Source organism: Anolis carolinensis, chromosome 4 (genome assembly GCF_035594765.1).
Source record: "Anolis carolinensis isolate JA03-04 chromosome 4, rAnoCar3.1.pri, whole genome shotgun sequence".
Taxonomy (NCBI): domain Eukaryota; kingdom Metazoa; phylum Chordata; class Lepidosauria; order Squamata; family Dactyloidae; genus Anolis; species Anolis carolinensis.
In genome coordinates, this window is record NC_085844.1 from 36266742 (window position 1) to 36525440 (window position 258699).

Consider the following 258699-nt stretch of genomic DNA (forward strand, 5'->3'; position numbering starts at 1 on the left):
CCCGAAATTTTTCAGATTAAAAAAAAAACTGGTTTACTCATGAATTTTAACTGGTTAACCAAATCCCCATGCTAAGTCTATGAGATGCAAAAAATTAAGAGTCCCTCCAGGCACTATTCTCAAGCAGATATTGACAGGCCTGTAGCCGGGGGGGGGGGGGGGGGGGGGGTAGGGGTTCAACCCCCCTCCCCACAAATTTTCCCACCTCCATCTCCCTGCAGGGACTCGGGGCAGATAACATGGGGCCCAGCCTAAAGAACAAACAGTAAACAAAATAAAATGCATATATAAACAACATAATCAAACAGGTAAAATGAACCAATTAAAACCACAAAATACAATATACTACAATAAAAACAACACAGAAATGATAAAAAGGGCGGTCTAGACAAAAGTGCAGAGATATAAGTCGTAAACACTGTTTTGTAGGGTGAGTAGACGAAGTGCTGCTGTGTTCCCTAGGAGATTTGGAGCAGGGTAGGAAGTCAAGTTATTTCCAACAAAGAAGAAGAATAAAGTGCAAAATATAGTGATTTTCATTTAGATGGGGTCTGTCATGGGTATTAATTATTTGAAGACACACTGGAAAAGCCAATTTTTTAACTCTTTTCTAACTCTGACAGGGTGGGTGCTTGCCTAATCTCCCTGGGGAGGGTATTCCAGAGCCAGGGGCCATCACAGAATAGGCCCTCTCCCTCGTCCCAACAAGTCATGCTTGTGATGGAGGGGGAAGCAAGAGAAGGGCCTCTCCGGATGATCAGAGAGATTGTGCAGGTTCATAGGGGGAAAGGCGGTCACGAAGGTAGGCGGGTCCCGAACCATTCAGGGCTTTGTAGGTGATAACCTTCACCATGAATTGGGACTGGAAAGTGATTGGAAGCCAATGGAGCTCCTGTAATTCGTTCCGGTTAGCAATCTGACTGCCGATCATTGGACCAATTGTAGTTTCTGGGCCGTCTTCAAGGGCAGCCCCACATAGAGCACGTTGCAATAGTCCAATTTAGAGGAAACTAAGGCATGGACCACCATGGCCAAGTCAGACTTCATGACGTAAGGTCACAGCTGACACACAAGTTTCAATTGTGCAAAGGCCCTCCTGGCCACCGCCAACACCTGCGAGTAGTTCCATAACACAAAATAATTTAGAAATCGGGCTCTGTGGGTTAACTTCAGTGGTCACTCATGGGGATTTGGTTCATCAGTTAATGTTAATAAGTAAACCAGGTTTTAAAAAAACCTGAAAATTTGGGGGGCGAGAGGTTGAACCTTGGCTACAGCCCTGATTCTCTGATTATGTCAAACATCTGCTTAGTTTTTCAATATACCTTACAACCTCTGAGGATGCCTGCCATAGATATGGGAGAAACATCAGGAGATAATGCTTCTGGAACACAGACATACAGCCTGGAAAATGCACAACAACCCAATAAATGTATATTTTATTTATGTTCATATGTTTTTGATTTTGTTGATCTTGATGCCTCAAGCCATCATGAGAGACTGGTAATAAATAAAATTTATAGTTGCTGTTGCTGTTGGCTTGTTGTGAGTTTTCTGGGCTCATGTTCCAGAAGCATTCTTTCCTGATGTTTTGCCCACATCACAACATCTGAGGATGCCTGCCATCAGGCCTGTAGCCAGGATTTTGATTGGGGGGGGGGGGCTGAGTCTGAGTGAGAGAGGATCTACCCTAGCAAACCTTTTGTATTGTTATCCCAATACCCCCATGCATATTGGGGCCGGGCTGTGGCGCAGCTGTTGAGCAGCTGCCTTAAATCACTCTGACCATGAGGTCATGAGTTCGAGGCCAGCCCGTGGCGGGGTGAGCACCCGTCAATTAAAAATAAAAAATAGCCCCTGCTCGTTGCTGACCTAGCAACCCGAAAGATAGTTGCATCTATCAAGTAGGAGATAAGGTACCACTAATAAAAGTGGGGAGGCAAGATTAACTAATTTACGACCTGGTATGAGGAAGTGCCGTCAGTGTGGATGATGAAGCAGCTGCTCCCCCCTGTGGCCAGAATCGAACATCCCCTCAGAAGAAAGTTAACTTGCCTCTGCGTGTGTGTCTCTCAGTCTCTGTTTGATGTGTTTATGGGCATTGAATGTTTGCCCTATGTGTGTTATAATGTGATCCGCCCTGAGTCCCCTTCGGGGTGAGAAGGGCGGAATATAAATACTGTAAATAAATAAATAAATAAAAATATATTGAGCATGGTGATCAGATCACGATATGAATAAACATAACAAACCGAAAGGCCCCAGGTTCAAATCCCGGGAGCGGAGTGAGCGCCCGCTATTAGCTCCAGCTTCTGCCAACCTAGCAGTTCAAAAACATGCCAATGTGAGTAGATCAATAGGTACTGCTCCGGCGGGAAGGTAACGGCACTCCATGCAGTCATGCCGGCCACATGACCTTGGAGGTGTCTACAGACAACGCCGGCTCTTTGGCTTAGAAATGGAGATGAGCACCAACCCCCAGAGTCAGACATGACTGGACTTAACGTCAGGGGAAACCTTTACCTTTACTAACAGTTTAAATAATAAATGATCCTGATAATAAATCATAAAAATAATAACCCTGAGAATTTCGGGGGGGGGGGGCTGAAGCCCCTCAAGCCCCCCCTCACTACATGCCTGTGGGCGAAACGTCAGCAGAGAATGCTTCTGGAACATGGCCATACAGCCCAAAAAGGGCACAACAACCCAGGGATTTGTGGCCATGAAAGCCTTCGACAACACGTTGTTGTTGTTGATGTGAGAATTTGTCTAGCCGCAGCAGATTCGAACTTGATTAAAGGGTAGATGGGAAGAGCAGAGAAGGCGAAAGACCTTTTGCAACTATGTGTCCATATCACGGTGCCCAAACTACCTTCCTTTCCTAGTGTAGACGCGAACAGGAGGAGGCGGCGGAGCGGGGCGAGCTCCAGTCCGGGTTTTGAGCTGGAGAAGAGCGAGAGAGAGAGAGAGAGAGAGAAAGAGAGAGCGAACCGCAAGGAGGAAAGGAAAAGCAAGCAGCTCGCCGGAGCCCCTGGCTGCTTGGGTCCGCCCGCCAACAGCTGGGGAAGGAAGGAAGGAAGGAGAGAAGGAAGGAAAGAAGGAAGGGAGGCAGGCTGCTCTCCCGATGGCTGGGGCATCCTCTGGGAGTGGGCGCCCGGCCTCCGCCCGGCTGTGAGCCCCCAACCCCCGCCGCCCGCCTCATCCGCTCGGCTCTGCTCGGCTCTCCCCGCCCAGCCTCTCCCGGGGCCCCGGCCATGCAAGCGCGGCGCCTGGCCAAGCGCTCCAGCCTCGGGAGCCGGCGCTTGACCATCACCGCCTCCTCCGCCTCCGCGGCGGCGGCATCATCGAAGCCGGAGCCTTGCTGCTGGAGGCCGGCGCGGAGGGAAGGCGCCTCTGCGGCCGCCCTCGAGGAGGAAGAGGAGGAGGAGGACGCGGTGGTGGTGGTGGTGGACGCCCTCGAGGAGGAGGACGACGACGAGGGACACAAGGACAGCCTCAAGGTGCGGCGCAGGGAAGGAAGGGAGGGGGGACTCCGTCCTCAGGCGGCGCGGGAAAGCGGGACGGCGCCGGGGTCATGGATTGGGCAGCAGGCGGCGTGGCAAGGGAGGCGGGACGGACGCCGCTCAGCCCTCCGCTCTCTCTATATTTTCTTTCCTTTCCTTTCCCCGCCAAGCCTTCGAGGCGATGAGATCATGCAGAGGGGAGGGGGCATCTGAGCATATCCAGAGTCCCCTTCCCGCTAACACGTTTGTTCCCCTCCTATCTGTTTTGTTAGACAGGAGAATCAAGCATTACTTTTTGGGAGGACTCTTAGGTTGCATCTGCACTGTGGAATTAACGCGGTTTCACTCCCACTTGGGAGCCTCCGGTGGCCTAGGGGATAAAAGCCTTGTGACTTGCTGACCTGAAGGCTGCCAGGTTCGAATCCCACCCGGGGAGAGCGTGGATGAGCTCCCTCTATCAGCTCTAGCTCCATGCGGGGACATGAGAGAAGCCTCCCACAAGGATGGTAAAACATCAAAACATCCAGGCGTCCCCTGGGCAACGTCCTTGCAGACAGCCAATTCTCTCCAGAAGCAAAACAAAACTCCCACTTGAACCACCATGGCTATGGAATGTGTATTTTTACACTATAGGTACAGGCAAGGGCAAACTTGGGCCCTCCAGGTGTTTTGGACTACAATTGTGGGAGTTGTAGTCCAAAACACCAGGAGGGCCCAAGTCTGCCCATGCCATGCAGTTTGGCACCATTATAACTGCCAAGGCTGAATTCTATGGAATCAGTGCATCTGCACTGTAGAATTAACGCACTTTGGCACCACTCTAAGGATCCTTCCACACAGCTGGATAAAATCCCACATTATCTTCTTTAAACTGGACTATATGGCAGTGTGAACTCAGGGCCGTTCCCCACAGCCATATAACCCAGAATATCAAGGCAGAAAATCCCACAATATCTGCTTTGAACTGGGTTGTCTTGAGTCCACGCTGCCATATATCCCAGTTCAAAGCAGAAAACGTGGGACTTTATTCAGCTGTGTGGAAGGGGCCATAGATAACACAATTCAAAGCATATATTGTGGGATTTTGTGCCTTGATATTCTGGATTATATGGCTGTGTGGAAGGATGCTGTGTCCACACTGTCATATTCTCTAGTTCAAAGCAGATATTGTGTGACTTTCTGCCTTTATATTCTAGGATTTATGGCTGTGTGGAAGAGCCCTGAATCCACACTGCCATATATTCCAGTTCAAAGCAGATATTGTGGGATTTTCTGCCTTGATATTCTGGATCATATGGCTGTGTGGAAGGACCCTAATTATGCCTGGGAGTTGTAGCTTTGCATGGTATCTCGCCTCCTCTGCCAAAGTGCTCAGGTGCCTCGCAGAACTACAAATCCTTGGATTGCTATGAGCCCTGGCAGTGAAAGTGATGTCAAACTACAGTGTAAGCCAGGCACAGGCAAACTTGGGCCCTCCAGGTGTTTTGGACTGCAACTCCCACAATTCCTAACAGCCGGTAGGCTGTTAGGAATTGTGGGAGTTGCAGTCCAAAACACCTGAAGGGCCCAAGTTTGCCCATGCCTGGTGTAGATACATACAAAATGACAAAAGGCATCACGTGTAGCTTTCCCCTTTCTGAATAGAAACGTGGCTCCTGTTTTTCTTTGAAATGTTTTCAAATGCACGTTAAAGTGGGTCGAAAGAAGGGCATGCAAGGGTTAGGGTTTTTTGAGGCCTCGGTTGAGTTGACACTCATTTTATTTCGTCTCCGGCTCAAGCAGTTTTTAAAAACCTTTATGGTGTGTAAATAAAGATGGCTGTTGTTGACAGTTTTCGGGGCAGAGACGGGGAGAAGTTTGGCTGTGTTTGTCTGGTGGGGAATAAGAGGGTCATGAGAGGGCCGCAGGGGGCAAGGCTGGCAAGGCCAGGGCAAGTTTCCCCCGAAAAGCATGGAAAGACATGTGTTGAACTGTGGGTCAGAGAGAAGAATGGCAATGCTTTCTGGAGCTGCAGGGAGGGCTGAGTGAGTGAGGAGGGAAGAAGGGGAGGCATGGAAATGACATCAGCCGCCAGAATGGGGAGCCTGACACTGCAGTCGGAAAACACCTCTCCATTGAGTTTATCAGGCACCTGGACTTCCAGGTCTGTTAGTAGGTACACTGTCACCTCTGGATGTGCTGCACTACAAATCGCATTACGTATTCCCACCCAGATGGCATACATGACCAATAGGGATTGTAGTCAACTCATCTGGGAGGGCTGTGTGTTGAAATATTTGGAGGGTGAATCGTGATACATTTTTGTATAAGCTGTCTAGATAAGCTGCTCTACAGTTCCCATCACTCCCACCCGGCCAGTATGATCAGTAGGGATGATAGGGGCTGTAGTCCAGCTCGCCTGGAAGGAACCAACTTTGGAAAAGCTATGTCTTGGACCATATATCTCGGCCCATTGATGGAGTATTTTGTTACTAGTTTTTAATTCTGTGGTTGTTTTGAATTGTATGTTTTGTGTATTTATGTTCATTATTAGTATTATGTTTAAGTTGTATGGTTTCCTTTACTATGTTGGAAACCGCCCTGAGTCCCTTGAGGAGATAGGGCAGTATATAGATAAAGTTTTATTATAATAATATTATTGTTGTGTAGTTGAAAGCTTTCATGGTCAGTATCACTGGGTTGCTGTGAGTTTTCCAGGCTGTATGGCTATGGTCCAGAAGTATTCTCTCCTGATGTTTTGCCCACATCTATAGCAGGCATCCTCAGAGATTGTGAGGTCTGATGAAAACTAGACAAGTGGGGCTTATATATCTGTGAATTCCAGACAAGAAACACTCAAGGCCAGTTAACGCCTCCCAACAAAGGATGCCCCTAGGCAGGAAGCAGTCAGGCTTTGAAGCTGCAATGTTAATCATTGTGGCTAATTGCAACATTCATACTTGCCTCAAACAGACAAGAGTTCTTCTCCCACCCTGAACATTCCACATACAGTAGAGTCTCACTTATCCAACACTCACTTATCCAACGTTCTGGATTTTTCAACGCATTTTTGTAGTCAATGTTTTCTATACATTGTGATATTTTGGTGCTAAATTCGTAAATACAGTAATTACTTCGTAGCATTACTGCCTATTGAACTACTTTTTCTGTCAAATTTGTTGTATAACATGATGTTTTGGTGCTTAATTTGTAAAATCATAACCTAATTTGGTGTTTAATAGGCTTCTCCTTAATCTCTCCTTATTATCCAACATATTCGCTTATCCAATGTTATGCTGGCCCGTTTATGTTGGATAAGTGAGACTCTACTGTATCTGTGAATTCCCGACAAGAAACAATCAGGGCCAGTTAACACATCCCAACAAAGGATTCCCCCAGACAGGAAACAGCAAGGCTTTGAAGCTGCAAGGCCATTCAATGTTAATCATTGTGGCTAATTGTAACATTCATACTTGCCTCAAACAGACAAGAGTTCTTTCTCCCACCCTGAACATTCCACAGATATATAAACCCCACTTGACTAATTTCCAACAGACCTCACAACCTCTGAGGATGCCTGTCATAGATGTGGGCGAAACGTCAGGAGAAAATGCTCCTGGAACATGGCCATACAGTTCGGAAAACTTACAGCAACCTATTATTATTATTATTATTATTATTATTATTATTATTATTATTATTATTATTATCTTATGCTTATTTATACCTCACATTTTTCTCCAGAAGGAAATAAATATTTTGAGGATGAATCGGGGTATCTTTGTGTGTAAGGCTTTTCCTACCATGCCCTCTGGACGTGTAACACGACAGTTCCCATCACTCTCACCCAGCCAGTATGATCAATAGATATGGTAGGGGTTGTAGTCCAGTTCACCTGGGAAGCACTGACTTGGGTAGGTTGTGTGTTGAACTGCAGTTGAGATTTTTGGAGAGTGAATCAGAGGTTTTTGATGTAAAGTGATGTCATAAAGCCACTGGGAATTGATTGATTATTTACTTAATTTTTTCCCAATGTAGGGAATCAAGGTGGTTAACAATAAATATGGCTCAAAGTAAATAAATCAATATACGTGCATTAAAATTATATATATACACATACATACACACACATACATACATACAATTAAATCAATTGTATCATCAAACAGTTATACATAAAATATTAAAATACATTAAAAAGTAGACAGCCATCCCAAAATCCCAACTGCATAATAATAATAACAACAACAACAACAACAATAATAATAACAACAATTTTATATTCCACCACCATCACCCAAAGAGACTCGGGGCCGCTTACAAAGTAGCACACAATGCTGCCACACAACATATAAAATACAATTTATCAGCATTTATGACATCAGTGACACCAATTTACATAGCAACAACAACATACAAAAATTAAAAATTACTCAACAGATTAAATAAAGTGTTGATGAAATCATCCCTCTCACCATTCTATAAATGCTCAATTTATTAGCATATGATAATAAGTTCTACACAACTTCTGGGACAAGCGTATGTGAAGTTGGAATATACCTACAGACTACACACAGCTGTTTGATACCACTTCAACTGTCATGGCTCCTTCCCATGGAATCTTGGGATCTGTAGTTTAGGTATCTTGAATTCTCTGCTGGGAAGCTCTGGTACGGTGCGAGCCAAAGTGGTGGTTTATGGGCCAGTTTCAAAGTCATTGCCTGCTGGTGCCAAGTTCTCATTTTTTAAAAATGTAGGGAATTGAGACAAATATGGTACACTAGACCTTAGCACCTGGGATTGGCGTGATTTTCAGTTTGCCAAATCATATTGTTTGAGATACATTACCATAGTTCACTATGCTGTTCTATATCTCTAAAACTCTCCAGCAAAGTCCTTCTTGTGCTATCTGATGTGGGGATTGGCAGCCAGGGTTTCCCCCCAATGTGACAGGGCCTGGTATCATATTTGTCCCCATTCACTACATTTTTCTCTTGGAAACTAACCAGGCAGTGCTAGCCATATTTGTGTGCATTTATGAGGACCACTGTTTCTTTCCTGCTAAATCTCTGGGGATTGGCAGCCAATGGCTTTATTCAAGGGCTAGTACTTTGAGAAACACTGCAAGACTAACAGAAACCTCTAAATACCTTCCAGAGTACACAATAAGAATTCTATAGAGCAGGCCTAGGCAAACTTCGGCCCTCCCGGTGTTTTGGACTTCAACTCTCACAATTCCTAACAGCCGGTAGGCTGTTAGGAATTGTGAGAGTTGAAGTCCAAAACACCTGGAGGGCCAAAGTTTGCCCAGGCCTGCTCTATAGAGTGATACTTGTAGTAATGTAGATAGATCAGTCTGCAGGATAAAATTTTAGCAGGGCACTCCTGGTTGATCTTCGAGATTGTGATGAAATTGTGATTATATATGCCTGGCATAGGCTATTTCAGACTCTATGTATTGACTTTATTTTTTATCTTGCCTTTTCCCCCAATATAAGGGCTCAAGGCAGCTAGCAATAAATATAAAACAATGCGAATGCATCACAATCTTAATATAAACATTAAAAACAAATCATTAAAACCGTTAAACATTAAAATATCAAATGCCTCAAAACTCCAACAGCACAAGCCTCTGTATCATTTCTTGGGCTAAGCTCCATTGAAGACAATAGGATTTGCTTTCAAGTAAACATGCCCGGTTTGCAGGCTAAAGGTTTTTTAAAAATAATTTTGAATTGTCCTATAATTGGGTTTTAATTAAAATAAAAAATACAAATACAAAACACAAATTATCAATTTTGATTTTTTAATCATTGTCTTTTGTTATTTGGTTTGGCTGCACATCACCCTGCCTAGGCCAGAAACAGATGAAAACCTTCCTTCCATCCCAATTGCCACTGCTGTGTGGAGGGAAAAGGGAAAAAAGCAGTATCTGCTAACTTAATCCCTTTCCACACTGCCATCCCCTTTTCCTTTTGTGTCCTGTCTAAATTTGATTGTAAGCCTGAAGGCAGGGAATGGCTTTGTTGCTCCCTTAATTGTAAAGTGTCATGTAGGGTGGTGGTGCTATACAAATAAATTATTATTATTCTTAATTAGGAGTACGTGTGATATAAAATATTTAAAGGAAATACATAGGGATATCAGCAGTGAACGACTTGCTCTGTGAAAGCTGCTCTCATCATGGGATTGCCCTTGAACAATATCCAAAATGTTCATGTGATCCAAAATGTCACAGTGATAAATTTGACTGTGCTTGGCCAGACAAAGAATGTAACTTCGGTAGTGTTTCATCTTCATTGGCCTGTTGCTTATCTTTAAAAGCAAATCCAGATGTAGCATTTGTGGTATTTTAATAGCATTTTTCTTCTATATATTTCATTCCTGTTCCATATGTTGGCCTAAGAGAAGCCCTTCTCCATCATTGGCCTCCATGTTCTAGAGTACTTTTCTAGTCCAAGGAAGCCTGCCTCGCTTGACCACTATTTAAATTTACTGTTTACTGAAAATGTACGCTCATATGTGTGTGTTTAAAAAGCTTTGAAAGTAGCTATTTACATCCCTCCCCCCACTGATTTTTGTGCAGTTGTCATGTGAATGCCACAATTTGTGGGGCGTATTGCTATTTTCAATACTTCAGTTATCATTTTACATTACAGGCAGTTTCCGAGTTACAAACATCTGACTTACAAAAGACTCATTGTTAAGAACAGGGTTAACACAACAGGAAGTGAGAGAAATGTACTCCTCAGAAGGAAAAATCCCTATTGAAAGAGTTATCATGGGGAAAAGGTGTCTCCACTGAAGCTTTATCATCAGTACTTGTTTCTACACCAAGCCACAATTTTCAAAATCCAGTTATCACAAGGACAGAAAGTGAGGTGAAATCTTCTGAACAGGGGCACAGACCTCAAAACAAACACCATGGGGATGTTATCCCTACTCTATGCTATCTATCTAAACATATTTAGATAGAAGAAACCTACAGAACCTATCTTGTTCATAACTTGAGGACTGCCGGTACTTAAAATGCTATGATACAGTGGACCCTTGGTAACCACTACTGTTTGGTTCCAGGACCTCCAGTGGATACCAAAATGCATGGGTAATTAAGGTTCACGATATATAATGGTGTATTAACCATTGTTTTTTGTTAGGTAAAACTCCCAAAAATACAGCAGAGCATCTAAAAATACAAACACGATACTTATAATTGATCATTCAGCTCACAGCAAGCAAAATGTGAAGTGTTGTGGCTGGAAAAACATGGCAAATATGCAGAGTTCAATCTTTAAAATTACAAAATCTTTATTTACAAAAATAACACCTACATTTCTTAATAGTAAAAAACTGGGTCTGAGCTTCTGCCTAACTCCATCTCTCTAGGGTTTTAAAGAGAGGGAAAAATCTCCAAGCACTACATCTCTCTTGACACACACAAGCAGAGAGAGGTCTCATTACACACTAAGATGTAAAAAGCAGAAGTCTGAAACAAAGGCATGCACATGAAAAGTATCCATTCTACATGATCTATCACAGTGGTTCCCAAACTTATTTGGCCTACCACCCCCTTTCCAGAAAAAATATGTCTCAGCGCCCCCTGGAAAGGGGGTCGTGGCTTAGAGGAGTGGGCGTGGCTCCTGCTCAAGAGGGCGGGGCTGAGCCTCTCCCCTAGTCCAAGATGCAGGGCTGGGAGGGGGAGGTGGGCAGGTCCACAAAGGGGTAGCCAGGGCTGGGGTGGGCGGAGTTACGAGCTCTGAGGCAGGGCTGAGCTTCTATCCCTATCCTGCGATGCCTGCCAGGACACAGGGGGTGGGGCTAGAGGAGGGGGCGGGTCCTCTAGACCCCGCCCCCATGTTCTAACAAGTGCCTCAGGGGAGGTATACAGAGGCTCTTGGGAAGAAGTCCCACCCCCTAGGCCCACCCCTAGCCCCACCCTTTAGTCCCAAAAGGCCTCTTAGGAGAGGTATAGGCTCAGCCCTGTCTTTGGCTCTGGGGAAGAAGCCACGCCCACTCCTCTAGCTCCGCCCCCTGTGTCCCAATAAGCGGCTCAGGGCTCAGCCCTGTCTCTGGCACTTGGGAAAAGGCCCTGTCCCTCCCTTGGCCCCGCCCCCGTGTCCTAATAGGTGCCATCACCGCCCCCCTGGATCGCTGCAACGTCCACCAGGGGGCAGTAGTGCCCACTTTGGGAATCACTCATCGATCAGAATGAGAGCAGGAAGAGAGCGAGAGAACAAATAGATACATTCCAGCTGTCATTTAGGAGTTGGAGGGAAGGGATTCCCTCAGCCTAGTCTAAAGCTAACTGTTCCTCAAAGACGATTGCAGACTTGAGCAGTGTGAGGTTAAATTCCAACTGTTTTAAGGATTTTGTTTGAGTATTTTCCATCCATGGTTGGTTGAATCTATGGATACAAAATCCATGGAAACAAATGGCCAACTACTTTAAAAAAGTTTGGATTTTATTTTTAGATGTATATGTATATGTGTATATATCTATCTTTTCTATCTAACCCCCCTCTCTAATTTTATATATATAATGGAGGGGATTTTGTATATACATATACATCTAAAAATCCAGTTCCTATTTATGCACCATGTTTTCTGGTTGTGCAACAACTACCACACAATGCTGAGTTGCAGCTCCACTTCTGATACACATCTCCACTGATTATCTGGGGATGTACTGAGTAAGTTCCCTTGGCCATCACCTGACTGCCAAATGTCTCCCTCTTGGGATTTCCTGTGTAAGTAGTACCGTTTGTTTGTGGAACATTATGTTCCTCCAGTATCAATTAGGATCTCATGTCCAATCTCTTGGAGGTATTATATGGAGAGTTTTGGAATGCATTGAGATGATCCAATAAGCAAAGCTATTTTGCTAGGTTGTATGCTCAAACTTATATGGGTTGATTCCACCTTGGAGAGAGGTGCCAAGAAGTGCATTTTGTACAGATCAATGGTGCATCTTGATTGGCCCCTTGTCAAATGTTCTCCTGTATTCTGATTTTGTTCTTGGTTAATTAAACAGCTAACACTCACTGATTATGTTCAGCTGTAAATAAACTCAACTTGCCTCAGTTCAGCTGCCTAAAAGGAGTTCCCTGTTTTTTGGAAAGTCCCCCTTCAACATGAGTTCATAGGGATTTTACCCTGACATCATGCATTGTTAAGTGCTTCGATTTGCGGCCAGGGAGCTTCAAACTCATACTAAATGCCTGTTGTGATTATGTTCTAAAACAAGAAATATATAAAAATATCTGTTCATGGGGAGAACATTTCTGTTCCAAAATAGGCAGTGTAAAAAAAGGATTTTATTTCTAATTCATAGCAGAAAAAACTATCCCATAGAAGTTTTGTTATAGACTGCTTACAGTGAGAAGTCAGTGTTCCTTTACATTAAATATATGGTATATTCATTTTATTAAAGGGCATACTGAATGGTTAAACGTGCAAGGTATTTGGATCAGCCTGCAGAAATGACTTGGCTTTCTGTTTAGAAACTTTGGGTGTAATATATTTGATTAAAGTAATGTGACTTCCTCTTGTTTTGTAACTGCAAACTGTATTGTAAGGCATGTGATGTTAATTTTGACACTCTTGGGGAGATGCTTTGGGTTTTTCTAAAAGATAGAGATTTTTTTCTGGCAGCAGAATTTATCAAGCAGGATACAGTATATTTATGAACACAACTTTTGCATTGTTAACATTTTGGCCTGAAAAATGCTTACTCTAAGGGTTTTAAAGCCTAATTTGTAAATGTCACATCATGCATTGATAAGGAAGCGAATAATCATATTTTTAAGATCAAGTTAAAAGTATCATGAATTGTATTTTGAGTAGTGGTATAACACACAATTAAAAAGGTGAGGAATGAATTGTATCATCAGACCAAAACTTTCACCATTTTATGTTTAGGAAAATAAGAATTATGTTATATATCTTTCTGAAAGTATGATACCAGATCCTATCTGATATTTGAAGCTAAGCAGGGTCAGTATTGAGTACTTCTTGGGTGGGAGAATGCTAGTGATACCAAGTATTGTAGGGTAGTGTAGACTCATATAATCCAGTTCAAAACAGATGTGTATTATCTGTGTTGCTAATCAGAATTATATGGCAGTGTATATTACACATTATAAATTAAAATCATTTTCTGGTTTTTTAGACTTGAAACTTTGTAGCTAAAATAGAAATTTGATTTAATGAAGTCCATATAAAAATATAGGAACCCCTGGTGGCACAGAGGTTTAAACCGCTGAGCTGTTGAATTTGCTGACCAAAAAGTCACTGGTTCAAATCCGGGTAACAGGGTGAGCTCCTACTGTTAGCCCTAGCTTCTGCCAACCTAAGAGCTCAAAAACATGCAAATGTGAGTAGATCAATAGGTATCACTCTGGCGGGAAGGTAACGGCGCTTCATGCAGTCACGCCGGCCACATGACCTTGGAGGTGTCTACGGACAACGCTGGCTCTTTGGCTTAGAAATGGAGATGAGCACCACCCCCCAGAGTCAGACATGACTAGACTTAATGTCAAGGAGAAACCTTTATCTTTTTAAATATAAAAATATAGAATGAGTCATAGAATGTAAATTATTTGGTGTTATGGCTCTACTCTTCATGATTAGTTAAAAGATTTCAACCTCCCCCCCCCCCGCCTTTTTTTCTTTTCTTTTTTACTGGCTACAGGCCTGACCAGGGCACCTATGTTTCCATCAAGTCTGTACATTAGCCAAGTAGATTAGTAATTGTAGTTGCATGGAAATAACAGTTCACTCACATTTGTCTTTTTGTTCATGTTTCACTTCACATCTTTAAACAACTTCTAGGTTCACGTAACATAAAAGTCTACATTTTGGGCAAAAGGCATGATATTTTAGTATCTTTCACACTGGAAAAAGAAGGAAAGATTGACAAATAGACCATTGGAGGCAAGCTGAAATTTAGCAAGTCTCTCACAGTAAGCAATTGAGGTCATGGAACTTGTGCCACAATAGTTGTTTGGCTTTTACAATGCAGTTTATTGTATTGCATTGTATTTATTTGCCACAACATATGAGACTAGCCTTCAAATATTCATACTGGAACATGTTTGGGGACTGTCTTGGTGAAACTGCTTGATATAATTTGTTTAATGACTAGGTAGTTTTACTTTTTATGTGGACTGATATTGAGGTGGATTTTTCCATCCTTAATTTAAAATATGATGTTGGTTCTGTTTATGTTTATGTTTGATTGGCAATAGTAAACATTCATTGGTAAGATGAGGAAAATATAGCACCAAATATAACACATAACATGTGGTTTACCTCATTGTTCTTAATGAAGAGGGACTTCTTTGAATCTGCTTCCCTGTGCAATCCCTTCTTTTCCAAATTTGCAGCTGGTACCAATGTTTAAGAGAGTTTGAAGTTGTGTTTGAATTATACAAATGATTGGATTTTATTTTAAAGAAGAGGTTATTTTTGTTTTAGCCAATTACTATTTTAATAGGACTGGACCTTGTCCAGCTCCTGTTGCCAATTCTCGAGGTGCACGGTTAAGCTGCTTTTAGAGTTACAGGAAGAGTTTTATGGGAGCTAGTAAAAGCTCTGAAGAAGATCTTGCAGGCTAAGCATTCCTGTAAGTCTCCTTTTATGAGCATTTTAAATGTTTATTAAAGGGCTTTGTTCATTATCTCTGAGCCAGAATTCTCCCCCTTCATCAAGTCCCATTATCTGCAACCGACTTTCTGATATTTTTGCATTGAGATCTCACTGCCATCTTGAACTCCGTTTTATCAGAACTTAATTGGTTCTCTGAAGTTTTCTTCTTGATCCCTTGTATTTTATTATTCAAACACATACAATAAGTTATGATTCCTTTCCTCTTCTACATGTTCATTTTTATAAAAAAGACCTGCCACACCCCAGCAGATAAATCCAATCTTTCTTTTCAGCCTCTTGAGTTTATGCTATAGTTTATATAGTATATTTTCCCTTATAGTTAGAGTGTAAGTGAGAAGCAGTGTGGTTCATGGGCCTCTAATATACTGCATACCTCACAACATTATTAGCAAAATAATTAATTTCTTCACTCATACTCAGTCATGCCTTGAACTTGGTGAAAGCCCTTCTATCCATGTTTTAACTGCAGTCCTCTGGCCTCTGAAGAAAATAAAAGCAGCAGATAATGTCCACCACCATTCGTTTTTATTTATATATCATAGATTGTACTTCAGGTGGATCTACACCAGTGGTTCTCAACCTGGGGTCCTACAACTCTCAGAAATCCCAGCCAGTTTACCAGCTGTTAGGATTTCTGGGAGTTGAAGACCAAAAACATCTGGGACCCCAGGTTGAGAACCACTGGTCTACCCTGTAGAATTAATGAAGTTTGACACCGCTTTAACTCCCATGGCTCCATATAAGTACTCCAAATAAATGAATGAATGCATAAATAGCAGCATTTCCAAAAAATCGAACCCCTTAACATGTTGAAAAGGAATTTGCCGCCTTGAGTCCCAAAAGGAGAAAAACAGGGTATAAAATAAATAAATAAATACAGATTTCAACAAGGCAGCATTCTGCCAAAGAATAGGTTTCAGATTAATGTCTGCATAATTGTTGAATGACTGTAGCCCCTAACAAGGATCTGTGGAGAAGAGCTGATAAGCGGAGGCTAGGCAGAGTAGGCTGTAGCTAAGCAAATATATTTTATCTGTGCCATTCCACCTTGCAGCTAGGACTGGGCAATTCTTTTGAGCTTGATTTTCCCCAAGAGCTAAGTCCATTCTGATCTGATTCTACATTGCGTGGGTGAATGTAGTAGTCCACATTACAATTTGTATTCATGTTTATCCGTTTCTGCTTTTAAAAATGCTTCTCCCCCCCCCCCATGTGTTACGATACTCTATTTTTGAAACTTTAAAATAATTTTTCAATGAATAAAACATGAAAAAGACCTATACTCTCCAAATGTTTTAGGAAATGTATCCATCATTTAGAGGGGGCTTGTGAACTACAGAGCATATGGATTTTGATAGCAAACTATAGCATTTATATTCAAGAAGTGCAACATTTGTAAATTTTCATTGAATTCTGAGTGGAATGATTTTCTCACATTCTTCCTTGAAAGCAGTCTGTAGGGCTACAACTAGCACTGAGAAATAAATTTGTTTCACTTTTCACTCTGGAGTCTCCATCTAAGAAGAGTCATATTCACAGAAAGTAAAACATTAGATAGCATCTGTTCTTTCCTACGCTCCAGATTTCTTTTTACCCATTCCTTTTCCTCAGTCTTTATAAAATGCAAGCTGGCACGCATAATTTGTGGTCTACATAAAAACTCCTTTCTGACATACTGCAGCAGAGAAATATTGATATATGATATACAGTCCTATAAAGTATAACATTATGGTGGAGTTGGCCCCCATTTTGTATTAATCTCATAAATACTTTTGCATATTCAAAAAGAGATCTCCTTTCTCTCTCCTTAAACTGAACCTTCAAAGAGGAGATAACTATTATACATTTCCTGTAATTCAAACCATAGCTGATGTGCAGGCATAGGTTTTGCTATGTATGTGAAGGGATTTTATTTTGAATCATGCACAATGGCTGTTTCCAGCAGATGGTAGCATCATTGCAATTGCACATTTGAGACTGTTAGGCATGTGGTAGTGCATTCAAGAACGCAGAGTGGCATGTGATTATATATTGCCTTTGTGCAGTGCATATTGGGTAATTTCTTGATATAGCCTCAGGGTTCAACTCACTTTTGGGTTCTCCCCCATGATCTTATAGCACTTTTAACTTCCTCCATGTTTACAAGTCTCACTTAGTGCACTTTTGACCAACCCATCCTTATGTTTTATTGCTGCGTTTGTCTTATTAATGGTTATGATTTTATCGTATGTTTTAATTTGCATTTGTGCGTTTTCAGTATTTGAGGTTATTGTATGTATGCTTGTTTTGTATTTGTAAGCCGCCCCGAGTCCATGTGGGGAGATGGAGGTGGGATATAAGAATAAAATTATTATTATTATTATTATTATTATTATTATTATTATTATTATTATTATTATATTGCAGTTATATAGTAGCTTGACAGCTATGTGTGTTGACCATTGATCTACTTACCTTGTGCTGAGTTGAATACAGGGGTTGTGTACCATAACTCCGCCAGCTGAAGTAATGCAGGATCTTGGTCGCCAAGATTTCCTCTGCTCATGTTTTGTTTTTAGGCTTCTCAAGTGTATATTGCTGAATATAGTGTGAGCAGAATATTGGACTACATGCTTCTTGTGTCTTGTATCTGGGACCTCATCTACCCATACTATAAAATCCAGAATTATGTGGATTATAAAAGGGGGAGAGTGACTAGAAAAAGCATACCCCTTAATGCACACTGCAACGAGTATCCACCTGGAAAAGACATGTTTATAAAAGTCAGGAGAAAGTCTGAAATGTGCTGCAAGTGATCAGTGTATGGATGCTGCAAAGCAGAAATTCAGGAGGAATATGCACAGCACTCATGTAAACAGCACCAACTCTGAAAATTTCAGATAAACGAACCAGATATGGCACCTTCAGGAAGGTAAACAAACACCTTTTTCTTCCCTCCACGAGAAGAAATCTCTTCCCCTTTTTTGTTTTTGAGTTGGAAGATGAACTCCATTGATGATTCTCACCTGATGTGCTGATGACCCCAATGGGGTCAGAAAAAATTATTTTGTCCAAATGCACATTCTGATCTGGATTATGTAGTTGTGTAGAAGCAGCCTGAGAAAACAGGGATCTTCTTGTAGTTTTTAATCTACTTCTTCCCTTTCTAAATAACTGTGCTTGCCTTCACAGTGCCAACACAAATGTGTATCTGGAATTCTTTTTGCCTTCCTTTCTTTCTCATTTTACATTTGAAAATCTACCTAATAATGGAGTCAGACAGTCTAAACTCTCCTACACAACTAAATAATTCCACATTTTATTTATTGCCCACCTGTGGGCTGGTTATGTCTGGTTTCCGTCAAGTTCTTGTTCTATGTTTTTTGAAAAGATCAATTTATTCGCTACATTGAATCCTTCCATGACTGCACCTTCATAATACACTCGTGAGCATGCACACACACAGAAACTCATAGATAGATCCTAAAGGGAACATCAGATTGTAGTTTTACAGCTGTAATTGGTTCCCCATCTCTGCTCAAGAGGACTATCAATATTTATTTGGTTTTGAAAAATTCTTTATATAATTTCTCCCCAAACTTTGTCCTAAATCTTGGACCCAAGGTGGCTCACAGCAAAGTTTCTTTTATATATGCAAATATTCATGGCATGTTATATTATTAAAACAAATATGAACATACAGTGAGATAAAAGACATTTTGAAAGGCACATCAGTAAAATAAGGATAGCACTTACTGCTCTTTATTCAGCAAGCATTTAGTTTCTAGAAGTCATTTTTTTTATTTCTTAAAGGTGATCTTTGCTTGTGGAAAAGGACAACGAGAATGTGACTAATTAGACTAACCTGCCTTAGAAGTGAGGAATCTTTCATCAAACAAATTTTGGAAGATGATAGGTCTAAGAGAAGGGCTTCTCCTAAATACCTTAACATATGGGTAGACTCATATGAGAAACACCGGGCAGAGATCTGTCAAGAGCACTTCTCTTTATAGGTTACAATCATGCAGAGAAACAGATAGGTGGCTATGTGATCCATTACTACAAGGGAGTTCCCTCATGTTTAACCATAAAAGTGTCTATGTATTGTTTAAAGTAGTGTAGCACAGGCTTAGATTTATGAACACATGGATAACTGAGACTGAACCTACACTGACATATAATGAGGTTTGAAACTGCATTATATGATCAGTGTAGACCAATGGTTCTCAATCTGTGGGTCCCCAGATGTTTTGGCCTTCAACTCCCAGAAATCCTAACAATGGGTAAACTGGCTGGGATTTGTAGGCCAAAACACCAGGAGACCCACAGTTTTAGAACCACTGGTGTAGAACCATATAATACAGTTCAGTGGACTTAAAATTCATTATATGGGTCAGCACTGACCATATAATGCACTTCCAAGTTGCATTATATGTCAGCATAGTCCCAAAATAGTTGGGAAGAACTTACTATTTCCATTTACAGAAAGAAAACTGAGTGGTGTTAGGAAGCTACTTCGATTTATTTCCATGTTTCACTAACTGAAAACCAACTCCCTGCAATCTAGGATGGAGTTTGATCTTTTATTTTAAAAATGTGTGTGTGTGTGTGTGTGTGTGTGTGTGTGTATGTGTGTGTGTGTATATATATATATTTGTTTTATGGTAGGAAGAATTCAAAAAGAGCATTACATTTGATGTCTGAAGTGGAATGGTTCACTCTTAACTCCTTAAGTTTGATCTTAATCAAAGTGAATCATATTCATACTTTAAATATAATATTAGTCACAATCTATCTTCTTTTCATTTTTAACTTGCTTCTAAACCCCTATTATCATTTGAAACATGGCTGGTACACTTAAGCCCAGCATCAACATATCCCAAACCTTACGTGAGCCGCACACTTCTGTTGCGGAATTATAGCAGTTTGACACCACTTTAATGCCATAGTTCCATCCTGTGGAATCCTAGGATTTGTAGTCTGGTGGGACCATAGCTCTCTCAAATGGAAGAGTAAAAATCCCAGAATATCATAGCACTGAACCATCATAGTTAATGTCAAACTTCTGTAAGCCTCCATTGTGGATAAAGCCATTGCCTCATCCTGAGGGATAAAGTACAATTCGACTGCCAATTTTAAAATCTTCCATTCATAGAATGGGTAGGGGACCCATCTTGTCCTTGGGCTCAGATATCAGCATGGGTTGGGGTGGCCCTTACTCAGGGCCAGCCCTAGGTAATTTTCAAGTGTAAGCGAACAGAATTTTGCCCCCCCCCCCCAAAACCAATCACTGAAAAATAAAAGCGTTGACTTAGCGAAAATGTTGGATAATAAGGAGGGATTAAGGAAAAGCCTATTAAACATCAAATTACATTATGATTTTACAAATTAAGCACCAAAACATCATGTTTTACAACAAATCAACAGAAACAGCAGTTCAATACATGGTAATGTTATGTAGGAATTACTATATTTGCGAATTTAGCACCAAACATTGAACTGGGATATAGGGCAGTGTGGACTCAGATAATCTAGTTCAAAGCAGATATTGTGGGTTAGTCTGCTTTGTTATTCTGGGTTATATGGCTGTGTGGAAGAACCCTGAGGGTCCTTCCACACAGCCATATAACCCAGAATATCAAGGCAGATAATCCACATTATCTGCTTTGAACTGGATTATATGGCAGTGTGGACTCAGATAACCCAGTTCAAAGCAGATATTGTGGGTTATTCTGCCTTGATGTTCTGGGTTATATGGCTGTGTGGAAGAGCCCACACAGCCATATAACCAGAATATCAAGTCAGATAATCCACAAGTATTTTTCAGTCTATTTGGAATACAAGAAGCGTATTTAAGAACCGGTCCAAGAGTCCAGACTCCCCATAGACCATCATCCCACTTTCTTTGCTAGTTAACTTGAACCCAGTATGATTTATTATGCCAATTGTTTGCCTTAGATCAGGCATAAGGCAAACTTCAGCCCTCCGGGTGTTTTGGACTTCAACTCTCACAATTCCTAACAGCCTACTGGGGGCTCCATAGGCGCCCCCATCACCCTGGCCCCTGCTTTCCATGCCGCCGCCTTCCATTCCTCGCCAGCGCTGGGAGCAAGCTGCAGTTGCCACGCCCAAACTTGAATGGCCTCCTCCTCAGGCCACGCACCCAGGGAGGAGACTTCAACTCCCAACAGCCTCACTGCTTTGGCTGATGCTCGGGGTTGGTGGGAACTGGAATCCAAAACACCTGGGTCACCACAGAAGCTTGGGAAGCACTTGAAGGAAGTGACTCTGTGCCTGTGCTTTAAAGTGAAGGCACCTCGGCGCCACTTTTAACTGCCGTGGTGGCCCAGCCACCGCGGAGGCCAGGCCACGGCTGCGGAGGCAAGAAGGCCATGCCTGGGCAGAGGTGCCTCAACAGCGCCCCCTAGAGGATGGCGCCTTCAGCAACCGCGTACTTCGCCTAACGGTTGAACTGCCCCTGCTGTTCCCAACCTGAATATATGAGGGAGGCCTGTATATATGATTAATACATGTTCAATGAACACCTGCCACTTTACTAAACCTTTGGAAGCACAATAACCCGTTTCAGTACATATGTGCCAGTTATTTGCCTATGGCAAGCCAGCTGTGTATAGCTGATACTTTCCAAAAGCTGTTTGAGCAGGTTTGCTGCATACACAAAAATAATGGTTCTACAATACATGTATGGCAAGTTAATTCTCTACTTCTTAGCAGTTATATATAACTAACTAGGCATAGTTAAGTATCTGACACATACACAAAAACATGTCAAACAGCTTCCATGAGCCCAGTGGTTGTGCAAATTGTCCTACAATTCGTGCATGCCCCCCTCAAAGAGTAATTGTTTAAAAATCAACTTCTCACAGGAAACAACATCTTGTCTGCCTTCTGTCTTTCAGACACATGACAATTATTACTACACTGGAAGTTATGCTTTTAAAATTAATTATAGTTTGTTTTGTGTTTTGAGTTTTAGCTTTCCAATACAGTGGGGAAACATATTTTCTGGGTAGTGTGTCATCTGGCTGCATGTCAAGAAGTATAAAATGACTAATGCTTTCAACTCAGAAACCATTTATGTTCTAGAAGTGATCATTCCAGTTTTACTCTTGAAACAAGTGCCAGAAGAGACCTCCCAAGGAAACTTGGAAATGAGAAATGCATTTATATATTTTGCTTCTCATCTTTTGAACATACGTGCAGTGACATGTGTTTGTTTTGCACTGCAACCTTTCAATGAGCTTTATAATAACTTGAGAATCTGGTGTGAGGTGGAGAGAAACTATTCCTATATCTACCTTGTATTTAAGGCTTTCCTTCATATTAATGTGTTATTCATCTGCTCAAAGAGTTTTCAGCCTCATTGCCAAAGTCCTTCTCTTCACCCTTGTTCTAAAAAAATAAGAAAGGTGCTTTGGAATTATCTACCCAAACCTAGAACTCAACAAAAGTTCGTGATATATCCCAAGAACACGAGGGGTATCTTAGCAACTGTGCAGTCTTGCACATGGGAAAGGCTCCAGTGAGAAAAACACTGGAGCCAGATTTCAATATATGCAGTAGAGTCTCGCTTATCCAACATAAAAAGGCCGGCAGAATGTTGGATAAGCGAAAATGTTGTATAATAAGGAGGGATTAAGGAAAAGCCTATTAAACGTCAAATTACAACATGATTTTAGAAATTAAGCACCAAAACATCGCGTTTTACAACAAATCAACAGAAAAAGCAGTTCAATACACTGTAATGTTGTAGCAATTATTGTATTTATGAATTTAGCACCAAATCATCGTAATGTTTTGAAAACATTGACTACAAAACAATTGGCTACTAACAAATTGACTGCAAATAATGATAGAATTGCATAAAATGAACTTACAGTAACAACATTGTTGGAAGTTAAATCTGTAAAAAGTTCAGTCCTTGCTGCTTAGAGAAACAGCTGTGGATTCAGGCAAGAGGCAGACTGAGTTGGATAATCCAGAACGTTGGATAAGTGAAGGTTGGATAAGCAAGACTGTACTGTAAAAGGGAGTGACTTTGGAGGAAAGCCTAGAAGAGTAAGAAAAATATAATAACTCCCTGTCTCCACCCCTCCCCCCATGAAAATGAAGTCAGTCTACTTCAGCTAGCTATATGTTATCCACTTCAGTAGAATCTTGAAAACAGTGGATCCTTGGCATCTGCTGGGGTTTGGTTCTGCATCCTCTAGTGGATACAAAAATCGGTGAATACTGAAGTCCCATTATATACAGTAATGTAGTAAATGATACCCCTTATATAAAATGGTAAAATTAAGGTATTTTGGGGGGAATTTTCTTTTTGGGGAATAGTGATGTTTTCAGAATGGTGGAATCTGTGGATGCAGAATCTGTATATACAGTCGGCAGAGGGTCAACTGGATATATACAGAGCTTCTTGCATGGAGGAAGAGAGAGATTGAGATAGCATTATTGGATGCTTTATGAGCATCATTCAACAAGGAAAGTATTGTTGGATTTCTGATGATGTCACACTTTATGTGTTTATGGCAATGTGAGGCTAGCGAAAGCTAACTCCTAAGTAGAGATCAATTGTTGTCTTGTAAAGTGGTGATGTAAATCTTATCTCTTATGTTAGGGATCTTGATGACCAATCAAAACATTGCTTAGCAGTCTACCAACATATGGAGGGTTTCCTTCATTTTGATGGGTAGGTTGGTTGCTCACAATAGTCGGTCTTTATTCAGATCAGTCACTTCCATCAAATATTTTTATATGTCAAAGTTGTTCTGTTTGGATATGAGAATGGAAATGTTAACAGTAATGAGTTTAGGGACTCTTAAATGTACATGGCACGTCCAGCCTTCACCAAAGACAACAGTGTTGTTTTTTTATTATTATTCTGCTGTAAGGAGTATGGAAACAGGAGGAGCAAGGGCATCATTCAGACAAGGAGCATTGTCTGAATGATGGCCTGAATTCTGTTGCAAGTCCGCCCATTGAATCAGTCAGATTTACTTACATGGTGACTTACCATTCAACAAATCACTGAATTGATCTACTGTAGTTGCCACTAACAACAAGATTATAGCTCATAATTCTGTTTCCCTCAATGAAAATTTCCTTCACTAAAATCTATTTCATAGACTTCTAACACTTCTGCCTTCTCATTTTTCCCTCATGACACGACGCCCCTGTTTATTGTCATGTAATCAAACCACTCTGTGGTTATGGAAGCTTGATCATTTTTATTGATTAATATAAATTATATATGAAGCTCCTTGCAATTTCAAGTTTTTACCAAGAATTACACACTATACAAAAGGCACCATGCTCTTTCTCATTCTGGGTCCAGACTTTGGGACAGTGCTCTTACTTGGTCATGGTGATAGAATTTGACTAGGAGTGAACTACCTTCTTCCTTTCTTGTTTTCATCAGAAAAAACATGATTGGAACAGGCTAAAGAGAGTGGGCTCATGGACAGATGAGATTCAGTTAAAAAAAGGGAAAATGGTGCACAATGGATTAAAAAAATCCCAATATTTTTTGTGAATGAATGTGATTGTCTTCTTGTTGGATACAAATGTACCATGATATTCTATGAAAGAGGTCATATTGTGGATAGTTCACTGGAAACTTTAGCTTGGCACGTAGTAACAGTGAAAAAAAACCAAAACAAATTTGAGGCCACACTGAATGTGATATGAATGATATGAACTAGTATCAGTAGCAGTTTCTCTTAGCATCAGAGAATGATGGCATTGGGAAGGATTTGTAAGGCCCATTCGTTCAATTCCTTGTCATGTGAGAATACACAGTAAAAGCACTTCTAAAAGGTGGCCATCCAACCTCTGTTCAAAGACTTTCAGAAAAGGAGAGTCCACTATTCTTTGTGGCAGTTAATTCCAGTGTCAAATAGCTACAAAATTCATTTTTCCTTAGCAATCTCTTTCTTGTAAATTCGATTTGTTAGTTAGTTTGTGTTCTGGTCTCTGGAGCAGCAGAAAACAAACTTGTTCATGACATTCCTTGATGTATTTAAGTATGGCTATCATATTGTCTCTCAGTCTTCTCTTCTCCAAGCTAAACATATCCAGCTCCCTAAACATCTACTCATATAGCTCGTTTTCCATATCCTTCCCCATCACGGTTGCCCTTTGAACGCATCTTGAAATATAAATAGCCATTTCAGAGAGGTACTGTGAGGGGAGGGAAAAGGCGAATGGAATTCCCTTTCCCCGCTGTAGTAATTGGGATTACTCAGACTTCCAGAAAGCTGTTTGTACTTCCACCAAACTTTGTACTCTGAAGTAGCATTCAAATCAGTAATGAGTTTGGCATTTATTACATATCCCTCAAACTACGAGGGATTGCCTAACTAACTAACGTTTAACTAACATGGCATTTATTAGGAAAAATAATGTGAAGCTGACAGAGACTAAACGTGAAGCTGCACCACACATCTGTATGTTGTTTATGGGTTTTACTTTTCAAGTTTCCAAAAAGATGTTGTGGAACTGGAAAAAATACATAGGACAGTAGGGTATGTGGCACATTTTCTACACAGAATGGCTAAAGGATCTGAAGTGAGGAGAGAAATCGAGGCTAATAAAACGGTTGAGTAGATGTGGAAAAGGGAGCCTTTTCATCTTTTGTCATTATGCTATTATTTGGAGTTCTCCAGAAGATCATCAGTTGGCTCAAAAAGACAAAACATAATACTTGAAAGACTTAACTTTTTTAAAAAATGCACCACTACAGGACATAATGACAATTTTTAAAAGGGTTAGAGCAATTTAAAAGGGTTAGAGCAACATTAAAGAGCAATTGGATGGATACAAAACCAAAAGGAAACCAACTGATAGCAGCTAATGGACAGAAGCATTCAGAAGCTAGGTATTTCTCATTATGAGATGTTGGGGAGGAACTGTTCTTTGCACCTCATACTGGTAGGTTGTTGAAGTCATCTGGCTGGTTACTTTTTGTGTTACAATATCTTTTAAGTTGACAGATGGTGCAACTTCCAAGCAGAAGACTCACTGAAGAAAAGCTTCCCATTGAAGGAAAGCAAATTTTCTATGAACAGAAATAAAATGTCGTAATTCATTAGCATGCAGAGAAGTCCCATACAGGAAGGAAGGACATACCAGAATTCAGATGGAAAAGATGCCCACTAAAGATGTCTTTTTTAATGCCTCTGTTGCTCTTTACATCTACACTGAAGAATTCGTGGGAGTTTAGTTTTACAGGGTCTTCAATCTTCTCTGCCAAAGGGCATTGGTACTTCACTAAACTGCAAATCTTAGAATACCATAACGTTGAGCCCTGACTGTTGAAGGGATTGTCAAACTGCATTAATTCTACCATGTAGGTGCACTCTTAGTCTGTGGAACATACAAGCTTGGGTGTATTTATAACAGTTTATATGTATCTGGGAAAGGAAGAGAAGAGATTTTCTGATGTCTGTAAAACAAATGTAGTAGTAATGTGAGTCAGAGCTTCTAAATAGATTTGGGTGCCCGGAGGCTACATCTGCCCCCTTCTAAATCGAATGGAAAGAAATCTAATAATCCCCTTTTAATTTTTCAGGCAACCAGCATAAAGCGTGAAATGACCTTCGCAGCATTTCAGCAAGAAGACCTGAAAAGTGATCTGAATCAAAAACTATCAGACCAACATTTTTTTCTTCTGGCTATGAAAGAAGAGGATTCGAAAACAGCAGACACCAAAAAACCCAGCAGAGTCCATGAGCATGAAAAAGAAAGCACTCGTTCCATCTGTCTTCTTGAACAGAAGCGCAAAGTTGTATCTTCAAACATTGATGTGCCTCCTGCAAGGTAGGAAACCTGAAAACAGAGGAGAGCATTGGTAGCTTCTTTGGTTTCATATCATTGGTTTTTACTCCCCTAGAAAAAGCATTTAAATAGAAAGTATTATTAGATATTTTCCAATACATTAAAAAAACAAAACAGAAAGGGAAAAAGGCAATAGAAAAAAGAATAGCAAAGAGCAAGAAAGGAAGGAAATTATATGTGTTTTCTGATCTTAATGATACTGTAGGCTCTCCACTTTGGCAGGGGTTAGGGGCAGAAAACCCTTGCAAAGGGAGGAAAATGTGAATTTAAAAACTACTGTTTTTTACCTGAGAGAAAACCTCTCTGGGGCTGAGGCCCCATCTACACTGCTATGTAATGCAGTTAAAACTGCATTATTTGGCAGAGTAGACCCAGCCCAAGAATCTGTAGGTTCTCCAGCAGCAGGACTCTGTAGTCAATTTATGCTGGAGTTGCATCAAATCCCCGAATAATAAAATTTGCAGAAGTTAAACCCACACATGTGAAGGGCCAATTATACATCTTACTATATAAAATAACTTTTCCAATTATAACAAAAAATAAGTACTGTACTGAAAGTCAGGAAATTGACCACGACGAATACTCTTATATTTCATCCCCCCCTCCCCACACCTTGACATGTCATAGTAAACATTCCCTATGCTTATTAAATTCTAGTTTACTTTTACATCCAAATGGCAATGTAGATGGTGACAGCTCAGTCAGGAGCAGGTTTCACAAGATGATGCCATGGTGACAGGGCTGAAATGATGAAAACAGAGTTCATTTTCCACAATAGATCCAAACTACAAAAACTACAACTCAGACCCTGGTCGTTTTATAATGGTTTTCCCAGAGTTTGTAGAAAAAAAGTTCCCTGCTAGGAGATTCTGTGTATTATTGTTTGAAAATAAACTTTTTAAAACTCTGCTAACACTAAACCCTGATATAGCTTTATGTATACTCCAGGCAGTTACAGCTTTCACACGTTAATATACATTCTGTTCCTGTTACAAAAACACAAACTAAACACAGAGGGGGAACAAATCCAAATAAAGAAGTGAATGTAAACACAATACATGTTATACAAATAAATAAACACTGTGACCGAAACACATATAGTGTACAATAGACAATAGCACAGTGGAACTGAATGTAATGTATACAATACAGCTAAAATAGCTCTGTGACTATCTTAAAGTAAATTAGTAAATTAAGGTTCATAATACAAATGGATGTAATCAAAGAATTATTGTCCTGAAATCTGCAAATCACTTGCCCTTTAAGAAATGTGCTGACAAGTTGGACAAGTTTTATTAAAACGCTGCAACTGAGATACAGGGAGTTGAACAAACCTTACTGCAGAGTTGTAAGAGTCAAAAGCTTATAAATCCCAAAATTGGCCTTATCAAGTCTTCAAACTTTATTAGCTCCTTTAATAATTACAAGTAGAAGATGGACAAGTTATAATGGAGAGCAATAAATGTAATATATGATAATAAATTTTGTGGATATATAAAGTTTTTCTATAGAAATGTTTTCACAGTGTTTCGTGGTTTTCTGCAGAGTCCAAAAGGAAACATTTGCAAACAAGTTAAAAACAACTTCAGAATGTTTATGAAAGATGTGTTTTTATTTAATTTTAAAGACTCTAAATGTAGTTCTGTGGTATAATAAAAGAAATTATTAATTACAGTAAAGCTGGAAACAGTGTCATAGCATAACTACAAGTCACTCATCTATTCACAAGTGCTTATAGTTACCAAGTTGTAAAAAATGATTCTCTGGTCACTTTTATCTTTTCTTTATCATTTACACCAGCCACATTTTCAGGCTGTGGCCTGCCATTTAAAATATTATTCAGAGTTAGAAACATTCCTATTAATACAAATAAGGCCTCATCTACATTGCCATATAATGTAGTTTGAAATTGCATCATGTGGTCAGCATATGTTAATGTGGGATTTGTGTATTGATAGTGTTTAAATGAAATTTGTGTCTTGTCTGTATTGCATACTGATTGCATCATCCAGAGTGTACTACAGTCTGGAAAGAGTTAATTGCTAAGAAGCTGTGTTGACCTTGATGTGTGGCTGGAACCGGGGGAGTGTCCAGACACAAGTGTGTATGCATTTCTGATTGCGTCAGTTCTGTTCTGTTCTGAGTTGAGTCAAGTCCTGTGTTCGTCTGCAAGTCTGTTTGTCTTTATTACTGCTTACAGTAAAACTTGTATATAGTTTTACCAAAGTCTCTGGGTGTCTCTTTGTTCTGCGTTCCACTGATTCCATCCAACTACTGCTGCGCTGCAATTACTCTGACAGCATAGACTCATATAATGCAATTCAGTGCAGTTAAACTGCATTACATGAGTCTAAACTGACCATACAATGCAGTTTCAAACTGCATTATATGGCAGTGCAGATGGATCCCAATCATGGCTTTAAGGACATCTTAAATTTATATAATTTTTTGACTTTGTACAGGTGATGTCATTCAGGAATGCATACCATATAATTATCCAAATTCTTACTTTTATAGTAGACTATAGATTTTATTTAGATGAACATCCTGTTCCCAGTGTAATCTGCAGTGGGAATACATGTATTCTCCCTTTTTCCCATTATCCCCCTTCCCATTCTCTCACTCAGCCCCTGCCTTGGGGCATTAGCAAAAGACTCATAAAAGATATTTATGTGAGTGTATTTGCATTACTGTGGAAGTCATCTGTGTATTGTTTCCCCCCCACCTAGTACTGCATAGGGGGACAGCACAATATTAACCTTCTCCAGAATTGGAGATGGTAGGCTCCCATGATTTTGTTCTGGTCATTAGTTCGCATAAAAGTGTACTGCGGAAAGTGTTTGTAGTTGTGGCATTGATTTGGGACTGGGACTCTTTCTCAACCCATTCTCTAAGAAGGAAGTGAATGGTCTGAAAGGCTTTAGACTTGCACGTCTTGATAGCCATCACTAATTGCTTGGTGCTCTGGCAACCATTAGTGAGCTCACAATGAAATAGCAAATGAAGTAGAGAAGAAAGGGAGCTGAAGGCAGAAGAAAAGGTAAGAGCTTTTTTTTAAAAAAATTGTATTACGTTGTGCAAGAGAATATTGTGAGAGACCATGGCTATTTCTCCAGTGAAAGTGTAGTGTGCTAATTACAATGATGCTGAATAAAGCATGCTATCTTTAGCTCTTAAATGAACACACATTCAGTTCCTAGGAGCTAGCTGAAGAATCTCACTTGGAGTTTGTGTGAAATTATAGAAAGCAAAGAGCATGGATTGTGTTTTTGTTTCTTTTGCAGGAGGCGGGGATTTGTTTTTGTCTTTAAAATGGCAGAGATCATGACCGATCAGTACAGGGTGAGCCTGCTGTGTTAAGGCTTAGTTGTGACAACTTGTAACGGCAGCCTAGTCTCTATGGTAATAGAGACGCATTTCATCTCTGCCACTCCCTTGACAATATAAGTGAACCTTGAGAATAGCGCAGCCCATTTGTATGTAAACGGGCGGACTATGCCATTGTTATTTGCAGTCATGGTTGTCTAATACAATGACAGAAACATCAAAGTCAGAGTGAAGTGGGAAGAGCGAAGGCAGACTGTGTTGCAACAAGGCTAATTTTCAATTTAATAAGTCATTAAGAAGAAGGTTGAGGTTATACCAACTGAATTAGCCCTTGATCTCAGACTCCTTCAAACTAGCAACAATTGTGGTAGTTGGTGACTTCTGGCTCACATTTTACGTACTGCAAGTGCCCAGTAAGATCAGTTTTTATTATGAAATCAGCCTCGTTCATGGACTTATATAGGAAGTCCAGACAACATCTTCCACTTGTCACCTTCTTGTGTCTTTTCACCAATTTCTGTATTTTTTTCATTCTTTAAAATAATTGGTGAAAGAGAAGAAGACTGAATATATGCATAATGTCTTTTGATTTCAGCTCACTCCAGTCTGGAAGCCAATCTCTCGTGGAAGTTTTCTTTAATTCTACTTTAGGATGTAGAGTAGACTTTCAACTGACCAAAACTCAAGCAACCAGAACTGTCAAGCAACTGGCAAAAGTTTGTGTACTGCCATTTAACTAACATTGCATACTGCATTCACAAAGCTGTTTTTTTATAATAAAGAAAATCTGTCTTATATTAGTAAGTTAAATGCTTAAACTTAGAGTATTTCATTATTAATATCAAGTTAATACACAGCTTATGGAATGGTATAATATGGAGAATAACAACAACTATAACTACAACTTTATTCTTGTACCCCGCCTCCATCTCCCTGAAGGGACTTGGGGTGGCTTACATATAGTACAAAGTACCTAAAACAGAGCATAAAATATACACACAGTACAATACAAGAAAGTAAAACCTATAGCATATAAAACAACGGTTTAAAACTGAAAACAACACCCAAAACCTATGGTGACAGCTATCATAGGACGTGACCAGACTGTAGACAAGGCAAGAGAATGGGATAGTGCAAATTATTATATTTTAAAAGTATCTCTCAAGCAATGAGAAACCACATTTATGTGGCATCTGCTAGTCCGCATGGGTCTTTTGTACTTCGGAGGTTTTTTGTTCAAATGTTTCTGCTTGTTTTCCCATTTGCTTATACAATCTAGCCTAGACTTTTCCTTGACTTTCATTTATCTTGACAATGAATTAGCAAAAAGATACAATTTCCACATCAATTTGGTAGTACAACTGACATATTCCATGGTGCAAATGTGTAGGTTATCATTTGCAGATCCATGGTCTCATACAGTGGCAGCAAAATCAGTGTTTACTTCTTGTTCTCTGTCATTCACATATCAGTAGAATCGACTAGTAATACTTAAAGTCAACCAATGCTAGTCTTTTTGGTTGCTAGTCTGTGTAAATTTTCCAAGAATCTATGTGAATAAGATAAAAAATGTGCCACAAATATCATGTTGGCCACTGCCATGTTGGGGGAAGGAGGGGGGAGATTCCCAGCCTATATCGGTTTGAGAAACACTGCACTAGACAGCTCTTGTTTTATATATCAATTCATGAACACAAGGAATCTCTAGAGTCGGTGATGTGTCCTGTTGATATTTCTTTTAAACACTCCTACACAGAGCCTGTTCTTCACTTTGGGAATTTTATTTTTGAAACGTAGGCGTATCTGTGATGGTGGAATAGAAATAATACTATTTTCTCAACTGCAAACATAACCATAATAGAGAGGTAGATAGAAAGTGCTGCAATATATATATATATATATATATATATATATATATATATATATATATGAGAGAGAGAGAGAGAGAGAGAGAGAGAGAGAGAAACATTTAAAGTTTTAAAAATGTCTCATTAAAAGTGTAGCCACATGAAAATGACTAATTTGTACAGTCTATGATAGTAGTAAACCATTCAGTAAATTGTTCCATTTGCCAAAATAATGACACTGAAGCAGTGCCAGTGATACTTGGGGTTTCTAGGTTTCTCTAGATTGCATCCATAATCTTCTTGTGAAAACAACAAAATGGTGGCATTCCTCATTGCAGCAGAGGAAGACAAGCTTGCAAAATCAGTTTCGTTTAAAACTAGAACCATGAGATTTGCCAATTAGAGCCTGGTGCAGAACTTTTAAAATTCTGAAGCCAGGAATTATGTATAGAGTACCGGAGAGCTAGCATGGCACAGTGGTTTAACTATGCTAGACTGTGATTCTTTAGACTAAAGTTTGAATCTTCAGCATGGAAGTCCACTGGTTGTCTTTGGGCTGTAGGAAGACAATGGCAAAGCTCCTCTGAACAAATCTTGCAGAGCAAACGCCATGATAGGGTTGGAAATGACTTTAAGGCACATAGCAGCAACCAGAACTAAATGAAACTGACAAGTATTGTACACGCACATACGATGTCTATCTTATGCTTTTTTTTATTTTATTAAAACAATGAGGCAGGGAGCCATTATGTTGCTGCTATTTAAAATGGCCAGGCATCAGAAATTGCTGGTGATCTGCTGTACATTACCTAGAAATCTATCCAGAAGATGTCTACATGAGAGCCACCAGGTGGCAATAGAGGGTACTTACAGCTTAAAAAACAAAAATATTTGTTGCAGTCCTGTACTTTCTGTAACAAGTGTTGCAATAGTATAAGGCAGGGGTCCCCAAACTAAGGCCCGGGGGCCGGATGCGGCCCACCAAGGTCATTTACCTGGCCCCCGCCCTCAGTTTTATAATATAATATATTGTATAAACATATAATATTGATAATAATATTATAATGTAATACAATATAACACTAATAATAATATCATATAATAATATTAATTATATATTCTATATTACATATAATATTACTAATAATATTACAGTATAGTGGTATAGTTCAATATAGTAATATATAATGCTAATATTGTGCTATGCTAATAATATAATATATTGTATGTACATATAATTTGTAAGCCACTCTGAGTCCCCTTTGGGGTGAGAAGGGTGTGATACAAATGTAGTAAATAAATGCAGCAAATAAATAAATAATAAACAAATATATTTTAGACTTAGGCTCGCCTGAAGTCTGAAATGACTTGAAGGCACAGAACAACAACAACAACAACCCTAATTAACTTGATTAATTGGCCAGAAGCAGGAGCACACTTCCCATTGAAATCCTGATAAATGTATGTTGGTTAAAATTGTTTTTATTTTTAAATATGGAATTGTTCTTTCATTGTTCTTCTTGTTATTTTTGCACTACAAATAAGACATGTGCAGTGTGCATCAGAATTTGTATTTTTTTTTTCAAATGATAATCCGGCCCCTCAACAGTCTGAAGGATTGTGGACCGGCCCTCGGCTTAAAAAGTTTGAGGACCCCTGGTATAAGGGATAGAGGCCTGATCAAGGGAAAGTAAGGTCATCATTAGGAAGTAAGGTCATCATTAGGTAGTAAAGGTATCTCTGCAAAAGTGAGACATGTTCGAGGACTAGAGAAAATCATAGAAGAATAGAAACAAACAATACAGCAACGGACAATACAGGAAACAACCCTGAAGTAAGAGTTACTGATGGAAAGGAGGCTTCGGCTGGATCTACACTGCCATATAATGCAGTTTGAAACCACATTATATGGCAGTGTAGCTCCAGTGTTAGTAGTATAAACATAAGAACATAAGAAGAGCCATGTAGGATCAGATCGGATAATTTGTCTATGATTCTGTTGACTTGGTGGCCAACCAGACACCTGTAGAAAGCCTCTGAGCAGAACAGGCTTCCTACAGGTGTCTGGCAACTGGTATTTTGAGACATGCTACAAGTGTTATTTATGCCTGGTTAAAATTGTTGGCATCCTGAAGATGATCTGTCAGAGACATCACTTTGAGGTCCCACAACTAATGGTAAGCGAAGCCAGGTCATACAATTGGCAGAGAAAATGCTAATGGTAGGCAAAGTCACCGCAACTTGTTTAGCCCCCATCTTTTCCCTCAATAGTTCTTAATAAACTGAGATAAGTGCTGTGGCTGGGGATGGAGGAAGTGTAGATGTGTAGCCCAATCATCTAGGGAATTGAGGAAAATATTTCTAACCTTGCTTTTTGCTTATTATAATGTTTAGTTGTGAATGGAAGTTCCATGCTATTGACAGCTACACAAGCGAACTGTTCCTTCATTCTTGGCACTTTCTCAGTGCCTGCCTTCTCTATACTGCCCTATTGTATTTTTGGCATTTGACATGTTTTAAAGGCAGAGTCACTATTAATAAAAATGAGAAGATGAATGGCAGTATAAGGAGTGCAATATTCATTCATCTGTTATATCAAATAAGTATAAAAACTATTAACAAAATGTCCTTAATTAATTTGCCAGCAATTTTTAAAAGCTTTTAAAATTGAAATTCTTATGAAACTACAGATAGCAAGCAGTCTAATACTGTTTAAATGAGAATATTTTATAAAATTGAATATATTATATAGTCTATTGTATAAAATGCTGTAATCTAAGACTTAATTTGGATATAAATCTCATTAAACACACTGGGACTTATTTCTAAACATTCTGAGTAGTCCCCATTGGTTAGCAGACCAGGCATTGTCCTTCTCAGTCCAAGGAACCTTCACCAGTAAAGCATAGCTTTCTCCTTGGTGGATCAGAGTTGGTGCAGCATGTGTAGAAAGCATTGGGCCTCATTGCTTAATACTGCCTTTTCTGTGGTTGACAGATAATATTACTGTTTATGGTAACATTTTCTGTTTAAAAGACAGAGAGCAATCAACACCTATTGATTTATTCAAACATATTTCCAGGAAGCTTCAGTTGGAGAACTAATTAGTTAAAGTCAATCCTTCTGTCAGAGCATGCAGTTGTCTGTTTTATTTTATTATGCTTTGTCTCAGCTTTTTCCTCAGCAAATATTGATCAATTGATCCCTTCAGGTAGCAACCCAAAAGTAGTAGCATCTGATATATTATTTTCTTGCAGTTCCAGTTCTCTTTTGTACAAATCAATGAGTTTTTGAGGGGAGGGGTTCGGATTAGATATGGATTATATTATTCCAAGATTTCTTAGACTATTCTGTTGACCATTAGCACTACTTTTGTTTTTCCCCAGAGGAGTTAAATGAATGATGTTTCAAAACATAGAAGACAAGAGATTTTCCAAACAACATGAGAGCAATTTCAAACCACAGCTAGAGCAATGCCTAATTAGGCTACTGCTGAAAAAGCCCTCCCTGGATCCCAGGACCTTAATTACATACCAGTTTCTAACCTTCCTTTTTTGGGCAAAGTGATTGAGAAGGCAAATTGCCCTCCAACTCCAGGCAGTCTTGGATGACACACACTTTCTTGATCCATTTAAAACCGGCTTCAGAGCAGGATACGGAGTTGAGACTGCTATGGTCACTTTAGTGGATGATCTCCATCTTAACACCGACAAGGAGTCTATGTCCCTGTTGATGCTTCTAGACCTCTCAGCAGCTTTCAATCCCATTGACCGTGGTGTCCTTCTGGAATGTCTGGGGGAGTTGGGAATTGGAGGTGCAGGTTACACCTCTCAGGCAGGTTCCAGATGGTGGTGCTAGGGGATAGTGGCGCCTTTAAAAAGGAGTTGTTATAGGGCATCCCACAGGGTGTCATGCTATCCCCATGTATCCGGAGGCATGGGGCGGAGTGCTATCTGTACACAGATGGCACTCAAATATATTTTTCCATGCCTTCAGGTAAGGATAGTGTGTTCGTAGCTTGGGAGTGCTCCTGGATCCATCTCTCCAAATGTCAACCCTGGTAGATTCGATGATCAGGAATGCTTACTACCAGCTTTGTCTGAAACACCAGCTGCACCTCTTTCTAGAATCAGAGGACCTAAAGTTGGTAGTGCACATGCTGTTAACCTCAAGGCTGGACTTCTGCAATGCGCTTTACATTGAGCTACTTCTTTATCAAGTTCAGAAAATCCAGTTAGGTTGCCAGGTAGTTTTCAGGCAAAGTACAAAGTGTTGGTTTTGATCTTTAAAGCCCTACATGGTTTGGTTCTAGGTTACCTAAAGCATGGTTTTCAACCTGTTACAACTGTTAGGATTTCTGGGAGTTGAAGGCCAAAACATCTGGGGACCCACAAGTTGAGAACCACTGACCTAAAGAGTCGCCTTCTCCCATACAATCCACCCATACATTTAGGTGCATTGGGGGGTGTCTGCTCCAACCAGCCAGAATCTGCCTATCAACCGTCATCCAGAGGACCTTTTCATCAGCTGCCCCAAGACTGTGGAATGACCTGCCAGTAGCACAGTTCTCCTGGTATTGTTGAACTGCAGCTTCTAGCTTCCCTTACCATTGGCTATGCTGGCAAGGGTTTCTTGAAGTTTCAATGCAACAACTTCTGATTCCTTCCTGCCATTTTAAATGTTCTCCAGGTTTTTTTTCAGCATCTGCTAACCTAACTAATTTAACCGGAGCGGCCTGGGATCAAATCTGGATCCTTGTGCATGCAATACAGGTGTTTCTCTTCTAAATTGTGGTCCCTAATGTACTCTTGTTTTAGAGTATGCGGATGTAATGAGAACTTTGCATTTCTGTGTTTAACCATACAAAAATAACCCATACAGATGTATTTTAAATTTTAAATGCTCTTGAGCAATGAAATCTAAATTAGAGTTTTTAAATAACTTAAATTACTGGCATGCTGTATGGAATAATAGCTTAGCTGAGTTTGTTGTTTGGGAACGTATGATGATAATTTTGTTTAGACAGACTCCAAATGAACACAGCTTGATTCTACAAATTACCCACTGCTTTCTAACTATAACTCAGCACTTAACAGAAGCTCTTAAATGTCCAGGTATAAGAGAGGGATTGAGCCAGCAACAATCTGCCAATCCATCAACTCAGTAGCACCTTATATTACCATTACGGGAGGGAAAAATCAATTTTGTAAATTACCAATTCTTATTTCAGATTGCTTATTTATAATTCATGTTGATTATACATCTGGACAATAGTGTAGGAACCCTGTACAGTTGCTGCTCCTACACTACTCCTGGGGACACCCACAACACCCACCATGTGGAGCATTCCAGCAGTACAGTCCCAAATGGGTTAGACTTGTTGGCATAGTTCATAATCACACAGTCCTTTTTAACAATTTGGGCAAATGTTGCATAGGACAGCCATGGAATGACAGCAGCCACTTTTGTACTATGCATTGCAGCTATCAGCAATGTGGCACACATATTATGATATGAGTATACACTTAACATAGTATAATGAAGGAAGGTGCAAACCATTTCAGTATTGTGGCATGGTCTGAGGGTGTTTTTGCATTCACTTGAGTATGAGTAGCTATTCAACATAGTATTGTAAGTGTGGCAAGATAAAATATTATCACTTCATAGCATAGTATGTGTGGCGGTCTGTCTGTCTCTGCCTCCCCACGACTATAAATTTACTTTTAAACTAATTCTCTTCACAGTCAAACCAATCATCTAGCTTTGTGTTGTGACTTGCCCTGTCTTTTTCTCCTAGACAGGTTTTGTAACATTCATTGTCGAACACTAATTATTGATATGGAAATAGGTTGGAGCACCTGTGTAGAAAGAAACTGATGTGGATTAATGCACAACACTGATGATCTCTGCAATTGCTGAAGCAAATCTAAGTCTTGACAATACAGCAATTAATGTTATTAGATACTTTGCTGTGTTAAATATGCACACATCTCTTTCTTTGTGAATTTTCATGTGGTGTTCGTGGCTGTAAGAAATTGTTCAGTTGGATGAGCAATCCCAAAAGACCACAAAACACACGGTTATCTATTCAATGGGAATTGGAGCCTTGGGACAGGATTCAAAAGTGTATGACTGCTGACAGAAGCAGTTCTTTTGATACAATTGGCAGGATTGATTTCCTTCTTCCCTCCTGAAATCATGCCCTGAGCACTGGAAAAGTCTTCACAACAGGTTTTTGTTTGGTACAGAAGTTTTCAGCAAACAGAGAAGGCAAGCATTGTGCAGTTTGCTGTTAGTCACCTTTTTTCATTGTTTTGGAAGACAGTTGCACAACTCTTGTGCTGAATTCGTATCATAAGAACTCTGCCAAAATCTTCACCCTAGAAAAAGTACTAGATAAATGAAACATGGTAATTTGCGACCTTTTCAATTAAAATTGCACCCTTGTTAGAAATAGTAATTAAATAATCAGACATTCTTCAGTAGTTTTTTTAATCTGTTGATTGCATTTGAATATGGGTAAAAATAATAGTTCAGAGACAAGAGGTATACTTTGTGGGTGATGTTTGTCTTTAATAGCATACTTCAGTAATAAAAGAAGTATGCTTCTAAGATGGTGCATGCCATCCTAATATTGCAGGATATATTAAAAATAATGTATTGGATCTAAACTAAGACTGAAATTCTGTACATACCTCTTTGGAAGTAAATCCTACTGAACTTGGTGAGACTACCTATTTAGTAAGCATCTGTGGAAATGCACTTCGATTCTCTTAAAAGTAGAGTTCATGATAATAATGTTCCCTTTTATCAATGATGTGCATCCATCCCTTTGCATATCTGTTGCTCTGCATATCTACAGCGCCCACAGTTACCAATGTACATGACCTTATAAAACACGGGAGAGAGTAATAGGAGTGCAGACATGTTCAATGTAATCCATGTGGTTGGTAGTTATTTATTTATTTAGAGTTCATTTATACCCTGTGCTTCAGCCATAAAGCTTCCACGGGTGATTTGCAAATTATAAATTTGAAGGTTCTCTGCTCTTAGGCCTTCTTCTAGATATTGTTGCTTGTTCTTGGAGAACCTGCTAACTTTCTTGAGGCAGCCATGTGTGCATCAGTCAAGATTATGCCATATTGCAAGAGTATAGTCTCAAGTCCCACAGAAAACTCTCTTCTCTTCAGTAGAATAAGGTACTAAGCATTTCTCTGTTATCATAAGCTAATTGATAAGTTATACATATATGTTGCCATTCCTCAAGGAGTTTAACATGGTGTGCATGGCATCCCATGTCTTGTTTTCCTAACCCCATTCTCACAGCAGTCTTTGGTACTAGGTTGGCCCATGGTTGTCAGTGAGATTCATGGCTGCGTAGGGATTTCAAACTACCCCTCTCTAATCCTAATTCATTCTACTCTAAACATTACAAAATTCTCAGTACAGTACTTCTGACTATGCTGGCTATATTTCTTGAATCATGTACAGTATATAGCTTTTTCGTACTGCACATTTGTCCCCTTTCTTTCCTAGTGGGAAAAAAGTGGAAACGTTAACTGTTTTAGTAGTGTCATATTGCCAGAAATATTTGTCATGTTAGACTATATACTGGAGAGATGGTTCTGCCAACAACCTTTGCCTGGAGAGCTATGCAGCCTAGTCATAGTAGTTTGATCAAAGAGAACCTTACATAAGACAAGTGCCTTATTTTCTAGCCCGGAGGCTTGAAGAAATTTCAGAAAGTTGTTAAACAGCAAGCAGTGTCCTCAGTGAAGTAGCTGCTTTGTGGCATGTGTTAAGTGATGTACAAAAATAATCTCTGTGGAAGTGCCAGACATCTGTGCTTATTAAAGCAAGTGTGGTGTGTGTATGTGTGTGACTTTCTGTGTATTTCAATTTGTTTTATTGTACCAAAATGTGTTTACATGTGTGTGGGCTTGTATATGAGTTCCCTTACAAAGTTTTATAATTATAATAGCAAAGCACTGTAGTCAAGGCATCATCTCATGTGGTTTTTAATTAAGAGCCAGTGTCATGTAGTGGTTTGGTCATTGGGCTACAATTTTGGGTATCAGGGTTCAAATCCATTATCAGCTATGGAAACCCACAAGGCAACCTTGGTCAAGTTACATTCTCTCAGTCTCAGAGGGAGGCAGAAGCAACCCCCCTCCCCGCCCCCCCGTAAACAAACTTGCAAAGAAAACTTAGGGTTGCCATAAGTCAGAAACAACCTGAAGGCACACAGCAACAAACTATGCCAACTGTTGCTTGGTGTTTTGATTTAGAGTAGTTGTGGGAACCTGTCAGGGATTCCTCTTCTTCAGAAGAGGAAGGGGAGCAGGAAAGTGTTCTTGAATCTGAGGGTGAGTTGGAGTCTGAGGAGGAGACTTTGCTAGTACCCTCCTTCCAGGAGAGGCAAAAGAAAATAGAGCAGAGAGGTCGTTCAGCTAGATTAGCTGCCAGAAATGCAGCTGAGTGATTAGGAACTGCCCTAGCAGCTGTGTGGGGACCCAGGGCTATAAAAGCAGAAGCAGGTGCAGCCAGCTCTTGCTGGTAACAAACTGACTCTAATGCCTTCACTCTCTGTATGCCTGCTCCAAGTCTGTATCTGGATTTATGCCTGTTTCTTTGTCTGAAGTAAGACTTCCTGGCTTTCTTTTGCATTATTTCACTGAGTGTACTGTACTTTATGTTTTGCTAAAGTAAAGCAGTTTTCATTTACTTACCACAATGTCTTAAGGCTGTTCTTGAAAGACAAAACAGGACAGAACCCAAGAACCTTTGGATGATTGACTGCAATTCACACATCCCTGGGGGAATGATGGAATTTGAAAATAAACTAGCTGTGCAGGTTATATATTCCTGTTTTTTATTTCACGCTACTTATTTATTTAGAATATCACATTGCATTTTAGTTCTAGTGGTCCCTCCAGGCCATCCTCTCCTCCATCCCAGTGGTCTTTTTTTTTTCTTCCTCTTTCTTTGCAGATTCATGTTATTTGCGTGATTATATTCCTTCTGCTTATGTGATTGTTTTAGTCAATTATTATGTTTTGTTTTTGTTTCTAATTCTTATAGTGTTTTATAGTGTTTTCAGTGTTTTATTGTACAATGTTTTATGCTGATTTTATATTGGAAACCGCCCTGAGTCCCTTTCGGGAGAGAGGGCGGTATACAAATAAACTTTTACTTACTTACTACTTACTTACTAGGGTATGATTCCCCTTTCATTCCCACAGCTGTATCCTAAAGGATCTTGGAGTTTGATGAATTCCTAGAGTTCTTGTAGTTTGTCAAGGTCGTACAAGATGTCAGGCCATTTAATCAGCCTGACATCAGTATCAGGAACAATTCTAGAGTAGCTTATTAATGAGGCGGTTTGTAATCAGGAAAAAATGTTGTGATCACTAAAGGTTAACATTGATTTCTCGAAAACAAGTCATACCAGGCTAATCTTACCTCTTTTTTCAACAGAGTTACAAGCTTGGAAATTACAGTTACAAGTTACAGGAAATGCTATAAATACATGATATATTGATTTCAGCAATGTCTTTGACAAGGTCCCCTATGATCTTCTTGCAAACAAACTAGTAAAATATGGCCTTGGCAATGCTACTATTAGGTGGATCTGTAATTGGTTAAGCGACCAAACCCAAAGGGTGCTCACCAGTGATTCCTCTTCATCCTGGAAAGAAGTGACTAACGGAGTTCTGCAGGGTTTGATCCTGAGCATGGAGCTGGAGCTGACAGAGGGAGCTCATCCGCTCTCTCCCCAAATTCAAACCGGCAACCTTCAGGTCAGCAACCCAACTTTCAAGTCAGCAGTCCTGCCAGCACAAGGGTTTAACCCATTGCACCACCGGGGGCTCCTACTAAGTGATATAAAAGCACCTTAGAAGATGGCCTCTGGGGGACAAGGAATAAATAGGGCTAGACTTGTGGATATACAACAAGAGAAAGCAGATCCAGCATGAGAGGGTATAGGACTTCATAGTAAAGAAGTATTTTCAGTGCATCTCTGCTTGTTCTAGAAACAGGGATTCATTGTGAGCTATCATATTAAATTCCTGATCCACATGCCCATCAAGGCATCTCTAGAAAAGAGACTATGCTACAGTGTGATCAAATGAAGCTGGAAATGAAGACAAAAAGGCTTATTGGCCATGTGTGAATCCAACATACTTGTAAGCATGTTGGCTGCGGGATTTGATCTCATAGACAGATCGTTGCAAATAAAAAACAAAGCTCAAGAAATTGGAATGGCAAGAATTGGATTTCTCTTGAATGGAAATGTATGTCCTCTGTAAAGCTTTGTCTTCCCAAATGTTCTTCCGGTGTCCTTCTTCCTGCCTCCCTCTCCCCACCTCCAAGAATTAAGTCATTTTAGTTTATTATACAGTTGAAGAAAATATGCCCGCACTGCTAGTATTGTCGTCCTAGAGATTTGTGTTTGTGGGTAAGGAGTATATATTTATTCTGCTCCCCCCTTACCCCCTTGAAATGTAGGGTATCTTTTTGGCCTCCTTACCATAATGAGAGAGATCTTGAGAGGAAAATGCTGTATTGAGTCAGAAAAATGACTGCAGCTCGAGGAAGGAGTTTTACGGGTGTCAAGCTTCAGAGAAACATTATGTCATTCTCATTTGCGTTGATGGTGGATGAGCTCATTGGGGAGGAGCCCCTGCGAGTTACAGCTGTGCCATGGAGCCCTTGTGCAGATTAGCATTCTCCAGGCTCACCGACAGAATGGAGGGAGCGGTGAGAACTACACCGTAAATTATTTAAAGCCCATGGAGAAGGGATTTATGAAAACACAGAGAAAGAATCAAATTGCCAGTCAAAACGTACATGATTCAAGATGTTCTTTGGGCTGTTCTGTGTGGGGGTGCAGGAATAGGCTTGACACTGTCTCCAAATTCCACCCCAACTTCTGGCTAGGAGGATCATGTTATTCCCAGGGGTCCATCTTTCTCTCCCTTCCTTTCCTTCCACCCTTTCTTTTTTTTTAAAAAAAAAACTCCATGTTAATCTTTCTGCAGTGCTCTTTTGAACTTTTAAATGACTTTTTATTGCGTTTGGAAGAAAATATAGATCGGATGGGGACTGTGGAATCTTGGAACCCAGCCCAGTGTTTCTGAACTGTACAGGGTGTGTTGTGATTTTACCCCTGTGTTAATGGCTATCGAACGGAAGACAATAATGTGTTGGGCCCAGCAAAACAATAAGGGTGGAGGAAAATAAAGAGGAAATCGGCATCTAGAAATGAAGCTTGGGAAAAGTGTAAGGAGGGGGGACTAGGGGGGAAAGACATGAAAGGGAGGCTGTATGAAGTAGAAGGAACATCACTGTTCTGAAAGGTAACTGCAAGGCATTCTTTTTGAGAGGCAGACCTTTATGTTTTGTCACAGAGAAAAACTTCACATTGTTCTCAGCATATTGATTCAAACAGTGTACTACTGTTTTTCCTTGCACATGTGAAAAGCAGGATGAGGGAATGTTTGACTTTTCAAATGTTGTTTGCCCATTTTACACCATAAATTGACCACAGATTGACCCAGAATGACGTAGAGATTCTTAGAGATGTGTTCATCCAGGTTTTTAAAAAGCTTTTTATTTGCAATTTTTCTATTTTTGTGGGACCCCAGTGAAAGTGGAAAGCCTACTTATTGTATAACATACTGTCCTTTTATTTGTTTCTGTTTTCTACTTATGTTTGTATCCTAGCTCTTAATGAAAGGTGGGATACACATAAAACAGGTAAAATAAGGCCTGCCATATCAACCTCTCTTATTATTGACAGACAGGGAGACCTAGAGAAGGATCTGGTTCATGTAGGAGGCAAACCTCGATCCGCTCTAGTCCAGAATTACGTGGAGTTTATAATATTCAGCATAGAACACTTATGAACAGGAAGATAATTGAAGTAATTATTGTAAAGTGTTTCAAGGAACAAATTCTGTCCAGTAACCTGGTGGTTCTGTTCTGAACCTATGGTAATTTACAAGCATTACAGCACTATAGAAAACACATTACAGTATTGTGAACTACTATATTCACATTGATATTTTAAAGTACATTATGGTTGTTGTTTTTTAAAAAATCAACAAATTGATTAAAAAAGAAACAGCGTAGGTAAAATTAATGACCCAACCTGGTAATGATAATTCAGTCCATGTTAATGAAGACTATATATTGGAAACAGTCATCAGAACTTAGATGAAGTAAATCACTATGCACTCTTTCTGAAATTCATTCATCACATGGGAATCTTTTCTTTTTCTTTTTACCCCAGCGAGTTTGGAGTGATAGATACTTCAGTACATTATAACTCCATGTGAAGCTGCTTTTCCCTTCTTTACCTGCTGCTTAAGATTATTACCATTCATTAGCTGAATCCATGTTAAAGGGCACTGTGTTTGCCTTAAGGCTATTTTGTCTAATTAGTTTCATGGGAAATCGAAAGGAGCTTTTTCTTTGAGAAGTAAAAAATCAAGTAAAATCAAAATAAACCCCCTCCATATTGCTGTAGCTCATCAGCAAAGCAGAGCAAACACAACTAATCTTATAACACATGCTTTTCAATAAACAACATGCTGCCAAAAAATAATGTTTATTTTTCAGATAGGGGGCCAAATTGGATGGAAGTGCATGAATAAGCTTGGATTGTTGCTCATATTGGCAGCATTTTCTCCTCGATTTCAGATAGACCCACAAGTGGTAATGCACTTATATCGCCCCTGTGTCACCTAATTTGGTCTGGATGGAGAAGCTTGTTATTCCTGTTGTAGTTTTTGAGTGACCTTAAAAGTTAAAATCTTCATACCAAAGAGGCCTCATTTATAGGTATACCTTCATTTAATAAAGACATGATTTCTTTAACAGAAACATATATATCAGAGGTAGAAATAAAATGTAAAGAATAGGGATAAGTTCTTGTGCCATTAAAAAAGGTAAATAGGAAGGAGGAGGAGGGCAATTGTTCCATAAGTTTTATCAGTTCTTTATTCAAAACTAACAGTATCTACATGTGAAATGAAACAACCAAGTAATTCTTGAATCATTTTGAGTCTTCTACAGATCCCTTGAAAGCTTCTTCTAAAATGTATCCAAAGATTCCCCCCCCCCCCCCCGCCGCCCCTTACAACATCCTTTTATTATTATTTCCATTTTGGTTGCCAAACATACAACTTTCTACTTTTTTTCAAGATGCTGAGAGTAGCTGGTGAGGCAGGCTAAATTGCTTTCTCCCTTCTCTCTGGTTTGTTCTTCATTCTTGCAAGGTAAAGGATTATAAAGGCAGATGCTATTTCTTTGCCTGTTGTCAGTGGCGCACACACAACTGGAACAGTATTATTTTAGATAAAGCCTTGTTTCGCTGAGCTGAGTCTTTCGATTGCTGCTCTTCATAGAATCTGCTGAATTAGAACCCATGTTGCCAGTTATATTTTTGCTTCCTGATTTCCTACTGACATGTGGATTTGGTTTGTTTCCACCTTCATTTTCAGAAAATCTTCAGAAGAACTGGATATGGATAAAGTCACGGCAGCTATGGTACTAACCAGCTTATCCACCAGCCCTTTGGTTCGCAGCCCTCCTGTCCGACCCAATGGTAAATGTTCATTCCCCCGCACATGGGAGAGATTGTGAGAAGCAGAAATCATTGAAATTTCATTGAAATCCTGACTTTCGTTGTAATTTATGAAGGTCTCTCCTGCAAGACAGCAGCTGCCTTTTTTCTATGGGAAGGCAGTCTTGTGAACCATTCGCTTACTGTACTGCCTGTTTAGAGTCCTCTTGAATAAGAGTGGCCCTTGTCTAGCTCAAAAATCACTCTTTATCAACTGAGGCAGAACACGGAAAAGTTACTTTTTAAGACTACTTGCCACGGTGACCACAGGGAGTTATAGCCTACAAAGTAACTTTGCCTAGTTCTGAACCTGAGAAATCATATTTAAATTCACAAAGGAGAGAAAGATTGAATAGCAACTTTCATTCACTTGAGAGCTTGCCCTCCAAGGCATCCTCTGTAGCAGTGCTTCCCAACCTTTCTGCCGTCTGGATTTCTGCTCCCAGAATTGCTGACTGCCAGTTCAAGCTGCCTGGGGATTCTGGGAGTTGAAGTCAAAACAAACACTTGGAGAAACAAACAGCTCTACGAGGGTTTTAAAAACTGTTTGAAAAACAACCAGGAAAGAAGATTGTAGTTGGGTGTAATCTGTAAAAAATGAGAAAACTGATTATAGAAAATCCTATTTGTTCTATTCCCCCCCCCCCCCTTCTATTCAGCCTCATTCTATCAGCCTCTGTCCTTTCAAAATTTTGTTCCTGATGGAAATCTTTTTTTTTAGGAGGCTGAAAAGTAGAGAACACTGAAATGCCATAGTTAAGTGACTCAAAATTATATTTTAGTGAAAGATATTTTTTGTTTTCTTTGGTTTTTGTGAACAAACAGCATTTTAAAATTGTCCTCAACTTCGAAGTTGATATGAGAGGTAGTGCTGCGTACATATATTTGTAAAAAATTAATGAAAGCACTGCACTGCCAGGCACAAGAAGAATTAAAGAATGGTCCCCAAGGGCTCAGCATTTCAGTATAGTAATTATTACCAGCGAATCTGTAATAAAGTTAGCAAGGTAATAAGTTAAACTCAGTTTCTGTAAAGAGTGTCTCTGTTTAAAATTTTCTTTATTATATAGATTTATTTTGTTTTAAGGTGGTTTTTCTGGACTAGTGATATACAGTAGAGTCTTGCTTATCCAACCTTTGCGTATCCAATGTTCTGTATTATCCAATGTTTTGGTAGTCAATGTTTTCAATACATTGCGATGTTTTGGTACTAAATTCATAAATACAGTAATTACTACATAACGTTACTATGTATTGAACTGCTTTTTCTGTCAATTTGTTGTAAAATATGATGTTTTGGTGCTTAATTTGTAAGATCATAATGTAATTTGATGTTTAATATGCTTTCCTTTAATCCCTCCTTATCCAACATTTTCACTTATCCAACATTCTGCCGGCCCTGTTTATGTTGGATAAGCGAGATTCTACTGTAAAAGAGATTTTAACAGACAGCATCACTAGCAGTTTTCTAGAGAATATATTTCAGGAGATAGTCTCCAGTGATCAGGTTTACAGTTCATGTGTTTTAGAACCCATATCTAGTCCTTTTCACAGTTAAAGCCACAGCTGTTAATTTATATAAGACTGTTTCATATGCATAACCTTCTTTGTAGCTATTTGTCTTCTCAGGTATATGCTGCTATTAAGTAGAAGAAAGGAAGCATGGTGCAGTATCAAGGCTGGGTCATGAACACCAGTGTAGACAAAGCAGGTAGCAAAGACTATTAGACAAGCCATTTTTGGGCACTAGAGTACAAGTCGGAATCAAAGCAAAAGCAGGAGTCTGGATCCACAAGCAATACAGATGTGAGGACTTGTTTACACTAGTGACAAGTCCTTATATCTGTACTCATTCTAGATCTGACACTGATGGTGTCCATGACACACAGTGACTTCTGGTAGATATCCAGATTTTTTTTTATCGTAACCTGACTTGGCTCTGCACTAAGCAAATATACTCCAGAGTTTCAAATCCATTGTCCATATAGACACCACTGCTCTCACCCTTTCCCTTTCCCTATCAGCACAAAGAATGGGATGTGTCACCAACCATGGAGCTTCCTAAGGGTGCTTGGGCATGCAGCGTCAGAATGGGGTGCCCATGCAATAAGCCAAAAGGAGATGGTCACTCTGCCTTCTTGCTCATTGCACAGGCACCCTGTAGACACACTTATTTACTTCTTTATTTCCTTATGATGGTCTTCAAGTGTAGTGCCTTGGCAGTGGATACGTAAGTGACTGTGGAGCCCTATTCTTGACCCGTATATTCTTCCACAGTAGGCATTGGGTTCCAGGTCGAAGGCGGTCCCTGCCAGGGTTGGCTTGATGCACCTTCCTCTTGGCGCTCCTCTTCTTCCTTGTTGTGTAGACACAACAGGCAATGGCAATATGCTCATATGAAGCTCCATTGCTGTCAAGGAGCATTGGTGATGACACACAAAGAGATGGGCCAGCAACTGGACCCTCTGGATATATGGCATCAAATTCAGCAGGTATGTGCTGGATCCAGGACACAAATACCCTGGCTTAACTTGCACCATGTAAACACATCCAAAGATGGAGGAGCAAGACAGACTTGGGGCCAAAGAAACAAGGATGTATACCAGATCTCAGGAAGAATTTGTTCCCACCAAAGTTGCAGATAGGACAAGAAGACTTTCTTGAGAGGAATTAGAACAGGAATGCCAGTTGCTGTAGTGTATATATTTCAGAGGAAGTAAATGGCAAAACACCTTGCCTAAGAAAGCCTTATTTGTATGTATTTCAGTTTACCTAGGAGTCTTTTATATGGTTTCAAAACTGTTACCTAAATTCAAAAAATACAGTAACTGAGAGAGAGGTGATTTATTCAGTAATGGTTTCTGTTACTTTATGCTTGATTTTCTCTTCTAATCTCATCAATTTCTAGAATCCTTAAATGGATCTTGGAAAGAAGGAGGATTTGTGCCTTCTAGTACCAGCAGCAGTGGGTATTGGAGCTGGAGTGCTCCAAGCGACCAATCAAATCCATCCACTCCGTCGCCACCTCTTTCAGCTGACAGCTTCAAACCATTTCGGTTGCTCTCTCAAACAGATGATGGTATTGATGAGGCTGAAACCAGCAGCCTGCTCTTTGATGAGCCCATTCCTAGAAAAAGAAAGGTGAGACTGATGGTACTGGGTTTATAGCAGGCATAGCTATTTGGGATTAGCCATGGAACAGACTCACAAGCAGAAAAGGAGTGTATTTTTGTATCACATTGTCATAAATATCAGGGCTTGGAAAAGTTATGGTTTTGGACAGCAACTCTCAGAAACCCACATGAGTTGTAATCCAAAAATGCAACTTTTCAAACTCTTCACATGCTGTAAAGATGGATATGAGTGGCCTTTCATATGTTGTTGGATTGTAACGCATATGATCCCTAGTCTTTAAAGCCAAAGTTGGTGTACCATGGGCTTTGCAATCCAATTCTGTTTCTCATTCTTAATACATTCTTGGTGCTGATTTTAAGTACCTTCCCCACTCCCCAGTTTTACTTACTTGTTTTCAAAGAAAACAAAGAAATAATCATAGTTTTTCTTTCCCCTTTTTCTCTTTTTCTAGTGCAGAGATAACTAAGTAAAGACCCCACAAAATTTAAATAGTTGCTTTATTTAAAGCCAACAATTTTTCACAGAATGTAATAAATAAGGTTATTCTACATTGAAATGGAAGGTGACATCTCTCCTTTCTTCAGTTTGTAACATTGTATGTATATATGTATGTGTTTGTACATATTTATATATAATGTAGTGAGAAAACTGCAAATTATATCCATACATTTATATGCAATATGATTAGTATTCCTGTGTGCATTTACCAAAGTGTAAACCCCACTGAAAGTAGGGTTTACTTGGAAGTACATATGCACAGAACTGTGCTTTAGTCAAATTGTTGTATTTATTTTAGTAGATTTAAATTGATCTATTGACTAATATGCATATTTTGAAACAACTATTTGATGGTTAGTGTGTGTTGTATGACATCTCACCTAAAAGACAATAAAACAAGAAATGCCTCCTTTATACTGTCTGCAATCTTGAGCAGTTTTTTTTATTTAAAATAATCATGTTCTTAGAAAATGATCAGGTTTTTAAAGAACACACCCAATCAATACATTGCATTCTGCAGCCTTTAAACAGATGTTTTGATCTTCATCTACTGAAATGGTCACAACTTTATTAATATACAGCACTTGGAACCAGGGGCAAAATATATATTTCCATGATTATATTTGAGGAACAGGGAACTCTGTTAGTGTGGCCTATAAAGGTACATAAATTGGCCACCTTAGTTGTAGTACCTGCAAGAAAATAATAAATTATTCTGCCTTTTCCCAGAGTCATCAACATACAGCACAATAAATCTTTTAAGAGGTACTGTTTCTTCTTAGCAAGAAATGCGCTCTCTTGATTCTGTGACAAAGGCATTATACATGATAAATCACAAACTGCCTACATTGCACTCTGTGTAATAAATACGGTTTACACAAATGTAAGCAAAAATGCAAACATAACAACAGAACATTACAACAAATGATCATGAAAAGTGTTATTTTACTTACTGGGATATTTTTGGTTGGCATTAGATTTGTGCAAATGTGACAAAAGACTTTGGTTAGTTGCTGTCTGAACAGGTGGATTTTGAATACTGTTGCTTTGGATTACAATGTATTTGGATCTTTATTATGCTTCTAGTCAAAAGGCACATTTTGTTACAAGAATTTATTTATGTCTTAGGATAAATGCACTTGCTACTTGTACTTTAATGATTTTACAAAATATTATCTTTGCTATATGTAGCTACATGGATGCTCTGAGCTCAATAATGTCATTCTCCTGGCAATTTATTCTTCAGTGTGGTTTCTTAGATTTTAGACTTCTAGTAATTGTCTATGATTATTCAGTATATAGCAGATTTAGCATGTTATTCTTTAAGAGTAATATGAAAAGGTCAACATTTTACCAGTTTCAGTGTATATTCATGTGATTAACTGTGAAGACCTAATTTAGATTTACATTAGAATCGTTGTTAGGAGAAAATGTCATTGAAGTCATACAAATGTGTGAACACATTAGTTAATATGTATGCTCTTTTCTACTGAATTTCTTAGAACTCCATGAAAGTTATGTTTAAATGCCTTTGGAAAAACTGTGGAAAGGTACTAAGTACAGCTGTTGGTATACAAAAACATATCCGGACCATTCACCTTGGGTAAGTAATACTAATTTCATACAACAGTGAAAAAACCCTAACATTGTATTTCAGTCCTAACATCATGTCCCATTGATTTCACTGAGATGTATATCTAAGTGCGCACACATAAAATGTTTGATCTTAGTGGGAACTCTGAATTGTTCATTTTTTCCTCACTGATTTTTATTTGGACTATGACAAAAAAATGGTTGATTTTTTCTCTCTCTGAGAAGGCATACATGCAGCAGCAAATCTAGCTCATGCATTTGCCCCTTCTCCTGTATGGTAACATATGCTTTTACTTTTAATTGACTGCAGCTTTTTGTTTTGTACAAGCCTCACAAACTGTGGTTAATCTTAACTATGGTTTGCTTGAAATAAGTCAGCTTTAAACTCTGGTTTACAAAATGTGCTTAATTCAATAAAGCATGGTTGAGATGTGACACCAAACTGGGGTTAATCAAAATGGAAGCACAGGTTCCCAGTTTTCTCCCCACAGCCAAGCTAATGGAGCTCATTGCAACTCCTCCCCATTATGATGATGGGGATCAAATGTATGTATAAGTCTATTGGCTATATCATTGAACAAGCCTGGAGAAATATAATCTGTTTGCATGTACAGTACTCAGGTACTAACTTAACACTTAACTTAATAACAATTAAGTTATCTTAATTTAATGAATTTAGTGTTCTACCATTAACTTTTTGGTTTTTGTCTGATTTAGACGTGTGGGAGAATCTGACTACAGTGATGGAGAGGAAGATTTTTACTACACAGAAATCCGTCTCAATACTGACTCCGTAGCTGATGGATTAAGTAGTTTATCTCCAGTCTCTCCATCTCTGGCATCTCCTCTTTCTTTCCCTTCCCAAGATGCGAACAAAAATGAGCTATCATGTGCCAAAACAGATGCTAAAGGAATAACACCTCTAAGCTGCTCCGCTCCTACCAACCTCTACCTCGTTCACTCTGACCACGCGTATCAGGTAAAAAGCAACTTTTCCATGTAATAATTGATCTGTTAAGAAAACAAAGAAATGATTGCACATTTGCATAGTTTTGAAGTGGATAATGAAGATATTAAAATAGATAAAGATTTTGGCATAATCATTAATCAAAACAGAAATGGCAGTCAAGAAATCAAAATTGGAAGGTTTGTTCCAAGTCCCAAAAAAGCAAAATGCTTCTATTTTAATTTGTGGTTTAAAATAATGTGAAAAGAATTCATCTGCCATCAAATGGTTTCAGACCTATTTGAGTGCCCCTCTCTATCCTGTAAATCAGGGTCATGTAAAATGGATTGAATCAGTTAAGGAAGCCATGGCCCTGAATTTGTAAGGCCTGGACAGAACGGTTAATAATAGTGTCTCCTAGAGGTTTTTAGTTGATAGGATTGCCATAAGTCAAAACTGAGTTGAGAGCAAATATCAACAGCAATTTAGTTTAAACAAAGTCAGGGGGTAGTCCAGGGTTTGCCTGAAACTCTGGAGTACCCTGAGGCTTCAAGTCAGTCTGTACAGCTGCTTCAGTTTTGGGATATCACCACCATCACAGATGGATTGTGTCTATGTTACCACTGCTTCTAACCAGCCATGAAGCTCCAGCTTAGTGCCTGGCTGTCACCTGTTTAAATTGTGGTTTTGGATTGGGGTGTCTGCATAACCAATAAAAAAGAGGAGAGGCTAACTCCTTGCTGGTATCATATGCCCCATTTTCATTGCAACAACGGTGATTGGTTCAGTTGCCAAGTGCTTGGACAGAGCTCCATGGCTGGCCAGAAATGGTGACAACAGTGATGGTAACAGCCCAGCAGGGTGGATGCATTCCCAGGCCCTGATTCAGCACATATCTGTTGCATCTGAGATCCCCCCCCCCCCCAGAAAAACAAGCTCAAGACATCATTGAACCATTGGCACCTCTTAGATTATGTAATTATATGTGCCAGAGACAGCCGTGATGTGTTTCTCACAAGAGCCATGACTGGTGCTGATGACTGCTGGACAGACCGTTAATCCGATCCACAATGGACATCAAGATCATCCCCAAAAGCAGACTCCAAGGAATTAAAATAAGGCGAAAAATGCACACTCAAACCCTTCAAGAGACCTCCAAACAAGCCCTGCTCCAAACAACACTCAAGGATCATCTACCCATAGAACACTCTGAAAATATTGAGGAATATTAGAACAATCTGAAGACCTCCATCATCACAGCTTGTGAAGAAAACATTGGATACCAAACTAAGAAACATCAAGACTGGTTTGACAAAAATGACGAAGAGATCCAACAGTTAATTGATAAGAAAATGAAAGCCCTCCAAACATGGCAGAGAGACAACAACTGCACTACTAAGAAAAAGATCTACGCTAGTGCAAAAGCTGAGGTCCAAAGAAGGACCAGAGTACTCAAGGACATCTGGTGGACAAAAAAGGCTCAATGTCCATGATGCACACAAAGGTCATCTATGGACCAAGAAATCATTACTTATAAAAAAAAATCAATGAGTGCCAAAAGCAAACAGTGAGGTAAAGAACAGAACTCAGCAACACAAAATGATATGAGCTTTCTGAAAAAGCCATGATTTTGCCTGGTATGTGAAGGTAAAGAATGTGTGGAAGGGAATTGTTAGCCAATTATTTGTTTAGAGCTAGATCATTTGATGATTGGATGTATTGCAGCTTGGGGTAATAATTGGATCTAACTTATCTGGGGTTTCTGTAGGCCTTCAGACATTTTTGATGGTTACTTCCAGAATACTTTCCCGTTGATGATACTGACCAGGGATGATAGATGCGGCAGTTCAACATCTGAAAAGCAGCAGAGTTCCCCTTTTCACAGCTGACCCTTGACTTTTGCTGATTCAATTTGTGAGGTCCTCCAAATAAAATACCAAATAGTGAGATGGTATGTGCAGGGATAGGTGGATGTAACTTCCTATCTCTGCACACGTTTTACAAAGGAAAGTTCTACAACCTGCTAGAACTTAAGTTGTAGAAGAGACAATCGTGTTTTCAAAATTTCTTTTATCTAAGATCTGTTTTTCAGTCATTTCAATTACATTGTAAAATATATCTGTGTGCCCCACTTTTGGCTTCTGTTGCACTACAGAATTCCATCTAATAGTTAAAACAGCTCAACGTCTAAAACATTTTAGTCACAAAATGATGATAGCAAGAGATAAGGCAGTGTGTTTGCTCTTGTTCATTATTGTTCTTTTAATCATTCTTTCCTAATTTCAGCTAGAAGCTAGCAAGTATCTTTTCCCCCTCCAACTCTATTGTTATCACTCCCATAAATGCCGCTTTTGTAAGATCTTATCTTTTAAATAGTTTTTTAAAATATCTGCCTAGGGTAAAAAAAATTCTCTTTCATAAATTATAAAAAGTAGAATTCTTTTTCTATTCTCAAAAAAAAAATCAGCCATGCATTCTATAAGGTAAAGGTAACAGTTTTCCCTAGTGTTAAGTCCAGTCGTATCTGACTCTGGGGGTTGGTGCTCATCTCCATTTCTAAGCCAAAGAGCCGGCATTGTCTGTTGACACCTCCAAGGTCATGTGGCCGGCATGACTGCATGGAGGACTGTTACCTTCCCGCCAGAGCAGTACCTATTGATCTACTCACGTTTGCATGTTTTCGAACTGCTAGGTTGGCAGAAGCTGGGGCTAACAGCGGGAACTCATTCCACTCCCTGGATTCGAACCACCGATCTTTTGGACAACAAGTTCAGCAGCTTAGCAGTTTAACCCACTGTGCCACCAAGGGGAATGCAAATTTAAGATGCATTCTATAGCATCTTAAAAACTAATGTAATAATTAAAATATGCTTTTGTGGACTAGAACCCACTTCATTATATGTACAGATCCAGAATTATAGGTATATATACTACACATTACTGTAATCATTATCATCATCATCATTTATTTATTTATTCATGCATATAGTGCCATCAGTACTCATGGTGCAACACATCCTTGGTGTTGGGATTGTAGTGAGATCAGAGGAAAATTAAGTTCAGAAAGTCTTGATGGTAACAATCCCATTAACACTTGTCATTCACAGAATAAACCTGTAGGTCCAGGCACCAAATGAGGTCCCCTGAGCTTAATGTTGGGGTTGCTAAAATTTGGAAACAGTAAAAGGTTTCTGAACATCATCTGGACATTTACACAAATATGTGAAAAACAACCTACTGTGTTTACAGTGAACTCTGCAGAAAATGCTTCAGTTGTACTTCATAGAAAAGGATGATCAGTTTGTTTAGCAAATGCTGATTTATTAACGGTTAATGTTTAATTTTAATTTTATTGTATATGTCTGTATACCTGATGCCATGGAAAGACTTCTCGGGCAGAAAGGGGTCACGAATGGAAAACGTTTAAGGAGCTCTAATGTAACCTATAATTCTGTAAATAAATGTGTTCCTCCCTTTAATGGCTGACTGATTTTATTTATTTATTTATTTATTTTGGTAGGCCACAGCTCCTGTGAACATCCCAGGGTCAACCAAGTTCACACCCAATGGAAATAGCTTTAGCATCTCCTGGCAGTCACCCCCTGTTACCTTCACTGGCATCCCAGTAAGTAGGAAATCAACAATCTTTTAAAAATGGGATTTTTTTTTCTTAAACGTATGGTACATGCTGGGCAGGATCCAATCTTATCCTTTGCCCACATGAACACTCCATTTCAGTCAAACATTGGGCTAAATCCAATATGATACGGCTGGACTTTGTGGGATGGGGACTTTCCTTCTTCCTTTCAGGAGCCCAAGGCTTGGAGCAGATGGGCAAAGCATCAAGAGTGTTGGCAATTTGATCTGCCCACAATGTTCATTCCACGGGCAGGTGGATACCTTTAATATAGCCTGATGTTCTCTTCTTCTTCCCCCATCTTTTATTTGTAGCTGCATCAAAGTTATCAAAAGATGTTAGTAGGAGTTTGTTAATTTGAATTTCCATTCAAAGTGTACCCAAAGGCTTTCAAAGCATTTCAGCTGAGAATCAATTAATATCTGCAGCTTATTATAAAAACCAGTACCAAAACATTTTCCAATGACAGTAGATCCCGGTGTAAGTAGTTTCCCCATCTTTCCTAAGATTGAACTAACTTATCTTGGGTATCTTCCGGCCCATTCGGTTATATGTTCTTTGACACTAACTTGCTGGTTTCCTCTTCTCTCCCTCTCCCCCAAACATTGTTTTTATTGACTCACTGCAATCCATTGTAATCCCTATCATTATTCTCTTTGGATGATCTAGCCCTCTTGTTCGCCACTTTCCCCACATGCAGTGCTTTACATTCCACCTAATACCAATCATAAGTAAACGAGCAATATTCCAATTTTCATTAAAATAATTGTTCTAGTATTTAAATAATCACCATCAGAGAATACATCTCTTTTATATCAAAGTATTTTACCTAAGGCTACATGTTCTGAATTTTCCATTTGTCACAAATATGTGCTAGTTATACAAAACCTCTGCTTTATGACAATGTGAATTAGACACTGATAAGGTGCTGCCTGCTTCTTCTCTCTTCACCATGTGAATTACAAAAGCCTCTTACTGTCAACCTTTGGCATGTCTTGGAGGTTTTCTGTAGAGTCTGTGGTCTCCTGCTGAGCTGATAAAAATGAAAGTAGCTGAATCAATTACATTGCATTCTGCCAATGAATATTTATTAAATTCCATCAAGGAATAGCTGGCGGTGAAAGGCGTCATGCTGGCAGCAATCTGAACAAGACACTCTTAGCAGAACACGCTGTGCATAAAATACTCCTAAAATTTGATTTCATGACAATATGGTTGATCTAGAATAATTATAAAAGGTAGTTTATTCTCTGTGGCACTTCAGAAAATTGGCACAAGTAGGGGAAGAAATCCCAGGATCTTATTAGTTACTCTGTAAACCAAACACCAAAGGGAGCTGGATTAAACATGTAGGTGTTCACATTGTTTTCACCAATATATGTAATATTTGGCCTATAATAAGTGAACTTTCTTAACTACCATTTATATTTATATGGAGAGAGAGAGAAATTAATCTGGCAAGTTATATATTCCTATTCAGCATTTTAAAAATGAACAGATAGAGGTTTGTGTTCTAATTCTTGAGTAGCAGCATTCCTTGATTACTTTGTGTTGAATAGCTTATCCATCTCGCCCAGTAAATTGGAATGTCCCAAGAAATCAGACTAGAGATGTGCTTGAAAATTTTTCCTTCGTTTCCTTCATGCTATCATTTTGTTTTAACCGTTCGTCTACACAAAACAAATGGCATCATTTTCATAGGAAACGAGCCATGACATGAAAATGAAAGCTGCACAGTCATCGTGCTTGCTTTCGTTTTCCTTTTGTTTTGGCCTCGTAACAATAAGCAGGTACTGACAGAGGGCTGGTTTCCCATTACAGCTGATGTGTATCAATGGGTGTTAATAATAATATTAATATTAATAACAATAGTTATTCTAGGACCCTAAGCTGAGTCTGGGAGAGGAGTGCTTCCCCATTACATCTGATGTGGACTAATAGGTGTTGATAATATTAATATTAATAACAGTTGTTATTCTGGGACCCTAAACTGAGTCTGAGCGAGGAGTACTTCCCCGTCACAGCTGATGTGTGCCAATGGGTGTTAGCAATAATATTAATATAAATATTAATAACAATAGTTATTCTGGGACCCTAAGCTGAGTCTGAGAGCGGGTTGCTTCTCCATGTCAGCTGATGTGTGCCAATGGGTGTTAATAATATGTATTATTTATTTATTTATTTATTTATTTACAACATTTCTACCCCGCCCTTCTCACGCAAGGGGACTCAGGGTGGCTTACAAGAACCGGCAAAATTCAATGCCAGACAAATCAATAAAAACAGCAACACGTATAAAACCATTAACAATAATCCATAAAATACATTAGTCAAGCTTAAAACATATAGTTACTTATTACCATTCTTCCAAGGAACCATTGCACATAAACCTAAGTTCAGACCATGTCAATATAGTACTTATTCATTAAATGCTTGCATACAAAGCCATGTCTTAATGTTCTTCCTGAAGCCCAGAAGATTTGGGGCCTGCTGGATGTTACTGGGGAGGGCTTTCCACAGCCGAGGAGCCACCACTGAGAAGGCCCTGTCCCTCGTTCCCACCAGCCGCGCCTGTGAGGCTGGTGGGACCAAGAGCAGGGCCCTCTCCAGATGATCTTAGTGTTCTTGAAGGTTCATAGGAGGAGATACGTTCGGACAGGTAAGTTGGACCAGAACCGTTTAGGGCTTTGTAGGTCAAAACCAGCACTTTGAATTAGGATCGGTAGCATATTGGCAGCCAGTGGAGCTGGCTTGGCAGGGGGGTGGTACGCTCCCTCTATGCCGCCCCAGTTAATAATAATATTAATAATAACAGTAGTGCTCTGGGGAAGACCTAAACTTTTAAAAAGTTGGTGGGCTAAAAAGTGTTGAAATGCCCTCATCCCTCTAGCCCAAAAACTGAGTGGGTGGGTTACAACATTGCCAAGCACATAATCAACACACTTAATAATTTAAAACACTCTAAAATACACAAATTAAAACATATTTCCATAAAATACATATTAAAATACACAACACAAAATACACAGGACATAGAATAGAAGTTTAAAATTCATCATTAAAACTGTCTGGGTTGGCCTGCTGGAAGAGATAGGTCTTCACTTGTGTCTTAAATTCTGACAGCAGATCTAGTAGATGTTTGTGGTAACAGCCCTTGTCCTCCACCCATCCCATGTTTCCTTCTGATGCTTGATATGTCAAGGAACAAGAACAAAACTTAAAGCCAGGAAGGAGATGAGCTGGAGAACAGTGGCAAATGTTCTGTAGGGCATTGTAGTACAGTCTTGCACAGGGTTGTCACACTTCAGATATATGAGAGGGCACTGTCACAGTTATCTAGCATTTTCTGAAGAGGACAGCATCAAATGCTCTGCTAAAGGTTTGCATTGACTATCAGGTAGACATGGCCAAATTTGCCCGTTTTATTTTTTCCTACATTCAGATTTTGTTCAACCTCATGTTTGCCTTCATTATAACTCCAAAGAAATTCAAAAATCTTAGTACAGTCAATTCTTGGTATCTACTGGAATTTGGTTTCAGGACCTCTGTGGATACCCAAATCCATAGATTTTCAAGCCCTTTATATACAATGGCACATTAAAATTGTGTCTGTTATGTAAAATGCCAAATCAACGTTTACTTCTTGGAATTTCTTTGGGTGGCAGAGGAGAGGATTGAACCTATGAATACAGAGGACCAACTGTAATTTTTCTTTAAAAAAATCGGAACCTACATTTTCCATGTGCACAGGCTGTTTTCAACAGGAGCACCATGGTGTACTTGCCTATCATAAAGGCATTAAAGATTAAAATACCTCACACTTTTGAGGATGCCTGCCACAGATGTGGGTGAAACGTCAGGAGAGAAAGCTTCTGGAACAAGGCCATGCAGCCTGAAAGACTCACAGCAACCCAAGATTAAAATAATCTCTTGAGAAAAAGGTTTTCCAGATTCTTCCCAGACCTTTTAAGAGATGAGTACTTAAATCCCCTGCACCTGGAAGAACAAAAACGGTGCAATTTTAGTTTCTCCCACACTGAAACATTTTTAAGATCAAGTTCAAATACAAAGAAATTTGTGAATAATGGCAAATTCTTATAAACTCAAACTGAGTTCTACACTCAGAGCTCCAGTGGAATTGAGTTGACAAGCCAACTGCTGAGAAACAGGTTACCGGGTAAGTGATTTGCCTCTGTGATCTGTATTGTCTCTCCCAACTGTAGTCAGATATGTATTTTTGTCTCTGTTGCTAGGTTTCGCCAACTCACACACGTCCTGCAGGAAGCGGAGAACAAAAGCAACAGATTCAGACAGTGCTGTCATCACCCCCAAGAGCATCCGTTGGCCTCAGGTAGGAGACGTTTTCTTTCTGGTTGCTATGTGCTCAGTTAATGAAGACGGGGAACTGGTAATCAATGTACTTCCTCTCCACTACATTGGTTTATATAAAGTTCCTTCCAGCATAGCTGGATAACAAAAGAATACTGAGAACAAGATTGATTCCTATTGATTGATGATTGATTGATTAAGATATTTGTATTCTGCAGTTACCAAGATCCTTGGCTCTTGAAGTGACATATGATAGTCAATTTAGCACAACAACAATAACAACATTTTTGTCAGACTGTTAATATATCAAATATTGCTTAAAAGCCACCAGTTTAAAACCAATTAAAATAATGCCCACTATGACATTTGTGCAAATTGGATAAAATCAATTAGGCTTCAAAGATTTTCTAGTGTCTTTGTGTGACTCGAGATGAGGCAGGTTTATCTTCTCTCCTTTCACCTGCAATTGGATTCACAATCAGCCTTAGATTTCCAGGAATATTTCCAGTGACACTTCCATGTCAGTGGCCAGAATCTAGTTAGTGTTCTTTTACATTTGTCACAAATGAGGTACTCAGAACCAGTGAACTGCACAACTTACTTTCCTGTTACTGGTGTGCCATTCAATTGCCACTTACTGGTTGGAAGAAAGGCAGGAGGCACTATCTGAGTGTGTTTCTGCAACTGAATGTTCACAAGAAATTGAATTCTCTTAGATTTCAAGAAGCCCCTTAGAAGGGCCAAAGAGGATGACATGTTTTCTTTGTGCATCCAGCTGCCTAAACACACCTGGAACTCCCTAAATGCACACCCTGTTGTCCCCTAGCTACAAAATTATCATAAGGATAAGCAGACTAGCAAGAAGGTAGCTGCATATGGGCAGAGTGGGAAGTAGTGAGGAGGTAATATTTTACCAAGTTGATCCAAGATCCTAGCCAGTATTTTGGATTTTAAAAAAACTGTAAACCTTATTAACCGAGTTTTTCATTCCATTCTGACTCCACAGAAAACCTAGAGGAGAGGGCAAGAAATGTCGCAAGGTATATGGGATGGAGAACAGAGATATGTGGTGCACAGCTTGTCGCTGGAAGAAGGCATGTCAGAGGTTCATTGACTGAAGCACAGATACGATATGGAATGGCGTATAACATTATTTTCTTGCTGCAGCTGCGCAGTGTGATGTTTCCTTTATCCTTGAGTGCTTGTTCCTACAGAAGGCTTGCACTTTAAAGCCAATGGGCTATAAACAAGGAGAAGGGCTCCTCGGAAAGCTACATGCAGCAATGTAGGAAAAACTGACAACACTGCAACTTTTTCAAAGTCCGAATCAGGAGCAGCTATATGTACTTTTCTTTAAAAGAAGGGGGGAGACCCCCTTTTAATACTATAGGACAACTTGCTTGCCAGGACTACATGTTTTTTCACACTGCATCATTGTCTGTGTTGTGAACTTTGGAATCAGAATAAGCAAAAATCCTTTTTCTGAAATGATTTTTTTAAACTCGTACCTTGAAAAGGGGGTTTCTGTGCGATACTTTACAAATACATAAGCTACAATTTTTTCAAGAGCAGCTCTTATAAAAATGGTAAATAATTCAGATTGTGAGCAGTCTTGATGCAGAGTCTGAGACATATGATGGGGATATGAGAAGATTGCTTTGCTGGAAAAACAAGCAGCATTGGAAGAGGATTTATAGAGTGGTCTCATGCTTAAATCTCAAGTCGAAACACCACTTTTGCTTCTACCCTTAAAAAAGGAACATGGGGGGAAATCACCAGCAAACCTATCCTAAAAATAACACAATATGTGGAAAACAATTCTGAGTTTCAATGAAGTTGGACTTATGTAAGCATAGGAACATTCCTGGAATTTAAGGATATTAGAAGCGATTTGTACATCTCAGTTCTAAAGGATGAACAAGGACAACGGCATGGACTCTATAAGCATTTATTCAGGGATGTGATCCAACTCAGCAGCTTCCTTCTCAGCTTTGTGTGTTGTTATCGGATGAACAGTTCACTTTAAAAAACAAAGCATTATTTCTGGGAGGTGTGATGGTAGGGATGACTACACAAAGTAAGTAGCTGCCCACTCCAGCTTCTCAATAAGTAAGATACAAGTGCAGCAAGGTGGATGTATCTATCTATGTCAAAAGCCCATTGATTACAAAGTTGTTTCTAGGTGAGAAATAAAGGCCTTCAGACTGGCTTGCACTTTGATAGGTTTCCGTGCTTTAGTGTAATTTAGGATTGGATGGGGTTGGGGGATGAGAAGGCGCAGATTATTTCAGAGTGATTAAGTATTTGCGTTAATGCTTGAAAATATGTGGAAATTTTCAATACAGGTGTACTGGAAAGAAGATTTGCATAGGCCCAGTTAAAAAGATGGGATTAGCGCAGGCGTATTACAGTATATTATTATCAGTGGAGCTTGTGCTCAAGGAAGTCCTGGTGGATCCTGCAATATCAACTCCAGTGAGATAAAAGTGGTATCCCAAGTTGGGAAAACAAGAGCAAGAACGGGAGCATATGCAGATGCTTAGTCTAAGTGTACAGTGAGAAGTCATAGTCCAGATTTATTTTTTGACTTAAAAGGACAAGTGATAAACAATCTCTCTCAATAGACTATGGGCAAGAAGAGATGGGGGAAAGCACAAATTTTGATTAGAATGCAGAATCTGTAGTGGGGGCTGATCCATATGTCAATAGTAGTAGCTACTAAAGGATCATTTTTCAGAATATGTGAGTTTGAAACCCCATACGTTGCTTTGGTATGGTTCTCTTTGATCTAGTCACACTTAACAAATACACATCCTGTTTTCTCTTTAAAAACTACATTGAAAACAAATCAAGAGTTTAAATACTTTGTCTCCCTGGAGACTGGGCAGCAAAATCACAAAAGGCATGAACTTAATACATGCCTCTTATGGCTTGCTCACTTTCCAGCCTAACTGCTACAATTAAGAAAGAGTAAGATTCATGAAAAGACAAGATTTATATTGTACTGGAAGCTTGACATGACCAGGAAGCAAATTGCTGATTCAAGAAATGTGTAACTCAGGGAGCATTCACACCTTGTGTTCCAGCTTGGTTTGCAGTTTTGTTTCTGTGTTGCAGTATCTTTCTAGATATTGACAATAATCTATTAGGCATTCACAAACTTCTATATTGAGTTACTGAAAAAGAAAGATGAACATTAATCCTATCTTAATGTTCACAATAATTACAGGAGGAAAGATAAAATAAAATAACTTGGTGACTTTGGAATGACTAGATAGACCAGTTGTGTTACTATAAAGCAAATTTAATGCATTTGAAATAACAAAACTTTTTTCTTGTATACAGCCTGGTAAACTTCTTTTCTTGTATAAATCCTTCTATTGAGAATGACGTAAGATGCTAGGACATGCTACCTAGTTGCATCCACTACAAATTGGAGTAACTATACAAACCTTGTCTGTCCGTGGTCTGCTTACTGTGACATTAAGTCCCATTATTCTAGGTTGTTTTCCTTCTGATAAGCTGAGGTCATAAGTAGAATTACTCCCATTATCCAAGTGAACTGTTAGGACAACACAGAATCTAGAAATGTTAGGATAGATGAGAAAAATCTCTTGACAAGAGAGCATTTCTTGAAAATACATAGTGAGCCAGAAATTTGCAACTGACTTGTATATTTGGTTGCATGTATTTGGTAGGACTGCAAATTTATTTTGAAGACTTATAATCGTTTGTAGATATGTTCCTCCTGCAACTTTTGTTCTGATGTTGGTGTTTTGAATACAGAACTCAAAGCTGAAATCTGTCCTTGACAAATTTTGATCACTGGACTTCAAACTCACAAAAGTTGAAAGTCGGTGTTTAATATTTGATCATGTATTGTATCATACATGTTTGAACTAAATCTTGCACTCATGAGGGCTAGAAACTTTTTTTAAAAATGAAACATAATCCCAGAACAGTGCCTGCCTGCCAAATATTGCCCGTCTTGTCTTTGTGTGATGTTGTTTGTAGAAAAATAATGGGCAGCATCAAGTACTTTGTTTCTCTGCCAAGTTTTTTCAATGTATTTTCTATTGTGCGAGTGTTCATGTTGTGACACTAAGGCACCTTTACAGCACTCATTGAATTTCTGTTGACTGTTGTTAGTTAGACCCAGCTGTCCTAAGGCAGGATTTGGTTGTTTACTCATAGACTGAAATGGTTTTCAAGTGGTTCTCTGGGATCTGTGATATGAAAAGAAGAACACAGTTAACAATGGGACTGCTGGAAATTGCTTTGTTGTACATAGTAACCGCTTGTTCTAAAATTGCTTACAACCTAATTGTCTTTTTATTATTAAAAAATAACTGTTGTAGAATTTTAGTAGGGTTTTGAAATGCAGGAAAACCACAGAAAGTAGGTCATTAGCTGGAATTGTAAGTAAGCCAGCTTGACAGTTAAGATAAATACTCAACTAAATCACGAGTGGCTGCAGTGAACAATTCATAGGTGTGTTTTTAATGATAGGTTTTACAGTATCTGTTCTGAAATGATCTTCACTGGATATTCTCTAACAGTCTCACATTTTTCAGATTTTAGCTCTGCACCAGCCCCATTTTTTATTTTTTTACATTTTAGCTCTTTACCTGCACCATTACCCACTATTTCTTGTTCTGTGGACAATTATCTAGTTATTATTTTAATACAGACACACAAAGCAGATTTAGGGTGAGGACAAGGAATGTTGCCTCTACATTAATTGCCAAGAATAGAGGTGCACTTCCCATCTGGTCAGAATATTCAATTTAATGTGGCTCTCAGCTGTTTTAGACGTAGCTGTATTTTGAAAGATCTCCAAATCACCTCTCAAGGATGAAAATCCCTTTCTGACTGAGATCTAAATTCTATTTTAGTCAACATTTTCAGCATTGGATGGAGCCTACACCAAAAGAATGTAAAGCAAAATACCACCATATTTTATCTTAGGGAGAGACTATTTAATTCTTAGGGAGGTATTTCAGCCTTAGAGAATGTGGATTGGGGGAGACAATGTAAAACAGGCTGAGAACTCCCCAGATGACTTCATAATGGAAAACCTGAGAGAACCCAATTGGATCTGGATTTCCAGAGAAATTAAGGTGCCCCAGTCTTGAATGCTTTATGTTAGTAATCTTAAAATGATTACTAACATTAAAAGGGTATTTTGGTTATATCTGCAGAAACATCTTTAAATCTCTCATGCCATATCCATAGGTTTATTTGTAATGTGCTAAAATAGGGGTGGGGAATGTATGGCCCAGTGCAAAGCCCCAGAACACTTCAGAAATGTTTTTGTGTAAAGTGCCCTCCCCCAATATTACTAACACAGAGACATTTTAGACCCAGGACAAGTTTAATTCCATCAGAGTTGCTCACAGTTTGTTATTCAATACAGGAAAGGCATATTTTTCTGTTTGGAAATTAAGATACAAATCTTAGCTCAAAGAGCCATTTCCAGATCTGGTTGAGATGAAGTGATTAATGCTTCTCACTTACTTAGGGAGAACAGAATAAGGGGCATGCAATCTAGCCTACTTCTTTCTGGCCAAAAGTTAGATTCAGAGTGAACTGGAGGGTGATCCTTGGCATTATGACTAGCCTGGAGACTAACCAAAGAAATACATAAACACCTCCCCTCTGCAGGAAACTATCTGCAGGTTGCAGCAACAAATCAATCAATCCTTGTAAATTATAATAAGATTCTACTCTTCTAGATGACCTGGAAATTTAAACATATCCTTTTTCTCTTGTCCAAAATGGAGTCTACCAGAACTGGAGAAGTTTTCCATCCTTGTCTCCCAGTGGGAGATGGCCCATAAAAGTAAGAAACTCGGCAACCTTAAGTGATTCAGTAATCAAAGAGGTTATATGCTTAACACCTTGCTTCCAAAACATAATTCCAAGTTTCACTGGATATAATGTTATTTTGAAGATCAAAAAGCAAGATTTCTTCTTTAGGGATCTGATCTAAAGTCTATTGAGCTCGGTGTTCTGCTTTCAACAGTGACTGCCAGATTGCATTGGAAACTTCACAAACCATCCATGACAGTGAAATGACTTCTTTTTGTCTCCCAGCTTTTTGTGGCTCAGAGATCTGCATTTATTATGACAATAACATTAGCTGTTGTTTGAATACCAGTTGAATAACTTTGCCTGCTTATTTTGTTGTTTTCATATGTTAATTGTGGATATTATGTAGACAAATTATAAGTAGTTTCCAACAGGCTGTGGAAATGGCCCATCTTCCTGTACACAGTGTAAATATACTCCAGAGCACACACACCCCTAGCTGCCCAGAAGAGATTAGGGAGAACTATAGTTGTGTCCATATCAATGGCAGTCAGATACAACTGTGTTCCTCCTTTTCCTGATGATGGAGTGGGAAAGATTAAAAAGGAGAAATATAGTTTTGTTTTGAAAGAGAAATTTGAATGCAGAGAGATGTAGGATTGGATCCAGATGTAATCTGCAGTTGTTGGCGTCTTTGTGGCCAGAGATATTTAGTGCAATTGTAAAATTTTGTACAGACAGAAAAATTGCTTCCTTGCTATTATTTAAACTGGACAATGAATTCATGTTAATCTAGTACAGTTGTTCTCAACCTAGGGTCCCCAGATGTTTCTGGCCTACAACTCCCAGAAATCCCAGCCAGTTTACCAGCTGTTTGGATTTCTGGTAGTTGAAAGCCAAAAACATCTGGAGAACTCAGGTTGAGAACCACTGATCTAGTACATTCTAGGATTTGAATGTCAATGTCACCTAATTTCCTTACTTACTTACTATGGATAGCAGATTTGGCAAAACACAAAATACAACGGGAGAGAGCAGGGCAGATGAAAATGCTGTCTGCTAACCTTCGAGTTGATTCTCCATGATCTATAGTCAGATGAACAGCTAGCTTTAAAGTGAGCATTTTGTTAAATGTGCATTTTCAGAGTTTTCTTTGTATTATGGCACATACGGCCAATAAGCATTAGAGTGTGCTCAAGATATTGAAAGTTAGTAATAAGGAAGAACACTCAAGTTGGACGAGATCTACTGGAAAGACACCTCAGCTCTCCTCTACTATAAGCTACTTTTACACTGAATAATTTTGCAGCAATTGAAAAAAACTGAGGACAAGGGGAAAGGTGGGAGGTACAGAGAGAAACCTGGACACTTTAAATTCAGGTGAAAAAGTGGCACAAGAGAGCCTTAGCTGGGACTATCTGTGCCAAATCCGGACAGTTGGAGGGTATGCAACACAGAATCGCCAGCAAAAGAGAAATAATTTAGTGGCAGACCAGCAAATAAGCAGATTCTTAGAGAATGTTTTGAGTCTTACTGTTCTTTATGATTGTCTAGAACCTGGTTCAGCTTCATATTTAGCTGTACTTGGTTATATTTAGGAATTACGATGCCCAGTGAGCACTGAGTTGCTACATAATGAGAATATTAAAATGTGAGAGGTTGTGTTTCTATTTCTGTGTACAAGATATTTGCACTGAATGATAACCTGAATATTTTTTCCAATATGAAACTCTGTATTGTAGGTGCAGAATGCTGTTTCTCCCAGTATTCAGTCTAAAAGAACGTCATTACAAGTTTTTTCAAGAAATAGCCAGCTAAATTGGCTTCTTAAATAAAATATTTTGAAACTAAATTTAGATAATTAGATATTTCACCTGTGATTCATAGTGGTTTTAGTGTTTTACAATATACAGTAGTAGTAGTTGAGCGGAAAATGACAACAGCCTTACTGAATAGTGCAATATTGCTTTTTTACTCAACAAAAGGTGAACTTGTTGTAGAAAAAGCATATAAACCACTGTGAATATTTTTGCAGGATGTTTCCAGGTCTGCAAAGGCACAACTGGAACTTTTTTTCACAAGTTTGCCAATTATTTCAAGCTAAATCCAGTTGTTAGTCCCAACTAAAGCTGCATCATTATACACTTAGCAAGTCAACACTTCTGCAAGTTCTGTTGATCCACTAGGTCGACTTGGAACTAGCAGTTGTATTTTGGCCTTCAAAAGGAAGCTAATTGGTTTCTCTCCAATGATTTGAGGCTTCCTTGCAAATATATTTTCTCTCTCTAATTTAGAATGCAATTTTAAAAATCCTTCACAGATAGTTTTTTTAATTAAAAAAATATATATTTATGGCTATGATATTATCAATTTGAAAATCAGTTCAGCACATGACCCTATGTCACCAGAGCAAAAAGATAGTTAAATCTGAATCGTATTTAGTCATTTAATCCTGGAAGATGATTTTCCTGTGTCATAAGTTGGTCCTTGTCCTATTCAGGCATCAAACAACCCAAAATGTGACAGTTGCCTAATATTGTTTCTATTTGTTTCCAAACATGTATCAGAGATTATCCTACAGTCTATTATTTAATAACTAGACTGAATGTTTTTCAGGCAGCCTACCGAATGTACTTTGGTTTTCTTGTGTTTTTCAAAGGGGAAAAACATGTTGCTCAAATACCCCAAATGCCAAAGAATAAAGATTTAAGGATCTTATTATTTGCTATTTTTCTAAGGTAATTCTTTTGGTTTTCATTTGGAGGGAGGTTGATGTACAGACAAAAAGGAAAGCAATAGATTTGACCGCTTGTGAATGGTTTGAGCCTGTATGGTCCTGAATTAGCCTAAGAAGGGATCCAATGACAAACAGATCACTAAAATGCTTTGATGGTTTCATTCCCAAACTACCGTGTTTCCCCGAAAATAAGACAGTGTCTTATATTAATTTTTGCTCCCAAAGATGCTCTAGGTCTTATTTTCAGGGGATGTCTTATTTTTCCATGAAGAAGAATTCACATTTATTGTTGAACAAAAAATGAACATTTATTATATACTGGACAGTAGTTGTCATTACAAACCAGCATAACCAGACAAACTGTGAATCCTATCAAGAATTTCTTGTTACTACCAATATTTCCATGTACAACACTCTATGGTGCGTACATTTACCGATCCTGCATGCTCTGGTGTTCTGTTCGGCAGGCATGCTTCCAAACAAAAACTTTGCTAGGTCTTACTTTTGAGGGAGGCCTTATATTTAGCAATTCAGCAAAACCTCTACTAGGTCTTATTTTCTGGGGCTGTCTTATTTTAGGGGAAACAGGGTAAGTTGCTCAAGTTCCCAATAAGAATGTCCTATCGATATGTAACCTATCAAAATGTCTTGTGTTCTGCTGTTATGCAGATTTCTTGTGGCGCTTAAGCACTTTCCATTTATACACCCAGAGACTTGGGATCAATTGTGAGATTAGAGTGCTTTGTGATTATTAAGTTATATTTATAACACAAAATTTTTCAAAGGTCTGTTTCTGGTGGAGACAGATATTAGAGGCCAATATGGCTACATTGGAGCCCCTCGTGGCGCAGTGGATTAAACAGCTGAGCTGCGGAACTTGCTGACCAAAAGGTCGGCAGTTCGAATCTGGGGAGCGGGGTGAGCTCCCACTGTTAGCCTCAGCTTCTGCCAACCTAGCAGTTCGAAAACATGCAAATGTGAGTAGATGAATAGGTACCACTCTGGCAGGAAGATAACGGCGCTCCATGCAGTCATGCCAGTAACATAACCTTGGAGATGTCTATGGGCATCGCTGGTACTTCAGCTTAGAAATGGAAATGGGCACCAACCCCCAGAGTCAGACATGACTAGACTTAATGTCAGGGGAAAACCTTTACCTTTACCTTATGGCTACATTGGCTTTGTGGATTAAAATGCACTCACAAAAATCCAGAGTAGTACTGTGTCATTTGCTTGATTATGGTCCCACACAAATGCAACACTGATATTAATAGAAAGTGTACAGTACTGTCCTCCTACACATCTTTTATTATGTCAGTATATTCAGCTTACCCCTGTTTATTTTTATTATTCTATGCTGTGGTGTGACATTAAGCAAGAACCTAAAATAAATGCATTGGGTTATCTCAGTTTATCTTGTTCAAATTTGTTAATCCCAGCAATACCTGTAGTTCAACAGCACAGAAACAGTAAAATAAGTGGGCCTTTCTCTTTTATTATCAATAGCATAATGACAATGCTACATGAAATTATTTCACTTCCATATCTGTGGCAGTTATGAGAGGAAACAAAAACTAAAAATATATAATGATAAGGATTTCCCTATATCCAAAATGTGAAGCCATTTTACTACTACAGTTCATAATGGATAGTCACTTTTGTCAAAACTTTTTAAAATAGAAATAATGTACATCTATCTGAGGCTAGTATCATATCTCCAATCCTAATGCCTATCTGGGTTTGTTCAATTAAAATGGGTTAGATTGTTTTCCATATAACTATGGTTTAGTGTTGTATGCCATTCTGTCATTTGCTAAGAAGAGTAATTAGTCTTTGAATTAATATCAGCAAGACCAACCATAGACATTAGCTGCAAAGTTTCTAAATTCATGAAGCTGAGAGTCTGAGCTTCGAGATGTAATAGATTTCAGGATTTTTATCCTATCAAGATTTCCCTCTAAATAGTGTCAATTAGTAACAGTCTGAATCCTAGCCCAACTTCAGTATATCCACTGAATCCTGTTGAATACTAAATCAACATTAAGATAAGTCTGACTAATTTGATGGGTCTACTCTAGTTGAAACTGAATAGGATTCAGATCATGAACAGATTATGATGATCTTAGCTTTCAGCAACTATAGTGACACGGACCTTGCATGAACTTAAATTGTCAGCTATGAAAACAATGATGTAGGAAGCCAACAGCATGATAGTTATACAGAATCCACATCACTAAAGTCAGAGTTGCTTAATGATGTAAGAGTAATATTACAATAGTTCTGTTACAATGTATTCCAATCATTGTAATTGTTTATGAAGCCAAAAACAAAGAAAACGCATGTGTTCTTTGTCCCCCAAACTTTAATTTCAGAACAGAGATCCTGACTAGTTTTTAAAGAGTTCTTCATTATATTCAACACTGAGAGCTCTAGTTTTATGTCAGTAAACTACTCTGAATATTCAGCCAAGACAATCTGTGCAGTGAGTCCACTGTGTTCTTGCAAATTCAGTTCTGAAGCCACTATAGATAAAAAATGTGGACAATCAAAGCCCATATTATTAAATGGTGGAGACATGAACACACTTATGTCAACATGTCTCATTCACGCCGTGACCATTTATTAATATGGTGCACAATGATTCACAGTTGCTGGAAACTGCTGATCTTGAGCTCACTGAATTGAGTTCAACATGTTTTTGACAGACATGGTAGAAAGATGACAAAGACATATAATGAACTTCTGGCATGACCAGCTCAGCACCTGCATTTTACTGAAATAAAATATCTTGTAAATACTTTAGCCTAGGAGAGAAAAACTACATTGCTGTCTAAAAGTTAAGATACCCAGGTTGTATTCTATGTAACAAACTTAGTCTGGCACACTTTTATAGTTTTCAAGCAAATTTCTATTAAACTAAACAAAAGTGTAGATTTTCTACATCTCCAAAATGTATTTAGAAAATTTTCTGGAGGAAAATATATTTAATAAAAATGGTTTTATATGTGCAGAGTAAATGAGAATTTTAACTTCTGAATGTCAGGGCTAATTCTATTTCTTGTACGTCTTTCTGCATCCTGCTCAACTCACTTTACAGTTTATAGAAACTATGAATACATAGTCATAGTTTTGACAGTATAACCTTGGTATATGTTTTAATAGTATGTTTCTGTCAGATTCATGTCTTTGCAGAACAGTTATGTGAAATATCCTTTCCTTACCCTCCCTGTCAAGACTGGATTTTTGAGATAAATGAGTAGCAAATGTTGAGGTACAAATAAGCTTTATTTGTTTTGGAGAAAAGGTTAAGTTCAAAAGTGTACACAAAATGTATGTTATCAGGCAAATCTGATAGATTCAAAAGCACGAGTATATACTGTGCAGTAAGACCTCAGCCTTAGACACCAAGCTGATGTATTGAGTTTGCCTTTATAGGGATTATTTGTAGAATTCGATAAAACCCCAGTATACCAACACTAGAAAGAAGGAGGGTTCACAGACGCTCAGTATGAATCCTCTATAATTGGTTTGTGGATTTTCTATTGTATTTGATCTTGAAGATAGTTCTGATATGAAAAGTGCTTAGGTTGTTTCAAGGAGCTAGACCAAGATGGAAAGTCTAGCCAATATTTTCCAGTTACTGCTAATGCAGTTATTTCAAAATCAACTTCTCCCAATATATATGTCTCCTCCCTGAGCAGTCTTTGGATTTTAGTGAACAAATGTAAGAATCTGCAACTTTTTAAACTATGCATTTTTATTTTTAAATGCATTTACATTGACTCAAAATCTTCCTAGATATGTGCAATTGTTAAATATTGTCCACCTTGAATTATCCAAACTTACATTGCTAGTGTGTCTGGAATTCATCTAGATATTAAATATTAAAGTATAAAAGTATTCTTCAACCTAAAGCTTTTAGAAATACAATAGGCACAATCTGATCTAAATAATGTGCTTTAAATCTCACTGATTTTGATATGGAGGATTTATGTGATGGGGAGATCCACGAGCTATGCCATCACTTCCATTGCTCTACCACTTCACAGCTCCCAGACCAGGAGATGGAAGGGTAGCTTTTACTCCTTTCTTCCCATTGACTATAGTGGGTAAGATGGCATGCACATTGTTGGTTCTAGAATGGGATAACATTAGACTGTTTTTAGGTATTGGAGAAAGCAACCATAGCTTTGAACCTGGTAGAGCCATGCTGGCTTCCCAACATACTTTGGCCAGAATCCTACCAATGATATATGCTCATGTAACCTGGGTTTTGCAAATATCCTTTGGGGATGTTACAAAAGAAGGTATTCAATAAGTCCTCGAGCAACATAGCCACCAGAAGTTGACTTCAAAGAGCAGGAACATGGTTCCCTTAGCAGGGGAGAACAGGAGATACCCAGGCAGTATCTGGCATCACTCCCTTCCTTTGTAGATGCCTTCTGGAAATAGGTAGAAAGGGCTACACACAACTGTGTGGGTAGAGCCTTCCATTACACCTGTGCAATGTAGCATTGTATATCTAGTTTATCTTTACATGGTTAATGGAAACCCATTGGCAGAAAACCTAAATCAGGAGTATTTTTCAGCCATATCTTGAGTTATTTCAGAAACAGGTCTTACTCCACCAACAAAGAAGCACTTCCACTTGCTCTCTCAAATGTGTACATAAAATATTCATGTTTAAGAATTATTTGGACTTAAGAACATTTACTTTTGGTTAAATTGTAGTACCCTGAACTATAGGCTGCTGAAGGCCAGGACAACTGAAAGGCTGTCCAAACTATGGGAGAATAACAATGCTTTCTATGTGTAGATGACTTGGGTTAAGTTGTAGATTGATTAAATGTTTTTCAAATTCTGTAAACGGTGTTCCTGCAACCACCACCAAAAATAATCAGTTCAGAGGTGTGTAAGGTGTTAATGCGCTTATAAGGTGCAATTCTAAGAATATGGAAAATAGAACAAATAAGATTTCTTGATACCATTATTCCAAGTACAGTAGAGTCTCACTTATCCAAGCTAAACGGGCCAGCAGAAGCTTCGATAAGCGAATATCTTGGATAATAAGGAGGGATTAAGGAAAAGCCTATTAAACATCAAATTAGGTTATGATTTTACAAATTAAGCACCAAAACCTCATGTTACACAACAAATTTGACAGAAAAAGTCATTCAATATGCAGTAATGTTATGTTGTAATTACTGTATTTACGAATTTAGCAGCAAAATATCACAATATATTGAAAACATTGACTATAAAAATGGCTTGGATTATCCAGAGGCTTGGATAAGCGAGGCTTGGATTAGTGAGACTTTACTGTAGTATAAATACTTTACTGAAATGTATTATAGTCCTGCCACAAAACTCTGGTATTTGCATGTTAATCCAATACTGTGTGTATGAAAACAAATACATTTTGAAAAAAAAAAATAGTCTCTGTGTAATACGGGAAGAAATGTCTTTTCTGGTCTATTGTGAGTCCCCTTCTACAACTTGCTGTACTTGGGGATCTGTTCCGTTTTAGAGGAACCTGCATTCAACTGTGTCATTGAAGGGCTGGCTTGCATCCAATATTGCACTAACAGATACCCCTCCATCATGTTGGAACTTCTTTCTCCTTCCCAGTGCAGTCCTCCTGCTCACTGAAAATCATCTCCATTGTTTCTCCAACAGCTAGGGGTAGTTTTGGAGATAGACAGAATGGCAGATGGACTGCGGGGTGAGAAAATTCCTTCCAATTCCACTTACAAAACAGTTCTTTCAGAACTACCTACTGCATCCTGGCCATAACCACATCAATGCAACATAAGAGGGCTCCTTCATTATTCCGATACAGTAGTTCATCCATGTGTGCTATGGTCGTGATTTCTAGGTTGGGCTCAAACAAGCCTACCTTGAAACAGATTGGAAGTTCATTCACTAGAACTAAACACAAATTTGCCTAGGGAATAACTGCAGCCTACCTCGAGCTTGACACAGGGGCAAAAGCCAAGAACCCTAGGTGAATGCTGCAAAAAATATACATACTGACATGTTTCAAAGCCTGTAAAGACTGTGTTGCGATCTCTGGGGTTTTGCTTTCATTGCAATCAGTGGGATTCTCTCCGAAGAGAGCAAGTCAACCTTGTCTTTAAGGAGCGTTTCTTTTATTGTCTGTTTAATATGGTAAATTTCACTTTATAAATATTTGAAAGAGCTTCCAATTTTGGCACTAATGGAAATACTGGATACTTTTAATATATATTTAGATGGTTATTTGAAACAAAACATTGCTGTCTTTTTATATAATTTTTAGCCAAATACAAATATTCTGATTTCTACTTCTGTGGATTCCTGTCAGACTGTAAATGCAAAAATAAAACTAGTTCAGGTTACAAAACCCCAAGGGGGTAAGAATTGACTGTTCGAAGTGCTTCGCTAGCTTTTGGTATATTGACAGTTTGTGTGTATATATGATGTATATTAAAGTTATACATATATAAATATAAATAGTCCATATGGTTAAATGTCTAGTGTTTTTATTGGCAATCTCTATGGAAATAAAATGTGTTTTGTATTGCTTTATGAATTAATTACAAAGCCTTTATGTGATGATTGAAGTGTTTTATAACTATTTTACACCCAGAAACTGTTAGTTCTAATCCAATGGGAATCACAAGATTGGTTTCAGAAGCAGAATTTGAGTTTTTGAACTGATCATAATGGATGGCAGCAGGTAAAATGCACTTTCTTGTGGCATGCAGTGTAATTGCTTTGAAGAAGAAAAAAAGACCAAAATGTGTTTACATCTTCGTTAGTGTTCCCCTTCCCTCTTCCTAATAGTTGCAAATATCAGAATTTTGCTTTTTCTTTGTGGGTGAGGAAAAAGCAAACAAATCCTTAAGAAGTTACTGGAGTAAGGTGAATCAAGGGTGGATTGTTAGGAGTAGATTAGTCCATTTGTAAAAATCCATTTTAGTGATAAGTGGGCGCTACTTCGTGATGTTTGGATGTGACAAATATGCTGTTGCTTATCTAGTCTTAATAACATTGGTTATCTGTATTCTACTCTTAATGGCTATTCCATTAGTTGCACTTGCTTGAACTTCGTGGAAAGACCACCTTGCAAAACTATTCAGACTGTTATGTCCACAAACACAACTTAAATGCACTTACAATGATTTGCTACCATGGAGTGTGTTGAACTATTTCATGTAATAAAAGCCTTTGTGTAAAAGCTCTTGTGTAGGACTATTTTTCTTAGGCTTCTGGTCTTTTTCTTCAGTCTAGTAAACTAATAGCAGAACTTCAACAAGGAAAAGCAGCCGCACCCAATCGATCAATCCAGTAATACAGCTATCACCTTTTACCATCAAACTAATCATGTCTGAACAGAAGTGGTTTACTTACTGGCTTGGTCGAGATAGCTAGGGAGAGTAAGAAAGTTGCCATTTGCCATCTTTTGGAAATGAATGTAAATATGTCCACAAAACTTCTCAAAGGCTCCCAAGGAACTTTTCCCCTTCATCAGCACCTTATAACCAGCACATGGAGAAATAGTAATGGGACATTGACAAAGGGTATCATGAGCTGAAAACGGAAGCATCTGGCCAAAATCCTGTTAATGGCATACCTTGGTGTAGCTCCAGGTAATACCAAAATGCTTGGTAAACTAGGAAGAAATCATAAAAGAGGTGGACAATATTATGAGTAGATTTAGGATTCATTCAAGGAAGCCATGACTCCCTTGAGTTTGCAGAACACAAGTAGGTCTGTTAATAATGAGAACTTGTATCCTACGTTGCAATTACATATTTTAACCTAGAGTTAGAGATCCATAACTGCTCTACATTCAGCCATTTTCCATAGTCACAATTTTGGTACTATGACTATAATTGCAAATGCCCCCCCCCCCCCCCCACTTAACAATTCCATCAGAATGCATCAGAAGTCACACAAAATCCAAAAACCAAGCAATCAACTACCACCAAGAGTGGGAAGAACTGCCTCTCCACAACTTCAGGAAAAGACCTTCACTGTAAGCACTAATGTTCCAGTTTCCTGCAGTGTGGGAGTGCCCTCCTGTGGCAGAAAGTATTTGTGTTGAAAAATCTCTTTAAAAACATTGGTTGGATATGTTTAATAATGGGAAGCAGGAGTTGGACTATATATATATATATATATATATATATATATATATATATATATATATATATGATTACATTCATATTGGCTGAACCACCTTTCAGCCAATATGGTTGCGATGGTGCTGGCTGAGAGATTCCAGTAACTGGTATAAAAAAGTAACTCGAGGTGGGAGAAAAATTAATAGTGACAGAGGCACTACTGAATTTTACACACCATATGATCCTGTTTCAGGAACATCTTTCTTTGGCCTATGCAGCGATTCCACCAATCACTTTGTGTTAATTGGGTGCCATGAAAAGCTGCTTCTCATGCTGGAGAGCCAGCTGGCTGGGAATGTGCAGATCTGCCTCTTCAGCATTTATTAGACTAAATAGATGCAAGTATTTGCATGGCCAATGCTACCCAGCCTGGAGTATAGTGTAGGAGGATAGCAAATTCTGTCATAGAAATAATACACACATTAATATTATTTAATCATTATTCTTCCTAGAATCCACAAAACAGAGGTAAGAACTTTCTAGCAGCCACCATAGGAGGTAAAATAGCATTCCTTCAACTAGAACAAAGTGGACCATTAAATTTCTTTTCATGTCAGAAGTGACTTGAGAAACTGTAAGTCACTTCTGGTGTGAGAGAATTGGCCGTCTGCAAGGACGTTGCCCAAGGGACGCCCAGATGTGTTTGATGTTTTTACCATCCTTGTGGGAGGCTTCTCTCATGTCCCCGCATGGAGCTGGAGCTGATTAGAGGGAGCTCATCCAAGCTTTCCCCAGGTTGGATTCAAACCGACAACCTTCAGATCAGCAACCAACCTTCAAGTCATCAGTCCTGCCAGCACAAGGGTTTAACCCACTGCGCCACCGGGGGCTCCTGGACCATTAATGTAAATACTGTGTCTCCGTGCAAAAAGGTTCAGGTTCAATCCCTAGTGTGGAGTAGTGAATCCATGACATATTAACTTTAGTTTTTAAAGGAGTTATCCCAGGTGCTGAGCCCTATCCCCCAAACAGGTTCCACACCATAGTTCAATGTTTGGAGAACAACCTGGAATGGGTTCACATCTCCATTGACATGAAAACCACAGGCCATGACAAGGTGTAAGGAAACTTCTGATATTCTTCTTATTATGCCCACTCATAAAATTTTCTTACTTCTTGGTGAAGATGTCAGAGGAAATGGTTAAGAAAGAGTTGCCAGGGAGAGAAAAGCCAGAGGTCTAAGTCTGCCCATGTTTGGATTTCTTGCCAAAGAAGTCATGGATGGAAGGTCTATGTTTAGCCAGCTTACTATAGTGAGAACAGCTGGCAAGTGTTTAAAGAATGTTGGCTCATTCATAAACTAGAAATCATTAACATATGGCTTGTTATGCTCTCTGGATGTACCCAGTAATAAGGGAGCATGTCGGTGTTATGCCTTTGGTATTTAGCAGCCAAAATATTGGTGTCAGCAGATGAAAAAGTGAATTTTGGCACCCTGTCATTGGTCGTGAATTGTTCAGCAACTTATTAACAGTACAAAGATTCAGATAAAGTTTAACATAGTCTTCCCTCTCCCCCCACCCCGACCCCCACCCCCAGTTTTATTTTATTTTTCCACAGTTTTCTTTGTTTTTATTTTATTTCCAAACTAAATGGTTCATCCATTGTCCTTCCGGAAACTTGATACCTTCCTCCTGGAATCCTACCATTCTGGTTCCTAGAACCCTGTGAGAAAAAGGAGGGGGGCAGCAATAGAAGAAAGAATAAAAAAGAAGAGATAATATTGGAGAGAGTAGAAAGATTTGCAGGAAAAACGACAGTCATGACTGTATGTTTACCTGCTAGCAAAGCAGCTTGGTCTGCAGTGTCAAAACATCACAGTTTTGAGCATTCGCTACCGATGCAATATTTCCTTGATACAGAATATTTTTCCTAACTCAATTTTGAAAACTTAGTTGTACTGTTTTTAGCTGGATAAAGTTATACCTTCCTGAAATCTCAGGTTCGCAGCTTGGGCAAAACTCTGGATTGAGCTTGAATCCAGGTGTTTCAGCAGTGTGCTTGCACATCTTAAACTAGTGCATCAGCCTTGAGATGTGAGATCTGGTCAGGGTGACACAGACCTTGATTGCATTCCTGTAATGGACTGTATGTAGGGCTGCCTTTGGAAACTGATCTGAAAGTTCAGCAGGTCCAAAAGACTGCAACCCGGTTGTTGGCTGGAGTTGCTTAGAGAGAACATGTAACCACCTCCCCTGCCCCCCCCCCCCCATTAAAACAGTTTCACTGACTAGAATTCCATTTGTGGAAAGAAATCAGAATGCATTTTATAATCTTTAAAGCCCAACTAACTTGGGTCACACTATCTGAAAAACTACCTCCATATATGAGCCTGTCAAAGTTTTAAGATCTTCTGGGTGACTCTTTCTCTCTTCCCCCCTCCCCCCAACACACACACACAATTACAGGCATGTTTGGTGAGGACTTGGGAAAGAGCCTTGTCAGCAGCTGCTCCCAAAGTGTTGAATTCCCTTCACAGAAGATTCTGTTGATATCACTCCCTTTTTACTTTTGCTGTCTGGCTAAGCCCTTTTTTATTCAGGCAAGTTCTTGATTGAAAATCCATGTAACAGAAAGCATTTGTGGTGAGTTGTTCTTTTAAAATCATGAGGTGGTCACTAGGAAGCTCTGAACTTTGGCCTTTGGCCAGCTCCAGATGCAATTCTGTACACCTACCCTGACTCAGGGAGGGCAGAGAATGAAAACCAAACATTCTCCGTTTGTGACAAGGCCTAAGGTTATGACCTCCACTGTCTACTCTCCCTATCATGGGCTCACGTCATCCTCACAGACTCTACTTTAGTTAGTGTTTCTACCCAGGATTAGAAGAAGTATTGTGGCTGGAATTCAGGTCTTCTTGTTTGCTTTTCCAAAGCTTCAGAATGATGTTGCCATTGCAGACTACATCTGCATTATGGCCAGTATCCTACTGGGTAATTATGAACGCATAACCAAGAGTTATGCACTTATGACTGCTTTGTATTCACGGTCACTATATATCCCCTTCTTTAAGGACACAGGGACCTTGAGAGGCTCCCAAACCGCACTTACTAACCATCAGCTATTGCAATTGGGGAAGCATCTAACTAACCCACCCTAACATAAGCAATGTTCACTGCAGGGTAGGAAGACTGTGGCAAGGATTTTCCTCTTATGATTGGAGATTACTTACCTAAGTAGGTTGGAACATTGTTTGCTCACTTGCCATATAACAGGGATACAAACCCACAGTGATTGCAGCCGCTGCTGAGTGGGAATTGGATGGATCAGGCTAGGATTCAGTCCATAGCTATGTAATTAATAATAATAATAATAATAATAATAATAATAATAATAATAATAATAAAACTTTATTTATACCCCGCCACCATCTCCCCAACGGGGACTCGGGGCGGCTTACATGGGGCCATGCCCAGGACAATACAATATAACAAAATATATAAAAATTAAAAATAAATAAAAATCATATCATAATACAATTAAATAATACAATAAATAAAAATGTGCAGTACAACATAAGATCAAGAAAGCAATATAACAAGGGCGGGCCGCATGAACACTAAATTAAAACTCGGGGTGAGAAAGGGATCAGAATAAAAATCTCGGGGGACAGGGACGTCAGATAGTGAAACAGTCCAGAGGATAAATGTTGGGGGGAGTAGCAAAGGAACAGTTACTCTCCGAAAGCATAATTACAATGTAATTACATTGGAATAGAGTGCTTAGAGAATTCTGCCCATCTCTTGGGTTTTGCAGCTTGTTTGTTTCTTTAATCTATCCCACTTTTAATTTATTTACTCAGTCACCTCTAGTCTCAGTGTTGGAGAAAAGGTTGGGATGGTGATGGTAATGTTTTTTTTCCAGCTACTTTTACATTTTTGCAGTTTGGCTTCTAAAATATCTCCAATTTTCTTTAACTGTCTTTTGTTTCAATTTTGAGGGGGGGGGGGACAGGATGGTTGTTGTTACTTTACTGGTTATTTTTATGTATATAAGCTACACTGAGACTTGGAAAGGCAACACTCAGTTGACAAATGTGACAGAGGGGGAAGGCAAGAACTTGAAGAGTGAAAAGCTAAGCAACAACAACAAAAACATTTCGACACAGCTTGAGAAAATCACTTTCTTGGAATATAGCTCTAAGTATCTCCTAGGAATCCAGACTAGATTACTCTAGAAGTTGTTCCCATACACACACACGGTCTCTATAGGGCAACCTCAGCATGTGAAGCAATTTTAGTGGGATAGATGCATGGGGGGAAAGGAATGGGTACATTCTAAATGCACACACACAACAATGGATACAACTCAAGTTTTTGGTGCAGCTGTTTTCAGAAGGCGATTCCAATTTTCCTGCCTAGTTGGGATCGATCTCAGGTGAACACCACCAGGGGAAAACACAGCCCTGGAAACACAGCAGGGTTGCCATTGGGACTGATCCAAACAGATGGAAGGAATTAATGGATTCTCACTGCAGGGGTCACAACCGCAGATGTCATGGAGAAACTGTGTGCAGCTGCTTTGGAAGCGGCACATAAAAAGAGCTTCAAGGAAATAAACAGCACAAGCAGTCTACTGAGGACATGTGCCATTGGGTTAGGTAACCCTGAATCACTCCTCATTTAGAATATCTACATTAATATTCACTTCCGCATAGAGAGATACAATTATTATATTCTGCAAGACTAGATCCCATTGAGGACTTGGTCAAAGTAAAAGCAATTTTCCATGTTAGCATACCTTCCAGTATTACACAAATGAAAACCGAGACATGTGATCACACAGTATCAGAACATGGTCCAGTTGGCAAAGTGTGATGAACCATGGGCCTTGTAGTCCTGCTCAGGACATTGTAATCCCTGATGAAGATGAAAACTTGGGTTTTTTACCTTCCCAGTCTGAACTGGATTCCTCTCAGCCAGATCCTTCCCAGGCAGATCTGGAAACCTTGCACCTGCAAGAAAGTTGTGCCCCAGAAGTATGTCAAACAACCCCAGAGCCTACTTCTCCCGTGTTCTTGCGCCGGGAGTTTTGTAAACAACAGAGAAGTTTGGATTCAGCTTCGCGCAGGAGTGCGAGGATAGCAGCTAAGAATGTTGCCAATTAACATTGGTTCTCGTGAGAATCTTTAAGGAGTTTAACATCTGGTCTCAGAGTTTAGCTTTCGTTTCTGATTCCCAGAGAACCGCTTTGGTGAGAAAGTTGGACTCTATATAGGTGTTTTGCCCGTGTAGCAACTTCGCGGAGTCAATTCGTCAGCCTACGGAGCGAGTTGTGTCTGGACAGCGCGCTCCGATTCAAGCCTCGCTTCAGCTCAAGCCTTGCCTTGCTATCCAGCCTTCGCCTTGCTTCCCAGCCTTTGTTTACCGACGGACTTTGCCTTGTTTCCCAGGACTAATCCTTGCCTTGTTTCACGGATTTTACCAAGTTATTCCACGGACCTTGTTCTTGTTCTTAGTTACCTTGTTCCACGTTCAAGCCTTGTTTCAAGTATCAAGTTATTTCCTAGCCACGCTCAAGTTTTATGGACTAAGGACCTTGTCATCTCCCCTCACTTTGCTTGGCAAAGTGAGTGTTTCGGTTATTGGATTACAACTTTGGACCTTAATATTTCTTATTGGACATTGCTTTTTTGGACTAATTCTGACCTTTCCTGAAGGGTCTAATTCTGGACTATTTTCTATACTTGTTTTTATTAACTTTATATATTCCTTCAATAAAGATATTAGTTAGATTCTGGCCTCTGTGTATGGTTATTGGTGCCTCTGCCGCCTGGGTCGTGACAGTTTGACTCCGCCACCCATAAGCACCAACTAACCGAGGCCAGGATGTCTACCGGAGCCGCGCCGGCTGGACAGCCGCTCAGCTACACCATCAGCAAGGACGAAGTGGACCGCATCCGTGACAGACTCAACGCGCAGGATGGAGAAATAAAAGGGTTGAGGGAGCGCGGAGTTCGCCTCCCGGCCATGGCGTTGCCTACCAAGTTTTCTGGAGAAGCTGCTAAGGTTCATGTTTTCCGCCGCCAATGTCAAGCTTATCTAGAGGCCCGTGATGCCGAGTTTCCCCAAGAAGACATCAAGGTGGCGTGGGTCTACAGTCTTCTAGACGGACCAGCGGCTAGCTGGGCGACGGCCCTGTTTGATCAAGCCTCCCCCCACCTAAGTTCAGCACAACGCTTCTTGGATCACCTTAAGGAGACCTGGGGAATCGAGGACAATTTGGAGGCAGCCGGTCACAAACTCCGGCGCCTCCTTCAAGGAGACAGACCCATGTCTCAGTACATAGCCGAGTTCCGCGTGCTGGCCCACAACACCGGCTGGAACGATGTAGCCCTCAGAGGACAATTTCGGGAGGGTCTCAACATTGAAATGCTGGAAGAAATCTCCAAGGTGGATCCTCCCCAGACCCTCGAGGCACTCATTGATCAATGTTTACGGGCTGAAGTCATGATTGCCAACAGGAAACAATGGGTTCGAGGCCAGGGCGGTAGAGCCGGGGCAAAACCCCCCGCTCCCGCCAGTGTTCAGCCACGTCCGGTGTGGAGACCCCCGCCGCCAACCCCATACCCCAGAGGAGGCGAGGAGGTGCCGATGCAGTTGGGCAATGTGCGTCCCAGACTAGATGCCGCCGAGAAGGCCCGTCGTCAACGCTTGAACCTCTGCTGGTACTGCGGGAACGGGGGCCACTTCGCCAGAGAGTGCCCAGCCAAAGGGAAGCCTGCCGCCCGTCTTGCGGCGGCGTCCTCCACGGAGTCGAAGGCGTCTGAGCCGACTGGCACACAGCCGGCGGGGGAAGCCAACGACCGGGTGTAGAGAGGCTCGCCAACCCGGTCAAAAAATCCATCCAAGAGCCGCCAACCGGGGTCCTGTTCCTTCTCGTGGTCACATTATGGTCAGCAAAAAGGGGACCCGTCATGATCCACGCCATGATAGACTCTGGAGCTACCAACAATTTCATCGATAGAGAGTATGCCGACTCTCTGGGATTACAATATCATGATTTCAAGAATGCCCGTGTGGTGCAAGCCATAGACGGCCGTCCCCTCAAGACGGGCCCCGTAAGCCAGTGGTCGGAACCCACCAGGATGTGGATAAGGGAACATATGGAAGAGATTTCCTTCTTTGTTACCGAGGTTCCCCATTTCCCTGTGATTTTGGGAATTCCATGGCTGACACTCCACGACCCTAACATCTCCTGGTCCAACAGAGAACTGCAGTTTGCTTCACCGTACTGCCAAAACCATTGCCTCGTAGCCAAGGTATGCCATGCCACAGACTCCGAGCCCATCATCACCTTGCCAAAGAAGTACTCCGAGTATTGGGATGTATTCAATGAGAAAGAAGCCGAAAAATTACCCCCACATAGACCTTATGACTGTGCCATTGACTTGGTGGAGGGGGCCCCGATCCCGCGAGGGCATCTCTACTCCCTGACTGAACCAGAGCAAGAAGCTCTCAGGGAATTCTTAGAGACAAACCTTCGCAAGGGGTTCATCAGACCCTCTCAATCCCCAGCCGCCTCCCCAGTGATGTTTGTGAAGAAGAAGTCAGGGGAATTACGCTTGGTGGTGGACTACAGAGCATTGAACAATATCACCAAGCGGAACAGCTATCCCCTGCCCTTAATCTCGGATCTACTGGACCGACTTCGAGGAGCCAAGGTCTACACCAAGCTGGATCTTCGGGGGGCTTATAATCTAGTTCGCATCAGAGAAGGGGACGAGTGGAAGACCGCCTTCCAGACTAAATTCGGATTATTCGAGTCCCGAGTTATGAATTTCGGTTTATGCGGAGCTCCCGCAACGTTCCAGCATTTTGTCAACGATATTTTTCAGGACTATCTAGACAGATTCTTGATAATCTACCTGGACGATTTTTTGGTGTTTTCCAGATCACAATCAGAACATGAGAACCACGTCAAAATGGTGTTGCAACGACTGCGGGATCATGGACTTTATGCCAAGCTAGAAAAATGCGCTTTTGATCTACAAGAGGTAGATTTCCTTGGCTACCGCATCTCGCCTCTAGGGCTTTCCATGGATCCAGCCAAAGTTTCAGCAGTATTGGAATGGCGGGCGCCAACTAACAAGAAAGAGGTGCAGCGTTTCTTGGGGTTCGCGAACTACTACCGCAAGTTCATTCCAGATTTTGCCCGCTGGTCCGACCCCATCACTAGCTGCATCCGTGGAAAGCAGCCTTTCCGCTGGACTGATCAAGCAGAGAAAGGGTTCCAGCAACTGAAGAAACTATTCACCTCCCAGCCAATTCTACAGCACCCAAATCCTGGAACCCCTTTTGTGGTGCAAGCGGACGCCTCTGATGTGGCAATTGGGGCTGTACTCTTACAACCGGTGGGAGATCACCTCCACCCCTGTGCCTTTTATTCTCGTCAACTAACCACACCAGAGAGGAATTACACCATTTGGGAAAAAGAACTACTGGCCATAAAGGCAGCCTTTGAAACTTGGAGACATTGGCTAGAAGGGGCCAAATTCCCCATTGAAGTCCACACTGATCATCGTAATCTAGAACATCTAAGAACTGCCCGCAAACTAAATCAGAGGCAGCAACGTTGGGCTTTATTCTTTGAACGTTTCAACTTCCAGATCCATTATGTGACCCCAGCTCAAACCAAGCAAGCAGACGCCCTGTCACGTAAACCGGAATACGCTGCAGGACGCAAGGAGACCTTTGAATCCCAACTGCTACAACCTGAGAACTTTGCCACGCTCACAGTGGGGAACACCAAATCCAGTCCCATTGGTTCAACTTCCCCTACTCCAGGACCCATCTGTGCTCAAGAAATCAGGGCTAGTCAGCAAGCAGATGCCTGGGCGCAGGACCAACTTCGCCAAGGTCTGCATTTTCCCTTTTCGCTTAAAGATGGGCTGCTCTGCTATAGAAATCATGTTTATATCCCACCCGGACCGGGCAGGGAAAAAGCGCTTCGTCTGTGTCATGACTGCAAACCAGCAGGACACTTCGGACTATTTAAAACCATGCATTTGATCCTAAGAGATTTTTGGTGGCCCAAGATCCGCAAGGATGTGGAAAAATATGTCAACACCTGCCCAGTATGCCAGCGCTCCAAGATACGAAGGGAGAAGCCCTCAGGGCTTTTGCACCCCCTTCCTACCCCATCTCGCCCATGGGAAATAATTTCCGCGGATTTCATCACTGACCTACCACCTTCCTGTGGATTCACCACGATCTTAGTGGTGGTGGACCTATTCACCAAGTTAGCCCATTTCATTCCCTGCGAAGGCCTCCCCACGGCCAAAGAAACTGCGGATCTATTTCTTCAGCATGTTTTCAGACTACATGGATTGCCCAAGAGTTTAGTCACAGACCGTGGATCTCAATTCACCTCTCGTTTTTGGAAGGCACTACAAAAACTACTGGGCATAGACTCTCGCTTATCTTCAGCTCATCATCCCCAAACAGATGGGCAAACGGAGCGCACCAATGCCACTTTGGAGCAGTATCTTCGCTGTTATGTAAACTACCAACAGGACAATTGGGCTTCTCTGTTACCACTGTCTGAGTTTGCCTACAATAATGGAGTTCAAGCTTCTACAAAAGAAACGCCGTTCTTTGCAAACTACGGTTTCCATCCACGTTTCTTTCCCCCTGTCATTGAAACTTCAGAAGTTCCCGCAGCAGAGGATTGGCTGCAGGAACTCACAGCGGTGCAACAACTTTTGCTCCAGCAACTGGACCAAGCCAAGGAGGACTATAAACGCCACGCTGACAAACACCGCCAGCCGGGCCCCGAAATCAAGGTAGGAGAACGGGTTTTTCTGTCCACTCGCTTTCTGCCCTCCCACCGCCCATGCCGGAAGTTAGATGCCCGCTTCATTGGCCCCTATCCAGTGGTGGCGCAATTAAACCCCGTGACTTTCAAACTCCAACTTCCGCGTTCAATGCGCATTCACCCAGTGTTTCACCGTTCCCTGCTCCTTCCGGCGGATGGTGTGCGTCCTGATACAGACCAACCGGCCCCCCCTCCTGTTTTGATGAATGGGGAGGAGGAGTTCGAGGTTGAGGACATTTTGGATTCTCGCTTTCATCGCCGCCGCCTACAATATCTCATTGACTGGGTGGGTTTTGGGCCTGAGGAACGCTCTTGGGAAGACGCCTCCACAGTCCATGCTCCTGATCTAACCCGTCGCTTCCATCTGACCTATCCCACCAAACCGCGACCTCGCGCCTCGGGGAGAGGACCCCAGTTTGGGAGGGGCCCTGAGGAGGGGGATAGTGTGATGAACCATGGGCCTTGTAGTCCTGCTCAGGACATTGTAATCCCTGATGAAGATGAAAACTTGGGTTTTTTACCTTCCCAGTCTGAACTGGATTCCTCTCAGCCAGATCCTTCCCAGGCAGATCTGGAAACCTTGCACCTGCAAGAAAGTTGTGCCCCAGAAGTATGTCAAACAACCCCAGAGCCTACTTCTCCCGTGTTCTTGCGCCGGGAGTTTTGTAAACAACAGAGAAGTTTGGATTCAGCTTCGCGCAGGAGTGCGAGGATAGCAGCTAAGAATGTTGCCAATTAACATTGGTTCTCGTGAGAATCTTTAAGGAGTTTAACATCTGGTCTCAGAGTTTAGCTTTCGTTTCTGATTCCCAGAGAACCGCTTTGGTGAGAAAGTTGGACTCTATATAGGTGTTTTGCCCGTGTAGCAACTTCGCGGAGTCAATTCGTCAGCCTACGGAGCGAGTTGTGTCTGGACAGCGCGCTCCGATTCAAGCCTCGCTTCAGCTCAAGCCTTGCCTTGCTATCCAGCCTTCGCCTTGCTTCCCAGCCTTTGTTTACCGACGGACTTTGCCTTGTTTCCCAGGACTAATCCTTGCCTTGTTTCACGGATTTTACCAAGTTATTCCACGGACCTTGTTCTTGTTCTTAGTTACCTTGTTCCACGTTCAAGCCTTGTTTCAAGTATCAAGTTATTTCCTAGCCACGCTCAAGTTTTATGGACTAAGGACCTTGTCATCTCCCCTCACTTTGCTTGGCAAAGTGAGTGTTTCGGTTATTGGATTACAACTTTGGACCTTAATATTTCTTATTGGACATTGCTTTTTTGGACTAATTCTGACCTTTCCTGAAGGGTCTAATTCTGGACTATTTTCTATACTTGTTTTTATTAACTTTATATATTCCTTCAATAAAGATATTAGTTAGATTCTGGCCTCTGTGTATGGTTATTGGTGCCTCTGCCGCCTGGGTCGTGACACAAAGGTTTCTAAAGAAAAATAGATAAGGTTAAAGGGAAAATTTATTTGGAAATGGTACAGGACACCAGCCCAACTATCAAATATGGGAATAAGATTAAGCTCAATATGTTAGCATTGTAGAGCAAAATATAAAAAAAAGAAGGTTGGTATGCTGACATGTGGTGGGAATGCCCAAACACAACAATTTTCTGAACAAAGATAATGAAGAAAATGGAGAAATTTTTCAAAATACCAATTCAGGTAAATATGAAATTTATGTTAATGGCAATAATAGGGAATGATAAAAATTAGTGTTAAAAAAATCAAAACTTATTCAAAGTAATGATCCTAGCAGGAAAAATGGTAATAGCCTGAGGTGGAGAAATGAAAAAAATGGAAACGGGAAAACTGGAACAATTACCTATTTGATCAAGTCCAATTGGACATCATAGCATGTATAGTCTGAGAAGATATACAGGAGGATAAAACAGAAGAAATTAAAGAGAAATTAATAACCTATATGGAATGGATAGAAAGTGGTGATATTGTACAAAAATGAAGAAAATTGTGTTCATGGTTAAATATATAGAGGAAAATGTGGCGGGCGGATGGAGGAGCGAGAGTGGGGCAGGGGGAGAAAAATAAGAAGTGTGAAAAGAATAACTCTGTAAAAACGTGAATAGATAATATAAAAATACTTCAATATTTACAATGTGTACACATAATAGTTGCCTATTACTTACACATAGACTGTGCTACTATGTACCCAATAAGATTATTTTAGAAAAGAAATGAAAAATAGATAAGCTACCACAGTTTGCTTTTGCCTGAGCCTATTGGGAAAGGTAAGATTCCTTCTCTCCTCTCTCACTGCTGAGTTAATTGAATTCAAACATTTACAATTTGAATTGCACTTGTAGCATAGAATCATAGAATAAAAGAGTTGGAGGAGACCATATGGGCCATCTAGTCCAACCCGCTCCCATGCAAGAAAAGCAGAATCAAAATACCTCTGACAGATGTTAAAGGGGGCTGCAGACAAATGGGGAATGAGAGGAGGAGGAACACAACAGGACATTTTTTTAAAATGCTGTAAAAATGGGATGGAAAGGGACTAATTAAGAATGTTCCTGCTAAATATGAACAGTTTGGGGATATGTATCAATCTGTTTCAGTCTTAGAAGAATAGAGGAAGAAGGAAAGGGAGTTTTGTAACATGTACTCATGGACTACAGGCCCCTTCTTTTGATTCATGGAGCCACGTGCTGAAATAAAAGTTTTTAGTTTTATAGGTGCTTCAAGACCCTCTTCCCAGAGATTCATGGAGCTAAAAACCAGCTCTTGCAAGACAAATTCTGCCCTGCTCACTGCCGAGAGGAGGCCTCCACTGAAGGCTCTTTCTACGTCTTCTTGCACTCAGTTGCACTGGGACGATGGGAAAACAGGGCCTCCTTTGCCACTATACTACAATGCTCCTTTGTGTGCCAGTTCTGTCAAATTACTTGGGGCCTTCTGTTTTTCCACAGGGAAGGTTCGGAGTGCATTTCCAACCCAAGAGCAAAGACAACATGACAGGGACAACATCCTGTGTTTCACTGCAGCATTATGGTTCTCAAATGTTGCTTGTTTTCAGTGGTCCTAGGCCTTACTTAAGGAAGATGTTTACTGGGAAATTTAGAATCCAAACGATAATTTGCACATATGTATACAACGTTATCAAATTCCAAATGGCTTCCAGAGAAAGTCTTCAGTCACCTCTAGATAAGATAGTATGAGCCCTTTCACACCACATCATTATAGCACTATGATTCCACTTTAACTGTCATGGCTGCATCCCATGGAATTCCTGGAATTTGGAGTTTAGAGAGGGGGAATTTTTGGAGAGCTCTAGTGCTCTGTAGTTTTCAATTAAAACCTGTATCCATAGAGTTCGAAAACATGCAAATGTGAGATCAATAGGTACCGCTCCAGCAAGAAGGTAACGGCACTCCCTGCAGTCATGCCGGCTACATGACCTTGGAGGTATCTATGGACAACACCAGCTCTTCGGCTTAGAAACCCCAGAGATGGACACGACTGGACGTAACATACCTTTACTTTACCATAGAGGATACATTCCCAGTCAGACCACAGTTATGTGAAACTATGGATACAATTTTAAAAAATCCATTAAATCACTTTCGGTCTGAAGGACCTAGAGACTGATAGAAAGGTATCTTGGGAATACCATAGCATGCTAAGAAGTTGTATTGGTGGACCTAGCAAATTCCTAGAGGTATCCTCTCTAAGAATTTGCTAGGTCCTCCAATGCACTTCAGTGGTAACTGTCAGAGAAAATATGCTATAGAATCTCCTGGAGGAATTACCAAATTTAGACAGAGACCTCAGTAAGTGAAACCCTAGATATGGGTTCTGCATTTATGGGTAACTTACCATTACAACGTACACAATGCATCTGTATACACACTTCTTTAGGAGTAGGCTCCCTTGTGCTTTGTGAGGCTTACTGCATGATGAATACAGAGATCTTTTATTTGCACCAGGCACAACCCATTTTGATAAAGCTTCTTTCTGTAGCCTCACAAGCTTAGGACATTTAATCACTGGCTCAAGCTAAGTTCTGCTCCCTCTGGCTTACTCTCTTTAATTCTTAATGATCCTCACAAGAGCAACTGGAGAAAGGCAATCACTAGAAAACTTCACCATTTGCGGTTTTCTCCAGAATAATTGACTTTTGGGGGTCTGACTCTTGGGGAAATTTAATTTGGCAGCATTTTTGAAATGTTGAACAGGAAACTATATCTGCTATAAGAAAACTCTAAATGGTTCAATCAGCTGCTTCCTAGACCTCTTGATTCATCCGCATGCATAGAGCTGAAATGCATCCCCAACATGATGCCTTCTGAGAGGCGGATAAGAAACAACGTTGTTGCTGTTGTTGTTGTTGTTGTTGTTGTTGTTGTTGTTGTTGTTGTTCCCCAGCCAACAAAGGTACTGGTTATGCTAGCTTGGAAGATTCTGGGAGGTTTGTCCAAAAAAGTTAACTCCATGGCTTTCTCAACGATACATGTATAAAATAGCATTTAGTTTGTGTTAGTAAGTAAGTGAGTGACAGTAAAATAATATTATACAATTAAGTAATCACAGGTAATCACATTAAAATATTTATATCCAGTCAAAGATTGGTTATAAATTCAAAGAGATGCCCTCTCTGCAATATTTTTATTGTCATGACACTGGCATTTATTTATGTTACAATAGTAGACTACTTTATTCAAGCATAATGCTGAAATAAAGATGGATTTGTTGTTACTTATAGTGTGCTGTAGGCTGTATTTCACAGGCAGGGACTGTCAAAAACTCATTTGAGTATTTCTTGCTTAAGAAAACCCTGTGAAATTCATGGGGTTGCCATAAGTCAACAGGCAATATGAAATGTACTATATTACATGTCTTCAGACAAGAACTTGCACTGAGATGCTATTATTAAAAATTGAAACCATTAATTACTTAATGAAGGTCGCGAGACAAAAAAAATTACCTAATTACAGTCTACCAATGATATTGAATTGATAGAAGGCTGGCCCAATAAATTTGGCCGTCTGAGGCTGAACGCCAAATGGCAGCCTCCAATCCCACACTTAAGATGTATAGTACCCAATATTAATTAAATTATTTTGACATCTCAGAGACTGGGGACAAGTATCTCTAATTATTTTATTTTAAAAACATTTACAAAAATATATATTAATACAAGCATCTTCTGCAAATTTAAGATCCAAACTGCAAAACAATTAAAATAGCAGACATAACAGCAGGGATAGCAGAAGGAGAAACAAAGCGAAGGGAAATATTATGAACTTACCAATTGAGATTCAACACTTCTGGGAAAAGAAAACTGCAGTTCCAGTGTTGATGGGTTCTCTGGGAGCAATTTTATCACTACAGGCCCAGATGCTCAGTGACATAGTTTTGCAAATGTAAACAGCAAAAAATGCTCTAATGCTATCTCATGCACCTTGCTTGGAAATTGCACAAATATAAGTCAGCTCTCCACATTCACTGAGCACAGGATACCCACAAAAGTAAAAGAAAACCTGCATCTTAGTCCATTTTATGGGGCAGGGGGAGTTGAAGGAGAAAAACCATTTCCCCATTTCCCCATATAATAAACACTGGTTGTTTCCACCACGGGGACATGAGTGGGGGGAATAACAGGAAAACGGGAAAATGGTTTAACTCCTTCAATAATAATAATAATAATAATAATAATAATAATAATAATAATAATAATAATAATAATAATATAGCTTTATTCTTATACCCCGCCCCATCTCCCCGATGGGACTCGGGGCGGCTTACATGGGGCCAAGCCCGGACACAACAATATAAAAGCAAAACAATAAAACAGATCAATTAGCAATAAAACATCAGAAACGATAAAAAAGTCATAAAAACTCTTCAACCCCTTCCCCTGTAAAATGGACTATCCTTCTCTGTCGAATGCTTCCTACTGGCCTCTGCCAGGATAATGGAACAGTATCTATATCTTTATTTACTTGAATGAACACTTCTCTAGGAATCTGTAAGTTCTCCAGCATAATTCTATGGCCAATTTCTGCTGGAATCGCACTGGAGGATCAAGAGTAATAAATTTCTAGGTTCATTCTCTCAGGAGAAATTGACCATAGAGTAGCACTGGTGGACCTAAAGATTCCTAGAGAGAACATGTCAATCCAATCTGTGAATAATCAAATCTGCAAAAGTTAAAAGGGCAAATGTGGAGGGACGACTATACACAAAGGAAGAGGAGAAGCCTTTCCTTTGATTTTGTTCACACAGGGCTCAATGCAATGGAACTGTGGGAGTTGCATCCATGCATCCAATGGCGTACTTCAGCTCCCACCAGGCATGTAGCCGGAGGGGGGGGGGACGTTTGAGCGACTTCAGCCACCACAACCCCCTGAAATTCTCAGGGTGGTCTGCGAGAAGTCCTTACTGGTACTGTTATGTTTATTCATATCATGACCTGATCACCATGCTCAATATATCCCATGTGCATGGGGGTATTGGGATAACGATACAAAAGGTTTGCTAGGGTAGATCCTCTCTCACTCAGATTCAGCCCCCCCCCCCCCCCCCCCCACGAATCAAAATCCTGGCTACCGGCCTGGCTCCTACCATTCCTAACAGCTGGTAAGCTGGCTGGGATTTCTGCTACTTGAAGTCCAACACACCTGGAAGACTAAAGGTTGGGAACCACTGCTGGAGAATGAATGGCAGGTCTGTTGTCTTCTCTGCCAAAGCCTGCTGGATGCCTTACCAACCTATAGATCCCAAGATTCCACAACATAGAGCCCTGGAAGCTAAAGTAGTGTCAAACTGCATTCATTCTACAGGGTAGATGCACCCCCACTGGCAGGAAAACCTTTGCTTGTGTTGTTGAAGACTTTCATGGCCGGAATCACTGGGATGTTGTGAGTTTTGTATGGCCATGTTCCAGCAGCATTCTCTCCTGGCATTTCACCCACATCTATGGCAAGCATCCTCAGAGATTAAAGGGTCTGTTGGAAACTAGGCAAGTGGGGTTTATATATCTGTCAAAAGTCCCGGTTGGGAGAAAGAACTCATTTGTTGGAGGCAAGTGTGAATGTTACAATCGATCACCTTTATTAGCATTCAATGGCCTTGCAGGTTCAAAGCCTGTCTGCTTCCTGCCTGAGGAAAACCTTTGTTGGGAGGTGTTAGCTGGCCCAGATTTCTTGTCTGGAATCCGCCTGTTTTCTGAATGTTGTTCTTTATTTACTGTTCTGATTTTAGAGTTTTTAAAATACTAGTAGCCAGATTTGTTCATTTTCATGGTTTCTTCCTTTGTGTTGAAATTGTCCACATGCTTGTGGATGTCAATGGCTTTTCTGTGTAGTCTTGAATGAACTCTGAGTATCAAAAGCTCTCCCAATCTCGCCTTGGGCTGGTCTTGGGTTGTGTCCCTCGGGAGTCCCTAGTGGCCGATCCTGGCACTGCCCGCTCCAGGGCAGGGTTTCTATAGCAGCCCCGGGAGGCAACCCAGCAAACAGGGCAGAGGTTGAAGCAAGAGTTCTTCCAACTCGTTGTTTTGGCTGGGTAAGTGTCCCTGACGAATATGAATTATCTGCATTCAATATATATATGAAAATCAGATCGTAATTATTGGGTTCATTGCATGTTTCCTTTGCTTGTTAGCATGGTCGGGTTGTGTGTTTTCCTCTGTGTCCTTGTTCTTTGATGTAGTTTTGTATTTTGTTGTAGTAACTAGAATGTAGCTGTGAAGCTAATAATAATAATAATAATAATAATAATAATAATAATAATAATAATAATAAACCTTATTTATAACCTGCTTCCTTCTCCCCGAGGGGGCTCGGAGCGGTTCACATGGGAACCAAGCCTGATCAACAGATAATTAAATATAATTAAAACAATAACAGTAAAATAACATTCATAAAATATATAGCAAGCATCGGGACTGAACAGTTTGAGCATTAGGTAAAGGTTTCCCCTGACGTTAAGTCCAGTCATGTCTGACTCTGGGGGTTGGTGCTCATCTCCATTTCTAAGCCGAAGAGCCAGCATTGTCCGTAGACACCTCCAAGGTCATGTGGCCAGCATGACTGCATGGAGCGCCATTACCTTCCCACCAGAGCGGTACCTATTGATCTACTCACATTGACATGTTTTCGAACTGCTAGGTTGGCAGAATCTTACTTCTTTGTATTATTACTGCTTTTCTAATATCATAATTGGACGTTTAATTTTATATTATAGTTGCGATCACAAGAACACTCTTTAGGAATGCTTGACTCTGATCTATCTAGCTATCTGAGTGTTCTTGTAATCACAACTATAATAAGGACAAGAACAAGCCATGAGAGTAAAGACAAAGATCCACCCAGAGGAACAGTGTTCTTACCATACATCAAGGGAACCACTGACTGCATAGGGAAGCTGACGAAGAAACACAACCTTCTGGAAACTATCTACAGACCCACTAAGAATATCCAACAAATGCTACGTTCAGCAAAGGACAAGAGGGATCCTCTCACCTCTGCAGGAGTCTACTGTATCCCATGCAGCTGTGGGCAAGTCTACATAAGGATCACCTAACCAAGCATTGCCCAGACATGAATCAAGGAACATGGTAGGCACTGCAGGCTGATTCAGCCAGAGAAGTCAGCCATAGGAGAGCATTTGATGAACCAACCTGGACACAGCATATTATTTGAGAACATAGAAATGCTGGACCATTCTAACAGCCACCTTGTCAGGGTACACAGAGAAGCCATTGAAATCCACAAGCATGTGGACAATTTCAACAGAAAGGAGGAAACCATGAAAATTAACAAAATCTGGCTACCAGTATTTAAAAAACTCAAGAACCTGGACAGTAAATAAAAATCAACACTCTGAAAATGGGAATTCCAGACATAAAACAATCAGGGCCAGCTAACACCGCTCAACAAAGGATTTCCTCAGGCAGGAAGCAGCCAGGCTTTGAATCTACGTACAAGGCAATTAAATGCTAATCTAGGTGATCCATTGCAACATTCACACCTGCCTCAAACAGACAAAAGTTATTTCTCCCAACCTGGACTTTCCACAGATATATAAACCCCATTTGCTTAGTTTCCAACAGACCTCACACCTCTGAGGACGCCTGCCATAGATGTGGGCAAACCGTCAGGAGAGAATGCTTCTGGAACATGACCACACAGCCCAGAAAACTCACAGCAACCCACAACTATATTATATCTTGTAGCCATTTACTGGGAATAGGCTTCATTAATTTACTAGGATCTACTTCTGAGTAAGCATACACTAAATGTCCAGTGATGTGGCATGGATGCTAGTTCAGCGAGTCAACACACACACATCCAATTATCAAGATGGCGAAATTAGTATACTGACAGTAGGCTTATGATAAACACTTTGTGAGTGAACAAAATACACTTACAACATTTTGAGAAACCGCAAAGAATCTAACTTCTTCCAAAGGATTGCCATCAAAAGGTGTGTACCTGGTTTTAAGTGAGTATAAACTTAAAACTGTCATGAGATTTAAAAGAGGAACCACAGGCTGAGCGAACTAGTGGCACATTGTTCATGGCAGCATAATTAATATGTTCAAGAATTCTATCTGTCCTCCCTAGAAGGTACACAATGAGACAGAATACAACATCTAACATTATTTTGAACTCAAATTTTAAAATACCAAAATAAAACAGCTTTATCTCTGATCGGATTTATTTTTTTAATACAACCATGTATTTAATTTTTCAATGTCTTGTCTTATTTTATCTATATCAGGCATGGGCAAAGTTTGGCCCTCCAGGTGTTTTGGATTACAACTCCCACAATTTCTAGCAGCCTACTGGCTGTTAGGAATTGTGGGAGTTGTAGTCTAAAACACCTGAGGAGCTGAAGTTTGCCTATGCCTAATCTATGTATATCATGCCTTTTCCTTAAAATTGTGGTCCTTTACTTGTGGCATGAATACTGCCTTTATCAGTGCATCCTGAAGATTTTGTCTGAAATCCACAGATCCATGCAAAAGAAATCAGTTATTCATTCAAAGGGCTGTTAGATTTATTCCCCCTCTCCATTTCCTTTTTATTTAAATACTAGCTGTGCCTGGCCACGCGTTGCCTGTGTAGGTGTTTATTATTATTGTTGTTGTAGTGATTATGAAGGTTGGATAAGTTAGATGCTACTGTATTGTTTTTTGGAGGCCCAGTTTAGCACTGACTGGCCTCTCAGCCTCAGTGCCTGGCTGTTTCTTGCCTGTGATGGTGTTGATTCTTATTGTTGTTGTTGTTGTCATTGTTATTATTGTAATTGTTTTTTTGGAGGCCAAATGTGAATGTAGGGATTGGGGAGGTGGATAAGTTGTGTTGTCAAATGTTGTATTTGTTATAGTCACAATGCGTTGTTGTGAGTTTTGTGGGTCTGGATTGTGGTTTTGTGGTGTGGTTGTGTTGTTACAACTGAGAGGCAAGGCTTTTGTGTTGTGTTGCGAAGTTTTGTATTTCTGGGTCGTTTAGTTGTGTGCCAAGTTTTGTATTTCTGGGGCGTTTAGTTGTGTTGTTATAGTCACGATGCATTGTTGTGAGTTTTGTGGGTCCGGATTGTAGTTTTGTGGTGTGGTTGTGTTGTTACAACCGGGAGGCAAGGTTTTTGCATTGTGTTGTCAAGTTTTATATTTCTGGGGCGTTTAGTTGTGTACCAAGTTTCGTATTTCTGGGGCGTTTAGTTGTGTTGTTATAGTCACGATGCGTTGTTGTGAGTTTTATGGGTCAGGATTGTGGTTTTGTGGTGTGGTTGTGTTGTTACAACCTGGAGGGAAGGCTTTTGCATTGTGTTGCCAAGTTTCGTATTTGTGGGGCGTTTAGTTGTGTTGTTATAGTCACGATGCGTTGTTGTGAGTTTTGTGGGCGCTGTGTGGTTTTGTGGTGTGGTTGTGTTGTTATAACTGGAAGGCAAGGCTTTTGCATTGTGTTGGCAAGTTTTGTATTTCTGGGGCGTTTAGTTGTGTTGTTATCGCATGATGCGTTGTTGTGAGTTTTGTGGGTCTGGATTGTGGTTTTGTGGTGTGATTGTGTTGTTGTAACCTGGAGGCAAGCCTTTTGCATTGTGTTGCCAAATTTCGTATTTCTGGGATGTTTAGTTTTGTTGTTATAGTCACTGCGCAAACAACTTTATCATTATATATATATAGATTATGAATGAACTAGCTAACTTTGCTTTAGAAGAAGCCCCCAGTGGCGCAATGGGTTAAACCCTTGTGCCAGCAGAACTGATGAGGGTTAGAGGGTCGAATCTGGGGAAAGCGTGGATGAGCTCCCTCTGTCAGTCCCAATTCCCCATGCGGGAACATGAGAGCAGCCTCCCTCAGGATGGTAAAACATCAAACATCTGGGCGTCACCTGGGCAATGTCCTTGCAGACAGCCAATTCTCTCATACCAGAAGTGACTTGCAGTTTCTCAAGTCGCTCCTGACACACACACAAAAAAACAACAACAACAAAGCTTTTCTTTACAAATCAATAAGAAGGGCGTATTATAGACAGATTCAAAAATTTGATGATTATTATTTTATTATATACCCTGCTTTCTTCTCTTAAATGGGACTATATATGACTTATAACATATAGCAATTTAAAACTTAAAATATATGAATATTAAAATAGAGTTAAACCTCAAATTGTTAAAACAAAAATGCTTTGCCTCTTTTTTTTCTTCCAGGAACATGGACTCTCCTGGTTCAATTGAAGTAAAATACATAAAGAATTTGCAAAAACAAGTCTTTCTCTTGGAATGTGAAACATCATATCTATATCCTTTGACACTGATACCATATTATCACAAATCATTATCAAATCACTGGGTTAGATTTATTCCATTGCAGTCATTAACCATATATTTAGATAACTGCGTTCTGAAATACTGAAGGTTGATGACAATCCTGCCTTGCAAAATAGTCACTTTATGCTTAAAAGTCTTTCTCCTAGAATTTATTCAGTGAAATTGACCCATTGGGTGAATGGTGTCTGTTTAGCCTAAAAGTGCCATGTGAACAAGGATGGCCACTTCTAAATAAGAAGTAGCCCAGCTGTTCACACCGCCACAAAGTGTAGGCAAGGTTTTTTTTTAACACAAGGTTTTGGGGAAAAAAATTAAATATGGGAAAAGGCTGCAATTAGCAACTTTGTCCCTCATTAGGGTGAATGGATCCCATGTGTCAAGAGGGCATCACAGAGTCCATTCATTCCTTCACCAACTTATTTGGCCTGTATCAATGGGCCCTAAAGCACTCTTGGGAGATAGCCATTCAAACTCTGTTTTAAGGAACATACACAATATTCTGGAGTAGTCTGCTTCATTGTTGAACAGAATTTGCCAATAGTTCTCACTGATGTTTGGGTGGAACTTCCCTTTTTGTGATTTGAATCCATTGCTTTATATTGTATTCTCTGGACAGAAAAAAAAGCTTGCTCTCTTGTCTATATGTCATCCCATCATATATTTAAAGATGACTATAATATCTCCCCACAGTCTTCTCCAAGCTGAATACCCCTAGCTCCCTAAACCACTCCTTAAAGGGCATGGTTTCCAGATTATTTCCTTCTTGGTCATTCTGCTCTAGACACATTACAGCTTGTCAATGTCCTTCTTCGACTTTGGTGCCCAGAACAGACACCATATTCCAGATGAGGTATGAACAAAGTAGAGTGGGACTTGATTGGGATATCATTGTTGAGGGAGTAGTGAATAGGATAAATTTGTGAGGGTTGTATTTTATATTAATTGAGCAACACATGGGAAGGTGGAGCATTTGGCTCTTCCACTTCAAAACATCACACTTTTTAGTTCAGCTCTCCTGCCAATGAAGTCCCAAATGGGAGGCAAAGCTTATACGAAAAACCATCATTCTGTATTATTCTCTGAAATCAATAGCGTATGGGTTGCTATTTCTGTACTTGGATTAGGAGTAGGCATGTATTATGAATCGTTAGGGAAAGGAAACTGGTCTCCATGTGTTTATAGATGGTCTGAATTTATTCCTGTAAAGCCCAAAGCATTTTGGTCTGCACAGAAATTGATTGGCATTCTTCGGGGGCTACATTAAAAACAAAAACTAGTACATGTGTTAAGTTAAAAGCTTTTACAAAAGGATAGTAGTATGATGATGATGATGATGATGATGATGATGATGATGATGATGATGATGATGATGATGATGCATATCCAAAATACATTGGGTTTCTGGAAACATAAATTCAAACCATATGTTCAGCCTCCTTGAACATATGTGAAAAAAGTATAAGTGCATTGAAAGGTCTGTTGGTAACAGGAAATAAATACAAAGCTGACCTGAAAGTATGATGCCAACCCAAGGAATTTATTAAGGGGTAACCATGTTGGCATTCAGCATAATACAACAAAATTTAAAATCCACACAAAAATACATTTATTGGCCAGCTAAAATGCCCCAAAACACCATGCAAGCTTTTAACATTTTACTGCCTTCTTAATCAGGTAAAAGAGGAAAAAGGTGTCAATGACAGTCACAGGATCACATTTTGTATCAGATATTTCTGTTGTAGTTCAGTTATTTGGGAGGGACCTCAATGTAGGCAAAAGATCACTGACCCACCCTTCTCTGTCATGTGAGGACCAGGGGCAAAGGGCAATAAAAGGTAATAAAATTATTAGCAACTTAATTAGCAACTGAAAAGTAATTTGTCAAAAGTAACCACTAATCCAAGATTCTCCCATTTTGGACCTTGTAATGCAATGTCCCTCAGGAGGCTTGAGGTGCCTTCATGCAGCTGAAATTTTGTAGTAGGGTTTTAGGCTGAAAATTTAAGGACAGTTTAAATGTTTTCTATTTCAGTGATAACTATTTTGTGAAGGAGGTGTGTGTGCTTGTGCACAGGAAAAAAGAGTAATCAAATCACTCAGAACAAAGAGCTGTATATATCATGACACTTGCTGATGTGCTATTACAAACAGCCTCGATCATACACAAAACTATCTCATATGCAACAAAACACATTTGTGTGTATGTGTGTGCCCCTTGTGAAAAGAAACCTGGTTTGAGGCCACTTGCTCCCACAGCCAAATGTTTCTAAACATGTCTGCTGCAAAGAGAAATAAGAGTAACAAAACATGTTCCCAGCAAAGACGAATTGTGACCAGTTCTATGTGCTTCCAGCTTCAGAAACTGTAAAGCCCTTTCTCCCAACATCAGTTTGTCTGGGACAAGAAATATAGCTGTAAGCTTAGCTGGCAGCATAATAAATCTCTAGCAACCACAGCTTAGTCTTTCATATCTACTTTTCTTTAGGTATACTGAGAAATATCCTTTGAGGAATGAAGTGTCTCATTCCCTTTATGTTTTTCACAGTGACAGATTGAAGTCAATATCCCATTTGTCTATTTAGAGCAGGCCACCATATCCATTTATAATAGAATTATATTGGAGAACCAAAGTAAGAATCCCTTTATATTGTCTTCTGTATAAATATGTGAAGTATTATTTTTCTTTATCTTGTTCAAAGGATGTCTGAAAATTGGCACATCTGTGATATCTAGAACTGAAAAGAGCCAACGGCACCTTAAATCCTCGCCCACTTCAAAGATGTAAACATTGTCTGCTTTTCATTTCATTTCACTTGTTGCTATGGAAAGCCAACCAACAACAGTTATTCTGACTGGCTGTGTTCAGGCACTGAATAGTTCACATGTGTGAATCATGGAGACCATGATTTAACTGTAACCGTGGTCCTTCAAGTCATATGGAAACTTAGCCAACCCACTCTCCATCACTCTTTATATTCAACTGCTCTGAAGGGTTGGTAATGACACTCCCATGATGCAACATAAAAGGAACTGAGAGGAAGAGTGGGAGGCACTGCTTCTTAAACTGTGGCTCCTGACCCTAAACTGGGTACCTTTAGCTCAGTGTGGGGTCACAAAACATTTGGCAACAGTAAAGGGTTTCTGAGCACAAACTAGTGTTTTAGGCATTTGCACAAATCTGTTAGCAACTGTGCAGTGTTTACAGTGGACTCTACAGAAAATGCTTCAGCTGTACTCCTTAAAAAGTAAAATTTGTCTGTTTAGCAAGTCTTGCAAATGCTGATTTATTATCAGCAAATGTTTGATTTTTTTAACCTATTTTAAATACATACTTATATGCCTGGGTTCATGTAAACATTTCTCAGACCGAAAGAGGTTACGAGTGGGGGGAAAATGAAGAAGCTGTGGTCTAGAGGATAGGTTTAGGGTTGTTAGACTGAAAATGGATAGATCTCCTGTACCTTTAATAGTTGTGTAGAGAAGGAAATTTCATCAGGTGTTGCTTGTCACACAACCAGATAACAAGCAATACCTGTGGAAATTGCTGTTTAACCTAGGCTTAAATGCTGCTACTTACTGTTTAGATTTTGTCCCTGTCTTCTCCCCACTCCCTCCAGTTTATAAAAACTGGTTATGTATTATTCATTTTTGTACTCATTAGCACAGGTAAAAAGTATATGTAGGTAGCGTAAGGAAAGAGCTAATCTGTAGGCAATACAGCAGTGTTACTGTGAAAAATATTTTTCACACAAGAAATATCTTTCAGATATTTAAAGTTCCTTAATTGTTGCACCAGAGAAAAGGCTAGAAGAGTTACAAGTATCCAACCTAAAATTACTAAAGAGGCTTCAAAATTGCTGCAAAAAATGAAGGTAAATTTCTAAGTATTTACTAAATTCTCTTACACTGGAACTAATTTTGTGTTTAAACAGCTAGTAGTAAGTTCGTTCGTTCATCTTAATATTCAGGACTTCAATGCGCTTAATACATAGCCTTCTGAAACTATACTTTATCTTGTTGAGGGAAAGCAGTAGCAGCATGGAATAATTGAGACATTTTGAAAACAGCTAAAAAGTTGGATGATAGGGAGTTAACTGCAGCTGGCCCTTGCCAAACTGGGGGCACTTCCACACAGCTATATAAAATCCAAATTAAATTGGATTATCTGGCAGTGTGAACTCAGATAATCCAGTACAAAGCAGGTATTTTGGATTATCTGCCTTGATATTCTGGGTTATATGGCTATGGGGAAGGGCCCTAGGATGGTTTGAAAGTATGCCAACATAGTTGATGGTAAGGAATGTTGGCACAGCATTTCAACAATATCTGAAGGGCCACAAAATTCCCAACCTTGCTTCTTGAGTCACAGTAACACTAGACAAAGATTACAATAAATTAAATGCATTGACCTGAATAAAACAGTCTATAGATACATAAGCAAATCTTTATAGCACACACAATCACAATCCTGCATCAGTTTATACAAGATAGAGGAAGCATGATCCAGTTAGAGGCCCAGTCATCTGGCATTACTCAGAAACTCTGATAGATACTACATCAAGTTTCACTGCAGCAAACATACTTGCTTCAGCAATAGTTGAAATCATATAGATTTCTGAAACCTGATATATGTTACTGATCATGAGTTGAAGTATCATCTGTTTTTTCAGAGCTCCATCATGCTGAGAAATGAGGTACAGTGGCATTTGGTATCCATCGCAGTTCGGTTCCCTCTGTGGATACCAAAATCCATGGATACTCAAGTCCCAGGTTCCAACAGTGGACTTCTCTCTAGCAGAATGACAAAATGTAGGACAATCAGGGTATTGATAATATCTTGTCTCTAATGAAGATTGCAAACATGGTTTGGGGTGGGAAACCAGAGTCTGTTTTGTGGATGGAGGGAGGGAAAGTTTCTGTGGCAACTGTTGGCATAACTTGGTTTTAGTCCAATATTATACTGATACTCAGTTTTAATCTTGATAATTTTATTTGGCTTCAGCCACGCATGTAGCTCAGAGAGGAAGGGAATGAAGGTGTTGCAGTCCCAAATTAGAATTGTCCCCCCCATTAAAAATTTCTATCATTGGAGGGGATGAGGGCTTGAAAAATCATCCACGCCTAGAACTGTCATATTTGAGGTATTCATTCTCTTGGTAACTTTACCTGACCCTTTCCTTGAATGCCTAAACTGTATTTCTGAATGCTGAATTGTGTGTTTTTAGGAATATTACTGCAATGCTAGAAGTTTGGCAACTGAAGGAAATTTCCATTTGAGGGTTCAGAATTTGTATAGGGGGCAAGACCCTTATTTTGAACCCCCTATAGATCAATGTCAGCTTCATTCCTGGGCCTTCACCCCATGTGAGTGTACTGTATGATGTTAATTTATAATATATATTTTAAAGGAACTGGAAACTACAATAAACACAACACAAATAGAAATAGCAAAGAAAGAAGACAACTCCAGGATACTTGAAACTGAAGCACAAGCAATCCTTAGACATCTTCAAACATTGTCTGGTAATTAGAAAAAAAAAACAACCTCTTCCCTGGGATTATTGCACTAAAGATATTCTCATAAATATGAACAGAGCAATGGTTTTTTGTTTGTTTGTTTGTAAGACAATGGCATTTTTCTCCTGTGGAAAAAGACAGTCAGTGTATAGAAAGCATGTTGTCCTTTCTCTACACCATTTTGTACCCATATGTGATTCTACATAAGAATGATCCAACATGAATGCCGACTGTAGTTTTAAGTGACATAATAAAGTGCACAATATAAGATTTGCAAATTTCACAGAGAGCTTTGGTTTTCAATAATAGGGAATCAAGCAGGTGATTTGTTCACAAATAGTGAAAGAGCATGGAACAAGTATGTCATGTAAGAGACTCACATACATAAACAATCTGATACCCAAAGACCACTTGATGGATTAGGAGCCACAAATTAATTACTTTTCATCTATTCCTGTCTGTCCACAACTACAATTAGCCAGTGCCATCAATATTTTTATAATGAAATTCATGATCATCTCTATAATAATTTGCTGGAGACTGTTTACACAGAAGTAGTGTAGGTGAAACAGCAAACTTTATTGTTATGTTCATAGATAACCCAACACTGTCACATATGTGTGTGAAATTGAAGGAAGGACAAGAAAAATAGTTATTTTCATTGCATAATAGTTTTTTCAGGGGGAAAGGGCGTGCAGCCATTACACAAGGAAAAAAACTTTTTGTTACAAAAGAGCAATATTTCCATAAAACGATGTTGAAAACAACTTGAGAACATATCCAAGATTGTCCAGGAAACAATTTTGCATACTACAACATTTTAATCTTTCTTGTCCAAAGTTTCGGTGCCATTGGCATTGCTGTCATTATCTGATGCACTGCTCAGAAAAGATGATTCCAGTACATCATCTTCTGATCCATCCAGCACATGAGGGTGTTGCGACTATTATGTGATGCTGACTATTATGCAATGAAATACAGGATAGTTCAGATAATGCTAGCTTATAGCTTCATGTGCTCTTTCAGGATTTAGAGAAACTGAAAAGCTAAACACAAACGCTTTGTGTGACATAGCTATATACTGGTTTAATTTGTGGAGCTTCGTGATTAACAAGATACTGTAACCTTGCTGGAGATCTTGCTTGTTAAGCTACTCAGAATACTGTTTATTTTTATTTTATGCATAGGAGGGAGATTGAGTGTCACTTCAAAGTATCTAACAGCTTAATCCTTAGCTTATTTTAGCTGGAAATATGTTTTATGTTCACAAGGGCATCTTTCCTATTAAGGATATTTAGAACTGCAGCCTTAGAAACATTTTATAATATAATTCAGTTGAACAGTCAGTCTAATAAAAAGAACTGAAGTATGTAAGAAGATAATAAAAATTTAAATGTATATAGAGATCCTGCTTTGCAGATGCAAATGCTAAAGAAAAACTGGCATTAATGGAGGATGCTACAAAGCTGAAGAGACTGGCTGACATCAGTACCCAGGAAGTTTCAAATAAAGAAGCAGAACTGCTAAAAATTCAGCGAGAAGTACAGCAGACTATAAATGCAGTGAAGGAAAAAGAGCATGATGTCCAAATTTGGGAATCACAGGTGAGATGTTTCATAAAATGTGTTGAAAGATTTAGCAGGATGAATTGTTGCTGTATTTAGGCATATGCCAAGAGATACAACATTGGACCAGCTTTCAGCAGTAAAAAATAGAATTGGATGTTTCTGATTAGGCTTTTTTGTGTGTTAAATTTGCCAACAGAGTACACTTACAATATGACTCCTGTATTCACAAGGATTGGTGCTTTTTCCTTCCTCTAACCAAACATGTCTTTTCTAGGCATTCTCTAGGGACGTTATCACATTGGGATATAATCCAGTTATATCAGTATGCAACCCATTTTTAGGACTGGATACATACTGTATTGAAATGGGTTGCATGCTCTCCTCATCACACCTGATTATTACAATTCTTACCATTTGAAAATACTGCGTTTTGACCCATCACACCACGGAATGCTGGCTCCTTCCAATCCATTCAAAATACCCCCTACATCACTTATGACCTTTTTAAAGGTATCATTGCTGATGGGATGGATACAGATTTTCCTATCACACACAAAAACAGGGCTTTGACAACTGAAGAATCCATAGTCTTTTTTTAAAAAAAGATTAGAATTCCATCTGCAAGTAATCCGTTTCTGTGATGCTTTGCAGACAGATTCAGACATAATATCGACAGTATGGGGCAAATGTCATGTGATGGGACCCATTCAAAATCATTCTCAAACAGTCTCAGAAACAGAGTATGACCTAATGTGACAAGGTTGTAAGTGTTCCAGCATTACTCTATGGTGTGCTTTCACCAGAAGTTGACCATTGGCCATATTTACACTGACTATTTAATGCAATTCAAAACTAGCTGCAAACTGCAGATGACACACACCATGAAGGCACATTGCAGCACACTTTAAGGACTTTAACTAGACATAAGCAAAGTTGGGGGGATGTCCAGAAAACAGCTTTAATGTGCATCAGCAGGTTCCAATGTAAATCACATCTTGGGAAATTCAGTTTGAGGCTCAGATGTTGATTACACAAACCACAGAGCATGAATGCACATTAAGGGTTTTCTTTAGTGCATTTATGTGGGAGTTTGTTGTCTGGCAGTTTGAAGCTAGCTTTGAACTGCATTAAATGGACGGTTAAGATGGGAACTCAGAGTAAACATTTCTACATCCTCCAACATGACTCTGTGATATACTTCCACCAGAATTCATGAATGGTTTGGTTACTTTTAAAACAGACAAGACCACTTTATCCTTGATAAGAGCATGGCATGAAATTTGACAAAAATCTACTCAGAATGCCTGAAGTTACCCTACAAAGATATCTTTAGACATAACTAAAAATGGCTTCAGTCAAGAAACAACATTTTCATTGCGTTTTAAACAGTTGCATCTTAATAAGACCCCCTGGGTATGGCAGAACTCATGTTGGATCCTGGAAAACTGGAAATTAATCAGCAAAGAAATTAAAATAATATTCAAGTAAAGAACAAAATAGTGATGTAGGGTGAAAGGCAGGGCTACTTTTCTATTTCCGAAAAATCAGCTAGTGCTGCATGAATACTGCAGTAGTGTAGTAGCAAACCATGAGGGTGAATGGTTTTCCCAGCTGCTTTTTTCTCCCTTAAGTGCTTGAATTACTGCAGGCAGCAAGGCAGCATCTGTGTGCTTCTCTTAATGGAGCATTATACCTAACAGCCTATGGGTACCCAGCAGTCACATTCCATAATGGAAAATACTGATTCCTTATAGGTAATAGTCTTCACACATGTTTTGCTGAAGCAGGTCAAAATGCAATTTCTCCCATCCCACTGCATCAGTGTTCATCCAAGGACCACTTTTGGTGCCAAAGGAAGTGAGTATCCAGAACCAAGGTTTCAGATGGTTGCCTACAACTATACGTAGGATTATTTCAAGAAACCAGGAATGGGCACATCTCACTTTCTTCCCCATTTGAATTTGAAAAATCAAAATCAGAACTAAACTGAGACAAAATTCTCACTCATTCTTTCAGAAAACTGGCAAATCACAAGATTTTTCCAGAGGCAAAAGATAAATAGATCTAGCACCAGGAAAATGCAGTATCTTGTAACAGATGTACAGCCTGGGAGGCAGCCATCCGAACTCTGCAGAGCCAATGAATAATGACAATCTGTTTATTGTGCAATAAACCGGTCACGGAAGAGACTCAGAGCAGGACAGTCTCGCTCACTAGAAGAGGCATTAATGATACTTTTCAGAACAGTTATAAAACAGGGGAGAAAGGAATGTCTAGCATTCACTTATTCAGTGTTTTCAACAGCTTCAGCAGCAGATTCAGCAACACCAAGATATGGAGCAGAAACTTACAAAAAGCAGATCAGAATATATACAGCTGCAGGCACTACTCCATCAGCTAGAAGAGAAATTCCTGACCAGTTCCCAGTCCACTCAACAGCAGATAGCTAAAGAACTTCGGTAGGAATATGAATATTGTCTCCTTTAATGGTCAGAATTATTGTGTATAAAAATGTACGCTACACCCTTAAAACTGGGAGTAACATCCACTGTCTGAAACTTTCAGATACACTTTTTAAATATTAGGGCCAACATTTTCTGCTGTTTGTACATAAGCCGTATTTAAAATTATCCACATGTAGTGAAGAAGCTGAAAAATTAAAGCAAGCCCTCAAGGAAATGGGACTTTCAACTGATGAAGACAAATACTTGCGGAACAAGATGGCAGAAGATTGTGGGCATCTGACAAGAGAAAATAGTCTCCTCCAGGCTCAAGTGCTGAAAGCCACAAAGCAACTCAATAGAGTAAGTTTATCTATCCTTATCCTCAATTTCTATCTTGGAAAAAAGAAGCAGCTACTGGCACATTCCATTACAATTTGTTTTAGTTTGCAAAGAAGAGTTTGGTATCATTAACCGCTAGAAAACTGCATGTATATATCTCAAAGTATAACATGTTTGAATAATCTTGTCTGTTCCTGCATGCAGGGGGGTTGGGCTGGATGGCCCTTGTAGTCTCTTTCAACTCTATGATCTTGGTGAAATTACTTTAGCTATACTATAGAATCAAAAACATTTAATAACACGTCAAAGCCATACAGATCCTGGGACATGTAATTCTGACACTTTTACTGGAACTCTTACCATGGCAAAGGCTGGCATCATAGCAACTTTTCCCTAATAGTCATAGCATGGCTTATAAACTGAGAACAATGGCACAATCTCAGTTTCCCCTTGAATAAAAGAAGGGTTATTGCACGTAAGTCTAGAGTCTGTTACATGTCAATTTAGATTCAAGGGCATAAATTGGCAACTGATTTATGCCTCTGTCAGTGTTTTGAACAAACTACTGCTTGGACAGCAGCAGCTAAATGTAATAAATCGGAGGAAGCAACTCGTACACAAAGCATTTCCATAACAGTAGTCCCCTTGAATGCAACCCCCTTTTGTATGAGTACATTTCCAAGGTGGAACTTAATCTGTGTCCAGTTTGGTACATGTGTTGAAATGGCTGCACACATTTTTTTCGCCCTGGAAGCAGCTCAGGATGGAAGAATGCTAAGGAAGAGCCAAACGAGTATTCGAAAATGATTACAAATGAGAGTATTATATATCCAGACTCTCAAGGATGGATATATAATATCCCATATTGGCCAGAGGTAAATAGAAGGAACTGTACAGAAATGACATAGAAGCTATCTGCAAAAATCTATATAACGTGGTATTTATGTCACGGAGATACTGCTCCCTGAACGCTTGGTGCATCATTAGACCTCTGTAAATTGTATGCCCCATGTATTTGAAATTACTTACCCACTGAAGTGTAACTTGCTACTTCCTTTTGCCCAAAAAAACTATGCATCTCTATGCACAGCATGCTCTCGCCTTCTCACAACAAAAGGCACCAGAACTATGTAGCAGAGCAGGCTAAAGACCTTGTAAAACAACTCTGATAATTCCACAACATTGGGCCATGGTAGTTAAAGTGGAGCCAAACTGCATTAATTCTACAGTGTAGATACATCCTTAGTTATAAGCAGCTGATAACACTTCAAAGCTGAAAGAGAGAGCAAATGTTATAGCAATTGCATGAGAAGAAGGAAAGGGTAGATGAGGGGGTGGTAAATAGCACAAAGGCCAGGATGGCTATCATGTTCTTCAGATATTATTTACATAACTGATTTTGCTAATGTACAGTTTCACAAAAATACTACAGGAGAGACAGCTGAGAGAAGAGGAGAGTAGCTCCTATTCAAGAGAGGTCTCTGAAATGGCTTCAGGAAGAGAGAGAGAACGGAAACTAGAGATGGAGCTCACCTACTTGAAGGCATTACTACAGGATGAAAAGCAGAAAAATTGTAAAGCACAGGATAAGGTTATCACATATTTTTATACTTTACGTTATGGATTTTTGCAAGCTTCTAAAGTAGCACTATTTCTTATTTTTAATTTTTAATTACCATGCAAGGATTCAGCAGCTGCATTATGGCAGAGTACCAGGGCCTCACTGCTTGGTAGGAGACCACCCCTAGGACAGCCCATTTGCCCACATCATCAATTTGATTCAACGCAAGTGGTTCTGATAGTTTCCATCCCATGTGTTTTTTGGTGTTTTCTCCGGTTATATCCCGGTTCGAATCCCAAAAATGATATCTGACCGCCTTTCCTCCCTCCCTTTTTTGGACTTTTTCAGACATTTTCCTAACAGGAAGCCCCCCTGCAGCGTAGGATGGGTTCCATCCCACATCATTCCCTCAATGGATTCTAAGTGTTTAGAAAGTGAAGGGGAGGGGAAGCATGGAATAAAGTCCTTTCTGATGGTTCACTTTACACAAACTTTGTTTCATGCACACATTTATTGAAAATATTGTACACAATTAAAATGTATATGAAGTGTGTATGAAACAAAAATGAATGCTGTGTTTAGACTTCGGCCTTATCTCCAAGCTATCCCGTTATGTAAAAATATACAAAACCAAGTATACCAAAATCCAAAATAAACAAATCACAAACCCTTCTAGTCCTATGCATTTCAGATAAGGGATTCTCAAAAAAGACACTTGTGGTTTTTTCTGATTAAGTCAGCTACATCCAAAAGTCTTAGTAGCCAGTCTTTGCCTGTTGATAATCTTTTATCTCTAAGCATACAATGGTCTTGTTGCTGTGGTCATGTACCTTAGTAATTTGCCATCTTTCTTCCTCATTTGATTCTCCATTAATATGAGTAAATATAATTTGGGTTTCATTTGAAAATTAACTCTCAAAATTTTTGCATCTAACTGCAGAATTTTTTGGCCACTCAAGTCCATCACATGTGATGAAAGTATCCTGCCTGCTGTTCACAGTTCTAACATACGTTAGAATCACCAAATTTTAAGACCTTGACATGTCACCCATCTTTTATCATTATTTGATTTTTATAAAATGCTTCCCACGCATAACAGCATTTTAAAAATTATGACTACTGCTTTACTAGTAAAATAAATGCTTCACTAATTAAAGACATTGGTAATAGGTACTTCATCTGCAGCAAGAAAGAAGGTCTGTGGATCAAAATGGACAGTTGCTTCAGGCAGAACTAACAAATTTAGAAGAAAGACACGCTGCAATTCAACTGGAAAATTCTAAGCTACACACAGAAAAAACTGTTTTGGTAGAACATATTTCTCATTTACATGAACAGGTACCTGTTTACTTTTCGATCAGCATCTGTTTTTGTCTAAGTTTATCAATGCACATCTAGTTTTCCATTCAGCACATGGTTTTCACATGTGAAACTAGATATTTAGGACATACAAATAGGATATGATGATGGCTGTATAGAGGCAAAACTAGCCATGTGAAATGTGGGATTATGATTTAAAGTGGCACTAGCCATGCAGAGTGGATGAGATTGTGATGCACAGGAAGTAGTGTTTTCATTTATGGAATCTATAAAGCTGTGGTGTGGTATTATAGAGCCACTATTTCTAATGAAACGTAACTGTCAAGCTGAAGATACTCCCACAAGAGCCCCAAGTATACTAATCCAGTTTTGTTTCATTTAACTTGGCGAGAACAAGATGTGAAAATAATTCGGTCCTGACTTGTTTATTCAGTTGAGCCCAAGTCTGCATCCTTCACACAGAAAATCACTTTTGAAATTAATTCAAGTCTCCGAGACAAAAGGGGAGTCTCCGAGGCAAAAGAGGAATAAATATTGCAGTAGACAAATATCTCCAAGTATGCCTAAAATGATGATTCAGAGTCCAGAGAGAAGTTTCATAGAGCAGCTAGGCACATGGAGTTTTACTACAGCAAAGCTATTTGTAGTGTTTTGTAACTTATAGACTGTAAGGCTTCTTCACTGATGGAGTAGTTCTCTGGCAATTACAGGGGAGGGTGGTTGAAGGTCCAAATCCCCATTAGGGTTACAATTTACACTATAGAATTAATGTAATTGGTTACCACTTTATTTGCCATGGCTCAATGAATTTGTATTTTGGTGAGGCACCAGGATCTTTGGCTGAAAAAGCTAGACACCTTGTAAAACATCAACTTCCTTGATTCCATAGCATTGAGCATGGCAGTTAAAATGGTGCCAAACCACATTCGTTCTGCAGTGTAGATTCATGCCCAGCTTTTAATCTGACAAATGTGCTCCCTCTATTATATACATACATACATTCCCAAGGCTGAGAAGCTAAAAGCTCTTGGGAAAATAAAGTAGATGCATAATTTCTACCAGTTGAAAATACCTACCCTATTTTTATTGCACTCTGCAACTACTACTGTAAGTAAACACTTGGAGGGGGGAACCATACTGGTGAGCAAAAGCAAAGTGTTGGTACTCATGTTAAGAACAAATGTATTGTTGCATTATGCTCATGTGAGATGGAGTCCATATTTCAGATGTATAAAATCTACTGACATGTTCCTCTAGCATTTGAAAGGATCTGCCACAATAAGCCCAAGTATTTAAGATACAAATTCCTCTTAGATGTTGGGGGAAGCCCTACACAGTTCAGGACCCACCTACCTTTGTGACCGTATTTCCCCTTATGAACCTGCACAGTCTCTTCGTTCATCGGGGGAGGCCCTCCTCTCGATCCCACCACCCTCGCAATCGTGGTTGGTGGGGACGAGGGAGAGGGCCTTCTCCATCATGGCCCCCCAGCTCTGGAACTCTCTCCCCAGGGATATTAGGCAGGCCCCTACCCTCCTTATCTTCCAGAAGAGCCTGAAAACATGGCTCTTCCAACAGGCTTTTAGTGGCCGATTTCCTTAGTTTGGGATCACCCTGTAGTCTATTTTATTTTATAGTATTTTTACTCCTTAGCCGTACATTGTATCTAGGTTCGCCTTCTCCAGCACTTTAACGGGATAGTCTCTGGTACCTACCTCTCTCCTAATATGCATCGTACACTATTCACACTTTTCTGGCCCACTCCTCTTTTAGGAGCCAACCCAGGTTTTAACCAAAGTATGTTTATTGTTTATTGGTATATGTGATTTTATCTGTTTTTGATTTGTTTTCGACTGTTGAGTTTTATATTGTTTGTTGCCTGGCCCTGGCCCCATGTAAGTCACCCCGAGTCCCCTCAGGGAGATGGGGCAGGGTATAAAAATAAAATAATAATAATAATAATAATAATAATAATAATAATAATAATAATAATTATTATTATTATTATTATTATGTCTTCTGGAAAGGAAGCTTTATGTAGGTCTTGCATGGAGCCAGTAATTATTGCTTTCTTCTGCTATGAGTATTACTGTTTACTTACTTATGAACAGTAAATTATTATGCTGGGTACTGAATCCCAATGCCCTGCAGCATACATTAAAAGATTTTACCAGGCATCAATCACAAACATTCAGTTTTATTGCTGCAATTGAAAGGATGTTCTTCTTTAAAGAAACAATGTGACTACTATGTCGCCTTCACCATATTTCCTTTTGTAATCTTACTCATCAGACAAATGTTATACCGTATTTATATACAGTCAGCCAAATATGAAGACTCTTTTTTATTTCCTTTGTAACAGTTTTATTGCAGTATTTAGAATTAACACACCTTTTTCAATTACCCAGATTGCTGAAAAGGAAAAGGACATGAATTTTCTGCAAAGCCAAGTTAACTGTTTGTCCAGTGACCTCAACCATTTGAAGTCTCAAGTTAATGTGGCATCTGTACTGCAGAGAGAAAATGGAAAGAGTCCTCCCCATGTTTCAACAGCAAAACATGCATCGATGAACTAACCTCAGGAAGCAGTTGTCTATCTGTTCACCTACTATAAGAACATCTCTTTTCAAATGTTTCCTCAAATGAATAAATTACATTTTGTTCATCATAGACTTCCTCTGGGTCTTAGAGCTAGGACTACATCTTAAAAAGCTCATATCACAAGATAAGTTAAAATTAAGTTCTTTGTTGCAGGAAAACTCCTTAAAAAAAAGAAGAGAGGCACTGATGTATCCTGAGCTTTTCAGAGGCTGACTTTTAAGCCCTTTAGGTTGTACATGAACAAATATTCATCAAATGAAATATCACGTTAGTCAGCATACATTAAAGAATGGGGTTTGCATGACATCCTAAGTGACATCAAAAATTTTCAAAAATCATAGTCAGGTTAATAATCCCCTCCCACTTTGAGGAATTGGTAAGTAAGATGAAACTATTGAAAACTTAGTGGCAGTTTGATTTCTTTTTAAAAATTCAAAGGCATTTTTTTCACAGTATCATCATAGAAAAGAATGCCCGCCCCCCTCCCAAAAAAAGGCACATGCCAGATTTGGGAGTCACGCTACTTCTTTGCAAAATATCACAATTGTCGCCAATTCAGTTTTATGCTGTATTTTAAAGAAGTGATTTATAGCAAATTTTCCATTTATTTCAAAAAGTGAAAAGCTTTTGTCAAGCATTTGATATGTGGCATTGCTATAGCAGCATGCAGAGAAAGAAAGCATGGAAGACGTATTTTGGCCGCATTTTTTTTTCAAAAGTTGATTCACTACTTCTCTTTTTGACCACAAGCAAAAGTTGGGTAGTGGTATTTACAGTACTACTTAGTGGCCATCAGTGTATTCATTGTGTCTTCTAATGGACAAATACAAACAAGATTTCATAGTGCATTGCAAAATCACATAACTTTAAAACATAAATTTGGGAAGTTGTGTAGGCTAACTTTAAACACGGTCAGGTTTCCCAAGTGGGCGGGCCTCCTTTGCAAGAAAAGCAAGATAATAACAAAAATGATTAGGTGTTTAACCTAAGACCTAACCAAGATAGTTAATTTTGTACAAAATCAGAACCAGAAATATTTGGAGAACCGAACTTAATCAGTTTCTAAATAAACGTTAAAACGATGTTTGGTTTGCTTGATGAAATAGACTTAAAGAATGCAAAAACTGCTGTCTTGGTTCATAAACAATAACTTTTCTGAAAATGCAGAATGAACAAAATGCCTGCTAGTGGACTTCATATCAAACATTTTACTTAATGAAAAGAAAAATCTAATGAACACTAGCACAGATATCTTGGCTATTCATGATTTGTTTGTATATTCCTAACATCTATACTGATAATGCTCATAGATAGCATGTTTTGAAACAAGCAACAACTACAAAAAGGTAACACTGAGACATACTATTTAAAATACCAAGGTTGACCAGAGATTTTATCCATTATCATTAGAAGAAATGTTTGAGAGTGTGTCTGCTCAACTTTTCTCCCCTCCCACAAAATAACCCAAATAAAAAGCACAACAATTCTGTAGTGTACCAAGTGTATATTTCAATTTACTGTATGCAATCTAACAACAAATTTGGTCATAATTTACCAGATATACATAAATGATTTAAGTAGCAAAAGGAGATTCGTTTTCAAGAGAATAAGTAAAATACATTAAGAATGTAAAGCCAGGTCCAGTTTAAGCATTAAGTGAGTAGTATGTTCTAATAAAGCAGATTTAGGTGGATTTCGGACATATATATATAGGTATATATATGCACGTAGATCTACCAATTGTAAACTATTTTAAGGGGAATAAATGGGATCGAAGAATCTTCATACTATAACTTACATATTCACAGAGCAGAACATTTACTTAACGTTTAAAATACTTCCCATTCATATTATCTTTGCCCACTATTTTCTACTTTGGACCCACCAGAATTACACATTACTCATTTCAGTCTAGAACGAGAATAAGATGTATTCAGTTTTTTAAAAAAACAAAACCCAAGAACTATCCATCTGTCAGGTTTACAGTGATGTGGAATCTACCAATGAAGGATTTGGATAGAAAAGGTTATACAATTTAATACCCATATTATGCAACTGCTGTTTCACTCTGCAGAAACAGTGTCTAACATCAATTCATTGTTGTACTGAAATAAGGGATAATAAAGCTGTCTCTTTAAATATATTTATATATATATCAACTTTGAACAGATGGAGCACCATTTAGATTCTATCTGTCAAAGCAATTAAGTTTACCACACAACTACCATAATTTAGTTCTCAGATATAAAATAGGAAAATATACTCATTTTAAAGTTAACAAACTCAAATATGGTGACCCCTTAACTTATAATACAGTACTATCACACTGGCCTAGCTATGTGTTATGGTAAATGCTGTGCATATTTATTCATTGTGACATAGTAATATAGTGAATGCAGTGTCTAAAATTCAGGTAGCTCACTTGCATTCAGACTAGATGAAGCTGAGAATTCTAAGCATAAAAAGGTGCAATACCCTCCCTTCCCTCAGAAAAAAGGCCTGAAATCATTGGTACAATATAACAAGTTTAGAAAAGATTTATGGCTACAAAAATTCAAGTTTCAACATCTCATCCAAAAACAGAAGCAAAGAGCATTGGGGATAAATAGCTCTAGCAGTTATACTAACATTAAAAAAAAGTTCCAGCAAATTAAGCTGCCAAGTTAAATGTAGTTTGTTTGGTATATAAAAGAACCCCCAAAATAGGAGAGAAGCAAAGGTTCATTTTGTGTTTCTTTAATGAAGAGCAGTGGGGCACAAAAGACAGCCTCATGTCTAATTTTCCAAATAATAAAACTAGACAAAAGCAAATAAATTGGGTTGAACGATTTTAAACCAGAAGAAGCCAATTACATTTTTTTTATTGTACCCTTCCTCAGATTCTATGACTCTAAGCTTTGTGATGGACTGAGGTATACAGTAGTGAATAAAAACGATAGCCAATACGAATAGTGCTAACAAAACATAAATTAAAAGAAGGGCAGCCATGCCAAAAAGTGTCTAATATAAAGTTAAGTAACAAGGAGAAAAATTCTTTCATTCCAATCACAATCCTCCTTGCAGTTTTAAGTCATTATTGTATATTTGGTGAACGAGTGAGCTTTTTGAAAATTCAAGATACTAAAGCCAAGATAGTACATTAAATATCAATGATTAAGTTCTCCAGGACTGTTTGTCCAAATCACATCTTGATACTGATAAGTGATATAGAGCCATACTATCAAGATATTTGGACCATTGAGGGGAAGGCAAGGGAGGTTTAAGGAAAAAATGAGCCACTAGCCCAAATTAGCCACATTTGTTCTATGATTGGAATCAAGGGAGCCATCTCCAAAGATTGCAATTTGCTTCATTCATGTTACAGGACACATGAACGTATAATACAAACACAGTTAATACTATGTTTGATTAAAACCCAAATAGCTATATCCTATAAATAATAAAAAATACATTTTCTTTTGATAATTGACTGTAGATGTGAGGACTCTATAATTCAATCAAATGGCTGTATGCTTTACAGTCCTGTGCAAATATCTTTTAAAAAATTAATAATCCTTTTTTTCTTTTTTTGCTATAAGGCTTTGACTCTACTATTTTCACAGCAACATAACTTCCATACAGCCTGTACCATATTTTCCAAGCCTTCAGTCAAAAATTCAGTATGGTCAGTCTATATGACGTCAAGATAAAGCATCCTCTAAAACCAAGCCCCCTCAGTCCTCCAAAGGCACACAGACTTCCCCAGATTCATCCCATCGAGTCTGGTCATTCTGTTCTTCCACATCATCGGGCAGCTCTTCATCAGCATCGCCCACTTCATTTTCTTCAAACTCTTCATCTCTAGGAAAATCTGTGTCCTGTACCTGGTCGACTCCTTCTTGCCCTCCTGGCTGAGATTTATCTGCACAGTCAACACAAACACCGTAACGTCGAGATCCATGTCTTATTCCAACACTGGCTGCTAACATGAAAATCTTCTTACACACCATACATTTGTACTTTTTATCTTTTTTGTGAACCTGCACAAGAGAAGATAATTATTAAATCAGTTTTTTCACATCTCTTAAATCTCTGAATTATTTTGGCTATTACTCTTAATATAAAACGTAATTGCGACAAAATTTTATCTTTGTCTACATCTCTTTGAAAACCTAAAACTGGAGCCAGGGACCTAAATCCAAGTGCTAGTCCCAACAAGAACAAATCAACTGTGTAAATGAGTACTTGGCAAGTCAACACTTACGTAAATTCTACAAATTCACAACTGGATCAAAGGCACTGTGTCTGATCCTGAGTACGGTTTTTCCTAAATGGTTAGAAACACATGATTTTTGTTTTATAATTTGTATACCTGGGCTCTGTCTTGAGCTAAAGAAAGATTTACAGCCAATATTTAAGCCTCATATTTCTTAATGATGACCTGCATTACACGTATGGACCAAGCTTTATAACAGACCTGCACAATGTAGCAGTAGATCGGGACCAAAATTAAAATAGGCTATACTTCTTTTGGTCTGCAGATAGGCTGTTAGCACCTCACCAAACTACAACTCCTAGGACTCCATAGCATTGAGCCATGGCAATTGAAGTGTTGCCAAACTACATTAATTATACAGCGTAGATGAACTGTGTGGCTTTGAACTGTACTAAAATGGTTAGTCTTCCGGAATAAAGCTCTCAAGCAGCAGATTTGTACTTAATTTAGCATTCTCAACTTTGGCAGTTTCCTCCCTTCCAAGAGTGGCTATTTCTAGATTCTGCGTAGAAGCAACCTCCTGCACTAAAATCTGCCTCTTGGAGCAAGTGGAGGTGGTGGCTGATGGTGGCTCTACCTTCTCTCCACTTCACGTGGTTCGGCTCAGCAGCTGAGCAAAGCATCCAGAGTCAAGGCTGTTGTGGCCTTGACTCTGGGGCAAGTCTGCTGACTCTCTCAGTTTGTGGCTTCCCTGTTGCTGCAGCTGCTGCTCCCTCCAAAGCCTCCTGCTCCCCAAAGGGCACTCCAGCCTCTACATGGATACCTCCTGGGCTAAGAAAAAGTAGCTGCAGCAGGGGAACCAGTGAAAGTGGCAATCCCTTTGTGCAGCCCCCAATATGATAGAGACATCATAGGCCACCTGGGTCTGCAGTACAAGTATGGTCCACTGAAATGGTATAATAGCCCTGCAGAAATGCTCTGCTTGTTCTATTCATCTATTCTTGATGAGACTTGCAACTGGATTTTAGTCCATAGTTCCAGTTCTGTGTTTTCAAAAAGACAAATAACAAAGCTAAAATGTTGAAATATTTACCTTTTGTATTAGAATAGTCAAATCAAAGCATGCTGAACAATCTGTATACTCTTTTAATTTATTCTGCAAACACAAATATATACCTAGGGTCTGTTTGAGCAATGAAGAATTTTATTTTAAATGCATATTCTCAAAATCATACACCACACAGAAATTTCTCTCAGTGGCATTCTGCTTTGAATTTTCAGTGGAAAAATTGATAAAGATATTGCTTATATTGATCGAGTTGTCACTTTCCAAGAAACTTCCCTCCTAAAAGTTGACTCTTCTGTACTCAACTTTTCTTCTGAAAACACTATTAAATCCATTTTCTATTAAGAAGAAGAGGAGGAGACGGAGGAGGAGGAGGAATGCATTACCTGCCTCTCCCTGCAGCTCAAGGCAGGATACAATATCATTAAAACAAGAGATAACACACTATTAAAATACATAAAACAAGATTTACAGAGTTAAAATAAAAGTTTAAAGCCACTGATAAAATGCAGATTAAAATTGGTCTTCTATTGTGTTTTAAATTCCAACAACTGATTTAGCTATCAGAGCTCTTCCAGCAGGTCATTCCACATTCTTGGAGCAGTTGATGAAAAGGTCCTCTGGGTGATGGTCACCAGTCAGGTTCTGGCTGGTTGGAGTAAATGCCCTCCGCAGAGGACATTAGTGTTTGGGGCAGATTGTACGGGAGAAGGCAATCCTGTAGGTAACCTGAACCCAAACCATGTAGGGCTTTAAAGGTCAAAACCAACACTTTGTACTTTTGCCCAGGAATTAATTGACAACCACTTGAGTGACTTCAGTATTGGTGTAATATGTTCACTCCTGGATATTCCTGTGACCAATCTGGCTGCTGCATTTTGAACTAATTGGAGTTTCTGAACTTGGTACAGAACTAGCCCAATGTAAGTGCATTGCAGAAGTATAACCTTGAGGTCATCAGCATGTGCACTCCCATTTCCAGGTCCTCAGATTCTAGGAAGGGGCACAGATGGCATATCAGCCAAAGTTGAACTCCTGACTGTAGCATCAATTTAGACTGACATTTGGAGAGATGGAACTAGGAGCACTCCCAAGCTGCCAACACGGTCTTTTGGAGGAGTAAAACCCCATCCAGAACTGGCTTATACACCTAAATTCCTAGGTTAGAATCCTTAATGGCAAACACCTCTGTTATATTTGGATTCAATTTCAATTTATTTTTCCTCATCCAGCCCATTAACTCCTCCAGGCATTCATTCAGAGGAGACACACTATTTTTGCCATGGCTGTTTTTGAAGGCACAGAGAAATACATTTGGGTGTCATCACCATACCAATAACACTCTGCCTAGAAATAAGAAAACCTGGAAAAAAAAGGAAAAAAAAAAGGGGGGGGGTATTTTTTCCAAAGCCATTTTTCCCCAGAAAATTTTGAAAGTTTATAGATTTTTTCTTTTCCAACAATACATAATATATCTATGACGTGGTATTCAAACTATATAATATGAAGACCTTAATGTAATATTTCTGAGGCTTTTTGTTGATTTTGTTTTTGTATGCATTTTTTTTCATTTTTTCCAGAAAACATGGATTTGGAAAAAACTGTACAAAACCTGGTTCTTCCACATTTTTCCCCCAGGCCTTCTCATCTTTAACCCCACCTCATGCTTGCAGATGATCCCACCCAGTGATTTCATATAAATGTTTAAAAGCATTGGGGATAAAATGGCATCTTGTGGAATGCCCAGCAACTTTTTTTGAGAAGGAGCTATCCCAAAACACCTAGAACCTGCCTGAGAAGTATGACCAGAAACAAAGCAGCACAGTGCCTCCGATCCCCTCCCCCCACTGCTCCAGAAGAGTACCATAGTCGATGGTATCAAAAGCCGCTGAGAGATCTAAGAGCATCAACAGGTACATACACCCTTTCTCAGTGGAAAGATGGAGATAATCCACTAATGTGACCATAGGAGACTCCATATCCTGCTCTGAAGTGGGTTTGAAATGGGTCACGGAAATGTGTTTCATCCCAGATTTCCTGGAGCTGGAGAACAACTGTCTTCTCAATTACTTTGCCCATAAAAATAGAGCTTAGACACTGGTCTGTAGTTATTAAGATCCAGGGAGAGCTTTTTCAGTAGTGGTCTAACTACTGCTTCTTTTAAATAGGGTGGAAAATTCCCTTCTCTAAGGGATGCATTGATAATTTGTTGTTTTTGACATCTGATTGCATCTCCTCCCTGAACAACCAGCTACAAGGGACAGGAATCAAGAAAACAGGTTGTCCTCCTTACTTGCCTCTGCAGCTTGTCCACATCAACAGTATTCACTAATTGAAACTGTTCCAGTGTAATCCTACTCACAGAGTTGGTGGACACCTCACTGCTGACTTCTGCTCCAATGAAATCATTTAGGTCAGCTCTTATGCGAGAGATTTTATCTGTGAAATGGTTATTAAAGGCATCACAGTGAGCTACTGAAGGTTCTAGCAGTGGGTTTGGAGGGGAAGGCACAGGGGTTAATGGCACAATAATCTGTGGTATTACTCAGACATATAGCACAAATTGAATCTGTAACCCAATGCATACTTACCTGGGAATAAGCCACATGGAACTCCCATGGAACTCAGTGGCATCTACTTCTGAATAGGTAAGTCTAGGGATTATGTATGAAACATTTTAAGATTCTTTTTTCTATTAAATATAGTTATCAAGCTTGTCTGGGGCTATTACAGAGCTCCAAATAGTCACAGAAAGTTCTGTGGTCTGAAAGCATGCAATTGCATCAAGCATTTCAGAGAGTGAAAGCTTTAACTAAATTTGAAAGCAGCTATTTAATTACATTCTAGATGACATAAACCTACGATCCACCACACACCAAGTTACTTTCTAGTGAGGACAGTAGTAATTTCAAGATGTTACATACCAAGGAATGTCTTTTTACATGCTCTCTGCGAGTAAATAGCTTTCCACAAATGTCACAGCTGAATGATCTTACTCCAGTATGTATGAGCAAATGTCTCTTTAGTGTTCTTCTGTATTTGGCTACATAGTTACAGTGTGGACACTTCAGTTTATTCATGATTAAAGAAGAGTCACCTAAAAACCAAAACACAATCTATTGAAGGTGCGAGGCAGGCAAAATATTATTTATCACATTACTGTTCAGTACAGAGCTAATTTTGACTGTAAGAACTGTCAAAACGAAGACAGTGACTTCAGTTAAGCATGGCAGAAAACATATCACAATTTATTGACATATCCTGGGATGATTGTAATATATTAGCTAGCTTCTCACTCTCAATGATTTAACAACAGCAACTAATGGATCTCTCATCTCCAAACCAGGCATGAACCACTGTGTGTGAAAATGAAAACAAATTGACTGAACATATGCAATCAAGTCTTCAAATCACAAGTGTATAGTGTGCCTTTCCTCCAATCAATAATTTGCATCTGGTTCTGGTTTGTGATTGGGGAATTCTAATAAAATGTAGACCCGTCAACCCTTGAAACAGACTATAGAAAAACAAAAATGGTGTGTTTCATTTAAAAATGTGGGTACTCTAAGGAATGTCTCCTGCAACATGAAGACAAGCATTTTTCAAGGGAAAACCTTCCAGTGGAAGATATATCAAGGGTGTATGCTAGTGCTGCAATAGGTTGGATATAAATGTGAGTTACTTCCTTCTCAGGCCTCCATGTGAGAAATTAGCTTTTAAGAATCCCTTCACTGTTGCCAATGGAAGCTTCTTAAAAGCTCACAAGTACTGCTGGGAAAGAGACAGATGGAAGTGTGTGTATTTGGGGGAGGGGGGGGGGGCTCTAGCCAGAACAAGACTATCCCTCCATGCTGTATCTCCTCTCTCTATAAAGATACAATGAAAGTATTTTAAAAGCTGTGAGGGAAGATGAGTGGGGATGTTTTATATGACCATCTACAACTCTTTAACCAAATGTATCCCACAGACAGTTCTCAGACAAAATGCTGTCTATGCCCTTGGTGGATTTTCTAAGTCTTCAGACAGCTATGCTTACTGATAGAGTAAAAAGGACAAATGAATGCATGAAATTTATAGAACAAGCCTCTATTATAATACATGTACCCTGTTTACAAAAGCTTAGGAGAGGTAATAAAATACAGTAGAGTCTCACTAATCCAAGCCTCGCTTATCCAAGCCTCTGGATAATCCAAGCCATTTTTGTAGTCAATGTTTTCAATATATCGTGATATTTTGGTGCTAAATTCGTAAATACAGTTAATTACAACATAACATTACTGCGTATTGAACTACTTTTTCTGTCAAATTTGTTGTATAACATGAAGTTTTGGTGCTTAATTTGTAAAATCATAAACTAATTTGATGTTTAATAGGCTTTTCCTTAATCCCTCATTATCCAAGTTATTCGCTTATCCAAGCTTCTGCCGGCCCGTTTAGCTTGGATAAGTGAAACTCTACTGTATTTGGGATATCGCCAATAAACTCATTAAGTAAAACTGAGATTTTCAAAATACAGTAGTCTCACTTATCCAAACTCGCTTATCCAACGTTCTGGATTATCCAACGCATTTTTATAGTCAATGTTTTCAATACATCATGATATTTTGGTGCTAAATTCGTAAATACAGTAATTACAACATAACATTACTGCGTATTGAACTACTTTTTCTGTCAAATTTGTTGTATAACATGATGTTTTGGTGCTTAATTTGTAAAATCATAACCTAATTTGATGTTTAATAGGCTTTTCCTTAATGCCTTCTTATTATCCAACATATTCGCTTATCCAACAGTCTGCTGGCCCGTTTATGTTGGATAAGTGAGACTCTACTGTACAATTGAAACTAGGTTTCTGCCCAAATTATGCATTATCCCATATGCCATTCTGAGAATATATCAAGTATAGTCTGCATTACATAATGGTTGAGTGCTAACTAGGATTCTGACCACCATTTAAGGTGAGAGCTCTTACTCTTGCTCACACACATCAGAAGAACAGATTGAAAACTTTACGTGCCATTTTCCCAGTTTTCCTTGGGCCAGGATTCAGGTAACAAGCCATATTTGAAATCATTTGAAGTGCCTGGTAGCAATCCAAACTTGAAATCACTTGAAATACCAGGAAACATACCAAACTTGAAATCATTTGAGGAACCTGTAACAAGATGAAATAAAAAATGTTTAATATAGCATGTATAATTAAATTAACAGAACTGAACAAGCAACAGTCATATGCACATACAAGACAGCTAAATACAAATTAATAAAAAATATAGAAACATTATGTATATACAATTTCAGAAAAAAAGTTTCTATGATATGCTGACCAATTTCTAAATCTAAGGAAGTCCTATCAAATAATTAAGACATCATTTTTGGTACAAACCACTAGAATGGTAACCAATTTGTTCCCTTGTGTCTAGACGAGTGGTTCTCAACCTGTGAGTCCCCAGGTGTTTTGACCTACAACTCCCAGATATCCCAGCCAGTTTACCAGTTGCTAGGATTTCTGGGAATTGAAGCCCAAAAGATCTGGGGACCCACAGGTTGAGAAACACTGGTCTAGACAAGGGCACAATGATCCAGAAAGTAGTTCTAGTAGAATATCCAGTGGAATTGTGTAAGAATGTTCAGTTTTTATCATGAAACAACTCTACTTTTCTCAGTCAATGCAATGAACATTCAACTGTTTTTTCTCTCTTGATATTCATGTGTATATGTGTTGTCCATCAACTTCTGGTAATCCCATCAATGTTATATGGGCTTCTTAGGCAAGGAATATTCAAAGGCGGTTTTCCAGTTCTTTTCTCTGAAATGTAATACCTGGTATTCATTGGCCGGCCCCCATTCAAACATTAACCAGGACTGACCCCGTTTCGTTTTCAAAATAAGGTAAGATGGGGTAAGCCTTTAGCTGTAATGAGCCGGTTCCGGACCAGCCTATCTTCGTGACCACATCTCTCCCTACAAACCTGTGCAATCTCTTCTGGGGAGGCCCTTCTCTCGCTTCCTCCCCCTTTGCAAATTGGTGAGGATGCGGGAGAAGGCCTTCTCTATGGTTGCTCCCCAGCTCTGGAACTCCCTCCCCAGGGAGATTAGGTTAGCACCAACCCTCACTATCTTTCTGAAACAGTTAAAGACATGGATGTTTGGATGTGCATTCAACTAGACAAGTCCTATATACCTGGCCCTTACCCATATGGAAACCTTCTGATTATTTATAGCTGATTTCCACCTCAGTGTCGCCTTCTCTTTCTGTATGCTTTTTATGTATGTTCTATTTCAATTTAGTCACTTTTTATCAGTTTTTGTTTGCCGCCCATTAATGTCCTATATTGGACTTTTACTGGCATACTATGATTGTTACTATTTTGTGCTTTAATGATATTGATTTAATTTTATGCTTGTTTAAATTGTTTTTATTATGATGGTTGATGTTTTAAATGTGATTACTAGGGCTTGGTCCCCATGTGAGCCACTCCGAGTCCCCGTTGGGGGAGATGGAGGTGGCATACAAAATAAAGTTGTTATTATTATTAACCCCATCGACTACAAAAGTGATTTAAAAGCTATACTATAGAAGATGGTAGGTTATTTCTGATTAAGATATACTCATAATACATTGTATAGTTACTTGGGAAAGCTGTTTTGCACATCCTTAAATGTGGGGTCACCCTATCCATTTTAGAACAGGAATGGGCGAAGAGTAGCATGGAGGCCATAAGAAACCCCTAAAAAGTGTTTTGTTTGCCTCAGGATGTTCTGCCTTTCCAAAAGACCTTGCACTTCAACAACAAAATAAGCTTTTAGTTTGTTTGTTAAAATTCTCAGAATTGATACTATGATGCTCCTGGAAGCTTCCAGGACTATAAATTCATGTTTATACTGCCCTCAAGTACTGCAGAGCCAAAAACATTGAAAACTGGATTTGCAAACCAAGTCACTGCCCGTTTTTGGCTTAAAATCTACTCAAAACAGGGTTATATGGCCTACCAAAGGAGCACAAGGATGAAAACTGCCCATCTACAACTATCATAGTTGCCTACCCATTTTAGAATAAAGTACATGTATGTTCAAAAAGTTTTACATGCCAATGTGTGAAGAAGTATTTTTAAAACTATCCTACACTAGCAAAGTAAAATAGATAATCAGTATAGAGAAATATATTAGATCTGAAAATGGAGGCTCTGTTTAGGTAGTATGACTAAAAGGAAAAGCTTCCATGAGCAGAGAAATAAGAAAAGTTCTGGGTAGGTAAAATGAATGAAAATCTTAGCAGAAATAGTTTATTGGGGGGGGGGGGGGAGTAATAGGGGTCTTGCTGATTTCACATCAAGCAGAGCCAGAACCAATTATAAACCTGATCCACTATGGAATTGCACCCAACAGAATCCACTAGGATTTGCAACCACTTTTTATATAGACGTTTTCACTTTGTCAGTCTTCTTCCTTTTTGTACCACATCCAATAGCAGCACACAGCAAAGAAATCAACTTTAACTTTAGCTAAGAACAAAAGTCAAGTAGAGTACCATCAACATATTAATGATAGTGCACTTCCATACCTCTCAGTAATATATTTCCAAGGCTCTAAGTAAACATTTTGTACTACTGCCAACAAGATAATCAAGAGACTATTCACATGTTTAATATTGTAAAGCAGTATTTTTCAAACTGTGCTCCTCCAGAAATTCCAACCAGATTACCAGCTGTTAGGAATTCTGGGAACTGAAGTCCAAAACATCTGAAGAAGTAGTTTGAGAAACTCTGTTATAAAGTATCATACTATCAGGCATGTACTTTTGTGGACTATAGCTCACCTCATTATGTACATCAGGCCTGCACAACCAGCTGAAGTCCACAACACCTGTGCCCCCAAAAGTGTTTTGGATTTCAGTTCCCAGAATTCCTGACAATTGAACAAACTGACTAGGGCTTCTTAGAGTTGTTGGCCCAAACACCTGGAGAAACACACGATGCACAGGCCTACATCAAACTCTGTTAGTCTTTAAGATGCCACAAGACCATTGCTATGACAGATTTACATACTAATACTAGGTACCTTCCCCCTAGTGCTGATTTATCATTCACCAACTGATTCAATTGGCCTATTGTAGTTGGGACACTAGGACTGTGAGTTAAAAATTCCAGCTTTTCCAAGATTGATACATTTTTTAATGTATTTTCCCTGAATATAAAGAATGTAGCTGAGATAATGAAATACTATTATCTTGAATAGCTATTTGGGCCCTAAAGTTTGGTGGTGGAGATACCGTTGTTACAAAAATGACTTCAAAAGGAGTAACTGTTCTTTGGAGAATTATGGGGGCAATTACTTGTTTTAGGCTACCCTTACCCCAGGGTATAATGGGCTTTTAAGGGGAATCTGCCCCAAATGGTGACCAGAAACCAGCATTATGTTACTTCTGGTGTGACAAAAAGTACCACCGCAGCCTGGACATCAAAATCCTGCAGTTGCCTACTTGCGCTGCAGAACTAATATCTTAGAGGTCTCTGTATTCCTATAATATCAAAAGTTCAGACTCCCCAGAGAAAATAATTTTACAGGTGAAACCAAACTATCTACTTTTTATTTATGCAAAACACACACAACGGTTCCCTGTCATATATACTTTTAGACTATGCATCTATTCACAATTTCATCTGATTTTGGAAGCTATGAAAGGTCAGGTCTAGTTAGTACTTCAATAGAAAATAACCAGATACTACAGGAGGGCAATGGCAAACCAGTTCTGTTAACAGGTGACAAACATATACAGAAGACAGTTCAACATAGTTCATTTCACCGTCTCCAAGATAAGGGAAAACAGAATTGTATAAAATATAGATTAACTTTTTTTAATTAAGTATGTTGTGGTTATTCTTTAAGATAAATACAAGCAGTCCACAAGTTACAAACAAAATATGTTCTGTAGGTTTGCTCTTAAGATGAATGTGTTTGTAAGTCGGAACAGGTAAATTTTAAAGTATAACAACAGCCAAAAATATATACCTTAAGAATGTCCCAACTTAAGAACATTTTGAGTTAAGACCCCTCGCTCAGCCTGGATTTTGCTTTGGTATAAGAGAAGCATTTTGAGTTAAGAACTAATGTGAGAGGGAGTGCTAGTGCAAGAGCTTCAGGAACTTTGGGTTAGTTAATTCTGGGTAGTTTTTATGGCTGCTTTCATGAAGAGAAAAAGGGAGAGAACAAGAGAGGGAGGCTGGAATGAGTATAGTATAAAGAAAATAATGCTTCTGCCACTTTGTCCTTCCTTGCCACAACTTTGTGCTTCTACCATTTTAAAGTTGAACTTTTTAATTGTTCCATGTGAATATGCAGGTTTTGCCTTGCTTTTAACCATGTCCAACACACATCTTATAGAATCACTAGCTGTGCCCGGCCACGCGTTGCTGTGGCGAAGTCTGGTGGTATGGGAAATAAAGTATTGAGGAATTGGTGGTAGTTAAGGTAAAGGGTAAAGGTTTTCCCCTGACATTAAGTCCAGTCGTGTCTGACTCTGGAGGTTGGTGCTCATCTCCATTTCTAAGCCGAAGAGCTGGCGTTGTCCGTAGACTCCTCCAAAGTCATGTGGGATGACTGCATGGAGCGGCGTTACCTTCCCGCCGGAGCAGTACCTATTGATGCACTCACATTTGCATGTTTTTGAACTTCTGGGTTGGCAGAAGCTGGGGCTAACAGTGGGGGCTCTCTCCACTCCCTCAATTCAAACCTGTGGCCTCTCGGTCCAGAAGTTCAGCAGCTCAGCGCTTTAACACGCTGCACCATCAGGGGATATTATTTCCTAAAGGTTGTGAATATACAATATTTCTGATTGGTTTTTTTTGTTTGTTGGAGGCAAGTATGAATGCTGCAATTAGGAAAAATGATTAGCATGTAATGGCCTTGGAGCTTTAAAGCCTGGCTGTTTCCTCCCTGAGTGAATTTTTTGTTGGGAGGTGTTAGCTGGCCCTGATTGTTTCCTGTCTGGAATTCCCTTGTTTTCAGAGTGGTGTTGTTTGCGATATTTTATGTGCTTCTACTGTCTGTGGCCCTGAGAAAACAGAGGATTTTCCAGACTTTGATGATGGGAATACTTTGTTGGGAGGTGTTAGCTGGCCCTGATTGTTTCCTGTCTGGAATTCCCTTGTTTTCAGAGTGGTGTTGCTTGTGATATTTTATGTGCTTCTACTGTCTGTGGCCCTGAGAAAACAGTATTTGCCAGACTTTGATGGGAATACTTTGTTGGGAGGTGTTAGCTGGCCCCGATTGTTTCCTGTGTGGAATTCCCCTGTTTATTTACTGTCCTGGTTTTAGAGATTATATTGTTCTGCATTATTCTATCCCAGTAATTATTTCATATTAAAGAAGAATCTCACTTATCCAACATTCGCTTATACAATGTTCTGGATTATCCAACGCAGTCTGCCTTTTCATAATCAATGTTTTTGTAGTCAGTGTTTTAAATTCATTGTGATATTTTAGTGGTAAATTTGTAAATACAGTACAGTAGAGTCTCACTTATCCAACATAAACGGGCCGGCAGAACGTTGGATAAGCAAATATGTTGGATAATGAGGAATTAAGGATAACCCTATTAAACATCAAATGAAGTTATGATTTTACAAATTAAGCACCAAAACATCATGTTAGACAACAAATTTGTCAGAAAAAGTAGTTCAGTACACAGTAATGCTATATAGTAATTACTGTATTTATGAATTTAGCACCAAAATATCACGCTATATTGAAAGCATTGACTACAAAAATGCGTTGGATAATCCAGAACATTGGATAAGCGAGTGTTGGATAAGTGAGACTCTACTGTAAATACTACATAGCATTACTGCGCATAGAACTGCTTTTTCTGTCAAATTTGTTGTATAATATGGTGTTTTGGTGCTTAATTTGTATAACGATTACCTAATTTGATGTTTAATTGGCTTTTCCTGAATCCCTTCTTATTATCCAACATATTCACTTATCCTGCCGGCCTGTTTACGTTGGATAAGTGAGACTCTACTGTATATTTCTAATCTTATATTATCTGCTCAGAACTGGATTATATGAGGCTCCTTCTTCACAGCTGTATAAAATGCACACTGAAGTGGATTATATGGTAGTGTGGAGTCAAGATAATCCAGTGCAAAGCAGATAATAAGATTATAAATGGGTTATATAGCTGTGTGGAAGGGCCTTGAGTCTACACTGCCATATAATCCAGTGCAAATTAGATAATCTGTGGAAGAAGTCTAAGTGAGGCCTAAATCTGCCTGTCCCCTAACTGAAACCTGGCTGTCCCTTGGTTGCTAGGCAACCAAATGGGCAGAGATTAGCCCTCTAAACTGGCAGCAATTGGATAAAAAAAATTATTGCTCTCCCTCTAATTAGGACTTTATTTTTCTTTTCTTTTTGTTGTATCAACCTTGAGGCGTGGATGATGGGTTGTGTTGTCAAATTTTGAGGTTGGGGGGCCTGTACTTTTGTTGTTTTGTGAATTGCCGTGATGCCATCACTCCTTTATATATATAGATAGAGTTGGAAGAGACCTCATGGGCCATCCAGTCCCAACCGCCTGCCAAGAAGCAGTAAATCGCATTCAAAGCACCCCTGACAGATGACCATCCATCTTGTTGCCTCAAATGTGCTTCCTTATCACAACTTTGTGCTTCTACCATTTTAAAGTTGATCTTTTTATTATTCTAAGTGAATGTGCATTTATACATTATTTGTTATTTATAAAGTACATTTTTAAATTTAAAAACACATAATAAAAATGGGGGGGGGGGGTCAGGAGGCTGGGACGAATCAATAGCACTTCAATGGGAAATTTTACTTTGAGATAAGAATATTTTGAGTTAAGCACTTGGTCACATAATGACTTAAACTCTTAAGTCAAGATATTACTGTATATTCATTAGCTTTGGATAGCAAAGGGGGCGGGGGGGTGGGGTGTTAACACTCCTGTGGCATTTGTTTTCCTGTCTATGCCTCTCACCTCACTTTCTGTCTCTGTGATAATTGAATTTTGAAAAAAATGGCTTATTAGGGAAACAAGGATTGGTGATAAAGCTTCAGCTGAGACACCTTTTCTCCATGAGAACCCTTTCAGGAGTGAATTTCCTTTCCCAGGGGTAGATTTCTCTCACTTCTAGTTGTCTCGCGCCCAGTTCTTAACTATGATCTTTGTAATTCAGGGGCTGCCTGCATACTTTCACCTGGATATTGTATTATTTTCATAATGTATTTTATTGTATTGTGACTATGTCTCTATATAGTAAATTCTTACGTTATGCAGTACATATACCTACTGAATTAATAAATGGGCTATTCTCACCATTCTCAAATATACATTCCTATTTGCAACTAACATGTCAACCTCATGGCTGAGGCCAACAACTGATTGTCTAATAGAATTCACACTCAGAAAAGATAAGGACTGTTTCTCTGGGTACATGGGTTGGATACAAGATTACATTCCATTTCAACATTTCTGTTGCCTTTTTCTGCACTGCTGTTTTAGAACATGAATGAAGAACATTATTCAAACCATTTATTTTCTTGCACTCTAAATGTATAATAATGTTACAGTAAAGAATATGTAGAGAGATTGAAACAGTCCAATTTTTTCCTCACCAGACAGTATATCAATAGTCTGGCCCAAGCGCATTTGTCAACTGGAAGAATGGGCACTATTTCCATTTTCAGTGCACCTAAACAGAATGAATGGTTAAGAATACAGTGTTCCCTCACTTATCGCGGGGGTTAGGTTCCAGGACCACCCGCAATAAGTGAAAATCCGCGAAGTAGGGGCATTATATTTATTTTAATATTTACATTATTTTAGTAGTTATACACTATTTTAAGTCTTTATCAACCAATTGTGTGTTGATAAATCACCTCCTACTCCTCCTGTTGCCACTTGGGCTCCTTTTCTCTCCCTTTGGCTTCTCCTTCCTCCCTTCCTTAGGCTGTAAATTATAATTTTTATTATTTATAATATTCTTAGAGTTTATTGAAAAACCGCTAAACAGCAAATCTGCAAAAAGTGAACCACGAAGTAGTGAGGGAACACTGTAGCTCCCTTCCCATGCACGCTGTAACTGTCCACCCTCTTCCTTCTGTATAGTAGCAACCTAGGACCCTCTCACAAATCCCGCAACAACAAACCAGGGATGAGCTTGCAGCACTGCCTAGTTTGGAAGAAGTTAGCAATGCCATCAGCCAACAAAAAAACAACAAAGCTAGCGGACCTGATGGGATTCCTGCTGAAATCTTCAAAGCGGGTGGACCTGAGCTGATACAACTCCACCAGCTCATTGAAAAAGCATGGGTGACCGAGAAAATCCTAGCAGACTTCAAGGATGCCACCATCATCACCCTTTTCAAGAAAGGGGACAGAACAGACTGCGGGAACTATTGCGGTATCTCCCTCCTAACCTCCGCTGGGAAAATCCTTGCAAGAATCCTTGCAAACCGCCTTCTCCCTGTCTCCGAAGACACCCTCCTAGAATCCCAGAACGGCTTCCATCCCTCCAGAGGAACAGTGGACATGATCTTCACTGCACAACAACTCCAAGAAAAATGCAGGGAACAAAACCAACCTCTGTACATGGCATTCATTGACCTTGCAAAGGCATTCGACACAGTGAATCGCAGCGCTCTCTGGACCATCCTCCAAAAAATCGAGTGCCCTGACAAATTTGGAACATCCTGCGGTTCCTCCATGATGACATGATGGCAACAGTCTTGGACAGCAACGGCTCCCAAAGTGACCCATTTAAGGTGGAATCAGGTGTCAAGCAGGGCTGTGTTATTGCCCCTACCTTATTTTCCATCTTCATCGCTATGATACTTCACCTTGTTGATGGGAAGCTTCCCATCGGGGTGGAAATCATCTATCGGACAGATGGCAAGCTATTTAACCTCAGCAGATTGAAAGCCAAAACCAAGGTCACCACAACACCTGTTATAGAACTCCAATATGCTGATGACAACGTAGTCTGTGCGCATTCAGAAGAAGACCTACAAGCCACTCTAAATACCTTCGCAGAAGCATACGAGAAGCTCGGCCTCTCACTGAACATCGAGAAAACCACAGTGCTCTTCCAACAGGCACCAGCTAATCCTTCTGCGATGCCAGGAATACAGCTTAATGGTGTAACATTAGAAAATGTTCACCATTTCCGCTACCTTGGCAGCCACCTCTCCACAAAAGTCAACATCGACACTGAAATACAACACCGCCTGAGCTCTGTGAGTGCAGCATTTTTAAGAATGAAGCAGAGAGTGTTTGATGACCGGGACATCTGTAGAGATACCAAGGTGCTTGTTTATAAAGGGGCCAGGCTGTGGCGCAGCTGGCTAGTAACCAGCTGCTATAAATCACTACTGACCGAGAGGTCATGAATTCGAAGCCCGGGTTGGGTTAAGCCTCCGACCATTAATAGCCCCGTCTTGCTGTTGAGCTATGCAGCCCCGAAAGACAGTTGCACCTGACAATTAGGGAAATTTAGGGACGCTTTGTGCGGGAGGCTAATTTACAACACCATAAAACTGCCAGCAAAACACGAGGAAAGGAATGCGGAAGTACAGCCACTACTGGACGGTGAAGCAACAGCTCCCCCTGTGGCCGGAATCGTGAAGCTGGAAAAATGTTAAAAATGCCTCTGAGTCTGTCTAATGTATGTTGTTTGTCTGTTGGCATTGAATGTTTGCCATATATGTGTTCATTGTAATCCGCCCTGAGTCCCCTTCAGGGTGAGAAGGGTGGAATATAAATGCTGTAAATAAATAAATAAATAAATAAAGCCATTGTCCTCCCAACCCTGCTCTACGCCTGCGAAACATGGACCGTCTATAGACATCACACCCAACTCCTTGAGCGTTTCCATCAGCATTGCCTCAGAAAAATCCTGCAAATCTCTTGGGAAGACAGGCGGACAAATGTCAGCATGCTGGAAGAAGCAAAGACCACCAGCATTGAAGCGATGCTCCTACGTCATCAACTCCGCTGGACTGGCCACATTGTCCGAATGCACAATCACCGTCTCCCAAAGCAGCTACTCTACTCCGAACTCAAGAATGGGAAACGGAATGTTGGTGGGCAGGAAAAGAGATTTAAAGATGGGCTTAAAGCCAACCTTAAAAACTATGGCATAGACACTGAGAACTGGGAAGCCCTGATCAGCAATGCTGTGAAGAGGCACGAATGGAGGGCTTAAGGGAAAAACATGCCAAGAGGAAGGCCCGTCAAGCCAACCCTGACCAAGACTGCCTTCCACCTGGAAACTGATGTCCTCACTGCGGGAGAACATGTAGATCAAGAACAGGTCTCTTCAGCCATCTATGGATCCATCCCCAAGATAGCGAAGACGGAGGACCATCATCCTCGAACTACAAGGGATCGCCTAAGTAAGTACGCTTAAACCATCTAGGCAAGGCTTTAAAAAGTACCATTTTACAGAAATAAAACAAGTGCTCTACACATAAGGAAGAATAGGAGAAACATATGGGCAGATATATCAGTAATAGGATATTCCAGTGTCCTTTCCTGCCAGAAATTTCATAAGCAATTGAAGAGTAAACGACACCTAGACCAACAGGCAACAATATTAAGTTATACAGTAGAGTCTCACTTATCCAACATTCGCTTATCCAATGTTCTGGATTATCCAACGCAGTCTGCCTCCTGCCTGGAACCACAGCTGTTTCTCTAGGCAGCAAGGACTGAACTTTTTACAGATTTAATTTCCGACAATCTTGTTACTGTAAATTCATGTTATGCAATTCTATCTTTATTTGCAGTCAATTTGTTAGTAGCCAATGTTTTTGTAGTCCATGTTTTCAATACATTGCAATGTTTTGGTGCTAAATTTGTAAATACAGTAATTACTGAATAACGTTATCATTTATTGAACTGATTTTTCTGTTGATTTGTTATAAACCATGATGTTTTGGTGTTTAATTTGTAAAATCATAAAATTGTAAAATTTGACGTTTAATAGGCTTTTACTTAATCCCTCCTTATTATCCAACATTTTCGCTTATCCAACATTCTGCCGGCCTGTTTATGTTGGATAAGTGAGACTCTACTGTACAACACAATTGGAAGAAGTCCTTTGTTTTTTAAACCACAAGCTTATCAAATATTCCTAGAATGCTGAATAGGAAAAATAGTAACATTGTGGCTGGGGGAAATTCAATTAAAAATCTACATGTTCCGCTTTCCAGAGGAGCAACTAAGAAACAGCAAATGTCAAAAATATCCAAAGAATATCCGAACTCCAGAAAGCAGGAGTAAATTAGATGTCCAGACTATCACTGCAGCAGTGGACTTTAGATACTTAAAATACTGCCCCTCATTCTGTCCCTTAAAATTCTAGATAATCAAAGTGCATGATACTTTGATTCAGCATTTATACTATTGGAACATGTAGTAATGAAAAGCTTCCCAAAGTTTCATGAATGGCAGTCAATTGTCTCTATGTTAACTATCAGAATGTTAAAGAACACTGTTTGCTTCAATCAAATGTTCAACCAACTCCTGCAACTAAATGATGTATTAGCCACCTGCAGCAAGTTCTGCCCTGACTCTATCTGTGGTTGCACTTTCCCATTGTCTTTTTCTACATTTCTAGCAGAAGATCAGAACGCAACAGAATATCCAAGCATTTTATTGCATTTATTGGTAAAGAGACAAGAAAGTCCTGAGAATGTCCTCTCTTAGAGGAATAGAGAGAGAAAGTAAAAGTGAAAGTTAAGTCTAAAGGCATCTCTAAGAGGTAATTTTTGGGTTGTAAAGTGAAATAAATCCCAGTGTGCAGTCCTCAGAACTCAGTCTTCTTTAATCCAGCCCAAATTCTTAGAAAGAGCTTAAAGAATATTACACAATTGGAAATGGAAGAATAAGAAGCATCTGAAGTCGATAGCTTTTAAGACTAGACTGGACTTGACTGACTGTCCAAGGATCATTTTTACCATAGATATACTTCAGTGGGTCCTTACAAGCAAAACTCAATTAACTAAATCATATTACTTTTGTTTCACTTATTATTCAATTGCTGGGGGTCAATATCAACTTCCTCTATTTTTATAAGCAAGAAAAATATGCTATTTAAAAAAAAATACACATTAAAAAAACATGAAGGAAACCTTACTCTTCCCAATTACTTTCCTCTAGTTATCCAAGTAGAAAAGGAAAAGACGCTATTGTGAACCATTACCTTTTGTTTTCTAGAATGAAATGCCTTCAATATATTTTTTTAGCATTTTGGTAGCCCCTTCCTCCCATAATATGAATCAGACGCATTATTCTGTAAGAACTTACAATGTAAGATAGTAACAACTGCTATATATCAGGAAACTGACTATGTTTCCCTCTTCTTTACTGGATATTGATGGGGTAAGGACAGAATGTATTTGAACTTAAGACACCAATCCCTTGCTACTCGTTTCCTTCTTCATACATTTCCTTCTTCCGCTCACACATGCATGGCACTGGAGCTAGTAGCTGCTTCCCATCAGTCCAAATTGAAGGTGAAAATTAAATTCAAAAAAAATGAATGATGTTATTGGCTATTGTTGCAGTAATACCTTTTCTATAGATTTTGCTACCTTTAGACACACCAGGCCACTATGCTGCAAAACAAAATGTTTTGTTGGCAATTTTGGATTTCATCTTTGATTATATTCTTATTTAGTTGTTATTTTGTCCCCACTCCTTACAAAGCTAAAATATGATTGGAGTGTTGTGTGGCTGTATGGTCGACTGGCAGCATTTTCTCCTAATGTTTTGTCTGCATCTGTCGCTGGCATCTTCAGAGGATGCCAGCCACAGATGCAGGTGAAAGGCCAGGAAAAAATGCCGCTAGAACACGGCCATACATCCTAGAAACCACACAACACTCCAGTGATTCCTGCCATGAAAGTTTTCGCCAATACACTAGAATATAATTATTTACCTTCAGATGGAGCAGACAGATATTCTCTCTTTAACACGGTAATTAACTGCCTTATCCAAAGGCCATTTTAAAATCTATTCAAAATACTAAAATAATCAAGCAGTAGAAACATGTAACAAATTATGCATAATGACTTTTACACTTTTAAAATTAGAAAAGTTTAAATCTGACATAATATTGTATTTCAATCTTTAAAAAATCTAGCAGGAGGTTGTCAACAAACTACGCTGTCTCCCTGGAAAGGAAAACAGATCTGAGCACTTTAATGTTCAAGAAATATCCAGGATGGGGCATGGGGCAACTTTAGAAAATTCAGGGGTCAATCATCTGCTAGCTTCTGGTTTACGAACACATGTTAGAAATGTGAACTTGGTTAGCAGCCACAATTCCCAAAAATATTGTTGATGAGGACCTTTATGTTGTTTTATGGGAACCTTAAGGAGAATCTATCCTAGGCTGTTTGTTTAAAGGAGTTTATCAGGGCTGAGAATGCATGATTTGCTCAAAGTGGCTTTCTATGGTCAAGTTGGGATTTGAGCCCTGGTCTTCAGAGTTATAGTCCAATATTCAGACCACTGCCCCACATATAAACCTGATTATTTCATACACTTAAATAGCTGAAAACATACAGCATTTGAAACTCTTAATTGTACCATTAAGACAAAACATCCACTGTTAGACAAGTCTTTTTCAGACACTTCACCACACCATAATGTTTCAGTCTTTATTTTAAACCTTTTGACACTCAACATACCTGTAACACTCATATTTCACCCACAAAAGTCTCATTAATATCAGATTTATCAAGGAGCAGTTAAGAATTTCACACCTCAAAGTTAAAAGTGATAAATTTAAAACATAGAACAAAGAGAGTGTCACAATTTAGCTATCATTTGGATTTAAAGATCTGTGTCAACCGGAGGTCATTTTTTTTCCCTCTCACAAAGGACAGAATGTCAACTGCCACATTAAAACAAGCTTTGATATTTAAAATGTGTATTGTGGACGTTTTTACCTGCTTCTTCTTTTATGAACTGCAAGTCTTCTGGGTACTGGATTGATGCCTGTGTAGTTGAGCAGTCGTCTAAAGTTTCTTCATTATTGGGTGGTATATTGTAAACAAACCTTTTTGCAGCTTGGTTTTTCCTTCTAGCTTTTCCCGGTTCTTGAAGTGATTGTCCCTGTGAGCTTATATCATTCCATACAAAGACCTTCCCTTCTCCTTGAGATTCATTTTCAGCCATTTCAGGTGAGCTGTCCTGGACCCAATCGTTCATTTGGTAGTTTTCAGACTGACTCTCATCAATACAGTAGCCATCATTTTCAGTTTTTATGCTGCTTGCCAAGTTAGTAAGATTTCGCGTGGCCCAAAAACTAGCAACTTTCTGATCCCTACTAATGGACCTTCTGTTGTAATCCACAACTACAGCTTCCGGTGCTTCTGATTTTATGCTTATATTTAAGGCATCTTTGATAAAATTGCGACAGGATTGAACAACCTCTGTCATTTGAAGGTAGCTGGCCACTGACATCACTTCAATTGCATTCTGGCTTGTAAGCACAAGGTTACCAGAATACAGAAAGTCCAAGATGACAGAAAAGCCTTGAACAGCAACAACATCTAAGTAGGTAACAGTGGTTTGGTTACGGTTTTCTTTGTTTGTAAAGCAATATAAAGTCTTGAAGTAACGGCTGCCTGCAACCAGGATGTTTTTATGAGCTCTAAAGACTCTTCCACTCACCACAATATTAACATCACACAGAATGCCCTTTTTCCTCTGTTCATTTAATTCTTGCAATAGTTGATAGCAGTAAGAGTTCTCATTTGGCCTAACATTGTAATCACAATCTGTTTCATTAATTAATTCTGATGTAATTTCTGATTCCTGTAATTAAAAGAAGAAAAATTAAGATATTTGCGTTTAGGTACTGGTTCATCTGTTTCTCAGCTTGAAGTTAATAACAGTTTTTGTTTCTAACATCATAATTCAACAGTGTCTGCATCTATATTTTTACTGCTTAGCCCACAATCTTTAACTGCAACAAAATAAGTGTTCATAGAAATATTAGCACATACCAAGAGTATCTAGCAACGTTTCAGTCAATATATGTTTGGGTTGTTGTGTGTTTTCCAGGCTGTATGGCCATGTTCCAGAAGTATTCTCTCATGACGTTTTGCCCACATCTATGGCAGGCATCCTCAGAGGTTGTGAGGTATGTTTGTTGTTGTTGTTTATTCATTCAGTCGCTTCCGACTCTTCATGACCTTATGGACGAGCCCAGGCCAGTGGTCTCTGTAGGCCGTCACCACCCCCAGCTCCTTCAAGGTCAAGCCTGTTACTTCAAGGACACCATCTATCCACTGTAAATTTTGCCTAAGAACTAGACGTTGGCCATTTAAAAATGGATAGGAAATTTTTGTGGTATACAGATACAACCATATGTAATTCATTGGTCTAAGCCCTTTGCATTTCTGCCAAATAGTAGAATCTTATCTACTACTCAATTTAGAATCTTATCTACTATTCAATAGATCTACTGCCGCATTATATTTACTTCTAACGAAGTAAATAAGCATATAAATACAAGAGAACTCAAAAATGTTTCAGACTTCCAGCTCACTGTTCAAGTTCAAACATAAGCCATGCTGATACAAGACTCTTCTTTAAACAGCAGATATTAGACTGAGCTGCAGAAATCGGTACTTTTCCTCTCTCTCCACCAACCTGCACCTTTCCATACCATCATAAAATCTACTCTAGCATATTATCAAATAAACAGCAGCAGGTTCTGGTGAAACAAAGAGGAAGTAATTTTGATTTAAGAATGATATCTAGAAACGGATACTTTGGATTTTGGGGTATATAAGGCCCGTTCCATTATTTACAAAAAGCTTATATTTCAACTATGTAGTTTGTAATTTCTATCTAGTTTTCTATCTATGACAACATGATAGTGGTCTGGTATGTTTTAATGTTACGAGATAAAATATATTCAAGTCATTATTTACATTAGGCAATGTTTTGGGAATGGGTACAAGTATTTTCTGCTTGGACTGGATCAATTGTGAAATCTACCATTCACTTTAAACTTTAATCTTCCACTTAAACGTTTTAGAGGTCCATTCAACAAATAAACTGTGTGCAAGAGTAACATCTAATAATTCTGAATTCTCAAATAGCAGAACAGTCAACACAACACATTATTAACATTTGCTGGTACTTCCAACAGTACTATTTTCTATCCTGGTATAGAATGAGCAGTTAAAATTCATGTATGAGTAATTTCAGAATGTTTTCAGAATCAGTTATAAGTACAATAGAGTCTCGCTTATCCATGCTCCGCTTATCCAAGGTTCTGTATTATCCAACGCAGTTTGCCTTTTAGTAGTCAATGTTTTTGTAGTCAATTTTTCAATAAATTGCAAATTTTTGCTGCTAAATTCATAAATACAGTAATTATTACATAATATTATTGTGTACTTTACAGCTTTTTCTATCCATTTGTTGTAAAGCATGATGTTTTGGTGCTTAATTTGTAAAATCATAACATAATTTGATGTTTAATAGGCTTTTCCTTAATCCCTCCTTATTATCCAACATTTTCACTTATCCAATGTTCTGCCAGCCCGTTTATGTTGGATAAGTGAGACTCTACTGTAGCTGTATATGTAATTTCTTTTAAACCTTAACCATTGTCCACCCAAATATGCAGAAGGCACCAGATCGCATTGAAGCTAAGCAGGACAAGTGCTGGTTAGTGCTTGGATTTCAGACTGCTAATGCATACCAGGTGCTGTAGGATGTTTTCAGAAAAAAGCAAAACACCTCTTCCTAAGAAACTCCTATGAAATCTATGAGGTCAACATAAGTTGACAGGCAATTTGAAGACGTGTGTATGCACAAACAAAATCTGCAATTGGCTATTTTTTGATTCAGAAATATAACTGAAAATTTTTCTTGCTAAGTTACTATTCTTATAAGCAACTGCACTGGAATGTTGATCATTACAGTATAAATATTAACCAATTTGAATAAGAATACATTCATTTAGCATTTCAGCTGCATGGCATGCAATCTATGAACCAACCCAATCTCTCCAGAGGATGTGACATATTCACATGAATAACCCAGAAGTAAACCAGAAAACAGTAATTAAAAGTGAATGATATCAATATGCTAAGCACCTGCCATTAACTTTTTAAACATTAATCCCAGAGTTAAATACCAACACTATCTATTGCATTAGGACAGCACATAATGTTTGAGAGTTTGGCTCACTGTGTTTCCTAAAAGTCAAATTTATGTAGTACTTCACAATACAATTCGGATGGAAAGGGTCTGCTGAAAAAAATGTATTAACTACTATGTATACCTGAAATCGCACTTTAGATATTGACTGTGCTATCTAGTATATTCCATATAGTATGTTAATAGCACAGTAAGCACTAGACTTAAAAGTGCCTTAAAACTGAGTAAGAAAAAAAAAGATAAGATACATTTAGCTATGGAAACTAAGATGCTCAGAAGTTAAAGTCTAACTACCAGCAATATACTGTGCTTATGGAATTCACACTACTCACTATTATTTAATTGACAGCATTTTAAATTTCCGATTACTCACTCTGTGTGTTCAGGTACAACTATGCAATTTTTTTCTGTGCGGCTAAACCATTACTACAGCATTACAGCTTTAAGAAATTGATAGTTCACAAAAACTATCCAGCATCCCTTTCCCCAGCAAGGCACTTTTCACTGCTCTTCTTTGTCTCTATCAATGTAACAAAAAGATCAAAAATGAACAGCCTTTATAAATACAATAAAACACAGACTATTTCACAGCAACACTACAGAGTTGCTTTCTCAAAGTATCTATGAAATGTAAGATGTATGGATAATGGGATTTTAATTAGCTTAACAATCTAATCCACCAAACTGATCTTCAGGAACAAGCCTGTGAGACTGGAGACTAACATCCTACAACTATTTTAGGAATTCTTAAAACTGAAGAGATCAGCTGTGCTTATTTAAAAAACTGTATCCTACATGAACAATATTAACATATTATAAGGGATGTTTACTCAGCAGTAAGATTTTACATGATTTAGTATGGCATATCAGGAAACACAAATACACTAAAAGCTATTAGTAACTTTTTATTTGAACAAAACAGTGTATGTTAAATTATCCAGGTATACTATGTGTAAGGAAAAAAAAAGAAGTCACTACACACACACCTAGGAAGCGGTAAGAGATGAGAGTTCTAGGAACTATCATTTCAGATAACTATAGAGAAACAATTTGAAAGGAAATCAAAGAAAAGCAAATAAAATAATGTAATCTGACTTCTCATAACTTCTATAAAAATTTTGCAAAGTAGTACTGTATTTGCCACCACATACATTTATTTCAATGCTTAAATGCAGCAGCTATGAAATATTATAAACCAGTTTTTCCAACTGTCTAAATTTTAATGCTTGGGGCATACTTTGCATGACATGCTGCTTTTAACAGACTCAAACATTCAAATTAACAATCTTCATCCTGTTACAGGTGAGAAACATAGCTTTTTATTTAATTCTTCAGCAAGTTAACATAAATGAAATAATATGAATAAAGTTTTATGCTTGAAAAAATATGAGTGTTTGAGAGCATAAGCGGCAATCCCAACCAGCCTGGGGTGTTGTAAAATACAATAATGCACAAAGATCTGAATTATTAAGTAGAAAACACATGTATGATATACAATAAAAACATGCTATATAGTAGTTAGAGCCTAGAAAGCTGTCTATGGTATACTAGTTGAAGTCTGTAATGCAGCGAGATACAGATCTATGAGAATTTTACATGTTTAGGCTGACCTTTGAATGGATCAAAAATGTGTAAGTTATCACTGTCTTGCCTCACAGCGACCACATCACACTGAAATCATAGTACAACTTCAGTTCTTCTCATTTACTTCTCAAGACTGAAGATCAGAAAAGCAGATTTGCTGCATTGTATTGTAGTTAAATTATACTTTCAGAAGGACAGCACTAGAAATTTTCCCACCTTTCTTTAAGTTTGTACAACAGAATTGGAAGTGACGTGATTGTAATTCCCAGCACCCTTAGCTGTCATAATAAATGGTAACAATTGCTAGACCATGCAATTCAAAAACACCTGGAAGACATTCCAGTCCCACCCGCTAAAGAAGAAATTCCATAGATGCTTCATTTCTTACTCTTCCACCAAGCCTTCTGACATCTCTTTTTTTCACTAAATTTAAGCATTAGATAATGCTACCAAATTCAAAACACCCTCCATAGTTCAAAATGACTTTTGTTGGAAGACACTGGGATGTGTATGCAAGGTCAGTAACAGCTCAGAAGATTCTGGAAAGAAAAATGAGATATGCACACACAGTATGTGTGTGTGAGAGGGAGGGGGGACAAGCTGCAGGATGGACTTTTAAAAAATAAAAGCATTTTACTTTGATAATTTAAATCAGCAAGAAAAAAAGATAATTTAAACGTTTTTCATTTATACTTTATGTAATTCCTATATAATGGTGCAAAACTGACCACTAAACCAGATTGTTTTACAAGTAGAACATAATTTTTACTGTTTCATTCTCAGAATCAAATATTGTATCTCTTGCACTGTATGCTTTCACGTGTTCCTTTTCTTTGCTTCTTAGTTGTCTTAGAGAATAGTTTTAAAATATTTTCAATACAAGGTCTCTAAAGACCACCAGCTATGGCAATTTGTGAAACTAAGCATGGGGACATAACATATACAATGGTCAATTGTGTCTTTCTTCTTGCTGCTTCATTCTGCCTTGGTGCAGCCGCACCCTCACAAAAACAAAGCAGCAAACAAAGGTCAAATGCCCGTGAAGGTTTGATAAGACTGTGGATAGATGAAAGCAGTTTGTTTTCCCAAAATGAAAATAAATTGGTAGGTAATATACATTTTTATCTTTTAATCAGATTGAGTCTACTTTATCTGATTCAGTTTGCATCTTAATTTTAGGACTAGCATACCTGTAACTAGATTTAAATTTTATATCATTACTGTGGCATTCAGTAGAAATGTAGTATTTACAACATTGAAAAACAAAATCATTTTCAAAAATAAAATATCAAGTTAGTTACTTTTAACACATCCTGAAGAGTCTCAAAATACTCATAGAGAAAAGGCTTGGGATAGTAAGGGAACAGTTGTATCGAGGGTTAAGATGTTCTGTAACATTCACTAAAATGGTATACTATTATACCTTTGGGCCAGAGCTGTGTGCATTGCCACTGACAAAGGTAGAGTGCTTAATTTTAGGCATGGAAGGCCAGTGTCACATTCTTACAACTTTGAATATCTTCAGGTGGTTCAAAGCATGTCACTGTCTAGAAGACAGCTTTAGATGAAAAAATGTTTAACATAGGACCTGCTAGTAATGTATACCTTCATCTGAACCATCTGATTTCACTTGGCAGATGAGTATCTCTATCTCAACTGTATCTGTAGGTTCTTTGCTGGCTTCTTATCTCAGCCTAATGAACTCCTAGAAATAGAACAGGTTTGTTGTTGTTATGAGCCTTCCAAGGGGGGTTGCTTATCCTTTGAGGCTGTGAGAGTGTGATGTACGCAGTCACCCATTAGATTTCCGTGGCTGAATGGGGATTTGAACCCTAGTCTCCAGAGTTGTAGTCCAACACTTAGATCATTTTATCATGCTGGCTGTACAACAAGTTTAATCACTCCCTTTTATTGTGGCTTCTTGTGTGTTGTCTAGATCTTTCTGACTGTATTAAGCATGTTATTAATTACTATAATTTGCAGCACTTCAGGCATAAAAGTGATGTTGAGACCAGGTGCACCTATTGCTGTGGCAACGTGAATGCAGATGATAAAACATCTGTTATATTTTGGACTCTGCAGAGTAAAAAGTTCAGTAACTCAACAGAGTCCAAAATATAACACAGAAATTTTGTCATCCACATTCAGGTTGGAAGCAGTTTGTGCACCTAGTCTCAGCATCACCTTTATGTCTGAAGCCCTGTTCAGTAATGTAAATAATACAGTGCTTACAATCAGAAAAATCCACACTGTGTACAAAAGTGATAGTTTCACAGAAATTTTCACATTTGAAACTATTTAGGACTATGGAATGTTTGGATTTTAAAGCAATTATGTAATACTGCAAACATATACAAAAACTTCCAAATAATCAATTCATTTAGCTTCACCAGCACTCCTCACAGTGAAAGTAGTGGTGAAAGTAATGAATAGTTTGAAGCATCCTGTTCTTTGACAAGTTTATTAAGTAACTGTTGTCACTGTGGAGATAGTATTTAGTTTTCAAAAACTCCAAGGAAGTGTCAATGTCGTACCGTTTTACACGTTTTTCCCTACGCCTACTCATGTAGGATAGGTTGTACTGAGTGAACATACCATGTTCAGGAATATCATTCATAAAAGGGTGACAGGAACCCATGGCCAAAGAGAATGGGTTAGTATATCAACGGTCTATATTTCTACAGTGATTAGACACATTCCCAGCTTGAAGACATTTAAATGTGTCGTGTGAATCTTTATAGTTAAAGGTAGAATTACTATGAAGGGAACAGGCACTGAGAGAGAACCATTAAGGAAGCTCAAACTTCTAAAAGGTTGCATGGCTAGGGGGTAAAGCTTCTTTCTAGGCATAACTCTCTGTCAAGTCAGCCTGAAAACAGAAGGCAAAATAATCTGCTTACTGGAGACAGAAGGTGAACCGAGAGCATAATGTGCCCTCCAGCCCAGGCAATGGAAGAGGGGAATCCATTTAAAGCAGCTCTCACACGTGGGTGCCCCGCCTGGCCAGCAGCTCCCCCCAGGGAAGGTGGGAGGGAAGAAGGAAAGCAGAGTGGAGGGAGGGAAAAAGGAAGGAGGGGGAAGGAAGAAGGGGTAGGAGAGTGTGAGAGGAGGGAAGATGGGAAGAAGAGAAGGAAGGGAGGGAAGGGTAGGAGAGTGGGAGAGAGGGTAGGAGGAAAGAAGGGAAGGAGAGAGGGAAATAAAATGGGTAGGAAGGAAATGATAGAAGCAGAGGAGAATTGAAGGGTTAGAGTAGGGGTCCCCAAACTAAGGCCCGGGGGCCACATGCGGCCCATTGAAGCCATTTACCCGGCCCCCGCAGTGCGCCTTCCAAAGCTGTGCTTGTTTATAATGGTATTTTAATTATTATTTAATTAATAATTAATTATTAAGGGGTGCTTTGCCAGTGCTTTTGGTGCACAAAGGCAAAAGGGGGTTGGATGAAATGGCCCAAAGGGTCTTTTCCAATCCTTATTATTATTATTATTTTATTTTTATTATTATTGACACAAAGACACAGTATAACACAGCAAACGAGATATATATATGCTGGATTTTGTATCACAAAATCACAAGTTGAACACTTCCCCAGCGTTTAGGACTGTGTGATGTGTATGATGATGATGATGATTATTATTATTATTATTATTATTAACATTGAGGCTGGGTGGCCATCTCTATTATTATTATTATTGTTATTAACATTGAGGCTGGATGGCCATCTGTCAGGGGTGCTTTGCTTGTGCTTTTGGTGCACAAAGGTTGAAGGGAATTGGACTAAATGGCCCAAGGGGTCTCTTCCAACCCTCTTTATTATTATTTTTATTATGATTATGATTAACATTGAGGCTGTATTTGTTCCTGTTTGGGTTTTTTTACTTCACAATAAGAGATGTGCAGTCTGCATAGGAATTTGTTTATAGGTTTTTTTTTCAACTCTAGTCTGGCCCTCCAATGGTCTGAGGGACCATGAACTGGCCCCCTGTTTAAAAGGTTTAGAGACCCCTGGGTTAGAGTGTCCAGAGGAGGGCAACTAAAATGATCAAGGGCCTGAAGAACAAGCCCTATGAGGAGCACCTTAAAGAATTGGGCATGTTTAGCTACATAAGAGAAGGCTGAGAGGAGACATAATGGCCACGTATAAATATGTGAGGGGAAGTCACAGGGAGGAGGGAGCAGGCTTGTTTTCTGCTGCCCTGGAGACTAGGATGCAGGACAGTAGCTTCAAACTACAGGAAAGGAGATTCCACTTGAACATTAGGAAGAACGTCTACACTGTGACAACTGTTCAGCAGTGAAACTCTCTGCCTGGGAATGTGGTGGAAGCTCCTTCTTTGGAGGCTTTGAAGCAGAGGCTGGATGGCCATCTGTCAGGGGTGTTTTCAATGCGATTTTCCTGCTTCTTGGCAGGGGTTTGGACTGGATGGCCCACAAGGTATCTTCCAACTCTATGATTCTATGAGTAGGAGGGAGGGTAGGAGGAAAGGGAAAAAAACGAAAGGAGGATAGAAAGGGAGGAGAGGGGAGGGAAGGAGGGAAGGAAGCAAGGGGGGGAGAGGAGAATGGGAGGAAAGGAGGGTAGAAGGGAAGAGAGAAGGAAAGAAAGGAGGGAGAAGGAAGGAAGGGTAGGAGAGAGGGAAAGAAAAGGAAAGCAGGATAAAAGGGGAAAAGAAGAGAAAGGATGGAAGGTTAGGAGAGTGGAAGGGCTAGAGCAGGGGTTCTCAACCTGTGGGTCTTTAGGTGTTTTGGCCTACAGGTCCAAGATATCCCAGCCAGGTTACCAGCTGATAGGATTTCTGGGAGTTGAAGGCCAAAACATCCGGGGACCCACAGGTTGAGAACCACTGGGCTAGAGAGGAGAAAGGACAGGAGGGAGGGAAGGAGGGAGTGAAGGAAGGAAGGAAGGAAAGGGGAGAGGAGGAGAAAAGAAGGGAATGGTTTTGAACAATTCCAAGTGCTGGCTTTAGCCTATAATGCCCTAAACGGTTCCTGTCCAGCTTACTTATCTGAACATATCTCCTCCTATGAACCATCTTGGGGATTAAGATCGTTCGGGGAGGCCCTGCTCTCGATCCCACCCCCTTCGCAGGGGCGACTGGTGGGGACAAGAGACAGGACCATCTTGGTGGTGGCTCCTAAGCTATGGAACTCCCTCTCAAGGGATATTAGATCAGCCCTCTCCCTCCTGACCTTCGGAAAGAGTAAAAACGTGGCTTTGGGATCAAGCCTTTGGAGAACACTTATAGCGCAATAGATGGCTATGCAATTATATGCTTTAACTATTGGAATGGCTCGGAATACAATTGCGGAGAGATTAAGGAAAAGCCTATTAAACATCAAATTAGATTATGATTTTACAAATTAAGCACCAAAACATCATGTTATACAACAAATTTGACAGAAAAAGTAGTTCAATACGTAGTAATGCTTTGTAGTAATTACAATAATTATGAATTTAGCACCAAAATATCATGATATATTGAAAACATTGACTACAAAAATGCGTTGGATAATCCAGAACGTTGGATAAGCGAGTGTTGGATAAGTGAAACTCTACTGTATAGGAGGAAGGGGCAGGAGGAGAGCACGAGGGTAGTACCGAACCGAGGAAGGGAAGAGAGCAGTGCAGAGGGCGCGGAGCCCACCTTGGCGCTCACCTGCTCAGCAGAGACGGGCTCGTTGAGGCGGTGCTCGGCGGAGAGGTGGTGCCGGAGCAGGAGGGCGCGGCGGTAGCTGCGGGTGCCCTTGCACAGCTCGTCGTGGCCCCCGCTGCCGTTGCTGTCGGCGGAAGAGGCGGCGGCTGCGGCGCACCAGGCGCAGGAGACGAGCCCGGTCTGCTGGCAGTACTGGATCCAGGGGAACTCCTTGAGCCAAGAGCTCTGGAAGGAGACGTGCAGCTTCTGGAGCAGCGACTGGGGGCGGGAGGGCAGCGGGAAGGCCGGCAGCGCGTCCCCCGCCTCGGCCTCAGCCTCGTCCCCGCCGGACCTGTGCCCGCTGCTGCAGCTGCCCTCCTCCTCGCCGTCCTCGTCGTCGTCGCTGCTGTCGCTGAGCGAGCCCCCGTCCTGCGCCAGCTCCTTCCCGGACAGGAAGAGCTCCAGCTCCTCGTCGCGGCCGTTCAGCGGGCGCCGGGGCCAGGCCGCCCCCGCCTCGCAGCCATTGTTCGCCGCCGCCCCCGAGGCTCCCCCTCCTCCTCCGCCGCGGAAGGCCAAGGTCCGGCGGTTCCTCTCGGCGAACATGGGGCCCACCGGGGCGGCCGCGGGGCCCAGCAGGAGCTGCTCCTCCTCCTCCTTGGCCTCGCTCGGGGCCTCCAGCTCGGACGCCTCCAGCTCCACGGTGGCGAGCTCCACTTCCTCCTCCACCCCTTGGCCGGGCACAGGCTCGGGCTCCGGGCGGACCCAGGCCTCCTCTGGGTCCGGGGTGCCGTTAGCCGTCGCGGAGGAGGAGGCGGCGGAGGCAATGGCATTGGCGGCATTGGCGGCGGCAGCGCTGAGCAGGCCGCCCCCACGGAACGCCAAGGTCCTGCGGTTCATCTCGGCGAACATGGCGGGCGGGCGGGCGGGTGAGCGAGCGCGCGCGCCCCCCGCCCTGTCCCTGCCGCGCGCCCAACTGCCCCGCGCTCCCTCCCTCCCTCCCCCTCCCCCCTTCCCCCTCCTATGACGGATCAAGGCGGCGGGAGGGAGGCCGCGCAGCACCCTTCCTCCCAGTCACTCACTCCCTCCAGTCAGTCAGTCAGCCAGCCAGCCGGCCTTTCCGGAAATTTAAAAATTGAAAGGACGGGGCTGTAAAGTCTTATATATACTGTAGATATATATGCCCCCCTCTCTCTCTATCCCTGAGGTCGTTGTCGGTTGCCACAGCCTCCTCTTCCTCCTCCTCCCACAATAGATCCGGCTCAGTCCTCCCTTCCGCCCCAAACGCCAGGCCCCGGCCCAGGTCGAATGGCAAATGAACAACGGACTGCGCCCACAATGCACTGGGGCGGCGACGACGACGCCGCGGGGGGAGGGGGGGGGGAGGAAGGGGAAAGGAGGGGGCCAGGAGGAGTCCGCCCGCCTGCCCGCCTGCCCGAACAGCTGGCGAGTGTCAGGTTTTTGCCATGCGCGCGCGCTCACGCCAGGCGCGCTCACTCCCTCGGCAGGACTTTTCCTAGGCGCTCTTCTACACACTGAGAGGACGATACCACTAGGAAGAGGGAGGGGGGAGCACTCTTTTATTTATTTATTTATTTGGGTTGCTGTGAGTTTTCCGGGATGTATGGCCATGTTCCAGAAGCATTCTCTCCTGACCTTTCGCCCACACCTATGGTAGGCATCCGCAGAGGTTGAGGGATCTTATCTATTTATTCAGGATATTTATATTCCACCCTTCTTCACTCTGAAGGAGACTCAGAGCGGCTTTTGCAAGTTATATGTACATACAATATAATGCCCCCAGAAGCAGTCTGTTACTACTCAAAATAAATGTTTGGTTTTTATAAAGAAGAATCTTCCACATAGAATCATAGAGTTGGAAGAGACCTCATGGACCATCCAGTCCAACCCCCTGCCAAGAAGCAGGAAATCGCATTCAAAGCACCCCCAACAGATGGCCATCCAGCCTCTGCTTCAAAGCCTCCAAAGAAGGAGCCTCCACCACAGTCTGGGGCAGAGAGTTCCACTGCTGAACAGCTCTCACAGTGAGGGAGTTCTTCCTGATGTTCAGGTGGAATCTCCTTTCCTGTAGTTTGAAGCCACTGTTCCACATTCAAGCATTATGCTGTCATGTAGCACAGGACACTATTCTTCCACATCCTGATGGATTCCTTCCAACTGGAGCTGGAAACAAAAGTGAATGCTTAGGATTGGAAATACTGTAATAACAATATATTATATAATTAGTATAGCACAATATTAGCATTATATTGTACTATACCACTATACTGCAATATTATTAGTAATATTACATGGAATATATGATTATTACATTATTATATTGTATTACAATAATCTGATCAATAATATATGTACATACAGTATGTTATATTGTATTACTAGCATAGCACAATATTAGTTTTCTGTATTAATATATTGTACCATACCACTATACTGCAATATTATTTGTAATATTACATGCAATATATAATATACAATTATGTTGTATTATTATTAATATTGTATTACAATATTATGATGAATATTATATGTACCTACAATATATTATTAGCACAGCACAATATTAGTATTATATATTACTATATTGTACTATGACACTATATGACAATATTATTAGTAATATTACATGTAATATATAATATATAATTTTTACATCTATATATATAAAAGAGTGATGGCATCAGGGCAGCGGACAAAACAACAAAACTACAGGCCCCCCAACCTCGAATTTTGACAACACAACCCATCATCCACGCCTCTAGGTTGATACAACAAAAAGAAAAGAAAAATAAAGTCCTAATTAGAGGGAAAGGAATAATTGTTTTTATTCAATTGTTGCCAGTTAGAGGGCTAAGCTCCGCCCACTTGGTCTCCTAGCCACCTACTCAGTCCAAGAGAAAGGCACAGTTAGACCTCAGGCCTCTTCCACACTGCCTATAAGATACAGATTATCTGATTTTAACTGGATTATATGGCAGTGCAGACTCAAGGCCCTTCCACATAGCTATATTACCCATTTAGAATCTTACTAGCTGTGTCCAGCCACGCGTTGCTGTGGCGAAGTATGGTGGTATGGGAAATCAGTTTATAGGTAGTGTGGAAGAGGCCTAAGTGAGGCCTAACTCTGCCTGTCCCCTGGGCTGAGTGGGTTGCTAGGAGACCAAGTGGGTGGTTTCATCCAATTGCTGCCTTCTAACTGGCAGCAATTGGATGAAAGCAATTATTCCTCTCCCTCTAATTAGAACTGTATTTTTCTTTTCTTTTTGTTGTATGAACGTAGAGGCATGGATGACGGGTTGTGCTGCCAAGTTTAGTGTTTCTGGGATGTGTAGTTTTGTTTTGTCCTAGGCCAAAATTTCATTACCCTTTTATATATATATATATAGATATTATCTGCTTTGAACTGGATTATCTTGAGTCCACACTGCCAGATAATTTCATACAGCTGTGTAGAAGGGGCAGTTCTAGGCAGATAATATAAGATTACAAATATACAGTAGAGTCTCACTAATCCAACATAAACAGTGTCCTCTATCCTCACCACTTTCACAGTACACAAACAACCAAAGGCATATGAAACATAAAGACAACCACACAACAAACATTCAATACCACCACTACCTCAACAATTTCTCACTAACACCACAGACAATGCCACAGCAACGCGTGGCCGGGCACAGCTAGTTATAGTATGTTTGTAGTATTATATTGTATTACAATATTATATGCACACACAATATATTATATTATTGGCATAGCACAATATGATAATTATAATTACTATAATTATAATTAGTAATATTACTTGTAATATAAAATATACAATTGTTATATTGTGTTATTAGTAGTATTCTATTGTATTACGTTATAAGATTATTATCAATATTATATGTATATACAAGATATTATATCATTAGCATAACACAGTATTAATATGTATCATATATTTTTACGGAATGACCCCTGGATAGAGAGCGGTGGTTCTCCTCCCCCCCCCTCCCCCTCCAAATGAGTGGAACTGCCCACCTCTTTGACATCACTTGGCAGGACTTTTCCTGGGCAGACACACATGCGGATGGGACGATAGCACTATCAAGAAAGGGGAGGGGGGTTCCTTAGGAAATGACCCTCGCCCCTGAATAAACAGCGCTGGTTCTACTCCACTTCTCTCCCCCCCCCCCCCCCGAGTGTAATCGCCCGCCTCTTTGACATCATCGCTCCAGCCAGCCTTGGAGGGGACATCTTGAGCCTCTCCTCTCGAAAGACCACTGCGCTCCATTTCTCTGACAACTCGCCCCCCTCCCTCCTCTCATAACCTTTACAGAATCAGCCCTCGCGGACAAAAGGCTCCACGTTGCGAAGGAGTGACAACAAACCAAGCCTCTCTCTCTCCCCCTCCCCTCGCCATTGTGCGCTGTGACACGGCCGCACGCGCGACAGAAGAGCGACTAATCCGCTTTCTGTCCCCACTCCCCATCAAAGAGTGCAACCACGTGGCTCCTCCGTGTCCTTGAAGAGCGGCGCTCGTGTGATTAACCCCTTCCACGCGGGGGAGGCACACAGACACAGAGCGCGCTGATAAGCTGTTAGGAATTGTGGGAGTTGAAGTCCAAAACACCTGGAGGGAGGGCCCAAGTTTGCCCATGCCTGAGTGCCCCTCCACAATGAGTGCACCCTGAGAGACATGCAATTGGGTTGCTGTGAGTTTTCCGCGCTGTATGACCATGTTCCAGAAGCATTCTCTCCTGACGTTTCGCCTACATCGATGGCAGGCATCCTCAGAGGTTGTGAGATCTGTTGGAAACTAGGCGAGGGAGGTGTAATATATCTGTGGAAGGTCCAGGGTGGGAGAAAGAACTCAGGCCACCTTGATTAGCATACAGTTTCGAGGCCTGGCTGCTTTTTTTTTTCCGTGTCAGGAGCAACCGGAGTTGCTTCTGGAGTGAGAGAATAGGCCGTCTGCAAGGACGTTGCCCAGGGGACGCCCGGATATTTTTTGATGTTTTACCATCCTTGTGGTAGGCTTCTCTCATGTCCCCGCATGGAGCTGGAGCTGATAGAGGGAGCTCATCCGTGCTCTCCCCGGGTGGGATTCGAACCTGGCAGCTTTCAGGTCAGCAACCCAACCTTCAAGTCACAAGGCTTTTATCCCCTAGGCCACCGGAGGCTCCTGCCTGGCTGCTTACTGCCTGGGGGAATCCTTTGTTGGGAGGGGTTAGCTGGCCCTGATTGTTTCGTGTCTGGAAACAGGCAGGAAGCAGCCAGGGTTTGAAACTGCAAGGTCATTCAGTGCTAATCAAGGTGGCCAATTGCAACACTCACACTTGCCTCAAACAGACGAAAAGTTCTTTCTCCCAACCTGGACCTTCCACAGATATATAAACTTCCCTTGCTTAGTTTCCAATACAAGTATACCTCTGAGGATGCCTGGCATAGATGTGGACAAAACGTTCCGGAACAAGGCCATACAGCCCGGGAAACTCACAGCAACCCAATGATTCCGGCCATGAAAGCCATCGACAAGACATGAAATTGTAATTCTACACACACTCCTTGTTATATGCCTGTTTCTTCTGTAAACGGGCATTGAAATAGATCTCCCATCCCCTCCCGAAGCTGTATTTATCAGCTGTCAACGGGCGGGGTGTGTGCGTGGCTTTCTCTTCCTCCAGAAAGGCCTGCCTCTGGGCGAGGGACTCCTGGCGGCGCGCCTCCCGCCTCCGCTCCCCAGGAAAAGCGGCGCCCCAGGTGCCTGACTGACTGACTGACTGCCTGGCTGCGCGGCGCTTCTTGGGAAACCGGGAATTTAAATATCAAGGCCACCCACGTGACTCCTCCTGGCGCTGCTTGTATTGACAAGGCCCTTCTGACGTCACCCGCCGCCGCCGCTCTTCCTCAACCGGACAAGTGGAGTGTTGCGCCGCCCGCCAAGAGGCGGCGCCCAACCCGGCCACTGTATAGTAGAGTGCGTATATCAATGTGTAGGTGAGTATGTGTGCTTGTGTGCATTTTAATGGGTATGTTAGTGTTGGTGTGTTAATGTGCATATATGTCACTGAGTGTGTGTTAGTGCATATAATGATAATAATATTTTGGGTTGTTGTGAGTTTTCCGGGCTGCAAGGCCATATTCCAGAAGCATTCTCTCCTGACGTTTTGCCCACATCTATGGCAAGCACAGGAGCACCGGTGGCGAAGTACGTTAAAGCACTGAGCTGGAGACCGAAAGGTCCTAGGTTCAAATCCCGTGAGCGGCCGCTGTTAGCCCCAGCTCCTGCCAACCTAGCAGTTCGAAAACATGCCAATGTGAGTAGATCAATAGGTACCGCTCCGGCGGGAAGGTAACGGCGTTCCGTGCAGTCATGCCAGCCACATGACCTTGGAGGTGTCTGAGGACAACGCGGGCTCTTCGGCTTAGAAATGGAGATGAGCACCAACCCCCAGAGTCAGACATGACTGGACTTAACGTCAGGGGAAACCTTTACCTTTACTTATGGCAAGCATCCTCAGAGGTTGTGAGGTACTGTATATCGGAAAAACTAAGCAAGGGAGGTTTATATATCGGTGAAAGGTCCAGGGTGGGAGAAAGAACTCTTGTCTGTCTTGTCTGAAGGTGATTAATGTTGCTATTAATCACTTTCATTAGCATTAATGGCCTTGCCAGCTTAATAAAATAAATAATAAAAATAATAATGTGGTAATATTTTATTTATTACTCACCTCTCTTGTTGTCTTGAAGTGGGGCACAACATAGCCAAACACATTTACAGAATCACGTATTAAATCATCATTAAGATGTTTTATGTAGTATGTGTTAATGCTAATGTTAAATATAATAATAATGCATATATGTGTTAGTACATGTGTGTTCATGTGTGTATGTATTGTGCATGTGCATTTATCTTAGTGTACATGTGTGTTACTATGTATATATGTTTATGAATGTGTTAGTAGTGCATGTGTGTTAATGTATACTTATGAGTGTATATGTGTATGTGTTTTAGTGTGTCTTGTTAGCTTACACATACATTTCAGTGTGAATGTCTTACTGCACATGTGTTGGTATGTGCATGTTAGTGTGTCTGAATGTTACATCAGAGAATAATGCATATATGTATTGGTACATGTGTGTTAATGTGTGTATGTGTTGTCCATGTGCATTTGTGTTACAGTGTACATTTGTGTTATGTATATATGTTAATGAATGTGTGTTAGTGTATACATATGAGTGTACATGTATACATGTTTTATGTGTTTTAGTGTGAATTTAAATTAATTTAAATTAAGGTCCCATCTCCATGTTATATAATGATATACAGTAGAGTCTCACTTATCCAAGCTAAATGGGCCGGCAGAAGCTTGGATAAGCGAATATCTTGGATAATAAGGAGGGATTAAGGAAAACCCTATTAGACATCAAATTAGGTTATGATTTTACAAATTAAGCGCCAAAACATGTTATACAACAAATTTGATAGAAAAAGTAGTTCAATACACAGTAATGTTATGTTGTAATTACTGTATTTACGAATTTAGCACCAAAATATCATGATATATTGAAAACATTGACTACAAAAATGGCTTGGATAATCCAGAACGTTGGATAAGCGAGGCTTGGATAAGTGAGACTCTACTGTATATGCAAATATAGGTACAGTATTCTAAAATCCAAAAACCTTCTGGTCACAAACATTTCTTATAAGGGATATTCAACCTGTAATATAATGGGACCTTTGCCATCCATTCCTTTTTTCTGAGAAAGACATTTGTTGAGTGAAACAGGCATTTAACTACACGTGTTTCTCTCTCTTTATGCCTTCAAGCCACTTGTCGACTTCTGGAGACCCCAGGAATTTAATGGGATTTTCTTAGACAAGGAATACTCAGAGGTGGTTTGGCTTCCTTTGACATATAGCCTGCAGCACCTAATCAAAGATATATGTTATTTAAGATACATTCTGTTTAGTATCAAAAAGTTTATGTTGAAGTTAATATATTTATAGAGACAGCACATTTCTTCCAAAATAGCAACTGATTTCTGCAACGGTATTTTAAAAAGAGTATCTTATACTGGTAACTGATGAAATTGTTTAATCAATTAGCTTGTACATCATCCTATCCTTTATCAGAAAACCAATCATTTTATTTATAGCCAATCTTTTCCACAATAGTGGAATTCAAGGTAGTGTGCAGAATAAAAAGGGAACCTTATATCATTATAAGCAGCTATAATGAACACAAGAAGCTCCAACCAGTCTATACTCCAAGACATAAAGCCCACCTGCTCCCTGGAGGGAAGGATATTAGAGGCAAAGATGAAGTACTTTGGCCACATAATGAGAAGACAGGAAAGTTTGGAAAAGATAACGATGCTGGGCAAAATGGAAGAAAAAAGGAAGAGGGGCTGACCAAAGGCAAGATGGATGGATGGTATCCTTGAAGTGACTGGCTTGACCTTGAAGGAACTGGATATGGTGACAGGGAGCTCTGGCATAGGCTGGTCCATGAGGTCATGAGTCGGAAGCAACTAAACGAATAAACAACAACATAATGAACACAGCCTCTACGAACCGGGTTTGACACATGTTAATTAGAAAACACATCCAAACTCCCACACAGTACCTTCCTATTCTTGCCATAATAGAGGGCCTTCCTGGTGGCTGCTCCCTAGATCTGGAACTCTATTCCCAGTCTTTCTTACTTATTAAGACCTTGTCTATTCTTCCTGGTGTGATAGTTGGAGGGGATGGACCTCATATAATTTGCTGGATTTTCTCTTTGCAACTTTCATTTCAGTAGGTTATTTTAACAACTTTGTTAAAGGGTGCAATTAACTAATTCTGTGATTATTTAATTAACATCTTTGGACGAGAACATACACCTCTGGTTACGTTGTTTCTGCTGGTTTATAAATATTTCAATAATTACACCTTTTGCCTTGTCCTTTTGTTTTTAAACTCTCTGTTTGGAAGTACCTAAGTGAATTAACATTGGATCTATTTGCCTTTCAAAGAGATAGGTTTTATCAATTTATTCAATAGGCAATTGTTATGCAGAAGTGCATTAGGTACCCCAGGTTTAATCTCATTAGTCCTTGCATATAATGGGATCACATCTGTGTTGTTTTTGAGGCCATTCATATCAACAGAAAGGGAAGCTCAACTCTTACACTCGAGCCTCCCTTTCTGCTGTTATGGTAATTTATACCTTTTAATACAAGACTAACTACTGGTGGATGCCCTCCCAAGTTAGCCATTTCCTTAGTTTAGTTATCTATAACAGAGGTGGTCACCTGTGAAGACGGCAGAGTCAATTTCTCTGGGAAAAAGTCTTCAAATGAATTTGTGCCCAACTTTTCCCGCAAGGTAGTTTTTTTAACCAGAATTCTCACAAAATGGCAATTTTTTCATAGTCTTAGAATATTATAAGCGGTAAAATATTTAGTAAAAAGGTAAAGGTTTCCCCTGACGTTAAGTCCAGTTGTGACTTAACATACTGATCTGTATTCTACCCTTCCTCCTCAGAGCTGCCACCAATCCAAATGTTAAGCCCAAATAGGTAAAGGTTTACCCCTGACATTAATCCTAGTCGTGTCCGACTCTGGGGGTTGGTGCTCATCTCCATTTCGAAGCTGAAGAGCCCGCCTTGTCCATAGACGTCTCCAAGGTCATGAAGTCGGGATGACTGCATGGAGAGCCGTTACCTTCCCACCAGAGCAGTATCTATTGATCTACTCACATTGCATATTTTCAAACTGCTAGGTTGGTAGAAGCTGGGGCTAATAGCAGGAGCTCACACCACTCCTCGGATTCGAACTGCCTACCTTTCAGTCAGCAAGAATTCCAGAATTCCATGACATTGGGCCATGGCAGTTAAAGTGAAAGTACTATAATAGTGGAAAAGAGCACCTGGTGTAATCTATGCAGAGAAACTGGTAGAATGCAATAGAGCACAATGTAGAGGTCAAACCCAGTTCTTTACTATGGGTGGATTGACACTCTGGAATGAACTCTATGGAATCATGGCATTTACAGTTTTACAAGGTTGTTATCCTTCTCTGACAAAGAATGCTGGTTTCGCACCAAACTCCCAGGATTCCATAGTATTGAACCATGGCAGTTAAAGTGGTGTCAAACGGCATCAATTCTACAGTGTATATGTACTCTATATCTTAGTCCTGTGCCCTGGTACAACATTTTATAAATAAGAAATGAGAGCAAAGCAGCTTCTAGTGGCCTTAATACCTTAAAGCACCAGATCCCATCTGATGCAGAATCCATGGATACCGAGGGCTGACAGTATGTATAGTCAGATACACCATGGTTATTTTATTTTAAACTTTAAAAACTGATGAAGTAAAACATCATTTGCCATTAATAGGTATTGTTCCATGACATTATTGCAACTATAATGTATTCAGTAAGGAAGGAAAGTGGTGATTGGCAGCAGGAAAAAAGCAACAGCATTCTTTCAGTATGTAGATAATACAGTGCTAAGAAAATTGGATCTACATTCACATAAAAACAGACACAAATATTAAAATACCGGTATTTTTGTCACATTTACCATGTCCATTTGCTTTCCCCAAAATTGAATGCATTTTGTTTCAAATTAACTCTCTTGCCCCACCTAGAGAAAAATTGTAATATTACTTAGCTTTTGTTTTTAAAAGTCTTTCTATGTTAACATATTTCTATAGTAAAAACATCAAACCTCAAGACTGTGCTTCTGATATATCAGCAACAGCTTCTGCAATAAACTAAATTAGATTTAAATAACACTATAATATAGAATACTTTTTAAAGAGTTCAGATTGTGATTCATTTCTGGCCAAAGTCCTAAAATCAAAGCTTGGTTTCAGTGAAGGAGCTTTTTTATCGTGTCAGGAGCTAATTGAGAATATACTGCAAGTCTTGTTGAAGGCTTTCATGGCCGGAATCACAGGGTTGTTGTGTGTTTTTCGGGCTATATGGCCATGTCCCAGAAGTATTCTGTCCTGACATTTCGCCCACATCTGTGGCAGGCATCTTCAGAGGTGGATGAACCTCTGAGGATGCCTGCCACAGATGTGGGTGAGACATCAGGAGATAATACTTCTGGGACATGGCCATACAACCTGAAAAACACAATATTGCAAGTCACTTTCGGTGTGCAAGAATCGGCCATCTACAAAAACATTGCCCAGCGGATGCCCGGATATGTTACCATCCTATGGAAGGCTTCTCTCATGTCCCCACATGGGAAGCTGGGGCTGACAGATGGGAGCTCACCTCATCTTGTGAATTCAAATCATTGACCTTCAGCTCAGCAGCTCAGCTGGCACAATGTGAAGGAGCTAATGTAAAGGATTTGCATGAGAATTAATGTAAAGTGGTATGGTAGGTCAGCATTCCATACTATGTAAACAGAGCAATTGTTCTGCCAGATTTCTCTCTTTCTTAATTTGTCACTTGTTTATTATTGTTTGCCTTCAAGTTGGCTTTGAGTTATTGTGAGATCTATGAATGAGACATCTCCAAGGGTCCCAATAATCAACAAATCAGTTCTTGCAAACTTGGAGCCCTGGCTTCTTTGATTGAATCAATGTATTTGTAATGTGACCTTCCTCTTTTCCTACTGCTTTCCACTTTACCATGCATTGTTTTCTTCCATTGAGTCAATCATCTCATGATATGTTCAAAGTATTATAGGAAGAGTTCACGCATTATTTTTTCCTAGCACCTGTGTATTTGGGATTTTTTTTTGCCAGTACATACCCATTCCATTAGAGCTCTTATCCAGCATCACATCTGAAATGAGTTCATTATCTTCTTTTCTTCTTAGAAATCAGAAATATGGTAACCTGGATGATTCTGACTTTGGTTCTTAATGATATATGTTTTCATTTGAGGATCTTATCTAATTCTGCCTTTTCAAGACTTCACCTTTTTCTAATCTTGACTAATCTCCATTTTGATTAATAACTGAGCCAAAGTAAATAAATAGTTAAAATGTTTTCTTGTGTCTTCATTATCTACCATAAATAATCTATGTTAGTAGTATTCAGCAGCAGTCCTGCTTTTGTACTTTCTCCCTTAACTTTTTCTGCAAGTAATATGGTGTCACTTGCATATCTTAAGTTGATGTTCCTTCCCATAGTTTTCATACCTCTTTTCATTATTTTGTTAATTAAGCTGTAACACTGCTTTTGATCCCAACTGCTGACATATGCCCTAAAGGATAAAACACAAGACTGAAGTTTTATCATGTGGGTTACCACACCTATGTACCTCCCACACTTTTAGGGCCTGTGTTTAGGTAGTTAAAATTACATGTCGAGTTACGGAAATGCCCTGTGGAGAGACATGCAAACAAATGCTTGTGATGTAAAACAGGAGCGTTGCTGTTCAGCCTGGTAACATGCTAAAAATAATTCCCTTTCTTCTCTGTGAAATATCTATGTTCTCATGTCAAAAATATGTGTTATACAATCTCACTGCATCACTTTAAAGTTATATATATAAGACATAAAGGGTGCTTCTACACTGTAGAATTAATGCAGTTTGACCCCTCTTTTACTGCCATGGCTCAATGTTATGGAATCATGAGAGTTGTAGTTCCAAGGTTTTTAGCCTTGTCTGCCAAAGAATGCTGGTGCCTCACCTCATTTCTATAACATTGAGTTGGGGCAGTTTAAAGTAGTGTCAAACTGCATTAATTTAGATGTACCCATAGTTTAAAAGACAACAAGAATAAAGATCAGGTATTATATTGAATACTATATCATGTAAAATAAATAACATTAATGAATAAATTATTATTAATAATAATAAATAAATATAAAATGTATAATCTACAGCAGAGAGTGGTAAAGCTTTAAGGCTTTTATTTTGGCACTGAAGATTATCAGGAGCTTGAACTATCAGAGAATTGAGAAAGAGAGAAGGAGTGAGTTAAACATTTGCTTTTTCTCTTCTTGAAAATTGCCCCTGGACTTTTAAATGGTTGGATTGTGGGTGGGGAATGCCCTGCAGTGTTTGTCTCAAACACGCAAGCCTACGTAATATCAAACAGATCTTACTATCAGAATTTTGGAAGGTCTGGAATACCTGTTTTACAGGGTTTAAATATTTAACAGCCTGAGGACAGCCTAACTTGATCCAATCATCGTAAAGATACAGCTTGGCTGACAATGGCATGGTTGCTGACTTAGTCATACTAAAGCAGAATCATTGAAATCTCTCCCTTTGATCACTGGGAAAGGTAGGGAAATTATTGGAAAGGGTAAAAACAATGTATTTAAAGCAAGACTGTCTCTTTTGCTAGTAAATGTTTGTATAAATGTTTCTGTTTGACTACAAAGCAGAAGTTCTAGTCAAATCTAGACTAAGAGCTGTGTTAGGTTGTTGTAGATATCACCAACCTTCCACTTCTGAAGTGCTGATTAATGCAATCCTTTTCCAAATTTGTGAGGATCTTTAGTGGGTTGGATTTGTGTTATGTGTAAAAGAGAGTCAGTGTGCTGTTGTGGTTTGTGTGCTGGACTAGGACTCTGGGGGTGCATCTACGCTGTAGTATTAATGTTGTTTGACACCACTTTAACTGCCATGGCACAATACTATGGGATCTTGGGAGTTGCAGTTTCACAAGATCTTTAGCCTTCTCTGCCAAAGTGTGCTGGTGCTTCAAAAAACGATAGCTCTTATGGTTACATAGCATTGACCCATGGCATTTGAAATGGTATTGAACTGCATTAACCCTACAATGTAGATGCACCTTGGGAGATAGGGTCTGAATCCCTGATGAGTTGCTGAAAACCACTGAGTTGCCTTGGGCAAATTACACTTTCAGTTTTAGAGGAAGGGAAACCTCAGGATGGATTAATCTTGCCAAGAAATCTAGATGATAGGGTTGCCACAAGTTGGAGTCAACTTGGAAACACATAACACATATAAACATTTCACCATCCCACATTTACTGCTAATGACAAACAAACTGTAAACTATAATTTAATAAAGCCCAGCCTCTAGGGTCCAATGACCCTTCATATGCTTAAACTGAAGACAAGAGAAATGTGGAGCCACTGAGGCAATGTATTACCATTAGATAGCGTGGGAGAATTGCCTCTGGCAACAGACCCCATTTGCTTTGTTATTTGTGTGTTTGTACTACCTGAGATGGGGAAAGTGCTTGTGGGGTTTTCTGACTCATTTGCAAAAATAGTTTCCCTAACTTTGGGTACTATGCACCTTAACATTTGTAAACATCTTTGTGTCTCCTTTGCTAACCTTCCTCCTGTAACAAAATGTTTGGGACCAGTTCTGGGAGTCTATCTAAGGAATCCAGCCCACCTAGCTGCAATTTGCCCTGAAGACACTATTTACCGCACACAGTATCTTCAAAGGGAAATAATAAGTAACCAGGGAGGGATGATTTTCAGCTGGAAACGTCACTGGGATTCTATTCCAGATTAGAATCCTATCACCGTTTTCCTTCATCATAGCTTTTGATTTTGAACATACTTACACAAGTTTGGCCCCAAGACCAAAATTAGGAAAATGTTCTTGTTAGACTGCAGCTCACAGAATCCTCCAGCCAGAATAAGCCTACTGGTGGGTAAATGGTGTAGAATTAATGCAGTTTGACATCCCTTTAATTGCCATGGCTCATGTGGAATCATGGGAACTGTAGTTTTACAAGCCTTTTCTGCCAAAGAGAGGGTGATTTCTCATCAAACTACAACTCCCATGATCCCCGAATGAAAATTTCATTTAGTCCCTAAATTTCTATAATTTCAGTAAATTAAAACTTTAGTGAAGCATTTAGGAATGCAATTTCATAATGTAGAGAAAGGGGTTAGCAAATTTGCTAAGGGACTGTGAACACAGCAAATAGAAAATCTCTAGTTGTGAACATTTTCTGTCTTTCTCATTCTCTCTAGTGCTAGAAACCCAGGGACTAAGGAAATTTTCACTCAGGGCAGAATTCTTGTTTGGAGGGGTTACGCCCCCATTTTCCTTCCTCTAGCCATATCACTTACAGTACTAAGTTGTAGCCAGCCCAATAGTCAATGGGTGCATCTTCATTGCAGAATGAATGCAGTTTGACATCCTTTTAACAGCCATGGCTGAGTACTATGGAATCATGTGCATTGTAGTTTGGTGAGGCACCAGTACTCTTTAGCAGAGACAGCTACAGATCATGGCAATTAAATAGTATCAAATTGCATTAATTCTATAGTGTATGCATCCTAACTCAGCATAACACTCATGTTGTCATAAACTTGTTGCCTGGTTTACACATTACTTACTGTGCATTGCAGGAAAGCCCTTATTTATGCTGATGCTCTTGGAGCATATAGCGATTGCCTTCCATCCTTGAAATGGGCATTACATCACCCATTTACACAAATCAATGTGCAGTGTTTACAGTGGGCTCTGCAGGAAATGCTTCAGCTGTCACAAAAAGGAAAACCAGCCTGTTTAACAAGTTTTGCAAATACTGATTTATTATCAGTAAAGGTTTGATTTTTTACCTGTTTTATATACCTGGGGTCATCTAAAAATTTATCAGGCGGAAAGGAGTTGCAAGTGGAAAAACCTTTAAGAAGCCATGTTCTATATGACATCAATTCAAGTATTTAAATACAGTAGTCTCTCACTTATCCAACATAAACGGGCCAGCAGAACGTTGGGTAAGTGAATGTGTTGGAGAATAAGGAGGGATTAAGGAAAAACCTATTACACATCAAACTAGGTTATGATTTTACAAATTAAACATCAAAACATCATGTTTAACAACAAATTTGACAAAAAAGTAGTTCAATACGCAGTAATGCTATGTAGTAATTACTGTATTTATGAATTTAGCACCAAAATATCATGATGTATTGAAAACATTGACTACAAAAATGCGTTGGATAATCCAGAACGTTGGATAAGCAAGTGTTGGATAAGTGAGACTCTACTGTATATCAACCTACGATATTTCTTCTCCAAACTCAACATATCCATGGTCCCAAACTATTCATTGTAGGGCTTGGTTTCCAGGCATTTTATAATCTTTGTAGGACTTAAGCTTGTCAGTATTCTTGAATTGTGGTGCTCAATCCTGGACATTGTACTCCAGATGAGATCTGGGCACTAGGTACTATTACTTTTCTTCTGCTTGATACTACCATATATTGATACTATATTTTGTTGATGCAGTCTATAATTGTGCTGTTTTTATTTTCAGCAGATATAGTCATTTAAAGGTGTAGGTGTGTGTGTTTTCTTCATTTTCCACATTTTCCTTTAATAGTATATATAACCTTCCCCAGCACATCAGTTGCCTGTCACTATCTTCCCAAGAGATTTTTCTTTTCTAATTGGTATTCATTTAACATTTCTAAGGTCATTCACAGAGCTCTATTCGTTAATAAGGCATTGTAAGATGGTGACCATCTTCCTTTGAAAAAGATCTATTGTATATGCAAGAATTCATAGACATGGCCCTTTTGTTTGGAATGTTAGTATGCAAAGTGATCTTGTAGCATCTTAGAGACTGAGAAAACGTAGTTGGTAGGATAAGGTTTTGTTGACAAAGTCTATTTCCTTCATGCATCTGAGGAAGTAGACCTAGGGCACATCTACACTGTAGAATTAATATAATTTGACACCACTTGTTGTGTGGCAGGGTTCATCCATTATCAAGAGCTGAGGTTTAGTCAAACTAACACAAAATAAGCCAATACTATATTTACTTATAAAAAAACTTAAAGTCTGGAGTCTGCCAAGGTCTGGCCAATAACACAATTGCAGCACACAGCCGGAGTAATGATGAACACAAGGCCAAGGTCAAAAGGTCAATTAATGCAGACAAGCTGAATACTACAAAACCAGGTCAGGAGCAGGAATAAACAGCAACCAAGGTTGCAGTCCAATAGTCAAATGCCAAGAATTCACTTATCAGAGTTCATAAAACAAGTCCAAGGGTATAAATTGAAATTAAAGTCCATAAATCAAGCCAAGAAGTCAATCTAATAATCAGAGTCACTGATTCAGAATGCCACAGAGTCTAGAACAGGATTCTAGGAACAAAGTCAGTCTAGAATTTTAACCCAGGACCAGCAGAGCTGAGACCCAAGACAAAAGTATGACATTATCTGCTATCCAAGAGCTATTCTTTTCCAGGCCCCTTTTATCATGAGATCTCAGCTGCTGCTCATTTCAGCAAGCCTGTACTGATAATCACAGAAGCCTGTGATGCTTTCCTCAAGGAGGGGGGCAGGTTAACCCTTTCCAAACTTTCTGCAACACTGAAAAGAGACCTCATCTCTGGAGACTTGTCCCCAGCAGCAGCAGAGCCAGGCCAGTCAAATTCCTGGCACCACTTTAACTGCTATAGTTCAGTGCTGTGGAGTCCTGGGAGTTGTAGTTTAGTGAGGCACCAGTCCTCTTTGGCAGGGAAAACTCAAGACCTCGTAAAACTGTAACTTCCAGAGTTTCTGGCATATATATTTAAACAACAAACACTTTGTTTACACTTTCATGACATATCCCATATCCCAATTGTTTTTGGCTAAACCTGCCTAGTGGGATCCGACCCTGACACTCCAGCCTTCCTTGACCCCCTGATCCCTCCAGCCCCCTCTGCCCCACTATTTTCCTTCATTTTAAAAAATTTCATTGGTTTTTCTTAGGCAAAAATTACTCAAAGGTGGTTTTATCAGTTCCTTCCTTTGAAATATAATTCACAGCACCTGGTATTCATTTGTGGTCACCCATCCAAATCATATCCAGGGCTGCTTGGGTGCCTTTTGGGCAGGAGTCCCCAAAAGAAGTCCCACAGGCCAGATGCGGCCCTCCAAGGCTTACACTTAGCATTGCCTTAAGTCTGAAACAACTTGAAGGGTTGCACACAACAACAACAGTTCTAATTAACTTGACTATCACATCAGCCAAAAGCAGGGCCACAATTCCCATTGAAATAGTGGTAAATTTATATTGGCTAAATTTGTTCTTCATTTTAAATATTGTATGGTTCTTTTATTTTTTTTCACATTACAAATAAGATGTGCAGTGTGCATAGGAATTTGCTTATTTTTTTCAGACTATAGCCTCCTCTCCCCATCCCCAAGTCTGAGGGCATATGAACTGGCCCTCCTGTTTTAAAGTTTGAGGAGCTCAACTTTTGGGTATTTTAGGCCCTTGGGACCAGCATGGTTTCTTGAACAAGGAGGATTGGATCTCCCGATACACTGAAATAGCCTTGGTACAAAAGCAGAAATAGTGAGCGATCCACCTACAAATCAGTCTACATCTTCATTTCTGATGCAGTTTTTTTTGTTTCTTCAAGTACTCTTAAACACTTCCAAAGTATGATATGTTTTGCTGATTTTTCTGGAAATTAAGTATATTTTTAAAAAAAATCAGATTGTATCCTTACACTCTTATCTCCAGTGAGTACACCTCTGTACAATATAATCTTGCTGACATAAAAGGTTTATTAATAACACAAAATCCCAATATCAGGCATGTTAAGCCTCAAAGATTTGCTTTTGTTAACAGCTCTGGAAGCTTTATATGCTGCTCACCAGCCAAGTACCTCAGTGTGCAAGATAGAGAGGAGAGGAAAATGATTGATGATGACTTCACCCTCTTGCTGCTAAGGATGTAAAACACTAGGAAAGCAAACTGGTGACCTGGAAAACAAGCTCAGATTAAGAAATGTCAGGTCAGTAGGCAATTGCAAAGGAGCCCATATAGGTATAACAAAGATACTTTTGTCACACTGGATTACACAGCTTTGGGGGATGGAGAGATAACTTTCGGCTCATTAAGGCTACAGGCGTGTGTGTGAAGAAAGCCAGGCAGCATCATAAAGATATCGGTGCGGACAGAAAACACACAAACAAACCCTTCCTCATTGTATCTACCTGAATAGTAAATGTGGTAGAGGGGGTAGGTGGGTAACACACACACATATATATGATAAACTCTCGGAAACCAGGGTTCAAATCCCCATTGAATCTATGTAAAACCTATTGGATGACCTAGGAGAGCCTCACACTCTCAGCCTCAAAGAGGAAGGTAGTGGCAAATCTACATTATTTGCTTTGAAGTGGATTATATGCTTCTACACTGCCTTATAATCCAGTTCAAATCAGATAATTTGGATTTTATACAGGAGTGTAGAAGGGACCTCACATATTACGACAAGCATACATGCATTATTACTTTATACTAAATGTTCCCTATCCCCCAATAAGGAAATAATTTGACCTGATGTGTGCTAATGATCCCAGTGTATGTTCATCTGTAATGAAAAGCAAGGATGTAGCGTTGATATGTATTTTCAAGTTGTTTTCAATTTATGGATACAATACAGCAAACCTATCACAGGGTTTTCTTGGCAGTCAGAGAGTGTTTGCCATTGCCTTCCTCTGAGGCTGAGAGAATGTGAATAGCCCAAGGTAACCCAGTGACTGAATGGAGATACAAACTTCAGCCTCCAGAATCATAATCTAATTATTGCCCCTCGCAGTTTTGTTTTTTGCAATCTGCCATATCTGGAAAATTTTCCAGCACTACATTTCAAATGATTTGAGTTCCTTACTACTTGTTTTCCCCCCACTATTCAGTTTTCACAATATAAAGGGCTTTGTGGAAGTAACTAAGCTATTGGAGAGGTATTTCATCCTTTTATAATGGGAACAGAAACTTTATACAAAGTTGGAAAACCAGCAAATAATGGCATTGTGGAAAAAAAGGAGCATGTCCATGCAGGAATCCAAGGGATCTGACTAGGACCTCAAGCAGGAGGGATTGAGCCCCAGGGCCCAAAGTTCCTTACCTTAGTAGTAGACAATGGTTTGATGAAGCCTTCCCATCTTCCATGATTTTGAAATGCAGTTATTTCCTCTATTACTAATGGTAGGTTATGAATACTATTGCTTCTGTAGTCAAAGTGGCACCTCTCAGTCATAAAAGAAAAGCCATGTATCATCATTGGGGAAAAACAAAGATTGCAGAAGAACAAAACATGAGGAAGAGAAGAGAGAATAGAGGTTAATCTAATTTTTTCCTTCCTTAACATATTAGTCCTTTGGAACTACTGCAAAGCACAATGTCTGAGAGGATGTGAAGAGATACAAAGTTCCCATCTATGACCTTTCCCTTCCCAAAGAGATGCTCCCTGCTATGTAATAGCATATGTGTTTACTACATTTTAATATTTATTTTATTTATTACAGTACTTGTATCCCACCCTTCTCACCTAATAGGGGACTCAGGGTGGCTTACAATAAAAACACATATATACAAATAATACATAATAATATAGGAGTAGACATTGGTAGCATTATTACTATACACCTTCCAATATTTCACAGATGAAAACCAAGACCCATGTGTCCAAAGCAAAATTAGTGTGGCCAACATTTTCAACATTGAACAGATACTTGATTTAGGAGTTGTATCAACTGGTACAAAATGAAAGTGGGGAAAAAATCTTTAAATAGTTTGGAAAAAAAAGGGTAGCTTTGATGTTAACTAGTGTAGAGTGGGAAATTCCCAGCCACCCGTGTTTTGAGGCCAGAAAATGGAGAGTCTGGAATAGTTAAAGGATGTAAAGCTAGCCTTTGGGTCCCATTCCTGTCTTATCGGTATGTGGCCAGAATTAAAGACTTGAGCGACAGCTCCCTGAATGCACGTGCTACTTGGAAGATTCTGCAAGTGATGGCCCCAAAGTTGATTTTTCCAAATTCTGGCTAAGATAAATAATTACTGGTAGTAATATCTTCTGTCCTGAGATTTTAGAGAAAACATGTAAGATAGAAGAATGTAGTATAAAAGAGAATAGATGCTTTTTTTTTTTTTTTGCTGCTGCTGCTGCAGTCACATAAGTGACAGACATTTAAGGGTTACAGTCCTGCACTAAAGAAGCCTTAGAAAGCTCTGTGACCTCAAAACCTGAACCAAAATCCTAAGCAGCCAAACAGGTTTTCGAAAGGCATTTAAAACAGAAAGGCTATGCTGATCTCGCTGTGCAATTGTTAACTTTTTGGCAATGTTTCACCTGACCTTCTGGCTCTGATAGACATCAAAGGGCTGGATTGCTGTGTTATAAAAGTAACCACCATATTGCTATCTATCACTTCCAAGCATGTTCCTATTTTTGAATGGTTCAAATTTATTCTAACCATTTTAAATGGCTATATTTATAAATTCTTTAGGGACCTCAAAAATGTAGTCTCATTTGTATGTAATATGGCAGCTGTTTGAATACTCAGGGTCCCTCCACACAGCCCTATATCCCAGAATATCAAGGCAGAAAATCCCACAGTATCTGCTTTGAACTGGGTTATCTGAGTCCACACTGCCATATATTCCAGCTCAAAGCAGATAATGTGGGATTTTATTCAGCTGTGTGAAAGGGGCCTCAGGAACAAAGATTATGTAAAACCAAACCCAAGTGATAATGCACCACATATTTGGGATAAAGAGGTATTTTCACAGTCCCTATTGCACATCTAAGTGTTGCGTTTGAAGGACAATACAGTATCCCTCAATCCACAGGGAAATATTCCAGGGCCTCACTTTCTTTCCATAAATTATCAGCTGTGGGGTTTGTGGACCAACCTTTATGGGCCTCTTTTATGAGTTTCTATGGACTAGATCAGTAGTTCCCAACCTTTTGCCCTCCAGGTGTTTTGGACTTCAGCTCCCATAATTCCTAAACTGCCTGGGATCTCTAGTAGCCGAAGTCCAAAAACTGAAGGATCAAAGGTTACTATACTATACTAGACAATGTTTGGAAATACAGGCTCTAGAAAGCTCTAAGTCCTCCGGCATGACCAGAGGAAATGGACAATAGAGTCAAATTAGAAGCCCTAGAGATTCCTAGAAATAACATTTTAATCAAATCTATAAATGACAAAGCTGCAAATATGAAGGGCGACTTTATGTCCCCGCTCTATAATTACAACTGCACTTCCTTGACTGCAGTTGGATAACTAGGAATGAACAAGGATTGGGTGCCAATTGGCAGAAAATATGTGTAAATTGGCAGAAATTGCTAGTCTTTTGTGGCCATGGTGGTAAAGGAAGAAAGTAACAAAAGTAGTTGGGTGACAGCCCCTCTTTAAAAGTGCTTTGGGGTGTACAGTCTACTGCTAGCTTTCCTTTTGCTTTCATTCCTTTCACATGCAAAATCTCAGCAGGTGTCTTCATTTAAATCTAGGCAAAGTATCAAGATATAATTAGGGACAGAATCAAGGGCAAAGGAACATTTTTAGATTAAACACCTGTCTTGTTAAGACATGATGTTCAACTATTTCATTTTCAACAGATACTGAGTACAGAAGGAAATGTAATCTTTGCAATAGAAGAGCCTCAGATAACAAAACGGATATCGTTTTTGAAAGAATAAGGTAACAGTATAATAGCTTTTTCTAAAAAAGAAGAGATAAAAAGGGTGTTTTGTCCTGGCTTCTTTTCAAGTTGCTTGCTTTCTGCAGTTTTCCCCATAGGAGAAATAGGAGCCAAGTTTGTTCCTTTATGTAAAAAAGCTTGTGAATTTAAACTCACTTAATTGAGTTGTAGGCCAGTTAATATATCTGTAAAAAACATTGGCTGCATTATGAACAGAACTTTAAAAAGATTCTTTTAAAAAGCCTCACAAAACTGGATATGTTAGTTGAGGCATTCTGGGAATTACAAATAAGTAATTTTCTCAAGTATTCTTTAGGTCAGTGGTTCTCAACCTGTGGGTCCCCAGATGCTTTGGCCTTCAACTCCCAGAAATCCTAACACCGGGTAAATTGGCTGGGATTTCTGGGAGTTATAGGCCAAAACATATGGGAAACCGTAGGTTGAGAACTACCGCTTTAAGTGCTATTTTGGCAAAATCACATCTCTGTTTTTACTCCCCCAGTTTGCCGGAATAAAAAGGGCTACTTGTTCTTATAGAAACCTGTATGTGCACTGATAGACAAAGAAGTTAAAAAACATAATGCAAGGTCAAGAATGTGTTCTCTTTTCCTTGGTAACTTTGCCTGCCCCTTTACTTTAGATGTTAAACTGTTCGTTCTAAAAACTTAGTTTTCTCTATACTCTCTGGTGTTTTAAGTTGTTTTAAGACTTTGTTTCATCAAGTTATCCCAATGACCCTTTTTTTGTGTTTTCCGGACTGTTTCTTTGTGTTTGCTTGGACTGGACATTAAGTCAATCATGGAACTATTTGGATTTTGCATGAACACATTCCTGGACTCGCATCTCTCAATGGATTTGGACTTTAAAGCTACCAACCACAAGAGGAACCTTCTTCAGCTGGTGACATCAAGAAGGTTCCCCAACCAACAGCAGCCTGGATCGAAGCTGGGACAGCTTTTTCTTCAATGAGGGGAGGGTGCAGGTATGTTTAATGGTTGTCAGAATGAATAAAATACTCAGTGTTTCCCTGTATGCTTTATGTTTGTTCCTTTTGAATGCAGACTGAGTCAGCTTAAACAAACTTCTGTTTGTTGCCTTCCAACATGGTCCATGCATGGAATATGGCCCACTGGAAGTAGTGAAATGCACCAGGCTCCAAATCTGCCTTTCACGGTTAGCTAAAACCACTCATCACATGGATATCAAAGCCCATGGATGGTCAAATCATATTATATACAGTGGTTTAGCAAAATGGTGTCCATTATATAAAATGGAAGAATCAAAGTTTGCTTTTTTAATTTAAAAAAATATTTCTGAGTCTTGGAGGGTGGAGTCCATGCATATAGTCAACATTGTGGTCAGCCCTCCATACCTGCAGGTTTGACTTTTGATGATTTTATTATTCACAGATTCAATTGACTCTATGCTCAATTTCTGCTGGAGGACCTAGAGATTCTTAGAGAAAGCATTTATTTGGGGAGTGGGATGTTTTTCAGTGCAATTGTATGGTCACCTTCTAGTAGATATTGGGCACAGACTCACGCTGAAGGACATAGAGATTCCTAGAGAGATGTTTTTTCAGATAACAAGAATAGTGGTTTTTTAGTCACAGTTTTCCCACTTTTGCAGGGGTACTGAGCCCCTAACCACAGGAAACATATTTGCCATTTTTTCTGAAAAACAGCCTGTAATCATAGGACTCCAGCAGAGGGCACCAAGGAGAACATTCTTTAGGAATTAAGAGCTCTAAACAATCTGCTGCAGTTAATAGAGCAGCCGGTTTTACGAGAAAGGCTTTCACTGCATGGTTTTTGTTCTGTCCTTAAATGTTACCTTGCATGTGCCTTCAAGTCATCTGTTGACTTAAGGCAATCTCATGAATTTCATAGGGTTTTCTTAGGCAATGAATACTTAGGGGTGGTTTTGCTAGTTCTGTCCTCTGAAATATAGCCTACAGCATCTATCTGTAAATAAATCAGACTTCAGGGAAGAATTTCTTGGCTCCAGCTATGCACTTTGGGAGCTACTTCAGTTCTCTCTTCCTCCTCAGTAACTGTATCTCAGAATGTGCTAGTATATACAATTTGTGCGAGATCTGCAGAATAGTTAATGGAAGTTCCTTCATTTATATTTCATCTTGTAAGTGGAAATGTCAGGCTGCCAGGTTGCTCCTTTGCAACACTGGGTGTGTGTGCAAATCCTATGTCCAAGCTAGGAAAGTGAAGGAGAATTCTTTTAGAAAGCATTTGAAAAACAGACTGTTCAAACAGCAGACCGGAGCAGTGTAGAATTTAAAAAGACCATATGGATCTGGACAGCCTAAAATGGGGAATGTATTGCTTATCCTCTATTTTATAAGCATATATGAATGTAATTTTTAGGCTGTGACTGTGTTCACTCTCACTGCTGGTAGGAAATGTGTGAAAATGCATCACTTCAAAACATGATTTGTAAATAATATTGCTCTTTATTGGTTTTAATAGTTTTAGAGCAATAATAATATTTGGATTTAAATACCTTAAGGCACCAGATCCTATCTAATCTTAGCTTCTACACAGGGTCAGCCCTGGTTCATACTTGGATGGGAGGCCACCAATGTAAATTAGGCTATAGGCAGTAGACTATATTTCTGTTAGCCTCAGCTTCTGCTAACCTAGCAGTTTGAAAACATGCAAATGTGAGTAGATGAATAGGTACGGTTCTGGCGGGAAAGTAACAGTGCTCCATGCAGTCATTTTGGTCGCATGACCTTATAGGTGTCTACGGACAACGCTGGCTCTTCGGCCATTAGACTTAATTTCAGAAGAAAACCTTTACCTTTACCTACTAGGCTATATTTCAGAGGAATGAACTGGCAAAGCAGCCTCTGTGTAGTCCTTGCCTAAGAAAATCCTGTTGTCAGATGGACTGGAAAAGGCTGGTTCAAATATCAATTCAGCCACTGAGGCTCAGCAGATGATGTTTAGGCCTGTCCCTCTCAACCAATGGCTGATCATTTAACTCTTTCATATCAGAAACATTATCAATCTCCCATCATTTGAATCAATAGGACTATAATACATATAGATCAAGCCGACAGATTTCATATGGTAAAGGAAAAGGAGACAAGATGAGTATAGGTTCATGAAAAAATAATCTTTATAGGATTGTGGAATAATAATATTCATGATGTTGTAAACCACTGTATGATATTTGGGTATAACTTAATCATGAGAAAAATGTATCTGTTGAAGATAAATATGGTAATAGTAATATATTGTAACAAGAATACAGCATTTAAATTGATAACATTTATCATACTATAGAAATTTACATTTACAATTCTATATATGGCATGGTTGATATACAGCAAGGTAAAATTATTGTACTGCTGTTTGTTTTCCTAAATTGAATATATAAACTAAAATGTATTTGCTGTATTTCACCCCTTCCGCCCATGCTGTTGTATATTGGATTTTTACATCAAAAGGCTATAAACTCAGTCATAGCAGCAAAAACATTTTCTGTTTGCTAATACTATGTATTTGTATCTTGTTCTGAGCCACTATAGTTGGCTGAACTCAGGGTTTTAAGTAAATAAAGCAACAAATGTGTGTTTATTAAATAACTCATTTAGGTAACAAAGACCAACTTAGCCAGGCTTTTGGTAAGTAACTGGTTCCTAAGAAAGTAAATTTTAATAAGTGGGTGTTCTAGACCTTCTTTTTTATGCCTGTATTTAAATTATAGGGCCTAAATATACAAACAGCACAACATCCTGTCTGATCTTGGAAGCTAAGCAAGGTCAGCCCTGGATAGTTCTTAGTTCTTGTATGTGTTACCAGCATCAAATACCAGGTGTTGTAGGCTACATTTCAGAAGAAGGACCTGGCAAATCCACTTCTAGAGTATTTCTTGCCTGAGAAAACCCTATGAAATACATGGGATTGCCATAAGTCAATAGGCAATTTGAAGACACTTGAACATTTTAAACAGTATAGTCTGTTCAATTGTGTTTTTCTCTTGCGAATTACTCTGTGATCATGGTTTGGAAAGCAAGGCGGGATGCAAATCAATGAATACACGGGAGACACTGGCAGATATATTAAATCCAATTAAGCCATTTAAACTCCATCAAAATAGAAGTCACTCAATGCAAAATTCACATTATCTTTGCATTTTTCAAGTTGTCTGAAAAACAATATAATCTTTGTTTGGTACCACCAGAGAACATGCTGCTTTTTGATAAAGCCTATAAAAGGCTTCTCTCATGAAACACATTAACTGACACCAGGTAGTCAGGAAATCATCTCGTATCTAGTTGCTGAGATAGTGAAATCCAGAGTGAATAAGAACAAATAGGAATCCTAACAACAAACAACCCAGATGTTACTTGTAGCATTTGAACCGCTTAGTGTTGATAGAGAACATTCAGATTGATATTTGCAGATTACACTATGTAATAAAAAACAAGTTTTCTGACTTTTGCATTATGTAAGACTTTATTTAAAGTGTGTTTGATTCTCATGTCTTTCTCATTAAGGAAGTCTAAGAATTGTAGTTCCAGAAAATTGCTAGAGGTGTTTAAAAAACTATTTTCAGCAGTGCTTCCCATATGTTCTGTTCCAAAAAATATATATATTCTAAAAACCTTGCTGACAGCAAGGCGTAACATTCACCTGGATCAAGGTATGTTTTAACTAGGCAGATGGCAGCCCTATTTGGGGCCGGAGTTTAATTTTGCCCATGGAAGATGGGCAGGAAGGAAGCCTAGCTGGGAGCAGCACCTCAATAATTCATTACAGAGCAAGGCTTTCTTCTTCCCTGCATCTCGGGGAAGATGAGCATTTAAGAAATTATGAGATCAAAACTGACAGGCTTATTGTGTGCAACCATTTTAGCGGCAGCACCAAATTTGTGCCTAACATCCCCACCCAAGAATCCCGATTTAGAAAATATTCAGAATATCTGCATTACACCGTTAATAAAACTATCCTGCCCCAGTTACCTTACAGGCAATAGCTTTCGTCATCAACACAGTATCTGAATTAGTTGGTCAACAGGAAGATTCTTGCTGTGAGATGGAGACACAGCTGGTGTTGTTCCTCCTTTTACCAAAAGCAGCCTGCAGTTCTTTTGTCCGGGTCCATTCCCTCTTCCATGCTCTTTCGTTGCCTTAGCTCTTCAACCTTCCAACTCAATGTAAGCATGCATATTTTTATTCTATATGCTACATGTCTACTTTTCAAGGTCACTCCAGTTATTGCTATCACTTGCTAGGATAATCCTTTGTGGTCACAGCTATTTCACTTAAATTACTTCTGTCCAGCTTTATGTTATAACCCAAGGCAACTTAAAAGGAAGTAAGTTTCAATGCAATTAATTGGATTTTCTTCTTAGCAAACATACTTAATACTGGGCTGTTACAGCCTGACCTTATGAATGCTCACACAGATTTGTTCCATTGAGTTCACTGGGACTTATTACTATGCATGAATGGAACTGCAGTTTCAATCAAGAAAACATAATGTTGGCTACTACCAGAAGAGATCCCATGCCGTTACAGGTGAAAATGTTAAATAAAAAGGATAGTTGCTGTGAGTTTTCCGGGCTATATAGCCATGTTCTTGAAGCATTCTCTCCTGATTTTTCGCCCACATCTATGGCAGGCATCCTCAGAGATTATGAGGTCTCATCCTCTGAGGATGCCTACCATAGATGTGGGCAAAACATCAGGAGAGAATGCTCCTGAAACATGCCCATACAGCCCAGAAAACTTACAGCAACCCAGTGATTCAAGCCATGAAAGCCTTCGACAACATAAAGGATCGTAATAAAAATGGATATCAATAAAACTGACATTAATACAAATATTGATTGCATATATATTGAAGGTTTATGTAGCAGCCTGTGTAATCCTATTTGTGTTTTGTTATTGCCATCAGGTCACTTTCAATCTAAACAAACCTTACGAATGAAATATCCTGTTTCAATCATCCAGGATACAAACATCCTGTTATTAATTGAAGGAACCTTACCTTGAAGGAACTGGGGGTGGTGACGGCCGACAGGGAGCTCTGGCGTGGACTGGTCCATGAAGAGTCGAAAATGACTGAATGAGTGAAACGACAACGTTATTAATTGCTTGGTTAAGAGTTTGAAAACTCAGAGCTATAGATTACCAGGATATGGACCTCTTCATATGAGGCTTTTTGTGCTCTTTTTTCTTCTTTTAGACTAGGCCTGCCAAGTATCATGAGATGATGCTGATTTGGCTCTGTTTACGTTCCTCCCGAAGTGGAGGGGAAGCGTTCTATCCTTTTCCCCATATGATGGAGGAATGGGTGATAGGGCAATGCGTGTTGCCACCCTGTCTCCCATATGATGGGGACAGGGGCAGGATGCCAACACGCCTTGTCCCGTCCTCATCATAGGGGAAGGAGGGAGGGTATGTGGGGCTCTACCAGGCACCCCGTTCACCTTCACTTTCGCTGGTGACTGCTTGGTGAAATGGCACAGCCCTGGGGTGGGGGGGGGGGGGTTAAGAGGTCCTGAGTCTTCTTATTGTGGCTGTTGTTACCATTGTTGTGTGCCTTCAAGTTGTTCCTAACATACAGTAACCCTATTTACATTTAATTCTGTCTTCTTCTTGCCTTTTACTTTGCCTTTTCTATTGTCTTTTCTAATGAGATATGTCATCTCCTGGTAAGTCCGCAGTACAGTAGTCTCCATTTAGTAATGTAGGGAGAGTGCAGGTTTGATTTGAGCCCATTGTATTTACAGAACTCTCTTCCAGTAGAGCTTACTCCAGTATAAATGGGTAGTGGCAGTCTGCAGTTCTATACTGACTTATCTTGGAGTAAGGCCTGACTCAACTAAATACGACCTCTGGCATCCATAAGATTGCAACAGAAATGACCAGAAACCTTCCTTTGTAAATAGGGATGGGGCATGCATTGCTCTCCAGATGGATGCTGGACGCCTCTGTCAGATCTCCTAGCCAATATGACCAATTGTCAGGCAGTGACAATTCAGCAGTCACTGCTTCCCCATTTCCGCTTGGTAACATTAAATTTAATGGACTGGGAGGATCTAGGAGATGAAGGGCAGTGAAGCCCTTTGAATTATAATTTGCGATTGATAGTATTAAACCTAACATGAAAAGAAAAAAAGAATTGGAATCATGGCTAGACCAGATAATTTAGTACCAAAGAATATTGAAAATGTATATAACCACTTGCTGTGAAACAATGATCTTCCTAAGGGCATTTCCCCTTGGTTTTATAGCAAGTTGTCAGTTCTTTTGATTCAAACATGATGTCATTTATAACACTGAATTTTAAGATACATATATATCAAATCTTCAGGAAAATAGTCCCTGCTGATTTATCACACTTGACCAAGTTGACAGTTTTAGATAAACCAATAGCGCAAGATGAAGAATTATGCGGATCAAGACTAATACCCTGCCGTTGGGTGGTACCACGCAGCCCAAAAGCTGAGAAATACCAGCCACTAGTGCTCCTTTCATTCTCTACATTCCTTCTGCCTGCCTTACCCACCCTTTTAAAAAAAATTAGGGTGTTCCCATTAGTCTTATTAACAAAAATGGTACAGAATTTCTGAGGAAACGAAGAGTAAAAAATATATGATCATATCTAGTTGCAATTTTAGACAAGGCTTTTACACTACTATTTTTCTGTGGGTGCTGGTTTTTCATTCAACCTTCACAAGTTGTTATATTCAGCTCCTTTTCAGATTGTCATTAAATTGATTTTATGATACGAGTTCTTTTAAGAATAAAGCCTGTGGTTTTTCATCCCTTTTAAAGGAGACATGAATTAAAGAGGCTAGCAAAAACACTTTGGAAGAAAAGCTTTTTCTGCTGTTTCAGAGGGCCATGATTCTGACTGTCCTCTCCCCACTCCTGTTTCTTTTGGGAAAGGCACAGAGGTATCAATAACAAGTCTCATATTTGTTTTACAACAAGATAGAAAAGAGGGTGGGCTGTTTATAAATCACAGTTATCGGGTGCTTGTTTGTTGTTGTGTGCTTTCCAGTCATTTCTGACTTAAGGCAACCTTAAGGTGTACCTATCACAGGTAAGATTTGTTCAGAGAGGAAGCTGCCATTACTTTCTTCTCAAGCTGAGAGAGTGGGACTTACCCACGCACAGTGGGTCAACCAAGTATAAAGCTGTAGTTCAAAGCACTGATTAATACTGTACAAGGTAAAATGGGAGGGACAGTTAGAGGGCAGCAGCCCCCATTCTTGCTTTTATGGATATTTCCTTCTTGGGAAAAGACACCCAAAAATCTAGTACAAGTGTCCTCAAGCTTTTTAGGCAGGGGGCCAGCTCGCGGTCCCTCAGACTGTAAGTGGAGGAGGGACGGACTATAGTTTGAAAAAGAAAATGAATGAATTCCTATGCACACTGCACATATCTTATTTGTAGTGCAAAAAAATATATGAAAGAACAATACTATATTTAAAATGAAGAACAATGTTAACCAACATAATTTTGCCAGTATTTTAATGGGAAGTGTGGATTTGCTTTTAGCTGATGAGGTTTTTTTTATCGTGTCAGAAGTTGCTTCTGGTGTGAGAGAATTGGCCAACTACAGAGATGTTGCCCAGGGGACGGCCAGATGTGTTAGCTGGGAGGCTTCTTTCATGTCCCCGATTCGAACCAGCAACCTTCACGTCAGCAACCCAATCTTCAGGGCCAGCAGTTCAGCCGGCACCAGGGTTTAACCCATTGAGCCACCGCAGCTGATGAGAGTGTCAAGTTAATTAGGACTGTTGTTGTTCTGCACCTTCAAGTCGTTTCAGACTAAGGGCAACCTTAAGTTTAAAGCTTAGGGTGAGGCCCAGGTAAATGACCTGGAGGGCCTCCAGCCCGCAGGCCTTAGTTTGGGGCCCCCTGATCTAGTAGGTGAAGGGAGAAAGAGGAGGAATTTCACCTTACACACACAGCACTACATCCCATCTCATTCCACAGATGTGAGCAGAACGTGACAGTGCATGTATAAGAGAAAAAATGTGTAGAAAGTAGAAACATTAACAACCTTCAGTATGCAGATGATACCACTCTGATGGCTGAAAGTGAGGAGGAGCTGAGGAGCCTTATCACCAAGGTGAAAGAACAAAGTGCAAAAGCTGGGTTGCAGTTAAGCATCAAGAAAACCAAGATCATGGCAACCACACTGATTGATAACTGGAAAATTAGAGGGAGAAAACGTGGAGGCAATGACAGACTTTATATTTCTAGGCACGAAGATCACTGCAGATGCAGACTGCAGCTAGAAAATCAGAAGATGTCTACTTCTTGGGAGGAGAGCAATGACCAACCTCAATAAAATAGCGAAGAGCAGGGACATCACACTGGCAACGAAGGTCCGCATAATTAAAGCAATAGTATTCCCCATAATAACCTATGGATGCGAGAGCTGGACCATAAGGAAGGCTGAGCAAAGGAAGATTGAACTTTGGTGATGGAGGAAAATTCTGAGAGTGCCTTGGACCGCAAGAAGATCCAACCAGTCCATCCTCCAGGAAATAATGCCCAGCTGCTCGCTTGAGAGAAGGATATTAGAGGCAAAAATGAAGTACTTTGGCCACAAAATGAGACAGGCAAGCTTGGAGAAGATAATGATGCTGGGGAAAATGGAAGGAAAAAGGAAGAGGGGCCGACCAAGGGCAAGATGGATGGATGGTATCCTTGAAGTGACTGGCTTGACCTTGAAGGAGCTGGGGCGGCGATGGCCAACAGGAAACTCTGGCGTGGACTGGTCTATGAGGTCACGAAGAGTTGGTAGCGACTGAACGAATAAACAACAACAACACACTGCCATATAATCCAGTTCAAAGCAGATAATCTGGATTCAGAAACTGGATTATATGGCAGTTTTCTTCTAAAAGTTGGGTTGAAATGGATCCAGAAAACATTTCAGTGTAAAAGTGAAAGCATTGGTAATTGTCATCTCCATCAAGTATCTAATTCCACTAGATGATCAACTATCTACAAGCAAAAAAGCCTATGGGATGAAAGAATTATCTGTAGTGATAATGCTTGTGGCAACAGTTGTTGGAGGGTGGAACAGTGGCTATGCCTTCAGACCCCTTCAGGCATTCCCTTCTCTTAACTTCTGAGTGTAAAAAAATAAAAATAAAGTAGATATATAGTTTAAAAATTAACCATAGTCACCAAAACACAACTGCTGTCACCTTATGGACCACAAAGCAGGCCACAATGGTGCTAAAACAAAACAAAAAAAAACACAACTTAGTAGTTGCTTCTGTGAACTTCTCTGTCTTAATTGTTAGCCCCAGACATAGAGTTGCCATTTTTAATACTAGAAATTGCCCAAGATGCTGTTCATACTTTCTCTTTTCTTAAGCCATTGTGTCCCTGTAATAGAAGCAAGGTGTTATTGGTTTCCATAATTAAATCATATAGGCTAATTGTTGAATTACTTAAGACAGTTAAATCTTTTAATCCATCCTAAGGAAATGCAACTCACTCCCTTCAGGTGAACTGCCACTGAATGACATGAGGAGAAGAAATATACACTTCTGCAGATAATGAAAAGTGACTCTTTAATTTTCACTTTAACCTCAACCACCCAGACACACTATTTGTGGAGCTTCATCAGCACTTTTGTGAGCAATAGTCACCCAAATAACATTTCACTATTATAAGCTTTTTCCCTCTGTCCCCAAGGCATGATACCTTCATTTTCTGCCCTTTTTCTCAATAAAATTGATGTTTAATAAATCCCCAGTTTTCCCAGTGAGACTTGTAAGATGTCAATGTGCCTTTTCTTGCCCCCATGTAATTTCCCTTTGTTTCCTGTGTTTGCATTCTTCGCAGTCCTCTCTTGTTTCGCCCACAGTATCTGCTTTCAAAGTATTCTTTTGAACTTCTGTGCAAAAGTAGGAACATTCCACTATTTCATTCCCACTATGAAAATAATATTTTAGGCATTTTCCCTGATTCCATGAGAATGAAGATTTCCACAGAATTTTCAAGCACTCTTTGTACATCAGTTATGATTCCATAACCTTGAGCCACGGCAGTCAAAATGATGACAGACTTCATTAATTCTACAATGTAGATGTATCTAGATCAAAAAGTGGTGTCAAACTGCACTATTTCCAGTGTAGATGCACCTCTGGAAACTATTAAAATACACCAATCTAGTCACAAATGTGTCCACATACTATTTCTACACCCACCCAGCCCAGCCACCCTGCTATTAAAAACAGTGACACAACAAAGCTGGACTGAAAGTCAGCCAAAGCGACATTTGAAAGTGACATTACATGACAATGCAATCCAATGAAGCCATGTGTGGATTTTTTTTTTGGAATTTGGGGGCTGGTTATTTTTGTCTTCTTTTCAGCTTCTCACAGCATTGAATATTTTCTGATATCTGTTGTAAACTGCCCTGAGTCCCCTCAAGGAGATAGGACGGGATATAAATACATAAATCAATCAATCAATAAATAAATAGGAAATATTATGTTGCAACACACTAGAAAACATCTGGGGACCCAATGGCCTTTGTCTACTCCTCAGTTGCCCACCTGTTTTAGATAATAATTGGAATAATTTCAATGCTAAAGTTTATCCATTTTACTATATAACATGCAGAAGTTATTGTTTATTTGAACTGTTTTTTAACCACAAAATATGGAGTACAATTTTATGGGATGATGTTACCATCCTCCTACAGCAATCTTTATGGGTTCTGACAGATTAATGATGTTGACAGAAAATGTTATCAAATCCAGCTTGTAAAAGGGCCTGCTGAAGATGTAGGATTATTGATCAGTTGTTTCCTATAAAATTGTTACCCACAGGCTACAAAATGAGAAAGTTCTGCCATAGCATAAATTATACATTGGTGGTTTTGATGCCATTACCTATGTAATTTTTTTTGTGTCAGGACCAAATTGAGAAACTGCAAGTCGTTTCTGGTGTGAGAGAATTGGCCATCTGCAAGGACGTTGCTCAGGGGACGTCCTGATGTTTTGATGTTTGTAATATAAAATCATATGGATTTCCTCAACAAATAACCAAATAATAAAAGACTGCATTTTCAAATGCTCAGAATTGTATTTTCAGAGAGATATATACAATGCTTTGTGATAAATGTGATGTGCTATAACAAACTAGAATATGAAAAAGCCATTTTATATTTCCTTTTAGTGGCTGAAATAGCAATGTGCATTTGCTGCAAAGTTTGTTGTGTCCAACCTGTTACCCTGTTCAGATATGCAGCACCGTCTGACAGTTTTCACTTCAAGTTATAAATTTCCCTCTTCTTTTTCTGTATCTTGCCTATGTGAATTGCTATCCACTGGCTTTGGTGGTGGCTGTTGTCAAAGTCATTTCAAGTCCAAACAACATAAAATCCATCACAGCATTCTTTCCAACATCTCTTGTTATGTGTTTTGACTAACTCAGAGTCCTAATGTATATACTCATATATTGTTATGATTGAGCCTCATGGCTCTGTTACTGACAGACGTGGGCGTAAGACTCCTCGAGAGTCAGATACTCTCGAGGAGCGAGAAAGAAAAAGACTGCGAGACATTTTTGCAGCACCATCTGACGAAGAGTCTTTTGAGGGGTTTACGGAGAGAATGGAGGAGGGGCTGGTTAGCTCGGAGGAGGATGAGATGGATTGGACTCGGGTGAGGGAGGAATTGGGTGCCACTGGCCATGATGGGATAGAAGATGAATGGGGACCTTCAGGATTAGACCCATGGTCTAGCTGGAGGGATGGGACGGGATCCACAGCTGGAGATGCTGTGGGGCGTAGTCAGAGGTGTTCCAGCTCTGATGAGGAAAGTGATGAGGAAACGCCCGGGTTAAGGAGGACAGCTGACAGTGATGAGGATTTGTAACTGGCATAAAATGGGGCTTGGGAGCAATTGCAAATTGCGTTGGGCAAGGTAATCTGGACGAACGCTTGGGATCTGTGTGGGACGCTTTCCTGAAGACTGGTGTGTTTTCGTGTGCTGATACGTAAGTTGTTTTGGAATTCAGGGTCAGACGGCGGGAGGAATTGTGTGGGCATTTGTTTGTGCAAACCTGTGCTTACTCTTATTAGCTTGACCTTCCGTCGTCTTCTTGACGGACGCCATCTCCTGCTTTGAAATTCGGACTGAACTGACCACGGCTTGACTTCCCCCTTCTTGGACTTGGAAACTACAAACGTCTGCTTCTGGCTTTGATCTACGGAAAGGAACTGGGTCTACTCTACTGCTACAATCCTTGGCTGATCTGTTCGTGTTGGAAATCCTGTCTGCTGTGTGTGTGGGAGCGACGCAAGTTACTCTAAGCACAGTGTTGGCAGCAGAGAGGAATCTGCTGCCAATTAGTTGCATTCTTTTGTATCTTTTGTTCCTTGGCTTTTGTTTTGTTTATCCCCAGGCTGAAGCAAGCAGTTTGTTTTTACCCAGATTAAACTCCGGTTTAATCCGGTTTATCTTTTGAACGTTTTTCCTTGTCCCTTTTTGCTCCTAAAGGCTAATACTGCCTGGCCCTTGTATTTTACGGGCATTTTTGAGTTCTGTAATCCAATAAACTCTGTTAACTTTGATCTTGTGGCGTTCTGTCCTTGACAGATTGCCCAACGCCATAAAAAGTTTATTGCAGTAATAAACCCGTCAGGAAGACGATGGAGGAGTTAAGGGCCAAATTTGAGCAATTACAAACGGCTTTTACCGTCAGTCAAGCAGCTCATGCTGTGAAAGGACATGTTTTGACTCCTGAACGCTTTGACGGAACCAGGTGCAAGTTGCCAACCTTTTTGGCACAAGTGGAGCTTTATTTTTCCCAGCTCAGTGCTCATGCTTTTCCTACAGACGCTAGCAAGGTGGCATTTATTTTGAGTTTGTTGACCGGTCCCGCAGGACAATGGGCCACTAATTTAATTTTGGGAAATGACCCAGTCAAGGACAATTTGAATAATTTCAAAAAGTTATTAACTGACACTTTTGGGGATCCTCTCCGCACGGAGAATGCTGGGTGGGCTCTGTATCGGTTGAAACAGGGAAAGGGGACTGTTTTGGATTACTTAAATAAGTTTAACCTGTATCGCCACCAGCTGGATTGGGGGGAAAATGCATTCATGCTTTTATTTACTGCTGGGTTAAGTGATATGCTCCAGGATGAATTAGCACGCTTGGAGCCGGCTGAAAATTGGGACGCCTTAGTAGCTAAGGTGCTGCGTTTAGACGCAAGGTTCGAGGCTCGTAAACACTCGAAAGCAATGTGTGCGCCACCCATGCATGTTACCAGGGCACCTGTGGTGATGGGGGAAGAGCCTATGGAGCTTGGGGTCTTTAAAAAGCTGTCTACAGAGGAAAAGAGCCGTAGGAGGCAGCTGGGGTTGTGTTTGTACTGTGGGAATGCTGGGCATTTTGCCAAAAACTGTAATGTGAAACCTTCTCAGCTTTCGGGAAAAGGCCAGCCCTAGTGCGACGTGAGTCCAACGCACTAGGGCTCCTCAAGCAGTCAACTGAGGGGAGGAAGCATGTTTTCGTACCCATTACATTATCTGTTGGGGGAAGGGAACTTGTTTCTACTTTGGCACTGCTGGACTCAGGGGCTACGGTCTCTTATGTAGATATTGAGTTTGCTAAGAAGCATGGCATTCCTAGAGTGCGCAAGGCATGCGACGTGTGGGTGGAAGGAGCAGATGGGAGACTGCTGGAGACTGGGGTGGTTAACCATGAAACCTCAGCAGTAATGTGGGAAGTGCAGGGAGTAACGGGAACGTTTGTGTGGGATATTACGAGCTTGCCTAGATATGATGTGATTCTGGGGATGGATTGGCTAGCTGTAGTAAACCCACAAGTAGATTGGGCGACACGTAAATTGACCTTAAAGAGGCAGGATTGTTGCACTCTGAATGTTACTCAATCTGATATGGAGGGAGTGCCTGCTGAGTATGGGGAGTTCTCTGATGTATTTTGTAAAAGAGAAGCGGACAAATTACCACCGCACAGGCCATATGATTGCGCCATTAAGCTAGCAGAAGGTGCGAAATTGCCAGCAGGAAGGCTGTATGCCTTGACTGTACCGGAAAGGCAAGCTTTGCGGGAGTTTCTAGATGAAAATTTAGCCAAGGGGTTTATTCGCCCATCTAGCTCTCCAACTGCGGCACCAGTATTCTTTGTAGCCAAAAAGACTGGGGAACTTAGGCTGGTCTGCGACTATCGGATCCTAAACAAATACACCATTCGGGATAGGTACCCGCTACCTTTAATCTCGGAACTGTTATCAAGGGTGCAAGGGGCTAAGGTCTTTACCAAGCTTGACCTGCGGGGGGCATATAACTTAATCCGTATACGGGAAGGTGATGAATGGAAGACGGCATTTAACACGTGTTTCGGATGCCACGAGTTCCGAGTCATGCCTTTCGGACTTTGCAATGCTCCTGCGGTCTTCCAGAGGTTCATGAATGATGTGTTCAGGGACCTAATTGACCAATTTTTAGTGATTTATTTGGATGATATCTTGATTTTTTCTAAGGACGAGAAAGAACATCGTCAACATGTCAAGCAGGTTCTGCACCGTCTGCGGGCTAATGGGCTTTTCGTCAAGGCTTCCAAGTGCGTCTTTCATGTGCCTGAAGTGGAGTTCCTAGGTCATGTAGTGTCAGGTAGGGAACTTAAAATGGACCCACATAAGGTTGACGCCGTCAACTCATGGCAGGAGCTTAAGACTAAGAAGGATGTACAACGGTTCTTAGGTTTCGCTAATTACTACCGGGAGTTTATTCTGAATTTTGCAAAGCTCACGGTACCTTTGACGCAGCTCCTGCGTAAGAAACAGCCATTTGTGTGGGGGCGGGAAGCTCACGATGCGTTTTTACAACTTAAGTCTAGTTTTCAATCGGACAACATACTAACACATCCTGATGTTGACAAACCGTTCGTGGTAGAAGCGGACGCTTCTAGCTACGCGTTGGGGGCTGTATTGTCTCAGAAGGATTCCTCGGGGACCTTGCGTCCCTGTGGATTTTACTCACGGCAACTAACACCCTTCGAGCAGAACTATACCATATGGGAGAAGGAGTTGTTGGCGATTAAGGTGGCGTTTGAGGTGTGGCGGCACTGGCTTGAAGGGGCACGGCACCAGATCGTGGTCAGATCTGATCACAAGAATTTAGAGCACTTGCAAACAGCAAAAAAGTTAAACCAGCGTCAAATCCGATGGGCTTTGTTTTTCTCCAGGTTTAACTTCAAGGTGCAGTTCGTGGAGGGGAAGGCAAACTTGCGGGCCGATGCTTTATCCCGCAAGCCGGAGTTTAAGACCAATGAGCAGGTAGTATGTCAGACCATCTTGCCTACTGCCTCTCTATGTGTTGTAGATAATGAGCTCGGGTTACATGACCAGATCCTTGAGGCTCAGAGGGATGATGTGTGGACTCAGGAGCAACTGATGCTGCTATCAGCAGGTAACCGTACAATACTGCCGCATCTACAAGATCAAGACGGAGTATTGGTACGCAGGGGGCAGGTCTACGTACCAGTGGGGGCCCTCAGGTTGGAGGTGATTAGAGCTCACCATGACGAACCCATGGCTGGGCACTTTGGCAGGTTCAAGACCGTACAGCTTATCACCAGGAGCTACTGGTGGCCAAAGATGCGGCAAGACATTCTGCGCTTTTGTAACAGCTGCGCTGTTTGCCAGCAGAGTAAGACGCCTGTTGGGCGCCCTAGAGGGTTGTTGTCGTCTCTACCTGTTCCTGAGAGGCCATGGCAAATCATTTCCATGGATTTTATTTCGGATTTGCCTAAGTCTGGGGGGTATACTTGTATTTGGGTGGTGGTGGATTTATTTAGCAAACTGGCTCATTTTATTCCTTGTTCAACCATTCCGGCGGCCCCTACGTTGGCCTTACTATTTACTAAGCACATCTATCGTTTGCACGGAGCACCCGAAGTGATTATTTCGGATAGGGCTCCGCAATTTGTGTCACGCTTTTGGAAACACTTCCATGAGTGCTTAGGGACTAAGTTAAACGTTTCTTCAGCCTTTCATCCGCAAACGGATGGACAGTCGGAACGGGTTAATGGGCTCTTAGAGCAGTATTTGCGTTGTTTTTGTTTAGATCAACCCACGGCTTGGGTGAAGTGGTTACCGGTGGCGGAGTTTGCTTACAACAATGCGGTGCACACGTCTAGTCAGCATACGCCATTTGAGCTAACTTATGGTTTTCACCCACGGGGAGGTGTGGCGCCGTCGACCAATGTGGTCTCTTCGGACCCTGTGTACCGCTCTTCGGAAATGGCTGCATTGCATGATGTTGCCCGTCGCTTACTGTTGGAAGCTAAGGCAACGCAAAAGACTCAGGCTGACCGCCACAGGCAGGCAGGGGAGGAGTTGGAAGAAGGGGATTTGGTGTGGTTATCTTCCAAACATATTAAACAGGCTGGGGGAAAGTTTGCGCCTCGGTATTTGGGTCCCTTTCCTATCGTTAAAAAGATTTCTTCCGTTGCGTTTCGTTTGCGTTTACCGTCTAGTTTAAAGGTCCATCCAGTCTTCCATCGTTCGCTGTTGAAACTAGATACCTCCAGTCGTCGTGGTGCTATAGCGGAGCGTATCACTGCCACTTCTCCGCCATCGGGGGAGGAGGCCTTTGTGAGAGGGGATAGTGTTATGATTGAGCCTCATGGCTCTGTTACTGACAGACGTGGGCGTAAGACTCCTCGAGAGTCAGATACTCTCGAGGAGCGAGAAAGAAAAAGACTGCGAGACATTTTTGCAGCACCATCTGACGAAGAGTCTTTTGAGGGGTTTACGGAGAGAATGGAGGAGGGGCTGGTTAGCTCGGAGGAGGATGAGATGGATTGGACTCGGGTGAGGGAGGAATTGGGTGCCACTGGCCATGATGGGATAGAAGATGAATGGGGACCTTCAGGATTAGACCCATGGTCTAGCTGGAGGGATGGGACGGGATCCACAGCTGGAGATGCTGTGGGGCGTAGTCAGAGGTGTTCCAGCTCTGATGAGGAAAGTGATGAGGAAACGCCCGGGTTAAGGAGGACAGCTGACAGTGATGAGGATTTGTAACTGGCATAAAATGGGACTTGGGAGCAATTGCAAATTGCGTTGGGCAAGGTAATCTGGACGAACGCTTGGGATCTGTGTGGGACGCTTTCCTGAAGACTGGTGTGTTTTCGTGTGCTGATACGTAAGTTGTTTTGGAATTCAGGGTCAGACGGCGGGAGGAATTGTGTGGGCATTTGTTTGTGCAAACCTGTGCTTACTCTTATTAGCTTGACCTTCCGTCGTCTTCTTGACGGACGCCATCTCCTGCTTTGAAATTCGGACTGAACTGACCACGGCTTGACTTCCCCCTTCTTGGACTTGGAAACTACAAACGTCTGCTTCTGGCTTTGATCTACGGAAAGGAACTGGGTCTACTCTACTGCTACAATCCTTGGCTGATCTGTTCGTGTTGGAAATCCTGTCTGCTGTGTGTGTGGGAGCGACGCAAGTTACTCTAAGCACAGTGTTGGCAGCAGAGAGGAATCTGCTGCCAATTAGTTGCATTCTTTTGTATCTTTTGTTCCTCGGCTTTTGTTTTGTTTATCCCCAGGCTGAAGCAAGCAGTTTGTTTTTACCCGGATTAAACTCCGGTTTAATCCGGTTTATCTTTTGAACGTTTTTCCTTGTCCCTTTTTGCTCCTAAAGGCTAATACTGCCTGGCCCTTGTATTTTACGGGCATTTTTGAGTTCTGTAATCCAATAAACTCTGTTAACTTTGATCTTGTGGCGTTCTGTCCTTGACATATATACTCATATTTATTTATTTATTTGCAACATTTATATACCTATAAGTCAAGGGCAGGTTTGAGGACCAAAGTTATGGATTTTGATATGATCTATGGATAAGTTGAGGGTCATTCTGTGGAGAGTAGAAAGCACCAAGGCTGTCCCAGCCTGGTGCCAATGCCACTATTTCTCCATCCAGGCATTCAAAAAGGACAGAAGGGGGATCACTATAGAGAGGACTGAAGGGGTTGTTGCTTTTTTAAGGTTTTCATGGGATAGTCTCTTGTTCTTTGCCACACTATTCAGAGAAAAGGGTAGTTCCTCTTTTTAGTAAGATTTAAGATACAGTAATCACACTGACCCAGGGGTCCCCAAACTAAGGCCCGGGGGCCGGATGCGGCCCTCCAAGGTCATTTATCTGGCCCCCACCCTCAGTTTTATAATATAATATTTTATATCATTTTAATAATATTATATATTGTATATACATATAATATTGATAATAATACCATATAATAATATTAATTATATGTTATATATTACATATAATATTACAGTATAGTGGTATAGTTCAATATAGTAATATATAATGTTAATATTGTGCTATGCTAATAATATAATATATTGTGTGTACATACAGCTGCTCTGAGTCTCCTTCAAGGTGAGAAGGGCAGGATATAAATGTAATAAATAAATGTAGTAAATGAATAAATAAATAATTTTAGACTTAGGCTCGCCCAAAGTCTGAAATGACTTGAAGGCACACAACAACAACAATAATCCTAATTCACTTGACTATCTCATTGGCCAGAAGCAGGCCCACACTTCCCATTGAAATCCTGATAGGTTTATGCTGGTTACAATTGTTTTCATTTTTAAATATAGTATTGTTCTTTCATTGTTGTTGTTTTGCACTACAAATAAGACATGTGCAGTGTGCATAAGGATTTTTTTTTTCTTTCTCCAAATGATAATTCGGCCCCTCCACAGTCTGAAGGATTGTGGACCGGCCCTCTGCTTTAAAAGTTTGAGGACCCCTGCACTGACCCATGGATAACCTAACGTAGGTTTTTGGGTTGATTTTTGATTAAAAGTTACGGACATGAGCGTATAGAATAGATGGGATGCCAATGAGAGGATCCTAACATAAGATCAGCTACTTTCCTGGTACATATCTGAAGACAGAGAAATACTGCTTGCTTCAGGATTTCTTTGTTTTTTATTATGCCATATTTACAAAATCCATGGGGTTACCATGCATTGAGGGGTAACTTGAAGATTCATTCATTCATTCAATCACACACACACACACACACACACACACACACACACACACACACACACACACACACAGAGTATGCCATTGCCCTACCTCATTCTTAGTTCCAGTTTAATAGATTTGTTTTTGCTGGATTATTTGACTACATTGACGTTACTATTTGAACCTTCAAGGGTTAAGCTAACACCCCATGTTAGATGGGGCTATTTATTGTGACATTGCTATATAATTTGACTCTAGTATATGGTATGTCAGGAGACGGGACTGAGGTCACTACATCACTTTTCTTTATTGTCCAGAAACAACACCCCCTTTGTCTTTAGACCAATAATGTGAAACTAGGGTCTTATCTTTGTACATTCAGCAAAGAGATATTGAAAGTATCCAAGTCTGTTGCTTTTCTGTACTGGTCCGTTGTTTTATAGCTTGGCCAAGGTCTCATCACTACCGTAGCCTTTTATGTGTCTTTCCCATCATTCCAGAATCCATAAATTAAAGCTCAGACAATATATCTGGCAATTTTCCCAACAAGAGAAACTTATGCTGCTTATGAACAAAATCAAAGAGATTTTTCATTTCATACCCTGTTTCCCCTAAAATAAGACATCCCCGAAAAATAAGACCTAGTAGAAGTTTTGCTGAATTGCTAAATATAAGGCCTCCCCCGAAAGTAAGACCTAGCAAAGTTTTTGTTTGGAAGCATGCCTGCTGAACAGAACACAAGAGCATGCAGGATTGGTAAATATACGTACAATAGATTGTTGTACTTGGAAATAGTGGTAGTAACAAGAAATTCTTGATAGGATTCACAGTTTGTCTGGTTATGCTGGTTTGTGGTGACAACTACTGTACAGTGTATAATAAATGTTCAGTTTTTGTTCAACAATAAATGTGATTTCTTCTCCATGGAAAAATAAGACATCCCCTGAAAATAAGACCTAGCACATCTTTGGGAGCAAAAATTAATATAAGACACTGTCTTATTTTCGGGGAAACACGGCAGGTCAGTCAGGTTTGTGGTTCTTCTTACACAGACAATGCAAGTGTTTCCCTATTTTGTTCTCGCATGCTGGCTTATTTTCTTCTTGCATGTATATTTATATTATACAAATATGCCAAAATGTGAATGTTTAAACATGAGGGAAAGTGATTTATAGTGGAACATGATCTCTCAAGTGTTTTTCAATAAAGTTTTGTAGACTTTGAAACAAAACAAAATGAAAGAAAGCAAATCTTTTGCAAGCCTGCTTACTGGAAGTCAAAAATGTTTATATACTGCACTTAGAATTGCAATCCCTCTTCAGCACTATCTGACAAAAAGAAATTGTCTGCTGCCAGGGGCAGATTAACCTTAAGGAATTATTCATGCTCAAGTATTATCCTATATTTTTTCACTTGGCATTTCAGACACATGTAGATTTTTTTAAAGTCCCTTTAAGATCAGCATTGGTCATATTGCTCTTGAGATGGCGTGGATATCCCCAAGGTTTTGTGATATATGTCCAAGTTTCTAAACACAATTTTTATGAATTTGAGGTCTAATTCTGTCAATTGCTACAAGATACACCATGCTATACTTAATTGCATTAGATTAAATAAGAACACCTTTGAACTTGGGGTGCATCTACAATGTAGAATTAGTGCAGTGTGACATCACTTTAACTGTGCCATGGAATCATGAGAGTTGTAGTTTGGTGAGGTACCAGCACTCTTTGGCACAGACGGCCAAAGACCCTGCAAAACTACAATTGCCATGGTCCCATATGGTAACACTGAGTCATGATAGTTAAATGATGTAAAACTGCATTAATTCTACAGTGTAGGCCCATCCTAGGTTTTACAAAATTTTCAGAGGTCTTCCCTTACAATTTGTCTGTAAAGATACACAGCAATTACAGCATGATACAGTAGTAGCTATGGCAACATCTCTTCCGAATAGCCAATCAAATTAGGCACACAAAAGCATAGCCATGTGCACATAATAATTGTTGCATACTCTCTCAAAGGATTTAATTCCTTGTATTGAATTAATGGTCCAACTGCGTAAGCAGGCAAAGAAATGATTGAAATCCAACGTTGTTGTTCACACCAAGACAGTCATCTAACTTGCTACAGACACTCACTAGGAAAAAAATGGCCATCATTTCCTGCCCTTATTTATTATTTATCTTTTACCATCAACATCCACCCTCCAGGGCATAGCTATAACAAATGCAGCTTTAGTAAAGCTGAAAACTGTAGGAAATCTTTTTTTAAAACAACAACCCTTTACTGTATAGCCTTCACATATTTCACATTTATATGAATGTGGTATAACAATAAGCACTGGTCTAAACATGACAACATGCTACACAGCAAATTAAAAAGTCCACTGATCATGTAGATCCTTAAGACATTAGGCTACATATTCTATTGACCTGTATTGCTTAACTCCTTTTTCCTTCTTACACACTGTTAAACCCTTGTGCTGGTAGACTGCTGACATGAAGGTTGCCCGTTCGAATCCAACCCGGGGAGAGCATGGATGAGCTCCCTCTGTCAGCTTCAGCTCCATGCGAGGACATGTGAGAAGCCTCCCACAAGGATGGTAAAAACATCAAACATCCAGGTATCCCCTGGGCAATGTCCTTGCAGATGGCCAATACTCTCACACCAGAAGCAACTTGCAGTTTCTCAAATTGCTCCTGACACAAACAAAAAGTGGAGGTGGGGGCAAATTGTTTCTAAAGTGTTTCTAAAATATCGTAAGAGCGTTGCATTGTTACTATAAGGATATAATGAAATTTTCGTTACTTTTTCATTATGTAATTGCGCAAGTGGGGAAGCTTTCGGGGCTCCTTTCTCCCTCATTTTTAGAACTATCAGGATGAAACTTGCTATAATGGTAGAACACATTTACCACTGTTACCTCCCCCCCCCTCCTAGTTTCAGAATGTTTCACACTGCCACTGATTTTTGGGGATTTTAAAAAGTTTTTGTGATCAACATTAACAATACCTACAAGAGCTATCTCCTTGAATTTCTATGTTCAATGATACAGCATAAACAGGGCATCATTCCCCTCAAGTTTCAGAAAGATTTGCACATCCACTGATTTTTAGCTAATTTTAACCAACTTAACTTCACAGTACTATTTCACTGGAAGACCCTTGGGGCCACCCAGTCCAACCCCCTTCTGCCAGGCCGGAAAAGCACAAAGCACCTCCAACAGATGCCTGTCCAGCCTTTGAAACAATAATAATAATAATAATAATAATAATAATAATAATAATAATAATAATAATAATAATAGGAAATTTACTAGGTAAACTTGGGTAGTTACTGCCTCTCAACTTTGCCCACCTGAAAGGGTTTATTTGATTCCCAACAATCCTCCTTTATCTCAAAATCCCTTAGGAGAATGAACCCCAGAAATTTCAGAGAGAAATTCTGTGAAATGTAGTTTCAGAAGGTGAGTCCCTCTATGATAGAGAATTCAAAAGGCCCCACCCTAAACTACATTTCCCAGAATTTTCATTTCAGAATACTGGAGCTGCCCACGTTAAAACCTCAATATGAGTGTGGTCTCTGCCTGTCTCTCTCTGGGTTGGTCATGTGCTTGCTTGGCCATCCAGCCAGGCCTCTCTCTTTCCCTCCCTCCCTCCTGCCTGCCCCAGACCCCCTTGCCACCCCCTTTAGGGAAAGAGTGGGGCTTCTCCCTTGACTCCAGGCTTCACTATCCTCCTTGGTGCTTTTTGGGGGACCCAAACCCAGCCCTTTTGGGGGAGAAGCAGTGCCCGCAAGAGAGACTTGGAACCACTTACGAGACTTACATAACTCTTCTGAAAAGTCATAGGTGAGTATTTTGAATCTTACATTTTGTTCATGGGCGCCCCTTGCATTTCTTAATATTGCATCATATGTATGAATCTTATGAAATAGATACGAGAAATGGCGCACAAAGTTTTGCACAACCCTACTGATTAGTAAGTAAATGTGTATATATGTGTGCTTTCAATTTGCCTTTCAATTTATGGCGATTCCATGAACTTCATAAGGTTTTCTCCGGCAAGGAATATTCAGAGATGGTTTGGCCAATTCTTTCATCGGAAATACAGCCAATAGCACGGTAACTGTCAAGATCAGGTGGGATCTGGTGCCTTTAAGGTGTTTTGGTCTCTAGTAATTAAGTATCTCTTATATGGTACTTTGAGCCCCAGGTGGCACAGTGGGTTAAACCACTGAGCTGCTGAACTTGCTGACTGAAAGGTCACTGTTTCAAAACCGGGGAGCTTCTGCTGTTAGCCCCAGCTTCTGCCAACCTAGCAGTTCGAAAACATGCAAATCTGAGTAGATCAATTACTGGTGGAAAGATAATGGTGCTCCATGCAGTCATGCTGGCCACATGACCTTGGAGGTGCCTACAGACAACGCTGGCTCTTCGGCCTAGAAATGGAGATGAGCATCAACCCCCAGAGTCAGACACGACTAGACTTAATGTCAGGGGAAATCCTTTACCTTTACCTTATATGGTACTTATTTAATGGACATGAAGAAAATGGGTACTTGGATGTTCATTTGTGCTGCTGGATGTAAACGTGATTGCAGGATGGACACTTGTTCGTGTAGAATACAAACTTTTCTAGCCATTCCTCCATGTCCTCTTCACTACTGAGTATCACAAAATTGTCACAATTCTTCATAATTAGTCCACTGATGCTCAGGCTTATCTGGATTGGAGATCCTGCCATGTTCAGCGAATTAAAGGAAATATTACCTACAGCTTGGCTCTAAGAATCAAACATATCTGTTACACTGAAGAAAATCTGTGAAAGGACCAACAAACTCAAGCAAGATCTGCTACAAAGGGACTATCCTTTTCACAAAATTCAGCCAGCTCTTCTGCCTGGTTTCCTGATACTAGAGCAAAGTTTCCCGCAATTTTTGGGTCTGTGTACACTGTAGAATTAAAACTGTTTGATGCCACTTTAACTCCTACCACTCAATGAAGCAAAATCATGTGAGTTGTACCTTTATCAGGCCCTCTGTTAAAGAGGACGGGTGCTTCACTAAATTACGAATCCTAGGAGCTGCGGGAGTTAAAATGTTATCAAAATGCATTAACCCTACGGTGTAGATTTTTGCATTCTAATTATCTATAATTAACAATAACACCTGCTTTGGTGCATGGTCAATTTTTACCTGAATTTCAGCACAAAATCTTTAAAGTGCTTCTTTTTCTTCTGCCTCTGTAGTTGCAGCATAAACTTGGATTATGGTTGTATTGATGTGTTTTCTCTGAAGTCGTATTGATATTATTTAGTCAGACTTTGTGTTATATCTTTGACTGTTTTCACTTAATCTCTCACTAGTAATCCTTCCATTGATGGATGTAATCTTAAAAATACAGTACTCTTTCAGGTGTGATTGTTTTTTTTAATATAAAATAAGTATATGCTATTATCTTTACATTATTACAAATATTCCATTTTAATTTGCATGTAAAGCTTTGGATGTATTAGAATAGTGTATTTAAATAAAATGTGCTAAATCAGATAATATTATTTAAAGAACTGGCAAATGTTTGGAAAATGCACATCACTGTTAGCAACTCTATTGTATCATCCTCCTTAGTAACTTAATCTAATGCAAAGCTTTCAGTTCCTTTAAAAATTTATTGTTAATTATTTCTGTACTGCAGGCCCTAGTTAGTGAGTCATATATTGATTTGCGGTACTGCATTGTAAAAGCCCGAAGACACCAAAGTAGGGCAGGATTTAAACTAAAGCTATTGTTGGAAGGGGAGAAATTAAATGAAACCCATACTTTTAAATGCGCAGTAGACAATATTCACTGTATGGCATGTCAGTAATTCACTGTGCAGGAGAAACACAAATTAAGTTGAAATGTGGATAAAACATTTTTCAGGTTGCAGAACTACAGAGTTAATCCTTTGCTGGAGGCTGAGGCTGGGAAGGGGGAAAGACACATTTGTCAGGATATAGAAATCTATTGCTCTGTCAGGTCAAGATGTGGGACAGAAATTTCTCTTCGGAGAGGAATTAGACCAAGTGAAGAAGACCTAAAGAAATAGTTTCAGAAAATAGGATTAATAATTAAAATGATATGCAGTTTTATACTTCTGGGCATGATCTGGTAAAATTACTGAGATTCAGGACGCAAGTGTGGGGAAGTAGCATGGATTAAGACGACCCTAGGCTTCTAACTAAAGTTATACAAGGAAAAAGTCATAGCTAAATTGTAGCTTGGAAATGTTTATATAAAATTATTTCTCTGGATCTTTATCCATACAGGAGGATCTGGTAAGATGTGCTGCAAATGCAATGCTACACCGGGCATGCCTTTTTGGAAATGGCTCCAGAATCCCTATGGGCTTTCACTAAGCACAGATGGAAGAAGCGATATACAGTAGAGTCTCATCCAACATAAACGGGCCGGCAGAACGTTGGATAAGCGAAAATGTTGGATAATATGGAGGGATGAAGGAAAAGCCTATTAAATGGCAAATTACGTTATGATTATGCAAATTAAGCACCAAAACATCATGTCTTACAACAAATCAACAGAAAAAGCAGTTCAATACACGGTAATGTTATGTTAATTACTGTATTTACAAATTTATCACTGAAACATTGCAGTGTATTGAAAACATTGACTACAAAAACATTGACTACTAACAAATTGACTGAAAATAAAGATAGAATTCTATAAAATGAACTTATAGTAACAACATTGTTAGAAGTAAAATCCCTAAAAAGTTCAGTCCTTGCTGCCTAGAGAAACAGCTGTGGATCTGGGCAGGAGGCAGACTGTGTTGGATAATCCAGAACGTTGGATAAGTGAAGGTTGGATAAGTGAAACTCTACTGTAATACGGCCCTAAATTGGCAAGCAAGAACATGGACCTCAAGGTCCCAGTTAAAGTGTCAGCAGACCCCATCATCCCAGTGACAATGGAAGCCAGCCTCGCTGCTATATTTTACTGCACCCAAAACATAGGTGTGTAGTCTCTGTCCTTCAGCATGCATTCTACGAATGAAGAACAGGGCCTAATATTGCACTTCTATACACACTATTGAGGACCTTACTGAGTTTAGTAGCACTTATTGCTGAAAAGGCACATAGGATGGTAGAGTATAGTTATTATTTGTATAGCAGTAATGATAAATTCATATTAAGGAGCCAAAAATATAAGAAACCTAAAAATAAAAGAGCCTTAAAAAGACTATAATAATAAGTTATTTGGTTTTTCAGACTAGGGGTGCATCTACACTGTAGAATGAATGCAGTTTGACACCACTTTAACTGCCATGGTTTAAAGATTATGGATTATGGAATTACATAATAGTCTTTAGACTTTGGCAGCTCTCTGCCAAAGAGAGCTGGTGCCTCACCAAACTACAAATCCCAGGATTCCATACATGAGCACAATAAAATTGCAGAATGAGGTTTAAATAAATACTACATCAACAAAACTACTGTGAAATAAGGAAAAAATATAATTTAGTCATAAACAGCATACAGCAGATTTCTTGATTACTGGCTGTTTTCTGGCCCAAGTGTGGATTAATTTAAACTAGTTTTCAGATGGTCATTTCTAAGAAAACAAATGATGGATTTCAGAGCTATTTTAGACCATTTGCCCCCAATTCCACTCTCCTATAATCCCTACTGCATGGATTTGGATTATTGCATAGCACCAGAGGCACTCTTCACACACTTCAGAATATTCTGATTTTATTCTCTTGGATATTTAATTTATACCCCAGATTTCTACTGGTATGTAATTGATTATGATGATTGCTATCTTCCTTTTTTAAACTATTCAAGGCCTGAGTTCAAAATGGCATTTCCCCCACCTGATAAGGACAAAGATGAAGAAACACTTGTGAAGAAGAACAGGAATTGTCAGGGGGAATGACTAGGATTTTCAAAACAAACATTTGTTTCTCATTTCCATGAAAGTTCTCAGGGCCTCTGCCTCATCACACCAGAGCATGGATCCACTTTAAATCCGGTTTATGGGAGTTGAAGTCTGGAAACACCTGGAGGGCCCAAGTTTGCCCATTCCTAGTCTATACCATAGAATTATTGTAGTTTGGCACCAAACTACATTAAGCTAGGGCTCAATGCTATGGAATCCTGGGGCAATCCAATTAGTTTGCTGAGGGATCAGCGCTCTTTAGCAGAGAAGGCTCAAGCCCTTGTAAAGCTACAACTTCCATGATTCCATAACATTTGAGCCAGGGAAGTCGAAGTGGTGGTTATTTCAGGGAACAATAATATAGTAATAACTTTATTTTTGTATCCCACCTCCATCTCTCCAAGGGGACTTGGAGAGGCTTACATGGGGATGAGCCCGGGCAACATCATAGAATATCATCACATTAAAATACATACACAGTATCATAAAACAGAATAAAACAACAACAATTATAAACAACATAGCAGTTGTGATAGAATGAAACCAATAATCGCTGAGCCTGTAATAAAGTCCATTTCTAGGCATGGATGGGTGGGCCGGCACAACTCACTTCTGAAAATAGGGCTAATGGATAAAGTGCATAAGTCTGATGAGTAGTGGTGAGCAACGTAAGATGGGGAATAATATTATTGGGTAGAGAACAACAGTAAAGTGCAAGGACAGGTTATTTAGGGGGTTGTCTAGTCCAGGGGTCCTCAAATTTTTTAAGTGGAGGGCCAGTTCATGGTCCCTCAGACTGTTGCAAGCACAACTGGTGGGGATGAGAGACAGGGCCTACTCAGTGGTGGCTCCTTGGCTGCGGAACTCCCTCCCCAGCAACATCCGGCAGGCTCCATCCCTTCTGGGCTTTAGAAAGAAGCTAAAGACCTGGTTATGCACACAAGCGTTCAACGAATAAATTTCACAGCTTCGACACGGCCTGGTTCACAGATTATGTGCAAGGTTTTTGGACGAATGGATTTATGCACTTTATATGTCTTAAGTTTTGTTGATTGTTTCGTGTGTTTTAATGCCTAATTGCTTTTATTGCTTGATGTTTTTATTCTATTGTTGCTTTATTAGCAATTAATCTTGCCAGATCTGAAAGCTCCCTTGAGTCCCCTTGGTTGAGAAGGGCGGGATAGAAATGACGTAAATAATAATAATAATAATAATAATAATAATAATAATAATAATAATAATAATAATAGCATATCTATCTTGTTTGCTGTGTCATAATAAAATAATAAAAAATAATAATGAGTAAACCAGGTTTTTTTAAAAACCTGAAAAAATGGGGAGGGGATCGAACCCTTAACCCCCCCCCCCCCTTGACTACAGCCCTGTCTACACTGTAGAATTAATCCAGTTGGACTGCTCTGGCTCAGTGCTATTAGAATCCAGGGAGAGGAGGCTTAACAAGGCGCTTGGCCATCTCTGTCCAAAAGAGTGACCCAACACCAGCGCTCAGTATCCCATAACACTGTGCCTTGCTTTGAATTGTTGAAGGTTTTCATGGCCAGAATCACAGAGTTGTGTTTTCCGGACTGTATGGCCATGTTCCAGAAATATTTTCTCCTAACGTTTTGCCCACATCTATGGCAGGCATCCCCAGAGGTTGTGAGATATATGGAGAAACTAAGCAAGGAATGTTTATATATCTGTGGAAGTTTCAGGGTGGGGAAAAGAGCTCTTGTCTGTTGGAGGCCAGTGTGAATGTTGTAATTAATCACATTGATTAGCATTAAATGGCCTTCCAAGCTTCAAATCCTGGCCTGGGGGAATCTTTTATTCAGAGTCGTTAGCTGCCCCTGATTGATTCATGTCTGGAATTCTGTTTTCAGAGTGTTGCTGCTTATTTACTGTTCTGATTCTGGAGTTTTTTTTTAAATACTGGTAGCCAGATTTTGTTCATTTTCATGGTTTTCTCCTTTCTGTTGAAATTGTCCACATGCTTGTGGATTTCATGCTTGTGGGCTCGGGCTGTGGCGCAGGCGGGAGAGCAAGCCAGCTGCAATTAACTGCAATGAATCACTCTGAACAGGAGGTCATGAGTTCGAGGCTGCTCGGAGCCTATGTTTGTTTGTCTTTGTTCTATGTTAAAAGGCATTGAATGTTTGCTTATATGTGTAATGTGATCCACCCTGAGTCCCCTTTGGGGTGAGAAGGGCGGAATATAAATGCTGTAAATAAACAAACAAACAAATAAATAAATAAATACATTTCAATGGCTTCTCTGTGTAGTCATAGAATCATAGAATCATAGAATCATAGAATAGTAGAGTTGGAAGAGACCACATGGGCCATCTAGTCCAACCCCCTGCTAAGAAGCAGGAAATCGCATTCAAAGCACCCCCGACAGATGGCCATCCAGCCTCTGCTTAAAAGCCTCCAAGGAAGGAGCCTCCACCACGGCCCCGGGGAGAGAGTTCCACTGTCGAACAGCTCTCACAGTGAGGAAGTTCTTCCTGATGTTCAGGTGGAATCTCCTTTCCTGTAGTTTGAAGCCATTGTTCCGTGTCCTAGTCTGCAGGGCAGCAGAAAACAAGCTTGCTCCCTCTTCCCTATGACTTCCCTTCACATATTTGTACATGGCTATCATGTCTCCTCTCAGCCTTCTCTTCTGCAGGCTAAACATGCCCAGCTCTTTAAGCCGCTCCTCATAGGGCTTGTTCTCCAGACCCTTCATCATTTTAGTCGCCCTCCTCTGGACGCTTTCCAGCTTGTCAACATCTCCCTTCAACTGTGGTGCCCAAAATTGGACACAGTATTCCAGGTGTGGTCTGACCAAGGCAGAATAGAGGGGGAGCATAACTTCCCTGGACCTAGACGCTATTCCCCTATTGATGCAGGCCAGAATCCCATTGGCTTTTTTAGCAGCCGCATCACATTGTTGGCTCATGTTTAACTTGTTGTCCACAAGGACTCCAAGGTCTTTTTCGCACACACTGCTGTCAAGCCAGGCGTCCCCCATTCTGTATCTTTGATTTCCATTTTTTCTGCCGAAGTGAAGTATCTTGCATTTGTCCCTGTTGAACTTCATTTTGTTAGTTTTGGCCCATCTCTCTAGTCTGTCAAGATCGTTTTGAATTCTGCTCCTGTCTTCTGGAGTGTTAGCTATCCCTCCCAGTTTTGTGTCGTCTGCAAACTTGATGATCGTGCCTTCTAACCCTTCGTCTAAGTCGTTAATAAAGATGTTGAACAGAACCGGGCCCAGGACGGAGCCCTGCGGCACTCCACTTGTCACTTCTTTCCATGATGAAGACGACGCATTGGTGAGCACCCTTTGGGTTCGTTCGCTTAGCCAATTACAGATCCACCTAACCGTAGTTTTGTCTAGCCCACATTTTACTAGTTTGTTTGCCAGAAGGTCGTGGGGGACTTTGTCGAAGGCCTTACTGAAATCCAGGTACGCTACATCCACAGCATTCCCTGTATCGACCCAACTCGTAACTCTATCGAAAAAGGGATCAGATTAGTCTGGCATGACTTGTTTTTGGTAAATCCGTGTTGACTATTAGCAATGACCGCATTTGTTTCTAAGTGTTCGCAGACCACTTCCTTAATGATCTTTTCCAGAATTTTGCCTGGTATTGATGTGAGGCTGACCGGACGGTAATTGTTTGGGTCGTTCTTTTTTCCCTTCTTGAAGATAGGGACCACATTCGCCCTCCTCCAATCTGCTGGGACTTCTCCCGTTCTCCAAGAATTCTCGAAGATAATTGCCAGTGGTTCTGAAATAACTTCCGCTAGTTCCTTCAGTACTCTTGGGTGTAGCTGATCTGGCCCTGGGGACTTGAATTCGTTTAGAGAGGCCAAGTGTTCCTGGACAACTTGTTTCCCTATTTGGGGTTGGATATCCCCCAATCCTTCGTCCATTCCGTGTTGCTGAGGTTGAAGATGGCTTTCTTTTTCTGAGAAGACCGAGGCAAAGAAGGCATTAAGTAGTTCTGCCTTTTCCCTGTCCCCTGTCGCCATCACCGCATCTTCTCCTTGCAATGGCCCTATCGCCTCCTTTTTCTTCCTTTTTCTACCAACGTAAGCAAAAAAGCCTTTTTTGTTGTTTTTTATGTCCCTGGCAAGCCTGAGCTCATTTTGCGCTTTAGCCTTGCGAACCTTTTCCCTACAGGTGTTGGCTATACGTTTGAATTCTTCTTTGGTGATTTCTCCCCTTTTCCACTTCTTGTGCATGTCACTTTTGAGCTTTAGCTCAGTTAGAAGTTCTTTGGACATCCATTCTGGCTTCTTTGCACTTGTCTTATTTTTCTTCTTTGTTGGCACTGTTTGCATTTGCGCCTTGAGTATTTCACTTTTGAAAAACTCCCATCCATCCTTAACTCCCTTGTTTTTTAATATCGGCGTCCATGGAATGCCGCTCAGTAATTCCTTCATTTTTTGGAAGTCAGCTCTCTTAAAGTCCAGAATGCGTGTTTGACTTGTTTGACTAGTCTGACATGATAGTTGTTGGAGTGGGCCGGGCTGTGGCGCAGGCTGGTTATTTATTTATTTCGTGTCAAAAGCATTGTACAGCAAATACATTTCAAATAATGGAAATAAAAAAAAATCACAAGCAACTAAATAGTTTTGGACCAAAAGCGGGCAACAGCAACCGCATTGTCTGTAGCTTTAAACAACTCCTCCTCCGTGCATGAGGCAGGGCATTGTGGGCAAGCATACATATGCTGAGTTGTTTGTTCAGCTCCACAGTCACACAAGGTGGAGGATTCCTCCAGGTAGTGCCACCTTGCCAAGTTGTCTTTTGATCTGCCCACTCCACTTCTGAGTCTGTTCAGGGACTTCCAAGTTGCCCATTCTTGGTTTGCCCCTGGAGGAAGACCCTCTTGGGGGGCCATCCAGTTAGAATTGCCAGGTTTAGCTGCCCAGAGGGACACCCTTGCTGTTGCTGGAGGAACATCAAGAGGAGTGGTGGTTCTCATGAAGCCCTTCCTTGATTTGAGTCTGGTGGGAGGAGGGTGATAGCCATGCAGTGGGTGGCTTTCACAATGTTCAACCTTTTTTCTCTCACCGTTAGCAGCAACTTCCCGTCGCACGTCAGGAGGGGCAATGCCAGCTAACTTGTAGAGTTTATCAACAGGCGTAGGTTTAAGGCATCCCGTGATGATTCTGCATGTTTCATTCAGTGCTATGTCCACCTGCTTTGCATGGGCAGACTTGTGCCAAACAGGACAGGCATACTCTGCAGTTGAGAAAGACAAGGCCAGGGCTGATGTTCTTATTACTTGTGGGTCTGCTCCCCATGCGCTGCCAGTCAGTTTCCGCAGGATGTTATTGCGTGCAGCTACTTTGTGCTTGGTGTTCATGCAGTGTTTCCTATATGTTAGTGTTCGGTCTAAGGTGACACCAAGGTATTTAGGATGGAAACAGTGTTCGAGCTCTTGGCCTTCCCAAGTAACTTTCAGTTTCCTGTTGGCTTCGCGGTAACGTAGGTGGAAAGCACACACTTGTGTCTTGGCAGGGTTAGGCTTCAGGTGTAGGCTAGGCTTCTTTGTAGTAGCTGGAGAGATCTTTCAAGGCATTGGTGAGTTGCTTTTCAACTGTTTCAAAATCTTTTGCTTGTGTTGTAAGGCCAAGGTCATCAGCATATATAAAGCTGGTGAGCAGCCTGCTGAGGTCATGAGTTTGAGGCCAGCCTGTGGCGGGGTGAGCACTCATCAATTAAAAAAATTAAAAATAGCCCCTGCTAGTTGCTGACCTAGCAACCCGAAAGATAGTTGCATCTATCAAGTAGGAAATAAGGTACCACTTATAAAGTGGGGAGGCAAATTTAACTAATTTACAATGTGGAATGAGGAAGTACCGTCACAGTGGATGATGAAGCAGCTGCTCCCCCCTGTGGCCAGAATCAAACATCCCCTCAGGAGAAGGTTAAATTGCCTCTGCGTTTGTGTCTGTCTCGGTTCTATGTGTATATGGGCATTGAATGTTTGCCCTATATGTATATAATGTGATCCGCCCTGGGGCCCCTTCGGGGTGAGAAGGGCAGAATATAAATACTGTAAATAAATAAATAAATTTCTGTGTTCTCAAATAATATGCTGTGTCCAGGTTGGTTCATCAAGTGCTCTGCTATGGCTGACTTCTCTGGTTGAGTTAGTCTGCAGTGCCTTTCATGTTCCTTGACTTGTGTTTGGGCAATGCTGCATTTGGTGGTCCCTATGTAGACTTGTCCACAGCTGCGTGGTGTATGCAAAGGTGAGAGGATCCCTCTTGTCCTTCGCTGAATGTAACATTTGATGGATTTTCCTAGTTGGTCTGTTGATAGTTTGTAGGCTGTGTTTCTTCATCAGCTTGCCTATGCGGTCAGTGGTTCCCTTGAGGTGTGGTAAGCACACTGGGTGGATCTTTGTCTTTACTCTCATGGCTTGTTCTGTGCCTTGCTGTCAGAGGCGCAAAAACAACACTGGGGCGCCCAGGGGGGACACTCCAACTTTGCGCCCCTCTGAAACAAGAGGAAACCAGGAAGGCGGCACCTGGGCGGTGCACCTTCTTTCCTTCCTTCCTTCCTTCCCTCCAGCATCGCCGGCGGTCAGGTGGCTTCCTCCCCGCCCCGTTGACGTGGAGGCCGGAGGGAAGCCGCCCTTTTCCCGGGCGAAGAGGGGAAGGGAAGGGGAAGGGAAGGGGGAAGCCAAGCCCAAGGAGAGGCGGAGACAGGACGGGACGGCGCGGCTGCCGAGGAGGAGGAGGAGGAGGAGGAGAAGCAGAAACAGCAGCAGCCCTTCGACGGCCCCCCTCCCGCTCCTGCCTAAGTCCTGCCCACCAATTGAGTCCTGGTTTTTTTCTTGGAGGAAGAAGCGAGATGGCTGCAGAAATGGACCCCAGCTGCCAGCAAGGTAAGGCAAGGCAGACCAGACTGGGGAAAGCCACCATGGCTCATTCTAGTTCTTCGGTGCCCTGCTCGCCTTCCTCCCGGGGAGGAAAAAAACAACAATGTTGCTCTACTCCCTGCCTCAATTTCCCCCCCTTTGCAGCGGTGCGCGCTGAGTTTGCATTTTGCGCCCAGGAAAAAAAAGGGAGGCGCCGCCGCTTCCTCGGTTGTTTTCTCTTCTTTGCAACAGATGGGGGAAGGGACGGGTCACGGGTGGGGGTGGGGGTGTGTGCAAAGAGAAGCTCAGCAACCCGGGAATGGTTCCCAAAAAAGTGCGCTTTGGGAGGCAGGTGGGCGAAGGAGAACCTAGGAAGAGAAGGAAAAGGAGGCGTGACCAGGCGCTGCGTTGTGGCCACAAGAGGGGGACAAGCAAGGGCGCACCCACACGGGAGAACGGATGCAGTTTGGCACCGCTTTAGCCGCCACGGTTCAATGCTGTGGAACCACTGAGGTTGTAGTTTGGGGATGCACAATACTGCCGAGTGAAATCACTTGGTTGCTGCAGTTTTCCGGGCTGTATGGCCATGCTCCAAAAGCATTCTTTCCTGATGTTTCGCACACATCGATTATAGGCATCCTCAGAGGTTATGAGGTCTGTTGGAAACTAGGCAAGGGAGGTTTATATATCTGTGGAATAATGTGTGTTTGAATGTTGCAATCAATCACTTTGATTAGCATTGAAAAGCCTTGCAGCTTCAAGGCCTGGCTGCTTCCTGCTTGGAGGAATCCTTTGTTGGGAGGTGTTATCTGGCCCCGATTGTTTCATGTCTTGAATTTGCCAGTTTTCAGAATATTGTTCTTTATTTACTGTCCAGATTTTAGAGTTGGCCAGATTTTGTTCATTTTCATGGTGTCCTCCTTTCTGTTGAAATTGTCCACAGAGAAGCCATTGAAATCCACAAACATGTGGACAATTTCAACAGAATTTCAACTTCATTTTTTTGACTGAGTGGTCTTCTGGCAGGAGCCCTAGAGTTTTGTCTTTGGGAGGTTCACTTCTCTCACTTGTTTGTGTTTTCTGGAGCACTGGACACAGAATTTGGGAGATGCTTTGCGCCATATGGTAATACCGATGCCTCATTATGTGTTTATTTAAGCCCAAATAACAGAAAAAGTAAAAGGGATTTTAGTAGAACTGGATTGGGACACATGTGGCCTTCCAGATGTTGAATTGATTTCCATCAGGCAGTGGTTTTACTTTTATTTATCATGTCAGAAGCAAGGATACAGTTGTAATGTATTTAGAAACACAAAGTTATAAACTTGGCATTATACTAAATGTCCTTTGACCAGTAACTGGCCACTTGGAGTGTCTCTGGTGTTACCATAAGAAGGTCCTCCAATGTGCATGTGAGTGACAGGTCTCAGGCTGCATTGTAATAGGTGGTCTGTGGTTTGCTCTTCTCCACACCCGCATGTCGTTGACACATCAGGCAGTGGCGATGGAAAATGGTAATTGTCGTCCGAAAGCATCTGGAGCACTGCATGTTCTTTTGTAATTGAAAATGCATCCATCCCCTTGAGTGTTCGGAAAAGAAAGCAGAGTGAATTTGCAAAACAAATCAAAATCTGTCCCGTTACTCAACCGTGACCAGATCATTTCGATCAGACCAACCTTTGCTCTGATTCCAGTACAACTCTTGTGTTATATTCTGAAAGTGTCCTTTGTTTCTCTTGCTTCACTTCTGGTTTCCCAATTTCTAAGTGCCCGTGGCTGAAATAATATTAGGCTGGAGGGGTGTGACTAGAAAACAGAAATGCCTGAACGTGCCTCCTTGAAGCCTTCCTCTGCTTCAGCTGGATTGAGCAGGGGACTGAGAATTCTGCTAAAGCATATGAAATGTTCATTCATAGCAGTTGTTAAATGTTGACTACACAAACAAAAGCGTATGTCTTCAAGTGATCAGTAGCAATCACAGATTTTATAGTGATCACGTATTCTGGTTGTGTAGCATAAAATAGCTTTTTTTTCTCAATGATTTTTCAGGCATCACAGAAGCAGGAAGGGTTTCAAACAGGAGGCAGGCAGAGTTTGCTCCTTGCATTTCTCTGGCTTGGGCCAAGAACTGGATGTAATTATTACTTCATGGCAATCTTTACAATGAACCTTAATCGTCATCACAGTAGCTCATTGCTGCAAAAACAGGAGTCCGGTAACACTGTAAAAACTAACAAATGTAACATGAGCTGTCCTGTGGTGTAGTCCATGTTATTAAAAAAATAATAGCCTTTTTGATACTGCAAGTCACTGTATTGTTTCCACAGCTTCAAGGGCATATCTGAAACCTTCTGAAGCTAGGCCAACCTGTCTTCCTCCGTGTGCTGTGATGACTGTCAGTGTTATCTCTTTATAATAACATCACTCAATAAGACTGCAGTACTATTATTGTTCAAAATCTTACAGACCTTTCCCCTGCTTCATTGACATTGGCAGATGCTTTTATAATTCCCTTTTTAGATAATAGGCAACCTATTTTTTATTTGAAGGGTGCCTTATCCCAAAATGTGACATTCCAAATCCATGAGCTGTTCCTATTTTATATTCCTGTTGTTGGAGTCCCCGATGACGCAATGGGTTAAACCCTTGTGCCGGCAGCACTGCTGACCAAAAGGTTGGTGGTTAGAATCAGGGGAATGGGGTGAGCTTCCATCTGTCAGCTCCAGCTTCCCATGCGGGGACATGAGAGAAGCCTTCCACAGGATGGTAAAACATCAAATATCCAGGTGTCCCCTGGGCAACGTCCTTGCAGACATCCAATTCTCTCACACCAGAAGCGACTTGCAGTTTCTCAAGTTGCTACTGAAAAAAAAAATCCTGTTGTTGCTGTGTGCAAACAACACAAGTTGTTTCTGGCCATATAATGGGTTTTCATCTTCAGGACTGGTTCGGGAAGGGTTTCTATTCACTTTCTCTGAGAAAGTAGATTAAAAAGAACTGGTTCACTGCACGATGTCTACACAGGCACCCCAGGAACCATCTGGGATGGTGGCCACAAAGATCTGCTAAGTGCAGATCAGTCTGATCCAAGGGCTTTTTTCCTACCTCATCTGATGGGATGCATTGATAAGAAGCAGTGTCTGATAAGGATCAGTGCTGGATGAAACCAGGGCAAAGGAACAAAAAGAAACTGCTTTCATGGGAATACTATTGATTTCTCTGCATGGTGGTGGGGTGGCATTTGGGTGTTGGAGTTTTGCGAGGTCTATGGATTTCTCTTCCGAAGAGTACTGGTGCCTCAGCAGAATACAACTCTCAGACTTCCATAGGATTAAGCCATGGCCATTAAAGTGGTGTCAAACTGCATTAATTTTACAGTGTAGATTCACCCTGTGACGTCAACAGACAAGCAGGAGGGAGTACAGTTGTCCTTCAGCTGAGTTTCTAGCAGAACTACTGCTAGGGAATCAAGTGATAAAATAAACAAACTGAAGTGCATGGGAATGTCGTATGTAAGAGAGCAGCCATATGTGATGAGGAATCTTCCATCGAACAGTAAAACAGAGTGAACATTTCAGTTTCGAAAAACATGGGGAAAGTTGTTCCATAGCCTTACATAGCCTTACAACAATTCAGCAAATGGTTAAGGACACTTGAGTCTATTGAAATAGTGCCCAATGTAAATGTATTTACTTCTGCTTTATATCATGACCACCTGGAGTTAAGACTGCCATATAAAATACAACAGCCTTTCAAAATTAAGGCATGCGTAATAATGGTCATTAATAGTCCCAGACTATCTGATGAAGTAGACTTAAATCTACTTAAGTATATGCTACCAACTTCTTCCTCTCAGTCTAAGAAGTGCTACAAGATCCCTTTGGCGGCCATTAGCTAGCATGCTGCTGCCATGCAAGTTGCTCTGTTAGAACGTACATAAATATGGCATCTTTGCCACTGCCCTAAAACCAGTAAAGACCACCACACCCTTGTTGCTGTAGCTTGATTGCAGACATTATGTCCAGGTTTTGACAGTGTCTTAATTAAAAACACATCTAAAGCCATATTGCAAAATACATTCCTAGCACCAAGTAAAATTCCTTAATCAGCAGTGGGCAGAATGTGACCCTAAGCATTGACCTGAAATCCCCTGAAGCATTGTGACCTGTAAGATTCAGGTTGATTTTTTTTTACGATTTATTATTATTCTATCTGAAAACTTGCCAAAAGTACCAGAAAATTGTTTTCTTCGCCAGAGCCTGCTCCCTGGCCAAATATTGCTAAAATCAACCAAAATGGCCGCTGGAAGTGATATTGCCTCATTTTGGGCTCACTAATATGCCCCCGGTGACGCAGCGGGTTAAGCTGCTGAGCTTCTGAACTTGCTGACTGAAGTCAGTGGTTTGAATCCGGGGAGCAGGGTGAGCTCTCGCTGTTAGCTCCAGCTTCTTCCAATGTAGCAGTTTGAAAACATGCAAATGTGAGTAGATCAATAGGTACCGCTCTGGCGGGAAGGTAATGGCGCTCCATGCAGTCATGCCAGCCACATGACCTTGGAGGCGTCTACGGACAACGCTGGTTCTTCGGCTTAGAAATGGAGATGAGCACCCAACCCCTAGAGTTGGACTCAACTGGACTTAATGTTAGAGAAAAACCTTTACCTTAACCTAATATGCACTGGCCTGGGAGAAATGACCCTTGTTTCTTGCACTGTTTAAGGCAGTGTTAGTGTTAACTGACTTTTAGTGATGTATTTTTGTATACATTAATCAGCAATATTTTCTTGAAAATATCCTTTAAAAGATTGGTATTGGTGTATTAGTAAATTAGGAAGCCCAGTCCGATGTCTGTTCTCAAGAATTGTCTCACACATAGGATTATACCATTTGCCTATTTTTTGTTTTAAAGTTATGACTGCATCATGGACTACTTTTGATCAGTGTCATTTTCTTCTGTCAGTGGTATAACTTTAACTTTCTGTATGAATTTTGCAGTGCAAGCATGCTGTTGCTGTATTAGCTTAAAATTGAACTCAATTTTAAGTTCATGGAGTAAATAGAAAATATTCTAATTTTAACTTGCAAGTTTATACTAAACCATATTTTATCAGTTCAGTACTTTCTTCATTTGATTGCATCTCTTCCTTTGGAGCAAGCAAATGGCTTGGGAAGATCTTTAAAAATGATGCTTGGATTCCAGGCTTAGCGTGACTCTGTATGCTTAGTCTTGTTAATGAATTAGGCTTATTCTCACTAATCAAGGAAGCCTATCACTATGGCTTCACTGAAAAGTGCTGACTGCTCAAGGGTCAGTAGCATGTCACAAGAATCTTATTGTTCCTGGATGACCCCAGTCTTGGGAATGTGTATCACAATCTTGGGGGAAAGTATGAGATTGTTGGAATGATTAGTATTGGCATGAGAGAAGTTTGGAGATTACAGAAAATAAAGCGCCTTGGGATAAAAATGAGTTTGTTGGCTTTTTGATGCCTATGAGAATCCAATTCTGAAAACCAGGCACCAGACATGCCAACCATACCTAATGCTTGGTGTTCATAATTTGATTCTATTAGGCTCTACCTGTAATTTTCAAAGGTTAAGATACTAAAACCTTGCTGAGAAATTCTCCTGCGCCCATTGTGTGCATGGAAGAGGATGGGGAATGTGTGTTCCTAGCCCTCTCTTTCCACCCCTGATGTCCATTGAAGATATGCACATGCTCTTTCACAGGTACCTATTGTTAGAAAATAGCATTTAAGCCACTTCAGACATAGCATTTTAAAGCTCCTTCAACATGTTCTGTTAGGGCAGTGGTTCTGAACCTTCCTAATGCCGTGACCCCCTTAATACAGTTCCTCATGTTGTGTTGACCCCAACCATGAAATTATTTTTGTTGCAACTTCATATCTGTAATTTTGCTACTGTTATGAATCATAATATAAATATGTGATATGCAGGATGTATTTTCATTCGCTGGACCAAATTTGGCATAAATACCCAATACGCCCACATTTCAATACTAGTGGGTTATTTTGTCATTTGGGAGTTGTAGTTGCTGGGATTTATAGTTCGCCTACAATCAAAGAACATTTGGAACTCCACCAATGATGGAATTGAACCAAATTTGGCACACAGAACTCCCATGACCAATAGGAAAACTGGAAGGGTTTGGTGCGCATTGACTTTGAGTTTGGGAGTTGTAGTTCACCTACATCCAGAGAGCACTGTGGACTCAAACAATGATGGATCTGGACTAGACTTGGCACAAATACTCAATATATCCAAATCTGAACACTTGTGGAATTTGGGGAAAATAGACCTTGACATTTGGGAGCTGTAGTTGCTGGGATTTATAGTTCACCTGCAGTCAACCCCTTGAACCCTGCCAACAATCGAATTGGGCCAAATTTCCCACACAGAACCCCCATGACCAACAGAAAATACTGGTCTTTGGTGACCCCCTCTGAACTCCCCCCCCCCCTCGTGACCCCTCTAGGGGTCCCGACCTCCAGGTTGAGAAACGCTGTGTTAGAGCAATGTGGTTTAGAAGATACCATAGTAAGGATTTCCTGCAAATCTTTATCCTGTATATACAGTCTCTAGAACTTTCCCTGTTTGCTCAGTCACCCATTGTGGGAATATGTCCAAGGAACCACACCATATGACTTGAAAACCTTCCAAGTGTGTATAAATATGGTTTTCAAATTAGGTTATGTTCCTGATTTCTTTTTTACTATGTTGCATTCAGGACTGGGGTAAAAGTATCATAAAAACTCCTGGAGGGCATAGCAAATTCCTAGAAAGGCCATTTTCCTCCTGGGTGTGGATAAGTGAAACTGTGGATATGGTTCCTCAGTTACAGGAATCTTAATGTATAGTAGTGAAAGATTGATCTCAGCGGGATCCATTGATATAGGTAGGAGCATATGCATGCCCATCACACAATACACCCCCCTTTATGACAGATAAGCACAATTTTCTGCCTACTGACGACAACCTTTGTTTTTTTCATTGCTTCATTTTCATAAAGACTACATGAAAGGTACCATTTTCCACATATGTACCATTACAACTCAAACTGTCGGGCTATAATGGTACATATGTGGAAAATTGTACCTTTCATGTAGTCTTTATGAATGCTTCACTTTATTTTCACACTAGCTTGGGGATCAGGCCATGCCCAGGTTATTAGAAGAAGGCATTGTTTGTTTTGGGATTTAGGTAATATCAGTTAAGTTTGGCCCAGATCCGTCATCGGCTGGGTTCAGTGCTGTCTGGATAAGAGTGAACTACAATTTCCAGATTCCCAGGGCAATCACACCCAAACCCTGACAGTGTTCGCAGTTGGCCATGTTGGAGCCTGTGTGCCAAGTTTGGTTCATATCTGACATCGGCTGGGTTCAGTGCTCTCTGGATAAGAGTGAACTATAACTCCCAAAATGAAGGTCCATTCCCAGAAACTCCTGAAGTATGTTCAGTTGGTCATGGGGCTTCTCTGTGCCAAGTTTGGTCCCAGTCCATTGTCAATGGGAGGGGGCAGTGAAGGTACTGCAAGTCCCATCATTCGTGGCAAGTGTGGTCCAGATCCATCATTGGTTGGATTAACAGTGCTCTCTGGATGTAGATCAAGTACAACTCTTGTAAATCATAGTGAATTCTCCCCAATCCTCTTGTTCAGTTGCTGATCATTTCCTCTGTTTGCTTTGTTCCATAGGAAATGGTAGAAAGGATTAAGGGAGATGCAGTGGGCAAGGTCATGCAAATTAAGGAACTCTGGGATGTACTTTCTGGAGGCTAAACGTAACATCTAAGATGAAATTGTCCCTGTATGAAAGCCTTCACTTGTCTAGAGGACTCTGGCAGGGCTTGGGCTACGTGGTGCTCACCGTAACCTGCATGTCAGTGGAGAGAGGGCCATTGGTGTCTCCTGCTCAGTGGGAAATATAGCTGTTTATGGAGGCTGTGTAAGTGGACACCTCCGCCACATACACACATACACATTTTTTGTTTTTATTATATGTACAGATAATCTGTTTGGCATTCTTCCAGTTTTTACCCATCTATTTGGAACTGATAGGCAGAAGAAGTCTGTTCTGCTTTCTCCCCCCCCCCCCCCCAACCAAAAAAAGAGACTTTCCATGAAAGAAACAGTTGCATACATTTTGTGTTGGCTCCCTGTTGTGGGTTTCCCAATGTCAGAAAAGTAACACTTGAGAGCAAGGAAGTTTTATATAAAACAGCTGCACAGTTGGGTGTGCCAAAATCTAAAGATGGTAGCAAACAAAAAAGAACAGCTTATATACCTATTATGAACCTGATCTTTTCTACAATTGATTAGCTTTGAAATGCTGCATAGACAGAAAAAGAAAACTGTGAAGTGCCTGCCTCATTTTCCCATCCTTGCATGGCTGGTGTTCTGCTGAATAAGCTTCGACAGAGTGCTGTTTCAAAATGTTACTTATCAGTATGAATGCATTTGGGTGGCAGAGTTTCCAGAACGGAAAGTAGAGGATTCATGCCTTTTGAAGAAATTAAGCATGGCTTTCAAGACTGCAACTTTCATTGGGCTGAAAGAATATCATAGTACAAAGCAATTGCAAAATGCATTGAATCAGCAAACTAAAGCACAACAGGCTTAGATATCTTATCTCAACTAGCACATTGGGTTTGCTATAGTAGATAGTTTGAGAAGCACTGTTTGAGAAGTTAAGAGAACTTGGCAGTGTATATGTTGAATAATGTATGTTATACATAGCAGTAATGTTGAGAAGTTTTAACAGGACATAGCAGATAGTTTGAAAAGCACTGATCAAGAAGTTAAGATGATATGGAAGTGCATACATAACATAAGGTAAAGGTAAAGGTTTTCCCCTGACATTAAGTCTGGTTGTGTCCAACTCAGGTTTGGTGCTCATCTCCATTTCTAAGCCGAAGAGCTGGCATTGTCCATAGACACCTCCAAAGTCATGTGGTCAGCATGACTGCATGGAGCACTATTCCCTTCCTGCCAGAGCGGTACCTATTGAGCTACTCACATTTGCAAGTTTTCGCACTGCTAGGTTGGCAGGAGTTGGGGCTAACACCGGGAGCTCACCCCATCGGTGGATTGAACTGGCAACCTTTTGGTCAGCAAATTCATCAGCTCAGCAGTTTAATCTGCTGTGTCACCGGGGGCTCCCATACATTACATACGGTATGTGGCAGTAATATTGAATCAACGTGGCATATTGATTTTAATATTGCACTACCATTATTCAAATCCTCAATTAGCAATGATAACCCATTGGGTGACCTTGGATAAGTCACACTATCTTAACCTCAAAGAAAGGCAAAGGCAACTCTTTTCTGAACAAATCTTGCCAAGAAATCCCATGATAGGGTCATCTTAAGTTGGACCGGACATGAAGACACAAAACAAAAATGTTGAGAATGGAACAGACAGGCTTTTGTAATGGATGGGTCTGCTATCGTAGTCTTTGCTGCTTCAGGGGGAATGATGGAGTGTCTGATCTTTTTGTCATTCAGAAGCTTTTAAAAAATTACTTATCCTACTATTCAAACAAAAAGAAAAGACTAAGAGCAGTGTAATCAATAAAAACTGCTCAAATCAATAATAATCTCTGACCTCAGATTTTGAATCTAAAAGATTCACCACAAAAGGAAAACAACAGAGAAGGAGGAAGGGGAGGAAAACAAAGGTGGGCACCAGTGGCTTGCTACAAAATTTTTATATTACCAGCTGGAATGGACACTGGTTTCACAGAGGAGAAGAGCAAGTGGTTGCTGGTGGCAAGAGCCTGATTGTTTTCTCTTTCTGCCTTTACTGTAACTTGATGGTGTGGCAGCTGTTGCGAGGTGACAGCCGGTGGAGGGAGGAGCCTGGCTATTCAGCAGAGCTGATGCTGTGCACCCCCCCCCCTTTGCCCCTTGCTACTGCTTGAATTTATTCCAGTTGTCAGAAACTGTACAGGCCTTTAGTTCTGACTACAGGCAGCCCCCAAGTTACAAACAAGTTAGGTTTTGTAGGTTTGTTCTTAAGTTGAATTTGTGTGTAAGTCAGAACATTTTTTAAGTGTAAGGTAAAGGCAAAGGTTTTTCCCTGACATTAAGTCCAGTTGTGTCCAAATCTGGGGGTTGGTGCTCATCTTCATTTTTAAGCCGAAGAGCTGGTGTTGTCCGTAGACACCTCCAAGGTCATGTGGCCAGCCTGACTGCATAGAGCACTGTTATCTTCCTGCTGGAGTGGTACCTATTGATCTACTCACATTTGCATGTTTTTGAACTACTAGGTTGGCAGAAGCTAGGGCTAATAGTGGGAACTCACTCCACTCTCCGGATTCAAACTGTCAACTTTTCTGTCAGCAAGTTCAGCAACTCAGTGGTTTAATCTGCTGTGCTACCGGGGGCTCCTTTTAAAGTTCAACTCCAGCTATGTATGTATATGTGTGTGTGTGTGTGTGTGTATACACACTTTGGATAGCATAGGGAAGGGTGAACACTCCTGTGGTGTTTGTTTTGCTGTCTGTGCCCCTGTTGAGAAGATTTCACCTTACTTTCTGTCCCTGGGATAATTGGATTTTGAAAAATGTGGCTTGTTGTAGAAGCAAGGATTGCTGAAAAAGCTTCAGTGGAGACACCTTTTCCCTATGATAACCCTTTCAGGATTTAATTTCCCTTATTAGGGGTAGGTTTCTCTCACTGCCCGTTATTTCACCCCCATTCTTAACTATGAGTCATTTGTAATTTGGATATTTGTAACTTGGGGACTGCTGTACTCATATTTTGCACTGAAGTTTAGGCAACTGACTATACATTAAAATATTTCAGGCAATGATTGAATATTTCAGAGGAAACCAACCTGAAGCAACAGAAAGGCACTGATTGTACTGAAACTCTTTAACAGTAATACAGCCATCTGATTTGATGGTGTTTCATTAAGAGTCCTGGATTTCGTGTCTTCTGCTGACAAACAAAGCAAGGTGGTGAAAGAAATGCAAAGGGTTATATTTCCCCATTTTGCTAGGGTGCGACCTTGTGTGGTAAAGTCGCCTTCAGTGGACATATTTAAACAGAGGGTAGAAGGCCATCTGTCATGAATGTTTGGATTGTGTATTTTTCCATGGCAGGGTATTGGACTGAGTACCCCCCAGGGTCTTTTCCAACCCTGATTTACATGCATGTAATTCTTGGCTTTCAATGATAGACAAATAAATAGTTAAATGCAAAACTGTTATTTGTCATTTCCATTACCCGTGGCTGAATGGACTAAAAAACAATACTATTGTTTAAAATAAAAGATACAGTCATAGAATCATAGAATAGTAGAGTTGGAAGAGACTTCATGGGCCATCCAGTCCAACCCCCTGCCAAGAAGCAGGAAATTGCATTCAAATCGTCAGTTACAGAAGATTCTTAAATATCTTGATAAAAGTTTTTAGCATTTAAAAAAATATAGTTAAGGGAAGGGATGCCCAACATCAACTTTTTCTTTCAAAGCCTTAATTATAGTTATATGAATATTAAACTGATTTGCCTTGCTAACTTTTCTAATAATAGTAATGCATAGTTTGATATGGATAAAAGCAGAACAAGCATAGCAAGCAAATAGTGCCCTCAATCTGTATTAATGTTGGTGTAATTCATGTGAGTTTGCTGTGACCTAGTGATGAAAGTCATTCTGTTTTTGTTATACAAGAGAATAACATGCAGTCACTATGTACCACAAAGAAATTTGTATTGCAGGGCTCTAGGACCTCAGATGACTTTGGGAATGCATAATTGTTTGTATGGCAGTAATATCAAAAGGTTGAATCTTTTGAGTAGTTGGAATTGTTGCATCTGTGACTCAGTGTTACGGTACTTGTATCTGCCAAGATTACACAGTTTCACAGTGCTCATCTTCTGATTTTGTAAAATCAGTCTTGCAAAAGTAGATTTACCCACTACTGAAATTTATCCTCTTTCTTCAAACACATTTTAAGATGTGCTTATTATAAAGTGGGAATTTTGGACCACTTCCCAGTACTAATGACTCTCCTAAAGCAAGGAAAATTAACGGCATTATGGGTTCCTTTTCAAAAGTGAGCCAGTATTATGTGCAGAAACTTCCTTCTGCGGTTTCTGTTGCCTGAAATTTGCCCTTCAGTGTAGGTGAAGCAGAAACTTGAAATAATGCTTTTTGAGCTACTGCTCTTGTATTTCTACAAGCCAACAAAGCCACTCGGATGGACATCTTCCTTAAACACTTGCCAAATTGCTGCTAAGTTACAGTCTCTTTTGACTTAGTAATAGCTGAGAGGTCTAGCCAATGCATATTGTCTTAAATAATTTAAACCAAAATATCCAAGGAAACTTCTCTTTGCCCAGATTCCTTGATGTTCCGAAAAGGTCCTTCTCCAGAACAGTAATTCCCAAATTCTAATCCTCCTGGTGTTTTGAACTTCAATGCCTTGAAGGGCCAGGTGCCTTGGCCAATGATCAGGGACTCTGGGAATTGTAATCCAAACATCTTAAAAACCAGAGTTTGGGAAACACATTTCTTCTATTTACAAAGGAAAGAATCTTTGTGTGATGGCTTCCAAATTTGATAAGCCTCCCTAAAGAGACTCAACTAATCTCAGATTTACAATTAAGACCTTCCTGCTTGCCTGAAAGTTATAAATAATATCACTTTCTCTTTCGTTCTTCACTCTGGTGGAAGAAAATCTTTGAACCTCCATATATTTTGGATTTTGATTTACACAATCCCTTAGCCATGCTGGATAGAACCTTTGCTATTTATGGATGGAAGCATTTAGAGGACCAAAGGCTTTTATCAAAAACCTTCATCTCTTTTGCTCAATTAGTTACTGGAGTTTATAGTTACATTAGTTTTATAAACTGCCTTATTAATGAAGGTTGGGGAAGAAATATTTTAGAATAAAAATTAGATAGTTTTAAATGGGAGAATAAAGACTAGAGATGCCTAGCAAGCAAGGGAACTTTGATTTTACAACACTGTATATTTCAATAGTCTAGAATAAATTACTTCCTAAAGTCCTAATTAACTTTAGTCCTTAATTCTAGACTTGTGACAGCTGTTCAATGGAACAAGCTAGCTTTTAGTAGCACTGATTAATATCTTATGACTACCTTCCTTGATTTTATTGAGCAGTCTCATCTGAATTAAGGATAATTCGTTTTCTGAATATAACTGACAACATGGAGAAAACTGAGCTTTCCAATCAAAAGGATTCAGTTGCATTGGTTTAGGCCTTAGTGTGTCATATAATCCTCTCTTGGTGACCAGAGGAGTGACTGTATATCTACTACACCATGAATATATGACATTCTCTTTGTGATGCTGGAGCTTTAGTTGTGTTTATCTTTATGTGCCTTCAAGCTGACTGACTTATGTTGACCTTGTCATCGAAGGGTTTTGTTTGACTGCAAGCTTTATTCACAAGAGGTTGGTTCTTTGTTCCTTCTTAGACTGAGAATAAGATTTGCAGAAGATCACACAGTAGATTTCTATGGCCGATTTCAGCTGGTCTCTTGAAATCTGACAAAGCACTGCAGTTTAATGGTGAAATGACCTATTAGTGGAATACCTGGTATTCACTGTGTTGGGTGGCTTTGGTCAAGAAGGGTGATTTATAAATATTGCAAAGAAAATAGTGCCTTTGCCTATAGTGAAATGCTTATCTGCAGTATGACCACCTTTCCTGACCAAGGCTACTCAGCATAATGAATACAACCAAAGTTACAATAATAAAATTATGCATTGTAAAATTTGAAATTGTACAGTGACAACAGTGCATTCATTATTTTTTTTCATAAAGCTGTCTTAAAAACAAACTTATGATTCATCTGCATTGTAGAATTGATTCATTTTAACACCACCTTATGCACCATGGCTCAATGCTATGAAATCCTCTGATTTGTACTTTGGTGAAGCAATAGCATTCTTTGGCAGAGAAGGCTAAAGGCCTTCTAAAACTAAAGCTCCCATGATTTCATATCATTTAACCACGGGAGTGGTGTCAAACTGCATTGATTCTACAATGTAGATGTACTCATAAAAGCCACAGTTTAAAGAAACAGCCATCTTTTCACTTTTATAGCTTTTTGCTTCTCCACAAAATTACTAGGCTCTCCCAAGTTTCTCTTCACAAGAGCTGATACCACAACTGTTTTTGGTGTGAGCTGGATGTATTCGGGTGAGAAGGGCGGGATAGAAATATTGGAAATAAATAAAATAATAAATTGGTTTATCCTAAAAACAAAATATTTGTGTCTGTCCATACTCCTTCCACTTGTTTTACTTTTATTTTGAAAATTAGTATTTGGGAGCAAAATAATTCTCTCAAGCTGTAATTGTGTCATAGTGCCTCAGGGTTCATAACCTCTGCTGAAAACGTTGAAGCAATAGAAACTAAAGGTGGAATGCATTTTATGTTAAGTTTGCAAAATCATGAACCCATCGCACATGTATTACTTCAACTCGCTTCAGTGCATTAAAAAATTTAAATTAGGGCATGTAGGCACATACAAAATTCGTATGCTGCATAAATTGATTGCCATGTATTCTGTTCACTTTCTGAATACTTTGTGGGATGACTCACAAAGAGCACAGTTGTGTTTAATTTCTCCTTTGAACTTTTATCTTTGAGTCTTACCATATCAAAAAAATAAGGTGACTTCTGGAACATGAAGAAAATGACACATTTGGCTCTGTATTTAAAAATGCAAATGTTTGTAAAGCAGAAAGTGTGCTGCTGAATACTGGAGATAGAAGAGTTTGTGTGTGTCAGGAGCAACTTGAGAAGCGACTTGAGAAACTGCAAGTCGCTTCTAGTGTGAGAGAATTGGCCGTCTGCAAGAATGTTGCCCAGGAGATGCCTGGATGTTTTTACCATCCTTGTGGGAGGCTTCTCACATGTCCCTGCATGGAGCTGGAGCAGATAGAGGGAGCTCATCCACACTCTTTCTGGGTTGGATTCGAACTGGCAACCTTCAGGACAGCAACCCAACCTTCAAGTCAGCGGTCCTGCCAGCACAAGGGTTTAACCCACTATGCTACCAAGGGAGAGAGAAGATGGTTGCTGCCTTAATGCCCTATTTCTTTTCTTTTTGAACAAAAACAACAACACAGAGCTGATTTTTTTTGTTTTAAAAACATGACAATGATTTCTTGTGGCCCCTGCCATTGTTTTAAAGCGTGCGCGTGGGGGTTAATAAATGTCAGTGTGGAGAGAATGGAAATTTAAGGACTTTTGATAGGCACTATGGCAACCACTATGGCAAGCTTGAGCCTAAAGCTGGCATAGATAGGGTCACTTGGAGTTACTAATTTCATAGGCTTGCCCTGCCATGAACATAACACTGAATAGTCCAATGATGGAAAATATATATTGCATGCAGTGGATGAGGTGGGCTGGAATGCACAAAAGCTTATGTAAAACAAAATCTCTAAGGTAGGTTCTTTTTTGGCACAGCAGCCTAAGACATCTGATCCCTTAGACTTTTTTTTACATTTGTTTCCAAACAAATCATATACTGTGAAGTAATTTTATTTCATTTGTAAAACTTAGCATTGTGGTCCAGCTTGTGCTATCTACAACCTGTAACCTCCTGGTGCTTTCCTGTCTTTTTTGTGTGTGTCTTTCTAGCAAAACAAAACTCTATACATCTTTCTGGATATAGGAATTAAGAGAAATGTTAAACTATAGAAAATCTGACAAAAGGGAAGCAATAAATCCTTTTTTAAAAACTAATTTATGTATATATGTTTGCCTTTTAGAATTACATGTAATTAGAATAGAGCTGTATGTTGGTAAAACAAATCTGTATTTGTTATTTTCGTGTTGTTTGAGTATGATTATTTTTAGTATTTTTGCTTTTTTATTTGTGTCATGTCTGTTTAAAAAATGAATTTAAAAAATGTAGAAAACCAAAACAAAAATCCATACCATTGAGGAGGTAAAGACTAGCTGAAAGGGGTAGGTTATTCAGTGTATCTTGCCCCACATTGCTAGTAGACCTCTGTATGAAAATATCTTTAAATCTAAGTCTAATTGTTAGTCTGAACTAGAATATATCAATTAAATTAATGGAACTTACTAGTCAGTGTAGGGAATTTCTGAGATTTTAAATGTTTTTAGATTGCATCTCCCATTTTTCCTCACCACCAACTATGCAATGTGATTCAACTGTATCAAGAGGACTATGTGTTACTCTCATTTTAACCTGTGTAGATCCAAGTAGCTTTGTAGATGTTATTGAGCTCTGGTCCCTAGCTTCTGGTGTGCTTATGCTGTCTGTATAGACATTAGCCAAAGCTTTTTCTTTTTCTTTTTTGAGCAAACAAAGAAGTCTGGAATAAAGATAACCCACTAGGTGGAGCTCTGTTATTTTACATATACCTAGCATGGCATTCTGTCCAAACAAATAAACATCTATCTTTGTGACACTTAAGACTTTTTGTGAAAAAAAATATCCTCTCAGCAGATTCTTTCTAGCTCCACATGATTTGTGGCTACTTTCTTCAAAATGTAGCTAGAAATGGGGAATTTGTAAATATTTGAATTTGTTGCTTGTCTGGAGGGTAAAATCGTTCAATAGATCTGCATATTTAGGAAGGTGACTGATTCTTAGGATGTATTCTGATGGAGGTGAAACTGACGTTTGGATATTTTCAATAGGAAATTGTAGTACATGGAATTGCCATCTTTTATTTCCTCTTTCCTGAAAATAAGCTTCTAATTCTTTACACAAATTACATGTATATGGTGCTGTGGGCAAAGTTGGGATATCCTTCAGGGATTCCCAAAGGCACAGAACAGGATAGCCAGGCAAGGGTGGCACCTCTTCATTTTGTCAACAAATATCACCTGATATCATATTTCATGTGTATAAGCACAGGCATTTGATCATGTAAAAGACCCCCCTCAAAAAAGGAAGTCATGACTAAATGTTGTGATGGAGTCTTCAAGTAGAGATCCTACTAGTTGTAGAGGCAGGAAAACTGCTCGTGAGCAAGACTCTGATGAGGAGCAACAAAGGAAGAGAATCTGGGAAATACATCCGGGAGCCCTCTGATGATGATACCTTTGAGGGTTTTGAAGGGGATTGTGGGACTGGGAGTCAGGAGGATGGGATGTCAGATTCTGGGAGTGAGGTGATGGATTGGACTAAGGTTCAGGAGATCTGGGAGATTCTTGAGGAGCCCACAAGCAGTGGTACATTTGAGGGATGGCACAGAGAAGATACAGATGGATCCTGGGGAGTTATGGGTTTTGATAGAAGGTGGTCTGACTGGAGAGATCGTAGAAGGGCTGCAACTGGAGGTGGGACGTTGGGTGACTCCAGCTCTGATGAGGATTTGCAACAACCAGCTGTGGATGGGGCGTTGGCTGGCTCAAGTTCAGAGGAGGACTTGTAGATAAAAGTAAGTTTGTTGCTAATGTAACTTTGCAATCGGCAAGGTGTTTTGTTGGGCGCTTTTTGGGATCTCTGTTTCAGAAGATGTATTGAAGACTGCTTTGGGACGTAAGTGTTAACCTGGATTTTTAGTGGCAACGGGAGCTGGCATTGTGTGGGTTTGCGCTGGATTGTCTTTTGTTGGTTTTATGCATTAGCTGCCGGCTTGTCTCCATCGCTTTGGCTCTTTGTGTTTACCTTGGACTGGAATTCGGTGACTGTGACTTCTTCCTGACGACCTGGACTGGAATTCAGTGACTGTGACTTCTCCCTAACGACGTGGACAGGACGTGGCCGCTGTGACTTCTCCTTTACAACGTGGTTTTGCTTTAGCAATGTTTTGGGGTATTGTGTGGCCGTTGGTCACTGTGGGTTACTGCTGGTAGCTTTCATGTGTTTGTTTAGCTCCAATCAGCAAGTGGAGCGGGTTTCCAGCCTTTTCAACTAAGTTTGTTTTCATCAACTGCTTGAAAACAACATTTCAGAATCAAACTTTTTAGCTCTTTATAGAAGATAATCCTCGACTACATAAAATTCTCTTAAATTTTTATCTAAATAAAAACTATAGTATAGGTCACTGTCCCAGCTCTGCTGCTGTCTTCTCTTTAGTCCCTAAAATTGGAAAAGAGAGAGCAGTGGTATAAAGTTTACAAAAGGTTGTTTGTAGATTAATGCCAGATGAACACTCAGGTTTTCCTGGATGCTCACAATTTTTTTATTTCTTTGTACTACAGGCTAAAGTTTTATACTTCTGCCTTTTTGAATGTCAATCCTATGAAAGGCAGAAATCATCTCTAACATGCAATAGCCCTCATGGTACAGCCTACGAAAATTGTTACCTAATTCAACTAAGTTGCACCTTGTTTTCATCTGTACCGCTGTATGCTATGAAAGTGGAATCATACACCTCCTAAATGATCACTAAACAGTATAGGCAGTGCTGAAGAATGATGGGAATTGAAGTTCAATTTCTGGAGAGCCACATATCGAGAGGGTTTCATTGCATTGAGTGAGGAACCTTGAAAGCTGAGTGTTATATTTCATATGAGAGGAGGTGCCCAAGTACCTGCTTAAAATTGGCTGGGATGTCAGGTTAACAGAAGAAAGTCCCGAAAAGAATGTTTATATCATTCCCAAGAATGATGCAAATGTTTGCAATCCTATATAGTATGGTATAATGTTGCTTCTTCTCATTTTTTGTGTTGTGTGTATGTGCTCGCATGTTCCTTCAAATTATTGGTCAAGCTATGGAGACCCCATGCATTTTACAGGGTTTACATAGGCAAGGAATACATTGATGTGATTTTTCCCATTCCTTTCTCTTGGGTTTGACACTCATCCTTTTGGCTAAATTGCATTGCCAAAATAGAAGTGTGATTAGATTTGGTGGCATGTTAGAATCACACACATAAACCCACCTGCATGAAAAGTCCTGGAAGAACCTGGAATCCTGGACGTCATTCAGGGAGGGGTGGGGGTGCAAAGAGGCTGTTCCAAGTGGTGCCAACAACTTCAGGACTCTGTGGTGAGCAGAAAAGGAGGAGGAATACCTGGCTGTTGACCCAACTGTTCTTGCTGCTTCGCTATGGATCCTACTTTTTGGGTAGCCCTCGGGGTCTTTTTCCTGTCCCCAAGTTTTGAAGGCCTTGTATATGAGGCCTGTTGGGAATTGTGTAAGATTGTTGAGTTTGCCAGCCTTGGCTTGACAGAAGGGTGTGACTTCCCAAATGACCTCAAGCAAGCTGCCTGCCTCCTTGACATGCTATGATTATATTTGAGGGCAAATCTGGGGGGGGGGGGGGGGCGGTTTGGTGTAATGTGCACCTTTAAAATTGGGGTGTGCATTACATTCAGTGGTGTATTATACTTGAGTAAATACAGGTATAGCCTACAGCATCTGGTGTTCATTGGCCATCCAAGTTCTAACCTGGGTTGACCCTACTAAGCTTCCAAAATCAGGTGGGACCTTGTGCTTTTAGGGTATATGTTCTTGAGAAATAGCTAAACCTTTTTCATTTATAATATGTAGTTAGAAAACTCTACAGCAAACATGAAAAACAGTTTCCAGCTTAGAGCATGAAATATTTTTCATCAACAATAATTACGATGACATAATATTTTGCTGCATTCATGTCATTTCAAGTGATACAGCAACCTTCCCCATATAGAGGCATTTGGGGGGGGGGGTTCTACTACACATTATATTGATTGACTCCTCTCTATAGATTATTATGTATTTAAGTGACTACTTGGTATTTCTCCCCAGACAGTTATTTTAGGTGATTAGCAGTGGAACCATGTTTCAGCTGATAAAACTGCAATCTAATTACTTGATGGCCAGCATGGAAGAAGCTTGGTAATGCTTGTCTGAGACTGAACAAGCCACTTTACATTGCAATGTATTTGTGTTAACTCCACTATAATTGGCTCAAGTTCCTTGGACACAAGCAATCCACTTTGCTGTCTGATCAACATCTCTGTAATAAATTCAACGCTTCTGGCCTGATATTAACAAGAAAATGGATGGATTCCCTGACAGTACTGTGTGTATGTGGTTCCATATAGGCATCTGGAACCTCCTGCGAATGCAAAAGAAGAAAAAAAATCAGAGGGTCACATCCCACTTTAGACAATGTTTCAGCATACCCATGTTTATCTCACTGCCATTTTGTGTCTAAATGTGACAATCTGGTATGTGGAAATTATCTGGAGCTTTTGTTTGTGGAGAGTCCATTGTAGTACTATACACGCTTGTATAACGTGGTAAAACTCACCTGACCGGGAATTTGTCTTCATCTTCTAAACATGTGCTGAATCCAGACGATAGAATGTTGTGGGTACAAATGAATATTAAGAAACAGATGTGAAAGCTTCCTATTGGCTTTCATGCATTCTTAATTTTTTTTCCTGGAAGAATAGTATATTTGCAGAAAAAGAATCTGTTTTGTTCAGTCTTCTCCAGTCCGATATTCCAATACCGAGGAACTTGTGATTCTCCAGATGTTGCTGAACACTTCGTGTTGTCACTAGTCTGGTTAGTGGTAAACATCTGAGAAGCCTAGACCACCAAAATCAGGAGGCCTAAAGATTCCTTACTGATTGTGTTGGGTTGGGAATGTGTGCTCCAATCTTAGTTGTAGGAAAGCAAAATGCTGTTTGCAAAGCCTGAGAAACTACCAGCTGATGAGCTGATGAGATGAGATGATGTTGTCTTGGAGGTTGCTGATTGGGTCTGTTTATATTAGATTTTAAAGAAATACAAATTCTTGTCTTCTTGAAAGGTGAATATAAACTTCTTGACTCCTTGATAGATGAATATAAATTTAAGTTCGAGTCAGTTTATTGCAAGTGGACTTGTTCTTTTTCCAGTACCAAAATTCAAAGGAGATTTGTGAACTTGATTATCTCCTCCAAGCACAGTACAACTCAAAACTTTAAGATCCAAACTGGTGAATGTGTCTTGCTTCAGAGTTCTGCACTGTCATTCTGTTTTACTCCGATCAGTGCAGCTAATGTCTGCCTGCCATGCCGAACTCACATGTTTCCTGGCCCTTTCCTTTCCACTGCCTGTTAAGTGTGGTGACAGAGACACATGCTTAGTTTCTTCTCTAAGCATTTATGCTTATTTTCTTCTTCCTGTTTCCTTCTTACTGACCTATTAATGGAACAAACTGTAATTCCTTCATGTTTACTTCTGTTCTACTTCCCTGACTAATAAGGAGCCACATGCTCTCTAGTGCTCACTGTAGCAGAACTGGATGAGGTTAATAAAGCACATGTGTAAGCAGCTTCATGTGATTAGAGGTTAGGATTTTGTCTCACACAAAGTTGTGGAATCCACAATGGTGTGAATAAGAAAAGGAAAGAGATTGTTGTAGACTGACCAAGCAAAATTGCACACGTTTTAAAAGGCAACCCAAACATTATCCCATGTTTTTATACAGACAGGGGAATGGTTACAGCACTTTCCTGATAATATGCAGCAATAAACATGTGTTGCTACTTCATGTGAAACAGTTATAACTCTGCTGAGAGACAAACAGGGATGGAAAACTACATTTTGGAGAGGGAAAAATCTATTCCATTAATCAGGCATAAAGTCCTACACAGATGGCTTATAGGATAGATTATGGCTAGTAATCCTTTTGTGTCCTAGAAGATTAAGGATATCCTGATGCAACTGCTGTCAGCTGACACTTTAAAAAATGACGGGGAACTCTTGGTATAATCCTGCAAATGTTGACGCTTTCCTGGATGCTTGGCACTCAGTGTGCTAGACATGCCTTGTTATGCAGAGATCTCTTGTTATATGGAGAAGACGTGAAACTGACTGTCTATTTCATGAACGACTTCAGTGAATATCTCAGCAGGCATTTTAATAAATTGGTATCTCAAAATCCTTACCCTCAGACCTTGAGTGGAAATAATGGCACAATGTGAGTGCCTAGCATTTAAAAACTGATGGATTGAATTTAGCAAGTTGAATGTCTTGTGCAAAGGATGAGTGCTTCACCGGCTGCAGGGCAGCTATGAGTGGTCATGCATTCTGAGATTTCTGTGGCAGACTGGCTAGATACGGACCTATATGAGGATTACAAATCTCCTTTTAATTTTGATTCTGGAATCAATAGGAACTATCTGTACCTGTTCCCCAGCATGACTTTCTCTCCACCTGATTCTCCAATACTGAAGAATTCAGGTAATGCTCTTAATTTGTTTCTATGTCTATTGTTTGCTTTTTGGAAACTAGTTTATAGTATGTTTTGATATGTACAGTTTTTTAAGAAAAGTAGTAGTGTGAGGGTAGATTATGGTTCACCTTGATATATGAAAACTAACTTCAGATGTGAAGTAATGTGTGCAGAGATGAATCACAGGAACCAAAGCAGTCGAAATGGGGGCACTTAATGGATATGACATATTTTACACAAAAGATATAATTGAGGAGGAAATAGAGTAACTATTGTCCCCAAAGAAGTAACTGAAACTTACGTAGTTTATTATAGTTAAATGCATACATATTTATATCTGTATTTGATTTGTTACAGAATGTCTGTACATATGCTCTTATGAACAGTGCTGTTCAGTTGTTTTATTGAATGCATTAACACATACACATATAGCAAGTGCATAACACTGATTTTAAATAGCATTTGGAAGCCAGAAGGTTGCCTACCACAAAGTTGAAAAATATGTAATAAAACGAACACAGGTGGCTATATAACAAAGCACCAGGTGCTTTGCTGTCCACCTTGTTTGATGTCAGTTGGGATGAGAGTGGTTTCACTGTTTGTTAGCTTTTATAGAATTTACAGGATCTAAATCATGAAAATCAAAGAATGATCCTGCAGGCAAGGTGATACTGTCTTCTACATTCGGGCCATATTTTATCAAGTTATTGAGTACGTTGATACAGAGGTTTTTTCATTTTTCATGCATGATCAGATCATAAGGCTTCTCTACTGAAAATATGGCCTTGTTGGAAGGGTTGTGTCCCTCCAGAATTAAAATGTGTGGTTGATAACCCGTCCCCCCGTCCCCCCCAACATATTGCATGTTGTACCTTTCAGTACTGCTAATACTCATATATGACAGTGATAAAATTACTGATTTGTTTAATATAGTAGGTTTTTACCTGTATATCTGATAAGTGTAAGGAAGGGTGTGTGTAGATATCTGCCTGACAATAGGAGCAGGCGGGGGTGGCATGTCCTGTTTCTATGAATGTTTGGACATAGTTCTAGGCTCACATTGTGTACGAAATATGAATATTTGAGGAAATTAAATCTTTAATCTTAGAAAAAGTGGTCTGATGGGTAGTGTTTTGAATGCACAAGATCTTTTAAAAATCTTAAAACAAAAATAGAAAGTCAAGAAATATGGCAAGAGGTATCAGAGACTGTTACTCAGAAAACTTGAATTAAGATCCCTGGTCATTCAAAACCATGTACTGTATGTATATAGTTCTTCTGGATCATGATTCAGGGCTTGCTCAAATTTGATGCTCAGATCTTAGGATAAAATATCATTTCCAAGAGTTCACGAACAGTTCGGTCTAACTGATTCCTGCTCTTGTTTCGGAATCCTGGTAGCCAACCTATCTAAAGCTATAGCATTAAGTAGCAGCTAAGCTTTAGCTGTGAACCTTTTGCTTCAGGTTTTGACTTTCACTTTTGCCATGAGCTGAGCTAACCTTGGGTGTTCTTCTGCCTTTCCTTTCTTCATGTCTGCCTTCCAGTCTGCAACATGGGAGTAATAATTTCTTTTACATGGATTCTTTTAATGATTGCAACAAGATACTGTGAACTGTGTTTTCTACACAGTATAGAAATAGGAATATTGAATAACTTTATTTGATATACGTTTAATGTAAAGTAAATTGATCTGCACGTCTTGGAAAGCGTGGGGACCACAGCATAGTCATGCATATCCTCTGTTTCTCTGAATGTTTGGACATAGTTCTAGGCTCAGATTGTGTACAAAATCTGAACATTTGAGGAAAAGAAATAGGTATAAAATATATGTAAATATATGCGATTAAAAGAAAATGGCATGCAAATGTAAATGCAATCTTTCCACCACAAGAAGGTATCACAATTCCAGACTTTTGATTATCAGTTTTCAGTTTGACTTTCTACTTGGTAATGTGCCTATGATTGCTTTAGTAACTTTATAGATGATTTTTTTTTACTTGTAACTGGATGAAGAAGACAAGATTTTCTTCTTTTCCAAGGATGTTTAAGTGGGTTTCAGTACTATTCATCAATTCTCTTGGCTGTGATATTCTGCAGGCCAGCTAGAAGAGTTTTGAAGAGTCTGTGGATGTCATGTGCTGACCTTGGTTTTAAGTGAATCAGTGGCAAAATTAAAATATGTCTGGCTATAGAAACCCACCATATTTTAATCCTGCTGTACGTATTTGAAGCATTTTTGTGGAAGACTTCTGATACTTTGCCTTTTTTTTTACTACAGTAGAGTCTCACTTTTCCAACGTTCTGGATTATCTAACGCATTTTTGTAGTCAATGTTTTTAATACATCGTGATATTTTGGTGCTAAATTCGTAAATACAGTAATTACTACATAGCATTGCTGTGTATTGAACTACGTTTTCTATCAAATTTGTTGTCTAACATGATGTTTTGGTGCTTAATTTGTAAAATCATAACCTAATTTGATGTTTAATAGGCTTTTCCTTAATCCCTACTTATTATCCAACATATTCGCTTATCCAATGTTCTGCCGGCCCGTTTATGTTGGATAATTGAGACTCTACTGTACTACTTGTGATTACTGTAACAAGCATTGCAAATCATTTGAGCTAGTCTAACCTCTTGTGCATCTGTAGTTTTTATGTATAATTGTAAAGTCTCAAAGTGTGTTTTACTCTTGTGAAGTGCTGAAGTTGATCATATATGTAACAAAAATACTCTAAAACTGGGTTGCCCAACCCCAGCAGAAATTCTAGAGTCCTATTCTCATACAGGTAGTCTGCCCTACTGTGTTAAAAACCCTGTAACTTAAATCTTAGAAGAACTTTACTGGGTTCCGGTTTGCTACTGAGCTCAGTTCAAAGTGCTGGTTTTGACTTAGAAAGCTCTAAATGGCATGGGACCAGGATATTTTAAAAACCACTTCCTTTTATATGAATCTGCCTACAATTTGAGGTCCTCATCAGAAGCTTTGTTATGTGTCCCAACATCCTGTAAAACTGGGTTGATGTGTAAATCTGATAGGGTTTTTCAGTTGCAGCACCCTGGGGAAAAAAAGCTGACTGCACGTCTTGCTGTTCCACATAGTTTTTGGTCCCTGAAATTTCTCTGGCTGTTTTCTAAGTTTTAAATTATTTTAATAAGTGTTTTTGTTTATTTAAAATGTTTTCCTCTATGTATTGTATTTTAAAAAATATTTTATCAATTGTACATTGCTTCAGGGAATCTAGCAGGCTGGGTTGAAACACATACATACCTTAAATAAAGTCTAATGTTTTATTAATTTAAGAATAATAATAAACCTTACGATGTTGTCTTAAATCATTTAATCCCAATTATAAATTCAAATTCTTTTTCAAAGGTTTGCTGAAAAATGAAGCTATTCCAGAAGTTGGAGAAGATGCTGCAGCTACAGTGAATGTTCCAGAAGCCTTATCGGAAGAAGAACAGGAAGAGCTAAGAAGAGAGCTTTCTAAGGTAAACTACAGTTTGAAATGGGCATGTTTTCTGTGTGTATCAAAGGGCCTCTGTGTGTGGTCCCACATCATCAGTGTATGTTTTGGATTCAAGAGATGTTGCCTTTTCCGCTTTATATCTAGCCAGACAGTAAGCTTGTCTCCAAAATACTCCAAATATGGTTTCGACTACAATCCTCCTCCTCCAATATATGTGTTACATTCTGGTGCAAGCAGTGTTTTTGGAATCAAGATACTCTCAAAGGGCCTAAAATAGCCTGTGCTGCTTTGATGCTACATGATAATTTGTAAGCATGAAAAGTATCAAGCCACTTGTGCAATGGACTCTTCACCAGCCATTTGTATAGTATAGGATCACAGTGACAATATATTAATTGCTTTTTTGTGTGTTCTGTCTTTTAGGTAGAAGAAGAAATCCAAACTTTGTCACAGGTGTTAGCTGCTAAAGAAAAACATCTAGCTGAAATTAAGAGGAAACTGGGAATCAGTTCATTGCAGGAGCTGAGGCAGAATCTTTCCAAAGGGTGGCAAGATGTAACATCAACAAATGCGTATGTTTTTCTTTTCATTTTATTGTTGTCACAAATCACATGTATGCTTGTGTCTGCAGTAAGGTGAACAACAGTCAGTGGTTGGCGGCTGGGATGGGGGCAGATAAACAGCTTGGGTGTGGGCACATTCTGCCCATGAGCTATACTTCCGTTCTCCTGATTTACAGTGGGCTGACCTCCAGGGATAGTACATAAAGAAGCCTACTTCTACAGGGGAAGGCTGTTTCAATGGGACCACCTTTCTTCAAGTAGCTTTTCTCTTTTTATAAGTGGATAGCTTTTCCATGATGGAAGAGTGTTAAAACATGTCAGCCCATATGCGTTCCCCCATATAGGCTAAGTAGAGTGGTACATCTAGAAAACATTTATATGTTATTCTGTTGTTTGTGTGAACTGATTGTTACCGTTTTGAAGGTACCAATAATCAAAGCCCAGGGTGGGTTGGACCTGCCATTTTCTCAGATATAGGCAGCCTACTGTGTCTGGAGTTGACAACATCTGGGAGTGTCTAATACATTGCTTCTTCCATGTGTGGTGTACTTCAGATGTCTGGGTCTACGAACCCAATATTTTTTCACTCTGGGCTGCCCTGGCTGGGGTTGGAGTTAGAGTCCAGCGAAAATCCTGGAAGTCACTAAATTGGGGGAAAAATTGGCCTAATTTAACATTATGCATTTAAAAATTATATGTAACAGCATATTTTGACATCATAAATATAACCCCCCTTTTGCATTTTCAAGAACTTTCTGAATAAATCAATTACAGAAATATGGTTACTTGATAACAGGTTTTCCATAACAATTGTGTGGAATAGGTAATAATAACAGTAACAACAACTGTTTTTGTTTTTAATCTAGGTATAAGAAGACAACAGAAACATTGTCTCAGGCTGGCCAGAAAGCTTCTGCTGCTTTCTCAACGGTTGGCTCTGTAATAACAAAGAAACTAGAAGATGTGAAGTATGTCTCTAATTTTTCCCTTCCTCTTTACAATGTACTGAACTTTAATACTACCCTATCTAACATAGTTAACCTCATTGGTGATACAAGGTCCTCATGGGTTATTGCTTGGATTTACCCTTTGATTTTATTAAATGAGAACTTACTTTGATTCAGTACCATTAGCCCTGGCTATTTGGTTCTGAGCATTGATAAATGAAATGAGTGTGAAAATTATATCTAGCCTGTAAGATGTCCTTTTAATCAGTGCAGAATTGTACTTCAGGAAGGATGTTCAAGGTACTTTGGTGATTGTCTACTAATAACGTTATGGAGGGCAAAATGTCATTTACACTGATTTAGATTCCAGGCTACTGTCTGAATAGCAGTGATCGCACTGAAGCTTGCATCATCTTGATGTGACTTGAAAACAATATTCATGCTCTGATTCACTGCATTTAAAGACTCTTAGGTGCCTGAGGCAAAAAATGCACATGTCACCTTTTTCCTGGTGCATTGTTTTATCTATTTATTTGTCTATATATCCATCTTTCTGTTGATCTCTAGTAATACCTCACAAAGCAGCACTTCTTCCTGCCTCAGGGTTTGGTCTGAATTGGCTCCCAGAAGAGCACCTTAATCTGAATAATGTAAACAGGCAGGAGATAATACTTTTTGAGTAGAGCTAGGAATAGCAACCCACATAAAGATGAGTGTTTTGCTTCCCCCTATTGCTCATAGAGAAGCTGCCTGAAATCAACATTTTTAGCAACATGAATCCCTAGATCAGGCCTGGCACAACATACAGCCTGTGGACCAAATATGGCCTGCAGCCCATGGAAAGCAGGCAAGTGAAGGGCCAGCTAGCACAGTGGGAGCCCAGCTCCTTCACACTAAACTAGTGGTCACATTATGAGTAGCAGCCAATCTTCTTTAGGCATGGAAAGAGTGAGGAGCAGTAACCAACAGAAGCTTAAAAAAAATTGTCCCTTGACCACTGCCAAGTTGTGCAAGCCTGCCCTAGACTATAGAAGTGAAGAAAATACACTTGTTTTTTGTGAAAATTGGCTCCCTTCTCAGATTGTTTCTCAAGTGGCTTTTGAAACAGATGATTGGACTAGTAGTAGAATCAAAGACCTCCCAAGCTGCTGGGATGATTCTTGTTAGTGAGACTTTTCTGGGGTGTTGGGGAACCCCAAAGATCGGGTTACAAGTCACTGGGCATCTTGACTAAGAGAGGGTTATCTGAACTGTACTCTGATTTATATTCTCTGCAAGTATAGTATTTTCTAAAAATGAATAATTATCTTTGCAATGTTATTTACAGCTTTGCTTTGGACGCTGAGATGAAGCTGTTGCTCTGAATAATAATAGCAAGGCCCACGGTTTTTAACAAAACTATATTACCGTGTTTTCCTGAAAATAAGACATACCCATAAAATAAGCCATGGCAGGATTTCTAAGCATTTGTGCAATAAGCCATACCCTGAAAATAAGATATAGTGATAGGCATGAGTATGCAGCGTATCGGCGTAGAGCTGTAAAGAAGGCAGCTGTCCCTTCCCTCTGCCACAGTCGTAGCTGACTTACCAGCTCACACCAGTATGCCTTCCTCCCTGCCAAAGCAAGGGAAGGGCACAAGGCCCTCCAAAGTCTCCCAAACGGAGGGAGAAGTGGCAAGCCCTGGTAAGGGGAAATGCTGCAAGAAGGTGAAGGGGGCGGGACCTGCCCGGACATCCTTCTCCAGCAGCTGTAGGGCTCCTCTCCAGCACTCCCCGGGTCTCTTGCTTTCGGAGGAGGATGCTGGAGCGGTACTTGCTGGGCCGCCTCTTGTTGTTGCAGGGCTTGGGTGCTACAGCATTCCCTCCCTTGCAGGAGCAGCAGACTCCTTCGGATGGAGGGAGGCATCTGGCCATCATGCCATCTGAACGCTTGAGTACTGGCCATGGATATAGCAATAAGACATCCCCTGAAAATAACCATAGTGTGTCTTCTTGAGGAAAAATAAATATAAGACAGTGTCTTATTTTTTGGGGAAACACAGTATTAGCAGACTTTCATGAGGATATTCTGCTGCCTATCCTTTCATGCAGAATTACATAAGATTATTGATTGCTGTTTGTAGCACCTGGAAATTAGCCTCCTGATGATAACTTGGAATTAAAGGGCACCCTGTTTTCATTAAAAGAAAATTCTTGTTTTTATTGCATAATATTCTCTCCAAAGTATTATGCATATGAGCTCTCTGCAGTTACTATGGAAATACTTCTATGTTTATACTGAAACTTTATTTTATTTGTACCTTTTATCCTATTGCAAGTGAGATGTGCAAGCAGTCTTTTTCTCTTAATTGAAATGAAACTAAAGTAAATTTAGGGGGGCTATCTGAAAAGGGCACATCACATGGTTGTCACATCCACTGAAGATTTCAGTGGAACCATGACCAGGATATTGAAGTGGGCATCTGGTTCTCCATACCCAACATTCAAAGGGGCTGCTATCTGTCTTGGAAGGATTAAAAATATTTGGGTATCAAAACTCAGGAACTAGTGTCATAAAGACCAGACCAGAAAAGTGCTTTGAAAGTGCAAAAGCTGAAATGAATTGGCTGAGCTACTTGTAGGAATATTTTTGCCAAAAAGGACTGTTTAGAGATGTGAAAACATTTTTTCTTTGAGATAGAAAGCTTTTATATAGCAGCAATTCCTTACAGCGAGCAACTATCTTTAAAAAAATTAGTTTGCTGGCCATAGCTGGAATAATATATTTCCTTAAAAGCAACACTGGATTTAGATCAGAACTGAGCAGCATCTAATGGCATATAAAATCCTCAGCCCGTTAATAGATCATAGACCTTGCATTCGATACTGTGTGTTGTTGAGAAAGAAGCATTAGGATCTTGGAAATCTGTGCAGTTCTAATGTAGAGCTTGCCCGTGCACATCTGGTTCTCTTGAGGACAATCCCCCTGCTCCATTTTATACTTCGCAAATTGGCACTTGAGAAAATGATCAGAAAGATTGCCGTGTGTTGATCTGTTCTCAAAAAAGAGGAGCACTTTGTAGAAAAGTTAATGGAGGCCAATCTGAAGTAGAGATATGGAAAGGCTTGTGAAAAAAATCCTAGAAGGATTAGGAAAGTTTTCCAGGAAAAATAGGAGAAATTATTTTTATAATGAATGAAACATAAAAAATAAAGTGTTCATGTATTTATTCACCCAAAATTATTTCTAAAAACTGTATAACAGAAAGACTTTTTTGTGAAACTATCTATAGTACAAGATCACTGTAATTCTGGATCTTGGTTTAGTTTTCACAGTTCTTATTATGGGAATGAGCTTTTTTTTTCCGTGTCAGGAGTGACTTGAAAAACTGCAAGTCACTTCTGCTGTGAGAGAATTGCCCAGGGGATGCCTGGATGTTTGATGTTTTATCATCCTGTGGGAGGCTTATTCATGTCCCTGTATGGGGAACTGGAGCTGACAGAGGGAGCTCACCCACTCTCCCTGGATTCGAACCGGTCAGCAGTTCTTCTGACACAAGTGTTTAACCCATTGTGCCACCGGGGGCTCCGTTTGAATGAGTGTTTTATATCTACTTGACATATGTAGAACTGTAGGATTCAAAATTATTTTCTCTCTTTTCCAAATGTGTATGCCGTATTCTATTTTCATTGTTTTCTTCCTGATCTTAATAAATTGACAAAACTAAAGAGTTTACACTTATGGGATCTTGTTTCTTGATAAACAAAAACTTAAAACATTTAAAAAATGCTTCAACTGTACTTCATGAAAAGGAGAATCAGCCTGTTAAGCAAGCCTTGCAAATGCAGATTTTAAAAAATCTGTTAATGTTTGATTTTTATACATGTTTTATATACCCAGGCCTGTAGCGAGGGGGCGGTTTTAGGGGTTCAACCCCCCCCCCCCTGAAATTTTTCAGGTTATAAAAAAAAAACCTGGTTCATGAATTTTAACTGGTTAACCAAATCCCCATGCTAAGTCTATGAGACGCAAAACATTAAGAGTCCCTCCAGGCACTATTTCAAGCAGATATTGACAGGTTTGTAGCAGGGAGAGGTGTGTGCTAGGGGTTCAACCCCCCCCCCCCCCTGAAATTTTCAAAACCCCTCCCGAAATTTTTTTCTGGCTACGGCCCTGTATATACCTATATACCCAGGGTCATGTAAACATTTCTCAGACCAAAAGGGATCACAAGTGGAAATGATTAAGAAGCCCTAATCTATAGGGAATACTGAAAATGCATTTTCCATTTTTTCTAAAAATGTCCCCCCTTCTGAAAGTATTTTTTCCCACAAGAAATTTTTCAGCATACTAACTTAAAGATGAAATGGGCCCAATCCAGCTGTCTAGATGTTGTTGGACTGCAGCTCCCAACATTTTTCTTCACTGGAGGTTGTTCTGGCTAGTACTGATGGGAGTTGCAGATCAAAATGTGTGTGTGTGTGTGTGGGGGGGGGCAACACTTTGTGTAAACGTTGGGTACAAGCTAAATAATAGACAATCTGTGTCACATTGGATTAAATCCGACTAGTTACTGCTGAGCACAAACTGTATGGTTCTTAAAACAAGACTGTTGTGGTGCTGTGTTGTTTTCCTTTTAGCTGCATGGTGATAAAGAAACATGCCGTCCTTGCATGCATTGGGAATGTGTTCTGATATGTTGCTGTTGAAAGTGTTCTAGTGTACTGAAATACATACTTAGCCAGGAACATACTCTTCACTGTTTTATAATCTGATTCTCCTTTCTTTTAATGCTGCCATTTTAGTATACGTTGTCTACAGCATTCAATTAGCATGCCTGCTATGAGGTAATGTATGTATAGTTTGCTAGTACATCAAAAATATCATAAAGTTTTTTTTAAAAAAAGGTTAACACCCCTGTGGTGTTCGTTTTGTTGTTTGCGCCCCTGTTCAGAAGGTTTCGCCTCACTTTCTGTCCCTGTGATAAATGTATTTTGAAAAATGTGGCTTGTTGTGGAAATAAGGACTGGCGAGAAAGCTTCAGTGAAGACACTTTTCCCCCATGACAATTCTTTTAGGAGTGAATTTCCTTTCCTAGGAGTAGATTTCTCTCACTTCCTGTTGTCTTAACCCTTATTATTAACTATAAGTTGTTTTTAAATTGGATGCTTGTATGTACCTTAAAGTGGTATTGCAATGGTCTTCTACTGAAAGGGATTAACCAGGGAATGGGGAAGGAATTAATGTACAATGGCAGAATTTTTGGGGATTACTGTGAATACAGTGGATTATATCCAATTACTGCGTAACAGAAAACATACAAGAAGTAGTGATATTCCACTGCAGAATATGTCATTGTTATTACCCCTGAGCTAGTGAAGTAATGATGAACTGTAAATAGTTGGTACAAGTTGAATCTTGATTTGATACTTACGCAAAAATGAAAAACAATAAGAGCTTTGCACCGGTGAGTTTATACCATTGAGTACCAACCATTAGCACTATGTTTAATTAGAATATTAAAGATAGGGTGCTAAAGTTGTGCAGCATCATAGATTGCATTTTATAAGTCCTTTTCTCTGTGGCATTTTTCTTTGATTGTTCTGTTGTCATATACAGATTTCTAGCTTGAAAACTGTTATCTCTTTCCCACTAGAAATTCACCAACTTTCAAATCATTTGAAGAAAAAGTCGAAAACCTAAAGGTAAATCTTATCTACAAAATTGATTTCTAAAGAGCCCCAAGAACATTTGCTGTAATTTCCTGAACACTTTAATTATTATGGCGTACATTGATTATATCATACATGTGTGCAACACAGTGAAGCAAATGCCTGGTTGAATCTTAGGGGAAGTCAAATGAAATTGGTGCAATAGAAGCTTTTATCTAAGTATTTGTGAAATGTGTGCTGCTTCCTTTGATTTCCTCTTGCCCAAGTGCTCACCTTTGCTCCTTCTGCTGCAGACACAGTTAAACAATATGAATAGTAAACTGTTTTTAAATTGTCTTCTTTTAATCCTTAAAATTGTTTCATATGTTTGTAGTGTGTTTCAGTTATTTTTCTTTATTTTTTAAATTAGCAACTTGATTTTATTGTAATTTTACAATAAAAAGTAATTTGAATTGTATTTTTATTGCATTTTAACTTTTATACTTATAACACTTACGACATAGGGAGGAGGGGCAAGCTTGTTTTCTGCTGCCCTGGAGACTAGGGCGCGGAACAGTGGCTTCAAACTACAGGAAGAGATTCCACCTGAACATTAGAAAAAAAATATCCTCACTGTGAGAGCTGTTCAGCAGTGGAACTCTTTGTCGTGGAGTGTGGTGAAGGCACCTTCTTTGGAGGCTTTTAAGCAGAGTCTGGATGGCCATCTGTCAAGGGTGCATTGAATGCGATTTTTCTGCTTCTTGGTAGGGGGTTGGACTGGATGGCCCACAAGGTCTCTTCCAACTCTATGATTGTATGACACAAATGTTTAATTGGTTTTTAACATGTATAGGGATTTGCCTTATTTTTTAACTTCTTTTGCACTGGTTCTCAAACTTTGGTTCTCCAGGTGTTTTGGACTTCGGTTCCCACAAGTCCTAACAGCTGGTAAACTGGCTGGGATTTCTGGGAGTTGAAGTTCAAAAAGTTGGGAACCATTGATCTATTGTATTGTGTCATGTCATTATTAGCTACCTTGATAAAAAGGTGGAATAACAATAAGAATAAAGATGATTGTTATACTGTGTGCAGATCTGAGATCTTTAGTTTCAAATATATTTTTAATTTACTTTTTCCTCACTTTTGTAGATGTATTTGCATCTCTAACCCCTGCAAATATATTTGTCTGTATTTGCAGTTTAATTTTTTGAAAGGGCAACCTAACTTGACATTTCTCCACTTCTCTTTAGTATAAGGTTGGTGGAAACAAATCTGCTGGGGGAGACTTTGGAGACGTCTTGAACTCTGCTGCCAATGCCACTTCCACAGAAGCTCCTGCGAAGCAGTTGGAAGAGGAGACCCAATGATGTCCCTGCCTCCTTGTGCTGCTCACTGCCAGATGCTGCAGGCAAATGCTGAAGCACAACACCTCTGCTGTTGACTCTTCCAAGATGCCCTTCTAATTAGCACTTAGCTTTAAGAGCTATTTAATAGAAACCATTTCTGTAGATTGGGAGCATTTTTTTGAATCCACTCTTGCCTATGTTATCTGTGGGATGGGAATTTGTATGCATTTTGAGTATTTATAAGATTTACTTCTGGTCTGAAAGTAATCACTATGGTGTTGCATTGCAAAAGTATCAGTGGGAGATTCATCACTATACATGTTGGATGCTGTGTTGAATAGTAATTGCTTTGTGTCATGTCTTTCCTTATTTGCTTCACTGCAAAAACTTGAAGGGGCTTCATTGAGTGATTAACATAACAACTGTAGTTGATGTTCTTGAAAGAATGTTCACTGCAGAATATTAGTTGGCCTTGATTATGAGAAATATGAGCACACATGTATTGTTGTGGGTGGACACTGAAATCTTTTGATTTTTCTTTAATATTCATTACTTACTGAAGTTCTCCAAAGAATTTTCTTCTGACCGTTCCAACTATGAAGAGATGTAGTTTTCTCTTGAATATTGTAGTGGGTTTCTTTGTATTGTGTATTTGATTTTGCAGGAATAAAATGTTCTCATCAAGGTATGAAGCAGATAATTAATGTAAAATATATAGGCTAAAAGTCTAATATTTCAAATGGGAGTGTTTTAGAAGCATCACATGGATAAAAATAATAAATGGATTAAATCTTTCAATCCCTCTTTGGAGATGAAAAGGAATAATCATGGACCAAGCTATTTCTATAACATGCCCTCTTTAAAATCATTTGAAATACATGTTACTAGCAATGCTGTTGCTTCTGTGCAGGACAGTAAGATCCCTTTAAGATGGAAACCCCACGCTGAAGCCTGGAAATAGATCAGCTTTCTGTTTCAGAATGTTTTTTAATTAAAACCTGCTGCTGATCCTGTAAGAACACTTGATTTTCTAGAAGTTGAATGCATTCTTCCTTTATATGCTATGTGCCTGCATTAAATATCTTTCTGGCACATTGAAATGTTATACCTGGCAGACAGTTATGCCATTTTAGTCACTAAGAGTGAATTAATTAATTAAATTCTTGAAGGGTGTATTGTGACTTAGGCTTTATCTTTCTAACTGCACCAAAATTACCACAAATCATGTCTGTAAAGAAATGTATGCTGTGTTTGACAGCTGTTTGTAGCATTTCAGATTTAGTCCCAAATACTTGATAACATGTAAAAAATAAAATCATGGTATTCTGAAACATAAAAGCCTAGATTGAGTTGTATGTTCAAACATGGTTAAGGCTCAAAGATTGCAGTTTTTCATAAAGCTTGGTCCTATACATTTTTGCTTGAGGAAGGAGTGGAACTAGGTAAGTGGGCAGGACTTTGACCTCAATAGTTGAGATTATTTGGATGTTATTGTATAAATTGGAGTTAATGTGACTATTACACAGCCTGTTCATGCATTTATACCTGAACAAAGCATCTGTATTGTACACTAAAGTAAAATAGTTGAATGGTTATGACCTGTTTAGGGACATGGTTAAAAAGGACTGCATTGTCACAAAGTTCACCTTTTGCCCCAGAGCGATAGTTTGCCCATCTTACAACAGGTAAGAAAGGGATATATCTTAATAGCTAAAGCGTTGGATCAGCTTCCTCCTATTTTATAAATAAAGATAGAATAGACATCCCATTTATATTATATTTAGTTCAAAGCCTCTGTTGTATGAACGGAGCTAAGAAAGATTGAAGTGTCCCCGATCACTCACTGAATTTCAATACAATACAACTTGGATGCATACAACTTGGATTACACAAGTTCCCTTCCCAATAAGTTACACCACAATGGCTCTTGTAGTCCATTCATCTGGAGCAGTGGTTCTCAACCTGTGGGTCCCCAGGTGTTTTGGGCTACAACTCCCAGGAATCCCAGCCAGTTTACCAGCTGTTAGGATTTCTGGGAGTTGAAGGCCAAAACATCTGGGGACCCACAGGTTGAGAACCACCGATCTAGAGGGTAATGGACTCCCCAACCCATTCTTTGTCATGTTTTCATAACATTGTCCTACACCAGCTTCAGTTTCTCTCTCTGTTTCTTGGTACAGTCATCACAACCCTTTGCTCGTGAGTTAAGTGACACTGAGATTTTCTACAGTGTCTTTCTGCTATTTCTGACCCTTCTGTAAATTGCATAATTATGCAAAATACACAAGGATTGGAGAGGTATATACTTGCCATTTATTTAGAAAGGACTAAAGAATGAAGTTCAATTCCAATTCCAAATCCCCAGGAAATCTCTGCAGAGTCCTGACCTATTACAAGCTACCGTGGTTATTATTATTACCGTGGTTTCCTCCAGGCACAAAGCCATGTCAGCACTTTGGAGTTTTTCATCAGAAATAGGAGGGAAACAGGAAAGATTACATGGCCAATGTCATCAAAGGAATTCAGTCCCTGTCCAAAAATATACCTGGAGCTTTTCAGATCCTTGTAGCTTTAGAATTTGAAGAACAAAATATGCCTGAGGAGAAAAAATCCCATGGAATGAAGTAAGGAAGGGGATGGAATGTGTTGTCTTCCTGATGCAGGGGTGCAACATGTTTCAGTTTTAGCCAGCATATCTCGTGATGCAGGATGAAGGGGAAAGATTATTAATTTAGGTCTAGCAACAAGAGAACTTCTGAGAATAGAAGTAATGACTCCATTTCCTAGGAATCCTACTTTGACTGAAGAGAGGCCAAATCTGGTATCATGTAGTACAGATCCAGTGCTAGATAAGGGACAGGTTGGCAGATCATTCAATTCTTATATGGGCGTAAGGAAACCCTGTACAGTTATATATGAAAACAGTATCAATGCTTTATTCTGTTTATATATTTTAAGGAGCTGTTCTGCACCCTGTGGGACCTAGCAGAAGCCCTTCTGGCTCTTCCAGAGATTTCCATAGGTGTAACCTAGAAGTGAAATTGATTTAATGGGCATTATTACAACTTGAAACATATGCACAATAGCACTATGAAGGTGTTACAATTTTTTTGGTACAAAAGTAAGGTAAATTGACTGGTACTTGCTGGTGTAAAGCACTTCAATTGCAGGTTAGGAAACAGTGTAAAATGCATCATTTCCACATGCTTCGGAGCTCTGGCATGGACTGGTCCATGAGGTCACAAAGAGTCGGAAGCAACTGAACGAGTAAACAACACTCTAGAAAAGTGTAGCTAAACTTTAATATTATAAAGACGGACATCGTATCTTCTAGTTACACAAGAAATCCATTCTTTCTGTACAGGTGGGGTTGGAGGAAAAAAAGCATTTGGCACAATGATGGTACATGGAAATCTAGAGATTGTTATGAATGGGAAAGTAGGCACTAAAACCTGCCAGTTGGTAAAAGAAAAATCCAGACAATCCTATCTACTACAGGAAGCCACATTCTGCATGTCTGCATTTGGTTTGTCTTCACAAGTGTTACATGGCAAGATCTTAATCATTAAGATTCCAAAGCTTGATTTGAAAATGAAAGAAATTTGATATTTCTTCAGTTTTGTGAAATTTTGAGACTTGTTGGATACTAGAAGTAATAATGGATTAAAAATATTCCAAGGTAAAAACAATTTATTATCAGCCATAATAAAGTCAGCCAAAGCACAGCACTTGATGAACCAACCTGGACGCAGCGTATTATTTGAGAACACAGAAATGCTGGACCACTCTAACAACCACCATGTCAGACTACACAAAGAAGCAACTGAAATCCACAAGCATGTGGACAATTTCAACAAAGAAGGAAACCATTAAAATGAACAAAATCTAGCTACCTGTATTTTAAAAACCCTCTAGAATCAGGACAATAAATAAAAAGCAACACTCAAAAAAATGGGAGTTCCAGACAGGAAACAAACAGGACCAGCTAACACCTCCCAACAAAGGATTTCCCCCAGGCAGGAAGCAGCCAGGCTTTGAAGCTGCAAGGTTATTCAGTGCTAGTCAAGCTGGCCAATTGCAACATTTACACTCGCCTCAAGCAGACAAGAGTTCTTTCCCCCACCGTGAACCTTCCAGTTATATAAACCCTTTTTGCCTAGTTTCCAACAGACCTCACAACTTCTGAGGATGCCTGCCATAAATGTGGGCGAAACATCAGAAGAGAATGCTTCTGGAACATGTCCATACAGCCCAGGAAACGCACAGCAACCCAATTTATTATTTTCTAAACACATGAAGCTTTACACTCAAAAGCTAAAACCGCTGAGTCTCCCATTCGCCATTAGGGGGAAGCAGTTGCACAGCCAATTTTACATTAGGATGTTGAGCTTTCTCCCTACAGGATTACAGTAGAGTCTCACTTATCCAACATAAACGGGCCGGCAGAACGTTGGATAAGCAAATATGTTGGATAATGAGGGATTAAGGAAAAGCCTATTAAACATCAAATTAGGTTATGATTTTACAAATTAAGCACCCAAACATCATGTTATACAACAAATTTGACAGAAAAAGTAGTTCAATATGAAATAATGCAATGTAGTAATTACTGTATTTACGAATTTAGCACCAAAATATCACGATTTATTGAAAACATCGACTACAAAAATGCGTTGGAAAATCCAGAACGTTGGATAAGCAAGTGTTGGATAAGTGAGACTCTACTGTACTACTGTATTTACAACAGCAGAGGGCGTTTATTTTCTAAACTTTTGGAAAGATTGTTTGGAAAAATGCTATTTGGTTACTTTGGAGCAAAGTGTTCCATTGGTTTTCAGAGTATGCAAAACTTCAGGTGGGTTCAAATTTTAAAACTTCCACATCATATTATTAGTACTTCACATTATTAACAATTAATAATTACTTCACATTATGTCTCCTTGTGGAGAGAAAAGGTGAGGTATAAATAAACATAATAATGATTATTAAGTAATAACAATCACTGCTGTGATAGGATTAGGATAGGAACTTTTCTTCTCCATTGTGAATTAGAAAAAAAACCTATTGACTTGCCAACTGTAATTCAAAAGATCCACACAGTTTGGTAATAGATAAGGCAAAAGCATGTGTGTGTCTTTTAGCTTGGAATGCATACTTTTTCAAGATAGTAATACTTTTAAATCGTTATTTATATCTCGCTTTTCTCCAACAAAGTGACCCAAAGCAGCTTCCAACATACTAATATCGTACGAACAACAATCCAAATACATATATACAACAATAAACATAAAAACATCTTAAAATAAAAAGTTTGAAAACAATACAAATGAATGTAGTATCTTGTTGGGTTATATTGCACTTTGCTCCAGTTGATAAAATCTTTGACATTTCCTGATACTTCAGTCTGGATTTCACCTAAACAGAAAGGTTTTTGTGTTGTCGAAGGCTTTCATGGACGGAATTCACTGGGCTGCTGTGAGTTTTCCAGGCTGTATGGCCATGTTACAGAAGCATTCTCTCCTGAGGTTTTGCCCACATCTATGGCAGGCATCCTCAGAGGTGTGAGGTCTGTTGGAAACTAGGTCAGTGAGGTTTATATATCTGTGGAATGTCCAGGGTGGGAGAAAGAACTCTTGTCTGTTGGAGGCCAGTGTGAATGTTGTAATTAATCACCTTGATTAGTATTTGATGGCGTTGCAAGTTCAAAGCCTGGCTGCTTCCTGCCTGAGGGAATCCTTTGTTGGGAGGTGTTAGCTGGCTCTGATTGTTCATGTCATGACTGTTTTCTGAGTGTTGTTCTTTATTTACTGTCCTGATTTTAGAGTGTTTTTTTTAAATAATAATACTGGTAGCCAGATTTTGTTCCTTTCCATGATTTCCTCCTTTCTGTTGAAACTGCCCACATGCTTGTGGATTTCAATGGCTTCTCTGTGTAGTCCGATGTGCTTATTGTTAGAGTGGTCCAGCATTTCTGTGTTCTCAATATGCCAAGTCCAGGTTGGTTCATTAAGTGCTTCTGCTATGACTGACTTCTCTGGTTGAATTAGTAAATAAAGTACAACACTCTGAAAACGGGAATTCCAGACAGGAAACAATCAGGGCCAGCTAACACCTCCAAAGGATTCCCTCAGGCAGGAAGCAGCCAGGCTTTGAATCTGCAAAGCTGTTAAATGCTGATGAAGATGATCAGTTGCAACATTTACACTTGCCTCAAGCAGACAAGAGTTATTTCTCCTACCCTGGATTTTCCAGATATATAAAACCCCACTTGCCTAGTTTTCAACAGACCTCATAACAGGCGAAACGTCCGGAGAGAATGCTTCTGGAACATGACCATACAGCCCGGAAAACTCACAGCAACACAGAAAGGTTTTTAGCTGCTTTTTGAAGGAGGAATTTAATGTCTTCAAGGAATAAAACAGGCATTAAAACCTCGCCAATTTTAAAAGATCTCCAAGCTGCTAAAAGGATCAAATGGCCATTCCATGACTTCAGTCTTGCTCATCTAGTTATCATCATCATCAAATTGAAAATAAATAAAAAATCACGCCATAAAAGAAATGAGGGCCGGGAATCAGAATGATTCATTGACATGAAAAGACTTCAAGTGGGAAACGGAACTAACATGACCGGAACGGAAAACGAGTTCAACTTTTGTTCCGACCGAACGTTCCAAGCTGCACCACTCAGGCTATTCCGCCGGAGAGCGGGCGCTCATTTTCATTGCTAGCTTCCAAAGCCGATAGCGTTGCCTATCTCTATGGTTTCTTATATTGGGGGCGGACATAAACGGTCCCCACTTCCGGTTTAGGCTGGAAAGGTGAGCTGCTGTCATGGCGGCGGCGGGTGGCGCTTTGACCGTGGCGGCGGCGCGTTGTCTTGGCCGGAGGCTCTTCTCGGGAGGAAGGCGCTTCCCCTGCGGAGCTCCGGGTTGGCACGGCGCTTCGGACAGCGGCCAGGACCAGGGCATAAGCCAGGTGGGCGCACCCTCTTGCCCTCCTCTCCCAGCGGGCCTTGGCCTTCCCTTGGCTCCTTCCAAGCTTGGGGAAGGAAGGTCCCGTTGGCATCGGCGCTCCCAGAATCCCGCAGCCGAGCCCAAGAAAAGGAAACCGCCCAAGCTGTGATGTTATACACAGAAGCCTTATTTCTCATTCCGTTTCTTTCCCCCATCCTTTTGCTTGCTTTCCATTTTGCTATAGGAGAGAATAAGTAATGTTGTTGTTTATTATAACAATAATGCGGTCTGGGTATCAGCACTCAAGTCGTTTTGCCAACTGATTTAGTACATGTCTTCCAACATGTTGTTAAGGGAGCCGTGGTGGCGCAATGGGTTGAAACCCTTGTGTTGGCTGAACTGCTGACCTGAAGGTCGGCGGTTTGAATCCAAAAGATGGGGTGAGCTCCCATCAGTCAGCTCCAGCTTCCCATGCAGGGACATGAGAGAAGCCTCTCACAGGATGGTAACACATCCGGGCATCCCCTGGGCAACGTCTTTGTAGACAGCCGATTCTCTCACACCAGAAGCGACTTACAGTATGTTCTCAATTCACGTCTGATACAATGAAAAAACCATGTTGCTCACAGAATTAGATGTGGTGGATATCACTGTGTAACACAATTTTTGTTATTTATTTATTTATTTATTTATTTATTTATTTATTTACAGCATTTATATTCCGCCCTTCTCACCCTGAAGGGGACTCAGGGCGGATCACATTGCACACATAAAGGCAAACATTCAATGCCATGACATAGAACAGAGACAGAGACAAGACGCAGGCACTGGGTTGGCCTCGAACTCATGACCTCTTGGTCTGAGTAATTTGTTGATTTGTTGCAGCTGGCTTTCTTTCCAGCCTGCGCCACAGCCCGGTCCTATTTTTGTTCCCGAGGTATCAATGTCATTTCCTAATTGGCTCAAACATAAAAACATCGGAAAAGTTTATTAAACTGCAAACACTTTGTTTTTGCGGAAGGGACACCCTACAGCACATTTTGCTATAGCTTTTCAGTGAATGCCCTCCTGGAGCAAGCATGGGCTAACTTTGGCCCTCCAGGTGTTTTGGACTTTAACTCCCACAATTCCTAACAGTCTACCCGCTGTTAGGAATTGTGGGAGTTGAAGTCCAAAACACGTGGAGGGCCGAAGTTTGTTTATGCCTGCCTTAGAGTCTCAAGCAATTCAACATAGTTTGTGACAGCCACAAAAACAAAGTTTCTGGAGTATAACAACTACTTTCAAAGTAAGTACTGCATCATTAAACACTTTCAAACCAGGAATAGATTTTTTTTAAATTTTGTCTCATAGTGTATTACTTCTGTAGGGCAAGGGATCTTGTGTAGCACCTTGGAGACAAAGGGCCCTTCCACACAGCCATATAATCCAGAATATCAAGGCAGATAATCCACAATATCTGCTTTGGACTGGATTATCTGAGTCTGCACTGCCATATAATTCAGTTCAATGTGGATTTTATACAGCTGTGTGGAAGGGGTCAAAGATGCTACAAGATCCCAGACCAACAACACAACTATCCTCCTCAATACACTAGCTATAGTAGTGTGTCTCTCTACTTTCAATCCAGTGGTTGCCTTCTGCAGGATTCTGTGGTTTGTAGTTTCCGAACGCCATGACCTCTATGGTTGAATCCTTGAAAGTGGCTTACAACCAAAAGGAGGGACATTATCACATTTATTGTGGGTTCTGTTACTGCTGCAAAATGCTTTAGTCACTGAGAGAAGACTACTTTTGGTAAACATGCATAACATAGTTTTATCATTTCTTAAAAGATCCCAACCATAAGTAATTTCCTTGAAAAAAGTCATTTTCAGCAATTCTGTGGTGCTGTTGTGCATGCTGCTTTAACTGATAATGGTTTTAATTAAGTTTGCATTTTCATGTTTCCCTTTTAATATGTTTTAAATTTTTAATTTGTGGTGACTTTGTTTTTAGTTTAATTTGCTTCTAAAACATCATAGAAATTAACTTCCCAGCACATTGACTTGTACTCTCTGGGGGTAACGGTATAATAACTTTACATATTTGTGTGGAATAGTTTAAAAACTGTTAACATCATTACATTTTTGCATAATGCATACCAATGCATACATTTTGTTTCTGATTTTGGAGAGTCATTTGATGATAAAGAGCATTTTTGAAAATGTAATAACAGAAAAGCAATACATTTACTATCATGCTGCTCTTTAAGTAAAGAGTAAGGGCTAACTTTAACTTCTGGGAAAAAATAACAATAATTTGGCAAGAATAAGCTAGCTACCGGTTAGTTGAATTACTGTCCTGAAACAATTTATCAACTTTTGTGACTTCTGTTTGCTTTTCTGCTAGCACTTCTAAGTGTTGCGGCTTCTATTTCTGAAACAATGCTAACAAGGATCAGGAGTGGTTTGGGTTGGCCTCTATTTTTGTGTTTCAGCACCAGGCTTCATGCTTCAACAGATGTTCAGAGTGTACCTTGTATTTGTACTCCAAAAGCCAGGGTGTATTTGTATTCTCATTACTTTCTGTTCTCACGTTATTAACTTTATTTACTCCCAATCTCTGTACATAAATACTTATATTTGTGCATGCTAGTATTTTCAGAGATATCTTTTGTAAGATAAGCCAAATAGTTTCTAAGATAAAAACCAATTTCTATTAGCTAACTTGATGGTGATTTGTTTGTTTTTTCAGTTCACTAGTAAGTTACTTTTGCTTATGTTTAAGGTGAAAAGGATTATATGTTCATTCATATAAAGCAGGATGATATTAATATTTGTTTTCCCTTGACTTATTGCTTGTCCTTGTAGTTTAAATTGTGGTGACATTTGTATGTGTCTTTCCATTCATTTTGTATGCATTACTGTACATACTATTTGACTTGCTGACAGTAAAATTATGACTAGGTATTTGGTCCAATTCTTATGCAAGGCGTTAATAATTTGATCATCCTTAGAAAGCAAATTCAGTGCCAATCCTTATTGTGTAATATGTCTCCTCCATTGTGCATTTTAAGCTTGTGGCCCTATTTCATGTGTCACATGTGGCTTTTTAAACCCAGAAATAGTTACTTTGACGTCCGATGGGTTTTTTGTCTTTCCCTCCCCTTTTCTCAGCCCCAGTGAATCCATAGCACCCAAAATTACAGAACTATGGTTCCTTTCTTACACAGGCCGTCCCTGAGTTACAAACATCCAACTTGAAAGCCACTCATAGTTAAGAACGGAGGTGAGACAACAGGAAGTGAGAGAAATCTACCTCCTCAAAAGTGAAATTCACTCCTGAAAGCTTCACCAATCCTTGTTTCCACAGCAAACCACATTTTGCAAAACCCATTTCTCACAGGAACAGAAAGTGGGGTTGTGAAATCTTCTGAACAGGGTCATAGACACCAAAACAAACACCACAGAAGTATTAACCCTTCCCTATGCTATCCAGAACGCATGCGCGCGCACACACACACACACACACACACACATATTTGGGCTTACACTTTAAAAATGTATGTGTTCTGACTTACATACAAATTCAACTTAAGAACAAACATACGGAACCTATTCTGTTTGTAATTTGGGCATTGCCTTTATTCTGATGGTCTTGCTGTTTACTGAGGTGACAATAAATGGGATATTTGAGGGCATCATGTCTTTTATCCTCGTCCAGCTATCATTGATGGTTGTTGTATGTTTTCCGAGCTGTATGGCCATGTTCCAGAAGTATTCTCTCCTGATGTTTTGCCCACATCTATCATTGATGCTTTGCAAGAAGCTTTGCATGCTTTCTAAAATTGGATTAGTGGCAAGGCAAAATACATACTAGTGACAACTAATGCATCAGCATTGATTAGAAGCTGTTGCTTCAACTTAACTATTGACAAGAAATTTTGTGTTGTGTGAAATGTACCTACCTTCATATTTAATTAGAAGGGCTTGATGCTTAAGAAGTAGAGGAATGCATAAGAAAAAGACAAGCTCATTCTTTTTTGAACAGGACTATAACCTAATTTCTCTAGTCTAAATATTGTATGATAAAACATGCTATTTAAACTCCCTCTTTTTGATGTTAATTTCCTGTGGATCAAATGATTAGTGAAGCAGCTGTGTTATCTAAAAAACAGAAATAAATCAACGTTCTTTCTAAACAGTGAATGAAAATTCGGTGTCTCAGGTCTCTGCCGCACAGCTGAATAAAATCCCACATTTTCTGATTTGAATTGGCATATATGGCAGTGTGGTCTCAGATAACCCAGTTCAAACCAGATATTGTGGGATTTTCTGCCTTGATATTCTAGGATACATAGCTGCGTGGAAGGGGCCTCAGGCATGCATGTTTTCCTTACTCCCATGTATATCTTCAACACTACTTGATTTGTTCTGATTCTCACTTGGGGGAAAAGTTTCCTTTTACCCTCCTCTCAGGTTTTTTTCTTGAGGCTGATTACCCAAAATTTGGAGCAAGAAAGTTCTCGAAATCTCATCATCACATTTTCACCTAAAGCGTATCATGTAAAATTGTTACTGAACAATTGTTACCCAGGACTGGGATAAAATAGACAGCCTTACCTACAAGAAAATGGAGAAAGACATGGTTCTCCACACCAAGAGACAAAAACAAAAATTTGACAAATGCCGTAAGCAACAGCCAAAGCCAGAACTGGATAAATCACGGACAATCATCAACCTGACAGACAGACAACTCACTGAAGACCAAGTATCCATTCTAGAAAAAGGAGGAAATTTTGCAGTCACCACCATCAGAATCCCAGTAGAAAACATCATTGCCAATGTTGAATCAGCAATTTACCAGCTCCCTGAGGAAGAAGCAGAGGAGGTAAGAATGGAAACAGCAAGGATCCTGAGAAATGCAAAACTCCCCCCCCCCCCCCAGCAACATAACGAGAAAAGAAAGACAGGCCATCAAAGATCTCAACTCAGATCCTGAAATCATCATTCTTCCAGCTGACAAGGGGAATGCCACAGTAATCGTGGAAACAAAACAATACAAAGAAAAAATCAGACAACTTCTAGATCCCACAATTTACAAGAAACTGAAACAAGATCCTACGAACAAAATCACCAGAAAAACGAACACTCTAATCAAGAACTCTTCCATTAACTTTGACATACGCCAACAGCTGTGCAAATCAGAAGCCCTCCCACCCAGGCTTTACGGACTCCCCAAAATCCACAAGGACTCCATCCCACTCAGACCCATTGTAAGTGCCATTGGATCGCCGACTTACAACCTGGCAAAATTTCTGGCTACATAGCTACAAACCCACATTGGGCTCACTGCACATTATATCAAGGACTCTACACACTTTATAGAAAAGATCAGCAACCTCAATCTAAGCACCAAGGACATCCTGATCAGCTTTGATGTGGTGTCCCTTTTTACCAAAGTCCCAGTAGCTGACACCCTCACACTAATCAAACAAAACTTCCCAGAAGATATCACAGCCCTGTTTCACCATTGCCTCACCACTAGCTACTTTCAGTGGGACACTGGATTCTATGAACAGAAGGATGGAGTGGCCATGGGGAGCCCTCTCAGCCCAGTAGTAGCAAATTTCTATATGGAATACTTTGAAAAACAGGCCCTAGAAACAGCACCAAAAAAGCCAACTGTTTGGTTCAGATACGTAGATGACACCTTCACAATTTGGAGCCATGGAGAGGAAGAACTCAGCAAGTTCCTGGACCATCTTAACAGCATCCACCCAAACATCCAATTCACCATGGAAAAAGAAAAGGAAGGAAAACTGCCGTTTCTAGATGTTCTGGTCATCTGCAAACCCAATCAACAATTGGGCCACACAGTTTACAGAAAACCTACACACACAGATAGATACCTTCATAAAAACTCCAACCATCACCCAAGTCAAAAAAGGAGCACAATCAAAGCCCTGACAGACCGTGCACAAAGAATCTGCGAACCTCACCTCCTCCAAGGTGAACTCAACCACCTAAACTGGGCTCTACAGGCCAATGGATACTCCACCACAGACATCAGAAGAGCTGCAAGGCCAAGAACAAGCCATGAGAGTCAAGACAAAGATCCACCCAGAGGAAAGGTGTTCTTAACCATACATCAAGGGAACTACTGACCGCATAGGAAAGCTGATGAAGAAGCACAACCTACAAACTATCTACAGACCCACGAAGAAAATCCAACAAATGCTACGGTCAGCGAAGGACAAGAGGGATCCTCTCTCTTCTGCAGGAGTCTACCGGATACCATGCAGCTGTGGACAAGTCTACATAGGGACCACCAAACGCAGTGCCCAAACAAGAGTCAAAGAACATGAAAGGCACTGCAGACTAATTCAACCAGAGAAATCAGCCATAGCAGAGCATTTGATGAACCAGCCTGGACACAGAATACTATTTGAGAACACAAAAATGCTGGACCATTCTAACAACTATCATGTCAGACTACACAGAGAAGCCATTGAAATCCACAAGCATGTGGACAGCTTCAACAGAAAGGAAGAAACCATGAAAATGAACAAAATCTGGCTACCAGTATTAAAAAACTCAAAAATCAGAACAGTAAATAAAAAGCAATACTCTGAAAACAGAGGATTTCCAGACATGAATCAACCAAGGGCAGTTAACGACTCTAAACAAAGGATGCCCCAGAGGCAGGAAGAAGACAGCAGATAAGCTTTTCAATGCTAATTAAAGTGATTAACTACACAACATTCACACTGACCTCTCTCACCCTAGACTTTCCACAGATATATATTAACGTCTTTGCTTAGTTTTCTCCATACCTCACAACCTCTGAGGATGCCTGCCATAGATGTGGGCGAAACGTCAGGAGAGAATGCTTCTGGAACATGGCCACACAGCCCGAAAGACATACAACAACCCTGAAATCAAGTAGTGTTGAAGATATACATGGGAGTAAGGAAAACATGCATGCCTGAGGCCCCTTCCACGCAGCTTATGTATCCTAGAATATCAAGGCAGAAAATCCCACAATATCTGGTTTGAACTGGGTTATCTGAGACCACACTGCCATATATGCCAATTCAAATCAGAAAATGTGGGATTTTATTCAGCTGTGCGGCAGAGGCATTTAGAATTGATCTAAATGCTGTAGATATTTGAAGTGATCAGCATCACTATCTGAATACAAGAGAGAACCTCACCATATAACTGTCACTTGTTTAAGACTGACTTTGCTATCCAGCTATCCTGTCTGTTAGGGAGTATTTAGAATTCACAACATTTTTCTATTCTCCTGTGTTATGTAAAAATATTTTGAATTGAAAGTTTATTCCTGAGACAGAAGTTTAAAGAGAGATTTACATGTTGAAAGTCTGCCCTCCAGATTCATGGCTTTATTCACAGATTTGATTTCCTTTAGCAATTTTTAGGTCCTCTAGTCTAGTGCAACTCTTTGTTAAGCTCCACTGAAAGATGGCTATAGAGTATAGACTCATGTTGAAGGACTTAAGAGATTTTTTAGAAAGAACACCTTTCTAGATGTTGGTAGATCCTCCAGGTGATTTTGTCAAGGACAGAACGCCACAAGATCAAAGATAACAGAGTTTATTGGATTTACAGAACTCAAAATGCCCGTAAAAGACAAGGGCAAGGCAACTTTAGCCTTTAAAAACAAAAAGGGGCAAGAAAAACGTTCAAAAGATAAACCGGATTAAACCGGAGTTTAATCCGGGTAAAATCAAAACAGCTTGCTTCAGCCTGGGGATAAACAAACAGAAGCTGGGAAACAAAGAGTTCAAAAGAATGCAACTAATTGGCAGCAGATGCCTCTCTGCTGCCAGCACTATGTTTTGAGTAACTAGGAGTCACTCCTTCACACAGCAAGGCAAATTTCCAATACAAACTCAGCAGCCAAGGATTGAAGCAGTAGCGTAGTCCCAGTTCGTTCCGAAGGTCGAGAGGCAGAATCAGACGTTTGCAGTTTTCCAAGTCCAATAGGAGAAAGCGAGCCCGTAGTCAGTTTTCAGTCCGTAAATCCAGAGTAGCAGATGGCGTCCGTCAAGAAGACGACGGAAGATCAAAGCTATTGAGATTAAGCAGAGGTTTTGCACAAACAAAAGCCCACACAATTCCTCCCGCCGTCTGAACCCAAATTCCAAAACAACTTACGTATCAGCACACGAAAACACACCAGTCTTCAGGAAAGCGTCCCACACAGATCCTAAGCGTTCGTCCAGATTACCTTGCCCAACGCAATTTGCAATTGCTCCCAAGCCTCATTTTATGCCAGTTACAAATCCTCATCACTATCAGCTGCCCTCCTTAACCCGGGCGTTTCCTCATCACTTTCCTCATCAGAGCTGGAACACCTCTGACTACGCCCCACAGCATCCCCAGCTGTGGATCCCGTCCCATCCCTCCAGCTTGTCCATGGGTCTAATCCTGAAGGTCCCCATTCATCTTCCATCCCATTATTGCCAGTGGCACCCAACTCCTCCCTTACCCGAGTCCAATCCATCTCATCCTCTTCCGAGCTAACCAGCTCTTCCTCCATTCTCTCCGTGAACACCTTAAAAGACTCTTCGTCAGATGGTTCTGCAAAGATACCTCGCAGCCTCTTTCTTTCTCGCTCCTCGAGAGTATCTGACTCTCGAGGAGTCTTACGTCCACGTCTGCCAGAAGCAGAGCCATGAGGCTCAATCATAACAGATTTTGTGGTTAACCTCCAATGGAGGTTAACCATAGGATTGTGCCTGAGACCTAAGTATTTCTGTAGGTTAAAATAAGTTTTCTTGTATTTGAGGGTTTTCTTCTTTCAAAGAAGTCTTGCACCCTCATCACCCATGTAAGTGGATGGCTTACTCTTGTTCTTTCACCATGAAGTGCCTTTTCACAATAATGGCAGTTCCTTTTTTAAGAAAATCTTGGAGTTCAGATTTTGAACTTTTCTATCTCTGTGTTGATATGCGCTCCAAACACATGTTAAATCATTGGCAAGACAGCTAGATATTTAAATATTGTCCATATGGTCTTAAGAAATAATCCATCATTGGAAAAATGGTGAATTTATCCTTCGCCACAGACATTAGAAGAGCTGCAAGGCCAAGAACAAGCCACGAGAGTAAAGATAAAGACCCAACTAGAGGAAAGGTGTTCTTAACATACATCAAGGGAACCACTGATCTCATAGGGAAGCTGGTGAAGAAACACAACCTAGAAACTATCTACAGACCCACTAAAATATATATATATAACAAATGCTGTGTTCAGCAACGGACAAGAGGGTTATCCCCTCACTTCTGCAGGAGTTTACTATATACCATGCAGCTGTGGACAAGTCTACATAGGGACCACCAAACTCAATGCCCAAACACGAATCAAATAACATGATAGGCACTGCAGACTAACTCAACCAGAGTCAGCTGTAGCAGCTGTAGCAGAGCACTTGATGAACTGACCTGGACACAGCATATTATTTGAGAACACAGAAATGCTGAACCACTGTAACAACTACCATGTTAGACTACACAGAGGAGCCACTGAAAATCACAAGCATGTGAACAATTTCAACAGAAAGGAGGAAACCATGAAAATGAACAAAATCTGGCTACCAGTATTTAAAAAACTCTAAAATCAGAACAGTAAATAAAGAATAACACTCTGAAAACAGGGGAATTCCAGACAGGAAACAATCAGGGCCAGTTAACACCTCCCAACTAAAGATTCCCCCATGCAGAATTAGCCTGGCCTTGAATCTGCAAGGCTATTAAATGCTAATCAAGATGATTAATTGCAACATTCACACTTTTCTACAACAGACAAGAGTTCTTTCTCCCACCCTGGACCTTCCACAGATATATAAACATCACTAGCCTAGTTTCCAATATACTTCACAACCTCTAAGGATGCCTGCCATAGATGTGGGAGAAACCTCAGGAGAGAATGCCCCTGGAACATGGCCATAAAGCCTGGAAAACTCATAGCAACCCAGTGATTCCAGCTATGAAAGCCTTCAACAACACATTATCCTTCATATTTGCTAGAAACATTCTTACTGGTTCTTCTGCATTAGGTTATGATGAGAGGGAGTTAGTTTCTGTAACCTCCCAGATTATATTTTCACATTATCTAACTGAGAGATCCTGGGAGTCATAATAATGCAAAAACAATATTTCAAAGCTTTGGTTATCGGTCATTCAAAGCTATCTTAGGCTTCAAAAGAAAGATTCTTTGGAAAAATTATTTGAGTCTATGGCAAAATAGATGCATATACCTTTGTCATATATGATAACATGCACAGCACATATGCTTTTTTTCTAATTGGAAGTGGTTCTGCTATTTTATCAGGAGACCATACAAAATTAAACGAGCATTTACATTTGGGAAAAGGGAACAATTATTTATTTAATGTCCTACCTTTGTACTGAGTATGATTCAGAAAAGTCTTCCAAGTAGAGCTGCTCTCATGGAGAATACAGTGATTAATTTCATGCATTGAATGTGAGTGTTCCATTGATTTTTGTGGAACTTATCCCATAGGTATGCTTAGCAATGCAAAAGATTGGTGACAGTTTTGATAGCCCCATTTAGCCATTTTGTAGGAGCTTAAGTACTCCTCTCCCACCTCCGTAGTAGGTCAAAACAAAGCATCAGCTGATTATTTGGGTAAATATGGATCGATCCTAAAAATACCACATCAAGCTACAACCTATAATCCCTAGTTTAGAGACACAGGTGGCCTGAAATAAAGACATGCCAAGTACGCAAAAGTCTAAACGACTGTTCTTTTGTATGTGAAAAAATACACAATGTCTCATGAAATAGTTACTAGCATTCTTAAAATGTTTTCTTTCTTTCTATTCTTAGATTCATTCCAAGAGTGCAGAAACTTTTGCATCCATGTTAAGGCGCTCTCCTTTAATACAGATGGGACCCGCCAAAGACAAAATTGTCCTTGGAGAAATTTTTCACATTGTAGAAGATGACCTCTATATAGATTTTGGTGCCAAATTTCACTGTGTATGCAAGCGACCAGAGGTAGATGGCAAGTAAGTACCATGGCTATGATGTGTGATGAGAGCTGAATGTTTATGCATTGTAGTGAAGTACTTCTTTTGTTTTAGACTTGCTCAAGTGCTGTGATTGTTCCTTCTCCTTCCAGGGCAACGAACAATAAAATATTACTATATTTATGTTAGAATAGGTACAACACTAAGTGACAGAAAGACAAATAAACAATTTCACATGGGTGCCTAATGTAGTTATATATCTGTAGAATTGCCTTTCTGCAGAGGAAGAGAAGCCAAAAAAGCCAGTGATTGTTCAGTTCAGTATAACCTCTTTGGGGATATGTTTCAACACCCTAAGTGGATACCTGAAAAAGTGGATAATAATAAACCCTATATTTTGACTATGCTTGGGCTGAAAGCATTACATAGAATTGCATTGGAGAACCTAGAGAGGCCTACTAACACTTTGGGTGGGGATATTTTTTGGAGCATGGGTAAGTGAAACCATGGATGTTGATTCTGTGGCAAAGCAGGACAGTCTGTATTCCTCTTCTTCATCATTCCTGTGTCCCCAACCAAGGGTCCTTCATGTTGCTGCTGCATGATCTTCCAATTTCTAAATGGAAGGGAATAGCATGAGATAACAAGGCACCATAAAAGGGCCCAAGGACAAAGGGGTGTGTGATGAAACAGAACAAAATAGGGAATACTGGGATAAGCAGGCTTGGGAGAAGGACATATTTTTAGAAGGGGCAAGGGCTTCATACTAAGAAGTGATTGTTGCTTTGAAGGAGGTTTCAAATGCTTCAGGAAGACAAGGAAGTTTGAATATTGGGCAGTAGAAAGGAGATTGAAAGAACGAAATGAATTGAAATAACTGTGATAACAACTACTTTTGCTCAATGAAGTGACATGGTACTTTCCTTCCAAAGCCACTTATCTAAGAATGCCACACTTCTAGCTGTTGGCTGCAGTTATAATATGTCTTTAGCTTCTTTTCCAACAGGATCTGAAGGAGTCATACACCTCCTTGTGTGTCGCAGTATCTCAAGGTAGCCCATTTCTCTTGCTTGTTTT

At 39.9% G+C, this 258699-nt stretch overlaps 5 protein-coding genes and 1 long non-coding RNA gene across 16 annotated transcripts in view; 5 read left to right on the plus strand and 1 right to left on the minus strand.

Moving 5' to 3' along the window:
- Positions 1 to 2958: 2958 nt before the first annotated feature.
- On the plus strand, positions 2959 to 75693 carry znf704 (zinc finger protein 704). Its single transcript, XM_003219553.4, has 9 exons — positions 2959 to 3500; positions 26719 to 26966; positions 45667 to 45770; positions 48697 to 48929; positions 50924 to 51024; positions 51732 to 51993; positions 55481 to 55585; positions 59851 to 59948; positions 60933 to 75693. The coding sequence occupies exons 1-9, from the start codon at positions 3255 to 3257 to the stop codon at positions 61042 to 61044; spliced, it is 1509 nt and encodes a 502-aa protein (XP_003219601.3). The 5' UTR covers positions 2959 to 3254; the 3' UTR covers positions 61045 to 75693.
- An 18216-nt stretch (positions 75694 to 93909) lies between these two features.
- LOC103278500 (trichohyalin) lies at positions 93910 to 114104 on the plus strand. The gene is made up of 10 exons (XM_016992835.2): positions 93910 to 93978; positions 98134 to 98223; positions 102047 to 102125; positions 103479 to 103617; positions 105190 to 105374; positions 107643 to 107797; positions 107980 to 108142; positions 109554 to 109712; positions 110853 to 111020; positions 113411 to 114104. Exons 2-10 carry the CDS (start codon positions 98138 to 98140, stop codon positions 113576 to 113578), a joined length of 1302 nt encoding a protein of 433 aa, XP_016848324.2. The 5' UTR covers positions 93910 to 93978; positions 98134 to 98137; the 3' UTR covers positions 113579 to 114104.
- zbtb10 (zinc finger and BTB domain containing 10) lies at positions 113343 to 149662 on the minus strand. The gene is made up of 5 exons (XM_062980236.1): positions 148316 to 149662; positions 137843 to 138713; positions 123882 to 124019; positions 121789 to 121961; positions 113343 to 117622 (listed from the first exon to the last, which is right to left on the minus strand). The coding sequence occupies exons 1-5, from the start codon at positions 149198 to 149200 to the stop codon at positions 117317 to 117319; spliced, it is 2373 nt and encodes a 790-aa protein (XP_062836306.1). The 5' UTR covers positions 149201 to 149662; the 3' UTR covers positions 113343 to 117316.
- Positions 149663 to 152487: 2825 nt separating this feature from the next.
- LOC103278501 (uncharacterized) lies at positions 152488 to 200492 on the plus strand. 8 transcript variants are annotated; one of them, XR_010005934.1, is made up of 6 exons: positions 152488 to 154294; positions 166839 to 167004; positions 170620 to 170701; positions 171495 to 171684; positions 175686 to 175883; positions 176627 to 200492. It is a non-coding gene; the product is annotated as an uncharacterized LOC103278501 (long non-coding RNA). The 8 variants fall into 8 exon arrangements; XR_010005931.1 differs by having other exon boundaries at positions 170620 to 171684; XR_010005937.1 differs by lacking the exon at positions 170620 to 170701.
- A 4789-nt stretch (positions 200493 to 205281) lies between these two features.
- On the plus strand, positions 205282 to 241000 carry tpd52 (tumor protein D52). 4 transcript variants are annotated; one of them, XM_008108463.3, is made up of 7 exons: positions 205282 to 205575; positions 231080 to 231195; positions 231597 to 231745; positions 232603 to 232704; positions 237471 to 237512; positions 238322 to 238370; positions 239567 to 241000. In XM_008108463.3, exons 1-7 carry the CDS (start codon positions 205542 to 205544, stop codon positions 239681 to 239683), a joined length of 609 nt encoding a protein of 202 aa, XP_008106670.1. In that variant the 5' UTR covers positions 205282 to 205541; the 3' UTR covers positions 239684 to 241000. The 4 variants fall into 4 exon arrangements, with proteins under 4 accessions (XP_008106670.1, XP_008106671.1, XP_062836308.1 ...); XM_062980238.1 differs by lacking the exon at positions 205282 to 205575 and adding an exon at positions 227353 to 227706; XM_008108464.3 differs by lacking the exon at positions 237471 to 237512 and having other exon boundaries at positions 205284 to 205575.
- Positions 241001 to 246387: 5387 nt separating this feature from the next.
- The window catches only part of mrps28 (mitochondrial ribosomal protein S28), a 40427-nt gene continuing 28115 nt past the window's right edge, over positions 246388 to 258699 (plus strand). Inside the window, exons 1-2 of the mRNA XM_016992837.2 lie at positions 246388 to 246639; positions 257480 to 257661. Coding sequence (XP_016848326.1) covers positions 246496 to 246639; positions 257480 to 257661 — 326 coding nt within the window. The 5' untranslated portion in view covers positions 246388 to 246495. The remainder of the gene's footprint in view (positions 246640 to 257479; positions 257662 to 258699) is intronic.

What these genes read in the sequence shown, in the direction of transcription:
- LOC103278500 (XM_016992835.2), top strand. Translation starts at nt 98,138, where the DNA reads ATGGACTCTCCTGGTTCAATTGAAGTAAAATACATAAAGAATTTGCAA. An exon ending in AATTGCTGCAAAAAATGAAG is followed by an intron (nt 102,126 to 103,478) that starts GTAAATTTCTAA and finishes GTGTGTTTTTAG; the next exon opens with GAATATTACTGCAATGCTAG. An exon ending in TTTCTCATTTACATGAACAG is followed by an intron (nt 111,021 to 113,410) that starts GTACCTGTTTAC and finishes TCAATTACCCAG; the next exon opens with ATTGCTGAAAAGGAAAAGGA.
- zbtb10 (XM_062980236.1), bottom strand. Translation starts at nt 149,200, where the DNA reads ATGTTCGCCGAGATGAACCGCAGGACCTTGGCGTTCCGTGGGGGCGGC. An exon ending in AGCCCGTCTCTGCTGAGCAG is followed by an intron (nt 138,714 to 148,315) that starts GTGAGCGCCAAG and finishes TTTTAATTACAG; the next exon opens with GAATCAGAAATTACATCAGA. An exon ending in ATGTAAAAAGACATTCCTTG is followed by an intron (nt 117,623 to 121,788) that starts GTATGTAACATC and finishes TCTCTTGTGCAG; the next exon opens with GTTCACAAAAAAGATAAAAA.
- znf704 (XM_003219553.4), top strand. Translation starts at nt 3,255, where the DNA reads ATGCAAGCGCGGCGCCTGGCCAAGCGCTCCAGCCTCGGGAGCCGGCGC. An exon ending in CCCTCCTGTCCGACCCAATG is followed by an intron (nt 45,771 to 48,696) that starts GTAAATGTTCAT and finishes ATCAATTTCTAG; the next exon opens with AATCCTTAAATGGATCTTGG. An exon ending in ACTCTGACCACGCGTATCAG is followed by an intron (nt 51,994 to 55,480) that starts GTAAAAAGCAAC and finishes TTATTTTGGTAG; the next exon opens with GCCACAGCTCCTGTGAACAT.
- tpd52 (XM_062980238.1), top strand. Translation starts at nt 227,547, where the DNA reads ATGCATTCTGAGATTTCTGTGGCAGACTGGCTAGATACGGACCTATAT. An exon ending in TAAGAAGAGAGCTTTCTAAG is followed by an intron (nt 231,196 to 231,596) that starts GTAAACTACAGT and finishes TCTGTCTTTTAG; the next exon opens with GTAGAAGAAGAAATCCAAAC. An exon ending in ATTAGCATGCCTGCTATGAG is followed by an intron (nt 237,513 to 238,321) that starts GTAATGTATGTA and finishes CTTTCCCACTAG; the next exon opens with AAATTCACCAACTTTCAAAT.